At 39.1% G+C, this 288,358-nt stretch overlaps 2 long non-coding RNA genes and 2 pseudogenes across 2 annotated transcripts; 1 reads left to right on the top strand and 3 right to left on the bottom strand.

Annotated features, from left to right (window-relative positions):
- Nucleotides 1–15,667: 15,667 nt before the first annotated feature.
- On the bottom strand, nucleotides 15,668–153,270 carry LOC116580016. The gene is made up of 4 exons (XR_004281493.1): nucleotides 153,166–153,270; nucleotides 61,998–62,110; nucleotides 20,561–20,641; nucleotides 15,668–15,897 (listed from the first exon to the last, which is right to left on the bottom strand). It is a non-coding gene; the product is annotated as an uncharacterized LOC116580016 (long non-coding RNA).
- A 6,636-nt stretch (nucleotides 153,271–159,906) lies between these two features.
- Nucleotides 159,907–160,026, bottom strand: LOC116581260 (annotated as a pseudogene).
- Nucleotides 160,027–181,075: 21,049 nt separating this feature from the next.
- Nucleotides 181,076–181,204, bottom strand: LOC116581006 (annotated as a pseudogene).
- Nucleotides 181,205–244,202: 62,998 nt separating this feature from the next.
- LOC116580011 lies at nucleotides 244,203–275,822 on the top strand. The gene is made up of 4 exons (XR_004281492.1): nucleotides 244,203–244,325; nucleotides 267,966–268,031; nucleotides 274,258–274,491; nucleotides 275,516–275,822. It is a non-coding gene; the product is annotated as an uncharacterized LOC116580011 (long non-coding RNA).
- Nucleotides 275,823–288,358: the final 12,536 nt, after the last annotated feature.

Consider the following 288,358-nt stretch of genomic DNA (forward strand, 5'->3'; position numbering starts at 1 on the left):
AGTCTGGAGCCTGAGAAAGCACTTTGAATACAGCAGGCATCCTGGCTACCTTAGAACCAAAAGATGTGCTGTAAAAATTAAAGAAGAGAGGAAAAGAGAAAGAGGGATAGAGAGAAAAAAAGATAACAGATGTGAATGGGGGGAGGGGAATGATGAACACAAAGAAAGGAAGTGAGGAGGGACATGGAAGAATGGATTAAGGGAGAGCTGGAAGGAAACTGGCAGGGGGAAATTTAACAAATAAAATGGGGAGGGGAAAGAGAGGAGGATTAAGGGTGGAAAGTATGGAAGAAAGAAGAGAGAAGAAAGGAAGGCAGAGAGATAGCAAGAAGAATGGAAGAAGGTAAAGTAATTTAAGGAAAAAAGAAGGAAGGAGGGAAGAAGAAACAAGTGAGGAGAAGGGGGAAAAGGAGGCAAAAATGAAGAGAAGGAGGAAGGAAAGGATCAGTCCACGTAAGGTATCACATCTAGTGTTCCAGTTTCCCTGAAAGCTAACTAGAGGAATTGGGGTGGAGAGACTTATTCCAAGTTCCTCTGAACTATACCTTCAGGCTGATCAAAGAGAGACTCTGGAACCCCAGCTGATGTTGATAAATGGGAAAAAAAAATGCCTGTGTAATAATTAGAAAGTGAGCAAAGAAAAAAGTATCTTTAATCCTTGTTTCTCCCTTGAGCTTGCACCCATGTTTCCAGGAAGGATATTTCCACCATCCAGGTTCTCCTACAGAATGGCCATGGCTGATGATAGATGCCAGTGTGAGTTACCCCTCAGGGACCAGGCTTTAAATGCTCTGACTGCTTCCTAGGTGGTATGTGAGGAATGCAGGAGTCGTCAGTTTGGGCCTGCAGAAGACTTTCATAGAGAAAGGAAGTGATACACTCACCACAGTAGTACTACCTCATGACCAAGGATTAGTCTACTTACTATACTGTTTCCCCCATATTCTGTCATGCAAGGTATGAGCCTTCCCTTGGTAAGTTTCCCCCAAAGTGCTAAAAACCAATTTACTTCCTATGGGCATATTTTATGGTAAGAATCGATCAAAAAAATGTGGGGTCATCACTGGATTAACTTTTAACTTACTTCAGAAGCCTCCTTTCCTCATTTCCCAGGTGAGTATAATGGGCCATGTCTGTGCCCTACCCAAATTCCCTTTATTGGAAAATCTCCCTTTGTTGCAAAATCCCCCATCCCCCTGCTGCCTGTATGTATTGGATCTCAGCGGCTCCCTTCTCCAAATCTCCAATACAAGAACTGTTCTTGGCCAAAAGGAGCCACCTCACTTGGAGACAGTCCACTTCTCTCCAGAGTTGTTCCCGGAGTAATTGAGCTGGAGGTACAAAAGGCTGGGTCCCTTGCCTCATGTTGGGCCAACTCTGTAACATGATTCACATTCCAGAGCTCCTTGGGGGATCCAGCTGAGCTAGACTTATTCTGAAATCATATTTTTGACCACATTTTCTCTTCATTCCTCTTAAGCATCCCTCAATAAACTACTTGCACAAGATTCCCCATTTGAGGCTCTGCTTCTGCTTCTCAGGAATCTGAACTTAAACAGAGAGATTACCACCAACAAAATTGTACCCCTAAGGGTAGGGGATTCTGGAAATACTCGACATCATCATGTTAACAATGTCTACCTGTCAAACCATTCCCATGTCTATGAAGTAATATTTTATGGATTGCAGCTGCCTCAAAATTATCTGAACCAAAATACTTCCAAAATACTTGGGTTGGGGGCTTCATGCAGACACCTGTGAGTGCTAACATATCTAGAAACTCATTTGTATACTGTTAGTAAAAAGGTATTGTCAAAGAATACTTCCATAAAGTTTTCTTCTACTCAATTCCTTATTTTCTTGGTTTAAGAAAATGCTGCACTGATGTTGCAATAATATGAATGCATAACCTCTGGGTTGAGTAGGAAAGCAAAGTACCCCAAATTACTTAAAATAACCCTTGTGGTGATAACTAAACACTTTCTTCAGCATTTTACCATTTATTGACTACATTTTATTTCTGCTTCAATAAGAAGCTGTCAAGTACTCTGAGAATTTCACAAATTCACTTTACCCTACTGACTACACTTTGCCATAAATTAATTACTGCAAGTGCATAATATTTATTTCTGCCTAAGGCGGTCTGCACTGGTATGTCTTATTAGCATTCATTGAGGGATATAAAAATAAAGAGTATAGTTGGCATGAAAAAAGCATTTATGCCTTCACATCTCCAGTGATGAGGCTTAAAAATAATTTTCTACTTTATTTCTTCATGGAGTTTGTGTCATGGGCAGCCCCCTCCTATCTTTAAGTCGTTTGTGTAAGAAAAATGCAACTCAGGGGTAATTCAAGCTCTGTCACCCACAAAGCAAAACATTGCTGATGTTTGATCAATTTGAAACCAGTTTCCAGTTATTTCTATAAATCAGCACTCTAGACTGTGATGCCACAGACGGTAAGAGACCTGTCTATTTTTTTGGTACCTGGTTCATTTACGTCCTGAACAAAACACCTATAGTGACTTGCAAATAAATAGGTATTATTAAATGTTTGTTGAATGGTTGACTGAACTTGAAGCCAAAAGATACAGAGAAAAAAAAAATCATTGGTATGCGGGCAACAGATGTGGCTACCAGCACTATGATATGGTCAAAAAGTTTTAGGCACTTACCCAGCATTTGCTTATCTTCTCTGAAGTACTTAGGGGTCTGAAATGTCCCTTCCAAATCTAAAGTACTGTAACTAAGTGTTCGACCATTGATAAAGTGTTTGGGAAAATTTGATGGTAGAATCAGGTATCTCTCAGGTAGTTCTACTTCAAACTCTCCTATAAACCATGTTCCCATGAAAACTAACTTGAATAAGCCAGATAAAACTTCCTGTACAAAATAATTTAAAGCATCTTGCTGCCCTTTGCTCGTCAAAGTGTGATTCATGAGAAGCATCGATGGGATCACCTGGGAGCTTGTCAGACATTCAGAATCTTAGATCCAGCGCCAGACCCACTGATTCTCCAGACCTCTATATTCCCAGGTATCTATGTTAAAAATTGGGAGGCACTCCTGTAGCAGGGATGTGAGTAAGCTGAGCATGGGCCTAGGTTCCCTTTACCACTTTTGGGTGCTTTCATTCCTAACAACCAGCTGTGTCTCTTTGTTGCAGCCCTATCCTCAGACTGCCAGAACTTGCTTTCCCTTTGCACACTGTAACAGACAATATCTAAGAATGCATGTTCCGCAAGGGTCAGTCCTTAACCAATGCCTGATAAATGACAGTACAAATAATTCCGATCCCTAGCTCCTGAATGGACAACTTTGTTTTCAGAGATGCTCTGTGGGATGAGCCCAAGTAAAACACCGTGGGATTTTTCTTGATATCACATCCTTCTTTGGTCTTCTTCCCTTACTGGTCCTATTTCTTATTCCCCTTCTAATCCCCTTTTACCTGGCATAATTTCAAATGATCACTTTCTCATAAATTCTCAATTAAGAATGTGTTTCTGGGGATCACAACCTGAAACACATATCTATCAATACTGTGCTGGGAGATTTTTAAGAACTAGTTGTCTAGGAGAAAAAAATAAAAATCTCTGATTTTTAGTTTTTGTCAGTTGCCATGGTGTATTTACTCCCACCATTACAGATTTTAAGCTATAAATGTAAGGTCATAGAATTAAGAAGAAATGCTCACAATCTGCTCTCACAAGGCAGGATGAACTGGTTTTAGCATAACACTGCATATATTCATAGCCCACCTCATTTAAAACCGATAATTCTTTCCCAGGCTTTCTTGAAAAGTAACTATAACAGAGTTATACAACACAAAGCAAATCTTTCTAAATATCCATCTATCCATCTAAAGAATCACATAGCACAAGGGATTCTCCAGTTCACCGACTCAATAAACATTTACTGAGCAATCATTATGTGCCCATCACTGTTGTATGGGGCAGAAATAAAATCAAATAAAGCATACATGATTTCAATCTATTAGAACCTCACATTCTGAGAAACAAACAAACAAATAGCTTCAAACTGTGAAAGTGAAACTGTGAAACTGAGAGTAAGTACTGAATGAGTCTGGGGAAACTCCCTTGAGACAGATTCACCAGTAAAGAAAGGTCCTTCGGAAGAGCTGCCAGTCAAGATCTAAAGCAGAAGGAACACCAGCTTTGAAAGAATGGGAGGAAAAGCATCCCAACCAGCGTTAATAACATGGGCAAATACCTGGAGACGGGAAAGAGACTGGGATGTTTGAGTAACTGACAATAAAAATGTTATTATAGGAGCAGACTGTCAGGGAGAAGAGATTTAAACAAGATTAGGTGGTTAATGTCATATCAGGATGAGTGTTATGGGTCATGGTTAGAAGTGTGGTTTTATTCAAAATCCAAAGGACAGCCATTACAGGGTAAGAGAGGTAAGGGAGTGACTGATCTAAACTATGAAGGTGATTCTGAATGTGTGCAAAGTAGATTGACAAGGGTGGAAGCTGAGGGACAAGTTAGGACGCAGGAAAATGATGATAATACCTTTCATGTGGCAGTGGCAACATAGATTTGGAGGTGTGAATGAGCTTAGGATACTTCTTGGAGGTGGAGTTAAGAGGATTTGCTAATGGACTGGGTGTGGCTATTGAAGAAAAGAAAATGAGTTTAAAGTGTGATTCCAGATTGATGGCTTAAACAACTAGGCACATGCACAATTTCCTGTTTTTGTTTTTGATTTTGTTTTTGTTTTCCCTAAAAGAAGGATCAATTCATTCAGCTGTCTTGGTCATACCTCCTTTTTTGCCCCACTTGTACTTCCCAAAACTTTTCAAATAAGATGGCAACATGTCTCTTTAAAATTTTTGTTACTTCATATTCTCCTGGTTTTGCCCAATTTTCTCCACTCACAAATCTATTAAATCAAAAAAGCCCTATAAACAGAACTGAGCATCACTGACAAGTAAATACCCAGAGAAAGAGAGATTAAATATAAATACCCCTATATCACTATTCTTGTCCCTGTCTTACTTAAAGGGGCATGAATTTGTCCAATAAAGATATGTCATGTGTCTCAGACTTTAATGCATCAGCATCACCTAGAAAGTACTTAAACACAGGTTGCTGGGATCTACCTCCAACATTTCTCATTTAGTAAATCTAGGAAGTGCTCACGAATTTGTATTTCTATCAAGTTCTCAGACGATGATGATGATGGTGATGTTCTGGCATCCCCACTTTGAGAAAAATATAGATACACTATCAAAATTAAATTCAGAAGTACCCAAAATACACAAACAGGGAGATGACACTATTCATTTATTATTTTTAAGATGGTTTAACTCCCAATGTCATTTCTTCCTCTAGATCTTAGGTAATGAATTTCCCAATCAGACTGTTAGCCTGTGTGCCCACATGCCACTGTGTATAAAGTGAGAACCACTAGCCTTCAGAGAACCAGAACATTCTGGGCACAGTGGTAACTTCTCATTACAAGAGACGAAAACAGATGGGTTAATCAGGAAACCCCTTCAACTCCACGGAGGCTCATCATTCCTATTTCAGGAGTTCAGACAAGCAGTTAATCTGCTGGAAACATGGAAAATGAACTGGCTGTAACAATCTATTCATGCCAGAGGGGACCTTACATTAAAAAGAGGTTGCTCATGTATTATCATTAAAGACATCTAGGTTGTTCATGCAAGTATTTATATTTTGATGTTGTGTTTAGTGAGCCTGCTAGCCTTTCCCTTCTAGGTAGAGAAGAACCACAATACAATTATCATATGACAGTATACTACATTATCGTTTGTGAGCCCTTTAGTGGGTAATACATATTTTTTAACCTTAGAATAATCTGGTATGATAGGAATTATACTCTCCATTTTGCAGATATAGAAAGTAAAGCTCACAGAGATGAAAGACTTTCATAAGTTCACATAACAAGGTGGTAGCTTAACTGAGATTTAAATTCAGGTCTTTTAACTCTGGGCACTGATCTAACTCCATGTGAATTGCAGTCTTCAGCTGTGATTCCACAGCTCCATGGGTTGATGGATTGACTTCCAGCTCATGACTCCATGAGTTGATAAAGAAAATCCCCAATCTGATGGTTAATGTCCATACAGTCATGAGACTGATCTCATCCCATGAAACACTTTACTGAAGTCTGTACTATGAGGGGCCAGTGGGTCTGAGTTTCTGGTCACCAATCTTCTAGGTACATTTGTTCTGACCATCTAAAGCCACTGAGAGTTCTAGCCCATTTGCTCTGACTACAGGGCGTTGATCTCTTTTAAACAAAAAGTCAAACCCTGCATAAAGGCCACAACAAAAGTATTAGGTTGAAGCCTATGAAATTGCCAAATTTTGACCATTTTTAACTGCTATCTGATATCACTCAGCCATAAGTAGCAGCAATCGTATGAGTACTTTCCATTAAGAAATATGTTCTGGAAAGGAACATGGCCTTGGAGTCAAAAGGTTGGGGTTCAAGTCTGCATATGGCATTTAATGTCTGTGAGCCTCAGTTTCTGACACAAGGCAGGAATGATTACAATAATACCTGCTTCTTATCTTTGAGAGGATGGTGTGAGATTATTCTATTCAGCTATGATTTATCAAATAGCTCTCTTATTCCAGGTGCTCCACTAAGTGCTGAAAATACAAAAATAAACAAGAAATAGTCTATGCCTCCAGGGAGCAAAGTTTAGTGAAAGAAGCAAATAAGTAAGTCAGCTACTGCAAAATCACTCAGGAAGTCATAACAAAAGCACAATAAAAACACAGAGAAGATGGTAGATAGTTCTGTGGTCAAGTAGGGATTAGATGATTCAGGTGCCCAAAAAAAGACTATCTAAATTAGCAGTATCTAGAAAAGCCTGGGGAGCTTTTAAAAATACTGATGCCTTAATGCCCCTATCCCTTGTGTGGAGAGGTGAAAAGAGGTGGGTTGTACCACCTTAGGACATTGTTATTTAAAATAAGTAGAAGGCAAAAGGACAAGAAATTGTGGCCTTTGTTTCTATGGAAAGTAATTACAGATGAAAGCATTGATAACTTAAGTTTAGGGTGGAAAAGGAAATAAACTTTTAACATGGGCACACTGTGTCATTCCCCTATTCACTGTCAACAATGATCATTTCTCACTCAAAACTATTAAATTAGCAAGCACTTTTTATTGTTTTGGGTTTATTTGGGGGAGAAAAGAAAGATACCAACCATATCTCCCTGGAAAGTATTAGCCAAGATTTGGTCTGTTGGCATGATGCATCATCACTAGTAATTACAGCTGGATATGGTGCAGCTCGGTTGGAAAATCTCTTGAGATGAGGTCACCATGTACAATGCTTTGAGGTGGGAATGCTGCCTTTGCAAATATTCATAGGAGAGTATATAGACTTCCAGAGGCCACCAAACTTTCCTTCCTGGCCACCACCTAGAGCCAGGACATCCCTGAATGCTCCCTCAGATGGTCATGAAATGACTGACAGTCACAGATCAGATCAGAATCTATCAGAAGGGATCCAGAAGGATCCAGTCCAAATCTAGATGGATCAGAATCTAAAAGAATAGGTTCTCTGCCTCTTTTATTTCTCTTCCTTCTAGCAGAAATTCCATTAGCCAGGAATAGTGGATGTTTCTTTACTATAAATTCATTCACCCTTAATCTGGGGGGAAACATTGATTTTCCTTTGGAGACATAGCTCTCCCTCATAACCAGTCTTATAGTTTGGGTGGAACTGACTCCTGGTCCAGCTACAGGGATAGATATACCCATGGTCCCAAGCAAGCTAGTTATCAAATTTTATTCCCTTTGGCCATAGTAGTCATCTGAGAATGTCAAACGATGGCTCTTTTATACTCAGTGCTGTTGTATTTGCTGGACTGACTGGCAAGGAGATGCAATTACCCTATTGGGATAATGAGTCAGCTATAAATATGGGACTCCTTGGTGCCTGAGAGAAAAGCAAGAATGAAAGATGAAGACAGGGAGATTATTTATGATGACATATTTTCCTCTCAAGATCCAACTGTACTTAAAGCCAGTTATCCCTGGACCTTGTAGCTAGAGCCAAAACTCTACTATTTCACCCTAGCTTGTTTGTTTGTTTTCACTCTAGATTGTTTGATATTGATTTCAAATATCTGTTATTGGCAGAGTTCTGAATGGAACATGTAATACTCTCTGTTGAAGGATGGAATCAGTCCAGTTAGCAGATCCGAGAAGAAAAGCATTGTCTAGGACTGGTACCATATACAGCAATGATCAGCAAACTTTTTCTGTGAAGGGTTAGATAGTAAATAATTTTGGCTTTGTGGGCTATACAGTCCCTATGGCAACTACTCAACTCTGCCTTTGTAGTATAAAAGCAGCCAGAGATGATATGTAGATGAATGGCTATGGATGCATTCAAAAAAATCTTATTTACAAAACTAGTGGCATGCCAAATCTGCTGATTCTTGACATAGAGGGTTTAACATAAAGAAGAACAGCTACAGTACAAGTGTCAGATTGGGTAGACCAAGCAGAACAGAAAAATCTGTGCTACCGGTCCATCCCCTACTTCCTCCTATACCATGGTGGGCATTACAGATCAATCATGGTAGTGCGCTGGGGCCTGGAAATGTGCTGGGAAGCTGTATTTCATGGCAGTGCTGTCACTGTACCCTCTACACCTCATCCTTCTTGAGCTATTTCTTCTTTTACTTATGGAATTTCCAGCTCTAAGTGTCATATAGAAGCACAATTCAAGGAGCAATTACTCATGGAGGAAGAGAGAATAGGAAGAACTGAAATCCTAAAATGAAAAAGAGTCTTGAGGTGAAGGAGAGGTCTAGCCAAGGCTGGAGGCGGAGGGGCTGACAATTCTCTGTCTCTGCCTCTGTCTTTCTCCCCACTTCTACCTCTACCTTCATCTCTATCTCTACTGCTCTATATAGCTCTATTTTTTTTTCCTTTAAAACATTCATAGGTAGAAGTAGGAGGGTGGTTATATGAATGGGGATGGACATTTCAACACTTCTAATATTTTTCATATCACCTTATAGATGGAAATTTAAATTTCCTTTGGGAAAAAAACTCTACCTTTATTTTATGGAAATCATTCTGACATGGCTTTTAGCTATGCAAAGGTAAAGCAATGAGTTTTAGAATGAAGAAATAGAATGCAAAGACAATCTAAGCTTCTCTGAAATAGAGTGTAAAAATTTTGATTTCATTCTAACTTTTTACAGATTATGCTTTCTCTAAGGACACATTCATTTCCTAATTCAAGCTCTGTTCCTAAAATGAGTGTCTATTCTTAGAAGATAACGTGTATTCCTATTTATGCAAAAATCATAAAAAGAGAAGAATGATAAATTTTGTCAGCAAATTAGCCAGAGGGACTCTAAAAGGAACTGCATTGATAATGCCAAAACCCACCTCAACGGCTATACTATTGCCTTGTTGTCTTACGTTTTCTGCCTGGTAGTGGTTATCACAAAGGGGTTCCTGGAACAGAGTCAACCAAAGCGTTGCTAATTTATTTTCCTGGGGGTGGGGGCGGGCAGGACATCTCAAGTAGCAGTCATCCTAGGATAGAGTAGATGTGAGGCTAGACAGGGAGAACCTCAGAATTTAATCTGTGACTTTAGATGAGCAAGGGCAGCTGCTGATTTAGAGAAATGAGCTGGGTTCTGCAATGATGATGATGATTATCATGATGACGATTATGATAATAATGATGATTTTGAGAGAGAGAGTAGAGGTGGGGAGAAACAGAGAGAGAGATATTGAGAGAGTCTGAAGTAGGCTCCAAGCTCAGTGTGGAGCCTGATGTGGGGCTTCATTTCATGACCTTGAGATCATGACCTAAGCCAAAATCAAGAGTCAGACATTTAACCAATTAAGCCACCCAGGTGTCCTGGTTCTCTAATTATGATGACAGGCTGGGAGCTAGCAAGAGGGACCTAGTATTAGTTTCCTAGAGATGCTATAACAAAGTACCATAAACTAGGCGGCTTATAAAAAGAGAAATTTATTGTCTCACAATTCCCAAGGCCAGAAGGCCAAAATCAAGCTGTCACCAAGGACCTGCTTCCTCCAGAAGTCTGTGGCAGAGAATCTTTCCTTGCTTCTTCCTAGCTTCTGACAGTGGCCATCAGTCCTTGGTGTTCCTTGGCTTGCAGCTATATCACCTTAATTTCTGCCTCTGTCTTCTACATAGCATTCTTTTCTTGGGGTCTTCTCTTTTATAAGGACACCAGTCATGGTGTACTAAAGAGCCTGTGTCACTACTGTATCACCTCCTCCGAGCTGACCACATCGCTAAGACCCTATATCCTAGTAAGGTCACATTCTGAGGTAGTGTGGGTAACATTAAGACTTTGACATATCTTTTTGGGAACATAATTTAGTTCATCTAAATTATGAATTCTGGATGTCCCCACATATCCAGAGGGGACTTTGGCCTGTGAATTCTGAGATTGCCTACATCGGATATCTGTGTCCAGTCTTTGTGCTACACTTGCCCCCCACTATTTCAAAGGTTTCATCCACCTATATTAGCTGTCTCTATGGTGAGCTAAAGAAAAGACTGTGCCCAGACCCAGGCCTAGTTACAGAAAGAATCCCAAGCCTGAACAGACCCACCTGAGAGAGTAAGAGGCAACCAGCAGCAGAGGAGGGCAGAGATCTAGGGCCAAACATTGGTGGGTATAACCAATGAGATAAATGGATGGAATACTTAGTGTTCTCTGTGGCTGTGCAGAGATTCCTGAAGAAATCAAGTGTCCTAAAGACAGATTTCTGCAAACATAATGGGGGCTCACTTCTTAATTCTGGTATTAGAAAAAGAAAGGAGTTTAACTTCATTTTCTTTTATTTATTTATTTATTTATTTATTTATTTATTTGACAGAGAGAGCACAAGCAGGCAGACAGGCAAGTCGGGGTGGGGGAAGCAGGCTTCCTGTTGAGCAGAGAACCCGATGTGGGGCCCGATCCCAGGACCCTGAGGTCATGACCTGAGCTGAAGGCAGAGGCTTAACCCACTGAGCCACCCAGGCACCCCTAACTTCATTTTCTAACAGAGATTGGTAGGGTCTGTGAGGCACTTGAGATATACTAACATTTGTCTTTATCAAACTTTGAGAGAACAAGCAAAACAATAATCAAGTTTGGACAACTGGGAATTCACAATCTTTCTCCTTCTTCTTCTTTGATGGACAGCATGTTTCCAAGCAGCCCAAGAGTCAGTGGGAATAAAGGCCTCAAGAATCTGCAGTGTAGAAAACTAGCCTAATGCTTTTGGGAAGAAGCCAAGAGGATGGTGGTCATTCTCTAGGAAGGTAATGTGAGCCAAAGGTTAAGTGTTTTCTACCCAACTACTCAACAAACACAGAAGGGAGACAAAATTCAATGGCACATAATGGCATTTTCTAAGTGCCTTAATTACTTGCATTTTTGGTTATTAGTTAATGAGCTGGAAACATGAGATAAGACGATATTAACTCATGAGAGTCTGAATAATTCGATTAATATGACTCAGCAAGATGTTGCCTGGTACCCTGTTGTGATAAATAAAAATAAAATCTCTTTGGTTAAAACTCCCAAGGAAAATTACATAGTATCCCATACCTCCAGTTGCAGTAGAGTAACTCAAAATGTCTGAATTTTAATTCTGATCTTCTCTGTCCTGGCTGTAATCTATAAAATAGGAGAATGCAAAGATAGACAAATGAAACAGGCATATATTGCTATCTTTGATTAGCCAGGAGTTTCCTCACTCCTCCAGATATGCACAGAGCCCATTGGAAAGTGTGGATTTAAAGTGTACGTTAGAGTTTTGGGATTTTTTGCTTTTGTTTTTGTTTTTTTAAGATTAAGTTAATTCAATATATGAAGTGACCAGACTCTGGCTTAAATGTCTGTCAGAAGAGGAGGGAGATCCAGTCCCTACTCTCAGAAAGGTCACAGTCTGCTAGAGCATATGATTTATTTACAAATAATATGATGTTTTTATACAATATGTTTTATATAATGATGTTTACACAATAATAGAAGTATATAAAACACAGACAAAGCATTGGTCAGAGAGATGAACCAGGAGGGACAGATGGGCAAGGGATGAGAGATAGTTATATTCCAGCCAGTCTGGAATTCGGATGAGTTAGCTAAATGGACAAAGCAGAGCTGAAGAAGGCTTCAACTGCAAAGGTCTGAGTAGATTAATGCAAAGACAGTAAAGCAGGGTCACACAAAGAAAAGTAACGTTGGGTTTTTTATGCATCTGGAGTGTAGCATGCAGTATGGTCTAGAATCATTGACAAGCAGTCAATGGGACAAATGAAAAGTTTTAAGCAGGAAAATAATCATTTTAAAAATTTTTTGCTAAGTAGACTGTTGTCTGTGGCTGGTACTTATACAATAGCAGGAAACGTTTATAAGGATGAGGTCATAGACTCAAGTCCATGCAGGTCAACAGCAAATTCAAGTCTGTGACCACAGACATATTCCTGCCTCTCCCCAGGCATTCCTGATTAAGGTAACCCCTGACATTAGGCATTTTATTGTTGGCAGGTATGTTAGGAGCAGCAGCTGGGTATCTGAAGGGACTTGCAAATGTAAGGACCACCAAGATGACCCAAGGAACTTGGAGCCAGCTTTTCATTATTATCAAAAGCCAAATTCTGTATGTTGAGGTTAGAAATGCTACAGGGAAGAGACAGGAGGTGTTATCATCTGTCCTTTCTGGATTGTACCTGCTGCTTCTTTGACATTATTCCTAGTTCCATTCAAACATATTGGAAAGGGGGAAATAGAGTTTTGGACCTAAGATGTGAATTCCTGTACATCACAACTCTCTTTCTGAACCTAGGGAAGCATCACTAATTAATCATGGGACACTTTCCACTAATCCTCAGTATCCTTTTGATCTGTTCAGGCTGCTACCATAAACTATTAGCACTGGTACAGGAAATGAAGCCTAGTTGCCATCTCTGTTTTAGAACAATTCTGCAGAATGGTTTGTTAACAATGGCTTTATGAGGACATAATCCTAGTGCCATGTTGTTTAAGGTGGTGGCCACATCTATGTTTCACAGTGGGCTTTCAGATGGCAAGGCTGAAAGCCAGACCTGGCAGAGTCAAAGCAAAAGTTAAAAGGTAAGGGTAGGAATAATCAAAGAATATATGTCCAAAAATCAGAGCCCAGGGTCAAAGTCACATGCTATCTCTCCCACTTGGAATACTCTTCCAACTTCTCTTCCTTTGGTAAATCCTGATTTATCCTTTAGGTCTCAGCTTAGAAAATGTTCTTCCTGCTCCAGCCCCCATGTGTGAATTCAGTTGCACCTTCTGTTACACTGACAGCATCCTTGACTTTCTCTATCATGGCAACTTTTACCATAGTCAAGTAATATGGGTCTTGTATGCACACCCTCCAGGGGTGTATCACATTAGTCAAGCTCAACCATCTAACACAGCATATGCCCCATTTCAATTTTACAAATTGAACTGACATCAGAAGATAGAGAACAATAGGATCTGGCTCTCCAACCTGATTATTTCACTCAAAGTCTACATATGTATCCTGGTGACAAAGAAATAGAAATATGGAGACTTTGAAACAATGTCTTAAGTAGAAAATATCTACTATTTTTCTCCTATAGCAGGGTCTCGTTTCTCCCCCCACCCCCACCCCCAGGACACGATAAATCCGAAGTCTGGGCTTAAAACCCCCATTTACAATCTCTGGAAACCCCTGACTTTTGCTGAACAAATACAATCAGTAAAATAAAATGCTATAAGAACCCAGTTTGTTATTACATAAACCTATAGGTACTGTGTGTTCCTGGGTCTAAAAAGAACAATCTAATCTGGAAGAAAAATCACAACTGTTAGAGTTGGAAAGATCTGGGTTTTGTTTTGTTTTCCTTTTTTCTTCCTTAATTGGGAGGGAAGGCTTATATTCCATTTTTGTATGACCTTGGTCAACTTACTTAGCCTTTCTGAGTTTCTGATTCATTCATTTATAAAACACTTCACTTGTGAAGATAAGATATGACATTTGTCTAAGCTGGTACCATGTTTGACCCATAAGGGACAGTGAAATAAATAAAACTATTGGTACTCATTTAAAAATTATTACTTGGATAAAGACTTACATACATTTGTCAGCTCTTTCAACCCTTATAAAGTAAGCGCTATTATTATCTCTAATTGGTAGATGATAAAATTAAGACTCAAAGAAATTCCCTGATTTCCCCAAGGATATCCAAAAAGTAGGAAGTAGACCAAGCTCTAAACCCAGATTCGTCTGATTCTGTAGCCTATGCTCACTACTATGTAATACAATGGCAAGTATAGCTGGGACCTGGTCAGTTTATGGACATGATAAAAATATATCCCTTAAATATAAATGATTTTTGACAAGTTCTAGATAAAACCTATATTTCCCATCTTCTCCTGACATAATAGATTAAAGTTGCAGTGTACAGCTTCTCACAAAGCTTTTTTTTTTTTTTTAAAGATTTTATTTATTTGACAGAGATCACAAGTAGGCAGATAGGCAGGCAGAGAGAGAAGGGAAACAGGCTCCCCGCTGAGCAGAGATGACCTGAGCAGAAGGCAGAGACTTTAACCCACTGAGCCACCCAGGCGCCCCCTCACAAAGCTTTTTAAAGGGAACTTACTCCGTGAGGATAAACACTTTGCTCCTCTCCTTTCCTCCATTCTGCTGCCTAGAACATTAACATGATGGCTGGAGATACAACGTCAATCTCACAACAGTAAGGCAATCTTGAGCACAGAAGTCACACTAAGGATGGAAGAGCAGAAAGGAAGAATACACTGAGCCATTGATTAATGTGGAGCTACCTTCCCAGCCCTGGGCTGCCAACCACAGCTCAGTTTTTATGTGAGAGGGGAAAAAATGATCTTTCTTAGTTAAGCTGCTGCTATTTGAGTTTCTTTCATATGTAGCTGCATTTAATCTTAACTAATACAGGCTTCCACTGTATTTCTCTTTTTTTTTTTTATTTTTCAGACTCTGAGATAAAGTAGTATGGAGCCTCCAACTGTATTTTAAAATTTATAAAGCATAACTGAATCAGGCAAGGTGCCCACAAGAATAGCTAGGGAATACCAGAATGACAGAAGAATCCACTATTGCTTCTGGGTCAGGAAAATTGTAAGAAATGAAAGGAAGAGCAAATATTCATTATTCTACTTTGGAGTACTCCAAATGCTCATCTTCTGCTCCCAAGGGGAAGGCTCTCAAAGACTGAAACTTCTGAAATAAAATCTCATATTTATCTCCTCAGAGATCATTCTAACAGTTGGACTAATCTTTGTGGATTCTACCAGAGCACAAGAAACAAAAGTAGTCCATTCATCTTCATGTTCTTGCAAGAATATGATTCAAGTAGGTCCTGGAGGATCGAAGGCAACAGGGACAGAAGCACTTCCAGCAACAACCACCATGTGGGGAGCATAGACTGAGTTTTTACTCTTTGCCAGGGAGAGTTTAACTCCTTTACTTCTTAAGACATTGAGTTCTCAGAATAACCCTATGACCACTGATCTCTCCTACAAATCAGGATATTAACATGCAGAGAGATTTTGAATTAGATATTCACATGAAAGAAAATAACTTTAAAAAAATAATGACTTTAAAAAAATAATGACAACGCAATAATTTGAAACCCATCAAATACTTGCAGTTGCACAAACAATAGTGTGAGTGCTCTCTTTGAGAAAGAAGATGCGGGATTGGAAATATGAGTACCTCTTTAATAAGGAATTAACTTTAATTAAAAGAAGTCATGAAGTAAATCTCTAGAATGTTTAAGTGCTTTGTTTCTTCTGGTTGTAAATTCCTTCCCTGTGCAGATAGAAAAGCCACAGGATCCATCAATTGTAACCTAGAAAACACAAAGAGCTTTAGTTGACTGACAAACCAACTAACTCAGAAGGCCCCACAAAGTTTTTAATCATAAACAAAAAAGTTCCTCAGTACTATTTTGGCCCTTTAACACGAAGAGGTAAGAAATCTCTCTCAAGTAATTCTACCATAGTTTGTGTATAAATGCATCGGAAATATAAACCTCCATGTTGTTTAGTATCGGAGTCTATAAAATACATTTTAGAAAATTGTGGCAGGTTGTAAAAAATAGTTTAAAATAAAATGATAGTTTATAAGTTAATTTTGTGTTAAGTACTTCAGATATAAATGAATTTATAATAAAAATACATGTAAAAACATATTATTTCTTTAACATCTAGAATTAAGCCCCCCTTTCCTTCAATATTATTAAAAGTCCCAAACAGGTTTTTTTTTAATATATTTTATTTATTTATTTAACAGAGCGAGAGAGAAATCACAAGTAGGCAGAGAGGCAGGCAGAGAGAGGGGGAAGCAGGCTCCCTTCTGAGCAGAGAGCCCAATGTGAGGCTGGATCCCAGGATCCTGGAATCATGACCTGAGCTGAAGGCAGAGGTTTAACCCACTGAGCCACCCAGGCACCCCAAAAGTCCCAAACAGTTTTTGAAGTGGCTTTTAAATATTGATGTCTCCCTGTTGCTGGTCCCAGTAAGCCTAGATCAAATTTGGAAAAAGTCACTTAAGAGTTTAAACCTAAGCCATGTCACAAAGTTTACTTCTTCTACACAGTGAAATATGATGGTCTGGAGCATTCATTTAAAGCACAGAGTAAATATATGAGGACTAATTTTTTAGAGACCGGAAATGCCTTTCTAAGCTTTGAGCTACATTAAATGTAGACTTTTAGAAACATATGATTCTAAAATCATATGATTTGATTTTTGAAGGATTCTTGATTTTGAAGGATCTCCACAAAATTTTGCACATATGCTGTTTCTTTGATTTCCAAAATTGTTCTGTAAGAAAAATGGGATGGAGGTTAGTCCCATTTCACAGACGGAAAGTCATTGAGAGTGGGAGTGATCTTTATAGTAATGGTAGATAGTATTGCCACTTAAAAGAAGACACCCTGACTTTTTGTTCTGTACCTATTCAATTATGCTAAAATCTTCTTTTCTTTAGAAAAGGAATACAATGTTTCAAAGACAACTTTTTTCCAGTAGGCTCATTGCTCTTTGAGGTACAGCAAGGGTTACATTACAATGTGTAAAATGCTGAGAGGCACACATGCCCCCAGATCTTTCACCAACAGCCAAGCCCATGCTGGCACATCTCTCCATGGAATCTACTCTGTTGAGTTTACTTTGAATCTGCAAAATGTGCCCAGAAAATATAGATGGCAGTTGTTTGAGAGAACATGAATTCCTAAGACTGCTTTACAATATTATCAAGGATTAATTATTAGTTCACTTTAGTGTCTGAAAGATTCAAAATAGAAAAGACCCATTAGGGGAGTCCATGTTGATAAAGTGGAGGGGAGAGCTGGAAAATCCCCCAGTTGAATTGTTTAAGGGGACGGTCATTTCAGATTATTAAATGAAAGACAACAACATAGTCAGGCAGTAAGTGTGGAGATAAAGCAGGCGACAGCTAAAAAGAACATATAATCAGACGTCATCTCCTTTCTTGTATTGCCTAGAATTTGGCGTTGATAATAACAGGCAACATACATGAGCAATCGCCAAGCACCAAGCGTAATATATGGATTATCAAGTTTAATCTTCATCCTAATTTTATGAAGTTAGGTATTATTATCTTTAACCAGGCCCAGGAAGATTAAGAGACTTGCTTAATGTCATACAAGAAGCAAAAGAATGATTCGGGGCACCTGGGTGGCTCAGTGGGTTAAAGCCTCTGCCTTCGGCTCTGGTCATGATCCCAGGGTCCGGAGATCGAGCCACACATCGGGCTCTCTGCTCAGCAGGGAGTCTGCTTCCTTCTCTCTCTCTGCCTGTCTCTCTGCCTACTTGTGATCTCTGTTTGTCAAATAAATAAATAAAATCTTACTGACTCCAACAGTATGCAGGCTCTCAACCAATTAAAGCCTTTATTTATGGCTTACTGCTTCATAAGCATGCCATTTGGTTCTCATTACTCTTTTTTTTAATGAAGATTATTTATTTATTTATTTGATAGAGATCACAAGTAGGTAGAGAGACAGGCAGAGAGAGGGGGGGAAACAGGCTCCCTGTTGAGCAGAAAGCCCAATGCAGGGCTCAATTCCAGGACCCTGGGATCATGACCTGAGCTGAAGGCTGAGGCTTTAACCCACTGAGCCATTCAGGTTCCCCTGGTTGTCATTACTCTTAAGATATGGTTATTACTGGAAAGAAAAAAACCAGAACTAAAATAATTTGAAGACTGGCTTAATTCAAAGGATCTAGTAAATCAATGAAATAACTTAACATTAGCCTTGCGATTCCAATGTCCGTTTCTTTCTACCATGATGTTCACTCAATGCTTAACCAAAAGTATTAAAGTGCCTCTCTGTTCACTGTATTAGGTACTGGGCATATAAAGACTAAGACATGGTCCCTTCCTTTTAATTCAACATCTTAGGGGAGCAACTGATAAATATTTGGAAAAATAATTAGATTGTAACAAGGATATAGAAGTCTCTAGAGAAATCTGAAAAAATTTCATTTAAAAAGATCACAAAAAGGGTGTGGCTGAGTCGGTTAAGCATTAGACTCTTGATTTTGGCTCAGGTCATGATCTCGGGGTTGTGAGATTGAGCCCGGTGTCAGTCTCCATGCTCAGCAGGAAGTCTGCTTCTCTCCCTCTCTCTCGCCCTCTCCCTCTGTCCCTTCCCCTACTTGATGCTCTCTCTCTAAAATAAATGAATAAATCTTTTTTAAAAATCCTAATTGAGTTAGGTCTTTATACTAGATAACCTTTTAAAATGTCTCTCCAATTTATAATCTGTTATTTCTTCTCCAGTTATTAATGGTTCTATCACCACTATCCACCAATAAATTCCCTAGGGATAATATGGCTATTTTATATCTCTATTGATCATACCTAATTTTTTTAAAGGTTTATTTGTTGGAAAGAGAGAGCAAGCATGGGTTTGGCGGGGGGCTGCAGAGGGATACAGAGAGAGAATCCCAAGCAAACTCTGTTAAGTGTGGAGCCCAACATAAGCTAAATCCCAGGATCTTGAGATCATAATCTGAAAATCAAGAAATTAAGAGTGGGACACAATGACAACACCCAAGTACCTACTGACCATTAGATCAGCAGTGTACATCTAACCAGAGCTGGGCCAATCAGACTATCTCTCTAGAGAACCTGACCTGAAACACACAAAGCATAGAGACTAGAAACTAAGTCACATTGATAATGGTTGTTCTAGAGAGAAACTGTCCCCACTCTTTGGTGCTGAAATCCCAGAAGCTGATCAGAAACCTGCCCTTCTTGGGTGGTAATGTGTCCAAAAAATACCGTTTCTTGCCTAAACTGTATAATTTAGATTTATCCCATTTGCATCTAGTCAAGTTTCAGGTTAGTAAGTCCTGAAAGATGAATAGGAGGTACCCAGACAGTGAAAAGTTGGAACCAGGGTTTAAAGATTCTCAAATGCCACATTAAAAATGGACTTCATCCTGGAGGTAAGAGTAAGCTAAAGATAGCTTGTGCTTGTTTTTAGAGACTTTAAACAAGCAAATTAGTGAGGGGCTAATGCCAGTAAGAAACAAGATAAAGAAATGTTTACAGAAGCAGTTGAAGATCTGTAAGGAAATGTGAAAATATTACCCCCTTAAATTATTTTGGAGTGAAGCTATACACAACACAGGCTTCACTCACAAAGCCTGTTATATCTGCATTCCTTCTTGGTGGTTGTACTAAGTATCTTCCACTTGCCTTTCTAGATCTTTCCTCCAATTTGCACCCTGCATCCTAAGAGGCTGGCTGGCATATGCCACTTCTTCAAGCTTCTTTTGTCTTTGGTTTTCCAGTTGGGTTTAGCTACTGGAGTGCATCAGTGAGAGACTAGTGAGAGAAGAAAGTTCAGGGCATTTATCCCCCAGGATCCCTCTCTACAGAGTCTCCATGAACTTGAACAAAGGTTACTGCTCTTCTCAGGCAATCCTCTCCACACAGCTCTCATCTCCTCTCTCAGACTTTTTTGCTTTAGATTTCGAGAGCCATTCCTTCCCATTTCCCATTCAGATGATCCTATTTCTAACCCTAGAGTAGTACCCAATCTCTCTTGATGTCTCTTTGCCCTGACCAAGCCTTTGTAAATAGTCCCTTTCTAAAAATGTTATTCAAACTACACAGTTTGTTGGTCATCTGATTCCTGCAATAACCTGATAAAACAGAGTCCTTCTACTACCTTGCATGTGAAGACCTAAATATGAGAAATTAGTTCCCTTTAAAGCTCCCTACCTCAGGAAACAGCCCAATGTATATTGTCCTTTTTAAGGATTATCCAGGGGAGTTCTAGTGTTATTACAGTCATAAATAAACATGTTAGCAGCCACAAGGAATCCAGAATTTTTCCAAGAAAAATACCCTGTGCTAACCTGAGATGAAGAATACTTTACACTAAAATGCAAGAAGTAGCAGTTGAGTAATAATAAACAGAGGAATAAGCCACAGGCAAAGTCCAACAAGCAAGAAGAATCAGGAAGACCTACCTGCCTTGAGATGGGAAGTTGGGGCCAATTGCCACATAATCTGAACTCACTTTAAGAACCAATCACCACTGCTTAGGCAGCCTGAAGGACAAAGAACAGAAGAAAGAGGAAAGGTAACTTAATTCAAACAAGCTCTTTTACAACATTGGCTTGAAACACGGTTATTACAAAGTCTGTTCCAAAAGTATATACTGGAGTTATTCCATTACATTTACATATAGAGTCCTTGATAATATCTGCTCATACAGGGAGTGATTCTTCATTGAAGCCTGATTAACTCTTTTTAATTTATTCATGCATTCATTTCTTTATCCACCCATCCATTCAACAGATAATGTCAGAGATCTACAGACGATGAGACATGGCATTATGCATGGGAGATAGGAAGGAAAACAGGAGACGGTGCCTAATTACAATCAGGTTGGGCAGACACACAAGAAAGATAAATGAACAAGTTAGTGATTCTAGGATGATGAGTGCAAAGATAATGAAATGCATAGGGTGAGGGAAGCACAGAGGAACTAGATGTGGAGATGGTCGGAAAAGCTTCATGGAAGAGGGACAATTAAGCTGTCTTACAATGTTAAATCTGACTGAAGAGGTGAAAGGCATATGGTATGAATCACAGGCGTCTTTAAGTAGAAACGTCCAAAAGAGCAAAGTGTTTTTCACATCCTTCAAGGAAACTCAGTGCCTGAAGTGATACCCAGGGGCTAAAGTACCCTCATCCTCTTTTCCAATATGTAGCTCAGTTGCTTGGCAACCACAACTGGGCTAAATCCAGTCTCATTCTCAATTAATTTGGGAAAGATCTTTGTTTTTTAAATTTATACCCTTGGGAGCTTCACTTTACAAAGAAAAGGGAATAGCTTCTGGCCTTTCTATCTGATTTAACTGTGAATTTCTTGACTTTTCTTCAATCATACCACCACAATAAAGATTCAAAAAAGTCACAACTATCCCTGTTGAGGAAGTACTGGTATCATTATTTTGAAATAGCTTTTTTTCCAGATACACTTGCTAGAAGCATTAAGCTTTTTGCACTCTCCTGGGAAAAAGAAAGGTGATTAAGATGGATTTTGAGTGTCTTCTAAAAACAAGGAGCTCTTGCAAATACAGAGAAGGTGTTTTGTAATTATATATAACCAACTTCAACTGCCTCTGGCTATGTAACCAACATAGTGTCAGGTGCAAAGTGATGAAATAGCAATATATTTCAGAGGCTTCATCCCTGAGAACTTTTAATTCTATTTTTAAAGATTTTATTTATTTACTTATCAGAGAGAGAGAGAAAGAGAGAGAGGAAGAGCACAAGCAGGGGAGCGGCAGGCAGGGAGAGAAGCAGACTCCCCACTGAGCAGGGACCCTGAAGGACACAGGGCTCCATCTCAGGCCCCAGGATCATGACCTGAGCTGAAGGCAGATGGTCAACCATCTGAACCATCCAGACATCCCAGAACCTTTAATTCTGATACAAATGTGCTCCAGTCCTGCACAGCAAAGGATTCTTCTGTTTTCTTTTTCTTTTTTTTTTTCCCCTGGATCCCAGCAGGACATGATCTTCCATGAAAGGAGTTTTCAAATATTGCAATCAAAAATGAGCTATAATAAGACAAAATCACATACCTACCACTGGCAAAGCATGGAAAGCCAGACTTGATTAAATAAATGTATGGAAAATAATTTACAAAGGTAATCACCTTAGTTAATACAAATTGATAGTTAATAAAGGAACAGCTGCTATTCCAGCTCACTAATTCACCATACGCAGCTTATTGTGCATACATAGATGTCTATAGAACACGCAGTACAGACTATATGTCCAGTGCTATGGACAAGTTTTCATTAAGTCTGAATTAAGAAATTTTTCACTCTTTACAGATAGATTCCCAAACTGAATAACTCTACCTGATCACTGGAAGGCAAAATGCCGGTACACACAGAAGAATGAAAATAACATGTATTATAGAATGGCTCATGCAGAGAAAGGGTTAAATGAAATATAATATATGCATATTGTGAAATGCTATTGAATCATCATATGGAAACAGGCAGACGTCTATGTTCTGAATTAGAAACATCTCTAAGAAAAATACAGGTCTTAGAACAATGCATATAGTGTGAGATTGTTTTTAGGGATTAAAAAAAAAGATGCGTTCATTTGTTTGTAAATGTATAAAAGGAGACAAAAGCATATGCACTGAGCAGTCTTTACTAATTACTTGACTATTAAGGTTGAGGAATGGTAGTGAAATTTCACACTCTGTGCTGAATCACTTAATGAGAGTATGTACTTGAGTATGTATTTGAAATATGAGCATTAAATATGCGTACACACAAACAGAACGTTTCTTAATGAGATTTTTTTCTCTGTGGGTGTGATGCCTGTTTCCCCATGTTGCTTAAGAAGGAATAAGGACTTTATCAAAGACTTTGGGAAACCTCCTAACTAAAGGTTTTCTCTAAAACTCACAGAAGCTAAATGACTTAGCCAGTGACTCCCTGCCTGCCCTTAATGTTTTTTCTTTTAATTGTAAATATATAAAAAGCAAAGTATAGAAAATAATATGACATTCCCAAACATCCAAAGCCATTTAAAACCAGTTAATATTTCACTATATTTTCTTCAAAACTCTGTTTTGTTTTTAATTAAAAATTATAAACAAACCTAACCCTGTCCTTTCCTATCTGCACATACACACCTATAGGGAACTACTGCTCTAAAGTTTGTAATTTTCATTCCTGTACAAATTTGTGTACTTTAACTACACACACACACACACACACATATATATATATATATATATATATATATATATATATATAGTGTTGATTACTAGTTCTTTATTATGTACATAAATTATATCATAATGTCTATATCCTTTTTGCCTGAACTGGACTTGGTGGCCTGTTTTACTCCTGTTTTATGGATTTAAATAATGCAATTGGGGGTGCCTGAACGGCTCAGGGAGCTAAGCTTCTGACTCTTGATTTTGGCTCACATCGGGATCTCAGGGTCCTGGGATTGAGTCCTGTGTCTGGCTCCTAGCTCAACAGGGAGTCTGCTAGATATTCTCTCTATCTCCCTGTCCCTGTGCCCCTCCCCCTCTCTACAGTAAATAAATTTGTAAATAAACAAACAAATAAACAATGCAATCAAATTGGCCTTGCCCACATTTATCTGGACAGTCAAGCCAAGAGGCTGCCCAGGTGGATCAACAAAAACGCAAGGACTGTGACTAGAGCCACTGTTGGGATTCTACACTGTCCACAGCAATGATCAGCAATGTATTCCTGCTAAGGGGCACATAATGGAAAGTTTCTGCTTTGCAGGCTATATGGTCTCTGTAGAAACTACTCAACTCTGCGATTACAAAGCAAAAGCAGCCATAGATATTATGTCATTGAGTAGGTGTGGCTATGTTTCAATAAAACTTTATTTATAAAAACAGACTATATGTTGTTTGGGGCCTGAGGGCTATAGTTTGCCAACCTCTGTTCCATGGAAGTGAGAGATGCAGAAGGGATTCAGCTACCACATCTCTCTATAGAACCCTGGGGATAGTAGGGTTGATCTAAGAAGCTACCCTCCTCCATAATGTTCCATGTGCATCCTTGTGGAAATTGCCTACTATATGGAGATAAAACCCCATTAGCAAGGACCAGTACTTGGTCAAACAGCACGGAAGCTGTCTCCCTGGCTAGAACCTGGTTCCAAGTGGGAACAGCAGTGTGTCTCAATGGAAAGAGTAAAAAGCTGGCAATCATCTGGGTTTGGGATCTGATTCCCAATTTTGCCACCATCATGTGTGTTGTCTGTGTAGTTCCATGCTAGGCACTTCTTCTTTCTGGGCATGTTTCCCTCTTGCAAAATGAGTGTGTTGGGGGCATATTATCTCTGAGGTTTCCTGCAGCTCCAAGATCCCATGATATTAGGGATAGTATAAATAAATACAATCTAGTGAAATCCCCTAAATGTTCTTTCTTGCCATAACCTAGCAGTGTTCCCTAGGAATACTCCAGAATCATTAACAAGGAGGATGAATGATTGATTTAAATTCTATCAGCTCCTTTTCTCTACCTACTAGTCAGCAGAGAAAAAGGTTGACCTCAGAGAGTGACCAGGAAGGTGGAAGAATTTTAAGTTAAGGCAAAGGACCAGGGATTAAAGAACCAATAAGAGAGGAGATGTTCTACATTAAAAAAGAAGATTCACTATGGAAGGGAAACCTGTCTTCAAATATAAAGTTAGATGGAAATCATAAATTACAGCAAATTTGTTCCATATTGTCCCAGAAGGGAGAAATGAATGGTATTATAGGATGGACTTGGGTTCAGCTCAAGCAAAAGAGATATTTTCTGGAAACTATAGATGTGTAAAAGTGTAGCAGCTGTTAGAGGGGTATCTCACCCATAGATGTGTGCAAGAGAAGAATGACTGAGCACTTGAGGTAGTGCAGAAGGATTGAATGAGGAGTTGGACAATATTCCTTCTAACAATGAGATTTTTTAACTGTCCATAGAGGCTGAACTTTTGTACTTAGTACCGGACCTGACTCTCTCCTTTCTGTAAAAGCCTACTAAATTTTCAGGAATGCCCAGCTATTAGAAACTATTTCAGACAAAGGAATTTTCTGTGATATTTATGCCACTCCCCAATATTTGGTACAATGATGGGAACATTGCAGGTTCTCATTATTTGCTTAAAAAATGGAATAAAGGAAGGGAAGATGGAAGGAACAGAGGAAGGAAGGACGGGAGGGAGGAAGGAAGGCAACAACTGGCAGTTACTTTACAAAATATAAATAAAAATTCAATTTATATAATATTGTAAAGGAAAATATTCAATGGTTTATATGTTCCTATTCGTACTTGAAGCTTTAGCTTCCCTGATTTCCTCACTCAGAGGGGGTCACCCAATCTACAATCTGAACTGGTTAGTTGTGCTACCCCAAATCAAGTTCATTCATTCCAACCCCTGTGGCAGGTTGGTGGAGGCAAATGTGAGATGACGCTTGGTTGGTCACAGCTCTAGTATGCCCTGTTCTTAACTTGGCAGCATCCCTCCATGTGTTTCAGAATGAAGTGGGCACCAGGATGAACATGATCATCTTCTCTGTAGCAACAAGCGGGATCCTCTGGAAGTCATGGCAGTTATGAGGAGGACACAGCTTGAGGCTCAGTTCTGCGATGCTGGGGTAGGCATATAAGGGATTCTGGGCTGTTACCAGTCTATTAACTCTGCTTTTGGAAAGGAGAGCCATAGCAGACAAAGACCAAATGGGGAAATAAAAATCCCATTCTTTTTCCACCCAGAGTATAATGAGTCATGTCTATGTATTGGGTAAGTCAGCAAATATAAAGCAGTCAATGATCTACCTTTTTGGAAACATTTAGATATAAGGTTTATTTAATTGTACCTACAACAGAGTCCAGGCAGGTATTTTTACACAGAAACAGAACATAAGGGCCCTGTATTTATTGAATGCCTTCTATGCTTGTTGCTTCTGCTGGAAAAATGAATGAATTTTCTCATTCAATCCTTGTGGGAGAGATATCATCCCCACTCAACAGATGAGAAAAACAACTCAGACTCAGGGAGAGAAATAAGGTGTCCACTGTGACAGAGCATGTGAACCAATCAAAACCCTCAAAGCTTTAAAATTGTAATTCCAGACTCCTGATATGTCAATAATAAATCTGAGTAGCATGTTCATTTCATTTTGTCTCATGTCTCCTCAACCAGAAGACAGTACCATCCCAGAAGCACCTGAATCTGAGAAGCCATCACCCAATTTGCCCAATAGGAACCTAAACTCCAGGATTCTGCATCTTTGGAAATGAAGAAACAAGTATTATTATTATCAGTCTGTTTCTAGAGAGGAAAAAGTCTAGCAAATAAGGATCAGAATGCTGTCAAGTCTAAAGCCACCGCCTCCATGGAAACCTAATTTTTACTTAATAAGATGAAATGAAAGAACAAATGATAGCAAGGCATTTTTTTAAAAATTGGTGTTTTATTTTATGACTCTAGCCTTGAATGAATGTGATCAAGCAGGATTCTTTGAGCTCTCTTTCAACCTTGAGAGAACTCTAAAATGTCCTCTTATTATATCAGCAATGCTGCTAAAGGACATAGTCTGGACATATTGATAAACTTCTCTGAGTGGAGAGATTATACTTGGTACTTGCTAGATGACTACATTAGATTTCCTGTTAATAACTGCACCGCAGGAACTAATATAATATCTCACTCCTCCCTAAAGAAGTATTTTATAAATTTACCCTTTAGTTCAGGGGAAAGTTGGTGAATCTCAGTTATCACAAATGAGATAAAGGATAATTTGTCAGATTAAATCCCTGGGTTAAAAATTAAACTCTAAGAATATTATATTAGCTCTGTATTAGTTTTAATCCTTCAGGTAATGGAGGGGTACAAATTTAGACCCTAAAATTAGAGTCATGGCTGAGGAAAGAAGTGGATTTGGCTTGAAAGGGATGATCTCAGGCAAAAGCAGGTGTGTCTTCAGACTGGGTTTTGCAAAGGAAACTAGAAATGAGGAGGAATTGTTTAAAATGAGAGAAAGCTCATTGGTCTAGATAAGATCCTGAGAAAATACAATTTAGATCACATCCTTTGGCTGCCAAGGGCCCTTCATCTGAGAAGCAAGGAAGGTGGGGGTATGGACATGAGACTTCTCAGGTTACATCAAGTAGAAGCCTGGAAGACATAACAATGATGACAAAGACCACTGACTGGGATGCCCCCGTGCCACCTCCTGTGGCTCCCCTCCTTGCTTACTCCATCCAACCACAGCAAGCTCCAAGCTTTTCTTGAAACTTCCAGCACACACCCGCCTTCACATAGTTGTACTTGCTGTTCTAGCTGCCTGGAATTCTTCCTCCACACCCCAGATAGTGGCCTAGAAAGTCTAGATAATGGACTAGATAGTGGAATAGATAATGGACTAGAAAGTCCTCAAGGACTTTCCCTTGAGGTCCCGTATTGAGTGAGAATTTTCCAGAACTCCCAATTTAAAATGCAACCACTCTGTACCCCTGTCCCTCAACCCGGTCACTCTCCTTGTATGCTCCTTTCCCCATAGCACTGATCACTTTCTAACATATCACTTATTTTATTCTTATTCCCTGGCACCCCTGCTCCCAAATACAAGCTTCATTAGAGTGGTGATTGTTATCTGTTTGGGTCACTACTGTGCCCACAATGGTCCCGGGCACATAGTTAAATGAATGAGAGAAAGAAAACAAAGTCAGGAAAATTTTGAAAACTGTACAGAATAACGCAAGATAAATGGCTCCTGCCATTCCCACAGTTCGACTTAGCATGGGGGATTATTGTCTGACCTCTTGCCCTTTGAAATGAGCCACTCATGTCTCAAAAGTTCTGTTCTGCCTGAAATCGTTACAGCATCACAGCAGAGAGCACTGGGAATAAATTATTCTCTGGGCTGTGACAGCTGCGGCTAGCTGTGTTCTCCGGCAAGGGGTTTGGCAATGGTGGGGTGAGGCTGGAGTCTGCCTGGACCCAGGGTCTCTTGGTTCACCATCCATTCACCAGGCTGCCAAAACATCTGGTGAGAATGGAAGGAAATGCACAGCCAGAGCTTGTGTCTCTTCATGCCAAGCAACAGATTTATCTAAAATTTCCAGTGAATCAAACAAGACTAGAGGAATAAGGAAGAATAAACAGATGTGTAAATCTCTGCAATCCCCTGAAATTCCTCTAAAATGAGAAAAAATGGATTTTCAAAAAAGATATCAATCTATAAAGACAAACAAGATAGGAGAAGAGGTAACAGTAAATAAGAGATGTTAACTAGTCTGGGGGAGACTGAGAAACAGTGGGAGAATGACCATGCTTTATTCATTCTAAAAATGCATCTTTTTCATATTTTAACACCTCTGAAAAGAAGGTGACTCTTAAAATCAGTGGCATCTTGCAATTGTAATTGGCAGTATTTTTTCATTCTTTGTTATTCCTTAGGTCATAATGGTATATAATATAAGGGAACTCAACTTAGATGAAATCAAATGTGGGAGCCACACAGAGGAATCTGAATGCCAAAAGTTTGTAGAGGGCCATATTATGGAGAGGAAACCAAGCTGCCTTCCAGAATCTCAAGAGAGACTGAGGACTTGGAAGCACCAGAAACCAGGAGAGGTGGGGCCGAAGAGAAGGGCTCATGATAGAGGAAAGATTCAGGGTTGATTAAAACACACACACACACACACACACACACACCCCTATGGGGTCCCCCATATCCCTGCCACCTCACACACTAATGCAATGGGTTACTACTCAGTGCGTCTAATGATGTGGATGGGGTTGCCAAATAAAAAAGGCCCAGTTAAATCTGACTTTCAGATTTGCAGGGAACATACTTATACTAAAAAAGCATTCCTTGTTTATCTGAAATTCATATTTTACTAGGCAATCTCTATTTTGTTGTTGTTTGGCTAAATCTGGTAGTTCTATCTAGGAAGAAATTGAATCAGGAGTATTCAAAACTCTGAGATGCAAGCCCCGTGAAGATTGTTGATGAAGCCCAGGACTGAAAACAAACAGTTTAAATAAAATCATATTGAATGATGATAGTCTCAGCAACACTTGGCAATTCAGGTCCAAGAGCACTGCCAGCCATGTCTACAGCCCCCACCTCCAGCCACCACTGGAAGAAAGCAAAGTGAGAAAGTAGTGGAACATTCTATGGGGGCCTTGCCTATAACAGAGAAAAGACCAACTGACTTTTTGTGGTCCCCTAAAAGAGCAGCTTGTCCCCTGTCTAATCATGCTACAGAGAAGCCCATCATTCAGCCAGTTTCCCCACCCTGCTCCCCCCACATATTAGACTCACACTCTGGTTTTTGCCCAACTGTTAATATGGGCAGACAACAAAAGCCTGCCATATGTTTAAGAAAAACCTGTAATGTGAAAGACAGTAACTGAAAATAACACAGAAAAAGACGCATGAGGTAAAAAGATAATATAGGGAGAGAAAAAAACTTCAAAAGATAACCAATGCCTTGTTAGAGAGAAGAAAAGATATTACATTTATTAAGTAAAAATATCAGGGTATCTTTAAAAATGAACAAGAGAAAAGAAAGCTCTTGTAAATTCAAAATACAATAATCCATATTAGTAAAACTCCACTAGAAGGACTAAAAGATAAAGATGGTGAGGCCTCTCAGAAAGTAAAATAAATGGCCATACAGATGGAAAATTAGAATTAAAAAAATGTAAAGAGGGGCACCTGGGTGGCTCAGTGGGTTAAAGCCTCTGCATTCGGCTCAGGTCATGATCTCAGGGTCCTGGGATGGAGCCCCACATCAGGCTCTCTTCTCAGCAGGGAGCTTGCTTCCCCCTCTCTTTCTGTCTGCCTCTCTGCCTATTTGTGATCTCTCTGTCAAATAAATAAGTAAAATATTTTTTTTTAATGTAAAGACTATTGAGAGGATCCATCCAAGAAGAGCAACAGTCGACTGATAAGAGGTCTAGAAAGAGAGAAAAAAATAAAAAGGAAGTGCAATTATCAAAGAATGTAAAGATATTATTTAGAACCAAAAAACTATGAGTTTCTGGACTGACAAGGCCTATGGGATGCACAGGACCAAGAATGAGAGGAATGCCACAGACTTTTCAGAACACTGGTGTTGAAGAAGATTCTTAAACAACTGGAGGTGTCAAGTAGGCATCTAAGCTATGGTTCAACAGCAGGTAGACACTGCATTTCAGGAAAGCCAGTCTCAAGTTGGCAGAATGAGACTGCCTACTAACACAGTGATCTCAGTGATTTGGGCTAGCCTTCTGGGATTCTAGAGAATGAGGTGAAGGGTATAGGGAGTGAATTGGGTCGGAGTCACTCCTGAACAAAGAGGTCCACACTGTCTTCGCTCAAGAGAACAATGTACTTCACTTGGCCCTCATGTTGGTGCAGTTAGCCTTTTACTCAAGTTCAGAGGGCACAAGTGGAGGTTCCAGGCACAACACCTGATTGGTTATAAATGACACAGGGAATTGGGAAGATTTCATTGGCACAAGAGCATTCAGGAGATTCACAATTATTTATAAATAAAAACACTATAAACAACTTTAATTAGTCAACAATAATTAAAAGTAGGAAACCTCAACCCAGTATCTAGATTTCTATATTGAGGTATGTGACGTTCTAACATCAGGCTTCTCTTCTTGGAACAATTTGCTCGAGCTTCAGAGTAGGGACCTCTTTCAGATGAGGCATGCAGTTCTAACTGGCCATGAACTCTACCATTCCCTATTATCCCCAAATCCTGAGGTCAACTGTCTGGTGCCATTTATTATCAACTGGGGACTACTTTTTACTTTAAAATTGAGTAGAAAATGACCTTGTTCCTTAACGTGGTCAGCACCACCCATTCCTCACCAGCCTCTCTTGTGGACATCTGAGTTGCTAGACAGCTTTAGAAAGCCACAGAATGGCTTTCCATTACCACTGAGTCTAGCTACCACTTTAATGCTTTAGCATAATGATAATTTTGTATATAGGGAGTCCATGGCATGGGATAGGGGTGAAAACTCTCTCATGAACTAACCAATCAATTATTCTGAACCTCGGTTTCCTTCTGAAAGAGGGATTTTGTGATATTGCATTGCTAAGGTGCTGCTAATGTAGTAAGACTACTATTCTATTTCTACTGGGAAAAAATATGGCTAACTGAGAACATAATTTTTTAAAAGATTTTTATTTATTCAATTGACAGACAGAGATCACAAGTAGGAAGAGAGGAAGGCAGAGGGGAAGGGAGGCAGCCTCCCTGCCGAGCAGAGAGCCCGATGAGGGGCTCGATCCCAGGACCCTGAGATCATGATCCAAACCAAAGGCAGAGGCTTTAACCCAATGAGCCACCCAGGCAGCCCAAGAACATAATATTTTTATTATTAAAACTAAAGTACCATTTAATGGGTTTTTCCAAGTCAAACATTTGTTCCAAGTCAAACATTGAACCCTCATTTCTGTCATAGCATATCATTGTATCCCTGATTTGTCCTATCTACTACATTTTCCCAGTTCAGAACATAGATAAGGGAAAGAGATAGTAATTTATGGTGCAGTATCTCAGAGAGATTTAAGACTGTAGATTCAGTCCTTCCACCTTAGCACAGAGACCTTTCACAAAGTCAGTTGAGGATATCTCTGAAAATTAAGGAGGAAAAGATCAATAACCTGGTCTTATCAGTAACAGCTACTGACAATTTTTTAAGAACTTGAGGCAGCCAAGTTTGGGCCATGATTAGATGTGGGGAATCTGAAACTCACCTGTATTTAGGACATCCCTAATTGTGCGGGGTGGGGTGGGGTATGCCTAAGCCCTCCTGCTGAGTGATCCGGGTGTGCAAAGATCCAGTGGAATGAAACACTAGGGCTGCTCAACAAACTCCACACTGCCCAATGTGCTGAAGAGAATGTGCTGCTTGGGGAATGAGGTGGTACAGATGAAGGTCATGGCAAGGATTCTGCAGATGGTATAGTATATTACACTGAATGTGTTCGTAACCTGGAAATACACTCAGAGATATTGGAATGAATCCTTCCTGTCTTTGCTATATGCTTCTTCATTTATGTCAGTGACAAGAACCAGCTTTTTGAATAGTAGGGGGTAGGACTACATCTCACTGCATTAGGTGCTTTGTACCCATCTTCTCTGATCTTTTCAACTACCCTGCAAAGGGCATATTCACCCACCATCACCAATTATCGATCCATCCATCCCACACGTGTTCTGAGTTCTGATGTCATGCCAGGGCCATTGTGCCGAGCACAGGGATGCAGTTGTGAACAAAACGGTCAAGATCCTGACATCCATGACACTTATAACTTATATTCTGGGGAAAGGTAGACAATAATAAATGGAACAACAGAATGTAAGAAATTAATTAGCACTCTAAAGGCATTAAGATAGGAAATAGATGAGATAAAGAGTGCTGGGCAACACAAAACACTCGTTGGTGTGTGAACGGTAATTAATGGCATGACAACACAATACAAGGAGTTATGAAGGAATATATAATGAGAGTAAACATAATTTCGATGGGGTTGGGGGAAGTTTCAAAACAGACCTGTGTAAGTACGCGGAATTCAAGCGGAGACCTGAAGGGTATACAGGTGAGTAGGTAGAGTGCAGGTGGGAGGGATGTGTCAGGTGAGTTGTAAGCAAGAGGAAGTGCACAGGCATGTGCCATGAGGTAGGAAAGACCTTGGCCTATTGGAGGCACTAAAGTAAGGCCATAGCAGGGACAGCAAGTCAGGCACAAGGGTGAGGTGAGGTGAAGAGAAAGCTTCACATGCCAAACCCCCTTGAAGACCTAGGCCATGCCTAAGGAAACAGAGGTTCACAGAGATTAAGTAACAGGTCCAAGGAACCCAAAGGCAATGATCAAGATTAAATTAGATTATGGGATGCCTGGGTGGCTCAGTGGGTTAAGACTCTGCCTTTGGCTTAGGTCATGATGTCAGGGTCCTGGGATCGAGCCCCAAGTCGGGCTCTCTGCTCAGCAAGGAGCCTGCTTCCCCTTCTCTCTCTGCCTGCCTCTCTACCTACTTGTGATCTCTCACTCTCTCTCTGTCAAAAAAATAAATAAAATCTTTTTAAAAAAAGATTAAATGAGGTTAGAATCAAACTACACAGTTTAGCGTGTTCTTTCTACTACACATACTATCCCTCTCTGTACTAAGGGACAATTAAGGCACATATGTAAATATCCTTCTGACCTAGGTCTACCAGTTCAGGAACAGATCCTTACAGTGTGTATTTTTTAATAAGGATGACCTGACAGTGGTTCGTCCATTTCTTCCAGCACCAGAGGTCATACCAACAGCTGTGTGTCTCAGTAAGGAGACAAGACCAACTGTACACGTCAAAACTGGGCTGGAAGTGCTTAATAACTAAACTTCCAGAGCCACTGGCAAGTTAGAGGAGAGAGGAATAAACAGAGTCATTATATTCCACTCTTGGTCTGTAAATCATCTGAGAGCCTCCATCATTTTTGTTGAGGTATTTTAATTGCTCTCATTTGCAGGAGCAAATTAGGTGTAGCATTGTTTTCTGGATGCTGTTCAGATTGGTGCCAGGAAGGAACAAAATGAGCAAAAAATGAAAATCCGTTTCCAAACAAAAGCCCAAATTCTGCAAGTGTAATTGATTTGTAACCGTGTCAAGGTAGTTTCTAAGGCAAATCTGTTCAGCACATCGTGGGGTTCTCAACTAAGGTCAAGAGAAATTGTTCAGTTAAACATGCATTTGACACCAGGAAAAGCCCCCTTGCATAGGACTCAGAGCAGGGCTTCACTGCGGCACAGTCTGTATCTAAAAATTCAGGACAAAGTGAGGAGTGTTTTCTACAGACAGGCTATTGGAACTTTGTGGAATTAAGACTTTTCTAACACATGCTAGGTAAAATGGTGATTAGGGAAGTAATTTGGGGAATGAAGACAACCCACACACCTCTCTCCATTTATCTGGGTAATGTATTTCTGTTTTCTCCTCATCAATTCAGGTTGTTCTGACTAATTTCTTGCTAAATGACATAACCACAGGAAGGTGAACAGGGAAGGGGAGATTTGATTCAATTTGACAAATTTTTCATGAGTGTTTAATCTGTGCCAGCTATGGAGCAAGGCTCTAGAGATATAGTATGAAACTGGTGGTGCAAAGACAGACAGACTCATGAGAATATCTAGCTGCCCCGTAAACTTGCTGAGACCACAATGCCATTTTCAAGGACTCACACAGCATATGAGGTAGCTCCGGTGAGCACACATGCAGGATTTCCTTCAGCATTCCAATTTTAGGCATTTTATACTGTCATCCAGAGATCATCAAATAATTCCCCAAATTCCAACATTTGAAGAGCCAATTGAGACTCTTTCTTACCTGGGAATACTGAGGAACATCATAGTCTTTTGCATGACAGTGTAACTTGAGTTTAGATTTTTAAACTACTTTTATAAACTATTTTTTGTATATTTTGTATACCTTTTGCACATTTTGTAAATTATCACCTATATGGGCCATTCCACAGAGATTGTCGATTTCCTATAAATTAAGTGAAACTATCAGTGGAGTATTGACATTTTACCCAACTGTCTCAAGCACTGAGAATGGAATTTCTCTGGTGAAGCAGAGCAATAGAGGTGTGAGACTGGAATTAAATCAATCTGATAATAATTAACAGGCAGTTCTACTTGTTCATGAGAGGCCCACCATGGAGGGTACACAGAGACACTCTGGCAAGCAGAATTGTATGAACAATACCGTCCTTCAGTGGTGAAGGGTGAGAGTTAGGCAGGACTGTGAACCAGGAACAAAAATACAGTACAGATTCCTAAACAGCTCTCATAACTAAGGTTTAGGTGGTGTCCCCAATTTATAAACTCTTTAAGTAGAGCTATATAAAGTTGCCATTTTAGTAAGACAAAGAGGTCAAATATTGACAATTTTATGTGGTTCAAATTAATATATTTAGGCTAACTCTAGATTTATGAAATGCTCTTCAATAGATGAAGACAGAAGTGGGTTGAAGCTTTGAGCAAAAATTTTAGGCAATTCTTGTAGATTAAGCATTAAATTAGTATATTTATGTCCCTGAGAAGCTCTGGAATAAATAACCTATTTAATAAATAAATAACCTATTAACCATAGTTAATAATTTAATATTAACTATGGTTAATAACCTATTAACCATAGTTCCCGATGGTCTTTGATTTTGGAACTTCTTTTTCCCCCGGAAGAAAACCTGGGGACACTTTAGTATTCAGACATGTCACTAAGAACATTTGTAGGTGACATAATGTCATTAGGGGTGATAGAGGGTTTGTGTGTTGAAAAACATGGCCTTGGGGTCTCCAGTTGTTTCAGTACAACATCTACACACATATTTACCAAGATAATCAGAGGAATTATGCCTGGATTATAAATGAGTTATCTTCATGAACAAGATATCTTGAATAACATAAAATCCACACTCATAGATGTAAGAGGACAATCTGAGAGCAATAAATCCTCTCATTTTCAGCTGAAATATCTTTCAGTTCTTATCCACACATATTCCCAAGCAATAGGAGTGACAGTTTTCTTTCCTCATAGTCACAAGATTTACTTCCTGAATTATTACCTTCGGGGAGCACAGAAATGATCTGCAAATGATTTGGTTTGGGAAAATGTTAAATAGTGTTTGACAAAGTAGAAACCTGAACAAACTAGCAAGTTTGTGCATGAAGCACTCAGACCAAGGGATTATTATTAAAACAATAGCTACTGCTTTGGAGAGACTGCACTAACATCCGTTCAAAGCACACCCAGGTAACACAAAACTTGAGTCTAGAAGGATTCGGTGGCTATAATTAGATATGTTAATGATCTATTTCTTGACTTGATTTTCCTCATCTGTAAGATCAGGAGGGAAGTCCTAAACACTCCTGGGTGTTTCATTGAATACTCATTGGTCTTTTTCCTTCTATCATTCCAGCTTCTGTCTTCTATCAGGTTTATTTACATGCTTATCCCTCCTCCTGGGCCTCCAGGACACAAAGAAGCAAGAACTAACTGGTTTGTCTTTGCATTCCACATACCACCTATTGATGGTTAAGGGTATAGCTCTAGGCTCAGATAGCCTAGGATGGAGTTTTGATTCTAATTGCTACTGGTTGTATGACCTTGGGCATTTGCCTAACCTGGGCACCTCAGTTAGTTCAAACATCATATTGGGATTATAATCATATCTATGATGTGATTTATTCAATCCATGCACTAAGAACAGTGAGTGATACATGGTCAATCCTCATGCAGTATTAACTTTTCATACTTTGATTAGTTAATTGATAAGTATTTGTTGATTCAGTAAACATGCAAGTGATTATAAGAGATGAATATTACTTCTGTATCATGAAAATAATTTTTCTACTCTGAAAAACTTCTAATTTCTCCCTGTCTTCCTCAGAACAGTATGCAAAATATTGTTCTAAACCTGGTATTTTCAGTAAGATATCTGGAAATTCCAGAATATCTTCTTATATCCAAGCTCCTTTTTACATTCCTTAATTTTCTCCCCATCTCTTGAGAGTAAGTCTTCTTCACATTTTGTTGTAAATAAGATCTTTGATGGAGAATGCAATTTTATATGAATAACACTGAATTGTATTTCTGCTAAAGCTGGGGAAGTGATTACTCTGAATTAATGGTCTTTATGCTTACCAACTATCTGCTTGGTAGAATAGCTGGGAGCTTCTGCAGATAGCACATTAAGAGTATTTCTGAGAGAAGGTGAGTACTGCCAAGGTATTCCCTCCTGCTGACTTTGTCCCAGTCTGGCCCTTTCTAGACTTGGTACACTGGCTTAGCGCCTGTAATTCTCTCTTTCATTGAAGATTAATAGTGGATTAGAAATAAAACTCAAGATTTACTCTGTACCATGCTGTTCAATACAATAGGCCCTAGCCATATGTGTTTATGGAACATTTGAAGTGTGGCTTGTCCAAATTGCAATGAGCTCCAAATGTAAGATATACACCAGTTTTAGAAGACCTCATACCCCCCAAATAAAATAACTCATTCATAATTTGTATATTTATTACATGTTAAAATGATTAAATGTTAGATGTGTTGGGTGAAATAAAATATATTATAAAAATTAATTTCAGCTGTGTTTTACTTTTCTGTATGTAGCCACTAGAAAATTTTAAATTTTGTGGTTTATTTCATATTTTTACTGAATAGCACTGATCTAGCGCATAATCTAGATCTAGACTATGTGACAATCCCTGTTCTAATTTCTTTATATGGCTTCTTTCACTGTATAAAGAAGTCCAGTGAGAAATTATTCTTACTTTAGATTTAATAAAATTGGGAATTTCTGGAGGCTAAAAAACTCATAAGAAACAATGAAAACATTGGATTTTAGGTTTGTCTGACTCCAAATTCAGGTTCACTTAGTTACTCTAGATAACATTTAGTGCAAACTGACCCAGTGCTAAATAACGTTAAATCCTTGAGTCTGGTTGGGTTCTCCAGAAGCCGAAGCTGCAAAGGAATTTGGGGTGCAGGATTAGAGATCAATACATGTGGAAGAAAGAGGGAAATTAAGACTGAGCAAACCATAGTGAAGCTCAAGAAAGCCCCAGCCACCCTATCAGGAAGTTCTACTGCAAATTCTGCCTGCCAGAATGACCTCTCCTTAGGCCAAAATAGCCAGACCTTATACTCCTAACTCACTTAATCACTGTGTGTGCTGCTCTGGCAAGGGCATGAACTAGGGTAGAATGGCTCTCTGCAGCTGAGACAGACCCTGTAGGAGCCAACAGCTGGAAGTCCTTTGGGACTCTACTCCCTTTAAGTGTTCATCCTATAAATCCTTGGAGAGTCTAGGTGATGTATTCTTTATTGAGAAAGGTATATTTTTAAATTTTGCTTATTTGTTTTAATTCCTCTTTTAATCTACTAAATAACCTTCAGGAGAATTACCTCTCTCCTTGCCCCAACACAAACACAAAGAAATAGTGGACTTCAGTCTCAAGAGATTTGGCAGGCAACAGAATCTAGCTATAATTTAATACTATTGATTTGTTTTTAATTGCATATAATTCTATAGTTGTATTCCACTTGTAAAAATACATATTTGTTTTCTCTGCATGATTATATAAAGTTTTCTTTATAAAAACTTACTTTTAAGAAGAAGCAACTAATTTAAATATGCAAAGTAGGCCTGTTTAATGCAAATTAGACACCTCAGCACCCTGGGACTCAACAAGACAAAATCTGAAGAGTCAGACTGTTCATAGAGGAAACTGAGAGACTGGGTAGTCATTCCAGGACAGGAGATGAAGATCACCAGTGAATGGAAGCCAGTGAACAGTACAAACCAAAACACGGATGTCACAATTTGTTCTGGAATTGGACCACATCAAAATCAGCTTTGCCAGTACAAACCTAGCCACTACAACTTTGCCACTACACATTCTTGTCAGTTTCTTATCTTAAAAGTCTTGGGTTTCTTACCAAAGTCTGTTATTTCACATTGCACTGCTGTTCTGTGGAATTGTTTTAGTACAGTTTGCCCTTCTATCCTGATGCCCTACTGAGATACCCAAAACACTGAAGCAGTTGACACCAAAGCTTAGTAAAACCTGTGTCCTCATATGGAAAAGATTGATTAGATATTTTAATATTGTAGGATTGGGTACAGGGACTCTGCCTCTTACTCTTACATAGATGGAAAAATACAAAAGAAACTGTTAAAAGTAATTCCCTCTGGGGAGTAGATTGAAAACACAAGAAATTGGGGCAAAGGGCATAAAAGAAAAAACACATGGATTTTTCAATATTATTATTTTAATGTTTCCCCAATGTTATGCATGACTGTTATAATTGTTCAAACTAAGATAAATTAAAGCGTAAATGAATACTCGAAACCAAAAACCTGGCTAGCCAAGGATAAATAGCCAAAGGGTGCCACTCTCTAAGCCCATGGGAAGATGGTCTCTCTCTAGGGTGTTTAAAGATAAAGAGCTGTCTAGCAGCAGAGTGCCAGAAGAATCACCCTGTAGATGAGAGAGCCTGAGGAGACACAGCATGGTCTTTGTGAGTTCCTGGGACCTACCAGCTGCTGACCATGAGAATCAACATGGGAGAATAACAGAGGAGACAGCATGAATGAAAGAAGCTTCTGCTGAGAGCAAGTGCTCATCCACACATGTTATTCACAGGGAATTCCCACTGGCTTAGTCTTCACTGACACAGCAGACAGGCTGTGAGACCCAGGGACACTGGTTCTTAAATGCAAGGCTTTCTGTCACCTCTATTCCTTATTCTTCTTTAGTTTTTCAAAGCAGTTATCAGTCTGTGACATTTGATTGATCATTCCTCTCTCCTGCCATATCCAAATATAACCCTGTGAGAGTACAGACGTTTGAGAGTACTGCTTTGTTTCCAGAGTCTAAAGCTATTCTTAGAGTCTCAATAAATATTTGCTGAATGAATTAATACATGAGAGATGAGACATTACCTAACCAGCATCCCTATCCAACCATGAAATACATATAAACGCAATTCAACAAACATGTCTGACTCAATGCCAAGAGGCCTCCAATAAAACTGAAACAAGTGTTCTCTCTGGTTTCAACCCAAGCTTAATTATAAAATATAGTATAGGAACTCTTAATTAAGAAGTTTTTGTTATTAAAACACATCACCTTCATAAGTATGTTAATGAGGTTCTCTAGTTATATGAAGATCAAAGAAAAAGTCTCCTTTACTCTTAGGTAGTGATGTGGGTTTTTCCATCCTCTTTTACCAATATGCTTCCACATTCTTCTGAAATAATTACTAGCTTCACCATAGTTAGGTTTCACTATCTCCTATTAACATAAAATAGATATTCAACTAAAATTTGAAACTATTAATACAAATTGGCAAAACCAAAAAGTTAATAAATTGTATTCATTATAATAACCAATTCATGTTCTTCTTCACTGAGATGTTTGCTAATGTAGTTGTAGGACACAGAATTTCCCTGGGTTTCGCTCAGAGTTGCCCTCTGACTTTTCTGACCATCTTCTCCCAGTCTCCTTACCACCTTTTCCTCTGCTCATCCCTGTAAATTTCGGTATTCACCATGCTTTCATCCTCAGATTTCTTCTCACCTCCCTATGATTCCTCATCCCCATAACTTTACCAACTATCAGAACACCCATCTTTCAAACCCCTAACTTCCTCCCTGACCCCATACCTCCAATTCTTCTAGCCTCAGCAGGGAAGTGTCTTCACACTCAACATGTTCTTTCTCCAAGCTCCTTATTCCCATCATTACCTGTGTTATTCCTCCATGTTCTCCATGGCAGTGAATGACGCCAATAATGGTCCTGCCTTTCTATCCCACAACGGCTCTTACATGGACTGTTATGGAAGCCCTAGCTTCAAAGACTTAAATATTTCTACTCTACCATGCTTTCACCATGTACTTCCAGAGAATGCACTATATAAAACACTGAAGCATATAGATGACTCTATTTCTTTAAAACCTGCCAGAGCAACAGGACCCAAGACTGAAAAACAACACTTCTCAGCATGGTACTATTTTCTTGTTTATCACAATTTCAGTTCCCACTGTATCAACTCATACACCACTATTTTTCAAGAAAATAGTTGCTCTGCCCAGACAGAGTTTTTCTCTCTTCCCAAACTGCTCTGTCTACCCTCCCCATCTGGTGAACAATGAAAGGTTCATCATTCAAAATCAATATCAAAAATCTCTTCATAATGACACTTTCTTCCACTCCCTTATCATTCACCGAACATACTCTCAGATTTATGTTCAGATAATTCCATGAACTTTTACCACAGAAGCTATAACACTGTATCTTAATAACTATTATGCTGATACCTTTTTTTCACCTACATAGAATACAACTACTCCAAAGGCAAGATCCATATTTTATCCTTTTTTACCTTTTTGCATTCCTAATGTGGCAAGTGTCTTCATATAGTAAGACTGTTTTGGATGCATGCATAAATAAGTGAATGAGAAAAATTAATGGACAAATCAAATAATGTGTATCCTCAAGGCAACGGTGTAACTACTCAGGAGCTGTCTACAGTATAAAGAGATCACTCTAGTCTGAATGTTGTGCATTGCCTACTTTCTTTTTCCCCTAAACCCAAGCCAGCCCATCACTCTCCAGATCATAATTCTATACAAATTTAGTACTGCAGCAGTCAGAGAAAATGAGTCTAATTCATAAAATGGAGACTCTATACATCAGTAGTCCTCTGTACACGCTTAAAAATTGGGGGCTTCTTAAGCTTCTCCTGCCCCTTATGAAGCTTGCCTGGACATCATTTCTGATACTTTCACAGCTCAAGTATTAATGCTTAACACTCCTCCCCTGCACTAGGTAATGACTGCAGCATAGCAATCTCTCTTTGTTACCTCCTGACATTACCGAATTACCCAACAACAAATATCTGGCATTCATTCTGTGGCTGACATTTGAATCTGTATTCTTTGTAATGATTATCATTTATCAACAATCAGCTATTGATCACTCCCATCTGGATTTGCAACTTGAATGAAGGTAAGGTGAATACAAACACTTTTTATGTAGGCTTGGCTCCCAGAAACTCAGCCTAAGCTGGGTAAATGAGGTGTCCAGACACAAAATGAATAGTACCAATCCAAATTATATTAACTTTTAATGAGCCAAGATTAAAAGAGCTCCAGGGACTCAGAGTTCTTGGGAGGAATAAAAATCTAGGTTGATTAAATACCATTTTGACTAGCTTTTGCAGAGGTTGAGATTCTGTTTTCTCAGAATTCTGCACATCCCCCATGCATTTGAAATATCTATTAAAATACATACTTCACAGTGACTGTTTATGTCTTAGCACCTCTTTAATGGAGGGCACAGAGACTTGAGATTCGAATCAGAGGGGAAGAGATGCCTCGGGAAACTTCCTATATAATTAGGTTCAATACAGAGACTAGCACAGTGGCACCACAATGACGTGAAAATTTGGGGAGGTTTGAGAATTGATGGCAGGGTTTAAAAACTTGGCCAACTATCATGTATTTAAAAAGAATTCTGGACAATTTGAATTTGGACCCCCAATCTGCTACTCCTAAAAAAATAGCAAGAGAAATAAAAGTCATGGCTGAGAGCACAAATTTATGTCATAACAAAACATAAACTACCACTTAGCACCTTAAAAGTCATTGGGTAAATTACTTAATCTTCCTACTAATTTCCAGAGTAGAAATAATAGTGACCTTCTCTGAGGAGTTGGGTATGGAACTGGTTGACATGTCTATATGCATTGTGTTAAGAAGTTGCCTAAGACTAAATATAATTCAATGAGAAGTTAATATTATTATCATTTATTCATTTACCAAATATTTGTTGAATGCCTACAGTGTGCCAAGCTCTGTGCCAGGTAACAATAATGACAGGAAAAGCAAATAGGTAAGATTATTACCATCATGTTAACATTACTCCCAACTGGGTCTGGAACTTGAATGAAGTTAAGGTGGATACATCCATTTTTTATGTAGCCTGAAATGGGTGAAGAAACAAAGTAATCTCAATTTACAGTAATTATCATAGAGATGTCAAGCCAGGTATTAGGTGAGATAAAAATAGAGGTGGTCTTATTTTAGGTAGTTAGGTCTGGAAACACAGCTCCAAAATGGTGGCATCTGAGCTGAAAACTGAGGAAGAAAAATGAAAACCATGACAGAAGAAGGAAAAAGAACATGTTTAAAGGTCCTGAGGTAGGCTATCTGAGGGACCAAAAAGAACAAGTACAGCTAGAACATTGTGAAAATGGAAGTCTGCAGAGATATGCATGGGACAGATCATGAATAGCCTTTCTGACCACGGTGAGGAGTTTAGACTTATACAAAGGTTAACTGAAAGCCACTGATGAATTTTTAGGCCAGAAGAGGATGTTCAAATGTGCATGCCAGTTCAGGATTCTCCCCCAGATATTTGCTTCCATTGCCAGATCTAAGCCAATAAATAGACGGAGTCTGTCATTCTCATCTCAGTGCTTATCACCTACCCACTGTGGGCAACAACGCATTCTTATTCCCCAGATCTTTCTAGTCCTAAAAAGAGTGGGAGAGACAAAATGCTACCTTAGAGCAAAACACAACCAATATATACAGTGGCAGATCAATCAACAATTTGTTGAGTTTATTCTCAAAGTGGTGGTTTAATCACTATAGGCTTTGAGTTCATTACAGCCTAAGAGAGCAAATTTTAGTTTCTAAAATGATCACATATCATAGCTTATATGAAAAAATAGACCTTCTAATAACATTTTTTAAAAGTTTTGTGAATAGTAGCCTTGTAGTAAAACATTATTCTCCTTGTCATTATGCAAAAACATTTTGATAGTTAATTTTAAAGATAAAAACACAGCATGTATAGATTTAAATTTCATTAAGACTTTCACCCCTCCTGGAGAGTCAGGTTAAAGTACTTCTCTTCCCTCTCTTGCCAAAAAAAGGACAAATTCAGCAACACTTGGGCATTTTGTTAGTAACATTCTCAAGTCTTCCTATCAAATACAGTTACATTTCTATAATAAGAGTCAAAGAATTTAAACTCTATAACCCTCAGCTTTCACAAGTTATCTGATGAACTCATTCACGCTAAGGCATGAAGATATAACTTCACCCAGACATATCTGACTTTGAAGAGCAAGTAGATAATGACTAACCTCCTGTTGGAACTTACTACAGGAGGAATTTCTGAGATCAGCTATAAGACATTCATGAGTAAATTAGGGTGACTGGAACCTTCCAAGTTGCTTTGATAAATTCTTCCTTTGACCATGCTTAAGATACCTAAAGAACATTTTCTTGCATACATTTCTAGATATTCTTTTAATGTGGGTAAGAAGTAAAGAGGAAAAATAAAGATATGGTCTCTCCAGAGCTACTAGAAATCAAATTGTAAGATTATTGGATGCAGAGATTTTTTCATTCTCAAAGAAACTCTTTGTCAATCTAAAAAGCTCTAGTCATTCTGGTTGCCATCATAGGAGCTATCCAATGAATAAACACTGTCACTTCCACTGGCATAGAATGTTCTGGAATACTATTATCTAGTATCAGTTGTTTTGCTCACTTACTTATATCCACTGCTGATGGAAAGAGAGACACAGATCGTATGATCATAACCTGACAGAGTGACGGGAAGATGACAAAGGACACATTCTCACATTTCTATTCCCTACTGCCTGAGTATGTTAGCCTCTCAGCCCCTCCCAGCACTTCTTCCTTCCCTGCCATTCTGGTCCCCACTAATACCTACATCAATAATAATCCTTTGGAGATCTCCTATTCCTTTGCCCAATTGCACATCCATCATCTACTTCCTGCCAATCCCAACTCTGAATCCGTCCTACATATAGGTTTTCTCTGCTACTGCTTCCAGGATTCCCCACAGGATTAGAGAAAATTACAACTATGTCCTCTTTTCTGTATCATGTTTTCTGATCTGAGTGATACTTTCACATCTTTTTGGCCTTTCTTCACATTCTTTCTCATTGTCCATGGGGCCTACTCCACAGATAACCAATCCAGTCAAGCATCCAGGCTCTTCCTCCACCTTCTATTCACAAGACAGCTTTAACTGTTCCACACAGAAAATACAGGCCAATGTGCCACCATCTCCAGTATTAGCAATCCTCCTATGCATGCTCCCTTTACTCCCTCCTAACATAGAAGGAGAGGTTTTCCTCTTCAATAAATTGCTTAATGTGCAGTTTTTGATCTACTCTTTTCAAGGCTCTGCAGGGATCTCTTCTCTCTGTGTTGCTTCAATTCCTTTTTCTCAACCAAACCCATCCCCTTCAACAGTGATGGTGCATCCCAATATTTCTAGTTATTTAACTTCCATGTTCCCCTGCCCCAAACCTTAGGTTATTACCTTTATGTATTAATCCCTTACCTCCCAATTAACTGAAAAGCTGTACACACTCACCTCTCCATTTCCTCAACACTTTTCTTCTCAGCTGCAATCTAGAAATTTATGCAAACCATTCTAATTAGGCCATCAATGAACCACTAATTGCTTCAACTCTTGGCTCTTTTCAAGTCTCAGCCTTCTTGGCATCTCAGTGGGGTTTGACATTGCTAAACTACCTTATCCTCCCATGAAGCCAACCCCTCTTTCTGCCCCTAGCTCTGCTAGATTTCCTACAGTCTCTTTCCTTAGTGTCAGTACTTGTTCCTCTGCCATCCCTGCAGTGTGGGATTCTCTAAGCCTTCACCATTGTCCTCCTCATTATACATATATCTGTGGGAGTCCTTCCCCACTCCCATGGTGTCAACTATATGTGTCTCAAGACAAAAGCCCCCTAGTAGGTTATCCTGTTTCAAAATTCTTTCCCTTTCCAATTCATTGTATCACCTGAACAAACTCTATATACAGATTTGACTACAGCCTTAAAAGTTCCATTGGGCCCCTTGGCCTTCACCCTTCTTTACAAGGACTCTCAGTTCTTTCCAAGCTTGTTCCAGGATTCTTTTTCAAACTCTATCCCTTCCCACCCTTCAAAATTTGTTGGATTAATTTGGTCTAGTAAATGCTACCTAAATACAGTGTGGTCTTTCACCCCTTCATGTCTTTGTCACTCTGCCTGCAATGCCTTTCCCTGATTCCACTCCTACCCATAAACACTCTGATTAATCTCACGCAAAATATTATTTCCAAAGAAAAGAACTCACCATAGATCATATTTATTGAGTGTTTACTACATGTCATGGACTATGGTGAGTTCTTCACATGCATCATCTCAACAATCTACAAAACAACTTAATAGATAGGCATGATGATTCTTATCCCTTTTTATATATAGGAAAACCGAAGCTTACAGAGTTAGGTAACTTTTTTTAAGGTAACATGACTAGTAAATATTTTTGATCTGACTCCAGAGCCTTCTTTCCCCAGCACATGACCCAAAGTCTCGTGTTTCTTCTACATACTTCTGTTTCTATTCATATTATACTCCTCCTTAACTACTCATCCACACTTCTGTCCTCTGGTATTATCCTATTAAAAGTCACTGTTTTCTTTATTTGTTCCCTCTCCCCAACCCTCCTGCACGCCTGACAAATACTGGTAGTTCAACAAATGCTTTCTACATCTGAGTTTGAAATGACTGCCTTGTACATATTGACTAATGGGTAAGAGGAACTTCAAGGCGAAAGGTCTAATTAGCCTGACTCTGTGGGTGACTATCAGCATTGTGAATGATCCATTTGCTATTGAGTCCCAGAAGAAGACAAACATGTACACCTCATTCTCTGTCCCTAAATCTCTAAACCTCTTGACATAGGCTTTCTACGCAGAACTATCCAAATTATAGTGACTTTATGTGAAAGAATTTTCTTTTTATAAAAATCTATGGTTTTTAATTTTCTATAAGATGAACACTCAGAATAGTGGCTTAGGAGCACTGTGAAACTGAGATGTTAAGGCCAAGTGACCATTCATTGAAAATATTGCAGAGGCAGAAATATAGCTATCACACATTATAATCACAATAACAGTTTCCTACTCTCTCTAGGATATTCTGTGACATCTTACATTTATGCTGGATGGACAGCTTGGATACTGTAGAGTAAATTGTGAATAAAGGAAGGAGATGGTCAAGTAAGCAGAAGAGCATAAAATAGAGATATCACCATGCTTTCATTGCATCCATTTGTCTCTCCCAAATATAGAAACTGTAGGTCTCTCTACACCTCTCCAGCACATTGTAACAGGGTGGTTTATCTTCAGCTATATCCTGATGCTAAGTACTAGCTTTCCAAAATCCACTGATGCTTGACTTTTGAAATTAGTGAGATGTAGCTGAATTCTACTTGGGAAGCAAATGGATTGATTCCGTCAACTAGATGTAAAAAGTGTCCTGTTTTGAAAGTGCTGGGAGATATTTCTAAGGGAAAAAAGGAGAACATGAAGCCAGTGTGCTATAACTGCCTATTGGTTTAAGCCCTCACTTTATCTTCTTGGGGTTTAGTTATCCATCTTTTCTCCCCGATCTCCATCACCCCAGTAGGAGGGAAAAATAATGAAAGACATCCTATGTAGACTCAGAGACTGTCAGAGCTGATAGAGAGAATGTGGAAACTCTAGCCCAGACTCCTCATTCTGCGGATGAGGAGAATGAAAATTAGGGCAGGCAGGGACTCTCTCTGGACTCCAAAAAATTAGAGAAAGTCCTGCAGAATTTGACAAGAGCTGATACTGTTCATCTCTTCCTAACTCTGTGTTCAGTGAAATCATGTTAACTTGACACTAGTCATGGTGGGAGTATGTACACCTATAAAACACTACAAGTCAAGGTGCTTTCTTCCCCCACAGAGAACTCGTTTACCAGCACAGCACTGTTACTTGTTTGTATATATGAAACCTAAAGATCTGTCCCTATTCTCATGAGTCATGTCTTCTTTCTTTCATCCTCTTTTTCTTCCTTGCTTGTCTGCTTTCATTAATTCATAAACAAGAAATTATTGACTAATTTTTGTATACCAGACATAATGCAAATAGTTGCAGATAAAGTGGTGAAGAAAACAACAAAGTCCTACCTTCATTGCACTTAGAGGACATAAGCATTTAGCATATGACAGTTATGGATTTAAAAAAAAAAAAACGGCTTGATAATGCCACAAGAACATATACAAGAAAGACTTAATCTAGGCTGGGGAACTGACATATTTCAAGGAAATCTTCTTATCATGCTGTCACAAAATGGTCTGTGTGATTCCAGAATACACTTCATAGCCAGAAAGAACTGAGTTTGAATTCCAGCATTTAAGTGTTCTTGCTGGGTGACCTCGAACAACCTCTTAAAGCCTGAGTTTTCTCACAACTAAATTGAAGATAATTTTAGCACCTACTCCAGAGGGATGATATGAGGACTGAATTAATAACCATATGAAATGTTTAGCCTCAAGCCCAGTACATCACTTATGGTCAACAAACAGCACCTATGTTTATGATTAGGATTATTAGTATTTTTTTTTTTTCCTATTACATGTCTAGAATGTTCACTCTGTCCATGCCTTTATAGGACATCAGCTTTGCCTCCATGTGTAATTTCTCAGAGAATGTGGGGGACTAGCAGAGGCCATCTGGCAATTGTGGACACTAGCCAAATCATCACTAATTGCCTAAACGCTCTGGCTCTCCTTGGTAATGGCTATGGCGGGTCTAATTAGTGCAGACCACATGACATCTTTGAGTTGCTACTGTTGGGAGCTTGAGCCCAAGCCAGCAGCTCCAGGTTCCTCCTGAGTTTGGAGAGGAGCCTTCGGAGAATCATATTCAACAAAGAGCTGGCAGAGGCGGGTCCTGTCGGCTCCCACGCCCTCCATGGGGGAACTTGCTGTGACTATAAGAAGCACAGAGGCTGTGATTAGAGGGACAGATGGAAAGTGGGAACATTCACTTAGCAGCTTTTAGCGACCTCTGAGGAGCGGGTCTTTAAGCAGCTCCAAGCTCTTGGCCTGGGTTTTGATTTGCAAAGCTAAGGCCAGAGCCCCCAGCCTAGGGTAGGAAGCATATGTTAGTTCCAGGATTTACCTACCATTTAGCCTCACAGCTGCCTCTCTTTTCATTGCCATATGTGGTCATGCCTCAGTCGCAATAACAAACAACAAGATACATGTTTACCCAGCATACTATCTGGCACCCAGTAGGAGCTCTGCAAACGTAAGCTGAATAAACAAGTGCAGAGAAGTTCTATGGCATCCTTCACTATGGGCTGCTTCCTGATTATTCCACATTTTATCAACTCCCTGATTTGTTTGTGCTGATAGTCAGACATGATATATGAGGCATGTATGGAAAACAGTTGTGTGGAATATGGCAAGTTACCATACAACTTTACTATCATGTGCTATTTCCCAAAGACAACCAACAAGATGATGTTTCTCCAAGTTTAGCCGTGGATAGCATCAACAAATTCAGATGCCATCAGCCTATGCCCTTGCATTATGGCCTTGGCTGAGTTATAATATATATTCACACCCTTGGCTTTTCTCATATTGAAGGTCAGAGAGAAAAATGTTAGCATCTGCTGAATCTTGGGAAGCGTGGCACTTAATAGTTTACAAGGCACTTTCCAATCCAATTGTCTCATGCTGCCCTCCCTGAGCCCTTTTGAGTGAGGTGGGGATTATCAACTCTGTTTAGCCTTTGTAATCAGTACAGATGCTGTCTCAGCCACCTGTTCAAGGTCACAGAGCTCATATAACAGATGAGAAAAACACAAAACATCACTAAATTCTGCAAACTCTTCATGCCACAACACTCCAGGGTGGCACTTTTCTTTTTTCAGACAAATTCTACAGTCGCTATTATTTACTTATACCAAAGCAGAGGAGAGGTGCTCACAAGCTTTGCTTGATTTCTCATTGTCAAGTAACCTGGCTGAGAGAAGCCACATGAGGAGTTTCCACGCAGGGATGAAAAGGATTTTTAGACACAGAAATATGGCCATAAGAAAAGGGAAGTCACAAGTAAAGTAACATATGTATATATAATCTGCCTGAAAGGTACACGACAGAAATAAATAATCAGGCTTTAATGTGTCCCCTGGTCTAGTGTGTAAGACCCCAGAGAACTGTGATTAAGTATCCAGTGGTCTTCTAAGAACCCATGCTCTCCATCCCAGCTCCAGTGCACACAAACCACACACAAACTGATAATTTGTACAGCTGGTGACAGTGTTGCTTTCACATTTCCTCTACACCAAGACTTACAAGCTCCCAGAGTGATTCTGTGGAAGGCAATTTTTCCACTTTTCCAAAGGACTCCATACTCACTTCTATAACTCATTCTGGCTTTAAAGAAGTGAGGAAAAAATATTACAAAGCTGTTTCTATAAAGGCCAAGTGTGTGTGCGGGAGGGGAAGAAGACGGATGGGTAAGACTGCAGCGTTCTGAGATCAGGCAACACTAATGACATTAAACAAATTCTTAATTTGTTGTCCAGACCAAGCCACAGATATTATAATAGGTATGCTCTTGGGGATTTTTGTTCTTTCATACAAATCCAGAGCCCGGCACCTCAACTCTTCCCTAGGCAATGGTTCATGTTTACATGTGGTTTTCAGTAAAAAGCAACCTAGAATATAAGAGTAGGAAGGGTGGCTATGGAGACAGTCTGTGTGAATTTTGAAACCAGAGTCTCCTACTGAATGAGCTGTGTGACTCTGGACAACTGTGTTCACCCCTCTGAGCCTCAGTTTTCCTATGGAAAGTATACAAATGCAAATCCTCTATTTTAGCCACAGCTGAGGCAAACTGGTCCCTGTGGGCTGGGGTCAGCTTTGCAAAAATGTAGCTTGATGCTCGAACATATCCCTGTGGATTCCTGGGCATTACTGCCACAGCGGTATGAGAGGCCTGTGGGAAAGTGACTGGTACTCACACGTGGGCAACCTGGACTCATGGGGTCATCCTTGACTGATTGAGTGGGGACAGCTCTGAGCATTTCCATAGGGCTCTGCAGGGGAAAATGTGTGTATGTGTGTGTTTTCTTTCAGTTGTTGTTTTTTGGTGGGTTTTGTTTGTTTGTTTGTTTTTTGGAACTAGCCTGTGCATTGTCTAGACTCTAGAAGATTTCTATAGAAGTTATTTTATACACACATACACACAAGTGATTTATTTGTAATGATGTCTGAAAACCATGCTATTCAGATGTTTCTCTCAATCATCTTGCTGAACTTTCTAGATTGAGTCCCTAGGTATTTCTCTTTTGAAGACTTGGGCTATATAGGGTTGTGCCTTTCCTTTTCTGAGTTCCATGCAATGAACTTACTCAACAACATGGACAGATATTGTTATGTTAAATAACTTTAACTCCTACAATTTTACAATGCCTGAGCTCTCTTTCCTAACTCTTGCTGCTGATATGCCTCTTGTGGGTAGAAAACCCCCTTCCACATTGACTAGGTAGGACCCATTTCTTCCTAAGTGCTGGCTATTAATGAATAAAAATAATCACATGGTGTGATCCAGAGTCACTGTGATCTGTAACTATATAACAAGAGACACAATTAACACCAGACTTGGGAACTGTTATTGTAATGAGTGTTTGATATGAAAGGATCATTATTTTAAAAAAAGGTATAAGAAGAAAAGACTTAATATGCCAGTTGGTGTCTGTAGACAAGCTAAATGGCTTAATTATCACCATTAGGAACCAAGTATTGAAACTATGGTACAAATTGCTGAGGACTGAACTTTGTGTGGAGAGAGGTGTCATCAGAGAAAGGAAGGTGGAGAAGGGGGTGTTCACAGACATCCTGTCAGGTCCTTTTCCTATTTCATTTCATTGAACCACATAGGAACTCCCTTCGAGGCCGATGAAAGCAAGGAGTCACAAGTATTCAGAGGCATTGAGGCATTGAGTCATGGGCATCATCCCAAGTGAGAGTTCTCATGGCTCCTGCAGCTGTCCTCAGGGGTGGGCAGCGGGAGAAGGGGCACTTCGAGAACTTTCACACATTTCCTCCATTCTCTGCTGCCCTCTTTAACGTGGTCTTCTCCCCCTCACCCTCCACTGCCTACGTTATAATCTCTGCCACCTTCTTGTAATTCCTCAGGCCATCTTACATCTTCAACTTTCTACCTCATCCCTTTTGCTACTTTAAGTACTACCTACTCCTCTTGAATCCATTCAAGCCACTTCTTAACCAGGACAGTTTCTACAGAGGTCTAGCCCACTGTGGAACTCTATTGGTTCAATCAGTCAGATCTATGGCAGCCAGCATTTAATCTCTCATGGATGGCCACCTCATGTTGGCTCTACCTCTTCCATTCAGATACATAAGTCTATTGGTATCAAAGGCTGCTTGAGGGGAGAAGGGAATGAATCAGATAGGAGGAGGCTCAGTCCTGAGAGAGAGAAAACTCAACATGCATGTGTCATGGCTTACTTCACAAGACAGATGTTTGATTCTCTCTCATGTAAACACAGTCTGGGGCTCATAGGATGGCACCATGATTGCTGGAGACCCAAGGTCCTTTTTTATTTTGTTGCTCTGCCATCTCCAATATATGGCTTACATTGTTTTGTTTTTTTTTTGTTTTTTTGTTTTTTTGTTTTTTTTTTTTATGGTAACTCTATTTTTTTTTTTTTATTTCTAGCATAACAGTATTCATTATTTTTGCACCACACCCCGTGCTCCATGCAATCCATGCCCTCTATAATACCCACCACCTGGTACCCCAACCTCCCACCCCCCGTCCCTTCAAAACCCTCAGATTGTTTTTCAGAGTCCATAGTCTCTCATGGTTCACCTCCCCTTCCAATTTCCCCCAACTCCCTTCTCCACTCTAAGTCCCCATGTCCTCCATGCTATTTGTTATGCTCCACAAATAAGTGAAACCATATGATAGTTGACTCTCTCTGCTTGACTTATTTCACTCAGCATAATCTCTTCCAGTCCCGTCCATGTTGCTACAAAAGTTGGGTATTCATCCTTTCTGATGGAGGCATAATACTCTATCCCCAGGGGTACAGGTCTGTGAATCACCAGGTTTACACACTTCACAGCACTCACCAAAGCACATACCCTCCCCAATGTCCATAATCCCACCCCCTTCTCCCAAACCCCCTCCCCCCAGCAACCCTCAGTTTGTTTTGTGAGATTAAAAGTCACTTATGGTTTGTCTCCCTCCCAATCCCATCTTGTTTCATTGATTCTTCTCCTACCCACTTAAGCCCCCATGTTGCATCACCACTTCCTCATATCAGGGAGATCATATGATAGTTGTCTTTCTCTGCTTGACTTATTTCGCTAAGCATGATACGCTCTAGTTCCATCCATGTTGTCGCAAATGGCAAGATTTCATTTCTTTTGATGGCTGCATAGTATTCCATTGTGTATATATACCACATCTTCTTGATCCATTCATCTGTTGATGGACATCTAGGTTCTTTCCATAGTTTGGCTATTGTGGACATTGCTGCTATAAACATTCGGGTGCGTGTGCCCCTTTGGATCACTACGTTTGTATCCTTAGGGTAAATACCCAATAGTGCAATTGCTGGGTCATAGGGCAGTTCTATTTTCAACATTTTGAGGAACCTCCATGCTGTTTTCCAGAGTGGCTGTACCAGCTTGCATTCCCACCAACAGTGTAGGAGGGTTCCCCTTTCTCCGCATCCTCGCCAGCATCTGTCATTTCCTGACTTGTTGATTTTAGCCATTCTGACTGGTGTGAGGTGATATCTCATTGTGGTTTTTATTTGTATTTCCCTGATGCCGAGTGATATGGAGCACTTTTTCATGTGTCTGTTGGCCATCTGGATGTCTTCTTTGCAGAAATGTCTGTTCATGTCCTCTGCCCATTTCTTGATTGGATTATTTGTTCTTTGGGTGTTGAGTTTGCTAAGTTCTTTATAGATTCTGGACGCTAGTCCTTTATCTGATATGTCGTTTGCAAATATCTTCTCCCATTCTGTCAGTTGTCTTTTGATTTGGTAACTGTTTCCTTTGCTGTGCAAAGCTTTTGATCTTGATGAAATCCCAATAGTTCATTTTTGCCCTTGCTTCCCTTGCCTTTTGCGTTGTTCCTAGGAAGATGTTGCTGCGGTTGAGGTCAAAGAGGTTGCTGCCCGTGTTCTCCTCAAGGATTTTGATGGATTCCTTTCGCACATTGAGGTCCTTCATCCATTTTGAGTCTATTTTTGTGTGTGGTGTAAGGAAATGGTCCAATTTCATTTTTCTGCATGTGGCTGTCCAATTTTCCCAGCACCATTTATTGAAGAGGCTGTCTTTTTTCCATTGGACATTCTTTCCTGCTTTGTCGAAGATTAGTTGACCATAGAGTTGAGGGTCTATTTCTGGGCTCTCTATTCTGTTCCATTGATCTATGTGTCTGTTTTTGTGCCAGTACCATGCTGTCTTGATGACGACAGCTTTGTAATAGAGCTTGAAGTCCGGAATTGTGATGCCACCAACGTTGGCTTTCTTTTTCAATATCCCTTTGGCTATTCGAGGTCTTTTCTGGTTCCATATAAATTTTAGCATTATTTGTTCCATTTCTTTGAAAAAGATGGATGGTACTTTGATAGGAATTGCATTAAATGTGTAGATTGCTTTAGGTAGCATAGACATTTTCACAATATTTATTCTTCCAATCCAGGAGCATGGAACATTTTTCCATTTCTTTGTGTCTTCCTCAATTTCTTTCATGAGTACTTTATAGTTTTCTGAGTATAGATTCTGTGTCTTTTTGGTTAGGTTTATTCCTAGGTATCTTATGGTTTTGGGTGCAATTGTAAATGGGATTGACTCCTTAATTTCTCTTTCTTCTGTCTTGCTGTTGGTGTAGAGAAATGCAACTGATTTCTGTGCATTGATTTTATATCCTGACACTTTACTGAATTCCTGTATAAGTTCTAGCAGTTTTGGAGTGGAGTCTTTTGGGTTTTCCACATATAGTATCATATCATCTGCGAAGAGTGATAATTTGACTTCTTCTTTGCCGATTTGGATGCCTTTAATTTCCTTTTGTTGTCTGATTGCTGAGGCTAGGACCTCTAGTACTATGTTGAATAGCAGTGGTGATAATGGACATCCCTGCCGTGTTCCTGACCTTAGTGGAAAAGCTTTCAGTTTTTCTCCATTGAGAATGATATTTGCGGTGGGTTTTTCATAGATGGCTTTGATGATATTGAGTTATGTGCCCTCTATCCCTACACTTTGAAGAGTTTTGATCAGGAAGGGATGCTGTACTTTGTCAAATGCTTTTTCAGCATCTATTGAGAGTATCATATGGTTCTTGTTCTTTCTTTTATTGATGTGTTGTATCACATTGACTGATTTGCGGATGTTGAACCAACCTTGCAGCCCTGGAATAAATCCCACTTGGTCGTGGTGAATAATCTTTTTAATGTACTGTTGAATCCTATTGGCTAGTATTTTGTTGAGTATTTTCGCATCTGTGTTCATCAAGGATATCGGTCTATAACTCTCTTTTTTGGTGGGATCCTTGTCTGGTTTTAGGATCAAGGTGATGCTGGCCTCATAAAATGAGTTTGGAAGTTTTCCTTCCATTTCTATTTTTTGGAACAGTTTCAGGAGAATAGGAATTAGTTCTTCTTTAAATGTTTGGTAGAATTCCCCCGGGAAGCCGTCTGGCCCTGGGCTTTTGTTTGTTTGGAGATTTTTAATGACTGTTTCAATCTCCTTACTGGTTATGGGTCTGTTCAGGCTTTCTATTTCTTCCTGGTTCAGTTGTGGTAGTTTATATGTTTCTAGGAATGCATCCATTTCTTCCAGATTGTCAAATTTATTGGCGTAGAGTTGCTCATAGTATGTTCTTATAATAGTTTGTATTTCTTTGGTGTTAGTTGTGATCTCTCCTCTTTCATTCATGATTTTATTTATTTGGGTCCTTTCTCTTTTCTTTTTGATAAGTCGGGCCAGGGGTTTATCAATTTTATTAATTCTTTCAAAGAACCAGCTCCTAGTTTCGTTGATTTGTTCTATTGTTTTTTTGGTTTCTATTTCATTGATTTCCGCTCTGATCTTTATGATTTCTCTTCTCCTGCTGGGCTTAGGGTTTCTTTCTTGTTCTTTCTCCAGCTCCTTTAGGTGTAGGGTTAGGTTGTGTACCTGAGACCTTTCTTGTTTCTTGAGAAAGGCTTGTACCGCTATATATTTTCCTCTCAGGACTGCCTTTGTTGTGTCCCACAGATTTTGAACCGTTGTATTTTCATTATCATTTGTTTCCATAATTTTTTTTCAATTCTTCTTTAATTTCCCGGTTGACCCATTCATTCTTTAGAAGGATGCTGTTTAGTCTCCATGTATTTGGGTTCTTTCCAAACTTCCTTTTGTGGTTGAGTTCTAGCTTTAGAGCATTGTGGTCTGAAAATATGCAGGGAATGATCCCAATCTTTTGATACCGGTTGAGTCCTGATTTAGGACCGAGGATGTGATCTATTCTGGAGAATGTTCCATGTGCACTAGAGAAGAATGTGTATTCTGTTGCTTTGGGATGAAATATTCTGAATATATCTGTGATGTCCATCTGGTCCAGTGTGTCGTTTAAGGTCTTTATTTCCTTGCTGATCTTTTGCTTGGATGATCTGTCCATTTCAGTGAGGGGAGTGTTAAAGTCCCCTACTATTATTGTATTATTGTTGATGTGTTTCTTTGATTTTGTTATTAATTGGTTTATATAGTTGGCTGCTCCCACGTTCGGGGCATAGATATTTAAAATTGTTAGATCTTCTTGTTGGACAGACCCTTTGAGTATGATATAGTGACCTTCCTCATCTCTTATTATAGTTTTTGGCTTAAAATCTAATTGATCTGATATAAGGATTGCCACTCCTGCTTTCTTCTGATGTCCATCAGCATGGTAAATTCTTTTCCACCCCCTCACTTTAAATCTGGAGGTGTCTTCGGGCTTAAAATGAGTTTCTTGGAGGCAACATATAGATGGGTTTTGTTTTTTTATCCATTCTGATACCCTGTGTCTTTTGACAGGGGCATTTAGCCCATTAACATTCAGGGTAACTATTGAGAGATATGAATTTAGTGCCATTGTATTGCCTGTAAGGTGACTGTTACTGTATATGGTCTTTGTTCCTTTCTGATCTACCACTTGTAGGCTCTCTCTTTGCTTAGAGGACCCCTTTTAATATTTCCTGTAGAGCTGGTTTGGTATTTGCAAATTCTTTCAGTTTTTGTTTGTCCTGGAAGCTTTTAATCTCTCCTTCTATTTTCAATGACAGCCTAGCTGGATATAGTATTCTTGGCTGCATGTTTTTCTCGTTTAGTGCTCTGAAAATATCATGCCAGCTCTTTCTGGCCTGCCAGGTCTCTGTGGATAAGTCAGCTGCCAATCTAATATTTTTACCATTGTATGTTACAGACTTCTTTTCCCGGGCTGCTTTCAGGATTTTCTTTGTCACTGAGACTTGTAAACTTTACTATTAGGTGACGGGGTGTGGGCCTATTCTTATTGATTTTGAGGGGCGTTCTCTGAACCTCCTGAATTTTGATGCTCGTTCCCTTTGCCATATTGGGGAAATTCTCCCCAATAATTCTCTCCAGTATACCTTCTGCTCCCCTCTCTCTTTCTTCTTCTTCTGGAATCCCAATTATTCTAATGTTGTTTCGTCTTATGGTGTCACTTATCTCTCGAATTCTCCCCTCGTGGTCCAGTAGCTGTTTGTCCCTCTTTTGCTCAGCTTCTTTATTCTCTGCCATTTGGTCTTCTATATCACTAATTCTTTCTTCTGCCTCATTGATCCTAGCAGTGAGAGCCTCCATTTTTGATTGCACTTCATTAATAGCTTTTTGATTTCAACTTGGTTAGATTTTAGTTCTTTTATTTCTCCAGAAAGGGCTTTTATATCTCTCGAGAGGGTTTCTCTAATATCTTCCATGCCTTTTTCGAGCCCGGCTAGAACCTTGAGAATTGTCATTCTGAACTCTAGATCTGACATATTACCAATGTCTGTATTGATTAGGTCCCTAGCCTTCGGTACTGCCTCTTGTTCTTTTTTTTGTGTTGAATTTTTCCGTCTTGTCATTTTGTCCAGATAAGAGTATATGAAGGGGCAAGTAAAATACTAAAAGGGTGGCTACAACCCCAGGAAAAAATGCTTTAACCAAATTAGAAGAGATCCAAAATCGTGAGGGGGGAGAAAGGGGATAAAAAGAGGTTCAAAAAGGAAGAAAGAAAAAAAAAAAAGAAATAAGAAAAAAGAAAAGAAAAGAATTAAAAAAAAAAAGGAAAACACCTAAGAAAAATGTAAAAAAGAAAAAATATATATATTAGATAAACTAGTAAAAAATCGTTAAAAAAGAAAAAGGTAACAGTTAAAAAAAAAAAAATTTTACCCGAAGGCGAGAGAAAAAAAAAAAAACAAAAAATGAAAAAGAAAAAAACTAAATTAACTGCAAGACTAAAAAAAAATCACAGGGAAAAAGCCATGAGTTCCGTGCTTGGCTTTCTCCTCCTCTGGAATTCTGCTGCTCTCCTTGGTATTGAAACCGCACTCCTTGGTAGGTGAACTTGGTCTCGGCTGGATTTCTTGTTGATCTTCTGGGGGAGGGGCCTGTTGTAGTGATTCTCAAGTGTCTTTGCCCCAGGCGGAATTACACCGCCCTTACCCAGGGCCGGGGTGAGTAATCCGCTCGGGTTTGCTTTCAGGAGCTTTTGTTCCCTGAGCGCTTTCCGTAGAGTTCCGGAAGACGGGAATACAAATGGCGGCCTCCTTGTCTCCGGCCCGGAGGAGCCGAGAGCCCAGGGCCGCACTCCTCAGTGCGCCCTCAGAGAACAGCGCCCAGTTTCTCCCGTCTGCCTGACCTCCGGCCGCGCTCCGAGCTCTCCGAGCCTGCGACCAGTTCAAGGTAACACCGAGCTGTGAGCTTACTGCCGGCTCTGTCTCTGTAGCCGGCTTTCCCGTTCCAATACCCGCAAGGTCTGCGACACTCAGACACCCCTGATCCTTCTGTGACCCTGCGGGACCTGAGGCCACGCTGAACCCGCGTGGGCTTCGCCCCGGTTTAGCCTCTGGAGCGATGTCCCTCAGCGGAACAGACTTTTAAAAGTCCTGATTTTGTGCACCGTTGTTCCGCCGCATGCCGGGAGCCGGCCCCTCCCCCCGGGGTCTATCTTCCCGTCGCTTTGGATTCACTTCTCCGCCGGTCCTACCTTTCAGAAAGTGGTTGTTTTTCTGTTTCCAGAATTGCTGTTCTTCTTCTCTTCGATCTGCCGATGGATTTTCAGGTGTTTGCAATCTTTAGATAAGCTATCTAGCTGATCTCCGGCTAGCTGAAATAGTCTCAGCCTGCTACTTCTCTGCCATCTTGACTCCTCCCCAGAAATCTTTTGTTTTGTTTTTAAGATTTATTCATTTGTTTGTTCAAGAGAGAGAGTGAGCAGTGGGGTTGGCCAGGAGGAGAGGAAAAGAGTCTTAAGCAGACTGCACACAGAGTATGGAGCTCAATGCGAGACTCGATCTCGCAACCCTGAGATCAGGACCTGAGCTGAAACCAAGGGTTGAACACTTAATCGACTAAGCCACCCCAGGTGCTCCTATGGCTTTTCCAAGATTCCGATTTACTTTATCAATTTACCCAAATAATAAATAATATTTGTAGTATAGCTTCCATGTCTTTGCTCCCTGACCAGCCCACTCCTTAGTCCCCAAAGCAGAAACCAAAACAAAAGCTTAAAGAATGTAGTTTACTTGGGAATGTGAAGGTAAAGAGCCAGGAGTGAGGGGCCAATGTAAGAAGGTGGGAGGGGGAAAAACAATAAAAATTTGTGTTACACTCATAAGCTACTAGTTTTAATCCCTTGGGATATTCCAAGAAACTGTTAAAAGATAATTCTTCAAGTAGGGTAAAGCACGATTCCCATACAGATATAAAAATAAACACGCTAAATATTTAGCTCATAATCCATGAGAGAACTAGACAGATATTTTACTCACTTTAAAAGAATCCAAAGAACAGATGTACTCACAGATGAGGAATTTTAAAATGAATGTGCAAATGGAGGCAAACGTGTTTTTGCCACAGTGGGAAAGAAAGTCTTATCAACAGGACAGAATTTACTTGTCCATAGACAAGAATTATTTTGCGTTGCTGTCAGTCACTTGTAATTTAGAGTGTTGTAAGATACTTCACATAAAATCAGATAACCTGGAGGGGTATCCTCTAGGATTTAGACAGCGCAGGGTCTAGAAAAGTACACATTTTCCCCTATAGAGCTCTAAGGAAATGCTCAGAGCTGTCCCGCCTCAATCAGACAGTGATAAACCCACGAATCCAGGTTGCACACATGTGAGTACCAGTCACTTTCCCACAGGCATCTCACACCACTGTGGCTGTGAGGCCTGGGAAATAGGCAGGTATCCCCCTCACCATCTCCTGCCCCCAACAAACACAAAGCTTTCATTTGTTTGTTTCCAGAATGGCCCCCTTTGAGAAACGTGAACAATAAGGAGAAGAGAAGACAGCTCCCACGTTTTCAGCATTCAGTAGAACTTCCTAACCCCAAGACCCATCTACAATCATGTGTGAAATACAGTGATGCAAGACTCAAGCTCAAGTCAGAAAAGCTGAATCTTTGCCCCATTCCTGAAAAACCTGAAAAGGAGGAGAACATGCCTAGAAATTCTACTTTTCTTCAGTTTTGGCCTGGTTTTTCTTCTGAAGAGTTACTGGGGTTTAGATTTGTTTTCCCTTGAACCTTTTACAAAATTCCTCTTTCCAAAGAGACATACTAACATATTTATGACAACCAAGGAAATAATACAAACCTCCATAAGAAAAACCTATAGCCATTGAACTATGTTCTCTTTTTCTTTTCTTTCATTCTTTACCTCCCATCATTCTTTACCTCAACTTTACCTGGAGGTAAAGAATGAAAGAAAAGAAAAAGAGAATAGTCAATACTAATACTAGTCAATACTAATACTAGTCAATACTAATAGGCTGATCAATATCTTTCCTAGTCCTGTGTGTAACAAAACCATGAACACACACGCGCGTGCGCGCACACACACGGATCTTCTGTCATGTGATCCTCTGATGCATCTTACTATACTATGCATCTTTGCTTGTACTTTCTTTCTTAGGCAAATACTGCATTGTGGATACTCTTCCAAGTGATAGGAGACACGTTCCTAATATTTAGCATCTACATAATGGCCTGTGATATGATTATATGAAAATCTAAGAGCTAATCCCATCCATATACCTCTATTCTGAGGGTGTTTTTCCCTCCAGGGTTCTCATTTTCCCTTCCTGTCTCTTGGCATGCAGGCAGAGCCAAATCAACTTCCTGTGAATAAGGGCACTTCTGAAGGTTTCAGGTCAAGAGCACTGCCACGAGTCACACAAGTTCTGGATTTTCAACACCTATTGTTAAAGCAAATACCAAATTTGAATAGAGTGGTGAAGAGGATAAAGAAGGCTCCTGCTCTCAATAACTTCTAATTATGACTAAGTTATACAATAAGGGGAAAGGCTCATAATACAAGGGAATTCAGTGTGTATCCAAAAACAAAAGCAGAATTAGTGATACAGGCTTGGGTCATTCCATACAGAATCCACCCACCCTATGGCATAGCTTCCATAATTGAGTTTGAGTTCCCTTTTTAAGTCTTTCACAGACCGGAGAAAGGATGGTTTAAAAATGATAAATGATGGAAGAGCACCTGGGTGGCTGGTTTCAGCTCAGGTCATGATCTCAAGGTCCTGAGATTGAGCCCTGTGGTAGAGTCTATGCTCAGCATGGAGTCCACTTAAGATTCTCTCCCTCTGCCCTTCCCCTAGCTCATGCTCTCTCTTTCTCTCTCCCTCTCAAATAAAAACATATTAAAATATATAAATAAATAAAAATGGCAGATAATGGACAAAAAAAGAATTGTTCAATTTCTATTTTGCTTCTGCCTTTTCTGTCAGGCAAGAATGATTGGAAGATAATGAATAGAGAAAGTAGATATGGAAGATACTGATATATCAGTTTCTTGCACTATCTATCACAAACCAATAGCTATAGATACAAGAGACATGAAACTCAAACTGGGTCCAGAGTCTTTAAAACAGTTTTCATGGGTGCACGTGGGTGTCTCAGTTGGTTAAATATCCAGCTTCTGGTTTCAGCTCAGGTCATAATCTCATGATAAGAAAGAGCCCTGCCTATGACTCCACAGTCAGCACGGAGTCTGCTTGTCCCTCTCCCTCCCCTTTTGCCCCTCTCCATTTCTCTCTCCCTCTCAATCTCTCTCTAAAATAAATAAAGTCTTAAAAAGTAAATAAATAAAATACTTTCTATGTATAGATTTCTAATAAACAGCATTTGAGGACACCAGAAGAACTCACCAATGAAATACATGCATGGCTATGAGGATCTATGAGGAATGCTGGAGAGGACAGCTTATTCATTCAGTCGGTCAGTCAACACATGTGTTACACATCTACTACTTGCCAGACACCTATGATAAAAAGGTGGACAAAAAAACAAGAACCATGTCTCTACATTGTAATAAAGACTTAAAGCAATGAACAAGGAAATAAAATAGGTCGGATTACAAATTACATGAAGAATATAATGTCTGATGTGCCATTAAGCTACACATAAAGTGTATCACTCAGATCTGGCAGCCAACCCTCAGGTGAAGGCTGACACACTAGAATATAACTAAGGAGACAGATATCAATGATAAAGAATCTGGGAGCCTTGACATTCAAGAAAGCAAAGGAAGAAATGAGGTTGTGTAGAATAGAAAATTCATAGGTAATGTGCCTTTCGTCTTTAAATCCATCAATAACTATTTTATTATATATATATATATATATATATGTATATATATATACACACAACAAGGTTCTATTAGAACAATCTAAAAATGGACCTCTTTGCTTTGGAAGATAGCAGGCACTCTATCATTGGAGGAAATGAAACTGAAGTAATAGGACGGCCCCTGGAATGTTGTGGAGGGGATGTGTATGTAACCAATAAAAATAAAACCACACCTACCCTTTACTTCCTTCCCCTTCTAAATGGAGTCTAGGAGAAAGAATCTTAGTCCAAGAACATACAGTCAAGGCCCTGGAGAGGTGGCGTCACCCTGAGCATGAACGGGAAAAGCTTGAGATGAGTATATTTCTCCACACAAGAAAGGGGAAAGAATTTGTTTTGATTCTGACTGGGAAAAGATCTAGAAGAGAAGACAAAAGGAAATAAAATAAAAGACAGAGATAAAAGTTGTTGGTGATATGGAGAAAAAGGAAGTCTTATTTCAGGCATACCTCAGATATATTAGGTTTGGTTCTGACCACCACAATAAAGCAAATATCACACTAACATAAGTCAAATGAATTTCTGGTTTCCCAGTATGTATAGAAGTTGTGTTTTACTATACTATTAACTGTGCAATAGCATTATGTGTGAAAAAATATGTATCTTAATCAAAAATTATTGATTAAAAATGCCAAGTATCATTTGGACTTTCTATGAGTCATAATCATTGATCACAGATCACCATAACAAATAAAATAATAATGAAAGAGTTTGAAATGTTGTGAGAATTACCAAAATTTGACACAGAGACATGTAGTGATCAAATGCTATTGGAAAAATGGCACCTATAGACTTGCTTGATGCCAGGTTGACACAAAACTTCAATGTGTAAGAAAATACAATGCAAAAAGCACAATAAAGTGAAACACAATAAGATGAGGTATGCTTGTATACTGTTAGCAGAAATGTAAACTGCTTCAGCCACTTTGACAAACTATACAGAAATTCCTCAAAAAATTCAAAATAGATCTACCATATGATTCCAGCAATCCCACTTCTCGGTATATACCCAAAAGAAGTGAAAGCGGGACATCAAAGAGATATTTACATTCTATGTTAATTGCAACATTATTCACAAAAGCCAAGACGGGAGTGGATAAAGAAGATGTCACACACACAAACACAACTGGAATTCAGCCATGAGAATAAAGGAAATCCTTCTTTTTGTGCAAAGATGGATGGACCTTGAGGACACTAGCTAAGACAGAGATAAGTCAGAGAGAAAAACAAATAATGCGTGATATCACTTCTGTGTAAAATGTAAAAAGACAAACTTGTAAAAAGAGAGAGTAAAATATTGGTTGCCACGGGTTTGGAGGAATATGAGACATGTTAGTTAAGGGTAGAAACTTGCAGCCAGTAGTAAGTCAGTCCTAAAGATACAATGCACAGTGTAGTATATATATACAACAGTACTGTATTCTAACAACCAAACTTGTAAAGAAACTATATCTCAAGTAGTCCCACCACAAAAAAAGAAATAGTAATTATGTTATGTGATTGAGGTGCTGTCACTACAGTGTCAATCACCTTATAGTATATAAAAGTCCCATGCACTGCACAATTTAAACTCACACAATGTTATATGCCAATCATATCTCAAAGTAAAAAGGAGAAAAGAGGGAAAAGGAGAAAGAAGAACATCTGGAATCTGCATTGATGAAATGGTCCATGGACTGTCTGAAGTAGAGCTAAATCTAACATCCAATCTTAATTTGTTAGTAGAGCTGATTTCAGAAAATCCTCTCTGTGTACACGCCTGCACACACATTGCTTATGTATGTATTTGTGTGTGAAGCTGTGTGTTAATTAGGAAACAGGATTGTTTCCTTTGAAATTGAGACCCATATTTCTATTAGGGAATAGAAATTGTTATTCCTGGAAAAACAGGAACAACAAAGTTTTGTTCATTCATTTATTCATTCATTGAACAAATACAAATGAGGCACGTATAATGTTTCATGGAACTCAGGTCTGCAGGTTTTTAGAGCTCATATGTATTGATTTAAGATGATACAGATTCTAAGATGCACCATTATTTTATGTAATAGTGGAAGAAAAAATGCTTCCATTTAGCCTAAACTTTAACCGTAAGTTTGGTCTCACTTTCAGACATGTTAAAATGTTTTAAAAAATGTGCATATTAGAATCCATGAAATATAATAGCCCTATTTCTTCCAGTCTCTGCTTGGAATAATATATGTTAGATATAGCTGTTACATTTAAGAAGAAGCTGATGAAAAGGAAGTTTTCTGGAGAACACTGATATTTGGATAGAATCAAAAACAGAAAAGTAGAAGTAGAAGAATGCGCATACACACACAAATAACCAAAGCAAGAATGTAGATCTGGAGATCCTCCTAAGTATTCTCAGAAATCTTCTCAAGGACCTGGTCCTTTCTTTAACCAGTAGAGTAGGGATTTCCACCAAGAGCCAAGATAACTTTAGGAAATATAGGGAAAAGATATTCCAAAAGAGTACCATATAGAATCGTTCTCTGCAGAATGTTTAAAAAGATAATATTTGTGTATCAAAGAAGCTTGGAAAAGACTGAATTACAACAAAGCTGAGATAGGATTATTTATTGCAGGAGTTTTCAGAACACTTTATATGCAAATGTATATTGTAACCAATACACAAAGAAGCAGTATTCCCAGTTTTCAAAAAACTTTCCGTGATCATACACTAAATATTAACATATTTGGAATCTTTATTCTGGAAAACACCAAATTATTACCCATTGACATAAAGTATAAGTAGCTTTGTTCAAGTGGTATTTTACCCAGATATTCAATGCATATATTAAAGTGGAGCTGCTCTAATTTAAGGCATATAGAAGGGCTATAGGGAAAGAGAGGCAGTGGCTTAGAAGTTTAGGCCATATCACTGCCCCAGGGGAGCCCTTGAGTCCTCCCCAGGGATGGTTAAATTCTACACATCAAAGTTTGGAATAATGCAACTTCTAAGGTTCCTTACAATCATGTGCTGAAGTTGCCTCCGACTGATTCTTGAGAGCCAACTCTGCTTCTATCTTCCCAACTCCATGGTCAGTGATGCCAAGTGTAGCAAGAAATCAGCCATCCTGGGAGTATTTACACCACAGAAAAAGGCAAACACCATAAATCAGAGTTTGTTTCTCCAGACAGTCAGTTTTCCAGTACACTGCTGTTTGAGATTATGAATCCAACCTACCATGAATTCTGAGGTAAGAGAAAGGGCAGAGGTTGGGGACATGGCCATGGCTGGGACTATTTTTATAGAGGGATTCTTTCCCATTCTTCTTCTTCCAGAATGCCTTTATTATTCTGAATTCAGCCTATTTAGACATAAAGTTTTCCTTACAAGCTTTTGCTGCCAGGTTTTCTTCTTGCTTTCACCTTCTATTTTATCTGTTCTAAGACCTGAGGCTGAGAACTCATAAGGCATTTTAGAGTTACAGAAAAAACTTCCAAATTACACATACATAAATATTTCCTTAATCAAAAAATTTTAAAAGTATAAATCAGATTATGTATAAAGGAATTATATGAGATAGAAATTATCATTTTCAAAACAGCTAGGAACCATGACTTGGGTTTTAGCACAACTATACTCTATCTTGTATGGTCTGGTGTGCTATTTTGATTGTCTTCAGTCTGCTCAGGCTATTATAAAAAATACCACAGACTGTGGCTTAAACAACAGAAAACTGTTTCTCTCAGTGCTAGAGGCTGGAAGCCCAAGATCAAGTTTCCAGCAGAGTTTGGTTTTGATGAGAGCTTGCTTTCTGGCTTGCAAGTTGCTACTCCTCATACAAAGAAAGGGGGAAATCTCTCTTCCTCTTCTTAGAAAGCCACAGGTCCTATTGGATTAGGGCACCACCCTGAAGACTCATTGAACCTTAATTACCTCTTAAAGATTCTACCCCCAAAATCAGTCCCACTGAGAATTAGGACTTCGACATATGAATTTGGGGGGGTGGGGGGACACCACCATAGCAAACTGCAAGGTCCTTGAGGAGAGAGCACAGGTTAGCTATCTTTGAATTTCAACAAATCCCTACAGCATGGAATATGCTATAAGTGGTTAGATACACAGTGATTGAGAAAGGACTTTCTTCCCCCAAGTTTCTTCTCTTCATGCCCACATCTCTTTTGTAGGATCAGATAGACTTTGAGGGTAAAAGGAATGAAGACTTAGAGTCCTAGAGAAGGGAAGTGATCTGATCTAGAAAAGTGATTTTACCTACTTCCTGGCCCAGAGTAGGAACTGAATAGTATCACTAACTGGTGAACCGAATGTCCCAGGTCATCCAGTGGGTAGAGATAGTAGTTATTAGAGATAATAATTATGTCTTATTTATTTCTGTTCCCATAGGGTTTAACACAGTACCAGATTTGAGTTCTTAATATATTCTAATCCATTAATTGTTTGTAACAATAAGGAAGTCACTTTTACCTTCTTCAGTATAGTTAGGTCATCTTTACATTGGGAATAATAATGCCTTAAGGGTAGGAGACTGTATTAACTGATCTTTTGGTCCAATTTAGCACTAAGGAGAAGATGATGCAGTGTAGGGAGGAAGTTAAAGGAAAAGGCATGTTCCTTTCCTTTTCCTGCATATCACAAAACTGTCCTGTACTAGGTCTTTATTCCCTGCCCCTGTTCACTGCACTCTCAGAAGGTATTTATGTGGTTATAAACTGACCAAAGAATGGTACAACTTAAGGTTAAGATGCTTTTATGTGACACAGGAAATAAAAGACAGAAATCAAAGTATACGTCTTCTTTGGATGATAAGGTTCTCAGCTATGATCTTGCCCACAGTCTCTATGGCTCTGCATCACCCCATCGAGATGAAAAAATTAAGTGCCCTTGAATCACTGCAGTCTTTTGTTATGGCTCAGCTGGATGGTGGAGAATTACAATTGTGCTTACTGCTTACACAGTATTGTGACATTCAGCAGACCAACCTGACCTAATCTGTAATCTCCATAACCACTCACCTGCAATTACATTAGAATTTTTTTTTTTTTCTCTCTCTCTCTGTCTCTATCTTTTCACCCAAGAACAAGACCTTTGGATCTCATTTGTCTTAAAATGTACTGATTGCTTCCTGGGGTCCTTCGAGAAAGAATAAAACCCAACACAGCCCAGCAAGGGTTGTTTAGAAGAGGGTGCCATTTCCTCTCACTCCAGGTTGGGAGTCCTGGACAACTGGGAATCAAGAAAGCCTGTCAACTTTATTTAATTAAAATGAAAAGAAAGAAAACCCACTTTAACATTTCTAATCAACAGGAGTCTAATGAGTCATGTTGGTTCCTGGAGTTGAGACACAGTAGGGCATATTTGGAGCTAATTTGCTTCATTAATATTCAAAGGACGTAGATCACCCAACATTTTCTAGGCAGCACAAGCCAAAAACATCAGAGGTAAAGTTTTATTTTGGATGTGATGTTAAACAGATGTTCCACAATGAACCAACTATAGCATCTAATATAAAATACCTGTTAGAATAATTTTCTTATTTCCTGCCTCTAACCCACTTTCAAGATTAATCTATAACTTTTACCTCTAAGATTTCTCTCCCTCTCAGATTTTTTGGCTTGACACTGATGCTACTAAGACAATAGTGACTGGCTTTCTCATAGTGGAAGTCATTTGGCCTTTGGAGTCCATCAGCCTGGGTTCAAATTCAGGTATATTCAACTTCCAGGTGATTTCTTTTTTTTTTTTTTTAAGATTCATTTATTTGAGAAACAGAGAGAACATATGAGTGAGGGAAGGGTTAGAGGGAGAGAGAATTTCCAGCAGAGTGCCAGCTAAGCTCAAGAGCCCAATGGCCGAGGCTAAATCTCAGGACCTTGAGATCATGATCTGAGCCAAAATCAAGAGTGGAACACTCAACCAACTGAGCCACCCAGACACCCCATTCCAGGTGATATTTTCAAAAACAATTTAGTTAACTTGTCTTTTGTTCAGTATTTTACAAATATTTATAAAACACCCTTGAGCTAGGCACTAGAGCATGGGAGAACTGAGGCATTATGAACCTCAGTTTCCTTGTCTGTAAACTGAAGGCCATATGCTCTGCCTCACAGGATGTGGTGCTAATGAAATGAGACAGGATAGAGGAGACAAGAAGAATAGACACCCAATGAATGGTCGTTTTATCTCCCCCAGTCCAGGAGTATCCGTGTAGCTAACTACATTCAGGCGTTTCATTGTAAAGTTGTGATTTTGGATATGGAATTGCAAGGCTAACAGATAGGGTTTAAAAAGCCAATCTATGGAGTATAGATAAGTAAAATTCTCTATGAGGGGGTAACCTAGACCTTGCTGTCATTTGATCTAACACACAAATTATAAGTCAAGTACGATGAATCCATGTTAATTCTATAAACAACCAGTCCTTAGCACAGGATCTTAGATATAGCATGCACTCAGTAAATGGTTTCATAAATAAGAATGACTCAATTAGAGAGTGAATTATATCTCTTCCCAATAATAATAATACTCTATACAATTTACAAAGACTTCCACATTCATTCATCTAATTCCTGCATGTTTATGTATATGTATGTCTATATACACACAGCCCTACTATGTTTAAACATAGTTCTAGACACTAAAAATATTTAGTAAATAAGACAATATCCCTGCCCTCAAAGAATCTATTTCTAGTGAGAAAAACGGGCAGTAACCAAAAAGCACTAGAACATTCACTAGAACTAGTGAATGATAAGGAAAGAAAATGAATTATTTCAGGTATCTCATACATTCTTGTCCCAGAGTCTTTTTGAAGGAAAATAAAATAATATAAGCAAAACTAAAGAAAACTAAAATAATATGATAGCAGAGTGAGGTCTGTGTTATTTTTTGACAAGATAGTCAGGAAAGAGGGCCTCTGAGAAACTGGAAATGAAATCCACAGGCTAGGCTAAAAGCTAAGAACATTAAAAGTAAGAACATTCCAGGAAGAAGGAACAGCAGGGCTGGGACCCCAAAGTGGAAACAAGATTTGCATATTTGAAGAAGAGCAAGGTGATTAGTGTGGTAAGAGGGGAGGGAAAGCAGAAGAGAGGGCAGAGGTGGTGGGAGATGAGGACCAACCCTAGTAAGTCATAGTAAGGATTTTAGATTTGATTCTTTATATGATGAGGTGATAGTTTGCAGGTGTAGCCCCAAATACTCCACCCCACCTTGTTGACACATGTTATTCTTAGAAGGGTGAAGTCAGTTCCCATGCCCTTGTATCTGGCCTGGCCTCATGAGAGCTCTGGCCAGGAGAATAGGTAAAATGAGATTCCGGGACTTCAAGTCCAGGCCACAGAAGGACTAACAGCTTTGCTTCCTTCCTTTTTGAGCACTGGGAAAATTTTCTCTCAGAACCCAGCTGCCATGTCACATGGAGAGGCCCCATGAAGAACTCAGTTGGTATGCTCAATAGCCCAATAGAGCCTCCAGCTGACAGCAATGTCAACTTCCAGGCATATGAAGGAGCTATCTTGAATGTTCCACACCAACAGAGCCCTCAGAGGACCCCTGTCAACACAGAAGGTAGTAGAGGAAAGGCCCAGTCAACCCACAGAATCAGGAAAGATACAAACATGGTATTGTCTTAATTTATGAAGTTGTGAGGATAATTTGTTATATAATAATAGATAACCAAAATAGATGAGAAGCCATTAGATATGAGCTTCATTACAATATTTAATTAATTTTCACACTATGCCTAAAAGGAAGGTTTCATTATAACAGGTGTACCTTGGAGATATCATATATTTGGTTCTAGACCACTGCAATAAAACAAGTCAAAGAAATTTTTGGTTCCCCAGTGCATATAAAAGTATGTTTACACTGCACTGTAGGCTAGTAAGTGTGCAATAGCATTATGTCTAAAAATGTACATATCTTACTTTAAAAATACCTTATTGCTAAAAATTGCTAGCCATCACCTAAGCTTTCAGTGAATCATAATCACTGATCACAGATCACCACAACAAATATAATAAATGAAAAAGTTGAAAAACTGCAAGCACTACCAAAATGTGACACAGAGATAGATATAAAATGAGCAAATGCTGTTGGAAAAATGAGCCAATAGACTTCCTCAGTGCAGGATTGCCATAAACCTTCAGTTTGTAAAAAACACAGTATCTTTGAATCACAATAAATCAATAAAACAAAGTAAACCTATAACCCCTATTTTATAGATAAAGACACAGAAGTTAAATATTACTTGTCAGAAGTCACAGAGTAGCTGAAAGACAGAGTCTGGCCTCAAATATAGGCCTTCTGCAAAGTTCCTTCCCTTGAGTATAGTTGAACATCTATCCAACAAGACAGAGCCACCTAAATTCCATGGATGTAATGGATAATTCCAGATGCTCCATTAATCATATTACTATATACCTGAAACGTGCCTATTAAGGTATTTAAAATTTAAATTTAAAGCCAAAATTCTTCTACCATCTGTATCAGACTGTTTAATATCCAGACTAAAATCACTCTGGGGATGTGACTATGTGAGATAACTGAAAACAATGACTACCAAATGCTTAGTAGCTGAGGAAGAAAATGAACAAATTCATGAATTAGCCTCTGCTCATTCTGAAATTCCAAAGAGTATTAGTCATCTACATAAGGGACCTCCATCTTGAACAGAAACAACTTCTTTGAAAATGTAAGTGATGTTATTCCTAAGGGGGGAATCAAAACTTGTGAAAATTAAAAGGTGTGAAGAGTAACTATAGTTAGAAAGTTAGGTGAAGAAATCAACATGTAATTTGTTTGCTGAGAGGGTAACTGAAAAGAAATGCATGAGTGTGTTTTCCTTCTTTCTAGTATACCAGCAAACATAGAGAAGTAGAAATGTAATTTCCACCACATGCTCTGTGCTAATAGACTTTAAAACAGTGCTCCTTTTTCTCAATACATTATCTAGATGCAGGAGATGCTAATATTACATGGAAAGTTGCCTAGTGCATAGTAGCCCTCAAAAAATGCTCATCTGTTGAAAATGTCCCTCTCCCAAGACTGTTTCTTCATCTGTAGAATGAGGATGTGGCCCAGGAAGGTAAGCATTTGGCTTTACTGCCTTTACTTGGAGTGGGCACTTTCCACCATGACACTTTCCCTTGACCTCAGACTCTACTTTAGATCCCATTTTGAAACAGTACCTTGGATCTTCTACCAGTTACTTACAGTTGGCCCTTGAGCAGGAACCATTTATCCTTTGCTAGGCAAGTATATCCTGCTCTTTAACCTCTGAAATTTATGATTCCATGATCCCAAAACCATGGAAATCTTTAACCCAATTCTTCTTAAAATTTTGTCACTTTAACAAAAGAAAAATGATTTAACAGCAACTGTACCTAACTACCCACATGGACTGAGCTGGGTGATTAATTACTCAAGTGATAATTATCCCTTCATTCTTCACTGCAGTGTTTATAGCATCTTCATATATTCAGCATGTAGAAAGCACTTTAGCTCTTTTGAATGACAAGGTAAGCAGAAGTGCCTCTCTATTAAAATTGTCTCTATAATTTGTGAGTCATAACAAGTCATGTTTTTATCTACACTTGAGTCATCAAACTAGAAAGTCAAGATGTAAGAAATGGTGTCACTAGATATAAAGGGGCTGGTGGCAGAGGGCAGGGGAGAATACTAGTAAATAAAAGCATAGCCTTTGAACAGCACCAATTGTGTGCAAAACATTGTGTTAGGCCTTTAGGGAGCTCTGACCAGAGTATGACAGTGCCTGCTCTTCAGGAACCCAGTGTCTAGATGGATAAATACCAGTATCAGTACTCGTGCTAAATGTCAGGTATGTTGCAGTATATGCTACAGAGATTTGGAGGAGAGAAAGGTTAATGTGGGCTGGGACTTGGACAAAGTAATTAAAGACAGCTCCCGGAGGTCCCATTGATGTAACTTGTAGCATCTAGCTAAGTGCCTGGTATATAGCTGATGCTAAAGAAATATCCAGAGAACTCAACAAACATAAGATTCTCTTAGTCAAAAGAAGAGGACATCAGAGTTGGGTGCATAGCAAAAGCAAGGCAGGGATGGTTCCTCCTGGGGAACTCTGGGCCACAAAATGCAGGACTGGAGCAGGAGGGCCAAAAGATAAGAAGAAAATAATTCTCTCTCCAAACTCTCTCCTTTTAGAAATCTTATCTATACCTCAAAAATGCCTTCTGTACCACAGACTCTCATTTGTTACTTAAATTCCACTCCAACAAACTTTTGCACTCTTCTCCAAGATAGCCACAGGACACCTCCCTTGGAATATCCCACTGGGTCCTCAAAGTTGAGGACTCTAATGCTCTTCTCTTAAACTCCCTCTCGATTTTCCTTTCTTTGATATTGAGAGCAGCTTCACACCAGACTAGAAACTGTACTGGTATCTTTAACGTACTCCTCCGCAGACATATTCCTGCTGATTCTCTGTCGGTTCCTTTTGTGGTTACCCACATCTTATTCTCACTGACAGTCTCCAGTGGCACCCAAGGTTCCTATTTCCCTGTGTCTCCTTTGATCGATTGTATTTGACTTCATAATCTCCAGCCTGACCCAATGCAATCCCTTCCACCATATTAACCTTCCAACAGAACAACTTTCATCATAACATCTTTTGTACCCTGAGTAAACACCTATTATATGTCCAGCTCTTAGTTTTCTGATCACCATTTCCCCATACACATACACACAGAATAAGAAATAATTTCTCCTTCTTCTTCCTTTGGATCATATTTATCTGACCTCCCCTTTAAAATTTGTGAGCTATGTGGAACCATAGTCATGTCTGTCACTATATGACTTGAAGCACCCCAACACACAGCCTTCACACAGCTGGTGCTCAATCAGCGTTTGTGGGAAAAAAGAAGGAAAGAAAGAAAGAGATGCAGGATGCCAGGATGATACAGCTAGAGAATCCTTAATGCCAGGCTAAGGTTTCTGGCCTTCATTCTACAGGAATTTGAGAGGTCTTGAAGGCCTTAGGCTTATTAAGAGCTACCTGCAAACCTGTGAATTAGGAAGATTGTTCTGGCTCAATAGATAGAATAATCTCAAGGGAGGAATCCTCTGACTAGAAAGACCCTTGATTTTCTGAAGAATTGTGATACTTTAGGTGAATAAAATTGGTAAAGGGAAAATAATAAGTAGAAACATCAAAATGAAAATTAAGAAAAAAATAAGTCTATCACATAAAGAGTGTCCCAGTAATTCTAAAGGATCACATGAAATATTTTTCAGTTGTCTGTGGTAATCAGGCAGAGTGGATAGTGTTAATATAAAACCATCTAAAATCTTTTCTGGGATAAAGAATAGTAAAAATAAATAAACTGTATAACCATGTGATAAAAGAAATAAATATGTTATGTCAGGATCTCTCTCTCCCATACACACATCATCATCATCATCTAAGGCTAGAAAAAGTAAATTTAAAAAATGGTTTAGCTTGGGGCACCTAGGTGGCTCAGTGGGTTAAGCCTCTGCCTTCAGCTCAGGTCATGATCCCAGAGTGCTGGGATCGAGCCCCGCATCAGGCTCTCTGCTCAGCGGGGAGCCTGCTTCCTCCTCTCTCTCTGCCTGCCTCTCTGCCTACTTGTGATCTCTTTGTCCAATGAATAGATAAAATCTTTAAAAAAATGGTTTATCTTTGTGTACGGTGTAAGAGAATGGTCAAGTTTCATTCTTCTACATATAGCTGCCCAGTTTTCCAAGCACCATTTATTGAAGAGACTGTCTTTTTTTCCACTGTATATTTTTTCCTGTTTTGTCGAAGATTAATTGACCATAGAGTTGAGGGTCCATATCTGGGCTCTCTACTCTGTTCCACTGGTCTATGTGTCTGTTTTTATGCCAGTACCATGCTGTCTTGGTGATCACAGCTTTGTAATAAAGCTTGAAATCAGGTAACGTGATGCCCCCAGCTTTATTTTTGTTTTTCAACATTTCCTTAGCGATTCGGGGTCTCTTCTGATTCCATACAAATTTTAGGATTATTTTTTCCAGCTCTTTGAAGAATATCGGTGGAATTTTGATCAGAATGGCATTAAAAGTATATATTGCTCTGGGCAGTATAGACATTTTAACAATGTTTATTCTTCCTATCCAAGAGCATGGAATGGTCTTACATCTATTTGTGTCTTCTTCAATTTCTTTCATGAGTGTTCTGTAGATCCTTTACCTCTTTGGTTAGGTTTATTCCCAGGTATCTTATGGTTCTTGGTGCTATAGTAAATGGAATCGATTCTCTAATTTCCCTTTCTGTATTTTCATTGTTAGTGTATAAGAAAGCCACTGATTTCTGCACATTGACTTTGTATCCTGCCACATTGCTGAATTGCTGTATGAGTTCTAGTAGTTTGGGGGTGGAGCCTTTTGGGTTTTCCATATAAAGAATCATGTCATCTGTGAAGAGAGAGAGTTTGACTTCTTCATTACCAATTTGGATATCTTTTATTTCTCTTTGTTGTCTGATTGCTGTTGCTAGGACTTCTAATACTATGTTGAACAAGAGTGGTGAAAGTGGGCATCCTTGTCGTGTTCCTGATCTCAACAGGAAGGACTCAAGCTTTTTCCCATTGAGGATGATATTTGCTGTGGGTCTTTCATAGATAGATTTGATGAGGTTCAGGAATGTTCCCTCTATCCCTATACTTTGAAGCGTTTTGATCAGGAACGGATGCTGGATTTTGTCAAATGCTTTTTCTGCATCAATTGAGAGGACCATGTGGTTCTTCTCTCTTCTCATATTAATCTGCTGTATCACATTGATTGATTTGCGAATGTTGAACCATCCTTGTAGCCCAGGGATGAATCCCACCTGATCATGGTGGATAATCTTTTTAATGTGCTGTTGGATCCTGTTGGCTAGGATCTTGTTCAGAATCTTAGCATCCATATTCATCAGTGATATTGGTCTAAAATTCTCCTTTTTGGTAGGGTCTTTGCCTGGTTTGGGGATCAGGGTAATGCTGGCTTCAAAGAAAGAGTCTGGAAGTTTTCCTTCTGCTTCAATTTTTTGAAACAGCTTCAGTAGAATAGGTGTTATTTCTTCTTTGAAGGTTTGGTAGAATTCCCCAGGGAATCCATCAGGTCCTGGGCTCTTGTTTTTTGGGAGGTTTTTGATCACTGCTTCAATCTCAAAGATAAACTCAAAATGGATAAAAGACCTCAACGTGAGACAGGAATCCATCAGAATCCTAGAGGAGAACATAGGCAGTAATCTCTTCGATATCAGTCACAGCAACTTTTTTCAAGATATGTCTCCAAAAGCAAAGGAAACAAAAGCGAAAATAAACTTTTGGGACTTCATCAAAATCAAAAGCTTCTGCACAGCAAAGGAAATAGTCAAAAAAACAAAGAGGCAACCCACGGAATGGGAGAAGATATTTGCAAATGACAGTACAGACAAAAGGTTGATATCCAGGATCTATAATGAAATCCTCAAACTCAACACACACGAAACAGGCAAACATATCAAAAAATGGGCAGAAGATATGAACAGACACTTCTCCAATCAAGACATACAAATAGCTATCAGACACATGAAAAAATGTTCATCATCATTAGCCCTCAGGGAGATTCAAATTAAAACCACATTGAGATATCACCTTATACCAGTTAGAATGGCCAAAATTAACAAAACAGGAAACAACATGTGTTGGAGAGGATGTGGAGAAAGGAGAACCCTCTTACACTGTTGGTGGGAATGCAAGTTGGTGCAGCCTCTTTGGAGAACAGTGTGGAGATTCCTCAAGAAATTAAAACTAGAGCTTCCCTATGACCCTGCAATTGCACTCCTGGGTATTTACTCCAAGGATACAGATGTCGTGAAAAGAAGGGCCATCTGTACCCCAATGTTTATAGCAGCAATGGCCACAGTCACCAAACTATGGAAAGAACCAAGATGCTCTTCAACGGATGAATGGATAAGGAAGATGTGGTCCATATACACTATGGAGTATTATGCCTCCATCAGAAAGGATGAATACCCAACTTTTGTAGCAACATGGACGGGACTGGAAGAGATTATGCTGAGTGAAATAAGTCAAGCAGAGAGAGTCAATTATCATATGGTTTCACTTATTTGTGGAGCATAACAAATATCATGGAGGAAAGGGGGTGTTAGAGAGGAGAAGGGAGTTGGGGTAAATTGGAAGGGGAGGTGAATCACGAGAGACTATGGACTCTGAAAAACAATCTGAGGGGTTTGAAGTGGCGGGGGTTGGGAGGTTGGGGTACCAGGTGGTGGGTATTACAGAGGGCACAGATTGCATGGAGCACTGAGTGTGGTGAAAAAATAATGAATACTGTTTTTCTGAAAATAAATAAATTTAAAAAAATTTTTTTAAAAAATGGTTTAGCTTAATTTATTTGCCCTCACCATCAAGTGATAGAGGTTTATGTGGTTATAGAAAGGGTTACAGAACATTCAAAAAAGAAAAAAGGTAAACTAAGATCTGCAGATGTGCTATAGAATGTATCACCAGACTCCAGGTGAATTAGAAAAATGTTACATTCCCACAGTCACATGACATGCACTCTGGGCCAAAAACTTCTCTCACTGATTCATCACTTAGGCCACAAAACTTGGCCCTATTCTCTAGGGAACCAGATGGTTATAAGAGCAAATGAAGATTCCCTCCAATGTCCTGAATTGAGTGATGAAAGAAAAGATATGCTGACCATCTGGGTTTGAAAATGGATTCTCTTTTAACTCAGAACAGGTTTATCAAGCTCAGGAATGCACATTTCCCATCAACTGATTTCTAAACCACCAGTCTGTGGTGGTGGTATTGGTGGTGGTGGTGTTGCTGCTGTTGTCATTGTTATTCAGAGACGTGCTACAACCATTTAGTTATATATATCTATATATCACTATGGTTAAGGGGATCCAGTAGTGAACCAGAGAAACTTGATCCCACTGCTTATGAAACTACAGTCTAGCCAAGAGAACAGATATCCGGCAATAAGTACCATAAGTTGCAGTGACTGTGGTGACAGGGGAGGTACCCCAGGACCTCTTGAGATAATCAGTGGTGGGGTCAGTGGGGGAGGGCAGAGAGTAACCAAAACTAGCCAAGGACATCGGAAAATATCTCCTTCTGGAAATGATGTTTATTTAAGTTGAGACCAGAGGGTAAAAGGGAGGTAGCAAATAAAGTGGTGAAAAAACATCCAGCCAAGGAAATGACGTGTGCCAAGGTCAGGTATTCTGAGAAAATGGAAGAAGCTCCGTGGGGCTGGAATATGGAAAAGAGGCACGGAATGATGGGAATTGAGAGCTGAGAATATTAAGGGGGCATGTGACCTTCTGAGTGCATGAAGAAATCCTTGAGATGCTTAATGCTGAAATTGACAGTGTCGTATTTATCCCTGATAAAAGTTATCTGGCAGGAAAATGAGCTAGAGAGAGAAGAGAAGCCAAAATATGAGGATGTCACATCTTCTTCTGCCATCTTGAAATAATCCCTTCAATGGTGTGTACATGGTGTCCCTGGTTTGACTTGAAACGAAACTTTCGGCCTCAAAATATCTAAACATCTCATTGGCTTTACAGATGATGTCTGAACTAGGAACTACTAGTTATTTTGGGTGATACTGTGAAAAAGCCAGTAGAACCTGGAGAATTCCTCTATTCAGTTACTCACTTATCCAGATATATACAAGTAAATAAGACCAAGACACAACCGAACTAACAATTCCAATATAATTAGAGGACAGCTAAAACAGAGAAAGGGGCTTTGAGTCATTGGACAAGTCACACAGGGAAAACTAATCCTTTTGGAGGATGTCAGAAAAACTTTCAAAAAGAGCAATGCTTGAGGATGCCTGGGTGGCTCAGTGGGTTAAAGCCTCTGCGTTCAGCTCGGGTCATGATCTCAGGGTCCTGAAATCGAGCCCCACATCGGGCTCTCTGCTCAGCAGGGAGCCTGCTTCTTCCTCTCTCTCTCTCTGCCTGCCTCTCTGCCTACTTGTCAAATTTCTCTCTGTCTCTCTCTCTGTGTCTCTCTGTTTCTCTGTCTCTGTTAAATAAATAAATAAAATCTTAAAAAAAAAAGAGCAATGCCTCAGTAGTATATTTAATAAAAATCATGTCAGTATTATGAATAACAGAATTATGAATAATAAGAACAATTATTGATGAAGTGCTGACTGCTAGGTCACAAGTAATTTTTCTTACATTATCTTATTATTAGCCATGAGCGCCCTACAAGGTAGGTATTTGTAAGTTGCTTTGCAGATGGAAGAACAAGAGACACATAATATTAAGTAACAAGGTAAATAGTTCAGCTTTTGTATTCAAACCCAGAGTCTGATCTCTTTCCCCTGCACTATGCTCCTAGGATTTAGCCAGGCAAACAGAGATAGAAAAGTATTCCAGGTAGATGGAACAGTGTGAGTGAAGGCATGGAGCGAAAGAGAGTCTGGAACGTTTGAGGAATGAATGTGGTTTCTCTGTACAAATAGAAGGCACATACGCAGATGTGGTGAGTAACTACCTAGAATAGGCAGATCCTGACCAGCCGGTGGAATGGCACTTAACTCTAAAAACACCCGTGAGTCTTTACGGATTAATGAGCCAGAGGATGGTAAGAGTAGACTGGCATTGTATGATGGTCACTCCACTGTCAGTCTCACTGGAGGGAAAGCGGAACCGCAGGCAGGGAGAACGGCTGCAGGAATCCAGGGCAGAGGGCTGGGGGCCTACACCAGGACACAGCAACGATAATAAAGAAGGTGGCTAAACTAGGAAGGTGGATAGAGAAGTATGTAAGCAAAGCAGAAGGCAATTCTTAGTTTCTAATGGAAAAAAAAATTAATTAAAATTTTGAATATTACTCTTAGAAAGGAAAGCTTTCATTTTTAAGATCATAGTAAAATCAAGTAAACAAATATAGTGAGAAATATCCATTATATAACTGTGCCTATACCTGAGAAAAAGCACACATTAAAGGCTTGGGGTGTGTGTGTGTGTGTATGCTGTTGTGTTTGTCCTCAAAATATGTATCTACATCAATTATCACATAATAGGAAGCACTTTGGCCAAACACATCAGTTAAGTCCAACACAGCCTTTCTCTGCTCATGTACAACTCTGTCAAAGGCCTAAATATCTAGCACATCCAAAAAGCAGGTATTATTTTGACAATTTGTTACAAATGAATTTCACTTTCACATAATAATATCCCTCAACTCCATCTACAATGCCTTCCATATCCAAAAGTCAAAAGAAGGGATTCTGAATAGTTTCAAACCCCTGGAAAATCAATCTTGCTAGAACTCAAGGAAGTTTGTCACTGCTGCCCTTTAAAAGGAAACAGTAAGAAAGGGGAGATAGATATAATGAGTTGCTTTGGGATGGGGTCTGTTATTTCACTGAACCTCTCTGCTTCTTTCTTTTTATGACCTTGATTTTCTATTTACATTTTATCATGCTCTTGTAGAAGGAGGCAGAGGCTAAAATAAATCAACAAAAATGTTCTAAGTATTGACAATGGCTAGATAAAGAGAAGTATGCTTGGTCCAGAGGCAAAATGGGTAAGAGAACACTATAATGAGTTAGCAGGTGCTTGTCTCTACCCCGCAAAAATGTATTCATTTCTGTTTTCCTTCGCAATCTCAAAAGCCCTTGAAATCAAGGACCAGGCTTAATTACAACCTTCTCTCTCCTTAGCACCTATCATGGGTCTTGATCCAGACTTGGATCTATGACTAGTTGGTCATTGTTTCTCACCTCAACACAGGGGCAGGAGTTAATTGTCTGGGTTCATGAAGAGCCATTGTGCAATGTCACAGTCTCCTTTCACAGCATTTGAGAAAGTTCTACAGTTACACTTTGAGACATAATTTGTCTATGTACTAGAAAGACGACATTGTACATTTTGTAACATTACATTGTATTTATCTCTAGGTTTACTGGAATTTTATAAGCAACTATAATCTGTGGCATTGGTTCTAGTTTAGAATATTATAATGTAAATAGAATAGTGTCTGACTGGCTGTCTAAGAGTTTATGTTTATGATTATTCAGGTAATCCTCTGAAAGGAGCTTTTCTAAATTGTGGTAAAATATACATATCATAAAATTTACCACTTCACTGTTTTTAAGTGCATTAGGTATGTTCATGTTGCTGTGGCATCATCACTACTATTTATTTCCAGAACTTTTTCATCATCCCAAACTGAAACTTTGTATGCATTAAACAATAACTTCCCATTTATCCTTACCCAAACTACTGGTAAACACCATTCTGCTCTGAGTCTATGAATTTGACCACATTAGGCATCTCATATAAGTGGAATCCTACAATATTTCTCTTTTTGTGTCTGGTGTATTTCACTTACAATACTCTTCAAGGTTTATCTATGTGATAACAGAATTTCATTCATTTTTAAGGCTGAATACTAATCCTGTGTGTGTGTGTGTGTGTGTGTGTGTGTGTGCACGCGCGCACGTGTGTGCACTAGGTTTTGTTTATCCATTTATCTATCTATTTAGGCTGTGGTCACCTTTAGGATTTTACAAATAATGCTGCTATGAAAACTGCTGTACAAATATTTATTCTGGTCATTGCTTTAAATTCTTTTTAGATAAATACCTAAAGGTGGAATTTCTGAATCATATGGTAATTCTATGTTTAATTTTTTTTTTTTTTGAGGAACCACCATATCTTTTTTGCATAGTGGTTGCCCCATTTTACATTCCTACCAGCAATGCACTAGAGTTCTAATTTATTCACATTCTTGACAACAATTATTGCTGTTTGGTTTTTTTGGGGGGGGGTTGCTAAGAGTTAAAACGATGGGTATGAAGTGGGATCTCATTGTGGTTCTGATTTGTACTTCCATAATTGTTAGTGATGTTGAGCATCTTTTCATGTCTTCATTAGCTATCTGTAGATCTTCTTTGCAGAAATATCTATTCGAGTCCTTTGCCCATTTTTTAACTGAGTTGTTTATGTTTTGTTGTTGAGTTCCAAGCAGTTTTTCACAACAAGGAAAAAATTTCTTAAAACAGAGGTCAGCAAATTATGACATTGGGCTTTCTATTGTAAATAAAGTCTTATCAGATCACAGGCCACGGTCATTGGTCAACGTACTGTCCATAGCTACGTTCACACTCTGAAGGCAGAGTTGAATGACAACTATAGAGACATATGGACCTCAAAACCTAAAATATTTACTACCTGGCCTTTTACATAAAAAAACTGTCAACTCTTCTAAAGATGTTATATGGTTGAGCTATTTTTTAAAAAATACCTGGGGCTAGGAATCATATTTTGTTCTTTTATGATATTTTGTTTGCATAAGGTAGTCTATGATCAGCTCTATGGTTTAGGGTTGCCAGATAAAATAAAACATGCCCAGTTATATTTGAATTTCTGATACACAACAAATCATGTTTTCATATAAGAATATCCCAAATATTCCACAGGTCATTCTTACCCTAAAACACCATTTGTTGTTTATGTGAATATCAAATTTAACCGGGTACCCTGTGTTTTTATATACCTGCCATGGCAACCTTACTATGGTTTCATAAAATTGGGGTCAGTAATGAGCCCCAAAGTCTGGGGGAAGCAGTAATAGTTTTGAGAAGTTTTATATCTTTTCCACAACTACAAGCATTTTTTTTTTCTGCTATTCTCTCTGCTTGAAAGGCCTTGTTCCATATTGCCTGGTCAACTCCTTAGACTCCGAACCATCTGAAGTTTTTACTGATACACCCCAGGTGAAGGTGGATGTTCTTTCTCTATGATTTCACTGCATAGTGTTAATAATATAATAATTATTAATAGCAACAAGCACTAAGATAGAGTTACTTAGTTCTATGTGTGAAGTGCTTGAGAACAGGTAGTAAGTCATCAACATACAGTTGATGAAAAAATCTAAGTCAAACAGGATGGTGCATGAATTAAATCCCTGATGGGAACTCCTTTACCCTTCCTTTAATTATCCTATACAGCCTAGTCTCAATCATTTCATGATTAAGAAATTGCATGATATTTGCTTCTGGACCTTCTCTCCACCACTATACCCCAGGACCATCTCCCTCAGCCTCAGACATGAGGTTCTTCCCTCAGCCTCAGACAAGTGTTCTTCCTTCAGTACGTAGGACTATGGCATCCCCATGTACTGAGTTATCCTTCATACTAATCCATCCTTCATCCCAAATCTTTTGAGGTCCCAGCTTTTGCTTCTCAGTGAAAATAGGTGCTAGAAGATTTGCTGCAAGTATGTTAATTAGCCAGGGTACCTTTGCTGGTAGGTAGCACCATGCATTGACACACCCATAATGAAAAGTGCCTATTAGAGGGGTCTCACAAGGGGTGTTGCCTTGGGGAAGAATTTTCTGATTGACTTTTTTAACCAGAGTCAGAGCCAAAAACTGGGACTACAAATAAAGGAGAAAACTCCCCTACTTGGCTCTCCTCCAGTCTTTGCCTATTTGCCTTCTAATCCATTCCTTCCCTCACCCTGCTCTTCTGCCTACTGTTCAGGGGCTGACTCTACAAACCACATTTCTCAAGCTTCCCTGGCAAATGGCTTCCCATTAGGTTCAGGCAGTGGGATGCTCTGGCGGAAGAAGCCAAGGCATTTGTCCTCCTCCCTCTCTGTCATAGGCAGTAGCTCTGGTAGAGACTTTGTCTCCACCACGACTGCGGTATGCACTGGGCAGTGCTGGCTCCTAGGCTCTGGTGACACCACCTCCACTGTCTGTTCTTCAGCCTTCAAAGGGACAGTGGCTGCCTGCAACTGTTAAACTCTGAGATGCCTCATCCCATTTGGCTTTTGAGCCCTCCCAGCAGCCTTCTAAGAAATTGCTTCTATTTTGTTTTTGCTACCAAATTGCTGGCACGTTCTGTTTCCTGGACTGACCCCTGTCTGATAAAGTGGGCCTTCAGGAAGGGGACTGCGTCAGGTTTGCCAGGACAGGGCCAGAGCCAGGGGAAAAGGGACTGTTCTGTGTTCCTAGGGAATTGTAATCATGCTTGTGCTCATTCTAGATTTCAGGGGGATAGGGGAGGAGGAGGAGGGTGAGGGAAGAAGGATAGGGATAAAAGCCGCTAACATCTGCTTACAATTTGAATGCCTAGGATTTTTAACTAATCCTTAAATCAGTCCTTCTAGGTAAGTATTATTATCCTCAAGGACTGAAGACCAACCTTCAAGGTAAGCAATGGGAAGCTATTGCTTTGAAAGACTGAGCTGTATTTCCAAGGGTACATAGTTAAAGAAGCCAGTGCTATGATTAAAGCCTGAAAGGGTCTTTTTCACTCTGCCCTACTCACAAAATAATTTTTATAAATGCAAAAACTGGAATTCACAGAAATCAAATCAGATTTTTTAAAAAAGCAGTTTGCTCAACTTTGTCATGGTTGTGAAATAATTCCTCATGCCTGGATTTTTTAACCCTAACATATAATTAAGAGTTGATGTATTTTCTGCAAAACAAATCAGGTTCATCTAGAGAGACAACTTCAGACCATACTTCGATGCTCTAAAAGGTAATGTCCTATCCAAAAACCTTATTATCTCATAGTATATTGCATAGTATTTTTTGATGCCATTCAGGGGCATGGTGGGCCTCTGGGTCTGTCCACGAAGCACTGGCTGACCTAGCTCCATTTGACCATAAAATGCGGTACATTTTTAGCTGACCCCTGGGGGCAGGTCAGTGATGGGCATAAAGAGTCACTTAAACTCCATGGGACATTTGAAGGCAGAGGGTCAACTTTTCTACTTTAGGTATCGAGTAATGTTCTATCAGTTTAGTTTAGCGCAGGTAGCTAATTCTTCTAGAGAACTCAGAGACAAAAAATAGAAACTTTATGTTTTAGAGTTCAAGATAATTCTGTAATTATTCTAACACATCACAGCCACTGAAAAAGCAAAGACACCATATTTTAACATGAAAAATAATGGAAAAAAATCATAAGCCAAACACACAAAGGAATACTACTTTAACCATCTAAGTCATAGTGTATATTCACACAGTATATATACTGAAAATAACCAGAGCTAAATGGAGCATTAAAAATACGTAGTTATCGGGGCACCTGGGTTAAACGGCTGCCTTTGGCTCCAGTTATGATTCCAGGGTACTAGGATAGAGCCCCGCATCAGGCTTCCTGCTCAGTAGAGAGCCTGCTTCTCCCTCTCCCTCTGCCTGCTGCTCTGCCTGCTTATGCTCTCTCTCTCTGTCAAATAAAAAAATAAAATCTTTAAAAAATATATGTAGTATATAACCCTAACTTTATAAAAGAAGACATTTTTGACCGGAAGAAGTCAAGGGACATACACAGGAGATATAGATAGATTAGGTATAGATATAGATAGATAGATATAGATATGGATGTAGGTGGTGTGTGTGTGTGTGTGTGTGTGTGTGTGTGTGTACATACAACACACACATGTGCATATACACACACACACGCAGAACAGACAAATGTGCATCTGTACATCATTTAAAGTAATGTCAGTGAAGTGGTAGAAATGACCACCAAAATAACAAGTATAAGAATTTTGGTTGGAAGAGAGACTGTCTTTAGTCTGCTGAGCCTTTTGGAAAGGGGAGGCCTGGACAAAATGGGATGGGGAAGAACAAACTGCTCCAAAGAGGAAGTAAATAGGATGTGGGGGAAGGACAGACGTGAGTGAGGACTGGAGAAGTAAGTGACATTGATGAGCAACATGTGACAGTCGAGAATTTTAAAAGCAGACGCTTTAGGTATTTAACTTAATTAATGTATTTAGCGTATTTGTTGCTCTAATAAAAGGACCTTCCAGAGTCTCTAACCCTCAGCCAAGTCTGCAATACACACAAGTCTTGCCTATGGGTTTCAGGTAAAATCAAGGTGAAGAGACTGAGTTCCAGAAGTGGGTGGCAAGGAGAACAGTCAACAAGAGGTGAGATTCAGAGAAGGTCAAGTGCTCAGAAGGAGGAGAATCTCACCACTAACAGGGAGCACGAGTCTGCAAGGTCTACTAATGATCTGGAGAATTCGGGACACACATGCGGTGCAGGCCGTGAGCTGATTGCTGGAGTGCACACAGGCTTTGTGGACATCCCACTCCGGCTGCGCTAGGGATTTTGGCAGGATTTTCATTCTGGGTTACTGGCAGCAGAGTCAGAAGAGGTAGTGGTGCTACCCCTGAGTTCCAAGGCTCTTCTGGGGTGGTCAGCTAAGAGGAGAGCTGCAATCCCACATTCCCAGAGGACTAACCAGGAAAACAAAGACTTGACAGCCAAAGGGAATGCCTACGGGGGGCAGGAGGGAAGCTCTATCCTGAAACCACAGTAGGTGCTGAGGACAGTAAAACTATGGAATTACTGTCCAGCCACCTGCCGGACCTCAAACCCCAACCCATGTTTAGCTTTCTGTTATGGATGGTTACTATTATCTCAGGAAATCATCTCAGGAAATCAACAAGATTTGTGTCCTAAAAACCCAAGGTAAGAGGTCAAGAGCTAAAAGCTACACACTACAGAAGGGAAAGGAAGGGAGAGAGAGACAGATATATTTAAATTGAGCCAGAGTGTCTGCTCCAGAGGACTGTGAGTGAGGGATCGTATCTGGACACCTGAACTCACACTAACATCATGGGGGGGAAAATGTGTTCATCTGGTTGCCTTCTCTGTTTGCTTGCACCTTTTGGCTCTGTTGTTCGGCCTTCAACACTGGCAGACTCTAGATGGTGGATATGATGGGAATTAAAAGAACAGCCAAGTCATTTTTTAAACACAGGCTAATTCAAAATAACTTAAATGAAAAGGATATGTATTGGGTCAGGCAACAGGGAGGAGCAGGCATGGTGTCACTTCTGGGCAAGAATAAGATTCAGGGGCTCCTGGGTGGCTCAGTGGGTTAAGCCTCTGCCTTCGGCTCAGGTCATGATCTCAGGGTCCTGGGATCGAGTCCTGCATCAGGCTGCCTGCTCAGCAGGGAGCCTGCTTCCTCCTCTCTCTCTGCCTGCCTCTCTGCCTACTTGTGATCTCTCTCGATGTGTCAAATGAATAAATAAAATCTTTAAAAAAGAAAAGGAAGTGTATTGGGTCAGGCAACAGGGAAGATCAGGTGTGGTGCTACTTCTGGGCAAGAATAAGATTCAGGGGCTATAACAGCATAGGACTTGGTCTCTCCCTCCAGCCTTGACTCTGTCTCACTCCATGTTTTCTGCTGTCTTTCCCAAGAGGGGAAGATGGCTTTAAGCACTCCCAACTGTATCTCCCACTTAGCAACTCCTCAGGAATAAGGACCCTTCTCTCTCCCAACATCCTTACACAAATTCACAAACGGTCTTTTGGCTAATATTTGAGACTCTTATCCATTCTGCATGTACTTATTAAACTCATATCTTTGAAGCACTGTTCCACAACTAATAAGAGGTAGCCCTTCTTCTTATGAAGCAACTATTTATGTACCTGTGCTGTTCCCAGGGAGAAGGGTGACTATGCCTGGAATGATCTGGACCAGATACTCACTGCCATGGGGCCATGGTAAGGGGTTCAAACTGTAATTGACATCATGGAATGAGGGAGGCACAGTTTTCAAAAGGATACAGATGTTTCAAACACACAGAACAATCAATATACCATACGCCATCTCTCTTCCTGTTTTCTCTCTTAATAAATTCCAGAACTGTCACACTGTCACTTCAAGTCCACCAGCTGCATTTAAGCATTCAGATGGGAAAGGATGCCAATGAAGTCTTTTTTTTTTTTCTGGGACAGCTCTCATAATCCCTGACAAAGCAGCAAACACACAGGTGTTGAGCAGGTATGAAAAATATTGCTACAATCTCCAAGTCTGCAAACTTAGTAACTGTGTTGGCATCTTGGCAGCCGATCTTGTTTGCATTTATAAATTAAGTTTTCAATACTCACATTTGTAGAGGTGGGTGTTATTTGTTTTTTTTTTTTTGGCATTTGACTTTTGTCTTGGAAGCAAAATGTCATGGCATTTTTTAAAGTGCATAGATTTGCAACAAATGCAAAACAAGAGACTTTTGGCTTGGAAAATAACTACACTCATCCTGAAATGGGACGTAAATGAGAGATCCAAAATGACCCACATTATTTCTTCCAAAAGGGGCCACACCTTGGCTTGTCCTTTATTTTGAAATTCCAAATACTTTTAACAGTGCTTATGTCTGGAAGAACATCATACATATAACTCATAATGCCTGGGAGATTTGGGAAATGAGATTATATACATAAAGGAATAAGAAGGTCTTACAAGTGTCACAAGCACCTGGTGGGAGGTTGCTAAAAAATAGCTTGTTTGTTTTACTGGATGTCAGAGAAAGTCATGTGGCCATCAACCTGAAGTAGGAGGACAATAGGAATATTCAGCGCATGACCAAAAGAATGACACCCATTAGCAAGCCTGAGTGTTGCCCTTCACAAATACTTATCTTCCTGTTTTATATCTGCTTGATCGCTTCTTTCTCTTATATTAGACCCTAAGTTCTGCGAGGACAGAAACCAAATGTTTCTTACTTACCTTCGAAATCACAAGGCCCTGTCAAATGCTTGGCACATGATGATGAGGTTGAAGATGATGGTGGTGAAGAGAGCCAGCATTTACTGAGTACTCCTTATTTTCCAGGCACTATTACAATCACTTTCAATGAGTTCTTTTAATCATCCTAACACACATGAGGTATCATTACCACCACTTTTCCCCCATGTTATAAAGACTCCTAGAAGTAGAGTGATTTTTCCGGAGGTATACAGCTCTGAAATGAAACAGGTAGGATTGAAGTCCAGGTAATTTGACTTAAGAGCCTGAGCTCTTAAATATCTGTTGAGTGGATGGTGAAAGGCTTCTTACAATCCAATTACTTTACTTTTTGTCTCATGGGGGAGAGGAAAAGAATGAAGCGTCTGGATACTGTCTGTGAGTAGAGACCAGGAAACTAAAACACCTTTGGGAATCTCATTTCATTAAAACCATTGCAGCAGATCAATTAGTGACTTGCCTAGGTGAAGATTTTCTTTTTTTAATTAAAAAGTTTAAAAATCAAAGTAATACATTCCTTAGAAGTAATGATCCTGGCCCACCCTTCACAACCCCAGTCCTATTTGGCAAAGATACCCATTTCCAACTCTTTGTTGTTTTCTTTTTCAGGAGTTCATCTTCATATGACTTAAACTTGATAATCAAGGTCAAATTTCATTATTATGTATTGTCTGCCATACAGGCAATACAGGATTTAGCTAACTTATACCACTCTTACCTCCCATTCACTATTTAGATATTCCATCATTTTTTTAGATTTTCCATCACTTTTTAATTTTAAATCGTATCCTAGCAGTACTGACAAGCAACAGTCTTTCAAGGATACGAGAAGATACACACATCCCTCCTCTTTCCTTCAGCTCTTCTCCTGTTTTTGGTTTTGGTTTTTTCTTTTTTTTAAGATTTTGTTTATTTATTTGAAAGAGAGAGAGAGACAGTGAGAGAGGGAATACAAGCAGGGGAGTAGGAGAGGGAGAGGGAGAAGCAGACTTCCCGCGGAGCAGGGAGTCCGATGTGGGGCTCGATCCCAGGATCCTGGAATCATGATCTGAGTCGAAGCCAGGTGCTTAACAACTGATATACCCAGGTGCCCCTCTCCTCCTGTTTTTCACCACATTTTGTCCACCGTATTTTCACTTTCATGCAACTAAGTCAGATAACTTTTATATTTTGTTCTTTCTTGCTGTATCTAGAGGTTGATCTTAAAATTACATATCAATAAATGTTGATTTTTTTTATATACTTTGGAAAAATATTCCCCATGGAGATCATTTGTATACTACTATTGCTTTTAAAATAATTTTTCCCTAGAGTTTCTCCTTATCTTAACTCATTTCCTTCTTATTTTTGACACATATCTGTTTCCTCCCCAGATTCTCTTTATATCAATATGTTCTGTCGACTTCCCGGGCCCTCCAACTGCTGCCCTGCGTTTAAATGGTTACTACACAGCTCTCATCTCAGGACTTGGATTTAAATGTTTTAAACAATGCTAGACTTGCTCTGTCCTGGATCTTCCCCTTTCTTGGTACTTTATCTGTATCCCTCAGGATAGACTTCTTTATGCTGAAGTCCCAAGAACCCCAAACTCCATGGCTCAGAACTGCAAGTTTCATTGCCCACCCCAGGCTGCTGGGTGCTCTGCTCAACATCACCCTCATTTCAAGACCCGGGATGGCAGAGGGGAAAAGAATTTGGTCAATCATGCACTGATTATAAAACAATTACATGTGGAACTGACACTAGTCATTTCCACTGGCCAAAGCAGACCACAGGTTGAATTTTATCTTTACAAGGGAGCAGGCAGATCAGGGCAATCCTTCCACATGCGAGAAAAGAGGAAAAAGGGGATATCTGTGAACAGCCCTAATGATTGTTATACTCTTTCACTTTATGGAAATATCCTCTAAGTAGCTTTCTGAGAAATGCAAAGGATAAATGTTTACGTTTGAAATTTCAGGTCCTCAAATTCTCTGAAAACTTTCACTCTTCAAGGGAAATAAAAGTAGGGCACCTGAGTGGCTCAGTTGTTAAATGTCCACCTTCAGTTCAGGTCATGATCCCAGGGTCCTGGGATCAAGGCCCACATCAGGCTCCCTGCTTGGCAGGAAGCCTGCTTCTCCCTCTCCCACTCTCCCTGCCTGTGTTCTCTCTCTCGCTGTATCTCTCGCTCTGTCGATTAAATAAATAAATAAAATCTTTTTAAAAAGGGGGGAGGGAAAGAAAAGTGAAATGGCTCCTGCTGCTCTACATTATGTTGTAACTATAAGGAGGAGGTGACCAGAGAGAGAAAGTCGAATGCACTTTGGAAGGCTCATGTCATTTATTGCCCCCAAATAACTTGAAAAGAAGGTAAATAGGTTGAGATTTCTTTCGTTTGGCTATAGAAAAGAAGATTTAAACTTTCTTAAAGCAAAGACTAGTGGATAGGAAGGTTTTAGAGAAGTACTCTCTGATGTCACTTCCTGGGATGAAGGAAATACTCTGGAATGTGCGCCAGCCATTACTGTAACCACTAGCTCAATGTGGGTATTAAGCACTTGAAATATGGCAGGTCTGACCTGAGAGGTGTGCAAGTGTGACCAGTGGCCATCATGTGGCACCCAGCAGTTCTAGAGATCCTCCTTGAAAAGTTAGTTGAAGAGGATGGTGTCAGAAATGACAGTCGTCTAGTGTAGTCATAAATATCTGAATGAGCAAAAGGAGGAAAACCATTAAAAGACAACCATCGGCCCAAAGGTAGTATTCTGTCAAGCTTACAAATTAAGAAGGGTACATGTGATGATGGAAAGAGAACCTATGATATCAAAGAATGACGACACAATGAGTGAATAGGGTCAAATATTGCATACCAAGTTTCTTGGTTAAGCTTCCAACACTAATAGAATGCTTTTTGTCTTTTAATAATGCAGAAGAAGGACATGCAGTCTACAGTGTCGTTAACCACCCAGGAGAGAGCTGTGACCCAATGTGTGCTCACCTTTCTGTTTTCTGCCAAAGAGAATCCATGCAGTTGAAGGGTATGGGGCAAGTGCCTAAATCTTCTAATAGAGTTCAATTCTCTGGCTCAGAACCAGCATATAATTCTCAAACATGGGGGTACAAAAGAATTACCTAGTCTTTGTAAACCACGCAAGTTACCCAGAAACAACTCCAAGAGGTTCTCATCTAGAGGATCCAGGTTGGGTCTCAGGTATTGTCACGTAAGCGGAGCATTCAGATATTGGAAAATCACCAATACGACTGTTGAAGGAGTCTCTAAGTTGGGGTGTGAGCCCAGCCAACAGGACTGCAGGAAGACAACATCAGCCCTGCTACTGGGGAAATACACTTTACTGAAGTTCAATACAAGAATTGGCAGGAGCACTTGTATATAATTTTAAAAACATACAAGTTAAAGCTACATGATTGAAAGAAAAAAATTTTAGGGACACCTGGGTGGCTCAGTCAGTTGGGCATTTGACTCTTGATTTCAGCTCAGGTCAGGATCTCAGGGTCATGGGACTGAGTCCTGTGTCAGGCTCCATGCCAGTGGGGAGTCTACACTCCCTCTCTCGTCCCCCTGCCCCACATGCTCTCGCTTTCTCTCTCTCTAAATAAATAAATCTTTAAAAGAAAGAAAAAAATGTTTTAAGTAAATGAAAAATTTCGGAACCACTACAAATGAGCGTGCCGCAAAATATATGTCTCCTTTCCATTTCTGACTCCTGTTCCTCAAACTCCCTCTCCAAGCTGACCCATTAGCCCTGATGCGTTCTCTTTCCTTCTTGAGAGTCTATGCATACCTGATATCTTAATCTTTTTTCTCTGGACACAGATGATAGCTATTAAAGACACTGACCAGTATCCTGCTTTTCCTTTTTTCACTAAAAAACATAAGTTGTTGGCTCTTTCTATCAGCACAAACTAATGTGTCTCATTCTTTTCAGGTAGAGAGAAGCAACATAATGAAGCAATATTGAACACTGACTCCCGGGCTGGAGTGTCTGGGTTGAAGTCTCATCTTTGCCACTAACTAGCGATGTAATCTTGAGCAAGGGACTTACGCACGCTAAACATTTGTTTCCTCACCTGAAAAATGAGAATAATAATAATAGCACCTATCTCATAGGACAGAGTGAAGATTAAGTGAGTTAATTTATGAAAAGTGATTGTCTTGTGTGTAGTAGGTGTTTATTACTATAGAAAAGGATCAGGTGATTCTGATGGGAATGTGCCACGGAACATCCTTTGAAAACCCTTACCCTTATATTAGGATGGTCTCCTTCATTCATTTATATATTGAACACTTAGCCTGTGTCAAGTAGCAAATGTGTCGATATGAGCAGTAAGAACCCACTATTGTCTTCACAGAGAATCCAAAGAAAGGAATATCTAAGAGTAGAATTTTAGGATGTATACCCCTCATCAAGGATTTTTTTTTAAAGATTTTAAAAAATGTATTTGACAGAGAGCGCATGCACACAAGTAGGCAGAGCAGCAGGCAGAGGGAGAAGGAGAAGCAGGGACCCCACTGAGCAGAGAGCCCGATGTAAGGCTTGATCCCAGCACCCTGGGATCATGACCTGAGCAGAAGGCAGACACTTAACTGACTGAACCCCCAGGTACCCCAAGGATTTTTTAAAAACAGACAGATCAATGTAGTCAGCCTTGATAATAACATGTACCCCAAATGGTTGCTAGTCTTTTAAAATCAACAAAATCCTTGTACTTTATCAAAACTTGTCAATGGGCTGAGTTCACTATTCCTGCTTTACAGAGTAGACAATAGGGAAACATTGCGTTTAAAGAACTTGTTTAAATTCAAGGAGCTAAAAAGGGCCAGCGCCAGAATTCAAATGTTGAGCTTCAGCTTTGATCTCTGGCCATCTCCCTTTCTCACTGTGGCCAGCTGTTACTGGGGGACAGAGACTGGGGAAAGAAGACATATTACTAACATAGCATGCCTGTTGTCTCTGAAAATCATACTCCCAATCTTGTGGTGATCGGTTACGAATCCAGTCATCTGTTCCAGCACCCTGCACAAGGCCATGATGGATGTAATTCACCCCAAAGTACAGGAGGGTTGTCTGTGATCTCAACTGGAAATACAATCTCCATGCTGCAAGCTTCCTAATTCAATAGTTTCAGGCCAAAAAAAACACCTCTTCTCTTGTTTCTGTAGCTGCAATGCCCTCTAGTGGGAAAAGCTGGCACAGCGCCCTCAGAAGCTCTGAGTAAGAGCATGTCACTCGCAGCCCTTCCTGATAGGGTGTAACAGCCACATATAAACTGATCTGCTGTGGCATAACTCAGCATTATTGAAACATTGGGTCACGTTCCCAGATTAAGGTGTAAGAGCCTCCTTAAGGCCTTAGGATGTTGAATTATATTACAGATAGCATTTTCCCCTTTATTTTCAATTATGTATCCTTCCTTCATTTGAGTGGAGTACTCCTTCCACAACACACAGACATGAATCACAGAAAGTAACAGCTGAGCTAGAAAGTATTTGGCCCAGAGACCGCACAGACAGGTGAGACTGGACCGTGGAAGCGTTTTGTATGGCCCACACAGTGCTTTTTTGTTTATTTACTTTTTATTTTTCTAAAATAAATTTAAACATTTAAAAATTTTTAGGTGATTTGTACTCTATGGTTATCTACAGATTTTTGTTGTTATTGTTTGTTTTTTTATCACCTCCTATTGTTTTAGCTTGATTCCCCCAAAACAGATCCAAGACAAGGACTTGGATACAAGTGTTGCATCTGGGAGAGGATCTGGGAGGCCGTGAGGCAGGGGAGAGACGGAAACAGTGGGTAGAGAAATGCCCAAAAAGTGTGCTATGGCATGAACTGTGTCCCCTCCAAAACCGTAAGTTGGAGTGCTAACCCCCAGGACCTCAGAAGGTGACCGCGTTTGAAAGACTACAGGGTCTTTCAAGAGGTACTCTATGACCCTGCAATGGCACTCCTGGATATTTATCACAAAGATACAGATGGAGTGAACAGAAGGGCCATTTGCACCCCAATGTTCATAGCAGCAATGTCCGCAATAGCCAAACTGTGGAAAGAGCCGAGATGTCCTTCAAACAGATGAATGGATAAAGAAGATGTGGTCCATATACACAATGGAATATTACTCAGCCATCAGAAAGGGCAAATACCCAACTTTTATATCAACATGGATGGGACTGGAGGAGATTAGGCTGAGTGAAATAAGTCAAACAAAGAAAGTCAATTACCATATGATTTCACTTATTTGTGGAACATAAGGAATAGCGTGGCGGACATTAGGAGAATGATGGGAAAATGGGGAGGGGAGTCAGAGGGGGAGACAAACCATGAGAGACTATGGACTCTGGGAAACAGAGGGTTTTAGAGGAGAAGGGGGTGGGGGGAGGGGTTAGCCCGGTGATGGGTATTAAGGTGGGCAGGATTGCATGGAGCACTGAGTGTTACACACAAGCAATGAATCATGGAACACTACATCAAAAATTAATGATGTTTCATATAGTTACTTACATAACACAATAAAAAAAAGAGGTAATTAATATAAAACAAGGTCATATGGGCAGGACCTGATCGAATAATGACTGGTAACCTTACAAGCAGAGGAGATCAGAATACAGACACACACACAGAGTAAAGACCGTGTGATGACACAGGGAGAAGGTGACCATCAGCAAGCCAAGCAGAGAAGCCTCAGAAGAAACCAACCCTACTGACATTTTGATCTTGGACTTCCAGCCTCTGGAACTGTGAGGCACATTCCTGCTGTTTAAGCCATTCAGGCACATCGTACCTTTTATATAAAGATTTATTTCATTATGTGATGTTTCTGAATCTTAATAAGAGGTCCTTTTTTATGGCAGCCCCAGGAAACGAACACTGCATGTGTGAATGAATGATGGGGTCACCACTGTGGGCAACTGGGGCTCAGTCCTGCTGAGGACATTCTGAGAAACCAGCAGGGAACACATCTCAGCATTGTGCCACCAGAGAATGTAGAGGCTGTGGCATTTGCCCTGGCGTGATGCCTCCTTGGCTGAGGGCTATTCCCAGGAGCATTGCTGATTGGCCTATGAAAGATGGAGCAGGTTTTTCTGCTGATGAAGAGCAATGTCTGTATGCAAAGAAACAGACAGATGCGGGCAGCTGATGTGAAAAGCTTTCCTATTGTTAGGGACAACTGTCCACCTTCCCTGCAGGTAACTCAGAAGGAGGCCGGGTGTCAGTACTAATCTCTATTAATATGTTATGCTGCTATCTCACAATAAACTGCTTTGCACATTTACATCAATGCAAATGGTCCTAAGCTGATATGTGCATTTTTTCACTAACTGTCCCTCTGCCTTGAGCACCCATCCCCCAGGCTCCTCAAGTCTCACTCAGTTTACATCTCTTTCAGAGAGCTTTCCTCTGACCACACCAGCTCATGCTGCCCACCCCAGGCGTTCTGGACAGGCCTGTCCAACTTAGAATCCCTGCCACTCCTTCCATCCATGCAATTGTGCACATGGCCCCAAACACCCCCGAGCCTTTGCATGTGGTGCCTTTTATATGAAGATTTACTTCATTATGTGATGTTTCTGAATCTTAGTAAGAGGACAGTGCTTGCCCCTGCTATACAAAGCAAGTATATGACAGTTACCACTGTGTTTTTCTCTATATGTCAGCTTGTCACATCCCCCCCCCTTCCAAAGACAAGACTGTTCCTTTAACCTTTGGGCAAAGTTAATGATGACGCCCATGCACTGAGTGCTGCTTCTCAGCTATGAGACACTTTCAGATGCACCATCTCAGGAGGCCCTCAGACACACTGGTGAAACACAGCAGAGGAGCAACATCACCCCCGTATTCTATAGACTTGCAGATCAGAGACCAGAGCAACTGTGACGTGTCCCAAGGTCACGCTGCAAAGTTGAACAGAGCCACACTAAGAAACCTGTTCTCTAACTGCCCACCATGGAGTCCTTCCATTTCCAGATGCTGGTAGGAAACAAACTCTTTATTTCACAGAGAACAACGTAGAATAGCTCCGAAAAAAAAAGGCTGAGCAGCAAGTCTGGCTTCCAAGGAAATTCCCCATGAGAACATGACCTTTCTTTGGCAAGGGATTCCTCTCTCTCTCCTTTGGAATTGTTTTGTTGTTTGGCTAACAATGGTCTTCAGCTGCCTCTGTGCAGTTAAGCTCCTTTCCAGTTGAGAAAGGAATTATATGATAGTATAATAACCCTGCCCCCACTGCCCAAAGGATCCATCAGCTTCTTTTTTTTTAAAGTTTGTTTTCCTTCTAAATGATGTCACAGACTAAAAACCAACCTTCACACATGTAGTCATGCCAAAGGCATCTCCGCTTCTTTCTTTCCTTTGCCCTTTTTCTCCACCCTCCACAGCTGACGGAATGATCTTTTGAAACCACATGACGGATCATGTCACTGCTCTGCTCAAAACCTTTTCCCCTCACAATGAGAGTAAAATTCAAACTCATTACTAGGCCTGACACGACCCGCTCCCTGACCCCTCCTCACCTCGCAGGCCCCATCTGCTAACCCTCTCCTCATTCATCCTGATCTGCTCTCACTGCCCTCCTTTCTGAACACATCGACTGGGCGTGCGTGCGTGTGTGTGTGTGTGTGTGTGTGTGTGTGTCTCGGGCCTTTGCACTTGCAGTTTCCTTTGCTGGAACTTTCTCCCAGATTTGTGCCTGCCTATCCTAGGTCTCCTTTTTGCTTGGTTTAAGCATCATCTTTTTAGTGTGCCCCCCACACAGGAAAGGATTTGCTTATTGCATCTGCCATCAAATCCCCAGTTCCTACAACACTCAATAAATATTTGTTGAACCATAAGAGTCAAAAAGACATATGTATAGTTTGGGAGTCTTTGTCATATGCCTCATTTAAAATAATTCCAAGAAAGAATCCAAACATATGCTATGGATAGATTATACACAACTCCACTATAAAAATCCTACACTCTGACCTCTTCTGTGACAGGAAAGTGAGGGCAAGTCTCTGACTCTGGCAGAGAGAACTGATTGATGGTCACTCAGATTTCAATCTCACATGTCAGTTGTGACTTACCACTGTCAATAGGCATGTAAGAAAGAGAAGAAAACAGGTCTAAGCGTATATACAACCCTTAAAATCTTTTTCATAACCTGAAGTTGCATAATCTTCTAAATATCTGACTTAAATCTCCCAGGTTGACTATTCATTGAATACCTACTAAGTGATTACAAGAAAAAAGAAGAAAGCTCTTAGGAGGGACACCATTTTTTGAGTTTTCTCAGAGCAGATCTTGAAAAAAAAGTTTGGAAGGCATGTAATTCCTTAGGGAGCTGGTGCCAGGAATCCATATTAGAGGAAAGAGAGGTAAGACAGGAAAGGGAAGGAAATGAAAATAAAAAGGGGGGGTGCTTAACAAGCAAACCAGCAAATTATCCCTGGAGACAAAAGGATTCTTTCCTATTGGGAACTCTAGGAGAGAGAGCCTTTGCCCAGGAAAATGTGTGGTGGTCTGAGTAGCAGAGGTGGGCATGAGCCACCAGCAAAGAAGAGGGTGAACCAAGTCTGTGAGAGCTTTGGGAGAGGTCTTGAGGAAGTGATGGTCAGGAGGAGCCTTGTCAAGCAGAGATGATGGAGAATGCCATTTCAGGCCCTGGACCCAGCTTGGGCAAAGCACAGAGCATCAGCTGAGACAGATGTCAATTCACATACCTGGGTGTTCTAGACATGAAACTATTTCCCCTACAGTTGAATTTAATTTTTTCCTTTAAACCCCATCTACTGGGTCACAGATAATCAATCTTCCCCTCCACACACACTCCAAGGATTTGCAGAAGCTCTAAAGACGATAGGTAAATTGAAAGTATCTGGTTCTGTAGCTTGGGGTCCTGATGGGTAATTTTATGTCCCAACTTTGTAGGATGTGGTACCTGGATATTTAATCAAACACCAATCTAGATGTCACAGTGAAGGTAATTTTTAGATGAAATTAACATTTAAATCAATAGACTTTGGGTAAAACAGATTACCCTCTATAGGACAGAGGCGATAAGAGGAAAAAAGACTGGCTTCCTGAAAGGAAGAGGAAATTCTACCTCCAGACTGCCTTCGGACTCCAGCTGCAACATCAGCTCTTGCTGGATCTCCAGCCTGCCAGTGTATGCTGCAGAATTTGGACTTGCCAATTTCTACAGTCTCATGATCCAATTCCTTAAAATCAATCAATACATCTCTTTCCCCATTTCTCTCCATCCTAGTTGTTCTATTTCTCTGAAAAACCCTGACTAACATTGACCATCATCTATTTGCTTTGAAATTCTTGTAAACATCACTGGTCCTTCTGGCCTCTAATCAGACCCAAATTAGACAATAACATGAAAAGGTCTGTCTGTTGTGCTTCTGTACCCAGATAGAAGGGAATGAAACACCTAGCAGTTCTCCTGTGTATCTCTGGAACCAGAAGGGTCTCTAGGAGGTGTGTGTGACCTTCTTTGCTTGAGCATGCCTTTTGCAGGTATAGGACATCTTACTCACCATTCCTAGTACAAGGGAACCTCACCAGTCTTTGTCTAGGATGCTCTGGCTTGGAGGCTTCAAACTCCTATTCCCATTCCCAGCCCCTTTCCAGAACTCGATGGGGAGGGGCCTTACAGAGGATGTGGAAGGAATAAGAGAGACAGATAGGCTCATTCTCAGGAGCCATGCTAGCAAATTACCCTGGCTACCGCTTTCTACAACATTTGACTGTCATTTGCTCTTGTTTTCTTCCTCCTATTTTCTCCCTCATAGGATCTTTCTATAGTTGTCTGCTGGTCCTTCTTCATTACTCATCCTTGAAGGAGATAAGTTTTCTTGAACCGTCTATTTAGAAGGGATCAAGGGTGTGTTTCAGATGAGCAGTAATTTTTCTTCTACCCAAGTGTTTCTATGTGAGTTTGCTTAGCCTTTACATCTCTCCAGGCAATGGAAGAAAAGGCGGTGGGGGTAGGGTGAGGGGGGCTATGAGACTGTTCATGTCGTAAGTTCTCTCTTTCCTTCCGCTATCTCAATGACAAACTGCTGTCCACAAACATGGCTGCTCTGTGCGATTCTTTGCTTAGACCCACCTCCTCAATTTTTCAGACTGAGATTAAATCCAGGATGACCCCATCTGTCAGCTGAGGGCCTTGTTTGCCAAACCTACTCCCAGGGAATTTTTTTGGTTCACATCAAACTCTGTCTGCTCAGCTTCAAGAATCATCTTTTCCAGGCTTTTCCTGAGACCTTCAGTTTCTTACCTGCACCGCTGATACATCTCTCTTTCATGGTCTGCCTTTCCACCAAATTCATGGTGTGGGGTTTCAGTCATCTCCTTCCTTCCCTGGAAGGTGAAATTTTTATTGTCTCTTTGAGTAACTTTCTACTGCTGTATTCAAACCAGCTATCTCTTATGGGCTCATTATCTAGTCCGTGAGCACAGGAAAACTGGCTCTCCCCAGTCATACCTTCTTATGTGCCTAATTGTTTATGGTTGAAAATACATGCCCTGAGTTCTCTGGATTTAGTTTTAAAGGTCAGATTCTTGTAACTGAAAAGCTTTACTTCTCCAAACTTCTCTATCTGCAATGTACTTTAAAAGTCTGTTTTATAAAACTCAAAGTCAAGGCTTCACTTTTGTGTTACCTGAGAGGTACCTAAACTGCCATGTCCTGAACCAATGAATGCTTCAACATTTCTGGCAGGGCAATGGATTTAAAAAACTATTTACCAAGAATAAAAACACACCAGCTAACATATCAAATTATTATTCTGCCACACAGTGTAACAGATAACATTCCAGAACCTATCCACTACAGCAGGAGCTAATTACCTTTTATTATGGTATGGCAAATCATTACAGACAAAATAACAACTAAAAATAAAAAAGAACCATGTAAGTGCAAGGACAGCATTTTGGCAAAGAATCTTTTAACCGTCTTCTCTTTCCCTGTTGCACTTGCTTGCTCGCTCTCTAAGGTCGTTATGATTTAAAACATATTCCTAGATAGTTTATCTCCATCTTGCAATAATTTGACATGTCACAACTGTTACATAAAAGACATGATACAGTTTACTATGATTTTGTCAGAGGCAGTATTATCTAGAAATCATTAATCGTATAAATAAAATTATTTTTATAGGTATCTACTCTATGTATATATGTGTATATATATATACTTTACATGTATATATATATACACATATATACCCTACATATATATAGTACATTATTATATATATACATATATTCTCTCTCTCTACATATATATATCTATATATATGACATTTCTCATCTCTGTCTCTCAGGAAACTATTATTTCCAAAACCTGCAAACTATATATGTAGCGTATATTTAGAGACAAACTAAAAATTTCTTGGCAATTATATTAAATAACACCGACAAGTATTTTCAAATATTAGCTACTCTTTCTCTGACACAGAATGGAGGTAACTTTGCATGTTTCTCTTGGCACAGTATTGTCTGAAAAATAAACTCTGAGAAGTTGTTTATTTGTATATGCAGACTTTGTTTTATTCAGTTTTGTATGAAATATCATAACCTTTATTGCAGAACACATTGCAACTTTCTGTCTTTGGTCTGGAAGTTTTGTAATAGCCTGTGCCCAAAGCAATACAATTCTGACATTTAGATGGAGTCAAATATCTCAAATGGGTTGTTTCGTGCTTGGTTGTTTTTTTGTTTTGTTTTGTTTTGTTTTGTTTTGGTCTAGAGGAATCCAAGGTGATCCAGAAGCTTCAGTGGTTAAAAGTGACTTGCAAAGTAATGTCAATGATTCTGCATCCACAAAACAAGGAATCCAATTGAAAAAGTACATCAGGAGAGAAAGTCAGACTGACGGGTTGACAAGGTTGAAGAAGTACAACGCAAGGGGCCCTCGAGGACCTACGTTCGTGAGCTTATTCAAGCTTGTTAACCAACCTGGCCTTATTTTTCTCACTGTAAAATGGGAAATGAATAACAACTCCCTAGCAGAACTATTTTGAGGGGAGGCTGGCATGTGAAAAACATTATGCTCGCTGTGAAGTATGTACATCAGCTGCCATTATTAACAGAACGTTGCATTTCACTTAACACCACACATAAGGCATTGTATCTCTTTGTTCTGTCTTCAGGTTATCTCTGAATTAGGTTGGCATCCCTAGAAGAAGAGTCTGAAATCAGGATGCTCCTTGAGAAGGAAAACAAAATACAGCAAGGAGAAGGCCAAGAAAGGTGAGGTTTCAGCTACAGTCCAGCCCCAGCCCGATCCTCTGGGCAGCTCTGAGGTGTTAACGGCATCACAGGGTCATCTTCACTTGAGCAAAAGGATATTTTGTACCCTTACATCTATCGCTGGCTGGGGGGAGGTAGAAGGGATGTGATGTCCCAGGCATTTCCATGTGAAGCAGTTCTGTCTGTCAAGAGTGATTCTCTGGCAAAGGATATAGCTGTAGACTGTCAGGAGCCAAACCTCCCTGCAGTGAGGAAAGGATGTACCACCAGGACAAAGCGGAACTGGACTGGGGCACCACCAGCATCTTTGATCATCACCTTTTTTGACCCCAAAACATACAACCTTATCCAGGTGTTTCTCACACTGACTTCCTGCATAGAATCAAATTCCCTGCTAGTCCAATTCTCTGCAGCTACGAAACCAGCAGCGCTTAAGGTAGAGAAACTGAAAATGAGTTTCAAAGTCACCAGCTTTGTATTGTTGAATCATGTGATTCACAGGTAGAAGCTAGACATGAAAATAAGACTTGCTCATGTTTGTAGATTCAGCTGTCATCTGTTGAACTCCCACCATGTGCCAAGCCCTCTGTTAGTAACTTCCACGTGGTAACTTATGCCACCTGTACAACTGTCTTATGAAGTTGAAAGATATTATCTTCCTCTGCCCACCTTGTAATTTTATGGTTCAGGAAAACTGAGGCTCACTTGAAGAGTATTTGTTTGAGAGACAGAATTGAAAGTGCTAATAGCCTAAATGATCAAGATTGCCTTCTAGTTCTTAGGAAATGTTAGAGAATGTTGAAAGTTATCCTTGACATTTCAATTCTACAATTTGTATCCTCTATGTGTGCCAAATTGCACATAGGAGCCTTGATGCACAGAGCAAGCAGACATGGCCCCTGCCTTCCAAGAGTTTATAGAAGGGTAGGGGTTGTTGGTGGTACAAATGATTCTTCATTAATGGTGGTTTCCCCAAAGATGGACAAGGAATTAACTCAAAATGCCTTTACTGAACACCTACTAATGTTCCAGGCCTTGAACTCAGAGTAAGGTAAGGTATATTAAGGAATAAGCCACAGTCCCTGAAGCAAAAGGGTGTATGGTCTCTTGATCCGATGTGTCCTTAATTTTCAACTTTCTGGCTCTTAAATCTTTATCATAAAATCTAATCTTATCTCTACTTCAATGTTGTGTTTAATTTATCCCAGAAAAGACACGTTAGCAGAGTCCCCTGGGCTATATTGTTCTACTGACTCATTCACATGCAATGCATAAAGTCTTTGCTAGAGAATAAATACTGGTATTTGTCCTACAAGGACTATATTAGGCAAAAGTAAGAACTAAATTAGATATTTTCACTTCTGTAAAACAGAAAAATCACATTCCTTGAGATAGGGTTTAAAAAAAAGATTTTATTTATTTATTTCACAGACAGAGAGATCACAAGTAGACAGACAGGCAGGCAGAGAGAGAGAGGGAGAGGCAGGTTCCCTGCTAAGCAGAGAGCCTGATGCGGGGCTCGATCTCAGGACCCTGAGATCATGACCTGAGCCAAAGGCAGAGGCTTAACCCACTGAGCCACCCAGGCATCCCATGATAGAGTTCAAACATTTGCCATAATTTGGAATAATCTGAATTCCAAGAGTTGCCATTTTTAAATGGATATGCTGAACTTACTGGAATATGAATGTTCATCATGCCAAGTATTTTAAATATTCCAAAATGCAAACAATAACTTAATTTTAAATATTCCCCCTCTTTCATCAACCATCTTGATTCAGAAAATGTGTCATTTCTTTCTTTGAACAGAGTGAGGATTTTTTATTTATGACTAATGACAGTGGTCAATTTCTGGCTCACATTACAGATATTTTTGTACATTTTTGTGCCTTATCTCACTTAATATATCCCCTTCTAGATTTCCAGCTCCTTGATGTCAAAATTTTTGTTCTGGTTAGTTTTAGCTTCCTTCGTGGTACACAGGAAGGCATTCAGTCAATGATGACTGACTGGCTAGCTGGCCTGATGAAAGGATGGATGAGTATGGAAATGAAAAATGTTGCATTATTTGCCAGTGTTCCCTTGGTGCTGGTAAAGACTGCAGAGCACAACATGATTCACCCAGAACAGAGAATGAAGGAAGAGAAACTTAGGGATAGAGCACTTGCTAGTGGAAAAATGATTGGCAGAGAACATAAGCCTTGCACACAGTATGTGCTCAGGGAATTCTCTCTGAATCGTGTCTGAATTGCATAGGTGCAGACTAAGTAAGAGAGTCCCTGAACATGTATATTATGCCACAGACTGGCCGGGAAAACCCAGAAACACAAGCAGGGAGCAGGGTTCACCATTCTGTGAGTTATCTTAGTGAATATTATCCATTACACCCCCATCCCACTTGTGCTTCTTGACATCTAAAACTCTTCCCAGAAATGGCACTTACAGATAAATATTGACATCTAATTCTCCTGGATGATTGCACTGAATATTTATTCCTTGGCATCTCTGCATCCATTATCCCTTCTGCAGGGTACAGCCTTAACTTCCATTTGGGAATACACTTCTCTCCAGCTTGAGCCCATAGAATCTGGACTTGTGGTGTGACATATGATGTAGATCCAAGACAACTGCTGTGTCACATACCCTGGGCTATAGGGATTGGTTCAAGAGTGGGCATGTAATGTACAGCTGTTCAGGAAGAATGAAGTTTAGAACTTTTGCCAGGACTTCTAAATAAAATGTTCATTCTTCCACTGGGTTTGAACCGAGAATAGAGAACCAGGTGCCACTGGCAGTCACTTTTGACTATGAGGAAAGAGCCTATTTGAAAAAAGAGCAACTGTACAGAGGAAATGAAGGCAACTGGACGCATGAACCCCCATGTCATTTAGCACCTGAAACAGGCCTGCATCTGGACTTTCCTCTTACAAGATCCAACAAATTCCTTTTGTGGATAAAGCAAATGTGGCGTCTGCCTTTGGCTCAGATCATGATCCCAAGGTCCTGGGATGGAGCCCTGAGTCAGGCTCCAGGCTCAGCAGGAAATCTGCTTCTTCCTCTCCCTTTGCCCCTCTCCCTCCTCCTGCTAATGCTGTCTTGGGTTCTCTCTCTCCAATAAATAAATAAAATCTTTAAAAAGTATATCTAATAGAATATCACAGTAGTAACTTACGCACTGGAACAGCCATTACTGATTTTCCTTCCTTTCCTGTCTTGCCTCCTCATTTCCTCATTGTGTCACCTAGGAATCATCTGTCAAATAAACAACTTGCACCCAAATCTTCTGTTGGGGTCTGTTTGGGGTGGTGGGACACTCAAATATAGAAAATAATTGATTAAAAAAACTGCTTCTAGAGGGCAGCAGGAGGAGGGTAAGAGAGACTAGCAGGTGTTCTCATGAAAAAATACATGGTACAGAGAGAAGGGGTAATGAAAGCCACGATCTCTGAGCAACAGCCCACAGCACACCTGCTAGTGTGCAGAGGTCATCTCTGTCACCCAAAGTCTTCCCTTCTTTATCAGAATGAACAGATCATGAAATTTGGAACCCAAGATCTTACAGCTTTACCACTTCCTGTTAGTGTTAATTTTTAGCAAAGTGAGCTAATACCTTTAAATCTTGTTTTCCTCATCAAGGGCTAATAATACCTATTGTAAAGAGTGGTTTGAGGTCAAATAACAAAAGACAGGGAAATGATTTATAAACTGTAAAGCACCAGGCAAAAGCAATTATTTCTGATTCTCAAGTACAGAAAAGGTAATGTCCCAAGACTGAAACCAGATCTGAACACAGAAAATAAAATCAAACTGAAAATGCAAAGTGAAAATATTCTACCCCAGGAGATTACCCAGACTTGAGAAAGGGTAACTACATGGGACAAACATGTGTTCATATTAGATGGTGCCTCCTCAGTAGTTACCAGCTTATGTTGATCCTTCAAGGAAGAAGAAATAGAGGATTAATACAAGCTCTTACTCTACAAATACTATAAAAATAAGATTGGTTTAAAAGAAGATGGTAGACATTATTCTTTGACGGTCCCAGATGGATATTTCAGAAAAGGAAGTCAGCAGTAAAAGTGTTTTATATCCTTAGAAACTTAACTAATTTAGAATCAGAAGTTTACTGCTTCACCAATATTTATGGGACTACAAATTTATCTAAAAATTTGTTTTTGTCCCATACACCCAAGGTTATTAATGAGCCAGCTGCTGGTTATTAATCTTCATTTCCTAAAACAAAACAGGCCCTCTGTTTCTTGCAGACTGTACATCACATACAGAAACCATATCCTGGAAGCCAAATTAAGCTTGAGTCAATAACCCGTTATAGCCAAGAGGTGTGGACAAAAGCCACAGGGAACTGCCCGTCTAGTGTTGTGGTGATGGAACCATATTTAGATGGAGAAAGGTTCTAGAAACATTCTATTTTTTCACTTAGCAAATAACTTAGGGCTTTACAACTTTTTTTTTCTTTTTTATTCCACCCTATTTTTGTGTGAACAATTCCTCTCCTAAAAATTGGGTTTCAAAGACAAAGTGAAAAGAAGGACTGAACCAACATCCATCCCCTAACAGGTAAGAGACAAAAGACAAAAGTTCAAATGAAGAAGAATACTAATAGTATAAATACTGCTTATGAATTTAGTATGCTATGTGTTTTAGATACCATTTTATCTCCATTTCACAGATGTAGAAAGTGAGATTCAGAAAACTTTGATGATATGCCCAAGGCTATATAGATCATTCATGGTACATCTCAGATCTGAAAGTAGTTTATTCCAGGGCTCTGATCTTAATAACTATAATATCTGTATTGTCCACAAGAAATAAAATAATTGACTTTCATAACCCTTATTGACTGGAAGGAGTAACAGAATGCACTAGGAAGTTGCACAAACTTTCACCAGTCTTCTCCAGAGTAGATAGGATTCTACATAAACTTTCATACTGAATTTGAAACAGACACATTGCAGCCCAGCATGTACCACTAGGTGGTAGATCTTATATTGTCTGTCACTGATGATCTACCAGATGCCCAGTGTTTGTATTGTTTGGAATGAGGCTGGACAAGATTGAATGATGGAATCTTCAGAAGTAAGTCCAACTTCCATCTTTTGTCATGCCAAATAGGAGTTATTCTGTATGTAGGACATGGGAAGAAGGTAGAAATGTCGAAGATGGGCACAGAGTAACTTCAATCCTGAGCCTACCTCCAGACCCCTCCAACTCACTAATTCACCAAATTCTGGCCAATATTTTATTCTACTGACATTTTAACCCTTTCAACATAGCTATTGCTTATTGGGCTATAGGAAGAGTCTTATCCTTTGGGACTCAGCGTCACAAATAATATTTCATTCATTTAAGAAAGGTATCAAGGCTGACAGCCACGAATGACATGAGCTCTATCCCTATATAACTAATATTTGGTTCTGTTTCTCTATTCCTCTTACCTACTTACTTCTGGATTGATATTTGCTTCTCTGAGATAGTGAAATGGAATATTCTCTGTAACAAGAAATTTCACATTAAAGATACCGTCAAAAACATCTAAACCCAATTTGAAACACCACTTGCTAAGGTTGACAAGATATCCAATAATGATCATCAGAGGGGCTCCCTTACCCTCCTAAGCGATACAAAAATCCCAAAGAGATTGATTTAGTGTAAGAAATTTGGGGAAGGGCTTTTGGCCTTCAGTGAAGTGTTTGCTCATTGAGGCCATTTGGTTCATTGAAAGTTGTAGGTCTCAAATTCCCCAACCATCAAACCTTTTATGTTTAAATTAACTACCGAACTTTTAATGCCACAGAGTTTATGTCAGCCCCTACCTTTGAGGACCTGTATTGTCCTTGGATGTTACATGAGGGTGGGACACCAGGCTACATCAGTCTCAGGATTGGCCCCCTTATTTTCCTGCTCTAGTCTTAGAAACTCTGAATATCTCCTTAAAATGAGGCTGAACTTCTTTTAGTTCTCCCTTTCTCAGGGAGCCAAATACTTAATTTAATGTTCTCCTGGGATGCCCTTAGAAGGAAGGAAGGAAACATGACTTTCATCCTTTCATGACAAGACTACAGGAAGTAAAGCATAGCTAGTTTTTCAATTCTATTCACTTGCAACTTCTATTTGTATCAGGCTTTATGGACTGTTTTTTTCTGCTTATAGTAGGAATGCAGCTACAGTGAATAAATATTCTCTACTCAACACTTCTTACCTCTGATGCCCACTCTCTAGACAAAACTATTAGCAACTTCCAAGATTTACCTCCACATTTCTATATGACACATTTATCTGTTAATTTTACAGGTTTTTTTCTATTATTTGTTGGCTTAATGAAGCTCTCTTACATGACCCCCACAAAGTACACACCACATGCACATACCACACACACACACACACACACACAAACTGACAGTTACTCTCCCCTTATTATTCTGAAATATTTATATTTTATGGAATGGAATTCTGGTGACAATCACTTCAGTGAGCTTGGAAACAGATCCACCCAGAGTCAAGAGGTTAAGATAAGACAGCAATTTCATCCAGTACCTTGATTAAAGTCTTGTTAGGAACCCAGAGGACTCTGAGAATTCATGCCCAGGGTTCTGACCTGTAGTAATTATGAGATAATAAATGTAGGTTGCCTTAGGTCACTGATTTTGGGGGTTAATTTGTTTAATACCCACAGATAACTAATATAACGATGTTTTTACATGTGTATATCTGTAAGGTTTAGGAAATCCACAAGAAAATAACCAATATAATTGTGAAAGTTAGGATTTTTGAGAAGGCCTTTCCACCCAGATTACCTCTAAACAGAATGAAATATTTGTAATAATCCATCTTTAAACATAAAATTTAAATTCTTCTTTTTAAGATGATGCATTTGGTTGAAGTTCTTGCCACAAACAAGGTTTTCCATCAATCAAGGGAGTTTCTTTAAGTCATTAAAGGAGAAGGGGACTTTCACATTTAATGATGACTTAGGATGATCCTACATATTTAATCATAAAGCTTTTCATCCATAATAAAGTAATTAGCATGCACCACTGATACTCTCAATGAAGTTGTGTTTCCAGAACGTGTATTATTTATTTACTAGTGATACAGTGCATCGCTGTCTCTTTCTAATTTCTTTTCATGGGATGTTTGGAAAGACATCACTTCATAACCAAGGAATTAGAGAGAGGCCAATGACAGGCAAATGGCTTTACTAAATACTCACAAGTTCCTCCAAAGATTTTAGCTTGCATGGAAGATGAGTCATTGTTGGTTCCTAAGCAATAGCTTACTTAATGTCACTGGTTTATATTCAAACTTAATGAATCTAGAGAGATGCACTAAGCAATAACCACTTACTGTCCTCCACAAATCCTAATGACTGTGTCTGGGCATTTTATTATTTTGTTTTCTCATACTTGCTTTCATTTTCTGAGAGGGCTTTCTTTCTTTCTTTCTTTCTTTTTTTTTTTTAAAGATTTTATTTATTTGACAGATAGAGATCACAAGTAGGCAGAGAGGCAGGCAGAGAAAGAGAGGAGGAGAAGCAGGTTCCCTGCTGAGCAGAGGGCCCAATGGGGGGCTCAATCTCAGAACCCTGGGATCATGACCTGAGCAGAAGGCAGAGACTTTAACCCACTGAGCCACCCAGGCACCCCCTGAGAGGGCTTTCTAACTTATATCCAGAAATAACTTGCTAGAAAAGCAAGTGGTGAGAAATTCATTTTGTACTGTGTGAGGGCTGAAATGTGAGTGATGACAGTTGATATCAGAGAGGCAAGGACCTAGAGTTATTGAATACCTGGTTTTACTTACATCAAGACCAGAAGGTGGGAGGGTCTAGGACATAGGATTCGCTAGCACATCTCTAAAAGAGCAAGTGAAGCCCATTTCCTGTGGGTATGTCTCCATATTCAGTTCTAGAAAAGCCTGCTACTAGGTCTTAAAATGTCTTATCTTTTTTGTGGTCTGCTTGCTAAGTAAATAGACCCATGCTTACTATTTGACCTTGTCCATTAGGTTTGAACAGATTATTTTTCCCTGTATGGATTTTTAGAAAGTTAATACTATTATCTAATCAGAACATTTCTCCACATGTATCACCAGAGATGAGGTTTGTGCTATGAGGCATCAGCCATCTGTGATGGTGATGGGTCAGCATCTAACCCCCCTTCCCTCCAGGGAGACTGTGTAAGACAATCCTGCTTTTATGAGGCAATATGTAGAGCTATAGCTCTAAGTCCTACAATCTAGTTGCTTCTTTGTTTGGGTCACATTCAAAAATTTCTGAAGAACTGCAAGTCTGTCACTCAAAATGATGCATGATCATTAATTCATTGGTCAGTCCAAGCATGGGGGCTTGTCTGACAAGTCTGAGGTGTCAGGAGGGTGAAAATTCATGGAACAGAAAAAATGCCAGGACTTGAAGACAAGCCAAATTGAAAGTGTAGCCGACTGTCAAAATGTCCAACTGTTAGGGTACAATTTACTTTTGGGCCAGACTCTTTTGATGTATTATCTCATGTAATTTTCCCAGTGACCCTCTGAAACAATGATATTTGCTGTTTCTACAGTATTTATCCATAGTTAAGAAAGCTCTGATTCAGAGCGGAAAGGTGACTTGGTCAAGCCCTGAGTTCACAAGTGGAAGATGTTGGATTTAAACCTGGATTTGCCAGCATGTAAAGCCACATTGGCTGTCTTCTGAAATTGTTGTCTCAGGGGGTTAGAAAGAGAGAGACTCACAGCAGGACATCATCTAGGAAAGGAGAGGAAGGGAGGAGAGCAAAGCCTACTGAGGACCCCTGAGCTAGCAATATGGTAGCTGTGTTTTTATCAGGAGTATCGGGGGCCAGGCACGGGGTCTCAAACACTACTCAGAAAACAGGGATTCTGGGGAGACCCACTGTGTCTCCAAAGGGCACTAGTTCATTCATTCTGTCATTCATTCATTCATTCAGCACATATTTAAAAATCCACTGTGTGCCAGGCACTATACTAGGTACTAGGTATACAGTGATGAATAAGAGGAAGAGTAAAGTTTCCTGACCTAACAAGTATATATTCTGGTACAAGAGATAGGTTGGAAGGTTTGTAAGTTTGCAGATGATTTCAAATAACAGTAAGAGCTATAAAGAAAATAAAATAGTTAACAACTTTGGTTAATACACCTATCTCAGAGTACCATGTAACATGAGGGGTAAGGGAGGTTCCACTGAGCTAAAAGATAAGAGCCCGCTAGGGTCTGAGGTCAGGAATGGGCGCTGTGGGCAGGAGAAGCAACAGCAAAGGCCTGTGGTGGAGACAGGCATGGCAGGTTGGAGAAACAAAAGATCAGTTTGTCTGGAGCTCAGTGATGGAGAGGGAGATGGAAAGACACAGACAATAAGAAGATCTTGTCTTGTTAAGATAAGTGTGATGAGAAGCCACTGGAGGTTTTGAAGTGGGAGACCAACAGGATTTCGACAGAGCCTGGAAGCTGGGAGGAATTGAGAATAGTAGCCACAACGTGTGGCCAGTGCTAGAGGTGGAATGCTGGCTTGAGAGCGTGAGGTCAGAGTAGGGCAGGCACAATACACAGTAACCCTGTGAAAGCAACTTGGGGGCCAAGGTCAGACCTTGGAATCTGCAACCCAGTGCTATGCTTTAATGTTCATTGATTCTACATGTGTACTGACACTCAACCCTGGGTGCAGGGGTCAACATACTCATAGAGTTGGTGCTCTGGTAGAAGAGAGAAATCAAACAACCATGTTAGATCATTACACTCAATAATTACTGCTCCAGGATAGAGTGGCTCGGGACTGAGCTTCTTTAGATCAAGGAAAGCTCCATGGAAGAGCTGGCTCCTGGAAGAGGCAACTCAAAGAGGCAAATGTAAAAGCGTTCTAGTCAGAGAAAACAGTGGGGATAAGGGCACTGAAACACAAAAAATTCTGCTATATTTGAGGAAAAGGAAAGTAGCCAGGAACACTAGAAAGCACAGAGGTGATAAGCAGTAGATGAAGGCAAGGGACTGGCAGAGGCAGCTCAAGTTACCAGAATCAGAGCTGAGAACTTGTCCTAAAACACAGAAAGGCTTTCTTTAGAGGAAATGCACAATTCACTTAAAAAAAAAAAAGAAAGGTAACAATAATTAGAAATTAACTGGGAACTTGCTATTGAGTGAACCTTGTGCCTGTTATTATTACTATATACCAGTTACTGCTGCAAGTACTTCATTTACATTAAAATTTTTACTCCTCAAAACAACCCTTATAGCTAGGTATTCGTTTCCTCATTTTGCAAGTGAGAAAACTGAAGAACAGAGAGGTCTAGCAAGGTGCCAAAGGTCACACAGCTTAGCAATTTCTTAGCCAGGACCTGAACCAAGGCATTTAACTCCAGAGTCCCTGCTCTGATAAAGCAAGCTAGGCTGATTTTTTAAAAATATTCAAATAGAGGGAGGAGTCAAGATGGCGGAGAAGTAGCAGGCTGAGACTACTTCAGCTACCAGGAGATCAGCTAGATAGCTTATCTAAAAATTGCAAACACCTGCAAATCCATCGGCAGATCGAAGAGAAGAAGAACAGCAATTCTGGAAACAGAAAAACAACCACTTTCTGAAAGGTAGGACTGGTGGAGACGTCCAAAGCGACGGGAAGATAGACCCCGGGGGGAGGGGCCGGCTCCCGGCAAGCAGCGGAGCAACGGAGCACAAAATCAGGTCTTTAAAAGTCTGTGCCGCTGAGGGACATCGCTCCAGAGGCTAAACCGGAGCGAAGCCCACGCGGGTTCAGCGTGGCCTCAGGTCCCGCAGGGTCACAGAAGGATCGGGGGTGTCTGAGTGTCGCAGAGCTTGCGGGTATTGGAACAGGAGAGCCGGCTACAGAGACAGAACCGACAGTAAGCTCACAACTCGGTGTTACCTTGAACCGGTCGCAGGCTCGGTGAGCTCGGAGCGCGGCCGGAGGTCAGGCAGACGGGAGTTACTGGGCGCTGTTCTTTGAGGGCGCACTGAGGAGTGGGGCCCCGGGCTCTTGGCTCCTCCGGGCCGGAGACCACGAGGCCTCCATTTGTATTCCTGTCCTCAAGAACTCTACGGAAAGCGCTCAGGGAACAAAAGCTCCTGAAAGCAAACCTGAGCGGATTACTCAGCCCGGCCCCTGGTAAGGGCGGTGCAATTCCGCCTGGGGCAAAGACACTTGAGAATCACTATACCAGGCCCCTCCCCCAGAAGATCAACAAGAAATCCAGCCGAGACCAAGTTCACCTACCAAGGAGTGCGGTTTCAATACCAAGGAGAGTAGCAGAATTCCAGAGGAAGAGAAAGCAAAGCACGGAACTCATGGCTTTCTCCCTGTGATTTTTTTTTAGTCTTGCAGATAATTTAATTTTTTTCTTTTTCATTTTTGTTTTTTTTCTCGCCTTCTGGTAAAATGTTTTTTTAACTTTTACCCTTTTCTTTTTTAACGTTTTTTAACTAGTTTATCTAATATATATATTTTTTCTTTTTTATATTTTTCTTTATTTGTTTTCTTTTTTTTTAATTCTTTTCTTTTCTTTTCTTTTTTTCTTTTTTTTCTTTCTCCCTTTTTGAACCTCTTTTTATTCCCTTTCTCGCCCCTCACGATTTGGGATCTCTTCTGATCTGGTTAAAGCATATTTTCCTGGGGTTGTTGCCACGCTTTTAGTATTTTACTTGCTCCTTCATATACTCTTAACTGGGTAAAATGACAAGACGGAAAAATTCACCACAAAAAAAAGAACAAGAGGCAGTACCGAAGGCTAGGGACCTAATCAATACAGACATTGGTAATATGTCAGACCTAGAGTTCAGAATGACAATTCTCAAGGTTCTAGCCGGGCTCGAAAAAGGCATGGAAGATATTAGAGAAACCCTCTCGGGAGATATAAAAGCACTTTCTGGAGAAATAAAAGAACTAAAATCTAACCAAGTTGAAATCAAAAAAGCTATTAATGAGGTGCAATCAAAAATGGAGGCTCTCACTGCTAGGATAAATGAGGCAGAAGAAAGAATTAGTGATAATGAAGACCAAATGACAGAGAATAAAGAAGCTGAGCAAAAGAGGGACAAACAGCTACTGGACCATGAGGGGAGATTTCGAGAGATAAGTGACACCATAAGATGAAACAACATTAGAATAATTGGGATTCCAGAAGAAGAAGAAAGAGAGAGGGGAGCAGAAGGTATACTGGAGAGAATTATTGGGGAGAATTTCCCCAATATGGCAAAGGGAATGAGCATCAAAATTCAGGAGGTTCAGAGAACGCCCATCAAAATCAATAAGAATAGGCCCACACCCCGTCACCTAATAGTAAAATTTACAAGTCTCAGTGATAAAGAGAAAATCCTGAAATCAGCCAGGGAAAAGAAGTCGATAACATACAATGGTAAAAATATTAGATTGGCAGCTGACTTATCCACAGAGACCTGGCAGGCCAGAAAGAGCTGGCATGATATTTTCAGAGCACTAAACGAGAAAAACATGAAGCCAAGAATAATATACCCAGCTAGGTTATCATTGAAAATAGAAGGAGAGATTAAAAGCTTCCAGGACAAACAAAAACTGAAAGAATTTGCAAACACCAAACCAGCTCTACAGGAAATATTGAAAGGGGTCCTCTAAGCAAAGAGCCTACAAGTGGTAGATCAGAAAGGAACAGAGACCATATACAGTAACAGTCATCTTACAGGCAATACAATGGCACTAAATTCATATCTCTCAATAGTTACCCTGAATGTTAATGGGCTAAATGTCCCTGTCAAAAGACACAGGCTATCAGAATGGATAAAAAAACAAAACCCATCTATATGTTGCCTCCAAGAAACTCATTTTAAGCCCGAAGACACCTCCAGATTTAAAGTGAGAGGGTGGAAAAGAATTTACCATGCTAATGGACATCAGAAGAAAGCAGGAGTGGCAATCCTTATATCAAATCAATTAGATTTTAAGCCAAAGACTATAATAAGAGATGAGGAAGGACACTATATCATACTTAAAGGGTCTTTACAACAAGAAGATTTAACAATTTTAAATATCTATGCCCCCAACGTGGGAGCAGGCAACTATATAAACCAATTAATAACAAAATCAAAGAAACACATCAACAATAATACAATAACAGTAGGGGACTTTAACACTCCCCTCACTGAAATGGACAGATCATCCAAGCAAAAGATCAGCAAGGAAATAAAGGCCTTAAATGACACACTGGACCAGATGGACATCACAGATATATACAGAACATTTCATCCCAAAGCAACAGAATACACATTCTTCTCTAGTGCACATGGAACATTCTCCAGAATAGATCACATCCTTGGTCCTAAATCATGACTCAACCGGTATCAAAAGATTGGGATCATTCCCTGCATATTTTCTGACCACAATGCTCTAAAGCTAGAACTCAACCACAAAAGGAAGTTTGGAAAGAACCCAAATACATGGAGACTAAACAGCATCCTTCTAAAGAATGAATGGGTCAACCGGGAAATTAAAGAAGAATTGAAAAAAATCATGGAAACAAATGATAATGAAAATACAATGGTTCAAAATCTGTGGGACACAACAAAGGCAGTCCTGAGAGGAAAATATATAGCGGTACAAGCCTTTCTCAAGAAACAAGAAAGGTCTCAGGTACACAACCTCACCCTACACATAAAGGAGCTGGAGAAAGAACAAGAAAGAAACCCTAAGCCCAGCAGGAGAAGAGAAATCATAAAGATCAGAGCAGAAATCAATGAAATAGAAACCAAAAAAACAATAGAACAAATCAACGAAACTAGGAGCTGGTTCTTTGAAAGAATTAATAAAATTGATAAACCCCTGGCCCGACTTATCAAAAAGAAAAGAGAAAGGACCCAAATAAATAAAATCATGAATGAAAGAGGAGAGATCACAACTAACACCAAAGAAATACAAACTATTATAAGAACATACTATGAGCAACTCTACGCCAATAAATTTGACAATCTGGAAGAAATGGATGCATTCCTAGAAACATATAAACTACCACAACTGAACCAGGAAGAAATAGAAAGCCTGAACAGACCCATAACCAGTAAGGAGATTGAAACAGTCATTAAATATCTCCAAACAAACAAAAGCCCAGGTCCAGACAGCTTCCCGGGGGAATTCTACCAAACATTTAAAGAAGAACTAATTCCTATTCTCCTGAAACTGTTCCAAAAAATAGAAATGGAAGGAAAACTTCCAAACTCATTTTATGAGGCCAGCATCACTTTGATCCCAAAACCAGACAAGGATCCCATCAAAAAAGAGAGCTATAGACCAATATCCTTGATGAACACAGATGAGAAAATACTCAACAAAATATTAGCCAATAGGATTCAACAGTACATTAAAAGGGTTATACACCACGACCAAGTGGGATTTATTCCAGGGCTGCAAGGTTGGTTCAACATCCGCAAATCAGTCAATGTGATACAACACATCAATAAAAGAAAGAACAAGAACCATATGATACTCTCAATAGATGCTGAAAAAGCATTTGACAAAGTACAGCATCCTTTCCTGATCAAAACACTTCAAAGTGTAGGGATAGAGGGCACATACCTCAATATCATCAAAGCCATCTATGAAAAACCCACCGCAAATATCATTCTCAATGGAGAAAAACGGAAAGCTTTTCCGCTAAGGTCAGGAACGCAGCAGGGATGTCTATTATGACCACTGCTATTCAACATAGTACTAGAAGTCCTAGCCTCAGCAATCAGACAACAAAAGGAAATTAAAGGCCTCCAAATCGGCAAAGAAGAAGTCAAATTATCACTCTTCGCAGATGATATGATACTATATGTGGAAAACCCAAAAGACTCCACTCCAAAACTGCTAGAACTTATACAGGAATTCAGTAAAGTGTCAGGATATAAAATCAATGCACAGAAATCAGTTGCATTTCTCTACACCAACAACAAGACAGAAGAAAGAGAAATTAAGGAGTCAATCCCATTTACAATTGCACCCAAAACCATAAGATACCTAGGAATAAACCTAACCAAAGAAGCACAGAATCTATATTCAGAAAACTATAAAGTACTATGAAAGAAATTGAGGAAGACACAGAGAAATGGAAAAATGTTCCATGCTCCTGGATTGGAAGAATAAATATTGTGAAAATGTCTATGCTACCTAAAGCAATCTACACATTTAATGCAATTCCTATCAAAGTACCATCCATCTTTTTCAAAGAAATGGAACAAATAATTCTAAAATTTATATGGAACCAGAAAAGACCTCGAATAGCCAAAGGGATATTGAAAAAGAAAGCCAAAGTTGGTGGCATCACAATTCCAGATTTCAAGCTCTTTTACAAAGCTGTCATCATCAAGACAGCATGGTACTGGCACAAAAACAGACACATAGATCAATGGAACAGAATAGAGAGCCCAGAAATAGACCCTCAACTCTACAGTCAACTAATCTTCGACAAAGCAGGAAAGACTGTCCAATGGAAAAAAGACAGCCTCTTCAATAAATGGTGCTGGGAAAATTGGACAGCCACATGCAGAAAAATGAAATTGGACCATTTCCTTACACCACACATTAAAATAGACTCAAAATGGATGAAGGACCTCAATATGCGAAAGGAATCCATCAAAATCCTTGAGGAGAACATAGGCAGCAACCTCTTCGACCTCAGCCGCAGCAACATCTTCCTAGGAACAACGCCAAAGGCAAGGGAAGCAAGGGCAAAAATGAACTATTGGGATTTCATCAAGATCAAAAGTTTTTGCACAGCAAAGGAAACAGTTAACAAAATCAAAAGACAACTGACAGAATGGGAGAAGATATTTGCAAACGACATATCAGATAAAGGACTAGTGTCCAGAATCTATAAAGAACTTAGCAAACTCAACACCCAAAGAACAAATAATCCAATCAAGAAATGGGCAGAGGACATGAACAGACATTTCTGCAAAGAAGACATCCAGATGGCCAACAGACACATGAAAAAGTGCTCCATATCACTCGGCATCAGGGAAATACAAATCAAAACCACAATGAGATATCACTTCACACCAGTCAGAATGGCTAAAATCAACAAGTCAGGAAATGACAGATGCTGGCGAGGATGCGGAGAAAGGGGAACCCTCCTACACTGTTGGTGGGAATGCAAGCTGGTACAGCCACTCTGGAAAACAGCATGGAGGTTCCTCAAAATGTTGAAAATAGAACTGCCCTATGACCCAGCAATTGCACTATTGGGTATTTACCCTAAAGATACAAACGTAGTGATCCAAAGGGGCACGTGCACCCGAATGTTTATAGCAGCAATGTCCACAATAGCCAAACTATGGAAAGAACCTAGATGTCCATCAACAGATGAATGGATCAAGAAGATGTGGTATATATACACAATGGAATACTATGCAGCCATCAAATGAAATGAAATCTTGACATTTGCGACAACATGGATGGAACTAGAGCGTATCATGCTTAGCGAAATAAGTCAAGCAGAGAAAGACAACTATCATATGATCTCCCTGATATGAGGAAGTGGTGATGCAACATGGGGGCTTAAGTGGGTAGAAGAAGAATCAATGAAACAAGATGGAATTGGGAGGGAGACAAACCATAAGTGACTCTTAATCTCACAAAACAAACTGAGGGTTGCTGGGGGGAGGGGGTTTGGGAGAAGGGGGTGTGATTACGGACATTGGGGAGGGTATGTGCTTTGGTGAGTGCTATGAAGTGTGTAAACCTGGTGATTCACAGACCTGTACCCCTGGGGATAAAAATATATGTTTATAAAAAATAAAAAATTAAAAAAATATATTCAAATATATTTGAGCACAAGATGTGATGACCTAGGACATGGGTGAAGTCAGCATCTGGGTTCACCCTAAACACAGAACAAGCAGAATTATTTCTCACATTTACCCTTCTCCTATGTATTCATTCAAAAGTGTTTATTCAGCATTTACTATGTACCAGATACCAGGTTAGATGTTAAAGATTACTAGAGAACAAAAGCAGACAATGGTCTTCCTTGGTACACTCTTGGTCTGTTGTGGGGGGACACAGTTATTAAATAAGCACAAAAATAGTATGAAATTAAAACAGTAGTAAGTGTCATAGAGGAGAGAGGGGGCCTGCTACAAGAGTAGATGACAAAGCCACTTTGAAATAGTAAAACTCAAGGAAGGATTATACACCTGTTTAGAAGGGACTTTTGGCTCTAGATTTCTGAGTGGGGCTGGGAGAGCTCACTGGGAAGGGGTGGGAAGATGGTTAGCATGGGGACATACAGGCTCCTCAAGGTGACTCCTGGAATTACAGGTGAGAAATAAATTATGTCTTTAATCATACCTCTTTGTTTTCCAGGCCAGCTCAGTCCAGCAGTTAAGACAGCCAGACTCAGGATCCATGTTTGGACCAGGAATAAATGTGGCATTCAGCTACAGTGTCCTGGTGAAGTTGGTTCATCCTCAAGGGCATGGATTAGGAACCTCAGTGGGAGAAGGAAGACAGCTCTCCTAGGGCTGTCACCCTCACTGAGGCCTTGGCATTTTAGCATGACCCAGGAATATAAAGGCAAAAAAATGAGATCTAGGAAGCAGAGTAGTAGGTGGAAAAAAGAAGCAGAGCTCTGGAGTCTGACTGACCAAGCACCTATTTTAGTTTGGATTTCTCCCAAAAGCAGAGCCTGGGGCAGAGATTCCAGGGTAAGTAGTATATCTGGTAGTAAAACCTAGGAAGGGATGTAGGGATCAGAGAAAAGGAAGGCAGTCAAAAAGGATGCATTTTCAAGTTAGTCACTAATGAGGGGAACTAAACCCTATGCATTTAATCCTGCTCAAGAATCCACTATGAAACCTGCAATTCAAGGTTATGCCATTCAAACGGTGAGGGACATGGAGTATTCATCTGTTAATTCCCATCAGTCACTGGATGAAGGCAGCTCCCAGGGCATGTTCATTCCCCAGACTCCTCTACCTGCCCTGTTTACAGGCAGAGAAAGCTTAAGTGGGCTGCATATAGAGTCATGCATATGAACAGATATAAACTGAGTCGCATGTATGGATAAAATAAATGCCAAAGGGATAAGGGCATGTTATCACGTTTCTATATTAAGAAGCCTCTAGACACACCTAACTTCTTGGGGCCTCAGATTCCACACCCATAAAAGGAAGATAATACTACCTCAGTCTCTCAAGATTCAAGTCCGGTAGGAAGGCTGTTTTACAGGAAAGGATGCTATTTTCAGAACATTTATAGCACATCCATAGTCCCCACAAATATCTGTTCAATGAATGAATACAGGCAGGTGTATGCTGGAGCCAGCTTGCCCTGGCTCACAAGAGCACATTGCTAAATACTCAGGAATTTTGCAAGCTAGTTGTTATTAAACTCTTGGTGGCTCAAAACCAATTATAATGGTTGTCTTTACACACTACAAAACCAGCAAATACTGCACATCAGGTTTTCAGTTTTTCTTTTTTTTCCTTGGAAAGCCAGCTCACCAACATACCACTGAATGTATGTGAAAGTATTTGGCCTAGTATCAAACACATAGGAGGTACTCTAAAAAGTATACTTTTTTCCCCTCCATTGAAATTGAATTTGCGGATGAAAAAGTTACCCTTTTCACTGTGTTTTGCTTCTCATTTCTGATTGCCAGCAAATGCTCATCAAAGTGGGCATTAGCTGTAACTTTTTTTATTCACTTAAAATATTAAAAGGGGGGAGTAAAGTAAACAGAATGAAATATTAAATCTGGGTAGTGAATACATAGAAGTTTGTTATTCATGCAATTTTTTGAACATTTAAAATATTCCATAATAAAACAAAAAGGGGGGGGGGGGACTAAAGTGCTCTTCAGCTTCCGTTCTGATGGCATGGTGTCCTGGGAGTGGTCAGAATGAGGATTTCACCATCCACACACACTGAGAAACACCCGAACAGGCAGAAGGGCCATCATCAAATGCGGGACCAAAGCAGGACTGCAATTATGCCTTCATGTGTCCATGAAGCTGAGCACAACGAATTGAAACAGGTCCTCAGATTCAGATGGGACCTTTATATAATCCATAATTAGAGGTAAAGGCTCTCCCTTTAGAAAAAAATAATTAACACATATCACATATACCTTGTAAATGTCAATGAAAAGCCATATCTGAAAAATTCAAAATTTGGTGCTTCCCTCATAGATTACTTTTCTCACTCCACAGTAATTAATCATTAGAAATTGGCTAAACTGATGAAATCTTGACATCTTTTGTTTGGTTCCTCTTGTTTCTAGAATTACCTGTAAACCTGATATACACAGAGAATTGCAAAAGGTATTTCTTTTCCTCTCATGGGCCAGATTCCATCAAACTTTTCAAAACAATAAATTCTTAAGACCAAAATTTTGCCTAAGTGTCTTTGGACTCACTTCCCCCATTTCTCCACCAAAGAATTGTGAAGAAGACTTGAGGCTTTGTTAAATTCAACCCTCACCACAGTGCATGCATCTCTGTTTTGAGTCCCTGTCAGTGGGGTGCATCCAAACCCTGCTTGAATCCTTTTAACTTGAATGCCCTGATCGTGCTCAACTGCCTGAACAGATCACTTACATTCAAATATGAATGTGTCCCCTTAGTCTGATGTCTTCAAAATTTTCAAGTGAGACATTTTTTTCCATACTTTACTCTTCTGGCCTTTCCCCTTGGAATGTTCTCCATTTGAGACATACTTATGTTGATACCACCTGGGATTAAATTCTTTCTGGCTTCATGTTTTTTCTCCTGGATATAAATTGATTTCTTTTTTACTATGGCTGCTTTAATATAGTCTCTCTGTTCTACACATAATAATTTTGTTTGACTTAAAATGTTTTAGATAGCGTGGGCTGGGCAATGAGGTGGGTTTTTCAGAATTTGCTGTGGGCAGACCTGTTTCTTGAATCTGCCTCCATCTTGGTTTTCTGTTTCACCTTGCGTAAGTAACTTAACCATTTCTCTGGGTCAAGTTTCTTCATTTGCAATGTGTACTAGATCCCAAAATTGTTCGTGTTTTCTCAAAGTTCATTATTTCTGTATTTTACTTTTGTTCTAATGAATGAAAAATTCTGGAGTTAGGGAATCAGCAAACTATATTTTCCAAAACCTCTCCTGGTATTTCTGAACAAACTGATCCATGGATACGTAGTCAGAAAAAAAAAAAAAAAAACTTAACAACAATGGATAACATGTATGGAGCAGTTGCTGAGCACTTTATGCCATGACTCTTTAAGTCAGGTATTATGTTATCTTGCTTTCATAGCTAAGGAAATCAAGGCCCAAAAAATGTTAAAAAAAAACAAACAAACAAAAAAAAAAAAACAAAGAAAACTTGCTTGAGGACATAAAGCCATGAAGTGGGAAGCTGGAGCCAGGCGATTTTCAGAGCCCATGCTCCCCATTGCTATACTGGACTACCCCTGGTAACCATTGAGTGAGATGATGTAAAGGATCCTTTCAAATTTATTAGTACCTTTGATTTTCCCCAGCAACTTTTTACAACTTGTGAGCTGCTTTCTGAAGGCTCTATCCTGTTTGTGATGTCTTAAATATGTTGTTAAATAACTTCTAGGGACATAGGGAAAATTCTTTTATTTAAGAAAGTGGTCCTTTGCAAATGTTCCTTTGCCTGGAATGCCTCTTTCCCCATTTTTAGCCACATTTGCTCTTGTCTTCTAAGACCCCACATAGATGCCATTTCATCCAGGAAGTCTTACTGATCCTATATCCCTAGTAATTAGTATACATTAGTGATTAACATGGGTATGTTATCATTACCAATCAATGATGATGCATATGTCCATGACTTTTTAGTGCTTGGGCTAAAATCATGGACCCTGACCAGCCTCCCATTTGGTTTCTTGCCTAGGAAATCTAGCCAAAGGCACCAAGGAGTGATAAAGATAACCAGGGTTCCAGTCCAATCCTCACATCTATGTACTTTGCTCCTTATCTTCAAAGTTTAATTTTCAACTTCCACCAGCTCCTCTCAGATGTTTTTTTCACCATCTAGATTTTGGGTCTATACTACTCTATCTTCTGCCCACAACATGTGGGCTTAGGGCTTATCATCTACAATAAGACACATGCACACACACACACACACACACATACACACACAAGCATCATCTAATCAGGTAACAGTCCTTTCATTCTCCTTAAAGAATACCATACAGTATTTTCAAAATCAAAGCTCAAATTCCAAACTTCAGATTCACAACCACCATCTTTCCAGTAGGGTTGGTTCTGGCCCTACTGTTTACCCTGATGTCCTAGTTATAACTAGGTATCAATTTCACTCTTCCCTCACATCCTATGTATTCTTATTTCAACACAGGCCACCATTATCTTTTTTTTTTTTAAGATTTTATTTATTTATTTGACAAAGAGAGATCACAAGTAGACAGAGAGGCAGGCAGAGGGAGAGGGGAAGCATGCTCCCCGCTGAGCAGAGAGCCTGATGTGGGGCTCGATCTCCAGACCCTGAGACCATGACCCGAGCCGAAGGCAGGGGCTTAACCCACTGAGCCACCCAGGTGTCCCCCATTATCTCTTATTTCCAACAGTCTCCCTGCCTCTCATTCTGCTCCCCTTCAGTTCATTCTAAACAGAGTTATCTTCCTAAGATACAAGTTTGATGATGCCACTCTAAACCTTATCAGAAGTTTCCCCTTACCTCAAGAATACAATTCAAATTCTTTAACAAGGGAAATAAGGTCATCAGGATGTGTCCCCTACTACCTCTCCTGTTTTCCTCAAGGCAACTGGCCCTCCAATTTTGCTGAGACACTGTGTTTTTCTGTAGATTTTCTATCAGGTGGTCGTTTGCCTGAATCTTCTCCATATTTCATTCTTTTACTAACTACTTTCTATTTGCTTTTCACTATCCAACTTGGTTGTCATTTTATCTAGGAAGAGTTTGCTGATGCTTTCTTCCCAACTCTTACCAAAAATGTATGATACCTCTTCTCTGTAGCCCCTGTGCTTTCCATTTGTCATTCATCACACTGTTTTCACCATTAGCTGATGTTCTTCTACACTCCATGCTCTTTAAAGAAAGGAACTGTGCCCTCTTTGATCCTGCTTATAGAGTTCAGCAATTAGTAGATATTTGGCAATCAGTATGTTTATTGAATAAATTAAGATTTATTTGCCTTTAATCTGCCAATGGTTTTGGTACATTTAATATCTAAGAGAGCTACCAGGCTAGAAAATTACGAGAAATATATAGAAATGATAGACACAATTTAGTCTCATTCTCATTCTTCCAGGAAAGGTATGAAGCTCTGGAAAAACTAAACCATCCCCTTAGATAAATATTATAAGATGTGAATTGTGTTCTATTTTTAAAATAGAGAACATCTTTCTTTCCTTTGGATAAGGCAGAATGAAATCCATTTCTGTTCTGAAAATAAGAAAAAGAACAAACTTCTTTCTAAGTTAATATCCAAGAACTTTCTGCGGAGGTAGTTTCAGCAGCCATAACTCGACCTGGGGTATATCTGAATCCTTGTGATAACGTATAACATTACGGCAGGTTTGTACTTTTAGAGCAATGTGAAATTCAGCTAAATTTATGACACTGCAATAAAATGATATAGATTCCAAAGACTATTTCCTGGGTATGGATTTCAAAGACCACAAACAAAATATGTTTTTTTTTTCTCTATTTCTGTTTACCTTCCCAAATAACTTATGAAGAATTGCTCTATGATATAATCATCTCTACCATCTCAGGGACTATTAAGAGACTGTGTACCTTGACACAATGCAAAATGGAGGCCCAGATTTAAGGATACTGCAAGTTACGTAGGACTAATTCCAGTTCCTTCCAAAGATACATTTCTTCAGGGTCTCAGTCAAATAGCCTCGCTGTACAATTCTCTTCCCAATCATATGAATGGCCAGCATTTGAATCTCAGTTCATTTAGCAGCAGGGGGACCTCATTAAATGCTGAGTACTCAAAAGGTCAACAATTCCTCACACTGAAAAAAAGGAAAAAAGAGAAACCCCTCCAGCAAAACAACTGAATAACACAGTAAATGTTAGTAAATGAGAAAACACAGGAAAGTCCCCCCTGGAAGCAGATACTAGACAAAACAACAAAGCATGAAGGAAAATTCTCTGTCATCCATCACGGTCCAAACTTAGGTCTTTTGGTTAAGCAAAGTTTTGATTAACCTGAGATTTATCACCTGTTCAAACATCCAATTTTCAAATAAATATAATAAAATTAAATAACTCTCAAGGTAATTTACTTTCTCTTGTGATTCAGAGAGCTTCAGGATGTGGCAGGAACTCAGAGAAATCCAACAAGTCAAATTATTCCTTTATTCTTATTTCTCCCCCTGAAATCATGTTTCTGCAAAATCTCTGTCACCAGAAACCTTACAGTTAGCTACAGTGGACCTCCATGTTGCCATTTAAAATATGAAGGTGAAGAAGTCTGGGTCCCTCCCAGTTTTAACTTAGTAATAATATATTCCTTTGGCTACAAAGCTATATTGGCAAAGGGAAAACCCAGGTATTGGTTTCTGTAATGACAATTATTTTTATTTCTCATGGAGACTTCTAAGCTTATACCATTGCTGAATTTCTTTATAATTAATCAATTAATTTGAGAAAGAGACAGAGAGTGAGAGAGAGATCACAAGAGGGGTGAGGGGCAGAGGAAGAACAACATGCTTAACCAACTGAGCCACCCAAGCACCTCCAATTGCTGAATTTCTTAATGGTAGTTTTAGAAAATCGGAGTTGGAAGACAATTTGTTCTGCTGTTTGATCAATTAATTCAGAGGAAATCATTTGATACTTTTAAGTGTGTAGAATTTTTCAGTTATTTTCTCAAACAGAGCTTCTCTATCATATCCTTGTGGTTGTCATTAAAATTAATATTCTGATAATAAAAAATCCAGAGTGGACACAAAGGGCAAAAGATATTTGACAAAGTGAATGAATACAGTGTGTAAGGAGTATTCAAATGCTGTGTTGTTGTTTTTTTTAATTTTTCTTCCAAGAGAAGGTTGTAACATCCATCAAACACCATTTCAAGCAGGCAGTGCATTTATTATTAGGCACTGAAACCCAATCTTCTAAAATTTTCCATATTAACGACAGCTCCTGGGGATTATTCCCATTTAGGAGGTTAGGAGTCATTACACTTTATTATCTTCCATGTCAACAAATATTATTAGGAACAAGTGAATTAAATATTCAAGACATTTAATGCATTTATTTACAAATCCCAAGAATGAATTTATTCATGTTGTTCCATTTGGATTCATGCTTCATCAAGCATTAAAAAGCCTTATACCACATGCCTTTCATAGTTTGATAAGTCTGTCAGCCTGGCTCTACCCATGTGCATGAATAGGTAAATCTGTAAAGACACAGGTGACATTAAAAAAATATATATCTTCATTGTTTTCAAATGACTGCACTAATCATTCTAATTGTGCTTTTGCTGAAACACCTCCTTAAAGAAATCCAGAATTTCACATCCACTCTGGCCAGGATAGGAACAAATTCTCCTTCCACATTATGTCAAGCCCCAATTACCCATAAATTTGACATTCAGTTTGTCCCTTGTTTCCAAATCTGTGCATGATTTCTTTACAGTAAGCCACCAAAAAGAGAGACCAAAAAATAAAGATGATAGTCTTTTAAAACAGGTATTTAAATCACTGAAAAATTTTTGTATTGTGGGAAGATTGATGTGTGCAGTGTCATTTCATTTGATACTTCTAAATTTGATTTTTTGAGTGGGTTGGAATCCTGCAAGGCAAAAATTCTCTTAAGCACCTGAGATGTTTTTACATCAACATATTAGGACCAGATCGCATCAAATATAAAAGAACACTGAATGATCACTGCTTCTAACTGAATTTCTGGGGAATCCTTGGAACAATCTAGGCCACTTGACTGCCCCAGTAAGAAGAGACTAAAGATGACAGTTTAAAAATAGCTAATGTGTTTGGGCAATGTATTAGTAGAGTAGATAAGATAAATATGTGATTATCTAGTAAAGGTGACCTCATAAGCACTGAAGTTTAAAATAAATAAATAAAAATAAAAAAATAAAAACAGCTAATGTTTTGTTAATTGTGGGCAATATGGAAAACTGCAAGGACAATCTGAATTCTATTAAAAAAAGAAAAAACTACCCCACTGAAAAGGAAAAAATTAAAATGAAGCCAGTTTGCCTGTCAATGGAGATAAGAACATTTGGCAAATATTTATGAGGTTCACTAAGATTCATTAGATAAAAGTTGACCATGAAGGTTATGAGAAAACACTGAAAATATTCATGCAAAAAAGGAAGGAAAGTATAAACAACCAATGGGAGAAGTCAGGAAGATGTAGTTTTCACTATTTTCTTTCTAAATATACCATCAGGAATGCGAGTGATTATTCTCTGAAACTAAGCTTATGAATGGCCCACTTTTATGTCCTAATGTGTTATTTCCTCATGACATCTAGTAGATGAATTTCTGAAAAACTCCTTTACAGATCAAACTATAGGGAACATGTGACACCAAAAGAGAGATCTACAGGGAAATTAGACCCATAGTCATGGCAACCAGAGTAATCAAGCAGCACATTTTCTAAGTTGGGAATAAGAAAAATTCAAAACATTACTAAGGGGGACAAATTCTTTCCTAGTTCACCATGGGGTGAGTGATGATGGAAAAGAGTAGGTTTTGATGGATTTGTGTTGGGTGAGAGTCAAAAGTAGTGTAACAAAGCTAATGTAGAATTTTTTTTTTCTATGTGCATTTTAAATTTTTTATTTTATTTTTTATAAACATATAATATATTTTTATCCCCAGGAGTAGCAGGTCTGTGAATCACCAGATTTACACACCTCACAGCACTCACCAAAGCACATACCCTCCCCAATGTCCGTAACCCCACCCCCCTTCTCCCAACCCCCCTCCCCCTGCTAATGTAGAATTTTAACACATTAGGCAGCCCATATTCACCCACCTATGGAAGGCCCAGAGTCACATTTAACATGTGTCTTCAGGCAAGAGAAGAAGTTTCGGTTTGTAAACCTCAATAAAATTGAGAAAAAATTAATTCTTGGTAAACAGGATGCTCTTTTTTTTTAAATTTTTTTTTTAATTTCTTTTCAGTGTTCCAGAATTCATTGTTTATGCACCATACCCAGTGCTCCATGCAGTACGTGCCCCACCCCCCAAATATCCATCACCAGGCTCACCCAACCTTCTACCACCCTCTCCTCTAAAACTCTCTGTTCCTCAGAGTCAACAGGATGCTCTTTTGACACCAGAGAGAAGATGAGTGCTTGTACCCAGTCCTTCATGCCCCCTATATGTATGTGTGTACACACACACACACACACACACACACACTTTAGGCACCTGCAGCCCTGGGACAATCCATCCAGTCATATGATGGCAGCCTATACAGTAAAGTGACTATACAGCCTATACAGAAGGTGAGTAGCAAACCAAAGAGACCTTTCTTAAAAGAAGAGAAGTCCTCTGTATAAGGATATAGAAGCACAGGACTCTCCTTGGGCATCCTCTTCTGGCCACTCAGAGGATGTTCTCTTCCACCCCATGATCAGCTTCCTCTGTAACATGAGGCTCAATCAAAGCCAATAGCTGGTTTTCAAACATTAGTATGCATAAGAATTATCTGGGAAGTCTGTTATATGTTTAGGTCCTTGAGTCTCACCCCTAATTTAGTTGGTCTGAGGTAGAATCCAAAAATCTACATTTTTAACTGCAGGGAATCCTTGGACCTCATCTTAACAGACACTACCCTAAGGAGACCTTTCTCCCTTTTATGAAAGATGCCAGTTGGAAACTCCAGATAGTATCAGACAGAACATACTTCTTCCAAACTTGGGGAGGGGGAGAACAAAAGGAGAAAGACAAACATTTCTTTTCATTAATAAAACATAATATATGTAATAAAAATTAAATTTTAAGTCCTGATATTTAGATCACCTCAAGCTTATTCTAGGAAAATTAGACATCTCCTAAACATAGTTATGGTGACTGTCCAAGATAAAACAGTGGTGTAAATGAAATCAAAACCACAGTGAGATACCACCTCACACCATTCAGAATGGCTAAAATTAACCAATCAGGAAACAACAGATGTTGGCGAGGATGCGGAGAAAGGAGAACCCTTGTACTCTGTTGGTGGGAATGCAAGCTGTGCAGCCATTCTGGAAAACAGTATGGAGGTTCCTCAAAAAGTTGAAAATAGAGCTACCCTATGACCCAGCAATCACACTAGTGGGTATTTACCCTAAAGATACAAATGTAATGATCCAAAGGGGCATGTGCCCCGAAATGTTTATAGCAGCAATGACCACAATAGCCAAACTATGGAAAGAACCTAGATGTCCATCAACAGATGAATGGATAAAGAAGATGTGATATATATATATATATATATATATGCACAATGGAATACTATGCAGCCATCAAAAACCCATAAAAATCTTGCCATTTTCAATGATGTGTTTGGAACTAGAGGGTATTATGCTGAGTGAAATAAGTCAATCAGAGAAAAACAATTATCATATGATGTTTCCGATAAGAGGAATTTGAGAGGCAGGGCAGGGGCTCACGGGGGGAAGGGAGGGAAAAATGAAACAAGATGGGATCGGGAGGGAGACAAACCGTAAGAGACCCAATCTCTGGAAACAAACTGAGGGGTGCTGGGGGTGGGGGTTGGGGTAGGGTGGCTGGGTAATGGACATTGGAAAGAGTATGTGCTATGATGAGTGCTAAATTGTGTAAGGCTGCTGATTCACAGATCTATACCCCTGAAACAAATAATACATTATAAGTTAATTTTTAAAAGACACTAAAAATGGGTGGCGTAAGTGAATGGCACTTTGGGAATCATACATAGTCTTCAGAAAGCCTTCCTGTAGCAAAACCTTTCCTAATGGAAAGTGTTCACATATACAGTAGCCAAGTGGATTATTTTCCTTTCTGTATAAAGAAATGATCTTTGGACATGGGACTGCATTCTAAACTACAAAATCTTGTTATGATCATAGCAAGACCAACTGGAACAAGGAGAATATCTTAATACTGGAAAGACAGAAGATACAAAATAAGTGTTTTCAATCTATTAAAATTATAGGGAATTGTCTTGGACTAACGTTCACATTATAATTACCTAACTTCTACTTTAATTGATTTAAGGAAAACTGTGACTATCTGACCAGTTTCAAGTGGGAAAAAATTTAATGGACTATTTTTTGTGAGACTTTTACACCATTACAACAGAGACAGTTAGGTATACGACTGTTAAATTAAAGAAAGTCAGTAAGATTTTAATTCATTTGTTCATATTTTTAAACACTCTAAGATAGTTGGTTATTTGGCTAAATTTTATGGTAAAATATGAATATTCATTCTTCAACTAATTGTTCTATTATATCTGGCCTTCCAAACAAAATATTTTGACTCTCTGACTTCTGAAGCACTTAAAAGAAAGAGAGAAATGCTTAAGGACACTTTTTAAACGTGAGAGCTTTTTAAATAGAAGGGATTATCACTCTCTTTCTTTGGTGGGTTCACTATTGTTGCCCTTTGCTCCTGGCAATGTTGTTATAAGAGTCTTAGGTACTGAACTTCTAGAAAATTGAAATTGTGCCTTAGCCTATCATTGTATCTTGAAAGTCTTATAAGAGATATGCCTTAATGATCAAAATAGCACTCATTTCCACGGCACAGCCCTGACCTAGACAAGCAAGTTCATACAACAGGGGAGGTGAAGAGAAAGAAATAACAGCCATTTACTTCAGCCATCAGTAGAATATCTCATTTAGCCATTTCCAGTGCTTCTAGGGTCTTCCCTCAAAGACAGTCTGAACTTATTAGTTCATCCGCAAGAGAAATTTACAAGCTATAGAGGAGAATAGTTGGCATTTTCTAAAGTGCATGTATACCTCTTTTCCCACTTACTCGACATTACCACTTTGAGAGAGCTAGAAGATAAAATATTATTTGCCATGAAAATAGAAAAAACTCAGAGTACAGGAAATGGCATGCTTTGCATAAGCTATAAATGATAGAACTAGGGCTAAAACTCATATTGCCTGACCTGAGGTACAGCCCTATGGGCTCTGGCCAAGCCTCTTATTTTCCTATCAGTCGGCATTCCTCATCTCTAAGACTTATCATCAAGCATTTACTGAGCATCTACTATGTGGCAAATACTTGTTTCAGCTGCATAGTCAAGATCTCATCATGTTTTCAACTTCTATTATCTGAGCAGCTACAGTATCTTCATCTGTGCAAAGGGGATCAACTAGATTGCCTCTAAGGTTTCTTCTTTCCAGGACCAACCTTGTAGTTTGTTTTCAATATATAACAAGGAGGAGAAAGATATAAGTTACTCAGGCATAATTTTAAAAGTTTGCCTAATTGATTTCCATTTAAATTTCCAGGGAAGTTGGAAGACCCAGCATCTTGACTTGTTTCTGGTGGGTTAATAATTTCTACATTATATAAAACATTAGGTTGCTTAATGATAGATCATAATAAAGTGTTGTATTAACCAGAGGGTGCATGCTTGTTCAGACCATTTGTCATGCTGCAGGCTTGAAACCTTTTATTTCTCTTAGTCACCATGTTATGGCCCAGGTTTGTACTTGTCTTGTTCCATAAATCAGTAGTTTAATTGGGAAAGAGATCAGATCCCTATTAATTGCAACTATCCTTTGGGACAACATCCCCTACCCCCGCCCCACCCCACACACAAATACAACAAAAAACAGATGAACAGATGTAGTCTAGTCTCTATCCAGGCCTCATCTTCTAAATCATTTCAGAAGAAATTGCTCTGACATACTACAATTCTGATGTCATGTCCACTTGTATATAATAAGGACAGTTAAAATATTTTTCCAATAAATGCCTGGGAATGAAACCCTTTCTCTTATATATTTACTGCAGTGGAGGATTTGGAATCAGAAGGTCTAGTGTGTACTTCTGAGGTTTATCACCTATGCTGTCAAGCATTCTTTATTCCTCAAAGTGTTTTCATGGTTTCCCTCTCAATACATCCTCACTACAACCCAAAGAGGGAAAGGGGACAAGTTGCAAATGAGGAAGGTGCAGTATTTACATAGGACTACAGTGAGCGGTCTGAGGTCTTAAGTTAGATAAAGACAGAAATCAGACGGAACACCTCTAACTCCTGGTCTGGGGGTCTTTACCTTCACCAGTGCAATGATTTTACCGAAACCAAGATGGGTGTTACATAAGGACTCACAACAGCTTAGCCTCTGGGCTCTAACTTGGTTTCTCCATCAGTGAATCACTCCTATCTTTCTTCCTCTGTGGTGTCATTCCATCACCCAACCAGGTTCCCACTATGGAGCTGGGCCATTGGCAAGATCTGAGTAAGATGTTTAGGGTCTCAAGCCCTGTTAAGATTTACTGTACACACTTCAGCCCAATCAAATACCAAACCAGAAAAGAAGCATGAGAACATCCAGAGAGTTCTTGGTTTTCTTAAATGTCTACTTGGACGCTTTCTTCCTCACACTAAAATTTTTCCAAAAAAATATTTTGGAGGGGTGCTCTGTTTTGTAGATATTCCAAGCATGTATACATTGTGCTATCAAAATCAGCCACTTGGAAATGAATAGTAAAGAACACACACACACACACACACACACACACACAGCCCTCATCCTACACATAACCAATGCCTACACCAGGGGCCTCTGCCAAACCACCTCAGGCCCAGCTCCCTGCAAGGGTCTGTTGTCAGATCTCTGAGGAAAGCTTCCATGAAGAAAGGCACAACCAATAATGTGTTTCCCTGAGGTGCCATCCTGTCAACTCTGTTTCCTTCCACCAGGGCTGGAAGCCTGGGTGCTCTTCTAACTGAGTCAGAATCATTTAGCTCATGAATAATCCTGTCACAACTAGTGATACGCTCCACTAGAATCATTCAAAGTTAATACAAGTATAAGTTAAGAGCTTGATAAAATCCAAACACAGCTTCCTTGCTGGGGATGGCGGTGGTAGCAAGGAGAGAAGTCGTGGGCTCAAACACTTGATAATAAATATGCCCCTCAAATTGCCAGTGGGAGGCTACAATTCCCATTGTGTCCATTAACTCAGGAATTGTTCTTTCCATCTGCAAGTGAGTTTTGAAAGGAACGATTTGCATTTCTAACCACGGTATCTCAAGCCCGAGAAAAGATTTAAATTCCACGTCAAACTTCACTTTGGCAACTGTATATTATCCTGCCCTAACTCTTCGATCGCACGTTTTGTTATGAATCGATGTCCCTTGCAGTAGTTAATTCTGGACAGCGGAGGGGAGGCACAGTAATGTATTTCTATGTAGCCCTCATTGTTTGCTGCTCTGATTTGCTCATCTAGACATGCCCATCATACACATGTGCATGGTAGCAGCCGACCATAATGGCCCAGTTACATTTAAATTCAAAATACAAACTTTAACAAAAAATTATTCATGGTTTACCATGGAAGGAAGCCAGGGTGACAGCTAGCCACTTTCTCTGTAAATATGCAAGATAATAACCAGGCGGCACATGTAAATGATAGCCGCTGTGTATTTGAAGCAGTGATAATATCACTGCTAAAATAATACTTTATTCTAAATTATGTTTCATCTGAGACCAATAATATGGGGAATGAGTCATTAGCCTTTGTTCCCCTTTGAAAAGAACTGATTGTGTGATATTGATTTCAAAGACCTACCTGTAGTTAAAGCTGAAAGTTGCTTTCGGAAGCTATCAAGGATGCTTGCCTTGCCAGAAGGAACATACCCCACCTACTGTTAGCTGCCTCCATGGACAGGGTACCTGTTTACTACAAGGGTTTTACTTTTGCAAACCAGGAATCAGGCCATTATCACCTAACCGCACAGTGGCCACAGCAGTATCCTGCAGATTTGGGAAAGAAGGAACATGGGTTTTGACAGTGCCTGACCCTCATTGTCTGCTTCTGGGCTCATGCGGGGAGCAATCGCAGCCCCTCCACCTCGTTCTCACTGAGCCCCTCTCCCCCACATGCACATTTCTACAGGCTAGGTTCGGGATTAATCCTAACTGAGGATCAAAGGAGGAAAAAGTTGGCTCCAACCTCATCCACTGAAAGGCAGCACCTTCTTCTGTCACTCTAGTTCCCTTCTGAAACTAGAACCATGAACTGTTAGCATCATAAGGTGGAAAGAGCTTAGACCCCTGAAAAACCAAATGGAAAAGAATTTCCATTTGGTTGCACTGCAATTTACCTGAACAAACATCAAACTGTCTTAAAATAATTCACTGAGATGGTGGATTTATTGGTTGCTAACAAACTAGAAAGTAATGCATACCTCTTTCCCTGGACCATGCCCCCCCCCCAAGCACCATCATTTAGCCAGAATGACATATGTGTTATCATTTCAAATGCCAATCCTATCCTTTAAAGTATTCCTCAATCATTAGTCTTCCTTTGGCTTCTGGCAGCTCTCCACCACCCACTGAAATGTTGACTGTCCCTCCATTGAGTGACGGGGTCAGTAAGAAATGAAATGAATCAAAGCTCCTGGCTGTGCCCCAGCAAGTCGGCTGCAAGTACAGCCAGTTTTAATTGATGGAGCAACTTACTGAGTCTCTAAATTAAAATATTCGATTTGAGCCACATGATATCCTAGGATCTGCCTGACCTCTCTCTGGAGCTCAGAGGTGGTGACATCAGAATACAGCAGGCAGCAGTAAGTGCACCTGTTCTGTAATTAAGGTCCTTCCTCACCCTCCAGGGAATGGTGCCAAAGCTTTAACTTGAGACACAGGGCAGATAAAATGTTAATTGCAATCATGTAGGAGGAGGCACAAGGTATGAGCTGTACTGCTCACCTTGCTCAGTCAGATTTCAAGAAGGCGGTATCTGAGAGTTGATGGCTCTATTAACATTCTTACTGTGCTTTTCAAGGCTGTAATATTTGCAGTACTCTCTCCACCAAACACATGATTAAGAAGAAAAGAAAAAGTGCCTGGTAGGTAAGAGCAATGGGGCTCACAAGTGGTAAAAACTTACAGGTCTAGGGGGGCGTTAGATGTGCAGAATCACTATTATTATGCTTTGTGCATTAAGTCTGTCTGGGCTGAAAGCTGATCCAATTCTGTCAAACACAGAACACCAAATGGCCTATGTTCTCAAAGGATGTTCCCTTAGAAAACGTCCATATGAAGATACTTCCTGGGAAATCTGCAAGCATTTTGTCCTTTAGTAAGTATATCAATAGGTGTTAAGGAATTGGCACGTGCAATTTTGAAAGGCAAAGGAGAAATCGTTGGTGTAGCTCTGCTAGCCCCTTCACTTTTAGGTGAAAAATTGACCTCTGTCTTCTGACTGCAATCCAGTGGTATACCATTCAGCCACTCCCTGGTATTGCAGTGACCCCATCCTTTCTATCAATAAACTTAGGATATCAAATACATGGCGTCTGAGTAGACACTATCTAACTCCACTATGTCATGTCTTGTTAATTAATCTCAGCACTGCTGCTCAACCCCATTCTCCAGATGGCCACTACTAACTGACCAAAGCTGATAGAAAGATGAAACCAATTGTTCATTCACATACTAGATGCTGTATTTATTTTTCTACAAATTACCACTTGAGGTTATCCCCACATCTCCCACCCCCGGATTCTCCCCACAGTCTGCTCAGGAATTCAGACTGACCTGGGCTCAATCCACCTTCATTAGTCTTTGGCTATGGGTCCTGGGAAAACTCACCTGACCTTCCTGATCCTCTGTTGTATTATTAAAACTGTGCCCCATAGGGTTAATGGTTGAAATGAGCAGAAAAGTTAAAGCTTGTTTTTCAGAGAGCTATTTCTCCCTAATCAGCTCTTGTTCCTTTCCAGACCCCACTTACAAATCTACTAGCTGTCTCTGCAGAAGCCGGGACTCAAGGTCAACCGGAATGGTTCCAGCCTAGGAACAAGCAAGGCCCTGTGTTCCTTACCTGAGGTAAAAAGTCCGAGACCCCATCTAGTTTATGACAGCCCTGACAGTAGGCCCATAACCCCTTCTCTTTGTCCTAAGATACCACTTGAGGTTATCCCCACATCTCCTCCTGATGGCAAGGCCTGAATCTTGCCTCGTTCTGACGTTCTGACGTTCTCTCCCCCGCAAAGTGAACATGGGATGTATGTATATTACGTAGATGTTTGCTCATTGCACATGCTCCATCATTCCTCAGGAAGTCATCAGTCCACCCCTTTTCATCAATATGTATGTCGTCTCAGCTGCTACGATTACAAAAAATTTGTTCTCTCCCCTTTCGGGGAGGCAGATTTGAAACTTGCCCTCCTGCCTCCTCATTTGGCTGCCCCTTGAATAAAACCTTCCCTTGTTGTATACCTGATGTGTCAGTGACTGGCTTTGTTGTAGCTCAAGCAAATGGATTTGGCTTCAGTTACATTATGTATAAAAATGAGAAATAATGAAATCTTTCTTACAGTGGGAGTGGAAGGACTGTTTTAGATAATATATATGTGACTATTAACTACCTAGCATAATGCCTGCCATACCAAAGGTGGTCAATAGACATGTGTTCATTTCCTTTTTCAGCATGGAAAGCACTGAGATACCATTCAAGGACAATAGAATCTGCTCTCAGGTTTGATTTTTCTTTTACTCCCCCATCATGTTATAAGTATTAAGAAACATAAACTTCATGACATAACTCACACTTAGAAACAGGATTAACATTAGTGGTGAAAATATGAAGGCATGCATGCGAAATGATTTTTCATATTGATGTTTGTTCCCAATATCATTGGCAGAGAAAGTTGGTATAAGTTGGAGGGTTTCATGCATTACTGAAGTGATGTTAAAACCTCCTAGGTCTTCTTGGGGCGCCTGGGTGGCTCGGTGGGTTAAGGCCTCTGCCTTTGGCTCGGGTAATGGTCCAGGGTCCTGGGATCAAGCCCTGCATCGGGCTGTCTGCTTAGCGGGGAGCCTGCTTCTCCCTCTCTCTCTGTCTGCCTCTCTGCCTACTTGTGATCTCTCTCTGTCAAATAAATAAATAAAATCTTAAAAAAAAAAAAACAACTTCCTAGGTATTCTTATAGAAGAAGATGGAGATGCAGATGGAGTCTGGAATCTTTGGTGTGTCTTAATTAACATAAACAATGCTGGGAAAAACATCAGAGATGAGGAAGAGGAGTCTCCTGTTTTCCTAGAAAAACAGCCTAAACTTAGAGCCTGTAGAACTCTGCCTGCATTCCTACAGGAGCTACATAGGTCAAGCAGATTATCAAAGTATGGCTTTGAATGAGAAGAGAAGCAGCAAGTCCACAAGCCTGCTGTCTAAGGACTGCAACAGAGCAAGACTGAAATCCTTGAGCAACAGATAATGTCAGGGTCCTCAACCAATGCAAAATCCCCAGCACCACCGAGGAGACCACTGAGGTTGGAGTGAATCAGGTGGGTTAAGACAAAAGAATACTGTGGCGACTGGGTGATTAAGCGTCTACCTTTGGCTCAGGTCATGATCCCATGGTCCTGGGATTGAGCCCTGCATTGGGCTTCCTGCTCAGTCTCGAAAGAAAGAAAGAAAGAAAGAAAGGGAGAGAGAGAGAGAAAGGAAGGAAGGAAGGAAGGAAGGAAGGCAGGCAGGCAGACAGACCAAAGAATATCTGCTATCATCGGATAGGCATGTTAAGGAAAGAGTGCTAAGGGTCATTTCAAGGGCTCCACATAGCCTTTAAGACAAATCCATACTTCTAAGCATAACCCACAAGGACCTCCATGACCTAAGCCCTCCATTTTCTCTAGTCTCATCTTTTACCCACTCTGCCTTCTAACACAACTCCATGCTGCTTGTGATTCCATGTGTACCAAGATGTTCCTCTCCCCTGGGTCTCTACTCATGCTGTGCCCTCCACTGGAAGACACTGCCTCCCCTCTTCCCTCCCTCCCACCAACTTCCTCCAATTCTCCGACTTGACTCCTCATCTTTTAAAACTCCGCAACCCCAGGGAACCTCCTGCAAGCTGTGTCACATACTTTCTCCATGCCTCCCATAATTCACTGAGCATAAGCTCTGTCACTGCACTTACCATCCTGCTTTCTGACTAACCACTTCTGAATCTTCCGGTCTAGACTATAAGCAACAGGAGGACAGGGACCCCCTGTGCCTCTCAGTTGCGGTCATGCCAGTGCGTAGTAGCACTGGGCTTGGTGCAGGGCAGTGCAGAAATGGTTACTGGATGAATGAATTCCTGAATAAGGGATGAATGACTAAAGTACACGTCAGGCACGGAGAGGGGGAAAGGGAGGGAAACCAACCACATCCTACAGACCACCTCCTGTCCACTCCAACCAGCCCCACCCAGAGGTACGGAAGTGCCCTGGTGACTGTATGTGGGAGATGCTTAAGACTGGGGTTTCTAGGGCTGTCACACTACCTATCCCACCACAGAGAGGCCACCAACCTATCTAGCCCTGAATAGATCCAGTTTATTTCCCCACAGATGGCTTTAAAGTTACATTTCTTTTTTTAATCCCTTCTGATATGGAAGAATCCCCAGTGCTCAGTCAAACATTAATCACATTAGACTGTTTGTCACTTTAGTCAACACCAGAGATGAAGCTATGCCCACGCCAGCCACAGCTTGCCATCAAACCTGATGACGTTGCGATGATAAAAAGTGACACAAGACCTGGCTAGCATACACACACCACCCACTCCTGGCGATGCAGGAGATTCAGCTGACAAGCATTTTAGGAGCAGGAGAAAGGAAGGCTGTTTCTCAGAATATGTAGCTGGAATAAATGGGATAGGTAAAGTACTCTCCAAACAGCATCGTGATACAAACAGTATTAAGTGATGTAGTATTTTTCTTGAGCCATTGAACCTACTTCTCCCCGACATAATAATAAATATGTTACAAATACCCAGTTATATTACAACCTGGCTTTCCAATGGAGCAGCTGATCAATTCCTTATTTCACACAGGCGTCAGTATGGGAGCTATAGGGGATTAATGACATCTATTTTATGGTTTCTCAAAAGGTTATTAATTCAGCCTATTTGCTACAATGCACACTTTGTTCCATTAATATATTTAACAAATATTTGCTTAGTGTATGCCCTGTGCACACACTAGAGGCTCAGATGGGTCAAGAGGGAAAGGGGGAGACAAGACTGGGAGGGCGAACTGACCTCTGAGATACAAGTCGATGAGATCCTAAAATAAATCCTTCTTCAGCAATTTTTTAGTGGTGTTTCCTTTAACTTTGTGCTTCCAAACTGAGTTTTCAACATTTGTGATAGTGTGTGCCAGTTTAATGTTCTGTTTGTCCTAAAAGGTAAGGTAACTCTTGGATACAGGCAGAAATCTTAACCCAAGATGCAAAAGAATTGGTTTATTCATTAATGGAAGATATAGCATCCACAGTAACCCTGATATAGAATATTCTGGTAAGAAAACTAGGAGAAATGACTAGGTAATAAGGACCCTCCAGGAACTTCAGAGAATTCAGAGAACAAGGAAAAGTGTTAAAAAGTTAAATGAATAATTAATGTGTAAAAAAATTCATAGTATTTAACAGCAAAGTGGCATTTTATCTTAATACCTGGTACCAGATGTCCTCATGGAGAGAGAATTAAAATTGTGGAGAAATGACTTATCAGGACTTGAGTAGGTGGTGCAAGCCCAAGGATTTGGGACCAGGATATCTGAGAAAGGGCAAAGGAATAGGGAAAGTGTTGATTTTTCTCACAAGGGCTGGAGAGATGAACAAGAAAAAGAGAAAACAGGAAAGGTAGTGCTGAGACCGGGCATAGAGAATGTGCCAAGAGAGCCACTGGCACAAATTTGATTCTACAGAGTTTCAGGAAAGAGAAATTCCAATATCTAAGATTAAAGCTGTTTCACATGCAAGCATGGAATGTCAACCGCTCCACTATCCATCTAAAACTTATGAAAATTCTCAAAAGAATTTAGACTGCTAGAGTTTTCCCGGAATCCAAGGAGTTTTATATTGATTTACACAGAGAAGCACAGGAAAATATATGTTTGGGAAAGGAATCCCTGAGGCAAACAAGGGCAAGGGAATAAAACCCCGTGAAGAAGTCACTGAACTCTTGAAAACTCCCACAAAGGCAGAACACTCTCCCAGACACCCTGCTGACTTCCAGGTTACTTTGTTTTATTTCATGTGAGAACTTTTGCATTCTGTGGTAACTGAAAGAAAAGTTGAGACCATGTCTCAAATCTCTGTGGCCACTGGGAGTTGGTACCAGGGCACAATTGTTGGGAATTGACCTGCAGGTCTGTGATTGTGCCAACTGGCTTTCAAGCAATCAAAATCTACAGTGTCATCTTCTTTCCTTGGAAGAGAAAAAATAAGATTTCTATTCAAAAACAAGACTTTGCAATTAAAAGCATAGCTGAATCTCAATCAGTTGGGATGGTCAAGTAAATTCTACATTTTCTTTCCTAATCTGCCACTGAATGCAAACAGGGAATAAAGACAAATGATTTATATGAAAATTCATATAATATGATCACAACTTTCAAGAGAAACTTGAAACCACAATTGAAATAAGCCTCATCTTTCTCATCTACAAAATAAATTATTAATGGTGAGATTTGAATAAGATCTGTGGTCTAATTAATAACATTGCACCAATGTCAGTTTTCTGGTTTTGGTAATACATAGAGTTGTGTCAGATGTTATTGTAAGTTGGGTTAAGGGTATACGGGACCTCTCTGTACTATTATTACAATTTCTCATAAGTCTATAATTACTTAAAAATAAAGAGTTTTAAAGAAATGGTGTTAATAATATCCTTCTCACAGGCTAATAATTAAATGGAATAAAATATGAAAATATATTGTTGAATTGCCAAAAGAGCATGATTCTTGGTGGTTTAATAATCACTCCTATTCTCCAGCTCTCAAAATCAATGCTCTAGTAACTTTCCTCAGGGTAATAATAGCTAATTCATATGTACCTCTTATATGTGTCAGTTACCATGTTTAGTTTTTTATGTCTATTACCTCATCTAAGTTTCTCAATGATGCCAGAGAGGGATTAATGATGGTTTTCCTTTTACAGGAGAGGAAAATGAGGCTCAGAGGGGTGAGACATTTGAGAAAGACACACAGTTTATAACTGGATAGAAATGGAACACAAAGCTAGGTCGGAGATTCCAGTGCCAGAGCTCTTAACTACCACATGTTGCCTTCTCCTTCTGCTGCCTCACCTCCCCCAGGTGCCAGAATCAAAGAGATTATGGTTTGTATCCATTTTCTATTGCTGTATAACAAATCACAGCAAACTCAGAGGCTTCATAGCAACACTCATTTATTATCTCATTGTTCTGCAAGTCAGATAGTTGGGGCATGGAGTGAATTGTTCTCAGCTCACATTCTGATGGACTGAAATCAAGGTGTTGAGTAGCTATATTTTCATCTGGAGCTTAAGGTCCTCTCTACACTCAGATGGTTGTGGCAGAACTCAGTTCTTCACAGTTGTAGGACTAAGGTCTCCATTTCCTTGTTGGCCCAAAGGATACTCACACCTCCTCTAGAGTACCCTCAGATCATGCCATGTGGTTCCTTTTATCTTCAAAGCCAGGAATGAAGACTCTCCTTACATTAAATCATTTTATATTTCAAATCTCTGTCTCCAGGAAGAGCCCCTAACTAGTAAAGTCATCCCAAGAAAATGTTCCTTTCTTAAAACCACCTATGCCACATAAATAGCCTAAAAATGGTATGACATATATCAGAGTGATAGCTTGAGAAGTACCCATGGGCGGGGATCTCTGAAACCACTTTAGAATCTGCCTATCCCAAGACTTTCTGTTTCCAACACTGTCAACCTTCTCCCTTGACCTTGAAGGACTGGGGTATGAAAAGATAAAAGACCATCTCAAGTTAACCTCAAATGCAATTAACTGCTGAAGCCTTTAGCATGTATCACACAGCTGAGCAAGATGGTGTGCTGTTTCCAGCTCTCAAAGTTGCTTGATTCATGGAGATTTCAATGTACACCAAGAGTAAAAAATCAATGTTTTTTTTGTTTGTTTTGTTTATTTGCTGTCACATTTTGACTAGGACAGAAATCCATGTGAAAAGAATACATCATCTTGACATTTGCAACAACGTGGATGGAACTAGAGGGTATTATGCTGAGTGAAATAAATTAATCAGAGAAAGACAGTTATCATATGATCTCCCTGATATGAGGAATTTGAGAGGCAGAGTTGGGAAGGTAGGGAAGGAAAAAATGAAACAAGATGGGATTGGGAGGGAGACAAACCATAAAAGACTCTTAATCTCACAAAACAAACTGAGGTTTGCTGGTGGGAGGGGGATGTGGAAAGGGTGGTTGTGTTATGGTCATTGCAGAGGGTATGTGCTATGGTGAGTGCTGTGAAGTATGTAAGCCTGATGATTCACAGACCTGTACCCCTGGGGCAAATTATACATTATATGTTAATAAAAATTTTTAAAAATGAAAAAAAAAAAGAATACATCAAAGAACATATGGAATACAACTTATCAGGATAACCCGGAGAATCCAGATTATGTTGAGTCATGTGATTTGATTCCTCTTCAGGGGACACATCGAGGCAAGACTCTCTAAACAGAGTGTTTTGAATATTTCTCTGGCAGATGAACTGCTACTAAATGTAAGTGTAAAGAGGCCAAAAATAATAAAGCGTCAAAGTCTTTAGGCCTGCCCCTCCACCAGAGGAAAAAAGAGAATGCTATACTCACCCTTGGCTCTTCTTCCTTTTCCCCTGCACCTTCAGGACCTTCCACTCTCCAGGAAAGAATATTAGCACCAGACTGGTTGGTTGATTTGTCAATGCATTATTAGAGAAGGGGCAGGAAGACTTCCAGATAAAGGAGAGATAAGAGAGAAAAGTGTGTGCAAGCTGAAAGCAAAAAGTAGTGGGGGCTAATAGAGTTAGAAAATGAGATACTAGAGAAAATATGGGATAGGAAGGACTACGAACCTTTTAATCTTTTCTGGAAAAAATAAAAATCTTAATTTGCTCTAAGTAAGTATTGATTTGCTTGAAGGTGGAGAGTGTTCTTAAATCCACTAAAATGATAAATAAAATTGTGTGTGAATATGCTTTTTTGAAAATTCTAAAACTCCCATAGGAAAAGTTATTTGACCCTAAAAATATTGTGACAAAGATACCATGACTATGGGAATAGCACTGGAAAGGTCTGGATGCTTCTGGAGAAAATAGAGGGTTGTTATTAAAAGGTCTCAGACATCTTTTTGTGTCTTCTTCAATTTCTTTCATGAGTGTTCTGTAGTTCCTCGAGTACAGATCCTTTACCTCTTTGGTTAGGTTTATTCCCAGGTATCTTATGGTATACCCAACTTTTGTAGCAACATGGACAGGACTGGAAGAGATTACGCTGAGTGAAATAAGTCAAGCAGAGAGAGTCAATTATCATATGGTTTCACTTATTTGTGGAGCATAACAAATAGCATGGAGGACATGGGGAGTTAGAGAGGAGAAGGGAGTTGGGGGATATTGGAAGGGGAGGTGAACCGTGAGAGACTATGGACTCTGAAAAACAATCTGAAGGGGTTTGAAGTGGTGCGGGGTGGGAGGTTGGGGGAACCAGGTGGTGGGTATTAGAGAAGGCATGGATTGCATGGAGCACTGGGTGTGGTACAAAAATAATTAATATTGTTATGCTGAAAATAAATAAAAAATAAATTAATTTTAAAAATCGTCACCAAAAAAAAAAAAAAGGTCTCAATTACGGGCATACTGAGGCCCTGAAAATCCAAGTCACTGGCTTCTTGGTTATGAATGGGACCTGATATAACTAGCACATATATCATAAAAATGTACCCAATATTTGATGATAGAGAAAGTGGTCCTACTAGATCTTCTAATGTCACTTGATAACAGTTTGTGATGGCCAACCTCCAATACAGCAGCCAATGATCTTTTCTGATTTCCATACCCTTTTGTACTCTCCCCACACACTGAACCAGGGATGGTCTGTGTTGTAAATAGAATACAGATCTGGTAATACGGGGCTATGGAGGTTAAGTCATGGAGGTCAGGTATTGTGGCCTCTGCCTTGGTCTCTTAGATTGCTTACTCTGGTAAAGCTATATCCTAAGGCCACTCAAGTTGCCCTGCAGAAAGTCCCATGTGGAGAGGAACAGAGGCCTTTCACCAAGAGCCAGTATCAACTTATCAGTCACATGAATGAGCCAAACTGGAAGTGGATCCTCCAGGCCCCATCAAACCAAATCGCTATAGTCTTGGCTGATATCAGAATGCAATCTCATAAGCCAGAACTGTGTACTCGTACTGCTACAGGACACCTGACTCATCTATATTGTAAGACTTAATCTATTATTATTCTATAAGCCACTGAATTTTTGGAATAATTTGTTATCCAGTATTTAGCTTAGTTAATACATAGGCCAATATGCAGAGGTGGTGCTCAATGATCAATTACTAACATTGATATCCAACCTAATACAAGCAAAGATAACATCTAATCTAGTAAAAACATAAATAAATAAAGGTTTCTGTTAAGTATGGATGATAATGCTGCCATAACTTATAAATACACAGTAGCACATTTTTACCATTGGCTGACAATGATGTTTATTCCCTCTTGGTTACAGTGAGAAAATGTAATGCTTATATTTTCTCTTGACATATTGATTTCACAAGTATACTACAGATCCTTCTAACTCTGGAATAAAACCACTACCTATCTAACAATAACAACAACAAAAAAAATCCACATCCTTTTTACTTTGCTTCTTTTTACAATAACAAAGGGAAAAGCTTATACTAATCCTCAGCTGGATTTAGAAACCAAAGAAGTGAAATTTGGCAGTATCTTAGTGACATAATAATGAAAATCATCAAATCAGTATTAATACTCTTGATGGAATTTGTTTAAGTAATAAATGTAAATGTATTCACTGCACACCTTGCATAATAATATATTCTCTACAATCAAAAATTAATAAGCATGAAAGTCTACAATGTATTTATTTCTGAAAAGAACAAATATTATGGCCTCATAAGAACAATTGAGTGATCTCAATATTTTCTCTCTCCAATCTAAGGCAATTAAAGATGAACCAACCACAAAGAAATATAAATAATTACAAAATGAAAACCATTGAGGGGAAACTCACAAACAAATGATGAATTGTGTAAACTAGCTCATTAAAGCCTAGTAATTTCCAAGGTTTGCTAAGCAGAAAAAGAATTATTTACAACGGGAGGAATTATAGTCCCTCACTTTTGCAGTACTCTGGTAATGACAAATAGTGTCATCTGGGGGTAATTCCAGAAGGCAAACTATGTATTTCTGGAGGTAAACTGTATTTATGTTTCAATGAGAAGTCCAAGAAAGACATTTAGGTGATTGCTGAGCTATTATTGATAATCTTTTCAAACATCTAACAGCAGGGATCAGCATGTCTGCAGCAAGTGACAAGAAGTTAAACTAGTAGAGGCAATAATAATAAGTAATAAGTAAAATAATAATAGCAACATATCGTGAGATTTGTGAAACACTTACTGTCAATTTTAAAAGTAGCCATAGGAGTGCCTGAGTGACTCAGTGAGTTAAGCCTTTGCCTTCAGCTCAGGTAATGATCTCAAGGTCTTAGGATCAAGCCCCGAATCAGGCTCTCTGCTCAGCGGGGAGCCTGCTTCCCCCTCTCTCTCTGCCTGCTCCTCTGCCTACTTGTGATTTCTCTCTGTCTTTTTAAAAGAAAAAAAAAAAAAAGATAAAGTAGCCATAATCATTCCTAGCTCTCCCTCTTTGCAATGTGAAAGCAGATTTTCCCACTTCACAGACGTGGGCTGGCCTTATGACTTGCTTGGTCTAAGCCCCACGGAAGAAAGGGTGTGGGCAAGCTGCTGGAGGATATGGGACCATGTAGGGGAGAACTGAGCCATCTCTGAAACTGACCACAGATACATGAATGAGCAGAGCTGAGATCAGAATAACCACCCAGTAGAACCCAACCCACAGAATCATAAGCTCAACTGATGGTTGCTTTAAGTCATTAACTTTGGGGTAGTTTGTTATGCAGCAATAGTTAACTGGTACATGCCAGGCACTACATGAAGTGGTTTAAACCCATTATTTAATAGAATCCTTGCTACATGCCATGAAGCAGGTAGTATTATTGTCCCCATTTTAGAGGTGAGAACATGAGGCACAGAACAACAAAGGGAACTCATTGTTTAATTTAACTGGAATATCCCAAGGACATGATCCTATGGGATTCAAGTATGACTGGTCCAGAACTTCAGGGAATGTCACCACGACTCCATTTTAATTATTCTCCATTTTTTGATCCATTTGTCTCATCTCTGTATAGATTTATTCTCAAACAGCCTCTCTCCCTGTGGCTGGTCATCACAATCCAAAGGAAAATAGCTCAGGTGGCAGTCTGGGGAGGCTCTGACTGCCTAGACCTAATCATGTGCCCAATTCAGGGACCAAAGGGCAGGTGAAGCCTTGTGATTGATAGTCCCACGAGAATCACCTGGTAGAGATGCGATGGCAGAGGAATAATTCTGTGATAGAGAAATGAGTATTAGGCAGACAGTAGCACTATGCCCTCAGCAATGGCTCCCAGATTCACTAGACAGATTCTAGGACCCCTGAGGGCTGAAGTCATTGGGAACCTTTGACATCAAGCCAATACACAAAACCAAGGATTCCGCTCTTCTAGTGCCCAGGCACCTTTCTCTTCCCACATCTCTCCATGCCACCTTGCCATAACTCCTCTCCCTGAATAATAAGAACACTCTCCGGCACTTTTTAGTTTTATAGATTTAGCTGATGTTTGAAGAACAGCATTTTCTCCACAGCTAAATTGGAAAGTGGATTATTTGCTTTACAAAAGGATTCTCAACTTTACAAAGGATTTCCCAGAAGAGGACTTTAAATAGCAACCTCCCCCTAGTGCTTTTAAACTATGATTTCATTTGGAAGCTATTGCTTCTGAATACCTCAGATTTAGTTTACTTGAGGGGCTGGGCTAGGCAGTTTCTAAGAGGACTTCCTGTGACCAACAGCTTATATGCAAAAAGACCAGGATAGTGGCACTGAGCAGCCAGCATTCTAAGCCTGGCTTTGTCATTGATTTACTATCTGTGTGATGACTTTGGGCAAGTTACTGAACCACTATGAGCTGTGGTGCCCTCACCTGTAAAAGGTGTGTGAGAATGTCACCTACCTCACTGGTATGTTGTGAGGATTAAATGAGTTGAGATACATGAAATGCCTAGCACATTGCTAATATGAATCAAGCAGTCTGCCTGCAACTACTTTGACATTTAGTCTTCTGTAGCCAGAGGGATCCCTTCAAAAAGTAATTTCTACCTTGTCATAACATCCTACTCAAAATCTCAATAGTTTCTCAATGCTATAATTAAAAACTCAATTCTCTGGAATATTCAACTAGGGCCAAAGGATTGGCCTCCCCTTGGCTGCTCTGTGTCATGACTCACCATGCTCATTCTTATCTTTTTTCAAAACCTACTATTTTTTTCAAATTACAAAAAAAAGAACCCCACAAAATTTCTTCTCCTCTTATTCTAGCTTCTCCTGTGAGCCCCAGCCCCATTTCTGTGCTCTCCTTTGCAATGAAACTTCTTGAAGGATTTGCCCATGTTCATGATGTTCAGCTGTTCTTTCCCAACTGCCCACCTTGACATCTCCACTTGGATATAAAATGTAAATCTTATCTCAGCATGCCCAGCAATGAACTAGTTCCTTCCTTCCCTAGCTTGCTCTCCTGGGACTTCTTCTCACATCAGTTGATGGCAACTCCAACCTTCTGGTTGCTCAGACTGAAAGTCTTACAGAAATGTCTGACTATGCTTACCTGACATCCATATCCATCAGCTAAGCCTACTACCTCACCCTCAGAGTATAAGTGAAGGATGACCCCTTCTCACTACCTACACTACCTTCGACTGGCCCATGTCATGACCATCTTTTGTTGAAATCACTTCAATAGTCTCCTCATGACCTGGCTTCCACCATTGGCCCCTACACCTTTATTCCCAGTACAGTAGGATAAGAAATGCTTTTTAAACAGAAGTCAGATGATGTCCTGACTGCTTAAAACCCTCCAGTAGTTGCTCCACTCAGAACAGAAGTTGAAGTCTAACAATGACCTGAAGACCCTCTATAATCAAAACACCACCCAGATCCTTCGGCTTATTTCCCACTAACTTTCCACCTCATCCACTCTGCTCCAACCATACTGGCCTCCTGAATGTACCATGCACACTCCTACCTTTCAAACTGGGTATTCTCTCTACCTGCAACACTTTTCCACTGGGTATCTACAGAGCTCACCTCCTCATCTTTCAGACTGTCACCTTCATAATGAGGCTTTTCTTGATCAGTCCCTTCAAAAGTATAAGTTGCCCCAAGCTGGAGCTTCTCATGATTCTCCTCATCCACCTCTATCCTTTTCCCTTATTACCTTCTAGAGTACTATATAACTTAATTATGTTCATGCTTCATTGGCTCTCCCTTTTCCAAACATATAAGCTCTTCAAGGACTGGGAACTTAGTGTCTTCTTCATGTGTCCTACACAACCAGAAAAAATGTCCAGTGTATAATAGATGTTCAATCAATAATTGTTAACTAAGTATATGCTCTTGCCATTCTGGTTTTCTTCTGTCCTCTCAAAACTTGAGGTTGTAACCCAGACATCACTTCCTCAGAAAAATTTTCAATGACCACCTTTTCATTCTTCAATGACAGACCTAATGCCCCTCTTCTTCACAGAACTTTTGAGAGATCTAATTTCTATTTGCTTTGTGACAACCCAAGCTCTGTCAGGATGGGAAAAACTGTTCTAACTTATCATCTTTTCAGGAATCCCTAAAAGTTTCTGTATATAGTAGGTATTTAATAAATATTTATCAAATAAATATTTATTGAACATAAATAAATATTTATAATAGGTGGAAATTCATTGTATTATACAAAGTTAATATTCCTTTACTCATCAATGGCCCCCCAAGCACATACACAATTAACATGATTAAAATCCACCTCCTTTATTTGTTACTCGAAAAATTTCTACCTGTACTCCAAATAGGCCAGTGGTAACCTGCAGGCTCTTATAGATACTTGGCTTTCTACCCTATGTGGCAAAAGGAGTGTACACAAGTGACCCACTCGTCTTCTGTTAGAATTTTACATCAGTATTATTTGTTTTCAACCAAAGCAAACCCTTCCATTTCCATCTTAAAAGCATGCAAATATTTTATGTGGATAACAAACTAAAATTTGCAGATTATACTCCCAAAAAAAAAAATCCACTTTTAACCTCTCCAATTTAAAGTGTTTTTTTCTAAATCTACTTTACAAGATTAATTCAAAATTCATCATTATAAGAAAGATGAGCAAAATCGTTTGTTACAAAGAGGATTGTACATCTCTGATCTTCCAGTAACTGCATAATTCCCATAATTCCACATGCATGGAATTATGACTATCTGAATTACATCACATACCCTGGCTTTGTTGGGTTGTGTCAGCAATTTAAGACAGAAAACCACTGATACAACACTCTGCTTCGTAAAATTAAATAGAGCTTCTTTCTGGATACACTGCAGCCATTTTACCCTGGGCCTTCAAGAAGGCTCAGAATGAAGAGATACAGGTTAACTACTTATGTATTCTAAGCTTTCTTCTCAGAACATTTACATAGTGTGTCCCGGTTGGGATGTTCAAGATTGACTGCTGAGCACTAAATAGTCTGGGCTCAGCCATAGGAATAGATTAGTATTCAGAAGCCTGACGGAATTTTCCTCTAAAGAAGGGCTCTACTTCTCCTTCCTACCCCACTCTGAACAGACACTATAACTCTTGTGTGTGTCTGAGGCCTTGGTAAAGAAAGCTGTGATACAGAGGGTGGGTTAGGCCTTTTACCTTTGCCAGGACTCTGAGAGAAAAAGGAGACACTTTAATGATTTTACTACCAAATATTTCAGGCATATAAAAATGTATCAAAATAATAGAACTAACACTCTTGTGTCCACTACCAAACTTTGTCAACTCTTATATTTTGCCTTCTATCAGATCTACAGAAACAGAAAGGAAATATCCGAGATGTGACTGAAGATCCTTGAGAAATCCACCTACACCATTCATTCACCGACCGTCTTTCTGAGATGTATTTACTCTCTGGAGTAAAAAGTTTACATGGATAAATGTGTTTTCATCTATAAAAATTTGTTATCTATAAAATTGTTATATATGCAATTTACTCTGTGTGTGTGTTTTAAAACTTTGTACAAACATTATCATATTCTGTGTCTCTCTGCAAGCTACAGACACACACACACACACACACACACACACTCCTTGGCTCACTCTTCCATTTTTGAAAATGTATCCATATTAAAATATAAATAAATAACATTCTATTTCATCCACTTTAAACTACTGAATTGCATTATAGCATTTAGACTCACCACTGATATACTCATTCTCATGGTGGTATATATTCATGATATTTCTTTTCTTCAGTTTGGGGGGAGGGCAGGAGTACTGGTGTAGGAGAGAAGAATAAAAAGTGGTTTTTTTCTTCCTGGTGATTCCAATCTGTACTCTTCAAGAGAGCCCATAGGGTTAAAAGATGTCTGTGATGGTTAATTTTTTGTGTCAACTTGGCTAAACCATGGTAATCAGATTTTTGGTCAAATGTTATTCCAGATATTTCTGTGAGGGTGTTTTATCGGTGGGATTAACATTTAAGTTGATGGAATGTGAGTAAAGCAGATTGCCCTCCATAATGTAGATGGACCTCATTCTATCAGTTGAGGGCATTAAGACTGAGGTCCTCTGAGCAAGAAGGAATTCTCCCAGCAGACTGCCCTGTCCACATCTAATGAACTGTAACTCTTCTATGAGTCTCCCAGGCCATCTGGCAGACTTTGGACTCACTGAACCTTCACAATCACATGAGCCAATTCCTGAAAATCAACCAATCAATCAATTTCTCTCTCTCTCTTTCTATATAGATAGATACACATACACACACACACATACACACATGCAAATATGAATGTACAAATACATACATACACATCCTGTTCCTCTTGTTTCTCTGGAAAACACTTACTAATATAATGACAAAATACAAGAGCATTTGTTTTCATTTGTGGCCCTTTGCTCTTTGGATATCAAAAGCTTCATGAAAAATACAAGAATATCACATAAGCATGAGCAAAAATGATGGAGACATTTGTTTAGTATATTCTCTTCTAGTTCACCAAAGCTTACACTTTCTACCCTGAGCCATGACTTTCCTTCTCTACCTACTGTCTGTGCTTTATGAGAAAATGTAAGGTTAATCTTGGTACTCCTAATAGGCACTCAACTAATGTTTATTGAATTGTTAGATGAATAAATGGGTGGTAATTTCAGAGAGCCAAACAGGAATAATGGTAATAAAGGAACCAGTTAACCAATAAACCCACCAATAAAAATACATTTGTGGGGTATGGGCATATATTTAGTGCTATGTTGGGAATTGTTGGACAATAGGTCCAAAGAGACTTGGAAAAATAATCACAATGGTAACATTTAAGATAAATAAAAAATAAAAGCAACAAAGAAATGCTGGTGTAAAAGGAGCACATGATAAAGGAAAATATACACAGAATCATAAGAAAGTAGTGATAAAAATAAATATGAGAGTGAGTATAAGAAGAATGAGTGGTAGCATGACAAAATAAAAAGAATGCTGGATTTTGGAACTGAAGGTCCACATTCAAATCATTAACACTGCCTTTCTCTGTCCCATGTAACTCTTGGCCAGACAATTAACTCTCTAGTTTTGGATGCCTCTTCTACAAGAGGGCTTTCAGTTGTGTCTCACTGTGTTCACCCTCTAGATTGTCCATGTGTTTTCTAGTGAGTAAGTTAGTTATTATACTAAGGTCAAGTACTAATTTATTAATTTTCCTCTACTCTCTGTCCCTCAGTCACAAAAGCTAGAGTGTTATCCAAGCATAGCAGCATTCAGTACCAAATTATACCATCTTCAAAAGAAACTACTGGTCTCTGTCAATACCCAGTGACATGGACCAAGTGTAGGGTGAACCACCCTCTTACTCTTGGATGATTTCACATTTCACATCCTGTTCTGGAAACTTTAGAATCTTGTGACATATCATATAATGAAACATGGGTCATATAAGTGCCTTCAAGTTGCTCAAATCAGCAATCTTGTAACATGATGGCAAGTCACATGAAAAATTATCAGAAACACAGAAAGCACTCAATTGCGTTTGTTGCAGAATTCCTTCTCAAACATGCAGGGGTTGAACTCTCCTTTGTGCTACCCCTTTGTGGAAATGTTTTATGTTTAATCAACCTCTCTTTGCCCACATGCCTGAGAAATGCAATTCCCTTTTCAATAGGGAAAATTGGCCCCTGACTGATTTCCATTATATTTATATATCCTTAGCCTTGCTGGGCATGCATCAGCTGGGTCTCTGCAATGACTAAGTGATGGATGGGGCTCTCTGGAGCGGAAAGGAGATGCATCTCCATAGGACTGAGTTCTTCCTTTCCATCTGTCTGCTCTGAAGGTATACCATCTCTCAGCTGGAAGCCACAAAAACACAACACAAAGATCCTGAGACACAACAAAGTGTTTTGAAAAAAAAAAAAAACTGAGAAATATAAAGCATAGTCAAAGGGGTCAGAGTATTCTGTTATAGTCTTGACTCTGCTGCTAGCTAAATAGGTGACCTTGGATAAACCCCATAAACTCATTAGTAAAATGAGATTCCATCTCACTTATCTCAGGAAACAACAAAAAAATGACAATGATATTAGGAATGCAAGTTTTTTGATAAATATCATCCTGTATAGTCAACTAAGGATAAAATCTCAAGGTGCCTCCTCTAGTGCTCTTATTTGGCCCACAGCAGTAGAGCTTTGTGGTTACATGTAAGGAAGGATGTTGGGAGTGATCTGCAGGGTTTAAATTCCACCTCTAACTCTGGCTGTATGTGTGAGCCCAGGCAAGTTACTTAAACTGAATTATCAACCTTCTTTTCCTGATCTACAAAATAATTAGCTCATAGAGTTATTCTCATGTTAGTTCCACTGATGACAAAATTAACACAACTGAGGTGATTCTAGTTCTGGACATTAATTCTAGACACGGTGTCAGTTGGTACAGTGTTTGTTTAAAAAACTAAGAAATCAACTTACAGAAGGCTAACACAACAAATCATGGAAAAGATAAAACTCCTTTCTATGCCCAGTGCCAGAATTCATCCCCAGACCTCCCGTCCTCCTCCCTGTTATCTCTTTAGTGAGCTCAAGTTCAATGGGACTTTAAAGCAGACCTTCCTTCATACCACCCATTGAAGAATGAATTGTAGCTATAAGACACTGCCGTCTAGAATGTGCATCTTGTGGGACCAAGCACAGGATACAAGAAAATCTGAAAGAAAAATTCTAAAGTCTACACACAAATACTCAAGACAAAGGAAGTTAGAAATGAAGAAGCAAGGGAATTATCCTAGTGGGATATGGGTCACTGTGGCTATACTAGACGTAATCACTGTTATGTTCTTGAATGGCTTCTGTGAAAACATTGCCCAACATATTTTATTATCTATAATCTCATTCAGAGTAAATATTGTCATTCCTTCTTTATAGAGGAGGAAAAGACTCAAGGTGATGTCTCCTGGCTGAAGTCACACAGAAGTAAGTTATGAAAAGAGAGAGATTCTGTGATAGGCTTTTACAGCCACACACTTTATACCCCACACACTCAGGTTTTTAAAAGTTCGTTTGGCTGGTCACCTACAATAACTCACCCCTAAATGGTCAAGACAGTCTTCTGGACCTTGGACTATTATCTTCCAGCCTTCGTTGACCCACTAAAAGCTTCAGTTCCCAAAATCTCTAGATAAAGAGTGGTTCCAAAGGCTCCATGAACCTAAAAGAAAGAAGAGAATAATAAATGGGCAAAATCCTAATTACACAAGTAAAAAATACTGGCAGAATAAACCACTAAAAATAGGAACTACCATTTCCTAGAAAATGAGGGGAACAGAGTTTAAGCCTTCATCTTGAAAAATATAAAGCTAAACTGTATTAAAAGGAGTTAATTTAATGTTTAATAAAAACATGAGTTAAATTGCAATTATTTGATGATCATTAACAAAGAATATCTGAAATTATTTTCCAAGGAAATTACATAATCGCATGCTCATGATACCCTTCAATGTAAAGGGAATCATTTTTACATTTAAAAAAAATGAAATTTCATCAATTTCCCCAAAGGCGTTGCTGCATCCTTTGATATTCAAATCACCAAATTATTCTCTTTTGAAGCCTATCTTGTCATGATCCTCCTTGTCGATTTTTCTCTTCTTCAATTATTAACTGGTCTAACTCTGTCAGATCCTCATTTGTCAATTATTTTGCATATGATTAGAGAAATTCTCCATCATCATCCCTTGATCTTTGCAAAAATCCTGCAACTTTTTTCCAAGATGTGCAACTTTTTCCAAGATGTGCAGTTTTCTTCTGAAATCAAATTAGAATATATATGTGCTATGTTATCAGACGTCTGAGAGCACCCAGTGGAGGTACCAATGCTGTGGATGTAGAGAGGTGTGTTAAGTGAAGAGAGATACTCACACGGACACTAACCGTAACGAGTGGACTGTTTAGTGCATGCTGTCATGCACGGATGCTTTTCATCCCACTCTCCTATATAGCTGTAAACTTAGGGGTGATGGTAAGTAACATTGGGATAAAAGGATTCTCTGTAGTAGAAAGTATGGTAACTCCTAACTCGTACAGATCTCTTCACAGACAGCAAGTTAATTTCACCACCATCACCTGCTGTCATTCTAACACCATCCTTCAAAGAGAAGTGGAGCAAGTATTTTTATACACAATTTACAGATGAGGAAACAGACTCAGCAAGATGGCCATTTTTCAAAGAATTTCTTCCTAGCCTACTCTCTATCTTCATAGTAGTAACTTTCATTTACTGTTCTCTTGTTTGGTATTGAGTACTGTGCTAAGCATTTTACACGTATCACCCTATTTATTCCTGATAATTGTCCTACCAAATGATTACAATTAGGCATTATTACCTCAAATTTAAAAGGACAAAATGAAGGATAATTGAAGTTAAGGAACTTGCTGTGTTAAGTCACGTATTGCTACAAAAATGCTGCTTAACAAATGACCCCGAAATCTCAAACGCTTCCAACAATCATCATACATTTCCTATTCAAAGAATCAGTTGAAGGACTGAGTTTGACTCTGGTTCAGGTTGTGGGTTATGTTCAGAAGTGACCCAAGCTAAAGTTGCAGTAGGTATCTGGGACAAGACCTCCTCATGACATGTCAGCAGTGCATGAGGCTATGTTCATGTTATGTCCCCCAACTTATCACTCTCCTAAATGAGTCAGAGGGTAAATACAAAGTCAATGGAATAAGGATGTAGAATTTGTCTACTCGACTAGGAGGCACTGCAAACTCACAGGATTAAGAATACAGGTGGACAATCCTATTACAGGTATGGAGGGGCATACAGGGTAACAGTTAAGCATCTTCAATAATAGACTTACTTTACCACTGGCCCAACTTCCCCTAATAAGTTCTGGCTCCAGAGCCCATGCTGTTAACTACCTCAGGGTACTTCTTTGAATCTGCACCTAATGCACAAAGGTGAATCTTCATGGTCATGTTGATATATCACTATTTCCTCCTAACCAAAGTTGTTTAGCACCTGTTGGCTGAACCCTCTTGATTCTCCTTTGTATATCTGGCCCCATATAGCTGAAAAACTGACCCAGATCTGGGTGATTATGTATCTTTCATACAGCAGCTAAGTAGGCGGCAAAGATTTCTTCCTGTCCTGAACTGACCTGTATTGAAATAGCAATTCTCAGTTCACAAAGCATTTTCATAGGTCTTATTTCAGTGGGTTCCTCTCCCCTTAATTTTAGGGGGTAGACATTATAATACAGATTTGCAGATTTAGAAGGCGAGGCTTAGCAAGACAAAATGACCCTCCAAATGCATAGCTCATGAGCTCCATGGTCCTGATGTGACCTGCAACTTTCTGTTTAATGTACTTCTAACATTTGGGCAAGAAACTTAACTGGAAACTACTACAGATGACCTCATTTAATCTTTATAGCAGGGAAATGGGCAAGATGCTCTTAACCCTTTCTGTACATGACAAGTTAGAACAATTGTTTCAGGTCATATGCTAAGAAGTGGCAAAGCCAGAGTCCAGCCCAGCTGTGTCACTCCACTGTCTATGCCTTTAAACTCTGCACTATTTTGTTTCTTCTTTCATTCTTGTCCCATCTCTCCACTTAGTAATCAGCTGCCAAGAGCTAGATGGTCTCTTGTCTTGAACCCTTGTCATGCAGTCAAACCATGGTCTGGTTCCTTGTCTCCAGGCTCCAGGTCCCTCATCTTCTTGACTCCGTGCCTTAATCTCTCCTTTCTTTCTTTTCTAAGACACCTGTTTGCTCCCATGTTTTTTAGTTCCATCTGGATCAGTGGCTTTCTGACCCTCAAGCCCACTGGCTAGATTCTGATGCCTGTTGCCTTCATCTTGCCACAGAAAACTCTCCCTTCTTAATGTCTTATTTTAAGGCATTTCTGCTTTTACAATTCTATCCATTTGGGTTGGAATGGCTTAGGATTCAACTTTGAGACAAAGAGGTTGACAAATATGTTTACAAGAATAAATCTATCATTGCTGCTTTTGTCCACAATGTATCTCACATATTTAAATTGTTCTTTTTAAATTTACATATAATAAAATTAAATATTTTTAATGTACAGGTTGGTGGATTTTAACACACAAATTAGTTTGTGTAACTACTATCACAATCAATATACAGAACCATTCTATCAACCCCCCAATCTTTCCCCTGTTTTCCCTTTATAGTTAAACTCTTCTTCACTCCTAACAAGTGATAACCACTGAGAAGTTTCTCATTACTATAGTTTTGTGTTTTCAAGAATGTCATATAATTGGAACCGTATAATACATAAACTTTTTTTTATTTTAAAGATTTTATTTATTTATTTGACGGAGAGAGATCACAAATAGGCAGAGAGGCAGGCAGAGTGAGAGAGGGGAAGCAGGCTCGCCACTGAGCAGAGAGCCCGATGTGAGGCTCGATCCCAGGACCCTGGGATCATGACCCGAGCTGAAGGCAGAGGTTTTAATCCACTGAGCCACCCAGGTGCCCCAATATATAACCTTTTGAGACTGGCTTCTTTCTCTCAGCTTAGTACCTTTGAGATACATCCAGGATGTTGTATGTATCCATAGGTCCTACATTCTTAGTGCTGATTAATATTCCATTGTATGGATGTACCACAGTTTGTTTACCCACTCACCTGTTGGAGGACATTTGGCCAGTTTCCAGTGTGGGGTGACTGTGAGTAGAGCTGGTATGAACATTCACATGCAGATGTTTGTAAGAACAGAAGTTTTTATTACTTTAGGATAAGTCTTTAGGAGCAGATTGCTGGGTCATATGGTAGCTGTGTTCTTTTTTTTTTTTTATTTTTTTATTTATTTATTTGACAGAGAGAGATCACGAGTAGGCAGAGAGGCAGGCAGAGAGAGAGAGAGGAGGAAGCAGGCTCCTGCTGAGCAGAGAGCCTGATGCGGGACTCGATCCCAGGACCCCGAGATCATGACCTGAGCCGAAGGCAGCAGCTTAACCCACTGAGCCACCCAGGCGCCCGGTAGCTGTGTTCTTAACTGTATTAAGAAAGTGCCACAGTTTTCCAAAGCTAGAGGTAGTTTTCATATCTACCAGATTGCGGTTTTATTACAGGCAGATGCTATTACAGTGTTATGTCTGCTCTTTGTTCCTCCAGATCCATTCTTGGCTCTTCTTCATTTTTCTCCATGCTCAGAAGACTGGTGTCCATGGCTGCACCAACAGCCTCCCTTGTCTTACTGCTTCCATTGGATTTAGCCTGTGAAAGACACTGTCAAGATTGCAGAGGGCAGAAGAAGGATGTCGGGATTTATTTGCCTGATGCTTCCCTTTTGGTCGCCAGAATTGCTACCTCTCTCTAACGTAGCTGCTGCTTCTTCCAGGTCACACATTTTCTTTCATTCCTTCACCTCCATCAACCTACTCCTGGTCACCAGGAGTCAATGTGCTGTCCCTGGTCATTCAGTATCTTAATCTTCCCAAAATAGTGATTTCCTTCTTTCCTATAAAATAGGAAGATCAGTGAGAAAACAGAGGCTCAACGATAACTTGTCTAAGGTCACATGGCTGGTAAGCAGCAAAGCCAAGATGAAAATCCAAGTCTTTTGACTCTTATGCCCATGCATTTCCCAATAAACTGACTGCACCCATTTGTGTCAATGCTCTTATTACATATCTCTACCGCATATGCTGGAAACATTAAAATAAATTAGCAAAGTCTTGAATATATGATTCACATCTTCTGAGCAGATTGACTGTATCAACATAGCTTTTTTTATTATTTGATTTTGTTTCTTAATTCCTAATACTTGTGGTACTTTCACATCAATTCTAAGCTTAATAAAAATGATCAGAATTCCTGAATAAAACATGGGAAAACTAAATAAAATATTTTCCTTTTAAGTGAATACTGTGTGATGGTAATGTACCCCATACTCATTATTTCAATGAATTGAATGGATTAATAATTTCATTTAGACTTTACATATTTCAAATAAACATTGACTCACATAATTACCAATGGTGAAACTGAAAGCAACTAATCTTGTTTAACCAAATAACCAGTGCTTACTGTTGGTCTGGTCTTACCACCTTTAGGGAGAAACATAAATAGAGGTCCAATGGAGAGCTCTCTATTCACATTCATCTATTCATCCCTTTGCAAATGACTATTGACTTCATTTAAGCCCCTTACCCAAGGTCTCTCTGCTAGTAAAAGGAAGAGCAACTTCTCTTGATTTTCACATCAGGAATCTATTTGCTATGTGAGTGTCATTTTAACACCAGGACTCCTGAGATGCACTCTTAAGGGATCTTCTTAGGTGCTCTTTAGGGAGTCCAACAATCACAATTTGTCCAAGAGTGGGGGAGTTTTCCCAAGATGTGGGACATTTAGCACTAAAACTGGAAAAATCCTAGACAAACTGGAATGAAAGGGTCATCCTAACTAGACAGCATATGTTTGAATTCAATTATAAGAAGGTCACCTAGATGATTCAGTACACACACACACACACACACACACACACACACACACATATATTCAGAGTCTACTGGAATTATGCAAACAAAATTATTTGTAGCTTCAATTATCTTCCCTACCACATCTTTTTCCCTTTATCCCTAACTGCAGAGGAGCCAGAAGCAGCAGGCTGAGTTGGGGAAAATGTGGAGAAAGGAGAGCAAATTCCTGCCTGCATTTCCTTTCCTATGGCTGGTCAGTGGAATGCAAGGCAAGTGTAAACCCAAGTGAGCAAATCAGCTGTGAACTGATGACAGACTAGACTCTTGAATTTTCTATCTCTGAAAATGATATCTGGGTATCTGAAACCAACCAGAAAACTAATGGAATCTGTTTAACACAATATCTTGGAACAAAGAAAAGAATTCAACAGAAGATATCTGAAGGCAGAGTTGGGCATAAAACAAAGCCATTTCTTGGCTGTTCCCTATCCAGACCAGCCCGCTTAAAAAAGTAGTTTGGCGTGAATTCCCAGAAGTAGAACTGATGGATTAGATGGTAGTTCTATTTTTAATTATTTGAAAAGCCTCCATATTGTTTTCTACAGCAACTGCATCATTCCCACCAAAAGTACATGTGTTCTAGTTTCTCCACATCCTCACCAACACTTATCTTTTTTTAAAGTTTCTATTTAAACTAAATTAAATTTAATGAACATATATCATATTTTTAGTTTCAGAGGAAGAATTTAGTGATTCATCAGTTGCATACAACACCCAGTGCTCATTATTTCAAGCGCCCTCCTTAATGTCCATTGCCCAGTCACCTCATCCCCTCACTACCTCTCTTCCAGCTACCTTCAGTTTGTTTCCTATAGTTAAGAGTCTCTTATGGCTTGCCTCCCTGCCTGTTTTTGTCTTATTTTTCCTTCACTTCCCCATGATTATGTTTTGTTTCTTAATTTATATGTGAGTGATATCATATGGTATCTGTCTTTCATTGACTGACTTATTTCGCTCAGCACAATAATCTCTAGTTCCATTCATGTCATTGCAAATGGCAAGATTTTATCCATTTTGATGGCTGAGTAATATTCCATTTTATATATATACCACTTCTTCTCTATCCATTCATCTGTCAATGAACATCTGGGTTCTTTCCATAGTTTGGCTAACATGGACATTGTTGCTATAAACATTGGGGTGCGTGTGCCCATTTGGATCACTATGTAGTCCAATTGCTGGGTCGTAGGATAGCTCTATTATCAACTTTCTAAGAACTCCATGCTGGTTTCCAGAGTGGCTGCACCAGTTTGCCTTCCCACCAACAGTGTAAGTTCCCCTTTTTCTGCATCCTTGCCAACATCTGTCATTTGCTGACTTGTTAATTTTAGCTATTCTGATTGGTTTGAGGTGGTATCTCATTGTGGTTTTCAATTAGCAATAATTGGCCTAAGATAAACCTCATTAGCTACAATACTGCCACTGTGCAAAGCTTCATTGTGGTTTTGATTCGTATTTCCTTGATGCCAAGTGATGTTGAGCATTTCTTCATGTGTGTGTTAGCCATTTGTATGTCTTTGGAGAAGTGTCAGTTCATGTCTTCTGCCCATTTTTTCTTGACTGGATTTTTTTGTTTTGTTTTATTTTCTGGGTGTTGGGTTCGATTAGTTCTTTATAGATTTTGGATACTAGCCCTTTATCTGATGAGACATTTGTAAATATCTTTTCCCATCACAAGGTTATTTTCGTTTGTTGACTATTTCCTTAGCTATGCAAAAGCTTTTTATCTTGATGAATATAATAGCTATCTTAACAGGTGTGATGGGATATCTCATTATGGATTTGATTTGCATTTCCCTGATGATAAATGATACTGAGCACCTTTTCATGTACCTGTTGGCCCTTTGTATATCCCCTTTTGCAGAAATGTCTATTCAAGTTTTTTTATTAATGAGATTATTTGGATGTTTTTGCTATTGAGTTATAGGAGTTCCTTACATATTTTCCATATTAACCCCTTATCCGATATATGGTTTGCAGCATTGTTCGTAATATCCAATATACAGAAACAACAAAAATGTTCATCAGTGAGTGGAAGAAAAAAGAAAACACAGTATACACATGCAATGGAATACTATCCAGTTGAAAAATAATAATCATGCCACCTACCATCTATCCTTGAATTCTGAAACCTTATTATATCTGGTCTTTTATTAGATTTCCAGTTAATGCTAGGCCTTTCCAAATTGACTCTCTGCTCCTTAAAGATAGATGTTGGTCTGTCTCTATTTTGTTCACCCCACAATGTCAGGATATGGATAAACACTTACAAGGTACTCAGTAAGTGCACAGTGGCTCTTAGCTCATGAATCTGTCTGAGGTAGGGAGTTGCCATCATCTTTGCCAACTGCACCTGGGGAGCACTTAATTCTGAACTCGATGCCAGCTGAATCTCTAATTAAACTAAATTACTTGGATTCTAACAATTCTCCACATACACATGGAGCCATAGAGTCCTCAAGCAATGGGTCTCAGACTGTGTCTCCCAGAGTCCAAGGGTTCACTGCAGAATCTCACAAACTAAGGAGACAGAGAAGCTCGGTGGAGAGCCAAAGGGGAGATTTTATGTTTCCTCATCTTTTCTTTAAGCCAGGCCGCTGTTCTCTCTGTTCTATACTTTAAGGTTTCAGGTTAAGATTTTAGAGGTATTTTCCACTTTACATAAAAGGGAATTACCCAGATAACAGAGGGAATCAGCAGCTAAAAACAGACATGAGAATGCTACCCATGAGAAAACTATAATGATAATCTCTTCAAGTGGAATATTTTCTAAGTTTCTATGTGATCTGAGCCTCACTTTCTATGAAAACAACAGTCCCCAGAGCCCTCTCTGTATCATGTATTCTACAATTTGGCTCATTTGGCAGCATTATTACCATTTAAAAAGTATAATTTAATAGTCATCAGTAGTGACTTGCTGAGTATCTCAGTGTGTGGGCCCATGCGTGTGAGTTTCCTCATGGGTGTGGGCTTAGGTGTCTCTTCCATACAAGTAATCATCCTGTCATCAAGTCTGTGTACTGCCGCACTTACCTGCAGTAATCACGGCAATATCAGTAATAAGCAGAACACAGAATAGATATTTTGGGGGAAATGGACACATCCAAGACTTTATAAAAATAGAATGATCTCTAGTATTTGCATTTGTTTTTCTGTGTATGTGGTTTCTACTTTCATTGGCAATGCCTTTTTTTTTTCCTTGATTATTATTTCTGGTTTTTCGTCACATATAAGTTTATAATACCATTTTTCCATTTCACAGTCTTACGTGCTGAATCACTGAAAACATAAGATTAAACCAGCGAAAGAGAAGAAACCTATTTTAGGAGCTGTAAAACAGGGAATATAGAAGATCTTCTAGGACAAGAGACACTGGTTTTTCCCAAGAAACGTTGTTATTAATCTAACCATGAAAAGATATTTTCCAGACCTAAATGTTCATAATGGAAAGAAGCAGAGAGACACACACACAGAGCAACAGATCATTGAGAAAGAAGTTCAGAAATCATGAGGGAAAGTTGGCGAGAAAAAAGCATGAGTCTTAGAGCTTATTTAAAGGAAAAAATTTATTTAAAGGAAAAACACTTGGGGCACCTGGGTGGCTCAGTGGGTTAAGCCTCTGCCTTGGGCTCAGGTCATGGTCTCAGTGTCCTGGGACCGAGTCCTGCATCCGGCTCTCTGCTCTACAGGAGCCTGCTTCCCCCTCTCTCTCTGCCTGCCTCTCTGCCTACTTTTGATCTCTCTCTGTCAAATAAATAAATAAAATCTTAAAAAAAAAATAAAGGAAAAAGACTTGCCCTCACAAACCATTTTTTTTTTTCACAAACAATTTTTAACCTCTTTTGGTCCCTATATTTTAGCTACTAAATCTACTGAAGACCCAACAAAGCATTTGTTTATGAGAGCTGTATCTTCTAATATTGACCATATCTGAAATTAAACCTGAAAAATTTAAAGGATATTTATTTGTGGAGCATAACAAATAGCATGGAGGACATGGGGAGTTAGAGAGGAGAAGGGAGTTGGGGGAAATTGGAAGGGGAGGTGAATCATGAGATACTATGGACTCTGAAAAACAATCTGAGGGGTTTGAAGTGGCGAGGGGTGGGAGGTTGGGGTACCAGGTGGTGGTATTAGAGAGGGCACGGATTGCATGGAGCACTGGGTGTGGTGAAAAAATAATGAATACTGTTATGCTGAAAATAAATAAATTTACTTTTTAAAAAGGATATTTATTAATTTATTTTAAATAACAATAAACTTATTACATTCATAATGCATTTCTATGAAAATGAAAAAATAAAAAAGGCATTAAATATTCAAGCTTAGGTTGGTAAATATAAATTTTCCAAAATTCTAAAAATGGTTGCCTGGAGCTTCAAACTTGCCATTGGCAACTAATACTCTCAGTTGTTTTCTGTTGTTGTTGTTGTTGTTGTTTTTGAAATGACAAGCTCACTTCATTCATTTTAGAGAAAACGTCTCTCAAGTGCCCAAAACCAAATACTGTCAGTTGGTCAGTTGGTCTTTCAAGTAAAAATGGTGTTCAGTGAAAAAGCAGGTAATTCTGCTCACAGCTCAAACAACTGCCTAATAAGTATGTTTCCTTAAGATAACCATTATACTATATATACCTAGTTTGCAATGGAAGTGTGTGTGCCCTGCGTATTTCTTATTTCTTTACACAGAATATAAAACTAATTTTACTTCCTCATCAAGGACAGTCCTATATGAAACTAGCATTTTTTAAATAGTGTAAATGCATGGTTTGAAGAATACAACTCCTCATATGATTTGAACCCATGGCCTTGATTTGTACTGAAGCAACATTATTCTTGTAATAGCAGAGCAAGTGTCAGTAGGAAAAGAACATGGTATCTCAGTATTACCATGAAAACATTTTTGACCTCTAGAACTCCCTGAAAGGGTCTTAGGGACCTCCAGGGCATTACTGTGATGACTACTGTCTTTAATTCTTCCCTCTTCACTTTCCTCCCTATGCTTGTGAACAAAGCAGGTAGAGGCTTGGAGCCAAATACTAATGGACAACCACAGATAAATATAACCTGTCTCCTGTCCCCACAGATCCTAGTCTCCTTGAAAGCTCCGTCTCCTAATGATACACTCCCTTTCTTCCCCTACTGCCCTCTGTCACTTGCAACAAAAAATCCCTAATCAAGCAGAGCATTTAAAAGACCCAAACCAGATCCTTCAGATTTGATTTCATTCCATGGATTTTCCATAGCCTATTTAATCTATTATTAATATCTATAACCTATTAGCATTGATCAATTGATCAGTATCCTCATTCCTTTTCTTATGTTCTGCAACATGAGTATGCTTATTAGTTTGAATTATATCAAATGTCCATTTTTTGAGTGTGTCAAAAAATGGCTGAATAACATCAATTTCACGTAGTTCAACCAAATAGCCAAAGTATTATTTTCTATTATTGGAGGGGGAAAAAACAAAATACATCAGCTGAAAGAAAACAGACTGTTTCCAAGTGATAGGATGGACTTTTACTCCAGTAAGAACAATTTCAGTAAGGTAAAGATCACATGACTGAAAATGTGCCTTTGTTGAAACAAAAAAGTCCCTTTTGGACCATGCTGTTTTTGTTCAAATACTGAGCTCACCTGTTTGTTTTTATGACCCTATATTGTTGAGGAAGATAGATCTCCCTTTGCTGGTATCCTTTCAGGTGGACATCTAGCCTCTCACACACACCATCCCACTCACTCCTCCCCATAAGAAATTTGAGATAAAGAACAGAGCTTTATCGGGAGTCACCCCCTTTCTCTCAGGATGACAAGTTCAATCAACTCCTTCAAACTGTACCTTATACAGGGGCAGGCTCCTGGGTGGGAAGAAGAGGTATGCCGTGTTGATGCAGCATTGTCTTTGGGTGGAAAGTTTTATAGTAATCTGGGATTCACAGTAAAGAATTACACCATAAAACAAAAAAAAAAAAGGAATTACACCATAACCACACACCCAAAGCACTTTCTGACTTCTCAATGTCTAGCTCTAAATTTGGCAGGAAAAGAAAGATTAATTTTTCCTCTTTAGATATCAACATGGTGCTGCTCACATTTATTTGCCTAATCCATAACATAATGCCTGGCACACAGCAGCCACTCAACAAATATTTGTTGAGTGAGTGAATGTTTGCAAACATGTATCTTCTTAAGAATGAGATTCTATGGCTTTATCCATGCATGACGGCCAAGGGAAGAAGTTTATATTATATACTAAGGATGTTAAGGGAGTAGGAAATTATTGAAGGTTTTAAGCAGGAGGATACATGATCAAACTCACGTTTAAAGTGTTAATTAAATAATCACAAAGACAAATGGGAAATTGTTTCTGGTGGAGATCCAGACAAGGGCAGGTGGTGGTTAGTGGGGGAGGAGGATGTCATATGGGTCTGTTTCCACCTCATTACTTTCATGGTCTTCTTTCCAAAGATGAAATGGGGAGATTTGCATCCTGCTTGATCTCTGTAGGTGGTTGGTGTTACTTTTGTGACACCTGCTTCACAATATCTGGTTGTTTGTCCTTGATACAATGAGGCTTCTCTGGGGCTTATGACAATGATGTCAATTATTTTTCCCAGAGGGAAAATAAAATTGACTGTAGAATCTTATTGATGAGTTTTGGCTATCTGCTTCTCGGAGATAAAAAGCTTTCCACACATTATATGACTGGCAATTTAAAGACTTTTTCATAGTCATTGTGGTCTAGTGATCATGGATGTCATCTGGGGACAAACCATTTATTTGTCTTTGCCTTCTGCCTCAGAACAGCTCTATAAACAGACTGATGGAATATTCCAGATTTGGAAAGGGGTCTTGAGGGCCTACTGTAAGATTTTAAAGGTAACTTTATTTCTTGCCACCCTTAACTGCAGAATAGGTCTATGGTCTCTTAAAAGTCACCATTTTTAGTAAAGGCCACATCATCTACAACATGGAAAGAAGAAATGGGTATCAGCCTACCCAACTAAATCCCAGCTGGGTTAATCATGACTGTAGGGTGACAGAGGTTGGCAAATCCCATCTTTGCATCCAAATTGTAAGAAAAACTTGAAATTGGAATTAAAGCCAATAGTGACCATGAGTAAATGAAAATAGGTTTGACATCGTCACAAACTGATGGAGCTATGTGTTATCATACAAAACGGTGAAGAGGAAGCACAACAGCTATTGATACTGTTTTCCCCCACAGTCCCCAAGACTTCAAACTTGTATTCCTGATGAAAATTGATAGGGTTTAGATCACGCTGCCAGTAAACACAGCACAAGTGAAACCACACCATCTTTCCAATCTCCAGCATAACAGAACTAAGTATTCTCTTTTACCAGGGCCATATTCAGCAGAGAAATGTTTGCTTACAACTCCAGTTGTTCAATTTTTTGCATGGATAAGCCATAGAATCTAATTCTTAAGAAGCTAAACACTTGCAAACACTATTCATTCAATAAATATTTATTGAATGGATCTTATGTGCCAGGCATTATGCTATAGATTAAGTAGATAAATATTCACAAAGCACATACAGTCTGTGACCTCAGAATTACATATAATTCAAGCATGTGCAGAAAATTGCCTATAGAATATAGATGTCACAAGAGCAATTTAACCTATCCAATTACACAGATGAGAAAACTGAGACCTAGGGAGTTATTTTCCTAGCATCACACAGTAATAAACAAGAACATTGGAGATGATAATAAGCACCATTAATCTTTACTGAGTACTAACTATGTGCCAAGTACCTGGTAAGCAAGTTCTTCACTTGGGCTATTTTCATGAATTTTTATACAATTTTTCTCAAATAAAAAGACTGAGGTATAAGTTCATAGAGTAAAGTTTATCTAGGCAGGGTGACTTGAAAGAAAGTGTTCCTAGTTACTGTCACACTGCAAACATGTGTCATCTCAGTGACACATGCACTTATCACCACCTAAAGTCCAACACCTGCTAATATCCACAAAACTAAGGGAATTTAGCCAATGTATAAAGAAATGGTGATACAGAAACCATCTACTTGCTTGCATTAAAGCCATGAATGACCATGAAAAATAAAAATTTTTGGTTTAAGGTTTCCAAAAAATGTCTGAAATTTTGGTCATTGGTATATCAAGTTTTCCTGTAGGAATTATACATGATGCTAGAAAATGATTATTTTTAACAACAGAGGATGAAACCAAAAGCTAACTTTCTGTAAAGGTGAATGTCCTCCATTTTACCAGACAGCTCCCCAAGAGGGCCCTTGAAATGTTATGACTTTCAGGTCCCTCAAAACTTACATTTATTAGTACTTTAGCCAATACAGAAATGTGCCCTAAGAGAGTTAATTCTGGCTTTGAATTTCTAACTATAAGGCTTTGGGTAATTTATCTATTAGAACCCTTTTTTCATATCTACTAAATGGAAATAATCATTCTTGACATCATAGGATTATTGGGAGAACAAGAGTGGGCATGTTCATATAGCAAGAAAGACCAATGGTACATGTTGCCTCTTATACCTGTTTCCCTGAGAATGGATTTTATCTATAATAACAACACCTCAAGGTACAGTGGCTAAAATGAACAAGGGTCCATCTTTCCCATATGATAAGAAGTCCAGAAAGAGTCTCAGAGATGTCATTGGGATCCAATCTCATTGAATCTTTCTCTTTAGCCTTCCTTGGTGTGGACTCCATCTTGACAGCTTCAGAACGGCTCTCTATCCCAGACATTATGTTTGCATACCAGGAAGAAAAAAGAAGGGAACATGAGGTATGCCTACTGAATTCATCTCCTTGTAACAGGAAAATACTATTTCCAGGAAGTCCACTGTGTAGGGAGAGAGTTAATTTATAGTTTGCCTGTGATAATTCCATTCCTATCCCATGGATGGCTAGAACCATGCCAGGAACCATGGTACTGGCCCTTGAACAAGGAAGGGATGAAACACATTAACTAGTGCTTTACAATATTATGCTTAAATATTATGCTCCTCCTGGGGAGGAGCCATGGTATACCAGCTTCTCTACACTGTTCATTGAAAATGTGTAGACTGATAGGCTGCAGCTGGTTTACCTGGTTTTATAGCCTAGTTGTTGTTACTTGATCAGTATTGTATAAAAAATCTCCTCAATAAACTTGTGCCCCAGGTTTCCTAAGAACGGGCTATCTCAAAAGCATAAGGGTAGTTTATGATCTGGTGAGGAGGTACTCCTCTGAAACTGAGAAGCTGTGCCTAGATATTTCAAACCTTCTTGATATTTACCTATGCTTTCTTTATCTTTCTATATTGTATCTTAAGCCTTCATTTAAAATATATATATGTATCTTTACATATATAAACAGATGTATCTTTAAATATATAATCTATTTTATATATAGAATAGATATATAGAGATAGATCTCTGTAACAAGAAAATATATATATGTGTATATGATTTGTATTTACATATAGGATCTGTATGTATGGTATACACACATGCATACACACACACACTCACACACTTGTGAGTTGTTTTAATTATTCAACCCTGTGTAAATGTTGCAACCACCCAGTTATATCTCACTGATAAGCAAATCCCATAGCAATCTCAGTTCTAGGGGATCTGGGGTGGAGACGATTTTTAACTAGTAGCATCTCTTAAACAAAACTGGAGTTCTGTACACATGAAAGAGAAAGGCATTTATCTAGTACAGGGTTCTCAAACTTCAGCTAACATCAGAATTATAGACTGTCAGGCCCCAACCCCAGAGTTTGATTCAGTAGGTCTGGGATGGGGCCTGAGAATTTACATTCTTAACAGCTTCCCAGGTGATGCTGTTTCTGCTGGTCCAGGGATTACACTTTGAAAACCATTTGCCTAGCAAAATGAAAAAGGGTAGGATTAGCTTTGCTTCATGTTTGACAGCTTCTACTAGGTTGATTTTATGGTCCAAGCAAAGCAGAAAATAAATGAAGAAACCAATATCAAGCCTGGACGGGGCTTATTTCTATCTTCCTGGGGAAAATGCCACATAAATATCAATCCATTTCATTGGCTTTATTTGGTCTGGGGACCAGAAGGGTACTAATGAAGAGAGTGGCTATTTGGCCAAGGATTTTTAAACCCATCTCAGCAGTGAAGAGTGAGCCATTTGTGCCAACTGCCATAGAAGAAACACTGAGGAAATAGGACAGATGAATCCTAGGGACAGCCAGTTCTGAAAATGCTATTTTCTACTGCAAAAATATGACCAAAGAGACCATGCATTTCAGAAGCTGCCAAGCAGAAGCAACAGGAAAGAGAGGAGAAGAGCTGAGAACTGATGCCCACAGCTTTGTATTTTAGGTCTTCATTTACTTTGGCATAATGTTTGTGTTCTGGCTGTCATGGGAAGGAAATCCGGGGCTTTCAGACAAGCCAGTAGAACAGGACGCTAGACCTACCCTGACTTCACTTGAGAAATGCCAGACCTATCTCTTCCCTCCTAAATTCTAAGGACCCATTTCCTTAAATCTTGCTTGATAAAGGTCCATGATTCCTTATCCACAATTCTAGAATCCAAACTTTCTGACAACCAAGAGTTTGTAATCTGTTTGTGGTAAAACCTGACCTGATTACATTTGGCAGCAAAGCCTGAGGTGAACTCACATAAAACTATTCGTAGTCTTTAAATTTCTTACTTGGTGTGAACAGCTTTACATTTCACTGCAGAAAAATGAACACACTTGATTGTAAAGCTCTGCCCAGACATGCTGGGGAGATTTTACATAATCAGTGAAATATACATCATGTTACCTTTCAAAAGAAGAAAAATTCCAAACTCCAAAATGTCCCAGGAGCTTTTAATATGGTATTGTGGACCTGACCTTTACTTTGCCTATTCATTCTGGTTCCCATTTTTTGATGAATCTTTCTGTCACAGCCTTGCCCAGATCTCTTTCTCCTGGGGCAATTTTCCAATACATCCAGATGTTCGTGAGTTCCCTAGCAACTGGAGACGTGACGCCACTAGTCCGTGGCTGAATCCTATTTTGAACTCAGCAGGGAGCTTTGCTCAAAAAGTCCCTTCTCAGTAGTCTGAAACTCAGGAGAGAAAGTCTGAATCTCCTGACTTGACTGCTTACTTTGGGAAAATCAACTTAATCATTTAAGTCTTCCATTCCTTTCCTTAGGCCACGTTACTGGCGGTATTTTTATATACAAAGGGAAGAAACCACAGCTCAGAAAAATTAATCAACTTCCTATAACACTATCCCAACATGGTTCTAAGACATAATACTGTAAGCAGCTTGAGGGAAGAAACAGACTGTACATCTTCTGTACAGAATAGGCTGCATAATTTGCAAAGCCCTGGGAAAACAAAAGTGCAGGATCCCTTATCCAAAATACACTAAGAATTTCCAGATGGTAATGTTAGAGCTCTAAATCAAACACCAGGTGTTTTAAGTGAGAGGTTGTGCACAGGTGCACAAGTCGCTTGCTCTTGAAGCCGGCACTGCTTCTATATTCTCCATAGCACCTAATAGAGGATGACTTAATGAAATAATGTTTTAATTGAATGCCATCAGTGACAATCAATGGGAGGTAATGCCGAAAAACGACATTCACAAAGTATTACAAAGCTGACTTCACAACATTCCTCCCTACTTTAGTACTATCCATTAGACGGTCTGCTTAACTTGCAAACTGCTTTTTTATGCATTGAAACAACATTCTGTAGCAGGCATATTGCCCAGGAGATGGTAACACTGCTTAAAACCTATTGGTACTCAAAGTAATTTATTATCCTTAAAGTTTTTCCTTCTTTTTATACACCAAGTTATAACCTCTTCCAGAAACCATTACCCAACACTTTCTCAAAACACTTCCTTTTGGTTGCATTGTGGATGTGATGGCATGTCCATTTGTCATGGTGAGTTTATAAACATCCAACTTTTCTTCACTGAATATTCAACTTATTCAAATACTGCCCGCTCATGACATAAAAAGCAAGCTAACCAGCCAGGAAGGCCAGAGTCTACACAATCATACCTAATTGGTAGAAAAGGTTGGTTTCGTTATGAATAAGCCAGTAATGTTCAATTACCTGTACAAAGGAAAGGGAGCAGAAGTATTTAAAATCTAAAATAATGCATAATTCAAAAACCTCTTTTGTGACTGTAACGTTGTCTTTTTTTCTATATTCTCATCAACTATGCTTTGCATATGGTGCATGAAGAGCTCTATCTACACAAATATACAGGCGGTTGAGTTGGAATAAGCCAAAGCCTTGTCTAGTGTCCCCTTTTGGTGACCTTGTGCAACTCTAAGGACAGAAAGATGCTCAAGCTCTGGGAAATCTTAAATATGAATAGTTCCTGCTTCCTCACATCATGGAGGGAGAATCTGAAGTTCAAAGAGACTTCTTCCTGTGTTCCTATCCATACTGGAAACTGGAATCAGATTCTTGTCTCCCCTGTTCTCCTCAAACTCACCATCTACTGTGCTGGCCTAGGTACCCTATCGAACATAGAGCTGAGCTGTCAAGGAAACTGCTGAAAGCAGATCAGGCATCATGGTATTTTGCCTTTTGAAGTGTCCAGAAAAGAAGATTCTAAGAGTGGCAGGCATTAAGTGTAACAAGGTCAAGCTATTTACTGAATCGTTAAATAGCAGCACTCCCTAGCTAAACAGCACTCTGTCAGGCACTGAAGGAGTTAACAACAACAGACAACTAGGTGATAGTATAGTCTGCTTCCTCATGAAAGGAGTCAACAACCAATTTGGGAGACAACAGTGGGTTCTCACTAGACCCTAAGTTCCTCTGGAGCAAGTTCTGCCTATGTGCCTGGTTGTTGTTCTGTTTCATTTTGTTTGCTTTCTTACATGCGACAAATATCACTGGCCTGGTTGTGCAATGGGAAAGAGACCCAGCCCACCGACCACATCGTCCTAACACTATGCCTCCACCTTGTTGAGGGAAAAAAGACAACAAAGGGATCCCAAGTCAGGACCACAGTGCCAAAACCCTCAATAAGTGATCTGGTACCCCAAGGTGTGGACCTTGTGATGATCAGGCAGTTGCTGGGGGACATATCACAACGTAGGATGGAGGAGGTCTCAGGTGCCTGGAACAGCATGGTCCAACAGGTATGCCATAGCTGTTGACCAGGTCACCCATCCTAATTCTCTGCTCAAGAGGGGAGAAGTTAAGACCCAAGATGGTTCCATCCTTACACCCCACCATGTGCTTTTGCCCCCTCAGGTGGGCTGCAGCCACTGTTGGCCATTGGTTGTACCCACTAGCACCCAGTTCTCTGGGGCACTAAGGGATAGGCTCATTATCTGAGACTCAAATTGGTATTCTTGGACTCCAATGGTCCTTAGGTCCCACCCCTACAGGCAGGTACCCAGACCCCTGCTCCACACCCTGTTCAGATGTTCTGGTCTTTAACAGCAATGCTTTTGCCTCCATTTAGGTGGCTCAGCAGGTCCCTGACAAATCTGTTGTCCCACAGCTCCTGGATCCTGACTCTGCCACCAATGAAGCCAATGAAGGTCAAGTTGTCTTCAGGGTAGAAGGCCAGGGCCTAGCAGGTGAGAACTGTACAGGGTAGCGCATCTGTCCCATGCAGGGAGGGCACTGTCAGGTCCCACACACTTAAACCAGGCAGGTTGTGGCCACCCATCAGCAGGGTTAGGCTGTTTGAGGACAGCAGGCAGGTGTGTAAGTAGGCCAAATAGGTCTGTACACACAGGTTGTTCTTGACCTATACAAGGATACTTGTCCTATACCACCTGGCTAACCAGACTCCACACTTTGACACCACCCTTGTCAGAGGTGAATGTATGTCATGTGAAGCTGCTGACAGCCATGGCCAGCCCCAGCTCCCTGTGCTTTAGCATCTATATGTTCTCCATTCCATGTGGGATGGCCAACTTCTTTGATTGTCAGGGCAAGACATCTGGTCTTTTCCACATATCCCCAAAGTCCTCAGGGTCCCAGCATATGGGCTTCAGAAATGGATAGCTTCTCATAGCAGGCTTCTAGGCCACACAGGAGAGCATCTTCTCTGCTTTGGTACCTGGTTCTGTTCCCCTTTCTTAGGAACCCTCGAGTTGGAGGTGGGGGGTAGCCCAGGTGGGATTAGAACCCAGGTGTTTTTGGTACATGGCTCCAGTCCCAAGTAACATGGTCCTGGGTCCTGGCTCTCCAGGCTTGGTGCCTGTTCTGTCATCTTGTGCTGTGGTTGGTCCACCTTCTTGAGGGTCCCAGCAAAGATCTGCCAGAGTTGTTCAGTTAGAATATCCTGCCAATAATGGGGCTCAGAGTCCCAAGAAGGCTGCATGTCCAACTGGTATACTGGGACAGTGTCTGCTCCAGAGGGCTGCTTGTTCCTGTCTGATGACCTGTGGCCATGACATCTTTGAAGTGTGGTCCCTGAAGACTGGAGGGCTATGGGGTCTTGGACACTGGGGGTGGGGAAGCCTCAGATCTGGCTGATCCTCAGGAATCCTGGTAAGCAGTCTCAACCAGAGGAGACTTGGCTCACCTGGTACTTCCTGGGCTGGAAGCCTAAAGGTCAGCTCCAGGTCTCCATTGTCCACAGGAAGCTTTCCGCTTGCCTGTGATGTTCCTGGAGACTCTGCTGGATCTTCTGGAGTATGTAGTACATGCTCTCCATCTGCACCATCAGATAAAGGAATAACCTGGGGAACTGCTGTCAGAGCTGATCCAGGACACCCCAATAGTTCAGTTCAGGATGAGCCCAAGTTCCTGGGGCCTCATCCTTTGAGGGCACTCCTAGGGGCTGAGATGGCCCCAACAGGTCATCTTCAGGCAGTAGTCACAAGGGCTTTCTACAAGGACTCTCCTTTAGGATGGAGGCCCAGGACAGCAAGGTGGAAACTGTGAAGGGTCAGCCAAGTTCAGGCTGAGAATGAACACTCCTGTTCAGTCTATGGGCCTTCCATCACTATGCAGCCAAAGCAATCCTTCTAAAAGGGAAGTCTTCATAGGCTTCCTCTGCTCTTAGAATAAGTGCCAAATTTTTAATTCTGTCTTTGAGGTATGAGTATGAGCTAGGGGTCAAAAAACTTCTGTGTAAAGGGCCAGAGAATAAACACTTTCAGTGTTGCCAGCCAACCAATCTCTGTGGCAACCTCTCCATTCCATCACTGCAGCAAGAAAACAGCCACAGACACTTAGTAAATGGACAGGCAAAATAGAAGTCCAATAAAACTCTCTGTTTAAACACAGGCAGTGGGAGGATCCAGCCTGATTTCCACAGTTTGTAGACTCTTGGACTATGCCTCTGAACTTCATGCCTTTTAGTCACCTGAGCATCTTGTTAAATACAGATTTTAATACATTTGCTTGGGGTAGAGACTTAGATTTTATATTTTTTAACAAGTTTGCAGGTGATGCTGGTGCTGCAGATATAGAGAATAGGGACTCTACCTTTTTAGCCTCAGCTCACACCTTCCCTTCACTTTCCATGATGGTACACATAGGACCTGTCAGCTCCTCCTTCCTATCATGTTTTCTCTGCTCCAGGGCCTCTGTGCACACTGTCTTTGGGCTGACTTGTTCTCTTTTTCCTTAATCTATTCACTTAAATTCCATCTCAGATGCCCCCTTCCACAGGAAAGACGCTCCACAGGACATCAAACATATCCCCATATGCCCTCATTGGTCCAGATACTCTCCACCAGAGTGATTATCACATTTGCCCTTTTACATTTGTTTGTGTCATTGCTGATTAAGGGCCATCTCCTCCACTGGAATGTAAACTGCTTGAGAAGAGACAATATGCCAGTTTGTTTATTTTACACCATGTCCCTAGCACAGTTTTCTGTATTCATTGCTACTCCATATTGAAAAAAAATCAATGAAACAATTAATCAATCCCCATCGTCTAGAATGACCCATAATAGACAGGGGCTCAGTTAATACTGTTGGGTAACTTTTAGAAAATTTTGGAATTCATAAGATTTTTACATTTTGGAAGGTTTGTTTCATTTTGTTTTGTTTTGGGCCCCTTTACTGTTCCCCTTCCCTTCCTTCTGTTCTCTACTCATCTCTCTCAAAATCAATCATGCCCAACAGAACTTTCTGCAATGATGAGACTGTTCTATGTTGTCCAATATGGCAACCAGCTGTGCTACTGGGTATCTGAAATGTGCTGGTACAACTGAACTGTAATTGTATTTTATTCTAATTTAAATTTGAATGTGAATGGACACATATGCTTATGATTACTATATTGGACAGCACAACTCTAGATTTTTTTGGAGCGATTATTATAAAACCAATGGCCATCACTATGATGACATTTACTAAATCATTTAGAATCAATCACCAAGAGTGCAAGAAATACCTTGTTTTGGAATCCATTGTATTGTTCCGAGTCTGGCACCAATTCGAGCATGCTCTCAGCTTGTAATAGATCTGAGTGGCCCATCTCTAGGACTTCCCAGTCCCCACATACATTTTTTTGTGAAAATCTGAGAATGCTCTTCCTCCTCTGACTTATTTACACAATCACATCTATTATTTTTTGGTGGGGGGAATAACTTGAAGGTGGGTTTTATCATGCTTTTTGAGATATAATTCACATCACAAAATTCACACCTTCAAAGTATATAATTCATTTAGTACCTTGATGACATTGTACAATCATCACCGCTAATTCCAGAACCTTATAAGCACCAAAAGAAATCCCATTCCTACTAGCAGTCCCTCCTTTCCTTCCTCCCTCCCTTTATTCCTTCTTTCCTTCCTTTTCTTTCCTTTCCTCCTTTCCTTTCATTCCCTTCCTTCTTTTCCTTCCTTCCCTCCTTCCTTCCTGCCTTCTCATGAAGCCCTGTCATCCACTATTGAACTGACTAGTTCCTCGGATTTGTCCATTCTGGACACTTCATATAAATGGGATCATATAATACGTGGCCTTTTTTGGTTAGCTACTTTCACTTAGCATGAGGTTTTAAAGTTCATGGAGGCTATAGCCGGTATCAGTACTTTCTTATTTTTATAGCTTTTAAAGGCACACCACAAATTCATCATCCATTAATTATTAGGCACTGGGGTCATTTCCATGTTTAGACTATTATGAATAATATTACAATTAACATCCATGTTTGGAAGTTTCACGTGTACCTATTTTCATTTATCTTAGAGATATACCAATGAGTAGAATTTCTGGGTCAAATGATAGCTCCTTGGAACTGCCAAATTGATTTCTAAAGTGGCTGTACTGCTTTCCCTCTCGAACAGCAAAAAGATGGTTCCCATTTCTCCACATCCTCACTAACATTTGCTATTATTGTCTGTTATTTTTAAAGAGACTTCATTTATTTTTGAGAGAGAGAGAGAGAGAAGGAGTTGGGAGGAGAGGCAGAGCAAGAAGTAGACTCCTTGCTGAGCAGGAAGCTGGATGTGGACGGGACTCTATCCCAGGACCCTAGAATCATGACCTAAGCCAAAGGCACACAACCTACTGAGCCACTGAGGTACTCCATGTCTTTATCACAGCAATCTTAGTACATGTGAAGTGGTACTCAACTGAAACTTCAATTTGGAATACACCAAAAACTAATGATGCCAAACATTGTTCATGTGCTTATTGACTACTTTGGAGAAATAGCTATTCAAATATTTCCCCCATTTTTTTTTTTTTTTTTTTTTTTAGAGAGAGAGAGATCACAAGTACACAGAGAGGCAGGCAGAGAGGTAGGCAGAGAGAGAGGGGGAAGCAGGCACCCCGCCGAGCAGAGAGCCAGATGCTGGGCTCGATCCCAGGACCCTGAGATCATGACCCGAACCGAAGGCAAAGGCCTTAACCCACTTGAGCCACCCAGGCACCCCCCCCCACCCAATTTTTAATTAGGCTTTTGTCTTTCAAATTGTGAGAGTTCTTCATATATTCTGGATATAGTCCATTAAAAGATACATAACTTGCAAATACCTTCTCCCTTTCTGCAAGATGCCTTTATACGCTCTTCACAGTATCCTTCTAATTTTAATGAAATCTGACTTATCTATTTTTCCCTTTTGTTGCTTTTGCTTTGGAGGTCATATTTGCCAAACCATTGCCTAATCAGGGGTCACAAGTATTCATTTATACTTGCTTCCTTGTAAGAGTTTTTTTCATTTTAGCTCTTACCTTTAGGTCTTTGATCCACTTTGAGCTCTTTTTTTCCTTTTTTTATTATGTTAATTTTTATTAATGGCATGAGGTAAGGATCCATCTTCTTTCTTTCTTTTTTTTTTTTTTTAAAAGATTTTATTTATTTATTTGACAGCCAGAGATCACAAGTAGGCAGAGAGGCAGGCAGAGAGAGAGAGAGGAGGAAGCAGGCTCCCTGAGGAGCAGAGAGCCCAATGCGGGACTCGATCCCAGGATCCTGGGATCATGATCTGAGCCAAAGGCAGAGGCTTAACCCACTGAGCCACCCAGGTGCCCCCCATCTTCTTTCTTTTACACATGGACATCCATTTGTCCCGCACCATTTGTTGAAAAGACCACACTTTTGCCCCATAAATCATATGGTATCCCTTTATTTCTTTTTCTTTTACTTGTCTAATTGCTCTGGCTAGAACCTCCAGTGCAGTGCTGAAAAAAAATTGATGGACTTCCTTGCTGTTTTCTTGATCTTGGAGGGACATTTCAGTTTTTTACACTTAAGTAGGATGTTATCTATTGTGGATTACCTTTATCATCTTGAGGTACTTCCCTTCTATTCATGGTTTGATGAAAGTGTTTTGCATCACAAAACGGTTTTGTAAAATGGTTTTTCTGCATCTATTTGTATAATCAAATAAGTTTTTCTCTTCATTCTATTAATGTTATATATTACACTGATTGATTTTTTTACATTAACCAGGACTTGCATAGCTGTGGGATAAATCCCACTTGATCCTGGCATATAATCCTCTTTGTATGTTGTTGGATGTGGTTCACTGGTATTTTTTAAAGGATTTTCATTTCTATATTAATAAAGTGTACTTTTTTCTTTTTCATTCATATCAAAGTATTTTCTAATTTCCTTTGTGATTTCTTTGACTCACTGGTTATTTAGGAAAGTGATGTTTCATTTCCACATATTTGGGAATTTCCCAAATATCCTCCTGTTGCTTATTTTCTATTTCATTCCATTGTTGTCAGGGAACAACATATTTTGTATGACTTCAACTCTTTTAAATGTATTGAGACTTGTTTTATGGCCTAATAGTTGTCTACTTTGGAGAATGTTCCCAATGCACTTGAGAATACATATTGTGCAGTTACTGAGGGAAGAGCACTGGAGATGCAGGTTAGGTATAGTTTGTTTAGTGTCGGTAAGGTCTTCTCTTTCCTTGTTCATCCTAGACCCAGGTGTTTCAGTTATTATATAAAATAGAGCATTGATGTTTCCAACTACTAAAGTTGAATTGGTTGATTTCCCTTCAATTCTATTAGATCTGTTTCATGCATTCAGGACTGTATTGTTTTGTTTAAAGATGTTTATAATTATTATATCATCTCAGTGAAATTAGCATTTTATTATTATAAAGTGTCTGTGTGTCTAGTAACAAGCTTTGTCATAAAGTACAATTTTGTCTATTATTAGTAGAGCCACTCCAGATTGTGGGGTTACTTTTTTTCTATTCTTTTACTTTCAACCTATTTGTGCCTTTGAATAAAAACTGTATCTTTTTAGACAGCATTTAGTTGAATTGATTTTTCCAGTTTTACTGATAATAATTGACATACATCAGGGCGCCTGGGTAGCTCAATCGTTAAGCATCTGCCTTCAGCTCAGATCATGATCCCAGGGTCCTGGGATCAAGACCCACAACGGGCACCTGCTCTGTGGGAAGCCTGCTTCTCTCTCCCCCACTCTCCCTACTTGTGTTCCCTCTCTCGCTGTGTCTCTCTCTGGCAAATAAATAAAATCTTTTAAAAAAAAATTGACATACATCACTATGTAAATTTAACATACACAGCATTATAGTTTGATTACCATAGATTATAAAATGATTACCACCAAAGGTTTATTTAACATCCACCATCATATAGACACAATTGTTTAAAAAGAAAAAAAATGAAGCAGCCCCTGTGTCCATTGATAGATGAATGCATAAAAAAAATTGTGTGTGTGTGTGTCTGTGTTTGTGTGTGTGTGTGTGATGGAATATTATTTGGCAATCAAAAGGAATGAAACCTTGACATTTACAATGATGCAGATGAAGCTAAAAAGTATAATGTTAAGCAAAATAAGCCAGTCAGAGAACTACAAATACCATATGATTTAACTCATATATGGGATTAAAGAAACAGAACAAACAAGCAAAGGAAAGAAGACAGAGACATAAACAAAATCACATTCTTAATTATAGAGAACAAACTGATGGTTACTAGAGGGAGATGGGGGAAGATGGGTAATACAGGTGACAGGATTAAGGAGTACACTTGTGATGAGCACTGGGTAATGTATGTGGTAGTTGAATCACTATATTATACACCTAAAACTAATATAACACTGTGTATTAACTATACTGGAATTAAAATAAAATTTAAGAAATACCAAAAAGAGTTCTTCTTGGATGAGAACTCAGGAATTACTTTCTTAACAACTTTCCTATGTATCCTATAGCACTGTCAGCTACAGTCATTATGTTGTGCATTAAATCCTAATACTTATTTATCTTATAATAGCAAGTTTGTATCTTTTGACCACCTTCATCCAATGCCCACCCTTCCACTTCCTGACTCCGGTAATCATAAGTCTGACTTCTGCTATAAATTTATTAGTAGTATTTTTTTTATTAGATTCCACATATAAGTGATATTATATAATAGTTGTCTCTGACTTATTTTACTTAACATAACACCATCAAGTTCCAGCCATGTTGTTGCAAACAGGATTTCCACATCTTTACAGCTGAATAATATTTTATTGTCCATACATTGCACACCTTCTTTATTTATTAATTAACTAATGGACACTCAGTTGTTTCCATGTTTGGTATTATAAACAATGATGCTGTGAACACGAGAGTGTGGCTATCTTTTCAAGTTAGTGTTTTTGTTTCTGTTGGATATGTACCCAGAATTCAAATTACTAGATTATATGGTAATATTATTTTTAATTTTTTGAAGAATCTCCAACTGTTTTCCAAAGTAGCTGCCCCAATTTATGATTCCACCAACAGTGCACAAGTGTTCCCCATTTTCTCTACATCCACGCCAGTATCTTTTATCTTTTTGTTTTTAACAGGTATGAGGTGATCTATCACTGTGGTTTTAATTTTAACTTCCCTAATCACTAGGGATGTTGAGCATATTTCATGAACCAGGTAACCATTCATTACCTCTTTGGAAAAGACACATTTTTAAAATTTTACTTAAATTCAATTAACCAACATATAGTACACCATTAGTTTTAGATGTAGTGTTCAATAATTTATCAGTTGCTTGTAATACCCAGTGTTCAACACATCATGTGCCCTCCTTAATGCCCATCACTCAATTACCCCATCACCTACCCACCACCCATCTAGCAACCCTTAGTTTGTTTCCTATAGTTGAGTCTCTCCTGATTTGTCTCCCTTCACTCTCTTTCCCTATGATCCTCTGCACTGTTTCTTATATTCCACATATAAGTGAAACTACATGGTAATTGTATTTCTCTGGTTTACATATTTCACTCAGCATAATACCCTCCAGTTCCATCCACGTTGATGTAAATGGTTAAGTATTCATCCTTTCTTATGGTTGAGTAATATATATATATATATATATATATATATATATATGATGTTCCACATCATATATATATATATATATATATATATATATATATATATATTAGATCTTCTTTTTTTTTTTAAGATTTTATTTATTTGACAGACCGAGATCACAAGTACAGAGAGAAAGGAGGAAGCAGGCTCCCTGCCGAGCAGAGAGCCTGATGCGGGGCTCAATCCCAGGACCCTGAGATCATGACCCGAGGCTTTAACCCACCGAGCGACCCAGGCACCCCTATACCAGATCTTCTTTAGCCATTCATCTATCAATGGACATGTTGGCTCTTTCCATGGTTTAGCTATTGTGGACATTGCTACTTTGAACACTGGGGGGCATGTGCCCCTTCAGATCACTACATTTGTATCTTTGGGGTAAATACCCAGTAGTGCAATTGCTGGGTCATAGGTAGCTCTATTTTTAACTTCTTGAGGAACCTCCATACTGTTTTCCAGAGTGGATGTACCAGCTTACATCCCCACCAACAGTTTAAGATGCTTCCCCTTTCTCCAGAACTTCACCAACACTTGTTTTTTCTTGTCTTCTTAGTTTTAACCATTCTGACTGGTGTGAGGTGGTTTATCATTGTGGTTTTGATTTGTATTTCCCTGATGCTAAGTGATGTGGAACATTTTATCCATGTGTCTGTTGGCCATTTTATATGTCTTCTTCGGACAAATGTCTACTCAACCTTGGACACAGCAACTTCTTGCTAGATAGGTATCCAATGGTAAGGGAAACATGAACTATTTGGAATTGATCAAGATAAAAAGCAAAATTAACACAGCAATATTAACAGTCAACAAAAGTACACTTGATCTTAGCCAAAAGGCCAAGAAGCGATCACACTCAACAAAACTAAAAGGCAACCTACACAATGGGAGAAGATATTTGCAAATGGCATATGAGATAAAGGACTCATATCCAAGATCTATAAAGAACTTACCAAACTCAACACCCAAAAAACAAATAATCCAGTCAAGAAATGGGCAGAAGACATGAACAGACCTTTTTCCAAAGAAGACATACAAATGGAAAAACTCATTTTTGATTGGATTATTTGGGCTTTTTCTATGTGCTATTGAGTTATAGGAATTCTTTATATATTTTGGATATTAACCCCTATCCAATATATGGTTTAAAAATATTTTTCCTATCCTATAGGTTGTCTTTACACTTTGTTGACAGTTTTCTTTGCTGCCTGGAAAGCTTTTTAGTTTGATGCAGTCCCACTTATTTTATTTTATTGCTTGTGCTTTAGGTTTGATTTACAAAATTATTATTACCAAGGCCCATGCCAAGGAGATTTTATCTTATGTTTTCCAAGATTTTGTCAATTTTATCTTTTCAAATAACCAGTTTTTGGTTCAGTTAAACTTTTCTACTGTTTTTTTTTTTATTCTCTATTTCATTTACTCCCACTCTAATCTTTATTTGTCCTTCCTTCTGCTAATTTTAGGCCCAGTTTGGGGTTTTTTTGCCTAATTTCTTTTTTTTATTTTTTCAGTGTTCCAAGATTCATTGCTTATGCACTGCACCCAGTGCTCCATGCTGTATGTGCCCTCCTTAAAACCCACCACCAGGCTCTCCCAACCACTCATCCCCTCCCCTCCAAAACCCTCAGTTTGTTTCTCAGAGTCTACAGTCTCTCATGGTTTGTCTTCCCCTCTGATTTCCCCCAACTCACTTCTCCTCTTCTTCACCCAATCTCCTCTGTGTTATTCCTTATGCTCCACAAGTAAGTGAACTCATATGATAATTGACTCTCTCTGCTTGACTTATTTCACTCAACATAATCTCCTCCAGTCCCCTCCATGTTGATACAAAAGTTGGGTATTCATCCTTTCTAATGGAGGCATAATACTCTATTATATATATGGACCACATCTTCTTTATCCATTTGTCTGCTGAAGAGCATCTTGGCTCTTTCCACAGTTAGATGACTGTGGTCATTGCTGCTCTGAACATTGAGGTACAGATGGTCTTTCTTTTCACTATGTCTGTATCTTTGGGGTAAATACCCAACAGTGCAATTGCAAGGTCATAGGATAGCTCTGTTTTTAACTTTATAAGGAGTTTTGTTTTCTTAAACTCATAAGCCACTTTGTTTTCCAAAGTGGCTGCACCAACTTGCACTCCCACCCACAGTGTAAGAGGGTTCCCCTTTCTCCATACCCTCTCTAGCACTTGTTGTTTCCTGCCCTGTTAACTTTGGCCATTCTAACTGGTGTAAGGTGGTATCTCAATGTGGTTTTGATTTGAATTTCCCTGATGGCTAATGGTGATGAACATTTTTTCATGTGTCTGATAGCCATTTGTATGTCTTCTTTGGAGAAGAGTCTGTTCATGTCTTCCGTCCATTTTTTTATGTGATTATCTGTTTTTTTGAGTGTTCCGTTTGAGGAGTTCTTTATAGATCTCAAATATCAACACTTTGTCTGTAGTGTCATTTGAGAATTGAGAGGACCATGTGGTTCTTCTCTCTTCTCTTACTGATTTATTCAATAAGAGAAGAGAAAAAAACAATATGGCCTTCTCAATTGATGTAGAAAAAGCATTTGACAAAATACAGCATCCTTTCCTGATTAAAACTCTTCAAAGTATAGGGATAAAGGGAACATTCCTCAACTCCATAAAATTTATCTATGAAAAACCCACAGTGCATATCATTCCTAATGGGGAAAAGCTGACAGCTTTCCCTTTGAGATCAGGAACATGACAAGGATGTCCACTCTTGCCACAGTTGTTCAACATAGTACTAGAAGTCCTAGCAACAGTAATCAGATAACAAAAAGAAGTAAAATGTATTCAAATTGGCAAAGAATAAATCAAACTCTCTCTCTTCACAGATGACATGATACTTTATATGGAAAACCCAAAAGACTCCACCCCCAAACTACTAAAACTCATACAGAAATTCAGTAATGGGGTAGGATACAAAATCAATCTGCAGAAATCAGTTGCTTTCTTATAGAAAGGGAAATTAGAGAATCGATTTCATTTAGTATAGCACCAAGGACGATAAGATACCTTGGAATAAACCTAACCAAAGAGGTAAAGAATCTGTACTTGAGGAACTACAGAACACTCATGAAAGAAATTGAAGAAGACACAAAAAGATGGAAAAGCATTCCATGCTCATGGATTGGAAGAATAAACACTGTTAAAATGTCTAACTGCCTAGAGCCATCTATACTTCAATGCCATCCTGATCAAAATTTCACCAGCATTTTTCAAAGTGCTGGAACAAACAGTCCTAAAATTTGTCTGGAACCAGAAGAGACCCCTGAATTCCTGAGAAAATGTTGAAAAAGAAAAACAAAACAGGTGGCATCACGCTGCCTGATTTCAAGCTTTACTACAAAGCTGTGATCACCAAGACAGCATGGTACTGTCACAAAAACAGACACATAGTCCAGTGGGACAGAGTAGAGAGCCCAGATATGGACTCTCAACTCTATGGTCAACTAATCTTTGACAAAGCAGGAAAAAATATATATATTGGGAAAAAAAGAGAGTCTCTTCAATAAATGGTGCCTAATTTCTTAAAGTATAGAATTAGGTTGTTGATTTGGATCTTTCTTGAGTGTTTTTCCTTCTTTCTTTCTTGATTCTTAATGTAAGGGCTTATTGCTATGAAATTTCCTCTTACAACTGCTATTCCTGAATCATAGAAATTCTGGTATGCTACACTTCCATTTTTGCTTGTTTTAAGAAACTTTTTTTTATTTCTCTTTTAATTTCTTCTTCAATCCATTGATCATTCAAGAGAGTGTTGTTTAATTTCCACATATTTGTGAATTCTCCAGTTTTTTTTTTAATTTCATTTTTTCGGTGTTCCAAGATTCATTGTGTATGCACCACACCCAGTGCTCCAAGTAATACACTCCCTCCTTAATACCCGCCATCAAGCTCAGCCATCTCCCCATACCCCTCCCTTTTAAAACCCTCAGTTTGTTTCTCAGAGTCCACAGCCTCTCATGGTTCATTCCCCACTCCAATTTCCGCCAATTCACTTTTCCTTTTCTTTTCCAAATGTTCTCCAAGTTATTCCTTATCCACAAGTAAGTGATACTGTATGATTACTCTTGCTATTGATTTCTACTTTTATGCCATTGTGGTCAAAGAAGATATCAGTATAATTTCAATCTATCTGAATTTGCTAAGATTTGCTTTTTGGAAGAACATATGGTCTATACCCTAGAAAATGTTTCATGTGTATTTGAGAAGAATGTGAATCTACTATTGTTGGATAGAATGTTCTGTGTATGTCTATTAGGTCCATTTGGTCTATAGTCTTATTCAAACCCACTCTTTCCTTATTTTGACTCTGTCTGATTTATTCATTGGTGAGACTAGGGTATTTAAATTCCTAACTACTATTGTATATCTGTCTACTTCTCCTTTTAGCTCTGTTAGTTTTCTTTTATATATTAGGTATGTCTGTGTTGGGTACATATTTATAATTGCCTGTGAGGTGAGTGTGGGGTAGAACTTCCCACAGAGCAACTCACAAGGCTAAGGGTGCTGGTTCTTCCTTGGACTCTCTTTTCCCACTGGAGAAAAAGGAATTCCCTCTGCACTGTGCTGCAGTGACCTAGAGAAAGAGCCATGTGGTCAGCATGTATCTATTCCTCTTCCCCTACTAATGCAGTCCATCTTGGTCTCTAGGGTGCAGGGAAATATTTCAGCTTCACCCCCATATCCTAGAAGTCTCTCAGTGGTGTCTTGTTTGTAAATAGTTGCCATTTTTTTTTCTTGTGAGAGGGAGTGAAGTCAGATGATCTATGGGGCCATCTTGGTGATGACACCCTTGGATAATTTTTTTAAAAAACTCATTAAGCCAATTTCTGCCATTTGATTGGAGAATGTAATCCATTTATAATTAGTGTTATTACTGATAAAGTAGAATTTGCACCTGCCATTGTACTACTTATTTTCTGTATACATCTTATGGTTTCTTATTCCTCTTTTCCTTCACTTTTGCTTTCTTTTATGTTAACAGATATTTCCTAGTCTATAATTTTAATTATTTTTCTATTTCTTGTATTATTCTTTACTAATGGTTGCCTTACAGATTAACATTTTAGCTGATAACATTATAGTTCAGATTAATACCACCTTAATTTCAATAGAATACAAAAACCTTATTCTTGTGTATCTGCATATCTTCCCCTCTTCTTATGCTGTTATTGTCATATAAATCACATCTTTATGAACTGTATGTAACTCAACATAAATTAAAAACTATCACTTTATGTAGGTGACTTTAAGTCAAATAACAGAAAAAGGGAGTTACAAACCAAGCATACATTTATACTGCCTTTATATTTACTTACAAATAAAAGAGGACCTACTGGTCCCCTTTATTCCTTCCTATGGATTAGATTACTCATTTCATTTTATTTTATAGGTTTTTTTTAAAGATTTTATTTATTTATTTGACAGACAGAGATCACAAACAGGCAGAGAGGCAGGCAGAGAGAGAGGAAGGGAAGAAGGTTCCCCGCCGAGCAGAGAGCCCATTGCGGGGTTCAGTCCCAGGACCCTGAGATCATGACCCAAGCTGAAGGCAGAGGCTTAACCCACTGAGCCACCCAGGCACCCATCACTTTATTTGTTTTTTAAACTTTTAAAAATTTCTACTCTTCCAAGTTAATTTTTTGTTTTGTTTTTTGCTTTTTGGGGTTTTTGTTTGTTTGTTTTTGGTTTTTTTTTGGTTTTAAAGAGAGAATGAAAGAGTATGTGAGTGGGGTGAGGAGCAGAGAGGGTGGGAGAAGGAGGAGCAAAGCATTTCAAGTGAACTCCACACTGAGCATGGGACCCCACATAGGGCTTGATCTCACAACCCTGAGATCATGACCTAAGCTAAAACCAAGAGTCAGACGATTAACTCGCCAAACCACACAGGTGTCCCAGTATCATTTCATTTTAGCCTGAAGGACTTTATAGTTTTTTCCACGGCAGGTCTGTCAACAACAAATTGTCTCAGTTTCTGCTTACTGACAATGTATTCACTTCTCCACTGTTGAAAAGTAGCTTCACTGAATACAGAATTCTCAGCTTACAATCTTTTCCTTTTAACATGTTGAATATGCCTAATGTGCTGAATATTTTTTATCAGAAATCAGCTTCCATTCTTATGGAGGACCCTGTGTCTATGATAATTTTCTTGTTTCTTGTGGCTTTAAGATTATTTCTGCTTTGGGCTGACAGCTCAGCTATAACGTGTCCAGGTATTACCTCATAGACTTTACCTTGTTTGGAATCACTGAGTTTACCTGATGGATAGATTAATGTTTTGCATCAAAGTTCGGCCATTATTTATTCAAATAGGGCTTTCACTTTCTCTCCTCTCTATCTAGAACTCCCATTAAGGGTGTGTTGATGTTCTTTATAGTCTCCCACAATTCTCTAAGGTTCTATTTTTCTTTATTCTTTTATCTGTATTTCAGACAGAATCATCTCAATTAATCCATCTTTAAGTTTATTGCTTCTTTCTTCTTCCTGATCAAATCTGCTGTTGAATCCCTCTGGTAAATTTTTCATTTCAGTTTTTATACTGCTCAGCTGCAAATTTCTATTTTTTTCTTTATTTTAAAATAATTTCTATTCCTTTATTGATATTCTCTATTAGGTGAAACATTGTCTTTATCAACTTGGGCTGCCATAACAAAACGCCATAGACTAGGTGAATTCAACAACAGAAATTATTTTCTCACAGTTTTGGACATTGGAACTCTGAAATCAGGGTGCCAGTATGGTCAGGTTCTGGTGGGGTATCCTCTTTGGTGTCTTGCTGCCTTCTCAGTGTGTCCTCATGAGGTAGAGACAAAGGGTGAGCAAACTCTTTGCTCTCTCTACTTTAAGAGCACTAATACTATCATAAGGACCTCACTCTTACAAAAATCATCTAATTCAAATTAACACCCAAAGGCCCTATTTTCAGATAAAACTGCATGGAGGGATAGGGCTTCAACATAAGGGGAGTAAATCCTAAGCTGTCTCTGACCTATTTCTATCTTTGATATTTAAGTTTTAAAAATCTGATTTTAGAACATTCCAAATGAAAATTAGCAGATTTAAAAATAAAAAATAAAAAACAATTTGTTACTGAATTCAACCCAAGCCAATAAAGTTGTTGATGAAATATTCCTACAGGTTTCCCTGCTCTTCTCTGTAATCTTTTCTTCTGTCTTGCCGAGCTTTTTTTCCCACTCCTATTTCTCTAATTCCTTCTACATCTTTTAAACTAACCAAGGTTTTTCCTTTCCAACAGAAAATGCCCTGTAATGTGCTCAGTGTAAAGTGATAAGTGATGGATAATACAGTTAAAAAGAACACTGAAACTTAGTTTCCACAGATTACTTTTATATCCAGACTCAGTCCATAATTTGTATTGGAAAAATTTCTTCTCCCCTCTATGCCTCAGTCTACTCATCTAGCACATGAAAATATCGATGTCTACAGTTATACTTTTAGTGTTGCATAAGTCTGTTACTATTAAATCAACACCCTTAGGCACTATATATATTTTAATAATATATGCATTTAAAGGAAAATTTAAAAAGATGACAGTCAGGACTTGCCAGTAGTGAGATTTCAGGTACTTTATATTTATTGTACAAACACTTACTGAGGGTCCATGCTAAAGACCCTCTCTATGTGTCAGTAATACAGAGAGTGTACTTACACAGTGGTCACAAGTGATCAGTGCCCTATGAAAGCACACAGGCACACAAAAAGTCAATTTTTGAAGAAGACTTAGTCCAACTAGGGTTGGTAAATGATATCTTAACTCCCCTGCTAATTTCATTCTAATAGTAATCCCCAACTTAATGGTCATTTTGGCTCTTCAAGTTAGACTGCTGAGAGTAGATATGACATATTCCTTAGGCATCTTGGTGATACAATTGTACCACGGTTTTCCTATCCCTGCTCTTAGACTAAATCATGTAATGGCTGCCCATTTGTATTAGTTTTCCTTCTCTTCTCATTAGTTTCCCTTCTGGTTCACTATGCTTTATTTCCTTGAATCTTATCTCTCAACTATATAATGGGAAATAATGATAGCACTTACTTTATGTGACTGTGTGAAGACTGAATTAGAAGACATATGTGATACAAAAAGCAGAGTCTGACACACATAGGGAACCATTATCCTCTAAATCAGTGGTTCTCTATTGATTAACAGGAGATATGGTCAAGCTATCCCCCACGCCACCCCAGGGGACCTATGGCAATATTTGGAGACATTTTTGGTTGTTACAACTTGGAGAGGCACATTACTGGCCTGTACTGGGTATAACCCAAAGATGCCTCTAAACAGCCCACAATGCACCAGACAGCCTCCCACAAAAAAGAATTATTCGCCCTAAAATGTCAATAGTATCAAAGTTGCTCTGAATTAGTAGAAAAAATGCTAAAACAAGTTTTGGCTATATGACATTAATTTTTGTTAACTCTCAAACTAAATATCTACTTACTTTTCTTAAAAACCTTAATACATGAAATTCAAGAAAAGTGACTGCATGCTCAGTGGTGAGTACCAGGCAACACAGAAAATAAAGCCCAGCTTCCCTCCCTCCTTACATCCTTTTATTCATCACTTCCTTTCTCTCTTTTTCCGTCTGTCTCTATCTCTTTCCCCTCTCTTTCCTTTTACCCAAAGTTCTGCAAAACGTCTGCCAGGTGCAAGCAAAGATTTGCAAAGAACATCAAAGCACATAATTTGCATTTCAAGTTCACCATGAAAATTTATGTTCCCGTAACAGGCGGGAAGCCCAGGAAGCTGATTTTCTCTGGTGACATATGTACTCCATAAGGCAGAAATTGTTGTTGTCAGAATAACTGGCTAAAATATCAGGATATTTGCCTAAACTCAGAGAGCTTGTCATATAAATTGCCACTGAGCTGGGACTGCATATGGGATTAGAACCTGCCTTTTGGAGGGGCTATTTGTCAGCCCAGGCAGCAGAACCAGCACAGTAAATAACACTAAAATGAAATGAGCTACATTCTCAGAAACACTGTACTTTATGTTGCAATGGGCAGTTAGGGAAATAGAGATAAGTAATGACTGCCCACTTCATGCTCACATTTCTATCCAACCATGGCCACCTTACTCACAGGTACAGTGTACCAGTGTGAAGACTGACCATGGGTGTGACATCCTTGATGAGGAGGAACATGTGCATAGAGCTAATAACATATTAGAGGAAAAAAATGTATGGATCTTTGAAAAAAACATAGTGCTAAGAGTGGATAAAGGAGGCAGATTCATCACAACTGGTTGGGATTAAGAAGGACTTTGAGAAAGCATGTTTGAACTCTGCTTCAAAATATGTGTAGGATCTAGATAAAGACTTCTTGAACTCCATGGACCTTTGGGTAGAGTCCATGAACTTGAATGGGAAAAAAAAATCACGTCTTGATTTTCACCAGTCTCTGATAGTTAGCATTTCCTTCATTTACTAATGTAAGGCATACATGTAATAGTTTTGGTAGAACCTGTGATTTTGTCACCAGTAGAAATTACAGGTATTCTCATGGCACGTTACTACATTACAGATAACTGAAATATTATTTATGTTCATTGCTCCTTTGAAATTATAGTAATTATTAGACCAACTGTTATATCTTATTTATGAGTCCATTAGAAAAGCTACTCTAACACAAATTAAGTTTTTGAACTTTTGTTGATTATTTTTAAAAATAATTGGTTTTCTGTATATTTATGGATTTTATATTACACATTTTAAAATGTTTTTCTGACAAGAAGTGAACAGACTGCACCAGATGCCACATGGGCCCATGTCACAGAGGAAACTAAGAATTATGATAGAAAACAGAGACGAGAGGACATGTTTTCACATAACAGTATAGACAAAGGTATAGAAGTATGACTCCATGACTTAGAGAAATGACCTCATGGTTTGAGAACAAGAATAAGATCTGTCATTTTTACAATGCTTTCCTATAGGTCAGACACCACTCTCTATTAGCCAATTTAACACCCTAAAACTTAAGAAGTTTATGATTATTTTCCCCCATTTCACAGATAAAGAAACAGGTGAAGAGAAGTTGACCACAGTCATGAAGCTCTTAAGAGGAAAAGGTGGCCAAGCTGACAACAATTACGTTATACTGGCATACAATGAAAACAGCAATCCTAATAATAGCAATGATCATTTGCTGAGAGCTGCAAAGTCATCAGGCACTGTGCTACTGCATTACAAGCATCATATAGTTTGATTCTTATGACCATTCTGGAAGGTGGTTACTATCCTTAGTATCCTTATGGTTACTCCATAGAGAAACTATGAGATTTTTCCAAGTCAGGCAATTAGTAAGTAGCTTAAGGAGAATCTGAACTCAGATCAGTATGATGCCAAGTCTGGGTTCTTAATGCCTGTAGCCATGCCAAGAAGTTTGATTTTAGTCTATGGCAATGGGGAATTACTGATGGCTTTTGAGTAGAGAACCTACACTATATTATCTATATTGTAGAGAGATCAGCATGGCAAAAATATGGAAGATAGCTGGAGGAGCAAAAAGAGGTGATGGGACCAGTTAGCAGCCATTGGGGAACCTACCCCAGGAGAAGATAAAAGAAAGATAGAAAAGATATTTGAGGAAAAGAATGCAATCTTGTACATATCAGACACCAATCTGGTATGGATCAGACACACAGGGGGCAGTGTAAAAAGTGGAGAGGTCGAAGATATCACCCATTTGTCTAGCTAGTGATTAGGTGGAAGATGGGGCCACGAAGTGGAAGAAGGAACATAGGAGGACAAACAAACAAGCAAAAACTTATCTCTGAAGGGGAAGAAGAGTAGAAACTCCACAAGGTCTTCATTGCACATACTGAGTTTGAGGTACCCATGAAATACCCTAGTGGGTATATTCAACTGAAAGCTGGAAGTTTGGGTGTGGTCCTCTACAACCAAGATGTAGTGCATGTCCTGGGAATGTTCCTGCATTTCAAAAGCAGATCAAAGAAGTGGAACCAATGGAAACAAGAAACAGGTACAGGATGTAGACATCAAGAGAGGAAATTGCTCTTAATAATGGAGGGAGTTAGTGGAGACAACAGAACAATGGAAATAATAAAATAGATACTCAAAAAAGATCTTGAATTTCCTTTTTTGAAGGCTTTCTAAAGCAGGTAAGAAAGGCTTCTTGGATTATTCAAGTCATTATTTGCATGGAGTCAAAGGGATGGGAAAAAATGACATTACTAGGTCCTACCTGATCCAGTCACAGATTGGAAGTTCTAAGATAAATAATGAAAGAACATTTGGGATCCCACACAGAGAGAGGTTAAGGCAGTGATTAGATGTCTAAGGAACTCTCTTCTCAGTTGGAAAACTGGACTGATGGAGGCATGTGTACATGTGTGTGTCACATGAATATACATGTATATTGGGGGTAGCCTTAAATTGTTTACATTTATAAGCCAATGTTACAACATTGTTCAAATTCTAAAAACAACCTGCAGAGAATTTAAACCATGACAACCATAAAAGGAGCCCAAATATGAATGTGGTAATTTCTATAAAAAGCCATGATTCTTTGGAGGGGTTGGCAAGATACAGAGTGGTATATAATAAACTACTCAAGCAGGTGAATCATTTTAAATACCTGGGAAATCTCAATGGCCCAGGAGAGGAAAGAATCCCGAAGCTAAGAGATTAAAATTTATTACAATAAAGAAGAACATTAAAGGAGATTTATAATTTAGTCACAAAGCTGATTATTAAATTTGGCAGGGCAACTTGGATATGGAAAGGAAAAGATAAAAAGACAAAATGGCAGAAAACTGTCAAAATGAAATTTCCCCTCTTACTTGAGGCTTGGATAAGATTTAAAAAGTGGAAATATGCAGGATGCAGAATATTGGTAATCAGTGACCAGAATTTACTTTTACAAAAATAGAAAAAGATCAACTAGAAAACACACTGAGACTTTGAAATGCCAGGTAGTCTGAACCAAACAAGACATGCCAGATAATGCCTGCCCATTCAAATATAGATCCCATCAACTCTGAGAGTGAGCATTAATCCTCTCTGTGTCTGACTCAATTAGAAGTCTTCTGATTTGTCAGTAACAGAAAATCAAACACTCCAGGAGGAAAAGAAGAAATTCTTGACTTCTGATCCAGGAATTTCTAGGGCTAGCATTATTTTTAAAGTCAGCTTAAGACAGATGCTCAAATAGTGTCCCAAGAGCTCCACTCTTTTTGTCTCTGGATCACCTCTGTTCCCCTACTCCTGTGATTTCTTTCTTACTCAAGATCTCTCCTCCTGGTCTCAAGGTGGCTGCCAAACTCTAGACCTTACCCCTTCTCAGTTTTCCAGCCAGTGGGAGGAGACTGCTCTCCCCACAATGGTCACTCATGAATATGGGATATGATGCTCTCTGACCAGACATGGGCCTTCTGCACATACCAAGTCAATCACTATGCTCAGGGAATAGGGATATGATAATTGGCTTAAACCAATCCAAGCCCAGCCTGGAGTGGACTGGTGGAAATTAAATCATAGGAGTTAAAGGTGAGCAAGTGGTGGTTTCCCCAACAAAAAGTAGGGGAAATTTTTCACAAAATGGGACAAGAAATACAAAAATAATAAATGTTCACTACAGTTAACAACCTTTAGCTTTCAGAGTGTCATCTTTTATATCACTTAAGCGTCTTATGCTAAAGTTTGAATTCAGTCCACTTGGATCAACGGTGGTACCAAGTACACATCAATAAGCAAAAATCCTCATTTCTGCAATGCAGAAAAGTCTTTTGACACTTCATATGGATGGCCTGCCAAATTGGAGTAATTCTGGTTATTGTATTTGAGCTATTCTCATGTTTTTTTTTTTTTAACAACTTAAGGAAGACAATAGTGGAATATATATTTAGGAGGGTAAAATTGCCCACCCACACCAATTATCATATTGCTTATTATGTAAAGAGCTTTTGAACCTTTATTTGAGTTCCTCTGGTGATCACCTGTGCCTCTGTGCTGTGAAATGTCCACCATTCACTGGATCCAGCTCTACAAAGCAAGGTCTGAACATATTAATTACAACCTATTAGACCTCAGTGCAATTAATGCTGTTGAGAACATCTAATGTCTTGGAAAAAAAATAACTAAGGAGGAAAGGTGGCTAAGCATTGCAGAGGTTCTGCACCGCACATGACAAAGAGGCACACACTCATTTATTAAAGAGAATGTGATTTTTAAACAGAATGTGATTATCATGCAGAAGAAAGAAGTCAAATGGCCCTGGATCTCTTGCTCCACAGGTGGGGGTATTTGAACACATTAACACATTAAACTTTTTTAAAACCTGGGAGAAGAGTTAAACTCTTTCTCCATGTAATATTTTCACAGTGTATAATTACAAATGCCAATCCAGACAAAGCAAAGGCTGCCCTTGAATGTATTTTTTTTAATTTTGTTTATTTATTTGACAGAGAGAGATCACAAGTAGACAGAGAGGCAGGCAGAGAGAGAGGGAAGCAGGCTCCCTGCCGAGCAGAGAGCCCGATGTGGGTCTCGATCCCAGGACCCTGAGATCATGACCTGAGCCGAAGGCAGCGGCTTAACCTACTGAACCACCCAGGTGCCCCATGCCCGTGACTATATTAAAGGCAAAACCATGCATCTCTGGAGGGATAGAAAGTAAGAGAGGTAAATTGTATTGTGTCATCCATCAGGCAGGGGCAATTCTCTGCATTGAGAGTGCAGGAGAAGAAACTATGTACATAGGGAAAGGTCCCTAAGCAGGAAGATCAAGAATCTTGATCTCTCTATTCAGTCTCACCTCTTTCAACACCCCCACTTCTCTCTTGCCTAAGAAAACCTTGACACAAAACAGCAAAGATAGAGGAATCATTAGAAAAATATACTTCTTCGTAGAAACCAAGCTCTGATTTCTTAGAAGCTTACTTAAAATATGAATTTTTTTAAATGCTCTTTCTGGCCATCCCCACATTGTGCTGTCAGCTTTCAAATACAAAAGGAATTACAATTCTTTTGTGTCACAAAAAGCAAAGCAGATAGGAAATCGTCCAAGAGAATGTATCTAAGAAACTCAGCAAATCGTGTAATATAAATAGACAAGCAAGATACTGCCCCAGAAATACACAACCCAGTGCTTTGTCAGTTTCTACAAGCAAGAGAATGTTCGAAATCACAGTCTTCCTTAAGTACTGCAGGTAGCTGTGAAGGACATTCATGCACCTACAGAATGAACACTGGTTAGTGATTATATGCTAGACACTGTGCTACTTACATTCACATATTGTTTCATTCAATCCTCACTTTTTCATTTACGTGCTGAAAAAATTGGGGGCCCAGAGGGGTTAAATAACTGGTCAAAATTGAGAAATCCAGACAGTATAGAGCTGGGTTTTGAACCAGCATCTGCCTGATTCCAAAGCTTCCAAAGCTCCTGTATTTCCAGTACACTGCCCTCAGGTGAAAGGCACCTGTGGTGTTAAGGACTCATGAAGATGATGTTACCTGGATGTCAGGGCCCTATGTGAAGAAGACTCAACTAAGATGAAGGGACTATTCCAGGGCCTCCAGCCACCCTGCATTCAGCACTCTCTGCATCTAGGACCTCAGGAAGAAGAGAGGACTCTTCCTTCAGGAAGCAACATCATGGCCCAGGCAAGGGTGGGTCCAAAGGGAACACCAAAACTCCCCACTCCCTGGGCTTACCCTCAGGAATGAAATCAGAGCCCAAAGTTGAGGACATATTCATTTAAGAAAGTCACAGATTGCAGACATTAGTCAGTGAAATGGCTTTAGGAATGCTTGGAAATCCATGGAAATTGCCCCTTCCCTTTGCATCTTATTCATTTTAAATCTTTATATCATTTTCTAAAATATTTTATTTATTTATTTGAGAGAGCATAAACAATGGAAGGAGCAGGCAGAGGGTGCGGGAGAAGCAGGCTCCCCACTGAGCAGGGAGGCCCATGTGGGACTCGATCCCAGGTCATGACCCAAGCCAAAAGCAGACGCTTAACCAACTGAGCCACCCAGGCACCCAAATCTTTTTTTTATTTTTTTATTTAATTTCTTTTCAATGTAACAGAATTCATTGTTTATGCACCATACCCAGTGCTACATGCAATACATGCCCTCCATAATACCCACCACCAGGCTCCCCCAACCTCCCAACCCCTGCCCCTTCAAAACCCTCAGATTGTTTTTCAGAGTCCATAGTCTCTCATGGTTCATCTTCCCCTCCAATTTCCCTCAACTCCCTTTTCCTCTCCAACTCTCCATGTCCTCCATGTTATTTCTTATGCTCCACAAATAAATGAAACCATATGATAATTGACTCTCTCTGCTTGACTTATTTCACTTAGCATAATCTCTTTCAGTCCCGTCCATGTTGATACAAAAGTAGGGTATTCGTCCTTTTTGATGGAGGCATAATACTACATAGGGCATATGGACCACATCTTCCTTATCCATTCGTCTGTTGAAGGGCATCTTGGTTCTTTCCATAGTTTGTGACTGTGGCCATTGCTGCTATGAACATTGGGGTACAGATGGCCCTTCTTTTCACTACATCTGTTCTTTGGGGTAAATACCCAGTAGTGCAATTGCAGGGTCATAGGGAAGCTCTAGTTTTAATTTCTTAGACTTGCATTCCCACCAACAGTGTAAGAGGGTTCCTCTTTCTCCACATCCTCTCCAACACACATTGTTTCCTGTCACAAAAATACGGAAGACCATTCCATGCTCTTGGATTAGAAGAATAAACATTGTTAAAATGCCTATACTGCCTAAAACAATCTATACTTTTAATGCCATTCTGATCAAAATTCCATCAGTATTTTTCAAAGAGCTGTAGCAAATAATCCTAAAATTTGTATGGAATCAGAAGAGACCCCAAACTACTAAGGAAATGTTGAAAAAGAAAAACAAAACTGGTGGCATCACATTCCTGATTTCAAGCTTTACTACAAAGCTGTGATCACCAAGACAGCATGGTACTGGCATAAAAACAGACATATAGACCAGTGGAACAGAGTAGAGAGCCCACATATGGACCCTCAACTCTATGGTCAAATAATCTTCGACAAAACAGGAAAAAAAATATACAGTGGAAAAAAGACAGTCTCTTCAATAAATGGTGCTGGAAAAACTGGACAGCTATGTGTAGAAGAATGAAACTCAACCATTCTCTTACACTGTACACAAAGATAAACTCAAAATGGATAAAAGACCTCAACGTGAGACAGGAATCTACCAGAATCCTAGAGGAGAACATAGGCAGTAACCTCTTCGATATCAGCCACAGCAACTTCTTTCAAGATATGTCTCCAAAGGCAAAGGAAACAAAAGTGCAAATGAACTTTTGGGACTTCATCAAAATCAAAAGCTTCTGCACAGCAAAGGAAACAGTCAACAAAACAAAGAGGCAACCCATGGAATGGGAGATGATATTTGCAAATGATAGTACAGACAAAGGCTGATATCCAGGATCTATAAAGAACTTCTCAAACTCAACACACACAAAACAAGTAATCATTTCAAAAAATGGGCAGAAGACATGAAAAGACACTTCTCCAATGACGACATACAAATGGCTATCAGACACATGAAAAAATGTTCATCATCACTAGACATCAAGGAGATTCAAATTAAAACTGCATTAAGATACCACCTTATACCAGTTAGAATCGCCCAAATCTCTATCATTTTAAGGCTTAGATAACACTCTGAAGCCAGGGAAGTGGGGGGGGGGGGGTTGGCACAGGAGATTATTTGCATGAGCGGCCAGGGAAGTAGGACCATAAAAATTGGCATTCACCTCCACAGTCCATCTGGGGGCGTGGAGGTGCAGTGATTTTAAAAATATGTCCACAAATTGATACTCCTCCCCCGAAGAGGTGGAGCCTACAGTCCCTCTCTTTGAGGGTGGACTAAGCTTAGTGACTCACCTCTAATGGGAAGTAGAATAAAGCAGAAGTCACGATGTGTCATAAAAACAGTCATAAAAACAGTACTATGGCTTCCACTTAGTAGCTCTTTCCCTTGAATCATTTAAACTGGGGGAAGCCAGTTTTCTTGTTCTAGTATCCTATGTAAAGACCTACATGGCCACAAGCTGAGATCTCCTAACAACAGTCATAGGAATGAGGTTGAAGTGAATCCTCCAGCCTCAGTCAAGCTGATACCTTGACTACAACCTCACGACAGAACCCAAGCCAAAACCACCCATGCAAGTCCCTCCTAGAATCCTGATCTCAGAAACTGTGTAAAGCAATGTGTGCTATCTTAAAGGGCTACATTTGGGGATAATTTGTAACACAGCAAATAAGACAGAGAGAAACATCAAGGTTGAGAGAAGAACAGTGTTGAAGAGTAAAGGAAAGCTGGATGATTCTTGAGTCTTTGCTGATTCCTGAAGTATGGTGCCAAGACTCAATCTGGAAGGACGAGACTTCCTAGATTCCTTACCTGGAAAAAGACTAGAGAGGTTCCCACGAAGTTAACAAAAAGAATTTTCCCCCTGTTATGTGAAAAGAAAACCTGGTTAAACATCTTCCATGTGCACAATATAGAATGGTAGGAAAACTATTTAAATGTATGCTATAGAAATGTCTACTAAAACATGACAAAATGTGCCACAATCGTATGATAGTTGTCTCTTCTCTGGAAGATGTTGACTAGATATCTTGGGAAGTGAAAGGTGGTTCTTGTCATCAAAGAACATGGAGTTTTCTTAGAAAGCAGAGATGCAAAGAGTCATAGACCTATTCAATAGATACTTCTGCACCAGTTACTATGTGTCAGGTCCCACACTGGCCTCTGGACAGATGACATGAAGTCAGATATAGCTTCTTCCCTCAGGATCTTGAAGTTCATATGGAAACAGACAGGATAACAAGATGCCTTAATACTATATGCGGTAAGGGATAAGCAATGGAAGCTCATAAAAGCATAGAATAGGGTGGTAACATAACTAGATATATGCTTCTAGATAATTAACAATACCGAAGTTTGAGGTATAAGATAAGAGATGTGGACACTAAGGAGTCTGCTGAAGGGAGACTTCCCAGTGGATTGTGGTTATCACTGAAAAATTGGCTGGAAAGAAAAAATACTGGCTCTTGAAGGACAAGTAGAGGAAAACAGTAAGGAAATTAGTCAAAAAAGTGAAGGAGACATGCTATGGTGAAGGAGACTATTTTACCAGCCTTAAGTCTTTCCATAAGAGGTTATTTAAAAGAAGTAAAAGAGCATTTGAGAAAGTGAGTGTATTAGTTTACTATTACTACAATAGTTCTATGTAACACACCCCTGCCCCCAGTTATAGGAGCTTTGTGACAAATTCATTTTTTTCTCACTCTTGAGTCTTTGGGACAGATACGGCAGCTGTACCTCAGATTATGGGTTGGGCCCCAGTTCATTCATATATCTGTATTCTGGGGCCTAGCTTACAGGGATATGTGCTGCCTGGGACATGCTTTTCTCATGGTAGCTCACAGAAAGGGAAATCCATGCAAGCAAAATTCTGTTTGCATCATACTTACCCACATTCCCTCAGCCAAAGCAAGTCACACAGTCAACTTCAACATTAATGGAGTGGCAAAGTACACTCTATCTACATGAAGAGGTATGCAAAATTATGTGGAAAAGACTGGAATTTACAATTATATTGTAAAAAATTTGGAAACAGTAATCTAGTTTATCACAGTCAGTCAGAAAGTTTTTAATTTATGGTCCAGGCAATAGAGATCCATTGAAGTTTTTGAGCATCAGAGTGGCAGGCTATAGAAATGTCTCGGTAGGGCATAGATCAGAGATTGGAAGACTGGGGAAGTTAGTGCCACAGTTCATGTGTACACTAATAGGGGTGTAACTATAATGTAACAATGATGATAAGATAAAGGAGAATGAAGACCTGAGGAAACTGCTTGAAGGGTGGACTGAGAGGACTTTAATGACTGGAAAAATGATGATGACCGGCAGAAATGATGACAGTCAGAAAAAGTTAGAAGACAAATCCAACATGATTCTAATGTCTCAGATTTGGATGAGCAGAAGTTCTGTGTGACCTTAAAGAAGTGGAGTTGATTTGGAGGACGAGAAAAGAACAGAGTTGTATATAATGGAATCCTATGGTACACTTTACATAAATATGGTATAGCCAAGCTGGGGTAGCCAAGAAATGTCTAGAAGTTGGAAAGATCCCATTAACATCTGGGACAAAGGCCAGAATTGAATATGTAGAGTTAAGGTTCATCCATGTGAAGGAGTAGCTGAGATTACCAAGGAAGTGGGCATAAATAGAAAGGACCAAAATTTACAGAAAGGAGATATGGTGGTAAGGATGATAAACAAAGAGGGTAAGACAAGGACAGTGACACTCTGCATTAAAAGCAATAACTCTATATACAATAATACATAAGAAGCAAACTTCTCAATGTAATTATCTTAGATATGTCTTTGTCCATATTAAAATCACTTTGGAATTTTCAAACAGATTGCATTTCTGTGCCTTTGTAGAACATTATCTATATACTAAGAACATGTAAAGATGTGAATTTATGGATGTTAAAAAGCTAGAAGAGAAATGCAGCAGCTGGAGTGTTAATGAAAGCATAATCTGTTATGTGTGGAAATAAGCAACATACATTTGCTGTGATGGGGCAACCTTATGAAACTTCATTGCAGTAAAGTGAAAAATCTGAGCAGGGAAACTTTGCCAGCCAAAAGGGAGATATGTGATGAATTCTTTTAATTTTCTTTAAATTCAAATGTTCCCTTGCATATGCCAGTATCACAAGAGAAGAACAAGCTTGCTGTGTATTGGTGTTGTACACTTCTTCAGAAATTAAATGAATCCTCTTAATGTATTAGATAATCATCATTTATTCATGACCATAATATATATGGTGTCCAGCATGACATATATAATAGAATCTTACTTTACCATGGAAACATGTACAAATGAGACAACATTCAACAATTATTTGGGAAATGCAAGCTACGATTCACAAAATACTTCTGTATACATGATAGCCTTTGATCATTACACAATGCCTATAAAATAGTATGAAGATATGTTCTTGCCCAATTTACAAATGAGGGGGCAAAGCACAAAACAGATTAAACTATTTGCCTAATATCATGTAGCTGGAAGGCCAAAGTGGCTTTGAAATCCACATTTGGTGTCCCTGCTACGCTGTCAAGATATTGACCTACACAAGTCTTCCTAAATCCCTTTACCTCCTCCTCTCCACTGAGACCTCTAGTGGCTATTTATGGTCTACCAGATAAAATTCTACATTCTTCACAGAGTATACAAGCATCTTTGCAATCAATCAGTTTTTCTTCTACCATTCTGATCTCAACCTCTGCCACCATCTTCCCACCCACCTCAATATCCTGGTTTCTCAACCGTGATCATGTGGTGACCATGGGGCTTCCTTTGGTCCTTTGTGGTGCTATCTGAAGGGGGAAAAAAGAAGTTCTCCACCTCGGTCACCAAGTGTTTCTTGACAGTAGAGAGTGTGGTATAGTGTGACTCCCTTACCAATGTCCCCAAGCTTCCCAGTGTCTCTGAGAAAAAGGGTGAGTCCTAGGTCTTTAGGGACAAAATGGCTGCCTAGCCTAAGCCACAGGCTGTAACCAGGTCTCTTTTTCTGGTTCTGCTGGTCCATCTGGAATTTGGGGGGTCAGGGAAGAAATAACCTGCAGTTACAAAGAGGTTTACTGGACAGGGAAACTTGCTGTACCTGGTTTATCTTGCTAGTTATGTCACCTTTCCTCTGTATCTCCTGGTAAAAAAGGGGAGTTCCTATCTTGGTGCAGAAGAAATAACCCCTTGTTTCTGGCAGAGCTCCCAATGAATCCTTCTTCCCAGGGGTATCAGACTTACCTGATATTGTGAATGGGATTTCTGTTCAATTCAGGGGAAGGAAAGCATCCTGGACTGTCTTTTGTTGCTACATCAAGAGTCAGAAAATTACCAGTCTGTGACCTTCCTCTGTTGGGTGAGATATAAAACCTCCTGCCACTACGTTGTTCTTCCAGACCTAGGATCCCAAACCAGCTCAGTTTCTTCTTACCACCTAGCAGAGTCATCCTGACAGTCTCTAATACCATTTTTAGGGTTTGTGGTTGTGCTTAGCAGAGAAGAACAGAAATAATGGATCTATGACATCTTGCTTCAACCAAAAGTCAACCCATGTTATTTTAACATATCAATGCAAGGATTTTTGTTAGTATAATATCATTTTTCAGATATGATTCAGTCATGTCCTTCCATTTCTCATTCCTCTCTTCAATCCATAACTCCTGCCCTCTCCCTCCCATCCCCAATACCCTCACCACAACTATCCTAGCCCTTTTATTTCATTGAGCTCATGCAACTCTCCTGTCCCCTTCATCCTCTCTTCACCTCCTACCTAATAGTAACTATACCAATCATCATCATCATCATCATCAAGATTAAAAATGAAGCTGGTGGGAGGTACCTAGAAAAGCATGCAGATACAGTCCCCATGGATGGGGGAAGATATGGACTAAGGGCAGAGATGACACATAAGGTCAACCAAGAAAGAGAAATCAAAATTGCTGAGGACTGAAGATGAGGATGCTGAGCACCAGTATGGCTAAAATTTAATATTAGAAATATGTATGCTTGTGCAACATTTGTGTTTTCAAAAATTAATATTTTACATTTGTTTTGAAGTGTTTATAAATTCCTAGTTTGAAATACATTCAATATCTAGTTTCATTCATTAAATTTGTGAATTCTGAACCATTTAAAATAAAATACTAGTATTAGCATTACTATTTTAGTAATTTGTGAATAAATAGTACAATGCAGGTAGTGATACCTTCTTCAGTATTGAAACTGCTGATCACAAATCACACTGCTCTTTAAACATGTCAACATTGGAGCACCTTAATGTTCATTCATCTCCAATCTTTAAACAAAGTAAATTCTTCTACTGCACATTGAGCAAGACAAGAACAGCCTATGAGCATTTAGATACTACAGAAATTTAGACAATACAGAAAACACCAGCTCATATCAAAGTCTAGCACACCCCTCAGCTACTGTTCGATGTGGCAGTCAACAAATCATCTTTGCACATTGTGAATGTATTACAGTATAACCCTACACATTCACAACAAAATTAAAGATACAAGTTAATGAAAACCCAGGGGCTTTGGGAATGTTGAGTGGATAAGCAATAGGTATCATAGTGCCATGCTGCACAATGGGAAACAGCTCAGACTATTGCATAGAACAAAGATATTACACCATTTCCAAATTCACCTGCTAAAAATACAGATACTATAATTTCAGTAAGTGGATTTTATAACTATGGCCCTGTGACTTTCTTCCATGAAATACTCATTAAATATACCATTCTATTTTTGTGTTTGATAATAATTACTTCAGAAAAGATAAAAGGTGAATGCTGAAACTGTTCTACCATTTCCATTTACCACATCTGGTGACAATGACTAATTCATAGAGATAATAACAAAAAGTAATTCCTTTAACACATACATATACAATTTTTTACTCCTAATTCTCATTCCAGCTATACTTGTTTCCAAAGAAAACAAATTGATAGGAGAGAAACAGCTGCTCTTATCATATTCCTTCCAAGTGGACCATGAAAATCTCATTCTCTTTTTCTGTTTTTCCAAGAATTCTCTTTAGAACCCACCTTGATAGAATACTGCACCTCTAGAATATTAACAACCACACCTTCGCTTATGATGTTCTCTGATGTAGAAGAGATGCTTCATCTTTTCCACTTCCTCAAAGACTTATCCACCAAGAAGAGTTTTGTCTCCAACTCCTCAAGAATGACTGTCATAAAATCAAAGAATCTCTAAAAGAGACAGGATACTATTTTAACCTCACTTCTACATTTAAGTTCATCAATTTATCTATTTAGCCATTCAACAAGTTAAGACATACTTCACTGTGAGGCACAGCTCTAGACATAAAGATGTAACTGTGAGGAGACGCACACATTCCATATCCCCGGAGAGCACACCTGCTCACCTTCTCTAGAGCTGAAATCCATCTGCTACTTAGGGTTACACTCTTTCAGTCCTTAAATAGTTCATGAAAGTAACTTTGTCCCTGCTCTCTCCTTATTATTTTCTTAAGATTTTGTTTATTTATTTGACAGAGAGAGATCACAAGTAGGCAGAGAGGTAGGCAGAGGAGGAGGAGGAAGCAGGCTCCTGCTGAGCAGAGAGCCCGATGCGGGGCTCGATCCCAGGACACTGAGATCATGACCTGAGCCAAAAGCAGAGGCTTTACCCACTGAGCCACCCAGGCGCCCCCCGCCCGCCCTGCTCTCTCTTTATTCTGAAAGTCTCCAACTCTACTGAACCACTGCATTTTATTTTTAGTATCTGTCTACATGTCTGCCTCCCCAACTAAACTGTGAGCTTCTAAGAGCCAAGTTTCACTTATTACCTCTATTCATCTAGCAAGGCTTTTACAACCTCAACATTGTGGACTGGATAATTCTTTTTTCTGGGTAGCTTTTCTGTGCATTGCAGGATGCATAGCAGCATCCCCAGTTCCTACTCACTAAATGCCAATAGGAACCCCCCTTCCAACTGTGGCAACTGAAAAGGTTTCCAGACTTAGTCAAATTTTTCTGAGGGAGGAAAAAAATCACACCCAGTGACCACTGCTCTAGCACTGCCCCGGCAATGAACTACACACTGATACACAATTCACATTTATAGAATAATTGACAGTTTGCAAAAATTTTCAAACACGTGTCTCAGTGATGTTCTTATTTTTTGAATGTCTTTGTGCTCATTTTGCATTTAAGATTCAAACTTGGATAGTTTGAACCCAGAGTCAGCACTTTGAACCTAGCTGTGTCATCTCAGGAAAGTTACTCAACATCCCTGAACTTCTGTTTTCCTTATCTATGACGTGGAAGAAAAATGGACACACCTATTTCAGAGTGTTGTAGTTACGATTACATGAGACAAACCTAGCACATAAGGGCTCCAAAAGAACTGGTTCACATTATTACTCCAATAAATACAGATTTGGGTGGGTATTGCCAGGAGGAGTATTCCATTAAGTCCTCCAGAGGAAAAATAAAAAGTTATCAGGAAAGACCATATCTCTTTTTGGAGTCTCAAAAGGTGTTATAACTTAGGTTTGATATCACATTACAGTTATCTTTCCCACCACATGAAAACATCCTGTATGTGATAGTGGAAAAGTAGAGCATATCCAGAGATAAGCAGAGACAAGTAAGGAGATGAGAGAGAGAAAGAGACAGAGAATGAGAAAGACAAAGAGAAAATTATTGACATTAAATGAACCTCTGGTTCCAACTATGCCTGCAACTAGTTATGCCCTTTGACTCCCTGGTACTTGAACTAATACATTCCCTTTTATGCTTAGGCTAAGTAAAGATGAGTTTCTATTGTCTGAAAGAAGCATGACTAATATAAATATTCAGTATGACTACTTACACTCACCCAAAGAAAACTGTTCTGTTATAATCACGAAACCAGGACAGAGATCATAAATTGTTTAATCTAGTTCAAAATCAACAAATTTTTATCGATGGGTAAGAATATACGCTGGTTTGCCCTAGGTTTGTTTAATTCTGTTTTTCTTAATTTATAATGGACAAAGGTATTCCAGTTCGAATTGCCTCACTATTTAATTAGTACTTACTATACAAACAATTTTGTAGGTCTGATGGTATACTGAGAAAATGAGGTCTTCTTTAACTTTACATGTAACTTTCTAGAAGGAAACAGGTAAGCTTCAAAGATAAAATATTGAGGCGTAAACAGAGTTCTTTGGAGTCAGATTGAAGGATTTACAAAAGGAATTTCAATACATGACTGATGCTAGTTTTGTTTCCCAATGTAAATATTCATGCATATTATGCACACACACACACACACACACACACACACCTCTTAATTTTAATACTCTCCTGATCAAAAGGAAGAACAGACAGAAATACACAAATAGTAACATGAATCCATGAAAATTATGACCAAAGAGAATAGTCATCTCAAGTTGTAAGGAAGTTTCATCCTATCACTGGCTCCTCAAATGTAGTCTTTGACTTATGGCCACCATTCTTATATACTGTTTGCATGCTGGAAATTTTAGTGTTGACCAGAAAGAAGCTGGGTTGAAGATTAAAATCAGAGAGTTACTTTAAAATAGCAGAGAAAATTAATTTTCATACTACAAATCCATTCAGCCAAAAGGCAAATTTCTGACTAGCAAGTCCTCTGAAAACATACAAATATGTTTTCTTCTCAAACTATTATTCCCTTGCTTTCCAATATTCTAGTTTTTGCTACACCTCTATGGTACCCCTGTTAATTTCATATTTCCTCTACTGACTGGTGTTCTAAGTCTGTAATCCCACAGCTTTCTAATTTATCATTTCTGAGTTTGCAAGAAAAGAGAATCTTGTTAGGCAAATATCTCAAGTAAGACACAGATTAACAAACTAAGCTACTGATCAAATTTATATATTTATTTATATATTTGTTTAATATAGGAATGAGCACATTTGAACATGGAGAGAAAAATCTGTTCTTAAAACTGAATATGTCTTTTGCTCTGGCCCACAAAGTCTAGGGGAACAAAATGTGATGCTGTAATAAAAACGAAAAATTTTACACAACTTGAGAGTTGAAAATTGTTTTTTTTCAATAACCACAATTTGATTTATTCCTCTCAAAGTGTTGGGATTTTTTCAGATGAGGAAACAGAGGCTTGAAAGTGTTAAGGAACTGAAAGCTAAGTTATAAGCTAGAAATTGGTCCAAGATCCAAGTCCACTGACCCTATATTTCATGATATTTACATCACACTTATAGACACCTTGAGCCTTAATCTTGAGAGAACAGGTACTGTCTTCCCCAGGGTGAATTTCAGAAGTCCAGATGGATAATGATGGGGAAAAGGAGTTTGAAGTGTTAACATATTAACCATCACCATACACCTGTGTAACTAGGAGAAATAGTGATCCAATCCTTAACCATTCCCTGTCCTACCTATATTCTGTCCCTCAGATCAATTATTAGATGCAAATGCATTCTTCCTACCAATATGGTCTCTATATAAAGCTGCCAAAGTCACATATGCACATCCTCATGTCATTCCTGGGCATTCAAAAACTGATTTTGCATGAAAATAAAATTTTATAGAAGAGATAATAACTCTTCAGTGCTTAGCAGGTGATTTTTTTTTTTCAACCATTAGAAGACACAGACAGACACTTTGATTCTAGATTTCTGACACCATGCTCACTCTACTCTGTACCATTTCTATTTCTCAAGGGGGAGGTGCCACACCATGCACTGCATGGCCTATGAGCGCTTCCTTCTTTGTTGGTGTGTGGGTCTTGTACAAGTTCAGGACTTGTCCTCATGAAGCCTAATCTATTAATCATTAAGAAATCCCTCCAAAGAACTGGTCCAAAAAAGTGATGAGTCTGGAAGACACTTCAAGTAATAATATTATACAGAAACACTACTTTGATAAACCATTATATTCAATACAAAGAAATGAGCATGAAAATAAAAAGTAAGACATGGGGGCAGCTGGGTGGCTCAGTCAATTAAGCATCCAACTCTTCTTGGTTTCAGGTCAAGATCTTGGCATCTTGAAATCAAACCCCATGTTGGGAACTGGGCTTGGAGTCTGCTTAAGATTCTCTCTCCCTCTTCCCCTGCCCCTCCCCCATCTCTGCATAGACAGGCACTCACTATTCAGAAAAGAAAAAAAGAGAGAGAGAGAAAGACATTGTATGCCTTCACACTTTTGTCTACATCTTAGGGGTAAAATCTAGGCCAATAAGTAAACAAAAAGAATTAGGCCTCTCCCAGAAGAAATAGAACACATTGGGTAGAAGAGGCAGCCACCATTTAAGTAGGTAATAAGCTAGCTAAAATTTTAATTCATTCATTAAAGGCTAATTGTAGACTATTATGTCCTATAATGTCATTCTGTGATACCTCCAGATACTAGGAGAATTTACATTGCCCACAGCTCTTAGTTGAGGACTCATCACAAATATTGGGGCCAAAAACATATCCTGGAGAAAATCTCCCTTGGGACAGAATTTCAGTGCAAGTCTGATCAGTAGCTGCTGGCAGACAGGAACAAATCCGTTCCCACTTCTCCAGACCTCTCTTTCCTACAAAAACAAAAGCCTTAATCTGTTGAGAGTAGGAAAATAAATTTTGTCACAGCCAAAGCACAGCAAAGAACCATTGCAAATGGGGGATGGATAGACAAAGTCTTTACCCCTAGTTAAGACCCAGAAATTATACTGGGTCAAAAATCCTATACCAAGCAGAGGTTGCTATGATTGAAGGAAACTACCAGCTAAGACTAACTACAGATCCAAGTCAGAGTTGGGTTCTCAGGAGGAGAAAGGAAGGAAAGCCAAGAAAGCATCAGATGTGAAGGGTCCTATAAACCTGAGGCTGGGCCGGAAAAACAGAACACCCTTCTTACCCCCATTCCCCTATGATGCTAAAACTAAGGAGGGAGCAACAGCAGCCCTATGCTAGAGGGGCAAGAACCTGAAGATGCCATCTATGCCACAGTGTGTAGGAACTGCTAAAAGCTGAGGGTAGGTATGCAAAATATTAACCCATGAGTTCCCACTCATAGAAGTCAATGGTTGAATACACAAGTAATAAATGGGCGAGAAGAGACAAATCTCTGTGCAAAACTCTAAGTTACTTATAGATATCTTACTCTCAAAAGCATGAAACATAACTCTCCACACCTTAAGTGTGGGAGAAACATGATGACTTCTTTATAAAGAGTGCAGTACGGAAATGGGGAAAATAGGAGAAACTTTTTAGCATTGAAATCTGAAAAAAAAAAATCAGCCATGATAAGGTCAGTATCAACAGTGATAAGTGGTACTAATAGCATGTATTCTTGGAGTGATTATGACGAGAATGGCAATTTACCTCTGTGCTGTTTCTCCAAAAAAATCCACAATCCCATTCTATCCATAAGGAAAAAAAAAAAAAGAAATCAGAGAAATCTCAATTGTGGGACATTCTACAAAGTAATTGGCCAGTACTTCCCTTAACCATCCAGGTCTTGAAAATTATAAAAAGTCTGAGACTTCTTATCACTTGTGACTTCTGTCACAAACAAGAGGAGATGAACCTAAGGAGACATGTCAACCAAATACAAGTATTCTGCCCAGGATTCTAGATAAGGGACATTAAGTAAAAACTAAGAAAATTAGTCCATAATAATGACGTAATTAATATTAGCCCATTAATTTTAATAAATGTATAATAGAGATATGGAAATGCAATTTTTATACTTTCACATTTCATATTTTATATGTAACATATGCAAATAGTGATAATAAATTATCAATATTGTACCCAAATATACCATACTAATGTAAAATTTTAATAATAAAGGAAAGTAGTTATAGAGTGTATGGGAACTTTTTGTACTATATTCACATTTAGTCTTTCTAAAATTATCCCAAATTAAAATTTTATTAAAAGATAAGGTCAAAATAAAAGACTTCTCAGAATAACAAATGAACAGATATTTTTTTATTGTCAGCAAACATGAGCTAAGAAATTGCAGAGGATGTTCTTTGGGCTGAAGGAGTAAGATCCCAGGCAGAAACCTGCATTTATATAAAGAAATGAAAAGATCTGGAAATGCTCCAAATAAAGGTAAACATCTTTCTTTCTTTCTTTACTTTAAATTGTTCTTAAGCTCACTGCCTAAAGCAAAGTTCATTACATTGTTTTGTGGCATTTGTAACACATGTGGAAATAAGTGTATCAAGACAACAGCACGAAGGCTGGTTGGAAGAGGCTGGAAAGCTGTTGTCTTAAGATCCCTCTGCATGGTATGTGGCACCACAAAAATCACCTGAAGGCGGACTGTAAGAAGTTTAAAAGAGCAATAACATAAAAACCCAAGTAAACTGCAAAATTACAGTTGGTGCCACTCATGATTCAAGGACTGAAACCTGAAATAATTCAGAAAAGTACATGAGGAAAAACCCAAAGAAAGGAAATAAACAAAGCAGTACTCACATTACTTGGTTTTGGAGGGTTTGGGTTTTTTTGTTTTTTCCCCCCAACGGTTTTTCTCTTCTGACTAGAGAGATAATAACACTTAGAATCAAAAATACCCCAAAGATAAACAATATAATGATTTTACCCATAATAAAGCTTTTGGCCTTTTTGGCATATGCCTTGCCTGGAGCAGCAATGAATTAAAGGTTTTAAGCAGAGGTGCATACTTTCACAGGAATTCGTAACTCCAGGCTCTCCTGAGAGTAGGGAAAGATGCAGGAGGTGATTATTTATGGAGCGGAGTAAAGAGAGCACAAACTGAGCAGGATGGTTTCAGCTCCCAACTTAGCCTCTTCAAGGTGTGACCTTGGGCAACATTTGACTTTACAGAGCCCTCAACTGCTCCTGCAAATTCTGAGGCTAACACTCCCTACTTTACAGGCAAGCTTAAGAAATTAAGAAATTAAGGCACACAGTAGGTTATCAATAAATGTTAGCTGCCCTCTCCAACAGAAAGATGCCAATGAAGTATATTTTACCCAAAACCAGGGATAAGACTGAAAACATGTGGTAGATATCACCCAATCCAACATATCTCACAACCAATCAGAATGGATGCTACCCTGAAAAACTTCACCAGACTTTGGCAAGTCAGACCAGATGATTATCAGCTCCACTTAATTTTTGATTTTTACTTTTTGATTTTGATTTTTGATTTTTTAATTTTTACTATCAGCCTGATCATCCAGTCATAATTACTTCCAAAAGAATTCTTGTTTTTTGTTTCTATGATAAGCAAAGCAAACACCATTAGAAAAAACCTATCTCAGAGGAGGAGTCAAGATGGCGGAGAAGTAGCAGGCTGAGACTGCTTCAGGTAGCAGGAGATCAGCTAGATAGCTTATCTAAAGATTGCAAACACCTACAAATCCAACCGCAGATCGAAGAGAAGAAGAACAGCAATTCTAGAAACAAAAAAACAACCACTTTCTGAAAGGTAGGACTGGCGGAGAAGTGAATCCAAAGTGATGGGAAGATAGACCCCAGGGGGAGGGGCCGGCTCCCGGCAAACGGCGGAGCAATGGAGCACAGAATCGGGACTTTTAAAAGTCTGTTCCGCTGAGGGACATCTCTCCAGAGGCTAAACTAGGGTGAAGCCCACACACGGTCAGCGTGGCCTCAGGCCCCGCAGGGTCACAGAAGGATCGGGGGTGTCTGAGTGTCGCAGAGCTTGCAGGTATTAGAACAGGAAAGCCGGCTACAGAGACAGAGTTGAGGAGTGAGCTCCCAGCTCGGGGTTACCTTGAACTGGTCACAGGCTCAGTGAGCTCAGAGCGCGGCCGGAGGCCAGGGAGTCGGGAGTAAATGGGCACTGTTCTTGGAGGGCGCCCTGAGGAGTGGGGCCCCAAGCTCTCGGCTCTTGCAGACCAGAGACTGGGAGGCCGCCATGTTCATTCCCATCCTCCGGAACTCTATGGAAATCACTCAGGGAACAAAAGCTCCCAAAAGCGAACCCCAGCAGATTACTCAGCCCGGCCCCTGGTAAGGGCAGTGCAATTCCGCCTGGAGCAAAGACACTTGAGAATCACTACAACAGGCCCCTCCCCCAGAAGATCAACAAGAAATCCAGCCAGGACCAAGTTCACCTACTAAGGAGTGAAGTTTCAATACCAAGGAGAGCAGCGGAATTCCAGAGGAGGAGAGAGCAAAGCACTGAACTCATGACTTTCTCCCCATGATTCTTTAGTCATGCAGTTATTTTTTTTTCTTTTTCAATTTTTTTCTTCGTCTGCTAAATCTTTTTTAACTTTTACCTTTTCTTTTTTAACGTTTTTTAACTAGTTTATCTAATATATATATTTTTTCTTTTTTATACTTTTCCGTCATTCGTTTTCTTTTTTAAATTGTTTCCTTTTTTCCTTCTTCTTCTTTCTGAACCGCTTTTTATCCCCTTTCTCCCCCCTCACGATTTGGGATCTCTTCTGATTTGATAAAAGCATATTTTCCTGGGGTTGTTGCCACCCTTTTAGTATTTTACTTGCTCCTTCATATACTCTTATCTGGACAAAATAACAAGGTGGGAAAATTCACCACAAAAAAAAAGAACAAGAGGCAGTACTGAAGGCTAGGGACCTAATCAATACAGACATTGGTAATATGTCAGATCTAGAGTTCAGAATGATGATTCTCAGGGCTCTAGCCGGGCTTGAAAAAGGCATCAAGGATATTAGAGAAACCCTCTCAGGAGATATAAAAGCCCTTTATGGAGAAATAAAATCTAACCAAGTTGAAATCAAAAAAGCTATAAATGAGGTGCAATCAAAAATGGAGACTCACTGCTAGGATAAATGAGGCAGAAGAAAGAATTAGTGATATAGAAGACCAAATGACAGAGAAGCAGCTGAGCAAAAGAGGGACAAACAGCTACTGGACCAAGAGGGGAGAATTAGAGAGAAAAGTAACACCATAAGACGAAACAACATTAGAATAATTGGGATTCCAGAAGAAAAAGAAAGAGAGAGGGGAGCAGAAGGTATATTGGAGAGAATTATTGTAGAGAATTTCCCTAATATGGCAGAGGGAACAAGCTTCAAAATCCTGGAGGTGAAGAGAACCCCCCTCAAAATCAATAAGAACAGGTCCACACCCTGTCACCTAATAGTAAAATATACAAGTCTTAGTGACAAAGAGAAAATCCTGAAAGCAGCCCGGGTAAGGAAGTCTATAACATACAATGGTAAAAATATTAGATTGGCAGCAGACTTATCCACAGAGACCTGGCAGGCCAGAAAGAGCTGGCATGATATATTCAGAGGACTAAATGAGAAAAACATGCATCCAAGAATACTATATCCAGCTAGGCTATCATTGAAAATAGAAGGAGAGATTAAAAGCTTCCAGGACAAACAAAAACTAAAAGAATTTGCAAACACCAAACCAGCTCTGTAGGAAATATTGAAAGGGGTCCTCTAAGCAAAGAGAGAGCCTAAAAGTAGTAGATCAGAAAGGAACAGAGACAATATACAGTAACAGTCACCTTACAGGCAATACAATGGCACTAAATTCATGTCTCTCAATAGTTACCCTGAATGTTAATGGGCTAAATGCCCCAATGAAAGGCACAGGGTATCAGAATGGATAAAAAAACAAAACTCATCTATATGATGCCTACAAGAAACTCATTTCAGACCCGAAGACACCTCCAGATTTAAAGTGAGGGGGTGGAAAAGAATTTATCATGCTAATGACATCAGAAGAAAGCAGGAGTGGCAATCCTTATATCAGATCAATCAGATTTTAAGCCAAAGACTATAATAAGAGGTGAGGAAGGACACTATATCATACTCAAAGGATCTGTCCAACAAGAAGATCTAACAATGTTAAATATCTATGCCCCCAACGTGGGAGCAGCCAATTATATAAACCAATTAATAACAAAATCAAAGAAACACATCAACAATAATACAATAGTAGTAGGGGAATTTAAGACTTCCCTCACTGGACAGATCATCCAAGCAAAAGATCAACAAGGAAATAAAGTCCTTAAATGACACACTGGACCAGATGGACATCACAGATATATTCAGAACATTTCATCCCAAAGCAACAGAATACACCTTCTTCTCTAGTGCACATGGAACATTCTCCAGAATAGATCACATCCTCGGTCCTAAATCAGGTCTCAACCGGTTTCAAAAGATTAGGATCATTCCCTGCATATTTTCATACCACAATGCTCTGAAGCTAGAACTCAATCACAAGAGGAAATTTGGAAAGAACCCAAATACATGGAGACTAAACAGCATCCTTCTAAAGCATGAATGGTCAACCAGGAAATTAAAGAAGAATTGAAAAAATTCATGGAAACAAATGATAATGAAAACACAATGGTTCAAAATCTGTGGGACACAACAAAGGCAGTCCTGAGAGGAGAATATATAGCAGTACAAGCCTTTCTCAAGAAACAAGAAAGGTCTCAGGTACACAACCTAACCCTACACCTAAAGGAGCTGGAGAAAGAACAACAAAGAAAGCCTAAACCCATCAGAAGAGAAACCATAAAGATCAGAGCAGAAAGCAATGAAATCGAAACCAAAAAAACAATAGAACAAATCAACGAAACTAGGAGCTGGTTCTTTGAAAGATTTAATAAGATTGATAAAGCCCTGCCCAGACTTCTCAAAAAGAAAAGAGAAAGGACACAAATAAATAAAATCATGAATGAAAGAGGAGAGATCACAACTAACACCAAAGAAATACAGACAATTATTAGAACATACTATGAGCAACTCTATGCCAACAAATTTGACAATCTGGAAGAAATGGAGGCATTCCTAGAGACATATAAACTACCACAACTGAACTAGGAAGAAATAGAAAGCCTGAACAGACCCATAACCAGTAAGGAGATTGAAACAGTCATCAAAAATCTCCAGACAAACAAAAGCTCAGGGCCAGATGGCTTCCCAGGGGAATTCTACCAAACATTTAAAGAAGAACTAATTCCTATTCTCCTGAAACTGTTCCAAAAAATAGAAATGGAAGGAAAACTTTCAAACTTTTTTGACGAGGCCAGCATCACCTTGATCTCAAAACCAGACAAGGATCCCCTTAAAAAAAAAAAAAAAAAAACTACAGACCAATATCCTCGATGAACACAGATGCGAAAATTCTCACCAAAATACCAGCCAATAGGATTCAATAGCACATTAAAAGGATTATTCACCACGACCAAGTGGGATTTATTCCAGGGCTGCCAGTTTGGTTTAACATCTGCAAATCGATCAGTGTGATACAATACATTAATAAAAGAAAGAACAAGAACCATATGATACTCTCAATAGATGCTGAAGAAGCATTTGACAAATTACAGCATCCCTTCCTGATCAAAACTCTTCAAAGTGTAGGGATAAAGGGCATGTACCTCAATATTATCAAAGCCATCTATGAAAAACCCACCGCAAATATCATTCTCAATGGAGAAAAACTGAAAGCTTTTCCGCTAAGGTCAGGAACACGGCAGGGATGTCCATTAGCACCACTGATATACAGCATAGTACTATAAGTCCTAGCCTCAGCAATCAGACAACAAAAGGAAATTTGCCGATCCAAATTGGCAAAGAAGAAGTCAAACTATCACTCTTTGCAGATGATATGATACTATATGTGGAAAACCCAAAAGACCCTACTCCAAAACTGCTAGAACTTGTACAGGAATTCAGTAAAGTGTCAGGATATAAAATCAATGCACAGAAATCAGTTGCATTTCTCTACACCAGCAACAAGACAGAAGAAAGAGAAATTAAGGAGTCAATCCCATTTACAATTGCACCCAAAATCATAAGATACCTAGGAATAAACCTAACCAAAGAGGCTAAGAATCTATACTCAGAAAACTATAAAGTACTCATGAAAGAAATTGAGGAAGACACAAAGAAATGGAAAAATGTTCCATGCTCATGGACTGGAAGAAAAATATTGTGAAAATTTCTATGCTACCTAAAGCAATCCACACATTTACTGCAATTCCTATCAAAGTACCATCCATCTTTTTCAAAGAAATGGAACAAATAATCCTAAAAGACCTCGAATAGCCAAAGAAATATTGAAAAAGAAAGCCAAAGTTGCTGGCATCACAATTCCAGACTTCAAGCTCTATTACAAAGCTGTCATCATCAAGACAGCATGGTACTGGCACAACAACAGACACATAGATCAATGGAACAGAATAGAGAGCCCAGAAATAGACCCTCAACTCTATGGTCAACTAATCTTCGAGAAAGCAGGGAAGAATGTCCAATGGAAAAAAGACAGCATCTTCAATAATTGGTGTTGGGAAAATTGGACAGCCACATGCAGAATAATGAAATTGGACCATTTCCTTACACCACACATTAAAATAGACTCAAAATGAATGAAGGACCTCAAGTGAGAAAGGAATCCATCAAAATCCTTGAGAAGAACATAGGCAGCAACCTCTTCGACCTCAGCTGCAGCAACATCTTCCTAGGAACATCGCCAAAGGCAAGGGAAGCAAGGGCTAAAATGAACTATTGGGATTTCATCAAGATCAAAAGCTTTTTCACAGCAAAGGAAACAGTTAACAAAATCAAAAGACAACTGACAGAATGGGAGAAGATATTTGCAAATGACATATCAGATAAAGGGCTAGTGTCCAAAATCTATAAAGAACTTAGCAAACCCAACACCCAAAGAACAAATAATCCAATCAAGAAATGGGCAGAAGACATGAACAGACATTTCTGCAAAGAAGACATCCAGATGGCCAACAGACACATGAAAAAGTGCTCCATATCACTCGGCATCAGGGAAATACAAATCAAAACCACAATGAGATATCACCTCACACCAGTCAGAATGGCTAAAATTAACAAGTCAAGAAATGACAGATGCTGGCGAGGATGCGGAGAAAGGGGAACCCTCCTACACTGTTGGTGGGAATGCAAGCTGGTGCAACCACTCTGGAAAACAGCATGGAGGTTCCTCAAAATGTTGAAAATAGAACTACCCTCTGACCCAGCAATAGCACTACTGGGTATTTACCCTAAAGATACAAATGTAGTGATCCAAAGGGGCACGTGCACCCGAATGTTTATAGCAGCAATGTCCACAATAGCCAAACTATGGAAAGAACCTAGATGTCCATGAACAGATGAATGGATCAAGAAGATGTGGTATATATACACAATGGAATACTATGCAGCCATCAAAAGAAATGAAATCTTGCCATTTGCGACGACATGGATGGAACTAGAGGGTATCATGCTTAGCAAAATAAGTCCATCAGAGAAAAGACAACTATCATACGATCGCCCTGATATGAGGAAGTGGAGATGCCACATGGGGGGTTAAGGGGGTAGGAGAAGAATAAATGAAAGAAGATGGGATTGGGAGGGAGACAAACAATAAGTGACTCTTAATTTCACAAAACAAACTGAGGGTTGCTGGGGGGAGGGGGGTTGAGAGAAGGGGGTGGGGTTATGGACATTGGGGAGGGTATGTGCTATGGTGAGTGCTGTGAAATGTGTAAACCTGGCGATTCACAGACCTATACCCCTGGGGATAAAAATATATTATATGTTTATAAAAAATAAAATAAATAAATAATTTTTTTTTAAAAACCTACCTCTAGAAAAAGGCTCAATTTAAAGTGTTTGGCAATAAATGAACTGCATTTTCATATCACATTGTGCAAATATTTTTTATTTCTCTTCTAAGTGGAAGCCAAGGGTATCATGTAAGCCTTCTTTAAATTTTACTACTAGTCTTCTCTTCAAGTTTCTCCTCCTTCATCTTCTTGTTCTCCTCTCCCCCCTCCCCTTTCTCATCCTTTTTCCTTTTTTTTTCTCTTTTTTTTTTAACCTACTCAAGACATTTACATTTTGACTTAAGTGGTAGGTTTATAACCACCAACTATTCATTCTAATTTTTGTCTGTTTTTTTTCTTTGCTGGATTTTAATTCATTTTGTCCAATTAATAATCACTAAAGATCCACAAGATACGAAGTTCCAAACTACAAGATTAAACATACAAATACATTTATGAAGTCTAAGGCAAATTTATGGTAGCTAGACTGATTAGGTAAACAAATAGAATGCTTGCCATCAGAGTTAGACATTGAAATAAATTTACCTATAGCAGAGAGTTGGCAGCATGGCTCCCTATGACCCAGCAATTGCACTACTGGGTATTTACCCTAAAGATACAAACGTAGTGATCTGAAGGGGCACATGCACCCAAATGTTTATAGCAGCAATGCCTACAATAGCCAAACTATGGAAAGAACCTAGATGTCCATGAACAGATGAATGGATCAAGAAGATGTGGTATATATACACAATGGAATACTATGCAGCCATCAAAAGAAATGAAATCTTGCCATTTGCGACGACATGGATGGAACTAGAGGGTATCATGCTTAGCAAAATAAGTCCATCAGAGAAAAGACAACTATCATACGATCGCCCTGATATGAGGAAGTGGAGATGCCACATGGGGGGTTAAGGGGGTAGGAGAAGAATAAATGAAAGAAGATGGGATTGGGAGGGAGACAAACAATAAGTGACTCTTAATTTCACAAAACAAACTGAGGGTTGCTGGGGGGAGGGGGGTTGAGAGAAGGGGGTGGGGTTATGGACATTGGGGAGGGTATGTGCTATGGTGAGTGCTGTGAAATGTGTAAACCTGGCGATTCACAGACCTATACCCCTGGGGATAAAAATATATTATATGTTTATAAAAAATAAAATAAATAAATAATTTTTTTTTAAAAACCTACCTCTAGAAAAAGGCTCAATTTAAAGTGTTTGGCAATAAATGAACTGCATTTTCATATCACATTGTGCAAATATTTTTTATTTCTCTTCTAAGTGGAAGCCAAGGGTATCATGTAAGCCTTCTTTAAATTTTACTACTAGTCTTCTCTTCAAGTTTCTCCTCCTTCATCTTCTTGTTCTCCTCTCCCCCCTCCCCTTTCTCATCCTTTTTCCTTTTTTTTTCTCTTTTTTTTTTAACCTACTCAAGACATTTACATTTTGACTTAAGTGGTAGGTTTATAACCACCAACTATTCATTCTAATTTTTGTCTGTTTTTTTTCTTTGCTGGATTTTAATTCATTTTGTCCAATTAATAATCACTAAAGATCCACAAGATACGAAGTTCCAAACTACAAGATTAAACATACAAATACATTTATGAAGTCTAAGGCAAATTTATGGTAGCTAGACTGATTAGGTAAACAAATAGAATGCTTGCCATCAGAGTTAGACATTGAAATAAATTTACCTATAGCAGAGAGTTGGCAGCATGGCTCCCTATGACCCAGCAATTGCACTACTGGGTATTTACCCTAAAGATACAAACGTAGTGATCTGAAGGGGCACATGCACCCAAATGTTTATAGCAGCAATGCCTACAATAGCCAAACTATGGAAATAACCTAGATGTCCATCAACAGATGAATGGATAAAGAAGATGTGGTATATATACACAATGGAAAACTATGCAGCCATCAAAAGAAATGAAATCTTGCCATTTGCGATGACATGGATGGAACTAGAGGGTATCATGCTTAGCGAAATAAGTCAATCAGAGAAAGACAACTATCATATGATCGCCCTGATATGAGGAAGTGGAGACGCGGACGTCGGGGGTTGGGGGGTAGGAGAAGAATAAATGAAACAAGATGGGATCAGGAGGGAGACAAACCATAAGTGACTCTTAATCTCACAAAATAAACTGAGGGTTGCTGGGGGGAGGGGGTTGAGAGAGGGGTGTGGGGTTATGGATATTGGGGAGGGTATGTGCTATGGTGAGCGCTGTGAAGTGTGTAAACCTGCCGATTCACAGACCTATACCCCTGAGGATAAAAATACATTATATGTTTAATTAATTAATTAATTAATTATTTTAAAAAGGCATGCGCAAATGAGAAGTCAGGAGATCTAGGTGGAGGAAAAGTCAACAAGGAGTGAAGAAGGATTTTCTGAAGATACCCAGAAAGCTCTTTTCTAAGAGGCTTCCCTGAATGGATGGACCATAATCTAAGAGCCTAGGTCTCAGCCTGGCCAAAGCCCAGAGTTGCTGGACTCTGGGAAAAGTCCAGGAACTCTGGACTTTCCAGAGTTGGAAAAGTTGACGCACACCAATCCAACGTTAAGAGCCTGAAGCACATGGACCGTGCTCGCTTCGGCAGCACATATACTGAAGCACATGGACCACAAGTCAGTTTTCTAGTTTCCAGGGTGAGTATCTTGTTCTAATTCCTAGAAATCTTAGTCCCCATCTAGGTCCCCTTCCTTCTCTATTCAGAAGCCTGAGACATCAAAAGGTTGCTATGTTACAGACTAAAAGTTTTATTTCCAATGCTAAGTGCCCAGAAAACTTGGTAATTCTAAATGCATAGTATGTCATGCCTAACCTGCCCAGCAATCATGAAAATCATTGTGGCCAATCCAACAAGACACTGAAGATGTGGTAAAAATAGAAAATAGTAATGTGTTGTTACCCTTTAAAATACACATAAATTTTATTTTCCTTCACTGACCTTATTTTCTTACCTTCTACAGGATCTGAGATGTTTAGTAATGCTCAAAACATCTGAGTGTTTCTGCTGCCTAAAGACTTATCCATGGCTGATTTCATCACCATCCTACCCACTCATTCCTGAGCAATTGGAGGTATACCTCTATTTACATGAATGGACTGGCCAACATGTAAATACCTGATCATTTTAAAAGACTTCCAGAAACTATAATTCTGGATTAAACAAAGCATCTGTTGACCTCATGAAGGTCAAAGATGATAAAGTCTCACGTCCCTTCATCATTGGAGTACGAACCTACAATCCACCCTTCTGGAGATTATATAATGAATCAAATGACAAAAATATACCAAATAAAGCCAATATTAGACTGGACCCTGGCCTCTGAAACAACTAAAATCTAGGCCCCATTTCTGCTGACTGAGAGAGTATTTCCTGCAAAGATAAGGATCACTTTGGTTCAATAGTTCATGTCCTCTTGTTTAAGAGTTTGGTATAGTCACATTTGCTGTTGGCAGCACCATAAATGGAAAAATGGGAACTAATGTTGGTCCAGAGCCCTCAGCAATAGAGCCACAGATGGAGAAATTAGGGAGTATGAATTCAGAACAAAAGGCAGGACATTTTTAGGGCAATTTCATTAAGGCCATAACAAGAACTCATGGACCTGAGCTGCAGTTTAAGAGTTGATTTTTGCCACTAGAAGGCGCTGAAAACACACTGCTAACATATAGCTCCATGTAGTATTTTTTTTTTTTAAGATTTTATTTATTTATTTGACAGAGAACACAAGTAGTCAGAGAGGCAGGCAGAGAGAGCGGAGGAAGCAGGCTCCCTGCTGAGCAGAGAGCCCGATGCGGGACTCGATCCCAGGACCCTGAGATCATGACCTGAGCCGAAGGCAGCGGCTTAACCCACTGAGCCACCCAGGCGCCCTCCATGTAGTATTTTTTACTTAAACTAATTATTTGTATGATTTTGTACAAATAATTTAATCGGCCTCACTTTGGTTTCCTTATCAGTATAGCAAGAGGACTGAACTCCATGATGTGGAAGTTTTTCCAGTCCTGTCATTCTGTGGTTATACAATGGTCCCTCTTTGGCCATCATGAGCACTACACGATAAGGAGATGGGGTAGGTAAATAAGATATAATAGCTTTACATTTATTATTAAGAGGTAACAATTCTACAGTTGCATTTAAAAAACAAGGCAAATATTAAAATATTCATAACCAAAAGAAGTGAATTCTTTCCACAAACTTATAAAATTGCTGCCTTACCCCAAATCCAATATAATGCAAGACACAATAATATCAAAGATATATTACTCCATATGTTTCCTTTAAATAGTGTGTTAAAACAGTTTATATCCTTGAACATAACTTTTATTGCTCTAGGAGCCACTGTTTTCCTATGGAAACACATCTGTGAAATTTTGTCAACAGGAAAGAAAGGTTCGATTTACAGAAGTTTGATTTACAAACAACTCTTGAACTCTTGTAGTGCTCTTGTAGTGCTCTTGGATGTCCCCTGGTGGCCACCTAAAGTCAATGCAAGTTTCATAAGGTAGTTTAATACATGTACCACCAGTTCTTCCGCTTTCTCCTTTGCACCAAAACTGCAGCCTGTATTAGGATCTATTATCACACACTGCTACTGAAAATAAATCAGATACCACTTGCCTCCACTTATTCATTCTGGATAAGAGGATTAATGCCAAAAGTCACAAGAGCTTTGCCCTAGATTGTAAAACCCATCATAGACCAGGATGGAACTGGATTCCAAATGATGTATGTGACCACCAGAGGTCCACAAAGCTTTTTATGAGTTCCCATCTCTCAGCATACCAAGATGTTATGCCTTTTTGTTTTCTTCTTCTATTGTGAATATATGCAAAACAGTAAAATTGTAATTGCAAAAACTGTATACCCTCATTGAGCTCATTTGGTTTAAAAGAGTGCTGTGATTCTTATTGTTTATTATTCAGACTAAAACTCCTTCATGTGTTTTGAAAAAAGTAAATGAAACAGCAGAAATCGGATGCATAAGTCCGTTTAATTATTGTTTACAAGTCTCAGTGAAGCAGTATGCCAAGAGTTTCCTTTGCCACCCAGCCTATATTCTAGATGAAGAGCCACATTCTCAACTGCCAGGGAGTCTGAACAGTCCTGCCATATTTTAAGCAAGTCAATCCGTCAAGCCAGAACTAAATGAAAATGTGCGGAATACTAGAATATCTCCAAATATGAAAAGAAGGATGATACTTAAGTTATGTAAAATCATTATTTTAATACTGAACATCTCATGGGAGATGGTTCAAATCCTGGTACTGCTTGAGTTTTGAGTCAGGCTTATATGCTCCCAGATTGTATCTCTTGACCATCATAACATACAGTCAAGTGACCCCCAGAAGACAACTAAGAACACAAATGCCATGGAACATGGAAGTAGTAAAGCGTGGGGAATGAAGGTGTTGGGATCCCAAAAGATTGTTCTAAATCTTACCTACCTTAGATCCATAATCTTTTTTTTTTTTTAATTTGAGAGAGAGACAGTGAGAGAGAGCATGAGTGAGGAGAAGGTCAGAGAGAGAAGCAGACTCCCCGTGGAGCTGGGAGCCCGATGCGGGACTTGATCTAGGGACTCCGGGATCATGACCTGAGCCAAAGGCAGTCGTCCAACCAACTGAGCTACCCAGGAATCCAAGATCCATAATCTTTTAAGCTTTGGATCCACAATCTAAATTTCAGCACATATTCTTCCTTTCAGATCATCAGATATCAAAGATATTCTTTCTACCCATTCATTCCAATTAAGTGATTAACCTTCTTGAACATCTCCAAGAATTTTGGTTTTGCCAGCAATAAAATTACCCATAGGCATAGTAACAAGCAAAGTCAATGTACAGAGTCTGAAAAATTGATCAGGTAATTGAGAGATCTTAATACACACCTCACCAAAGAAGATCTTGCAATGGCAAGTGAGCAAATGAAAATAAGCTCAGTATCATCTCTCATTAGGAAACTGTGAGTTGAACAATGAGGAGTTACCACTACACACGTATTAGAATATCTAATTTTTTTTAAATGGACAAAACCATTACTGACATGGATATAGAACAACAGGAACTCTCATTCATTTGCATTGCCAGTAGGAATGCAGAATAGTACAGCCACTTTGGAGGACAGTTTGTCAGTTTCTTATGAAGCTAAACATAGTTTCACCATACAATCTGGAGATCACGCTCCTAGGTTATTTACCCAACTGATTTGAACACTTACCTCAACATAAAAAGTTGTCTATGAATCTTCCTAGTATCAACATCCATAATTTTTAACAACTGAAAGCAACCAAAATGTCTTTTAATAGGTGAATGAGTAAACAAACTACAGTATATCCATGTAAAGAGAATGAGTCAACAAAAAAATAAATGAGCCACTGAAGCATGGAAAGACATATATGAATCTTAAGGCAATTTGGAAAGTGAAAGAAGCTACTTTAAAAATGCTATGAAGGGGCCCCTGGGTGGCTCAGTGGGTTAAAACCTCTGCCTTCGGCTCAGGTCATGATCTCAGGGTCCTGGGATTGAGCCCCACATCCGGCTTTTGGCTCAGCGGGGAGCCTGCTTACCCCTCTCTCTCTGCCTGCCTCTCTGCCTACTTGTGACCTCTGTCTGTCAAATAAATAAATAAAATCTTTTTAAAAAATAAATAAATAAAAATGCTACGTAGTATATGATTACAGTTATATGAAGTTTTGGAGAGGGCAAAACCTAGCAACAATTAAAAAAGATCACTGGTTGCCAGAGGTGCTGAATGTGGGGAGGTGAGCTAAATTAGGTAAAGCACAGGCAATTTCAGGTGTTCAAACTGTTCTATTTGATACCATAATGGTGGGTTCATGACACTATTCATTTATCAAGACCATAGAATTAGAGAGTCCAAACCATACAGCATAGAACTATAGTGAACCTTAATGCATATAAATTTTTTAAAAAATCACTGAAGAGGTTGGATATCCCAGAATGGAGTCCAGAATATGACAAACAATCTAACTGCATTACAAATGTAAAAACAACCTAGGGGGAAAGGAGAAAGCTGCTCACCTTAGGAATTTTAGAAATGAGTAGTCTGTAAGATGAAAGGCAGAATAATTTGTACATAAGCCCTGTACTCCCATTGATAAAATTTTGTCCCATGAGTACAGGTTAACAATTCTGATACTCCTATACATGTAAACTAGAATTAAATTATTGAGTGACAGAACAGCAGATAGTAGGGGCACATTTCCCACTACTGCAGGGGGAGTTTGTAGAAAAGTGGGGAGAAGGCCAGAATGAATTAGAGTCAGAGACATCAATATGAACTCTTTTTTAGTCTAACATAGATAAAGTTACATATAAAAATATTTATGGATATATGTGTATACACAGGTTGGCATATAGACACGTAAGTCCTTCCTCTGAGAGCTGAGAAGGGCTAAGTGCAAGACCCCTTATAATAGGTGTATTTCTAGCACTCAAGTCCTTGTTTCTCACATCATTCTTCAATGAAAGGAACCACAGCTCACTGGTTCATTCTAGGACTGACGTAGAAGATAAGTAAAGCTTGGAGCAACATCTTCTAGGGGGGAAAAGGTAAGGATGCGCCTAATAAAATACCCATGCTGATGCTGGAAAATCAAAGGGATCCAGAAACCAAATGAAAGAGCATAGAGTAGAGCAATTTGACTCATAGAATTATGTGGCATTGGATTATAACCTGTGGTAGGAAATAAATATCCATGAGTCTATACTGATTGAAATCAATGGCTGAATACATAAATAAGTAATGGGGGAGAAGAAACAAATCTTCACGTAGAACTCTACATCATTTCTTCTCAAAAGAGTGGAGCATAACGCCTCACATCCTAAGTGTGAGGTGCACTAGGACTACATTAAAGAGAGTACAGTATGGAAACAGGGAAAATAGGAGCCACTTTATAGGGTTGGAATCTGACAAACCACGACATCAGCCATGATCAAAGTCAGTAACAGTGACAAATATTTCTAGATTAATAGATAGGATATGAAGGAAGTGGCACTTTACCTCTGTGGTCTTCCTGCCCCCAAACTGAAAAGCTCTGTCCCATCATGAGAAAAGCAACACAAAAATCCCAGTGGAAGGATATTCTCCAAAACACTTGACCAGTATATGTCTCCAAATTGTCAAGACCTTCAAAAATAAGGAAAGTCTGAGAAAATTGTCACAGCCAAGAGAAGCCAAAGGAGACATGACAATGAAATGTAAGGTGCCGCTTCCAGTCGGCCACCGGAGAAGAATTCAGCACAAACAAGTCAGCTGCAAAAGACTGGGAACAGGGGACAACAGTCGAAAAGGACCGCTGCCCCGAGCAACTCCACAGTCTCACTTTTATTGGATAGAAAACAATAGCCAACAGAAGGACTGATGAAGGTCAAACGTTAATCCAGTCCCACAGTCGAGGAGGAGGATAAAGTTTATAGTTAAACAAGCACATTCAAAGGACTCATCTAACTAATAACGGGCGCTTCTGGGAAGAGAAAGGAGCGATAACGGAAAAGGGAAGCAGGCGGTTTTCCTTCCACCCTGAGCTGACCCGGCGTTCCCGGTTGTGGCTTCCGTGAAGGGGCAGCCTTCCACCCTGAGCGAGCCAGGTATCCCCAGCTGCCCAGCTTCTGTGAAGGGGCAGCTTTCCGCCTTGAGTGAGCCGGGCATCCCCAGCTTCCCAGCTTCACTGTTGTATATCGTACTTCTCCCCAAAGACCTGTTGCCAGTATATGTATTTCTTAAGGCCATATCTAAATGTGCTTGGCAACTAGTAAAATCCTCCAGGGTTTACAGTTTAAGTAACAAATTGTTCCGAGGAGCAGCAGCAGTAAGGTGGTATACCAGATGGGATTCTGGAACAGAAAATGGGCATTAGGTAAAGGAAATCCACATAAAGTATGGACTTTGGTTAATTACAATGTATGAAATTTGGTCCATTAACCATAACATATTATGACAAATGACTTTATTAACCAGGTGAATTACCCTCTTTTATGCTTTCATTACACCTACATTTACTCTGGTAGCACATAACACATTTAGTGGTAATCATCTGGCCAACGGTCTGCCTCTTCCACTAGACTCAAACTTCCATGAGGGCAGAAACCATGCCTACCTTGTCTGTCATTACAGCCACAAGGCCTGGTGTATGAGCACTGAGTAAATACTATACAGACAATCATGGAAATAAAAGATTTACTAGCTCCTCCATCAAACTATTAGCTACTGTGAACATATACAGTTGCCTTTTTATTTGGTCTCTCCAGCATCTGTCACAGCGTCTGGAATATATTAGCTGAAAATGATATAGCTAAGTTTAAAATCGATGAAATGACATCAAGGAGAAGTCAGGGAGGAATAACTTCCCCCTAAAGATGGTTTTTTAGAGCTCTTCTCCAATTCATTTCACTCAATAATCACATGCGCAGGTTACCCTGTGTGATGTGCAATTTCATATGAATGTGAATTATCTATTACAAAAAAGTAAGGAGTCTGTTGAGGTGCTGAACAGACCTAAAAATCCTTAAGGATGACTATTTGTGCTCATATTTTTGTAACTGTATCAAATCCTTAAGGATGACTATTTGTGTTCATATTTTTGTAACTGTATAATGCATGTGGCCCAGCTTAGGTTTCAAAAATGTTCAACAACCAAAGCATAATTTCAAAATAACTTCGAGGTCTTTACCTCCATTTCTCAAATGCCATAAGAAATACTTTTTAGCACTGTTTCTTTTCATTACTTTCCCGCACACACACCATTACCAGCCCTGTGCTTTTCTCTCCAAAATGTTATTAAAAAAAAAAAAAAATCCCATCTCAGTTAAAATGATGAACTATTCCTTTTCTTTTCCTTTTTTTTTTTTTTTTTAAGGGTGAGAGAGCACACTGGAGCGGGGCCGGGGTGGGGCTAGGGGTGCAGCAGAGTGGGGCAGAGGGAGAGGGAGAGAGAACACCCCAAGCAGACTACTCATTAAGTGTGGAGCCTGAGGCAGGGCTCAATCTCACAACCCTAAGATCATGACCTGAGCCAAAATCGAGAGTCAGGTGCTTAACTAAGTGAGCCACTGAGGCATTCCAACTATTATTTTTCTGCTTTCTTCCTACTTTGTCAAAATGATGGCCCAGTCTTCATATCCCCAGGCCAAAGACTCACCCAACTCCTGTTACCACAATTTAGTTACATAAAAATGATGGAAAGTATACTCAATTTGACTATTCATTTTTCTGATTTAATATGCTTTGGGGAGAAAAATGAATTATTACCATATAAGTGTCTCCAATTATCTTTTCCTCTCCCTTTCCCATTAAAGATGGTAAGGTCTTTCTCATTTGTTTGGTGTCTTCTCCTGTCCTTCTTATTACTCCCGTATTTATGCAGATATGGTCCCAGAAACTATCCCTTCAAGCCTAGCCTTAAATCTGATCCAAAGGGCCTTCCAGTGAGGCTGTAAATATCTGATTCCCTGAATTTCTGCCAAATAAATCAAGAATAATTTATATTTCCCAAAACTAAAGCTAACTTACTCCATCCTAACCACTTATTTTTTTAATGCATCCTAAATGTCAGCATCATAACACTAGACTCAAGAAATAAAAGAAAAATCTACATGCATGTGGGCAGGCCCTTGAGAGAACTATCCAATCCCTATCAGTAAATAAGCATAGAAGGAGAACTTTTAAGCATCCCTGGTACTAGCAGGTTTATTTCATGTTGTTCACTAGCAACTGGCAGATACTAATAGAATTGTCTGTGTTCATGCACAATGAACCAGCTAGTACAACCACAGCTGAACATTAGGCAGATTTAAATCAAATTAGAAGCACAGATGAATACTTCTGTTGGGTCTTTCCAAAGTACCTAGTGCAGTACTTTGCTACCCAGTGAACTCCTCTTAAAATAAACTACTCACTAAAAGTCTCCCAATGGAACAGAACCAAACCTAATTATATCTACATAAAAGTGCCTCTATGCCCCCTTAACCCCCTCCCTATACAGCTAAGACTTTTGAAATCAAAACAGGAAGTATCCTACTTTTTGCCAAGTTTTAAGTTTTAAAGTCTTTTACAATCTTATTCCAAATATAGTTACATTTCAAGTAAACAACAAGAACAAAAAATTTCCAGTTTCAAACTCTGAAAAGAAAACAAGCCCAATAGACACACATCAGAGATACTGCATGCTATATTAGAAAAAAAAAAATAGTGGCACAGAAAATAGTAAAGTTTTTCTTTCCTATAAGTGAGAAAGCTCCATTGATTTTCTTAAGTCAAAACCATCAAGTTAATTAAAGGTTTAATGATGTAATCTAGCTCTCTTTAGATGAACTCACTTCTTTCTTTAAGCCTTTTGTTTTTTACATTATATACGTAAAATCTGCTTCAACAAGTCTGGGAACAACTTTGTTATTGATCTTCCAAAACCTATTACTTGGGAGTTGGCCTTTTCGATCCATGGTAGAATAGGTAATGTCTACCTGAGAGTTGCTGAGAGCCTCATTCACCATTTGAAATTAAAATCAAGCTATACAGGAGACCTGGGTGGCTCAGTGGGTTAAAACCTCTGCCTTCGGCTCAGGTTGTGATCCCAGCATCCTGGGATAGAGCCCTGCATCCGGCTCCCTGCTCAGAGGCCAGCCTGCTTCCCCCTCTCTCTCTGTCTGCCTCTCTGCCTACTTGTGATCTCTGTATGTCAAATAAACAAAATCTTAAAAAAAAAAAAAAATCAAGGTATACAATACAAATGTACAGGGAAAGGAGTTGTGAATGAGAAATGGGAAAATAATAAATGGCCTTTGAATGTTCTTTCATATCCTGCCCATGCAAAGTGGAAATTAGCTGCCTTTTCTCCCATTCAGGACAAGGCTCATTCTTTATTATCTTGAAAAAAGGAAGGAAAAGAGCAAAAGAGTTGGATGTTGCTTCTCCCACATTAGTCCCAGAGATTGTGAGCTCCTCAGTCAGAGGAAAGATATAGACCTTGACCTAGACATTAGCATAGAGGAGAAGTATGAAAGAGTACTCTTGAGAGCACCTGAAGAAAACATGGAGAGAAAGCAGAACTGGGCAAAGAAAGAGGACTACAATGCAGTCTCAACCAAGACCTCAGCCAACCCTATGAGGAACTCGGTCACTGGGATGGCCCTTCATGGTTAGACCCTCAATTCTGTCATTACACATGGGCTATCACAGGTAGGGGATGTGAGCTTGGGTGAGACAGCTCTCTAGCTGAGTCAGTTCTTTGAAAGTGTGGGCTGTTGAAGACTGTCAGCCAGGAGCATTCGCACCACCTGGGAGTTAAGTTCTTCAGTCTTGAAGAGGGAAATCAGAGCATCCATTGTGATATTTTGTTTACTGCTTATCCCCCAAATTACCTAGTAATGGGTGTACAATATTAAGTTCCAGTGCAATTTGTTCAAATGAACTCTTCTGAATATGGAGATCATGGCCAGAGACAGTCCGTGGTATACTACAGCTTCAGTCACACTTACTCCTTGCAACTTGCATTTTCTCACATACTTCAGTGCAAGGGTTGTGAATGATCCGGGCTTATGCAATTTCAAAAATTGAGAGACAGCAGAGTGCACCAAGAATTTCAGTTACCACAGAGACACAGATCTTATGTTGATGGCACTCCCCTAACAATTAAATCTTTTAGAATAAAGCATGTTCACAAGAGAAGAGATTTGGCCGGCTGTAAGGAGACATTCCCTTCTGTGGGTCTAGCCAGGAAAAGTATGATAACTTTCCCTTTTGCAACCCATTTGCTGGGGAGGGCGTGGGGGGTACCCTTCATGCAAAGGGTTTTGCCTGGTTGGGTCTCACTTACCTATGCAAATCCCAGGACGTGTTTGGCTCTGAGCCAGCCCCCTGTGAGGAAATGGAGACACTATCAAGAGACCTACTGCATAATAAATCTGCCTCCAGATAAAAGAGAAGCATGGTGACAGCTCTGGTGATTTTTTTATGGGCATTTTAAAATTAAAAGCCTTATGCATCCACATGGAATAAAGTCATTAATTGTCCACACATGTTGTACTCATAATACATGTTTTTTTCCCCCTAAATTTAATATAGAGAGGTTTGCAGAGTTGTGGTGTAATGTTGGGTAATGATATTCCCTGTATGACCTAAAGTCTCCCAGAGTATACAGAGCCCAAAAAGCACAGAGAACATATTAAATACGAAATCATTAAAAATGTGCCTCCCGCCAAGAATCCTCTGTATTAGGATAATTAAGATTCTAATGCGACCTTGTAAGAGGATATCTTGAATTAAATGGTCCATTTTATAGAGAAGTTCTAGGTACAAAAGTGATCTGGGGGTCCCCAACACATCTTTGTCTGTGGGATGTCTTCACAAGGAGATAAAACCCTGACTAGGAAGAAAGCAGGGTGACCTAGACAAGTGATCTCCAATGGGCAAAGCAGAGATGGGATTTGAGGAGGAAATATGCTCTGCAGACTCAGGGACATACACACATGATTTGACAGCTGCCTGTCTCTTACCTATAGCCAAGTTGTTCACCAGACTCATATTCACTTTCCATAGTGTAGTTATTGCTGGGAAATAAATGCCCAGCCTGGGATTACACTTCTCAGCACCCGTTGTATCCAGGAATAAGCAAGGAATGCCAACTGGCATCTGGGTGGAAGTGATATATGTTACTCCAAGCCTGGCCCATAAAAATCTCCTACACAATCCTTTCCACATTATTATAACAATGGATACTGTAATGAGCAAAAAATAAAATTTTATTGTGTTAAGCCCCTGAGATTTTGTGATTATTTTTTATAGCAGTAATTCAATCCTGACTAATAAATACACCAAGAGAGTAGTGAATCAATGAGGAAGGGGTGGTCAGTGCCCAGTCCTTCTGAGGTCAAGTAACATGAGAACAGACTACTTGATCTGCAAATATAGACACTCTCAGTTTCTTTGTCAAAGAAAGTTTGAGAAGAGCAAACAAATTGGAGTGGATGGATGGGAAAAAAAAAAAAAAGAGGAGGTAAGAAATGGGAAATAACATTTGTGGACAATTCTTTTACTAAGTTTTCCTGTGAAAGAGAACAGAAAGAAACATGGCAGAAGTTGAGGAAAGGCAAGAGGGTAAGTGTAAAGAAAGAAATAAAGATGTCAAATGGCGGAAAATGCAAAGATAAGAGATTGAGCTAGAGATACCAGGCTAAAGACACAGAGAAAGAGATTCAAACTGAGATAAAGAAATAGATCTATAAACATAGAGACAGAGATGGAAAAAGAGGTAGGGATTGAGAGAAATAGAGATTGAAAGAGAAAGAGAGAGAGATTGGAGATGGGACATCCCAGACACACTAGCGTGCTGATGACTCTACTCCAGAATGGTCAGGGAACTGAAATGACTACCTGCAACCTAAGAGGGCAGTCAACACACTTCAGGAATGCTAACTTGTCAAATACACAACCACTTCATCACCCAAATATGTAGCATCTCAGATGCTTATTACCCACCTCTATGAACGGAACCTCCTCTCTTCCACCAAAACCATCAAGGTTAACTATTAAAATGACTATTTCTAGATGGTCAGACATCTCTGAATGGAAACATTAGAATATTAGGCCACCACGACTGACTGAAGACAGAAAGGCTGGTTTTTGTTGCTGTTATTGCTGTCGTTGTCGTCATCTTCCTGGCTATGCTGGTTTAGTACAACTCATGATCTTGGACAAATCACTCATCATGTTGGACTTCACAAAAAAATGGCGAAGTATTGCCTACCTAAAGGCCTCTAACAAGGTCAGATAAAAGTTAATTAAAAGCAGGTATGGGACAAGAATTTGAAAACCCTTAGAATGTCCTCACTTATTCATCATTCATTCAGAAAATAAATACTGTGTATTTCCAGTGTAACAAGCAATTCACAGTGAAGGCATGACACTGTGAGACACAGCCTCGTGGAGTTTTCAGACTGTTCAGGAGACACACAAAAACCAAACCAATAAATGTGTAATTACAATGAGAGGTCTTTAAACAAACAGAAGGGTAACAGAGAGAAGGGAGAGTTATCTAGATCAGATAGTTAAAACCTCTTCGCAAAGACAATATTTAAACAGAGAATGAAAAGTTAAGAAGGAATCCAGCATGGGAAGAGTAAAGGTAGCCGAGAGAATTCTCTGATGCCATCACATACCTGCTCAGCTTCCAGGTTTTCCTGCTTGGCTCACAGTCTCCTTTTTCACAGTTCACTGGATCAGAACAGCATCCACACAGGTCCAATCACTGGGATCATGCATTTCTTAAGTCTTTTAAAATCCATACATTCCTCCTCCTACTTTTCTTTTCCTGAAGGCAATAAACGAGTTGTCTTGAAGAGTCTTTGCTGTTTGCACTCCTGTTGCAACATTATTTAACTAGTTTCTCTATCTGTATCTCCTGTAAACTGATAGTTAGAACCAGATTGACTATTAAGGATGAGTATTTTGACATTTCTTATTGGGGTTTTTTTTTGTACTTCCATCAAGATTCACATAGTGTCCAATTAACTCTCTTTTTTGTGTGTGACATTAAAATCACTGATAATCACTTCCTACATATGTCATTTCATTAAGGTTTGAAAAATAGGGATGCTCTAATCAAGTGGTTCTCCAACTGTGGTCCTGGACCAGTAGCCACAGCATCACCTGGCAATTTGTTAAAAATACAGATTCTCCAGGAGTACCCAGGTGTCTCAGTGGGTTAAGTGTTAACTTTTGGTTTTTAGCTCAGGTCATGATCTCAGGGTCCTGGGATCAAGCCTTAAGTCGGGCTCCATGCTCAGTGGGGAATCTACTTGAGGATTTCTCTCCCTCTGCCCCATCTACCCCACTCACACTCTCTCTAAGTAAGTATATATATATATATATATATTTTTTTTTTTAAATGCAGACATCTGAATAAGGAACTCTGGGGTGGGAGCCAGCATCTCATTGTAATTAACCCTCCAAGCCATTCTGATGCATGCTAGTTTTTGAGAACCACTGCTCTAATTCTCCCTTTTCTTTTTCATTGATTAGCTATATGGCTTATATAAAAACTTTCCTCTCACAGACTCTGTGGTTACCTGACACAATTGTACCGCTCTCAAAATAGTGAGATGGTTCCCTAGCTATCTTCTCTCTCTCTCTCTTTCCCTTCCTCTCCATTTATTTAGGTGCTATCTGCAGAAAGGTGAATTAAGATGAGAACTACTCAGTTTGCTTTGTATCTGTGGAATTCTGTGGCTCCAGCAAAAGCAAAAATGCTCAGACTATGGAGAATCTGAGCATAAGCCCCTGCAAAGAAAGCACTCAAGAATGTTAGCAGGTTACCCCAGGAAATGAGGTGCTCAACATTTCTCAGCACTTCTGATCTGCCTTTTCCTGCAAGCATGTGCTACACGATACATGCCAGGCCTTATTAATCCAATTTCCTTGTCCCTATCCAAAGGAAAGGAAGGCTCTAGTAATGATCAATACCCTTACTGTGATGATAAACAAAGACAGATGAGGCTGTGAGGCCTGGCTGGTATTTGTAATTACTGCCTCTGTAGGCATTCAATTACTGCTAATGAAAGGGTGACAGGGCTCCCCCATTGCCGACAGAGGAACATTTATGCAGGCTCCCTGGCATGGCCTGTAGCTGACACTGTCTCCTCTTTCCTCTCCTGATTGCAGTTCACTCTACCAGGGCAGTTTCCCCAGTATATGGAACTCTAAATGCCATGATACTTCCTCTAATGGAATTTTTAAGGAAGAGTCCATTTTGTTCATCATAATTCTACCTCATCAAGCTACTCCCTGGCCTTCACATGGACTGCCAGCATGACTCACTGGCATTTTATGACTGGACTCAGGCGATTTGTGTGAAGACAAGGAGATGAGCACAGGTGAGCATCACTGCTTGTTGACTCTCTGCTCAAAGCTTTTACTTAAAAGACAGGCAGAAAGAAGGCAGCTGGAGCATCTGCTTCTGCTTTTCAATATTCTAGATCGGATCTATGAAAGTGAATGTTACAACTTTTCCTCATTGAAAGAGATGTTATTAACCAACCATCAATTCCATTTCCTTTGCTAAAGAGTTAATTACAAAGGACATCTGCTAAATGCCAGAGTGGCATCCATTTCCCCATCTGATAATTTTATTTTTCAAGACCACGCCTTTTACTAAAGACTGATGGGGACATGGCCAGACCTGTTCACTGCTACATGTGGCCATCTCTAGCTGCTCTATGTGTTGGCTGACAACAATGTACAGCTGCCTCATTCTCTAAAGAACTGTCCTCAATCCAATAGAGTGGTCTCCCTCCACCACTGCTAGGCCTCAGCCAATGAACGACCAGTGCAGGGCTATGAAATGTGGTCTCCTAGTCTCAATGAGTGGGATCATGCTGAACCTGTTCTTCACCTGAAACCACATTCTTCTTTATCAACTTCCCACTTCCTCACCCCCTTCTCCTGATGTAACCCCCAATGAAACCAATTGACTAAGAACCCCCATTTCAGATTCCACTTCTGGGAAGCCTTCTCTCACACTCTCAGAAGTTGGAAGGGGACTGATCCCACCCACCTTCAGAGGCCAGTAAAAGCACTGCCTTCCTCTTATACATCAATGATTGGTTCAGAGATGGCATAGAACCCATGCCAGGCCAATGGCAACCCTTTCTTGTGGAACTATTGTTAAACCAACTATTTGGGAACTGGTGGGAGTCTTTCATTAGGGCTAGAAATAAGGTGAAGTGAGAGAGCCATTTACCTGAGGTGCAAAATCTAAGGCTTACCAAAAAATCCAATAAACTTGGAATGTAAATTAGTGTAGTTACTATGAAACACCAAAACATTAACAATAGAACTACCCAATCCCACTTCCGAACATACATCCAAAGGAAATGAAAACAATATTGAAGAGATATTTGTACCTCCATGTTCATTGCAGCATTGTTCAAGTTGCCAAGATAGGGAAAAATCTCAGTGTCCATCAAATGATAAATAGATAAAGATTATGTGGTATATATATATACAACGGAATAGTATTCAGCCATGAGAAAGAAGCAATTCTGCCAACTGTAACCACCTGGATGGACCCTGAGGGCAGTATGCTAAGTGAGAAAAGTGAGACAGAAAAAGACAAATACTGTATAGTATCACTTACATGTGGAACACTCCCCTCCCCCCAAAAGAGAGTGAATTTCATAAGGAACAGAGTATAAAAGTAGTTGCCAAGTGCTGGGGAATGGGGGAAACAGGGAGAAGCAAAAGGTAAAATAAAAGGCAAAATCTTTCAGGTATAACAAGAACAAGGTCTGAAGATGTAATATAGAACATGGTGACTATATTTGGTAACTGTATTACATAAGTGAAATTTGCAAAGAATAAAACTTAAGGTCTCCCCTCCCCAAAAGATAAATATATGAGATGACAGATGTGTTAATTAACTAAATAGGGAGAATTTTTTGGATGGTTTTAGAAGGAAGAGGGTGGGGTGAGCCTGATGATAGGTATCAAGGAGGACACAGATTGCATGAAGTACTGGGTGTTACATACAAACAATGAATCATGGAATGCTACATCAAAAAACTAATGATGTACTGTATGGTGACTAACAAAACACAATAAAAAAATTAAATTTAATTTAAAAAACAATTAAAAAACAAAAATCACAATAATATTATAATTATTCTTAAAGATAAAAAATATATTCAGCTGGGTTCAAGATGGTGGTATAGGATGAAGCAGCACTCACTACCCGCATCCCATGAATACAATAAATAAACAGCTATATATGGAAAAATTACCTCTGGAAAAACAAACAAACAAAACAAAACAAAAAACAAAACTGCATGAACAGAGCCTTTACAACAAAGACCAAAAAGAAAAACAAGATTGGTAGGTGAAACATAGACATGATCTCACCCAAAAACCCCACCCCATGTGTAGAAATCCATAGTCAGGAGTGATGTCAAAAATAAAGAACTCTTCCCTGAGAAGTGAGGAATTTGTGCTCCATATTAAGCACCTCAATCCTTAGATCTTGAACAAGACAGATGAGTCTCCTAAACAGTGGGCTTTGAAAAGTAACAGGGATTATATCTAGGAAAACTAATTGTATCAAGTGGAGGACCTACTCTTAAGGGGTTAGCCTTGGACACTTGGCCCTGGACACAGTACCAAAAACACCAGTTTGAAAACAACCAGACTGTATATTAAGGAGGCCCACCTATTAATCTTAAAGCATTTACCAGGAAGGCACAAAACCACTGGGACTTTCTCCAGGGACAGAGTTACTGATAGGTGCCATATCTGCAACCTCACCCCACATTGCTAAGGTTGGTGTTCATGAATGCCATTTTGGAACAATTCCTCCAACCTGCTAGAGCCAGGGGGTAAACCCAGCTAATAACACTACCCAACCATGCAGCAAAGCCACACACTCTAGCCAGGCCAGGCATCAGCTCAGGTTAACTACCACCCCAATACTGTTGCATAACACAGCTAGGCTAGGTGAGAGTTGAAACCCACCCCCACATCACAAATACATCCCTGCACAGCAGACAAGCAAGTGCACCCCATATATGGGACAATTCTTGAGCTCTGATAGTCAGAGGGGATTGTGTTTTGGGACTCCATGTGAAATTTCTTACACAAGTGGATCCTTTAAATCTCTAAGATGTGAAAAACAACAATAACCAAAAAACAAACAAACAAACAAACAAACAAAAACTAAGATGCAGCTGATTTGCCTAGTACATACGAACACAGGGGTAGGCAAAATGAAGAGACAGAGGAGTATGTTCCAAATGAAAGAACAAGACAAAATACTAGAAAAAGGCATTAATGAAATGAAGGTAAGTAATCTATCTGATAGAGAATAAATAGTAATGGTCATAAAAATGCTCACCAGGCCCAGAAGAAGAATCAGTGAGCATCATGAGATCCTCCACAGGGAGACAGAAAATATAAGAAAGTTCTAAACACAAGTTATAGAGTTGAAAAATACAATATCATAATTGAACCAAAAAACACACTGCAGGGATTTAACATCAGATTGGATGAGCCTGAAAGCAAGATCAGCAAGCTGGAAGATGAAGCAACAGAATTCACCCAGACAAAGCAGCAAAACAAGAATGAATTTTAAAAAGTAAAGATAATTAAAGGACATTTGGGACAAAATCAACTCATGAAACATTTATATTATAGAAGTCCAAGAAAGAAAAGAAAGAGAGAAAGAAGCATGAAACTTATTTGAAGAAATAATAGCTGAATAGTTCATTAACCTAGGGAAGGAAACATAGACCTACAGATCTATGAAGCCCAGAGTTCCAAAAAAGATAAACCCAAAGAGAACCATAGTGAGACGCATTATATTTAAAATGGTAGAAATTAGGGGCACCTGGGTGGCTCAGTGGGTTGAGGCCTCTGCCTTTGGCTTGGGTCATGATCTCAGGATCCTGGGATTGAGTCCCCACATCAGGCTTTCTGCTCAGTGAGGAGCCTGCTTTCCCCCCTCTCTGCCTGCCTCTCTGCCTACTTGTGATCTCTCTCTCTCTCTCTCTGTCAAATAAATAAATAAAATCTTTTAAAAAAATAATAAAATGGTAGAAATTAAATATAAAGAAAGACTCTTAAAAGTAGCAAGAGAAAAACAGCTTATTACATACAAGGGAAACCCCATAAGGCTATCAGGAGATTTTTCTATAGAAATTTTCCAAGCCAGAAGAGAGGTCACACTACACTAAAAGTCCTGACAGGAAAAAACCTCCAACAAAGAATTCTTTACTCACTAAAGTTATTAACAGAATTGAAGGAAAGGTTAAGGGTTTTCCATAAAAGCAAAAACTAAACAAACTTATCAGCACTAAACAGGCATTACAAGAAATGTTAAAGGAACATCCCTAAAGGAAAAAAAGGGGGGGCTCTAATTAATAAAAGGAAAACATATAGAAGTAAAACTCTCGTTGAAAAAAAAGGTAAATATATAGTAAAAGTAGATCAATCACTTATAAAGCAAGTACAAAGTTAAAAGATAAAAATAGTAAAATTAATTGAAACTGAAATAATTAGTTAAGAGACACATAGAATAAAAATGTGTAAAATGTCATCAAGAACATAAAATGTGGGGGCACCTATGTGGCTCAGTTGGTTAAGTGGCTGCCTTTGGCTCAGGTCATAATCCTGGGATCCTGGGATTGAGCACCACAGAGGGCTCCCTGCTCAGTGGGGAATCTGTTTCTCCTTCTGCCCCTCTCCCACTGCTCATGCTCTCTCTCTCTCTCTCTCTCATAAATAAATAAAAATTTTTAAAAATTTTTAAAACACAACATAAATGTGGCAGGGGGAGAAAAAATGTAAAGTTTCAGAAAGTGTTCCAATTAAGTTGTGGGATGCCTGGGTGGTTCAGTTGGTTAAGTGTCTGCCTTCAGCTCAGATCATGATCTCAGGGTCCCAGGACTGAGTCCCACACCAGGCTCCTTGCTCAACGGGAGACTGCTTCTCTCTCTGCCTGCAGTTCTCCCTGTTTGTCCTATCTCTCTCTGACAAATAAACAATAACATTTTCAAAAATTAAGTTGCCATCAACTGAGAAGAGACCCCTATATAAATAGGAAGTCACAGAATAACCTCACAGTAACCCCAAAGCAAAAACCTATAGTAAATTTGCAAAAGAAAATGAGAAAGAAATCTAACACTAAAGGAAGCCATTGAACTACACAGAAAGTAAGAAATAGAATGAAAAAAAAAAGAAGGAACTACAAAACAATCAAAAAACAATGAACAAAATGCCATTAAGTCCAGGGATATCAGCATTTACTTTAAGTACATATGGACTAAGCTTTCCAGTCAGAAAACACAGAGTGCCAGAATGGACTTAAAAAAAAAAAAAAAAAAAAAAAAAAAGACCCATTTATATGCTGCTTAAAAGAGACTCACTTCAGAAGTGAGAATGAAAGTGAGGAGGTGGAGAAAGATGTTCTATGCAAATGGAAACAAAAAGAAAACTGGTATAGCTATACTAGTAGCAGACAAAATAGACTTTAAGACAGACAGAGACAATAATAATAGACAAAAAGGAACATTACATAATGATAAATGGGTCAAACCAAAAAGAAGACATATATTTATAAACATATGTTCACCCAACATAGGAGTACCAAGATATATAAAAGCAAATTTTAACAAACCCAAAGGGAGAAATTAACAGCAATACAGTAACAGTTGGAAAAATTTAACACTCTAATTAAATCAATGACAGATCATCCTAAAAGAAAATTAGTAAATAAATATCCTACAACATATTAGACCAGATAGACTTAATAGATATTCCATCTAAAGCAATGGAATACACATTCTTCTCAAGCATAGTTGGGACATTCTTCAGGATAGATCAGATATTAGGCCACAAAACAATTCTCAAAAATTCAAGAACACTGAAATCATATCAAGATTTTTCTCCAACCACAATGGTATGAAACTAAAAATCAGTTACAAGGGGAAAACTAGAAAAACCACAAAAATCTAGAGATTAAACCTACTATTCAACAACCAGGGATCATCAAAGAAAGTAAAGGAGAAATTTTTTTTTAAAAAAATCCTTGAGACAAATGAAAACAGAAATGTGACATATCAAAATCTTTGATACAGAAAAAGTGGTTCTAAGAGGTAAGAACATCGTGATACAGGCCTACCCATAGAAACAAGAAAAATCTCAAATAATCTAACTTTACAGTAAAGGAGCTAGAAAAATAAATAAATAAATGAAAGCAGCCCCAAATCAGTAGAGGGCAGGAAATAATAAAAAGCAAAATGGAAACAAATAAAGACTAGAAAAAAAAATCAATGCAATTAAGAACTGGTTTTTTGAAAAGATAAACAAAATTGACAAACCTTTAGCTAGACTAAGCAAAAAAAGAGAGGGTTCTAATAAAACCAGAAATGAAAGAACAGGAGTTACAACTGACACAACAGAAATAAAAAGGATCATAAGAGACTACTATTAATAATTATAAGCCAACACATTGGACAACCTAGAAGAAATAAATGTTCCAAGAAACATATAATCTGTTAAGACTGAATGACGAAGAAATAGGAAATCTGAATAGATCAAATATTAGCAAAGAGATTGAATCAGTATTCAAAAACCTCCCAACAAAGGTTCAGTCTTCACTGGTGAACCCTATTAAATATTCAAAGATGTAATATCTATCATTCTCAACCTCTTCCAAAATACTGAACAAAAGAGAACACTTCCAAACTCATTTTATAAGGTCAGCATTACCTGAATACCAAAGCCAAACAAGAATACAATACAGGTATACAAGAAGGGAAGGGAAGGAAAGGGCAAGGCAGGGAAAGGAAGGGAAGGGAATTACAGGCCAGTATAAATGATGAATATTTATGTAAAAATTCACAAAAACTATTAAGTATATTAAAATGATTATACACCAAGATCCAGTGAGGTTTATTCCAGGCATGCAAGGATAGTTCAACATCCACAAACATATTAATATGATGCACCAAATTAACAAAATGAAGAATAAAAATCATATAATCATTTCAATACATACAGAAAAAATTGGGAAAATTCAATAACTATTTATAATAAAATCTCTCAAAAAATACATATAAACCTAACAAAGCCACATATGACAAACCCACAGCTAACGTCATATTCAATGGTATCATCAAGAACAAGACAAGGATTTCTACTCTCACTTTTATTCAATATCATACTGTAACTCCTAGTCACACAGTAATATGCAATTTAAAAAAAAAAGCAGTCAAATTGCAAAGGAAGGAAGTAAAACTATCACTACTTGCAGATGACAAGATACTATAAATACAAAACCTTAAAGACCAAAAAAAAAAAAAAAAAACCACGACAATTTTTTGGAATTAATTAATGAATTCCAGAAAGTAACAAGATATAAAATCAATGTACAGAAATCTGTGGCACTTATATACATTAATAATCATCAGAAAGAGAAATTAAGGAAATAATTCTATTTTCAATTGCATCAAAAATGAAGAAATACCTAGGAATAAACTTAACCAAGGAGGTCAGAGACCTACACACTGAAAACTATAAGATATTGGTGAAAGAAATTGAAGACCCGAATATATGGAAAGATATTCCATGCTCATACATAAAAATTCCCATACTACCCAAAGCAATCTACATATTGAATGTAATTCCTATCAAAATTCCAATGGCATTTTTCATAGAAATAGAACAAAAATTTCTAGAATTTGTATAGATACTAAATAGCTTAATATATTGAAAAACAACAAAGCTGGAGATACCAGACTCCTTGACTTCTAACAATGTTCCAAAGCTATAGTTATTAAAACAGTATGATATTGACATAAAAATATGACACATAAAAACACAGCAGAACTGATTAACAAAATTTTAGTTAAATTAGTTACTAGCTTAGTGGTTATTAATTTAACAAAATTAAACCCTCACATATATGGACAACTAGTTTATGACAAAGTATCCAAGAACATACAATGGAGAAAGGACAATCTCTTCAATAAATGGTGTAGGGAAAATGGACAGCCACATGCAAAATTAAGAAACTAGACCACTGTCTTACACTATATGCAAAAATTAACTCAACATGGGTTAAAGACTTAAATGTAAGATCTACAAACATAAGATTTCTAAAAGAAAAGACAAGCAGTAAGCTCCTCAAATATCAATCTGAGCAATATTTCCTTAGATCCGACTCTAAAGGCAAAGGAAATAAAAGCAAAAATAAACCAATGGGACTACATCAAATTAAAGAGCTTCTGCACAACAAAAGAAACCATCATTACAATGAAAAAGCAATCTATTGAATGGAAGATATGTTAAAAATATTCATATTACTATCTCTCCTGCCAGAATCAATCTTTTTCAAATCATGTATCTGACAAGGAATTAATATCCAAAATATATAAAGGACTCAACCAACTCAACAACAAATGCATGGCCCAATTAAAAAATAGGCAGAGGATCTGAATATTTTTCTTAAGAAGACTTAGAGATGGCCAACAAACACATGAAAGTATATTCAGCATTACTAACTATTTAGAAAATTAAAATCAAAAGCACAATGAGCTATCACCTCACACCAGTAAGGATGGCTATTATCAAAAAGGCAAAACATAACAAATGTTGGAGAGGATGTGAAGAAAAAAGGAACCTTGATATATTGCTCAGAATATAATTTGGTGCAGCCAACTATGGAAAACAGTATGGAGGTTGCTCCAAAAACTAAAATTAGAAATACCATATGATGCAATTATTCCACTTCTGGGTATTTGTCCAAAGAATACAAAAACACTAATTCAAAAATATATATGCACTCCTATGTTCACTGCAGCACTGTTTACAATAGCCAAGAAACGGAAGCACACTAAAAGTCCTTCAATGAATAGATGAAGATGTGGCATACACACGCAATGAAACACTACCCAGTATTAAAAAAGAGTGAAATCTTGCCATTTGTGACAACATAGATGGAATTTCAAGATTTTATGGTAAGTGAAATAAGTCAGATGGAAAAAAACAGATAAGTATGATTTCACTCATACAGAATTTTTTAAAAAGCTAACAAAAAATAAATAAATAAATAAACTCAAATACAAAAACTAAATTGGTGGTTTCCGATGGGGCAGGGAAGTAGGGGCTGAGCAAAATGGGTTAAGGGGATCAGCTGTATGGTAGTGGATTGTAACTGGTTACACCTTAGTGATGTTCACTTAGTAATGTGTACATATGTCAAATTATAATGTGGTACACCTGAAACTGACATAATTTTAAGTACCAAGTTTACCTCAGTAAAAAATTAAGAAAAATTTTAAATAATGCAGAAAATGATAAAATTTATCAAATTTTTTTAATAAAAATAGGATCAGTATTATATTGATTTTTTTCTTTTGCTTCAGGCTCCAATTAGGATGTGTACCACATTGCAAATCTTCTCCCATATTGGAGATTACACTGATAATCAAGCCAAGACACAGAAAAATAGATCCAAGAGATATGGAGAGAGAGATTCCCGTCAACAGAAATTACCACATGGGACAGTACTGAGGATTAAATAAATTAATGGATATAAAGCTCTTAAACATGGCCTAGCTCATGGAAAGCCCAATTTAAATGCTGGTTGTGGTAGCTATTATTGTCCCTTCTGCCAGAATTAATCTCTGCCCTCCTTGAAAACCTATGGCATTCTTTCTTCATCTTTCATGTTCTCATCTTCTACTCATTTTATGTTAATGGGTAGATAATCTATTGATAGTTTCTTACCTGCTTCATGTAGGGAATAACTTATTTTTATTTGATGTCCTTTTCCAAGAACATAAGATTTAGTCTAATGCCTTACATACAAAAGGTATGTTTTTTCAGAAAGAAAGAAGAGAGAATTGGAGTAGGAGATAGAGAAATTGTCTTATTAATCCTTATGCACTTTGCAGAATAATAATAATAATAATAACAACAACAACAATAAAACTGCCAAGAATAAAATCTTTCCTCAAAGATCACCTGCTAATCAGGGTGAACCCAAGAGAAGAGGCAAAGCAAAAGATTTCTGATGTTCTCTGTTTCAGTGACCCAAGATGCTGCCAATCTAAAATAATCTGGCATGATTGAAACATGCTCCCTAGTCAATCTATAGAAAGCTTTTCTAAGGGCAATACCAAACATCAAGTCATGAAAACTTTAGATTCAATTTATCTTTGAAATACAATATGTAAGATGACATAATGGGATAATTCAATTCTATAATCAGTGTCAGGACTCAAGATTCTAAATTTAACCACTTAGCAGCTATAGAAGTTGAAAGTTACTTTCTCCTTTGTGCAAAAAAAAAAAAAAAAAGAAAGAAGAAATACTTAAATTTATCTCACTTGAGGATTTAAGGAAGAAAATGGATGAAACAGTCCACCATTTAGTACATAATAAAGACTGAGTCTGTGTATGCTACTACTATATTTAACAGTATTATTATTCCCCTGTATCAATTTCTTTCTCATACCTCTTTTGTAGAGATTAATTAGAGATTTTAGAGAATGCAAATGAAGAGACCTGAAGGTGATAGCTTGTGCAGTTAAAAGAATCCTTGTGGGGGACACAAGATTGAATGTGCACCTGTAGATAACCTTCATTCATCAAATATTCATTGTGTCTTAGCCTACACTAAGGACTGGGGTGCAAAAATGAACAGGACAGCTCTGCTGCCAAAGAACTCACAGTTTTGGCATAGTCTGTTACTCATACACTGTTTTTGATGAACAATGTGTCTACTAAGGAGAGAATGGGAAAAACGAATAAAGTTTTATTTTGTTGATATTCTTTAAAGTATTAGTCACCTTCTGCTAAATCACAAACCTCCTGATGTCTCAGTGGTTTACAACAATACATATTTATTTCTTGCTCATGTTACATAACGGCTGCAAGTGGTTGTGGTTCTGCTAGGCTCAGTTCCACAAATCTTTTCATACCAGACTCAAGACTGAAGGCAAAGCTATATTCTGGAACATGCTGATCTCATAATAGACAGTAAGAACAAGAGTTGCAAATCCAGGTGGGGGAGGATCAAGATGGCAGAGAAGTAGGAGACCTAAATATCATCAGGTCCCTGGAGTTCAGCTACATAGTTATCAAACCATTCTGAACATCTACAAACTCAACAGAAGATCAAAAAGAGAAGGGTAGCAACTCTGCAAACAGAAAAGCAACAACCTTCTGGAAAGTAGGACATGGAGAAAAGTGAATCTGAGGTGATATACAGGAAGATAGACCTCAGGGGGAGGGGATGGCTCCCTGTAAGCAGTAGAGCAGCCAAGTGGAAAATCAGAACTTTTAGAAGTCTGCTCCACTGAGGGACATCACTCCAGAGGTTAAGCAGGGGGTGGAGCCCTCACAGGGACAGTGTGGTCTCAGGACCCACAGGATCAAAAAGACCAGAAGTGTCAGGAGTGTCTGAGTGTGGCAGAGCTCCTAGGTATTGAAGCAGGGAAACCAGATAAAAAGACAGAGGCGAGGAATAAGCACTCAGCTTGGCAATACCTAAAATCATGATCTGAGGCACAATCGGGCCATTTCTCTTCAAGCTGGGACCCCACAAGTGGCAGATCTGGAGAGACTCCCTCCTTCCTCCTCCAGGAGGAATGTGGCATGGGAGCACGCTGCAGGAATCTTCTAGGTTTGGGACTCTGAACAGGGCCATGTATCAGGGATAAAAATGCTTGGTCACAAGCTGGGTGAGCACAGAGCACAGCTGGAGACCAGGGAGACAGGATTAGTTGACTGCTTTTCTCTGAGGATGCATTAAGGAGTGGGACCCAAAGCTCTCAGCTCCTGTGGGGCTGAGATTGGGAGGCTGCCATTTTCATTCTCATCTTCCAAAGCTGAAAGGAAAGATTTCAAGGAACAAAAGCTACTGAGAGCAAACCTGAGCAGATCGCATAGCCTGGCCCTTGGCAAGGGTAGTGCAATTCCACCTAGATCAAAGACATTTGAGAATCAATGAAACAGGCCCTCCTCCCAGAAGATCAGCAAGAACATCCAGCCAATACCAAGTACGCAGAGCAAGAAGAACTGCAGAACTCCAGAGCTAGGGGAATGTAACACATTGAATTCATGTTCTTTTCCCATGATTCTTTAGTCTTTCAAAGTTAAATTTTTTTAATTTTATTTTTTTGATTCTATTTTCTAAATTTTTAAATTTAAATATTCTTAAATTTTTCTTCTTTCCTATTTTAACCTTTTAAAACTATTTTATCTTATCAATAACTTTTTTTAAAATATTTTTTAATTTTCATTGTTACAGTCATATTCTATCCCCTCATTGTATTTAATCTCAGTTTTTATACGCATATAGGTATTTCTTTCTTTAAAATTTTGGGATAGTTTCTTCTAACAGACCAAAATATATCCTAAATCTAGTGCATGGTTTTATTCTAGTTTCCAGCCTGATCACATTCTTTCCTTTTTTTTTTCTTTTTTCAACCAACTTCTTATCTTATCAATTCCCTTTTTAGAATCTCTTTTCACATCTTTGCAGTCATATTCCATCCCTTCATCATGTTTACCCTTATTTTTGTATAAGTTATTCTCTCTTTAAAATTTTGGAAGGCAGATTCTTCTAACAGTAAAAAATGCACCTAAAATCAAGTGTGTGGCTCTGTTCTATTCACCATTCTAATATAGATAGAGACAGAGATAGAGATATATATGTAGTATATAGACATATATAGATATAGATATAGATTTTTTTTTTCTCCTTTCTTCTTCCCCCGGTTTTGGATCTCTTCTGATTTGGTTAGTGTCATTTTGGGGTCATTGCTTCTCTTTTAGTATTTTGTTCTCTCATTCACCTACTCTTACCTGGATAAAATGAAAAGGCAGAGAACTCACCAAAAAAACAAAACAAACAAACAAACAAAAACCAAAAAACAAACAAACAACAACAACAACAACAAAAGACAAGAGGCAGTACCAACGGCTAGGGACCTAATCAATATGGACTTTAGTAAGATGTCAGAAGTAGAGTTCAGAATGAGGATTATCAAGGTGATAGCTGGGCTTGAAAAAAGCATGGAAGATACTAGAGAATCCTTTTCTGGAGAAATAAAAGAACTAAGATTTAACCAGGTTGAAATTTTTAAAAGTTATTAACGAAGTACAATAAAAAATGGAAGCTCTTACTGCTAGGATAAATGAGGCAAGAGACAATTAGTGATATAGAAAAATCAAATGATGGAGAATAAAGTAGCTGAGAAAAAGAGATAAACAACTAGTGGACCATGAGGGGAGAATCTGAGAGATAAGTTATACCATAAGACAAAACAATATTAGAATAATTGGGATCCTAGAAAAAGAAGAAAGAGAGAGAGGGACAGAAGGTATATTAGACCAAATTATAGCTTAGAATTTCCCTAATTTGGCAAAAGGAACAAGCATCAAAATCCAGGAGGCACAAAGAATGCCACTCAAAATCAATAAAAATTGGTCCAAACCCCATCATCTAATAGTAAAACTTACAAGTCTCAGTGACAAAGAGAAAATCTTGAAAGCAGCTTGGGACAAGAGGTCTGTAACATATGATGGTAGAATAGATTGGCAGCAGACCTTTCCACAGAGACCTGGCAGGCCAGAAAGGACTGGCATGGTATATTCAGAGCACTAAATGAGAAAAATATGTATTAAGAACATTATATCCAGCTAGGCTGTCATTGAAAATAGAAGGAGAAATAAAAAGCTTTCAGGACAAACAAAAACTAAAAGAATTTGCAAACACCAAACCAGCCCTACAGGAAATATTGAAGGGGGCCTTCTAAACAAGGAGAAAGTCTAGAAGTAACAGACCAGAAAGAAAAAGAGATAATAAACAGTAACAGTCACGTTACAGGCAATATAATGGCATTAAATTCACATCTTTCAATAGTTAACCCTGAATTTAAATGGGCTAAATCCCCCAATCAAAAGACACAGGGTATCAGAATGGATAAAAAAGAACAAGACCCATTGATATGTTGTCTGCAAGACAGTGAGGGGGGTGGAAAACAATTTACCATGCTAGTGGACATCAAAAGAAAGCTGGGGTGGCAATCCTTATATCAGATAAATTAGATTTTAACCCAAAGACTATAATAAGAGATGAGGAAGGGCACTATATAATACTTAAAATATCTGTCCCACCAGAAGATCTAACAATTTTAAATATCTATGCCCCTGACATGGGAGCAGCCAATTATATAAAACAATTAATATCAAAATCAAAGAAATACATTGGCAATAATATAATAATAGTATGGGACTTTAACAGCCCTCCTTAATGAAATGGACAGATCATCTAAGCAAAAGGCCAACAAGGAAATAAAGGCTTTAAATGACATACCGGGGGGGGACCTGGGTGGCTCAGTGGGTTAAGCCTCTGCCTGCAGCTCCAGTCATGATCTCAGGGTCCTGAGATCAAGCCCCGCTTTGGGCTCTCTGCTCGGAGGGGAGCCTTCTTCCCCCTCTCTCTCTCTGCCTGCCTCTCTGCCTACTTGTGATCCATCTCTGTCAAATAAATAAATAAAATCTTTTTAAAAAATGACATACTGGACATCACATGATGGACATCACAGATATATTCAGAACATTCCATCCCAAAGCAACAGAAAACACATTCTTCTCTAGTGCACATGGAACATTCTCCAGAATAGATCATATTCTAGCTCACAAATCAGGTCTGAACCAGTACCAAAAGACTGGGATCACCCTGCATATATTCAAACCATAGTGCTTTGAAACTAGAACTCAACAACAAGAGGAAGTTGCAAAGAACTCAAATACATGGTGGTGAAAGAGCATCTACTAAAGAATGGGGAAATTAAAGAAGAATTGAAAAAATTCATGGAAACAAATAAAAATGAGAAAACAACTGTTGAAAATCTTTGGGACACAGCAAAGTTGGTCCTGGGAGGAAAGTATATAGCAATCCAAGCCTTTCTCAAAAACCAAGAAAGGTCTCAAGTACTCACCTAACCCTACACCTAAAGGAGCTGGAAAAAGAGCAGCAAAGAAAGCCTAAACACAGCAGGAGAAGAGAAATTATAAAGACCAGAGCAGAAATCAATGAAGTAGAAACCAAAAGAACAATAGAACAAATCAATGAAACCAGGAGCTTGTTCTTTGCAAGAATTAATAAGATTGATATACTCTTGGCCATATTTATCAAAAAGAAAGGAGAAAGTACCCAAATAAGTAAAAGTAAATGAAAGAGGAGAGGTCACAACCAACACCAAAGAAATACAAACAATTATAAGAACATATTATGAGCAACTATACACCAGCAAATTTGACAATCTAGAAGAAATGAGTGCATTCTTAGAGATGTATAAACTACCAAAACTGAATCAGAAAGAAATAGAAAACCTGAACAGACCCATAATCAGTGAGGAGATTGAGGAATTCATCAAAAATCTCCCAAAAACAAGAGCTCAAGGCCAGATGGCTTCCCTGGGGAATTCTACCAAACATTTAAAAAAGAATTAAACCTGGGGCGCCTGGGTGGCTCAGTGGGTTAAGCCCCTGCCTTCGGCTCGGGTCATGATCTCAGAGTCCTGGGATCGAGTCCCGCATCGGGCTCTCTGCTCAGCAGAGAGCCTGCTTCCCTCTCTCTCTCTCTCTGGCTGCCTCTCCGTCTACTTGTGATTTCTCTCTGTCAAATTAATAAATAAAATCTTTAAAAAAAAAAAAAAGAATTAAACCCATTTTCCTGAAACTGTTCCAAAAAAATAGAAATGGGGAAAATAAAACTTCCAAATTCATTTTATGAGGCCAGCACTACCTTGATCCCATAACCAAAGACCCCATCAAAAAGGAGAATTACAGACCAATAATCTTGATGAACATGCATACAAAAATTCTCACCAAAATACTTGCCAATAGGATCCAACGTTACATTAAAAGGATTATTCACCATGACCAAGTGGGTTTTATTTCTGGGTTGCAAGGGTGGTTCAACATCCACAAATCAATCAATGTGATCCAGTACATTAATAAAAGAAAGAACAAGAGCCATATGATACTCTCAATAGATGCTGAAAAAGCATTTGACAAAGTAGAGCATCCTTGATCAATAACTCTTCACAGTGTAGGGATAGAGAGGACATACCTCAATGTCATAAAAGCCATCTATAAAAAACCCACAGTGAATATCATTCTCAATGGGGAAAAAATGAAAACTTTTCCCTTAAGGGTCAGGAACATGGCAGGGCTGTCCGCTATCACCACCACTATTCAACATAGTACTAGAACTCCTAGCCTCAGCAATCAGACAACAAAAAGAAATAAAAGACATCCGAACTGGCAAAGAAGTCAAACTCTCACTCTCTCTGCAGGTGATAGGATACTTTATGTGGAAAATCCAAAATCCAAAATTTCTGGAACTCATACAGGAATTCAGTAAAGTGTCAGGATACAAAATCAATGCACAGAAATCAGTTACATTTCTATACACCAATAGCAAGACAGAAGAAAGAGAAATTATAAGATAAATTATAAGATACCGAGGAATAAACCTAGCCAAAGAGGCAAAGAATCTATACTCAGAAAACTATAAAGTACTCATGAAAGAAATTGAGGAAGACACAAAGAAATGGAGAAACATTTCATGCTCATGGATTAGAAGAACAAATACTGTGAAAATGTCTATCCTACCCAAAGCAATTTACACATTTCATGCAATCTCTATAAATCTCATCATTTTTTTCAAAGAAATGAAACAAATAATACTAAAATTTATATGGAACCAAAAGAGACCCCAAATAGCCAGTGGAATGCTGATAAAGAAAACCAAAGTTGGTGTCATCACATTTCCAGACTTTAAGCTCTATTACAAAACTATAGCAATCAAGAGACTCCGGTATTGGCACAAAAACAGACACATAGATCAATGGAACAGAATAGAGAACCCAGAAATGGGCCCTCATGGTCAACTAATCTTTGACAAAACAGGAAAGAATTTCCAGTGGAAAAAAGAGTCTCTTCAACAAATGGTGTTTTGAAAATTGGACAACCACAAGAAGAAGAATGAAACTGGACCATTTCTTTATGCCCCACACAAAAATAGACTCCAAATGGATGAAAGACCTCAATGTGAGACAGGAATGAATCAAAATCCTTGAAGAAAACACAGGCAGTAATCTCTTTAACTTCAGCCACAGCAACTTCTTTCTAGAAACATCATCAAAGGCAAGGGAAGCAAGAGCAAAAATGAACTATTGGGACTTCATCAAGATCAAAAGCTTTTGCACAGCAAAGGAAACAGTCAGGAAACCAAAAGACAACTGACAGAATGGCAGAAAATATTTGCAAACGACATATCAGTTAAAGGGCTAGTATCCAAAATCTATAAAGAACTTCTCAAACTCAACATGCAAACAACAAATAATCAAGAAATGGGCAGAAGACATGAACAAACATTTCTTCAAAGACATCCAAATGGGCAACAGACACATGAAAAAGTGCTCAACAGCACTTGGCATCATGGAAATACAAATCAAAACCACAGTGAGATAGCCCTCATGCCGCTCAGAATGGCTAAAATTAATAAGTTAGGAAATGACAGATGTTGGTGAGAATGCAGAGAAAGGGGAACACTCCTACACTGTTGGTGGGAATGTAAGCTGGGGCAGCCATTCTGGAAAACATGGTTTTCCTCAGAAAGTTGAAAATAGAGCTACCCTATGACCTAGCAATCACACTACTGGGTATTTACCCTAAAGATACAAATGTAGTGATTCCAAGGCACATGTACACCCAAATGTTTATAGCAGCAATGTCCACAATACTTACTGAAAGAACATAGATGCCTATCAATAGATGAATGGATAAAGAAGATATGATACACACACACACACACACACACACAGGAATACTATGCAGCCATCAAAAAACAATGATTTTTGCCATTTGCAATGACATGGATGGAACTAGAGGATATTATGCTAAGCAAAATAAGTCAATCAGATAAAGACAATTATCATATGATCTCTCTGATATGAGGAATTTGAGAGGCACAGTGGGGTTTTATGAGGGAAAGGTGGGAAAAATGAAATAAAATGGGACCAGGGAGAGAGACAAAGCATAAGAGACTCTTCATCTCAGGAAACAAACTGAGGGTTGCTAGGGGATGGGAGAGAGGGATAGGGTGACTGGGTTATGGACACTGGGGAGGGTATGTGCTGTGGTGAGTGCTATGAATTGTGTAAGACTGATGATTCACAGGCCTATACCTCTGAAGAAATAATACATTATATGTTAATTTTTTTTAAAAAGGTTGCAAAGACAAACCAATTAAAGCTTCTGTTCAGATAGATTCCTTTGACTAAAGAAGGTCATATGCCCAAGCTTATTATCAATGAAGTGATATTAGGGTATAGGGAAATGTATTAAGCTATAGGGAAGTGAGTTAAAAATGGAATACAATAAATGAGAATAATACAATTTGCCATACCAGTAATGAGAGACAGTAATAATCAATTAATATTAAGAAAAGGAAATAAAAGAAAATAAAAACATTAATGGTGTTATTAAGTCACTAGGGGCTCTCATACAGAATTACATTCTGCTATAAACAATTATCAGAAAACTATGTGACTCTTGACATCAAGTTTAGGGAGCAAGTCAGAAAACTGGGGTTTTAGCATATTAATGTATCTATTGCTTTTCCTACTTCAAATACAGATTGTAAGAAACATACTCTTCAAATAAATTCCTTGGTATCACTAGATATTTTTTAAATTTAAAAGGAATAACCATACATCACTTACTGAGCACAACAAATTTTCCTTAGTGGTAACTATGAATTAATATAGATCACCAACTGCAACCTAATCCTCCAGGAAATATACCTAGCTATGTAGTCATTGTCTTAAGTCTGATAGTCATTTGTCAAATAATAAGATCAGCAACCAGATTTAATTACTTTTTAACTTTAGACATCATCATGTTTGAAGTGAATAATAATTTTTAAAGGGTGGAGTTTCAATTAACAGCTTTCAGCTTTTTGAACAAAAGAAATCAAATGAACAAATTACTAATTTATGGAATACAATATATGAAAGAATCAGATTTTCCTTTTTTTTTTTTTGCCTGAAGAGAAAGTTAACCACCTTTTTGTTCATTTAGAGATTTAATGCCTGGGAGTAATTTCAATCTATTATAGAATTCAATAGTGCTTATTTTTAAAGTATTATTCTTGCTTTGATAACTGCAGCTCTACATTTTATTGCTCAATATTTTTTGTCTCCAACCAGAAATTAACATATAGCTTCTGGTCAGAAAATAAAAGAACAAAATTAGCATTTGTGCAACCTTTTGAGGAGTAATGCAGACTAAATGTTCAACCTCATAATCACAAATACAGATTGTGCCAATGAAAAATTTTTATGACCAAACACCTGGTAAAAAAATTTGTAGTTACCTGAGCAGTGAGGGAGTCAGAGACACTAAGATATTCTTCAGCCTCAAATCCCATTTTTCCTTTAAGCAAAACATAATTGTATCAAGAACACCTAAAGACAAGATTTATGACATACACAGTAATCTCAGTAAACCACGCTAATTTTTGTCAACCCTGAAAGCCCAGATAGGAAAACTGAAAATGCTCTCTGAAAATATCTCACTTTAATTTTCAACCTCAAGCAGCCTAAATTAAAAGATGTGAAAGGGTGAAAGAGTCACAAGATTGTTGATTGCAGCAGAGAAGAGAGCTATCATTTCTATACCTCTCCACATACAGTTCTATAACATTCTTATGATACCTCTTACTTCGACTCATATGAGAGATTATTTCATTTTCCATCATCTTAACTTCATTATCAAGTTCTCTTGAGGTATAGTTTTCTGACTGGCCATCTGGCTTTAACACTACCTTTTTATTATTAACATATTTTTTATTAAGATATTGGGCATGGTTATAAAAAAATATCGCTTTAAAATCCTTTTCTGGGGGCACCTGGGTGGCTCAGTGGGTTAAAGCCTCTGCCTTCAGCTCCGGTGATGATCCTAGGGTCCTGGGATCAAGTCCCACATCAGGTTCTCTGCTCAGCAGGAAGCCTGCTTCCTCCTTTCTCTCTGCCTGCCTCTCTTGTGATCTGTCTGTCAAATAAATAAATAAAATCTTAAAAAAAATAAAATAAAATCCTTTTCTGTATTTCCAATATCTTGGAGTTAGTCTCCATTTGTTTTATGCTTTTTTCCTTTTTATTGTGGCAAAATACACATAAAACTTTACCAGTATAATTATTTCATGGTGTGCAATTCAATGACATTAGTATATTCATAATGCACAACCATCATCACTATGTGCTTCCAGAATGTCTCATCACCCCAAATGGAAATCCTGCACCACTTAAGCAGCCATTCCCCATTATTCCTTACCCACAGCCCATTACACTCACAAGTCACTTTTCCATCTATGGATTTGACTACTCTAGATTTCATGCGAAAGGAATCATACATACATAGCCTTCTGTGTCTGGCTTCTTTTACTTAGGATAATGTGTTCAAGAGTCACCCACTGTATGTCAGTGCCTCATTCCTATACATAGCTGAATAATATTTAACCATATAGACTCTTTGCATAGAATATATTTTTCCATCCTTTTATTTTTTTTTCCTTTCCTTTGGATTTAAAGTGATTCTGTTGTAGACAACATATAGGTGAATCATGTTTCTTAATCTGTTCTGCCAATCTCTACCTTTTAGTTGAAGAGTTTAATCCATTTACATTTAAAGCAATTATGGAACAACTTTTACGATTTTGCTTTTTGTTTGCTATGTCATTAATATACTTGTTTCTTAATCACTCCATTACCCCCTTTTTTGTGTGTGTTTGGTTTTTGTGTACCATTTTGAAACTCTCATTTTCTTTTTTGTATTTTTTAAGATGTTTTCTTAGTAGCTACCCTAGGACTTGCAATTGACATCTTAAATTTTTACAACTTTTCTGACTTAACACCAAGTTAGGTTCAATAACATACAAAAATTCTGCTCCAGTTTAACTTTGTCCCTCCCCCTTTATATTGTTGTCACATATTATTTATACATTAGAAGCACACAAAGATAAATTTATAATTTTTGTTTTAAGCATTTCTTTTCAAGAATATGGGGTGGAGAGAAGAAATGCAAGCTAAAAATACTTTTTTATTGATCTATGTAGTTACTTTTACCAATATATTTTATTTCTTCATATGGCTTAAATTTACTCCTAGTGTTCATTTACTTTAGCCTAAAGGCTTTCCTTTAGCATTTATTGTAGGGCAGATCTACTATCAATAAACTCCATCTTTTGCTATCTGCAAATACCTTAATTTTTCCCTCACTTTTTTTTTTAAGGATTTTATTTATTTATTTGACAGAGAGAGAGAGATCATAAGTAGGCAGAGCAGCAGGCAGAGAGAGAGGGGGAAGCAGGCTCCCTTCTGAGCGGAGAGCCTATGCAGGGCTCGATCCCAGGACGCTGAGATCACGAACTGACCCAAAGGCAGAGGCTTAACCCACTGAGCACCCAGGTGCCCCATTTTTCCCTCATTCTTTTTTTTTTTTTTTAAAGATTTTATTTATTTATTTGACAGAGAGAGATCACAAGTAGGCAGAGAGGCAGGCAGAGAGAGAGGAGGAAGCAGGCTCCCCACTGAGCAGAGAGCCTGATGCGGGGCTCCATCCCAGGACCCTGAGATCACGACCCAGCCGAAGGCAGCGGCTTAACCCACTGAGCCACCCAGGCGCCCCTCCCTCATTCTTAAAAGATGTTTTTGCCATATATGTAATTCTTGGTTGGCAGTTCTTACCTTCCAGCAATTTAAATATGTCACCCCAACTGCTTTCTGTCTTCCATGATTTCTGCTAAGGAACTGCTACTATAATGTGTCTCAGTGGGGATTTCTTAACTTATCCTACCAGAATTCATTGAGCTTCTCATATGTGTAAGTTCACATTTTAAAATCAGATTTATTAAGTTTCAGACCGTTATTTCTCTAATACTCTTTTTTTCCCTTTCTTGTCCTTCTGGGATTCTACCATGTGTTTGCTGTTAAGTTTTACAGTATCTTACAGTTTCTTTCTTTCTTTCTTTCTTTTTAAGATTTTATTTGTTTATTTGACAGAGAGAAAGAGGGAGAGAATATGCAAGCAGGGGGAGGGGCAGAAGGAGAGGGAGAGGGAGAAGCTGCCTCCCCTTACCAGGGAGCCTGATGAGGGGCTTATCCCAGAACCCTGGGCACATGACCTGAGCTAAAGGCAAATGCTCAACTGACTGAGCCACCCAGGTGCCCCAGTCCTACAGTCCCTTAAGTTCCATTTTTGTCATTATTTTTCTTCTTGCTCCTGACACAGGATAATTTAATTTGACGTACTTTCAAGTTCATGGATTCATTTTTGTCTGTTCAAATTCTAAATTGAACCCCTCTAGCTAATTCTACACTTCAGTTATTGTACTTTTTAGCTTCAAAATTTCTACTTAAAAAAATATTTCTAGCCCTTCATAGATACTCTCTATTTATTGAGAAATTATTATTCTTGTTTTATTTCTTTGTCCAGTGTCCTTTACCTCTGTGAGAATATCTGTGACGGTTAATCTATAATCTTGCTATAGGAAGCCTGTGCTTCCCCAAAGACAGTTTCTGTTAATTTCTTTTCCTTTTTCTTTCTTTTTTTTTTTAAATATCAAACTTTCTTGTTTCTTTGCATGCTTCATAATTTTCCATTGAAAAGTGAATATTCTGAATATTTTGATGTACAAAAAGAAAAAAAAACAGGAAAATAAATAAGGAAAAACTAGTAAGAAAAAAAAAGTAAAAGCATATACTCAGGTCTTTGTATTTGGGCTTTGTGTTGAGGCACTCTTTCAATGTTTAATCAGACTACTCACATTCCACCTTAGTCTTCATGTACTCTGAGCCCCAAAACCAGCCAAGGATGAAAATTTAAGGCCTTCTCCGGTCTTTTCTGAGCATATGCCCTGCCCTGAGAATGTATCTTTCCAGATTCTCCATATACATGGCAGCAAAACTTTGAAAAAGTTTGAAAACAAAGTTTCTATTCTCCCCCCCAAAATCATTCCCTGGTCAATGAAGTATGAAGGTTTATGAGGTAACCCAGAGAGAATATGGGGACTGGAAGAGGGCTAAAGTAGTGGCCCTAAGACAGAACCCTAAAGAAACCTAAGGAAGAGATGAGACTCCAGGGGATTCCTTGGAGCATGACTACCTAAAGAAGTGAGAAGATATGGTGCGACCTCAGAGTTTACTGGTGTAGTCAGAGAGAAGTTTCAGTAGCATGAAAGCCAAAAGGCCACATAGATTTAGGGAAAGGACTGAATGGAAGGCAAAAAATCAGGCTCTGATTGTCCAAAACTCTGAAAAATTTTGTTAAGGGAATGGAAAGAGAAAAATGGGTCTGTAACCAGAAGTGACTTAAATCAACATATTGTCCCTTATACTTATTTTTATTTTTTAAGATTGAAGAGAAACTAAACCTCAAAAAAAAATTTTTAAAAATCCAGATGGGAAACTGATGTGTTTAAAAGTGGAAGCCAATAAAGTTATGAATAAAAGAAGTTGAAGATAGAGGAAACGGGGTGGGGGGGACAACTTTTAATTTCCCCTAAATAAATAAAAATAACACATACTCATATAAGCAATATGGAAGTAAATAAAGTAGAAAATGAAAGCCCAGGACCTACCACACTAAAGTCTCAAAAGGTATTTCTATCCAGTCTTTTTTTTCCTTAGGGCTTATTATCTTTCACCATACAAGGTAGTTCTATTTATTATGTTTATTATTCATTTCCCTGGATGACAATGTAAGTTCTACAAGGCAAATTTATTTTCCGTTCACTACGTGGCACATATTATACACTTGATAAGTATTTTTTGAGTAAATGAGCGTTGCATATGCTTCTTGATTTTTCCCTATATAAAAAGAGATCTTACAATACACATTTTTCTATAATTTTCTTTTCAACAAAATACCACTGTATCCTTGCATGGAGATCTACCTTATTCATTTGAACAGTTACATAAAATGCTATGGCAAGATTTATTTAAACAATCTTTTACTGATGAGCATTGCAGATATTTCTGATTTCTATTATTACACATAAGCCTATTCACACATTCTATTTTTTATATTCTTGTGGGAGAATTTCTAAAAGAGAGATTCCTAAAAGTGGAATTACTGAGTCAAAGACTATGCACATCAAGATGTTGACAGTGCATCCCAAAATTGACCTTGAAACTATGTTGGATACATTTGAGTTTACAGGAATGGAGAGGGGCCATGGACAGAGCAAGTTCCATGGGATATGGAGGACTTTGGATGAGGAAAGAATTTGAACTAGACATAAGGAGAGGTTCTAAATAAAAATCTGGGCATGTGATGTGATGAGCACTTGGGTGTTATATGCAAGTGTTGAATTACTGAACTCTATATCTGAAACTAATGATGTACTGTATGTTGGCTAATTGAATTTAAATTGAAAAAAAAATGAAAATAAACAAAATAAAATAAAAAGATACTTGGGCAAGGAGTGTACCTATGGAGTCATCATCAGAACAAAGTAATGAAATCTCTGTCTCAGACAAATAAACATCCTGAATCCTCTCCCTTCCCAGAGCTCTACAGAAATCTGGCAACACAGACTGCAGAAACTATTTAGTATTCCTTCCCTGGGCCATCCCTCTCCCCACTGCTTTGTGCCAAAAGCAACCAGGGCTCCCAGTCTCCCTTTAAAAACATAATTAACATTCTCAGTGGGGTGAGTTGCGCACATTACTTGCAGATGGATGCTTCCTGTCTTGTTAGCTAGCATGCTGGCTTTGGAGTAATATGCCAAACAGTGCTCTTAGTTCCCTTTTTCTTTAATTAAGGGAACCTTTTTACTCTGCTGCTGCGTTCTGACTCTCCTCACCAATTCAACAAATTTGTACTGAGTGCCTACTATGTGCCAGATACCCATGCTCACCCGGATAAATCAGACATGGCCCTGCTTTAAAGAGCTTAAATTCTTTCAGGAATACAGACCCATATAGAATCACAAGGCAATGCAGTATTAGAAAAACACTATATATAGAGTGCTTCGAAGGAGCTTTAGAAGCAGAGGAGGAGATAACGGGAATTGATTCTGCCTTTGGAGTAGAATTAGGATACTTTTTGCAAAGGACAGTTTAAACTGGGATAATGAGAAAAGGATTTGGTGCCAGAAAAAAAAATCCAGTTCCTAGTCCTAGGTCCCCACTAACTAGTTGAGGGCCTCTGGGTCTGTTTCCTCATTTACAAATTAGAAAACAAAGTCCTCTCTAACCTTTGAAATGGTTGGGAGCATCCCTTATTAACCACAAGAGGCCACACAAATTTGAAGTAGCATAAACGTACCCATCATTTAGTTAGCATCTACTAATACCAGGCATTATTTATACTTTATATTTCTATTTTAGCAACATCAAGGCTCTCTCAAGGTGGAGGTCATGATCTTCATCTCATAGCTGAGTTAGTTGTTAAATAAATTCTAATTGGCAGAGTTAGGATGTGAACATAAAGCTGTTAAAATAAAACATGTCTTCTTTCCAAGTTACCATGCTGCCTTCTGTTTTTCCAGTTAGGCACTGGGATGGCCAAGATGCTGTTGACTCAAGGTGGATTGTGGCAATAAGGAGAAATTGTAAAGCTGCAGATTCTGAATATCCTCATTAGTTCCTCCCTTCCATGCTTATAAACTACTTGCTATCACCACCACTATTTTTCAGTCAATTAACATTGTTATGTATAAACTACACTCCAATTCTTGTAAGAGAAGGACCACTAAGGAATGCTGTCCTCAGAAATATTTATTATTGCTGTGAAAGTAGAACTAACGTCTGTATCATAGGAAGCCATCTATTTAATTTGATCTACCAAATCCTGAGTCAGAGACCTTCAGATAAAGATGTCCAGTAAGCAGAGAGAAATATGTATCGAGAGCTTTGGAATTTTTGGAATTGTCGACATGCAAGCAACATTAGAAATCTGTTGTGTAAGTATTGATCCAGTCACCAATCTCACTGTGAATTCTGAAGCTCACAGCAACCCAGGAAAGCACAAAGAAAGAAATTCATTCTCAAGTAATTGTTTATATTCAGTTACCAGGAAAAAAATATATATCATACGGTTTGTCTTCTTTTTCTCGAGGTTTTTGAAACAAGTATCTCACCATCATTCTCAAAGAAAAAAATCTACCCTGAGAATGTAAATAAAAGAAGACCTATCTCCACTTTGGCTTTAAAATTATAAATAAATAAATAGGAGCATAATGTATCTAAAAGGTAGTATATGGAATCCACAAAGCCATGAAAGCTGCAGTATTAAGAACTATGTGGCATACGTTTAGTCTTACACGGCCAGAAGTAGCATACAAATCAAGCCTCAAAAGTATTTATTCGTGCTCCAAATGCAGTTGGTCAAATCCCGGAAGGCATTTCCATAATGACAGTTTTCTATATGCCTGCTCTCTACCAGAAATTATGGGTTCCATAAAAAGTAATAGCAGTATGATTTTAGTTAAAACCCAATTTACATTCTGCATTTCTGTTCAATAGTCTAGTTGATTGAGGCCCTTTGGGAACAACTCTCATCCTGTGGTACTGAAGCTCATTAAATAAAACCATGAATTGTGCAAAATGGTTACACACTCAGTTTATAAGTTCCTTAAACATTATTTACCCTTCTCCTTGGCTTAAAATATCAAGCAGAAAAAAAACATACATTGTTACTAAATTTGCCACATTCCAGAAAGGAACCCCCTTAGTTTATTGGAAATAACCACCTCATCTATGTTTGGGAATATAACTTGACATAATTGCCTCAGAAATTGGAAATAGCACATTTCTACAAGTAGCCACTAAATCAACTACAGATGAATCCAGTAAGCCTTTAGATAACAATCCAATGAGGTGTGCCTAACTAAGCAGAAGGGAGAAACAAGTGGGAGGATTACATGGTTTTAAAGTGAGAAGCATGTGCAGAACTCTGACTGTTATTCACCAATATTCATTACTCAAAAATCCTGTCCCCTGTATAATCTTTCCCATATTGTGCCAGATTATTCATTATCAACTTGCAACCATTGCTAGTCTCTTGAAGCCTCCTCTGAATTTCAGAAGAGAAGCTGAGAACCCAGAGCTGCCTTACCCCTATGGTTCCTGATTAGACAGTAGGGGGCAGTGGTGTGTGAACTGGCAGGCAGAAGAATTTGAATGCAGATACATGGGTGTACACTAGATTTTTTATTTATTTATTTATTTACTTACTTATTTTATTTATTTAGTGCACTAGATTTGAAGTGGCTCTTGAATGAGCTTCTTGGGGACTTCCTGTACTTACACTACACACCTGTAGTTCTCCCATCGTACTCAGCATCAGAATCTTCTGAAAGGTTTGCTAGAACGCGGATTGCTGGGCCCATCCCCAAGGTTTCTGACTTGGTAGGTCTGGGGTGGGACTGGAGAACATGAATCTCTAACAATTTTCCAAATGATATGGATACTGAAGGTTGGAAGACCACATATCTAGAACAACTTCTATAGACGGATATACCTGGAGGAGATTTCTGGAGGCTTAAGGAATTCACAATAGCTTTCAGAACAACTTGAATCAGAGTTGTAAGCTGAGATCATCAGGTCTCCACCCAGAACTTTATCCCTGTCCCTTTCTCCCATTTGTCACATAAGCCTCTAATACCCTTGTATAAAAATCATCACATACTCAACACGAAGACTAATGATATTGATTTCCTCAAATCCAGCGCCACTACCCTACTTACTGTCCTTTTCCTACCTGGTCTCTCCTTAAACCAGCCATTCTCCAAACAATAAAATATCTCAATGCTCCCCTTAAAAACCTTTGATGCCCCAAACTGGAAGGAACTAAAATGTCTATCAATGGTGACTAAATACACAGATTGCGGTACAGCGGAGTACTAGTCAACAATAAAAAACTATTCATACATGCAGTAATATGGACGAATCTCAAGGATAATTTGCCAAATGAGAGAGCCAGACCCAAAAGGCTATATCCTCTGTGGTTCCACTTTTATGACATTCTGGAAAAAATGGAACTGTAGGATCAGAAATCACACCACTGATGTCAGAAAAATACAATGGGAGGAGATTGATTACGGTGGGGTAAAAGAATTTGAGGCAGTATTCTACAACTTACTTGTGAGAATTATACATCTGCATGTATTTGTCAAGATGTGTAGAAATGTATACTTCAAAGGTGAAAATTTTATTGTATGCAAATTATACCTCAATAGATCTGACTTAAGGAAAAAAAGGTGCTCTCTCTTATCAAGACCATTAATTCTAAATTCCTTAGAATAAAAATGGAATGGAAGAGAGGTACAAAGGGTTTATGCTTATGAGTGGTACAGAAAACAGAGGGCTGAAGTCCACACCCACATCTAGAGTCCTCTGTATATTCAGAGACCACTCAGGACTGCTAATATTGGCCATAAAAACCTCTAAAAACTGTAACAGTGCTGGAAAGGGACAAAGAATAATCTAATCTTGCCATCACATTTAAATGACAAGGAAAAAAAAGAAAAGTAACTTGAATGAAGTCAAAGGCTAGAACACTTTTTTTCTAATTACCCCAAAGAACATGACAGTTGATGGAAGCTTGATATAGAGGTAAAAACTGAGGTTCATAAAAGCATACAATTCAACCCTTACTTTATTATAAGCTGGCAAAATATTCTGGAATTATGAGAATCTGATCCCATTACCAGCATTCCAACATTAGTCTACAAAACATCAGCCATTGGCTCTTTGAAAACCTACACATTTAATGATTCTGTTTAAAAATGCACTTCCTGGGGGCACCTGGGTGGCTCAGAGGGTTAAGCCTCTGCCTTCAGCTCAGGTCATGGTCTCAGAGTCCTGGGATTGAGCCCCAAATTGGGCTCCCTGCTCAGCAGGGAGTCTGTTTTCCCCTCTCTCTTCTGCTGCCTCTCTGCCTACTTGTGATATCTTTCTCTCTGTTGAATACATAAATAAAATCTCTTTTAAAAAATGCACTCCCTGGGGCACCTGGGTGGCTCAGTGGGTTGGGCCGCTGCCTGCGGCTTGGGTCATGATCTCAGGATCCTGGGATCGAGTCCCGCGTCGGGCTCTCTGCTCAGCAGGGAGCCTGCTTCCTCTTCTCTCTCTCTCTGCCTGCCTCTCTGCCTATAAATCTTAAAAAAAAAAATGTACTCCCTGCACGGTGGTAGAGGCTTCTAATATTCACTCATATGTAGTTATCCACTCTTTCTGGGTGCATGGAAGGATTATATTTCCATGACTCCCACCCTGCATGGGAGAAGGGCCATATGACTAATGCCAGTGGGTTCAAAGAACTTGAATGTGGGATGTTCTAGTATTCTTTTATTCTTTTCTTACTGTAAGATCAGGGAAGAGACTTCATGTTGAAATGGAAGGCAGTCTAGACTATTGCAAATGAACAGTAACTCTTCAAGATAGTAATCAGGACACCCAAGGATCTACATAAATTTGAAATGGGGTTTTGTCCCAGGCTCTGAGACCTTTAGGTTGTGTGTTATCGCAGCATCACTTAGGATATCCTAACTAATACACCCATATTTAATCCTGAAGTTTAATGGTAACTAAGAAGAGTTACTGCTATTCATTTTTGTCTTAGGAAAAGATTATTCAATCCACAGGCCTTAAAATCTTTGATATGAAAAGAGCGCAACGCTTGTCTTCATTTGTTATGTAACAATCATCCACTCTCACCTTTAATTCACTACAGCTCAAATTGCCTTTTTACTTCCCTGGGAGCTCTGCTTGGTAAAAAGACAATAAATATCAATTCCTTGGCTCAAACACTACCCATAATAATTATTATACTATTACTATTATACTATTATACACTTATATACTTTGCAGCCTTGGATGTATTAAGTACATTTCTTCTGGAAAGCCTAGGGAAATCTTCCATTTGAACATTTTCAAATGTTCAGCTGAAAGATCAGATGCAGAGACAGTGGTAAATTTCTATGGAGGAGGGCTTAAGGGGTAACAATCTCATATGAAGGGATACTTTAATTACATAGAACTTTATATATGATTGACAGAATTTCAGGCATCTGTATCAGCGATGCCTACCAGAACTTTCTGCAATGATAGAAATGTTCTATACATGTGCTAGCTACATGAGACTACTGAGCTCTTGTAATGTGACTTGTATGACTAAGAAACTGAATGGTTAGTTTTATGTAAGTGTAAAAGTCATCTGAGACAAGTGGCTACTCTATTGGACCATGTAAATCTATACCCATGAATAAATCTGAGAAAATATGAGGAGCCAGATCTTCTCCAAGTCCCAACTTGGACATGGTCATCGGTGAAATGGAAACATTTTCCAAATAGCTATAGTGTTTAACTAATCTGTAGTAAATAGTTAACAGTTCCTCAAACTTTCTAAATTATTTGTGAGGTGGAATCTAGCACAATTACTCTTCTAACACTATTTTATAAGTTTCTTGTTATTGAATCAAGTCCATGAACCTTACCAAATGCTTTGTTGGTTTATCAGTCAGGATAGACTAATATGACTGATATCTATCAGTCATAGATAGACTATGCTGTCGTAACAAACCCAAAATGTGACTTTACACCATAATTTTATTCCTCACCCATGATGTATGTCCAGTGCTGGCCAATAGTGGACTCTTTTCATTGCTGTTACTCTAGGTATTTGCTACCACAAGCACCAAAACAAGTCAAATTAGAGAAAATATCAAATTACACATTGGTTCTTCAATCTTCCTTGATATGACTTTTCAAATTGAATTGGCCAAATAAAGTGACAGGATTACATCTAACTTAGAATGATATGGCAAAATAAAATCCTACCCTGTGCCTGGAAAAAGAACACCCTAAAGTGTTTGATTATAGTCAAATGACCATCAGTTGGTTTTACCTTTCCTGGCATTATCTACTTTATAATATCTTACAGGAAGAGTCATCTACTTAATATTTACTCATGTGTAACAGTTTATTCCCTGAAATACCAAGTGATTAAAAAAAGGACCATGAAATTTACTGAGCAGTAGCTCTATTTTAGAAAAAAACAATTAGTATATTTCCATATGTTTTCTTGGATTCTCTTATGAAGTACTCTTATTCATATTTTATAAGAGAGAAAACAGACAAAACCTTTTTTTAAGGTTTTCCCTAAGGTTACACAAATACTAAAAGCAAAAAAGGGTTGGATTTGAAACCGGGTCCACAGTCAGGTCTCTTTCCACTGAGCCACATTATCTACAAATAGAGCAGAACACTTACAAAAATAAAAGTACTTGTTATAGTTATCCCCATGCATACTCAATTTATCAATATAATATATTTATGTAATAAGTAACTGTTTTGTACTTAAAGTTTTAACTGTCATGGAGTATCTCACACACACACACACACACACACACACACACACACTGACCAACTTTAAAATAAAACCGTCTTAAGGCTTCCAGGTTATAAGATCTGGTCCATATTCCTAGTCGATAGGATACTGTAACCAGGATGAACAGGATTTGTACACAGAAACTCTGATTCAGACTGTGATTTTGTTGCAGGTGGTACAAAAGCACATGAGAAAAATTCAACACTTCTAGACACAAATCGCCAATCTCATGCCTACCAAAATATTCCCAATACCCCCTCAGCCTTCATCAGCCTGCTCATTGAAGTCATCAGTATTCCTGTCAGGCATGACATCAAATGACTCAACAGCAACATTTCTCCCATTCTCTGGTGTAAAATTTTATTTACAGAGTGACATACATTTTGACATTTGAGATTTTTTACTGAAATTTGAAACACAAAGGCAGGGAATTGCTGCCAGCTACTAAAGTACAAGCATTTACCTCAGGTTCAATAATAAGATCTCATCAAGAAATATGGACAGCCAGTGTCCTAATGGAAAATTTTTGCCTACATTTTTAATATTTCTGTCAAAAAATTTGATGGCTGAAGCTGGTACATTTTCCACAAATAATTTTTTATTTCAGCAAAATCTCTGCCGTCCTAGGTAATAGGGGAATGATTAATTGAACACACACTCCTGATTCGATTGAGAACTTAAATGGATATTCTCACCAAGAGAATGGTGGGGGATATCACCTGCTGAAGGGTGAGTGGGAGCAGAGACCCAGGCCAGGCTTGCCTCAGTAGGCCAGCCACAAGAGGAGAGGGCTACATATTCTCTCTCATCCTAGGCTGGCAGGATCCTGATGGGAGCCCTTTCAGAGAACGACCTTGCTCTTTGCTCTCCAGTTCAGCCTTCTAGTACTCCTCCCTCCCCTCTTATTTCCTCTTCCTCATTAACTCCTATATCTTCTGCCCTTAGCCAGTTGTTGCTTTTCATCTCATTCTATTACAGTACAGGATTTTTTGGTAGCAGTCTGGTGTGTGACAACAGCACATACAAAGAAAAATTCTGAGTTTTTCCTAGGTTCCATTGGATCCCTTAATCTCAACCCCACTAGTTTCTTTGATCCATTTGGGCTCCCTGGCCCCAGGAACCCCTTGCCTTGGAGCCCCTACTTCCATTCTAGTCCCCACAAAAGTTCTTGGAGAATCTAACAGATCATATACTCACACTACAGTCCTCTGTGGCCCATTAACAACTTACTGGAGACTCTTTTCTCAGAAGGCTCTATGTGAATAAAGAGAGAAGTTATAAAAGCATATTTGCTCCCTCTCCACCTGACACTTTTCCCCCTCTCATCAGGAGTATAAAATACTAAGGAAACTGCATAAGAATAGTGTGGGAGAACTTTGGGGGTGGTGTTCTGACCTTGATTCTGGTGATGGTTACATGACTACATACTTGTCCCAATTCACATAACTATGCACCAGAAACAGTGAATCTTACCATATGTGAACTTAAAAACTTATACTATGGAATAAAATCATTTCCGGAAAACTTGAATGAGTCTGGAGCTTGCATGAGGAGTCGGGGTAGGGGGAGCATGAAATTGCCTTTCTTGGGGGCCCCACACAGAATCATCCCCACTGATGGGTTGAGAGCAAAGCACTCAGTCTTGGGGCTGGTGAAGAAGAAACCCAGGAGCTGAGAGGCCACCAGTGATATTTACTACCTGGTTGGGTCATCTTTAACTTCTGCACCTTGAAGTTCTGACCCCTATTCTTTTCATTCCTCCCGCCCCCAGCTTGACTTCCCTGGGACACTTCCTTCAGACGATATAAGCAACCATGAAACAATGAGACCTGGAGAAACTCTAGTTCCAGAGTAACGCAGTGCAGGAAGCTGTATTCCTGCAATTCAAGGCTGAAATTTTCTTTATATATTTTCTACAAAAATGTTTAAATGTTTGGTTTAGGGGTGCCTGGATGGCTCAGTTGGTTGAGCATCTGTCTTCGGCTCATTTCGTGGTCTCAGGGTCCTGGGATCGAGCTCTCTGCTCGGCAGGGAGTCCATTTCTCCCTCTTTCTCTCCCTCTTGGTGCTCTCTCTCTCTCTCTCCCTCTCTCAGATAAAGGAATAAAATCTTTTTTAAAAAATGTTCAGTTCAGGGGCGCCTGGGTGGCTCAGTGGGGTAAAGCCTCTGCCTTCAGCTCAGGTCATGATCCCAGGGCTCATGACCCGCAATGGGTTCTCTGCACAGCAGGGAGCCTGCTTCCTCCTCTCTCTCTGCCTGCCTCTGCCTACTTGTGATCTCTGTCTGTCAAATTAAAAAAAAAAAAAAAAAAAAAACTTTAAAAATGTTCAGTTCAAATAAGAATAACAACAATGAAAGAGGACTAAACTCAACAGGAACTGTGGGCCAGATAGCACTTCATCTGCTCAACACGAAGAAGACATTTTACAGAAGAGGAAAGGCTTCAAGAAGCTAAGATCTCAAAGCTATTAGGTGACAGAGCTAGAATTAAACACATGTATCCTGAAAATTATTTAAGTCCAGCGCAGTTACTTTTTTACTCTATATTCCAACGGGCTTATGTGCTGAATGGCCATTTGTGAGCTCTTCGGGGTGGCTAACTGATGCCTAACTATACCTCCACAGGAGAAAGAATTCCATTATCCAGCAGCCACCTGAAACAGATTGTGGAGATCCATCCCAAGCTAGAAATGATCCTATAATCTGAACAAAATTACCAGATCTGTCTACACAGACTTACCAATGCTCGAAACCTTAAAGTACAACACATCAGACATGAAACGAGCTAGATAGAATCTAATTTCTTCAGTGAAGGTTCGGAAGGCCCTTGAGAAATTTGCGGGACCGCAGGGACTTTCACAGCAAAGCAAAAGCCTTACTGAACAGTAGGCTCCTAAGCACCAATTCAAAGAGACCCAGGATTGCCAGTGACAAGCTAGTATTCCATTCTACTGCTGAGGAAATAGGAAGTTTGGTGAGGTCAAGTAACTGCCAGGTCCACGGACACAGGAGAGAGCCAGGATTCAAATCCAACTCTGGCACCAAAACCAGGTCTGTTTCCAGAATCCCACATTGCTTTGCAAAGACCAGGCATACTGACAATGATCTCGGTATCTAAAAATGGGAAAACTAGATAAGCTAAAATTTTTAAATGTTTTTTTATGACTAAATTCAGTCAATATTATGGTAAAGAGAGAAAAAAATTGAAGCTTTTAATGTCATCTTCCAGGCCTTACACCAAAATACTTAGATTCTGTTATATATGATCTTCCTTGGTTTCAGCCTTCTTGAGAGAGAAGTCCCTGCCCTGGGGTTTCCATGCCCTGGAAATGGCAGCATGAAATCAGCAGTGCTGACATAAAACTAAAATTATTTTCTCCTTCTGATTGAAAAGGGAGCTACGTGGACAACTTCGGAGATCAAAGAGCAGCCTCCACAGAATGCTGGCTGATGCCAAACAGTGAGTGTATGGTAAACAATAACACAATTTTAATATTAGAGTAGGTCAAGCATCTCAATTGAGATATGTACCAGGCTTTACACAGATTTAGACCTCCGAGAACTCTCACAGCAACCTGAGGCAGATCCTTTCATTAGCTCACTTAAAGTATGGAGGAAATGGAATCCCAGGGAATGTAAATAAGCTGTGAAAGTTAATGTGGTTTATAAGTAGAGTTCATCTCAGGTATAACTGAATTCATCTTAAGGATAAAAATTTGGAAGTAGGTTAAAGGGGAGGGACAATATTACTTATATTATTCTTCTTTTGGGATTCATATACAAGTTGTATAATTTGGAATGAATTTATATATGTAATTATATGTACATATTTATATAAAATAACGTGATATATATAATATATAGTATAATGAATATATTACTATCTTTAAGTTACATAAATTTTATATAAAATTTTACATATTTTTACATATAATTACATATGTGATTATATATAAACACATTCCAAATCACAATAAAATCCAATAGATAATACAGTTAATATAGAAAAGCAGCAGGGAGTTTTTACTGATAGAAGACATGAACTCTCTGTTAAAAACATGGAACTCTAGTCCTGGCTGGTCAACATATGCCATAAACTCCTGTCCAATATTCATGACGGATATTATAGACAATCTCTGTACTCTTTTTCACTGAGGCCAAAAAGGAGCTCAGAATCTTTTTTAACACAATTTTTCAGACAGCCACAATCAAGCAAGCAGAGGTGCTTTGGCAAGTTCAAGTCCATGTGGCAGACTTCATCTAGATAGCTGAGACGGAGAACTGTAGCCAAGGGTGGTCTGGCAAAGCTGTGAATCCTCAAGAAAACATGTGTTTTCCTTGTTTCCATACCTCACCTTGGCAGCAGAGCAATGGACCCTATCAGCCATGAGGGGTCATGTGAGCTGGATCCAGGGTGGAGGTGACCTCAGGGAAGAAGAGAGCCCTTCTTCCCTGGATCACCATGATTACCAGTGCAAAACAGTTAAAGAGCAGGGAAATTTACATTCTTAAATATCAGGCACTTCTACTTGAGTGGCTTGGGTAAAGGAGCCAAAATTTCATCTCAAATTAATTTAATTAGTTCATGAGGTGCTCTCTAAGGAGAAGCTAATCAGAACACTCAATATACACAAACTCAAAAGAACACTCAGAACGTTTCCTTTAGAGATTACCTCTTCTCACGCTTGAAAAATAAATAAATAATAAATATAAATATAAATATAAATAAAAGAGGGTAGTGCCTTAAAAATCCTTACCAGCAATCTATTTATGGCCAGTTCTGATGACTCAAGCTGAAACAGGTTGAGTGTGTAGATACAGGAAGTTTCAGGTCCCATTATAGAGAATTCAAAGCTCGTACTTTTTAGTCAGAATCTGAGGGATCCCATTCTCTCTAACACCAGATGTTATTCTTTCACTAATTTCTTTATTCAGTACTTTTTTGGGCAAGGTGGTTGCTCACAGCTTCCATAAGAACCTCATAAATCTGCTGTTGTTAACCTCATTTTGCAGATTAGGAAACTGAGGCTCAGAGAAGTTAAGTAACATACCCACGCATGACAAAGCCAATTGTCTGACTGATTTCCTCAGGACACTTCGCAGAGTTGACAATTCAGGGAAAGTGATTTATTATGAAGCATTTCCAGGGAAAAATTAGTAACCACCTGAGTGGGTAAGTGAGACATCAGGGCAAATATCCTTCCCATGAAGGGCATTCTGGAAGTAACATGGGTCAGACTTCAGAAATGTCACTGTAGGGGAAGGAAGCTGGGGTGTTCCTATTAGTCATTGGTTAAGGGCTTCCCCTATGGTATGTAAATTCCCTGACACTCCCAGGCTTTCTGAAGAAACAGGCAAAGGGGGTACAGCAACCTGAGGGTCTCCTTGCCGCTGCTGAGAAAATGCAAGTACTGGCTCCTGCTTATTGTAGGGGGTGCTGTGCTGTCCTGTCAAAACCCCAACCCCCTTTCAGGATCAAAATTCTCATTGTCCTCCTGCAATCCTACCCAGGAATTGCCCTTGACCAGAGTAGCCTTGCCCAAAGTTCCACACCCTTCTAGAAGTGGCTACATCTAATGACTGGTCGGTGTTGGGGGCACAAAGCCTGGGCCCTTGGCCTCCTGTGGTCCACTCAGAAGAGCTATTCTTGCTCCAGAGCTCCCTATAACAACAGAGGGGGTTTTCAGTCATCTTCTGCCCAATCCTGCCTCCCTAACTCTCTTACAGGTATGGTTCCAAAGCTCTCCTCAGTGACCCTCTTGTTTGCAGTCCCTGCCTCAGAGTCTGTTTGCTGAGAAAGAAAACTTGGGTCAGGAGAAAGCATCCCAAAAGCCAATGTGGTCAAAAACAACAAAGGAACCTGAAGGGACATTGGAGTGGGTGCACTCCAAGCCTTGGCCACATTGGTGCCATGATGGAAGCAGCAAAAAGTTACCTTAAGATGCTAAAAGGCAAGACCTGGCAAATTTACCTCATTATGCTGAGTCAAATTTAATTAAGCTCTGCACTCACCCAAGTGGTGGGACCTATGTTCAAACGTAGGCACTTATTGAGAATCTGTCCTTAACATTGCGTAAAGTATCTGGGAAAGCACAGAAAAGTACCACAGGCATTCCTAGCCTCATGAGCATGAAAGTCCTGAAGAGTGAGAATTGGAGAGATACATTATCTGCAAGGTGATGGTTTCGGTAAAGGAGGACAGAAGGACAAGGGTTATTGGGGCACAGATTGAATAACTCTTCTTAAGAGTTATAGCCTGTCAAGGACCAAGCCCTGCACAAATCAAGCTTCCTAACTGGCCTGTGGCGCTGACCGCTCACCTATCAGGGATGAACAAGCCCTCCTCACTGGTAAATAGCAAGTGGGCCATTCTACATAGTTGTTGGAATTTCTCCCTTTGCCTTCCAAAGATACTATGTCTTCTGACCCCTCTTCCCTTCTTTTTCCTGTCCTCCCATGCTGCTACTTCTTCCCCCAACCACAGGTTCTACCACAGGTGGGTGGTTTCCCTTCACCATCCGTGGACTCTGGCTGCGGCTCTATTCACTCATCCTCAATGACTCTGTTCAGACTTTTCCCTTGGCCAGAAATGGCCTGCAATTCCTTCTCCATTTGTTGAGATCCTATCCCACCTCTCCAGCTTCAAGGCAAACTCCCCATCTTCCAAGAAGCGTTTCCTGACTGCTTTAATACTGAAAGACCACTCCTTTTTCTAACCACCAACCACACTCAGTCATGGCATGATGTCTGGTGAAAATAATCTACCTGTTGTCATTTTTATACTAATGCTTCACCCCCCAAATGATCTGTCAGCCAGGATAGGACTAAAAAACTTTTTGAATCTTCACAGGGAAGAACATGGGGAGACAGAGGGTGTTCCCCCCCAAAAAAAATTATAAATTCACTGACGGTTTATTATACTAAAGTTAATAGCCAAGAATGATTCCTAGTTCTAGCACTCCTTTAGAACACCAAATACAAACTATGGGCTGAATGTGTCCATTGTTTTCCTCCATGTTTACTCTTCAATACTGATTGGGCTACCTTACATTCTAAGAAAGATTAACAGGCTCTTTTTCCCACAGTCTTCCTCTGTATCTACCCCCAAATCCTGTCCCAAGATGAGGTACACTCCCTTGCATCAAATCCCCCCATTCCAATGTCTCTATTTATTCTGAGAGGCAGATCCAAGCAGGTGGACCTTATGGTCCTCCAGGCATAAGTCACAGGAATATGCACATAGGCTTAGAGGCAACAGACCCAGAGGAATTAAAGAGAAAAGATACAGGTCTGGCCACAAAAAGGGATAATGGGTCCTGACATGTTGAGAGACAACAGAGATATCTGGAAAGAATGAGAGGTTTGGAGAGAGAAGGATGAATGAGCAGGCTCAATAGTGAAGGCTGACAGGAGAACCATTTCTTGCCATTTGGGAAGCACAGCAGAAAGAGCAACTAAGCGAAATGATGCTTCCTTAGTTGTCAATGCCAAGATGGTTTTTGAAAGTCAGAAAGACCTGGGTTCAGATCCTAGTTCTGCACCTTCGGGGGGGGGGGGCAGGGAAGGGTACCTTAAGATCACTTCATCTCTCTGAGTTCCTTATCTATAAAAAGAAGATAAAAATGTACCTAACTCAGAGTTATGATAGAACATAAATTGTTACCTGTCCACCAAGGCTCATGCTTCCCACACAGAATAGGCAGCTATACTGTAAGCACTGCTCAGCCAGGGACCATGTGTCCCAGACTTCTCTACACCTAGATAGGATCATGTGATCAAGTTCTGGTCCACAAGAACCTCCTTATAGTCCTCCACCCTCATACACATAAGCCTCCTGATGTACAGGATCTAGCAAATGGCTTTAAACTGTACCAGCTCCCAGACCAGAAAACAAAAGACACCCAGTCTCTCACTCATTTTTAGGAGGAGGTCTATCAAATTCCCATACTGGACTCATGAATATGTAAGAAATAAATTACCATATTAGGCCACCAAGATTTCAGTCTTTGCCTATTAGAGAAGCTAATCTTAAATTAGCCAAAACAAGGATTACATGTTATATCTCAAGCAGTGAGCCCCACGCTTGACAGAGTAAGCACACAAAATATATGGTTGCTCCTCTTTTTATTACCCTTAACTCTGTACAACACTTTATACCTTCTAGGACATTCCTATATTGGACAAACTAATTCAATTTGTGTTCCCGAGCACCGAAGAGAATAAAAAGTTAACAAATAAAATGCATAGACTCCATTCTTCAGGGATTCGTCTGCTAGTGGGTGTAATTAGATCTGTAATGCAAGTAATAATATTGCAAGGCAAATTTTATTTTAAATGCTTTAAGAGAGGCTCAAGGTGCAATGAGAAAGGGGAGATTAATTTTACCTGAAGAGGTTGAAATGTTCCTGAAGGAAAGAAGATATGAATGGGACCTTGAGGCACAATTTATACTTTGACAGGTGGACACTGGCCAAGGGGCTCCTGACAGGAAGGAAATTATAGATAATGGGCAGCAATAAAAGGTCCCAGTGTACATTTCCCAACCACTTCCTCTGTTCTCTTGTGTAAGGAAAGGGTGGCAGGAGAGAATAAGCTTTGTCAAGGCCTAATGCAAGTGAAGCAGGTGGTACTATGGGGCAGAGAGGAATTAGGGACATTGGCCATTTAGGATAAGACTAAAAGGAGCCTCAAATGCCATACTCAGGAGTCCCAGATTTACTTTTTTAGTAATAAAGTACATTACTCACTATTCTGACTAGAAACCACAGAAACCCAAAGGGCACAAACTTAAGCTAACAGGAATTTACAGGCCCTGCTCATAATCTGGTTATTAGAAGGGTTTGAGCAGGTCCTTAAGGACAAATGGAACCAAGGACCTGAGCACTAGCAATCACAGGTAATACCCCTGTATCCCACTCCTAGTCACTCTCCTAATCCTGTTTTTGTATTACTTTTACTGTTTCCCTCTATATGAAATTACCTGACTTACTGACTTGCCCAACCTCCTAGGATATAAGCTTCCCAATGACATAGATCACTTGCTTTTCTTTACCAAACATCGAAGCTTCTAGCATGGTCCCTTACACATCTGGCATGCATTGGGCACTCAGTGATTATTTGCTGAATGAATGATTAAATGGATCAGAGATTTTAAGATGTTCTGGTTACACAAGCATGAATATTTAATCTCTCTGACAGCTCCAGTTCACGATGTATATTCATACATTTGCAATAAAATTTGAATGGCTCAGTATCTCTGTGATTAATATCCTCAAGACTCCCCAATATTTGTGAACGTTTGGTTCTGCAAAGCTGAGTGTCAGAAGCTAGACTCTAGTGAATGAACACTAGTGAATGAACCACTTGTGGTACCACAAGGAGGTAGACCAGGTGACCTGTGCTGGAATGTTCTAACAATTCTAGAAGACTTCCTTGAGATGCCTGCAATTTCTGTCTCAGAAACTCACATAGCTTGGACCTAACTCTATCCTTTAAGACTGAGGAGCATACACAGGCTCTATGTCACATAAAGGGTCACAGTGACATTTTTTAGATTTCATCCTATTCTACAAAGACAGGTCACTCTGAACGTTGTGTAAGAAGTCGACAACTAGGCATAAGTGAGAAACAATCCCCTCATAGGCCTTCACCAGATTCTGAAAATATTCCATTCTCTCTTTTCTAAGGTCCTGCCAGGTCCTTTGGTATTGCCAGAGCAGAGATGGTTTGAACATACTGGAGAGCTCCACATTTGTTCTCCCTGCTATCACATAATGAGATGATCACAGCCCTATTTTGAGTCTTTTTGTCTGAAATAGCATTCCCTATTTTTACTACCATTTGACAAAAAAGAAGAAAGAAAGAAAAACAGCCAAAGTTATTTCAGGATCAAGACAAAGAATCATCATGCAATGCTCTGGGTAAGTTGATTTTTTTTTTTTTTTTTTTAGCCACTCTACCTCCCCAACCTATCTTTGCCCTATATTTTCACCTTGATCTGGTGAATACCATATTTGTATATTATTCTGAAAATAAACAAAGTATCACAGTATTCTTTTTTGTTTTCTTTCTTTTTTTTCATAATTTGATACACATTTTTGTTAAAATTTTGTTAAAATTATTATATGCCACCAGAAGTGGCATATAATACCACAGGCATAGTGGTATATGACATATCAATACATCACACTTTGGCCATCTTAAGGACTTCTATTTGATGAAAACCAACAAAGGAAAAGAGGTAAATAGCAGAAACAGGAACATTCACCAATTTTCTTGGCAGCTAGAATGGTTTTTCTTGGGAAGGCAGAGAATCTTATCTGCAAATTATTTCCATTTGATGCAGTCACTTACTTTGGTCACAAATCTTTCACATCAATCCACAAATGCCTTTCACTGTGTGCCAACATGAAATAATGGTGAGATACTAGTGGTAAAGCAAATTATTGTGGTTCGCCTCACTACTTTTGCAGTCAGTCCTAAGCTCAGTCAATATTACAGAGATGAGTTTGTGCCAGTTTATATCTAAATCTCATCTGGTCTCACCTGGGACCAGTGACATTTATTTACCAGGAGGCAATTAAGACATAATTTTAATCTGTAGCTATCCTCAACATAAGGTTCAAATTTACCATTTATCTAAAATCTTCACTGATCAGTAACAAGTTACAAAGATTTGTGCTAGGAACTAGAGGACATGGGAGAAATTAATTTTCTGTCTCTAGGGAATGACAGACAAGTAGGAGGAAAAGACAAGGGGCATTAATATGCTAAGACAAAAGTAAGTGCCCTTAAGTGGTTAGATGGTAGAGAGGGGGTGGTCAGTATAGCAAAGAGCAAGAGCTGTGGACAGAGAGGGGTTTGACTCTATCATTCAGCTTCTACTGCAATAATGTATCCTTTTAACAGTAGCTTACAACATCCAACGTTTTTCTCATTCTGTAGGACACCTGGGCTTTTGCTGATCTAGAATGTGCTCCTCCTGAAATTCTGGAATTGTCTTTAGACTGCACATTGGATTCAGGTCTTCCCTACTTCTCTCTCACCTCCTTGAACCAGCGACTTGCTGAAACATGTTCTTATTACACAATGAAGGCACAGGACCCTTGATTTTGGCCCTAGGAGTCTTACACATTTTACTCTTAATGGAGTCAAGTATTCTTTATAAAAGACACCATTTATGCAGGCTGTAATTTCTACATGTCAAGAACGATATGCATGTGAAAGCAAAACCCTCCCCAGCCCACCCCCTCTCCCTTCTACTACAACCACAGTGACAACACATCTTCAAGTCCTTTGTTAGTATTCTAAGGTTGATGACCTTGCAGTGATGCATTTTTTTTCTCAGAGCGCCTTAAGTTTGGGGGACATAAATTGCTCTGGATCTTATCTTAAGACAGGGTAGATAAAGTAAAACTATTCTAAGCAAAGTATTACAAACTCTGGGATGTTGGAGTATGGTGGCTAATGAGAGGGAAAGCCTTAAGGGGGAAGAATAGACCAAGAACACTGTATTGAGCTGGGATGTTAGGGAGGTACATGGTTAGAAAAGAAATTCACTATGATGAATAATGGTTAAGTCTTCTTGGGAGTGAGGATGGATGTTAAGTTTTAAGTTGCCTCTATTGTACTGTGCAGTTATTTTTCCCTACAAATACTGTGTGCTGCAAGTAAAGTCTGCATCACACAACAGCCTTCTATAATTGACCTTGGAGGAAATGAAAGAATAAAGATTCTGGGCAGCACAGAGCAAAGTAGTCATAGAATACAGGAACTGTAAGATCCAAGTCAGGTTGAAGAGGTGAAAAATTTAGCAGCTGGAAGAAATCACACTGAGAGGTAAAATAGTAAGAAACACAAGCCTCCCAAAGAATTCTTAGATTCTGAAGCTGTCTCCAAACTTCTGCATTCTTACTTTCTCCTAGGGAACTCCTCTTCTCCCAACTGGTAGAACTACGAACACATGGCCCTTCTTTTCCCATTCAGTGGAGGAGGGGCCTGCAATACAAAATGCTCAGTAAAAAGCCCTCTACCCTCCTGAACACAAAACAGGCACAGGTTGGGCACCCAGTTCAATCAGAGTCCTATGGAATAGGGAAGGAGTTACAATAGATGCTGAGAGTAAGAGGGTCCCTTTTCTGTAGCAAGTACTTCAGTAAAAACTAAGGGCCATACACAAAAACAGACACATAGATCAGTGAAACAGAATAGAGAGCCCAGAAATAGACCCTCAACTCTATGGTCAACTGATCTTTGACAAAGCGGAAAAGAATGTCCAGTGGAAAAAAGACAGTCTCTTCAACAAATGGTGTTGGGAAAATTGGACAGCCACATGCAGAAAAGTGAAACTGGACCGTTTCCCTACACCACACACTAAAATAGACTCCAAATGGATGAAAGACCTCAATGGGAGACAGGAATCCATCAAAATCCTTAAAGAGAACACAGACAGCAACCTCTTCAACCTCAGCCACAGCAACTTCTTCCTAGGAACATTGCCAAAGGCAAGAGAAGCAAGGGCAAAAACGAACTACTGGGACTTCATCAAGATCAAAAGCTTCTGCACAGCAAAGGAAACAGTCAGCAAAACCAAAAGACAACTGACAGAATGGGAGAAAATATTTGGCAGACGACATATCAGATAAAGGGCTAGTATCCAAAATCTATAAAGAACTTCTCAAACTCAACATGCAAACAACAAATAATCCAATCAAGAAATGGGCAGAAGACATGAACAGACATTTCTGCAAAGAAGACATCCAGATGGCTAGCAGAAACATGAAAAAGTGTTCCATATCACTTGGCATCGGGGAAATACAAGTCAAAACCACAATGAGATACCCCCTCACGCCAGTCAGAATGGCTAAAATTAATCAGCCAGGAAACAGATGCTGGCGAGGATGCGAAGAAAGGGGAACCCTCCTACACTGTTGGTGGGAATGCAAGCTGGTGCAGCCACTCTGGAAAAAAGCATGGAGGTTCCTCAAAAAAGTTGAAAACAGAGCTATCCTATGACCTGCAATCGCATTACTGGGTATTTACCCTAAAGATAACAAATGTAGTGATCCAAAGGGTCACATGCACCCAAATGTTTATAGCAGCAATGTCCACAATAGCCAAACTATGGAAAGAACCTAGATGTCCATCAACAGATGAATGGATAAAGAAGAGATGACATATATATACAATGGAATACTATGCAGCCATCAAAAGAAATGAAATCTTGCCATTTGCCATGACATGGATGGAACTAGAGGGTATTATGCTTAGCGAAATAAGTCAATCCTAGAAAGACAATTATCATATGATCTCCCTGATATGAGGAAGCTGAGAAGCAAAGTGTTGGGCTTGGTGGGTAGGGAAGGAAAAAATGAAACAAGATGGGCTTGGGAGGGAGACAAACCATAAGAGACTCTTAATCTCACAAAACAAACTGAGGGTTGCCAGGGGGTGGGGGGTAGGGAGAGGATGGTTGGGTTATGGACATTGGGGAAGGTGTGTGCTATGGTGAGTGCTGTGCAGTGTGTAAACCTGGTGATTCATAGACCTGTACCCCTGGGGCTAATAATACATTCTATGTTAATATAAAATTTAAAATTAAAAAAAAAATAAGGGCCATATAAGCCCAAATACGCTGTTGGCCATCTTTTCTATCATGTAAAAACAGCATGCCTGAGAATGAAGCCATTTCAAGAAAAACAACTACAAAGAGTAGAGAATGAGAGTCCTGGTGCCATCCTTTATGCCCATAGATCCAGCCATAACTGAAGTCCCATCCATACCTGGGGTCTGTAAACCCAGACTCCAGAAAGAGTCCTGTCACAATCAGAAGAGTGCCTCCTCATATCCTGAGTTCATGTCCATACCAATCTACCCAGTCTACTCTCTAACAGCAGGAGTCAGCAAATTCTTTCTGTCAAGAGTGCAGCAGTCAATGTTTTAGGCTTTGTTGGCCAGAAGGTCTCTGTTGCAACTACTCAGCTCTGTTGTTGTGGTATAGAAATAGCCATGGATGTATGTAAATAAATGAGCAGAACTATGTTCCAATAAAATTGTTTATAAAAACAAGTTGGCAACTCAGATTTCCTGCTTATGTTGGAGTTTACTGGCCCCTGCTCTACAGAAACCTTAGATAGTAAATTTAAGAACTGGCACTGAATTTGTGCTTCAAAAAATTCTCTAAGGAAGAAATTTTATGATGGTGGCTCTAAAGTCATTGACATGGTTAAAAAGGGATTGGGGGGGTGTTGTTTTATTTTTTTAATTCAATGGCTGACTAATAGTATGGATGACCTAACAGATTCTGTAACCATTATACAATGTTTCCTCTCATCCACTCTATCTGTGAAGACCAATATAGGAAACACCCAGAGTTCATTTATCAGGGTTCTGGACATCCAGCATAGGTGACTCTTATATGCAAGCCTAGGCCCCCCATCCTTCCAATCAGCAATGGTTTGAGGTTAATACCAAGTTGACATATATATTTGTTGACTTTTCCCTGAGAAGTTTCTTAAAAAAAAAAAAAAAAAAAAAAAGCAATGAAAAGAAAATGGCTTTTTGTTTGAATTTCCTTAAAGAGTCATTTGGTGAAGCAAGCATCATCAGCTCTGGTAAACACGCAAAATTCATTTAAGTGATCTCTGACTGTTCTGAGAAATTGGAATCTGAAGCCTTGTAGCAAATTGTCTCAAACGGATCATGGAATGTGAAATGCATGCAATATAGGCAGCATTGCCTTTATGACGATTCAGTGAAGAAAACAGTTGCTGGTGCTTTTAATGCCCTAAGTTAAGACTCTGCTGTCAGCCCTCTTGGTAGGAGAATCACCCCAAAACTTGTGATAGATGCTGCAGGTAGGGTTCAGGAAGGTGAGGATGGCTGAAGGGCACAGGAGCCTAGGAAGTAACCCAAGAATTACACAAACTCACCAAGACTATAAGAACATACTCTGATATCTCACCCTTTGCCTCTTCCACTTATCTGCCTCTTCTTCCAGCTTCCAAAGAGGTGTCCAGGGATGTCAAGGAGACCAAACCATACACCCAAGAATACCGACTAGTACATTCTAGCTTACCCTGGATGCATCCCATAAAAGTGCATACCTCTTGTCATCTTTCCACCAACTTCTCCCCTTTCATTTGGTTCCTTCTCCCTTGGAAATCTCATCTACTCTATAGCTGATGCCTATTAAAACTCTAGTTCCCACCTGACCTCTCTGTTGAGCAAAATCCCTATGTCTAACACCTAAAGTTAGTTATTTCACAAGCACCAAGAATTGACACTCAACATGATCCAAGTAGAACTCATCAATATCTCCCAGATATATTTCTTCTCCTGCCTTCCATCATTAGGTTAAGGCATCAGTCCAAGCTAAGAGACCCTGAATCATTCTTCATTCTTTTCTTCTTTCCACCCTCTCAGCCAGTAGGATGCCAAAAGCTTCATTTTCTACTCCACTAACCTACATCTGCCATTATTTCCAGCTACCTTCTCATTCATTCATTCACCCAATATTTACTAGACCCTATTCTGTTCCAGGCTCTTTTCTAGGTGCTTTTCAGATACAGTAGTGAATAAGCAGACAAAGAACCCTAGCCTTGCAGAGTTACTTTTTAGTGTGGCAAGCAAGACAATAAACAAAAAATAAATCAGAAAATTAGGTGGCATACTATGTAACTGTGGTGAGGTTAGGGAAAATAAAGTGGAGTAAATGGATGGTAAATGGTCAAGTGGATGGGCTGTGCGGAGGAACAGCAGGGCACAGTGTTAGATATGGTAGGCAGGATAGACCTCTCTGCAAAGATGAAGTCTGAGCAAGGATTTGAAGGAGCAAAAACTTAATGAAGCAGGGAAACATTATTGTAATAATGTGATGGGGACTTAGACTACTGGCAGCAGTAAAGATAGTGAGGATGGTATAGAGGCAGTGGGATTTTAGGATTGGTCCAAAATGAAGAATGAAAGAGCCAAGTGAAGAGCAACTCTTAAGTTTTGTCCTGGCCAACAGAAAGGATGGAGTTACCACCAACTGAGATGAGGAAAGCTGGAAATGAAGTAGGTTTGGAAAATGAAAAAAAATCACTAGTTTAGTCTTGGACATGCAGAGTTTGAGATGTTTATTAGATGTCTGAGCAGAGACACCAAGTAGGCAGTTGCATAAAAGAGGCAGGAATTCAGGAGGGAGGTTTACACTGGAGATGGAACCCAGGTCCACATCATCACTCGCCTACATTATTGCAATGATCTCATAATTGGGCTCCCTCTCTCCAATTTTCTATCTTCTGCAATTGCCCTCCACATTTCTACCAGACATGTATTTCTAAAGCCAGAATCAATTCCATTTTTCACCTGCTTAAAAACGTCTAATTTCCCATTCAGTACCAAATTAAAAATTGTTCCATAGTATGGCATTCAAGTCCATATTTCAAGCTCTCTCTTATTAGCCCCAAACAAATGGAGATGTTACACTGGCCCCTAAACTAATCGATAGTCTTTATGTGTCAGGCAGCTTTGAGCATTTGTGCATGTTCTCTGGATGTGGAATATCACTCCTCCCTTGTATTCTTAGTAAATTCACTCTTCTGTGAAGTCCTAACTCAAATGTTGCCCCTTTGCTAGTCTTTGCTGTGCACCTCCCAGCAGAATTAATTGCTCTTCTTTCTGTCTCCCTATTGCACTTTGTACATTCCTCTAGTGGTAATACTTACCATGTGGCAACACAGCTATTCATCTTTGACTAATCCATGGCTAGATGTTACTTTATTCACCTAAGTCAGTGGCTAGCACAGTGTCCAGTAAAAGCGCACAGAATTTCAAGGAACCCAAAGATACATAGCTGCCTTGTCACTTGCACCTGATATGGTAGCAAACTCTAGGAGCCTGAGGATGTGGGAAAGGGAGTGGATAGTGATGTTCCCCATCACATGGGCAAACCAAAAGCTGTCAGTCAGGGTGAGGAGGCCCCCTCCAACTAGGTGACCATCCCTAGAGTCCACAGCAGATAAAACCTTCACATTCACTCGGTCCTACTGCCAGCCTGGCAGAGAAGACAGCGGGGGTAACAGGCTTGAGTTCTAACAGTAGGGGTTTTGTTTAGGCATAAAGAATGTCCTCATTAAACCAAGAAATGAGATGGAACTTGCAGAGAAACATTAAGGGAAATAGAAAAATGTTCTCTAAATTCATCAGAGGTAGAGACCTCAGCAGGCATCTTCGTTCATCACACTTTGCTTCCTTCATATTTACAAAGCATCCACGGGCCTACTTCCGCAGTTTATTAATAGATACACCTGCACCTCTAGATCCCCACACACACCCTTTCTCCTGTCTTCTCTCTGACAGTGTCACTGATCATTTAGAACACATGGAACAACTGCCTCCCAGCACCAGTTAAACCCCTCTTTCAAGGGTCTTTTTAAAACTTAGCACTTTTTAGATTAAAACAAATCTCTAGTTGAGAAGAGATGAGAGAAACCTCTTCTAATCCCAATTGCAGAACAACTCCCACCTCCTCCTACAGAAATAATCAGCCACAAAGTTCACTTTGTGCTCTTCTCTGGGAATTAGGGCTAATTCCTAATTATTATGAACACCAGAGGCCACAGGGAGGCTCAGAGTCCTCACTATCCTAAATAAGGCTCTTTGAGAGAAAACCAAAACAAGAGTGATGTAGAGATATGTTTCTTCTCTAGTATGTTTAGGTCTCAATTGCTTCTAAGGAAAATAGAACAATTTTCAGGGATGCTCAAACATGACTTTGATGCAAAAATAAATTTAAGATCTAAGATTCAGAAAGTCCAAAGAGAGGCTACCTCATGAAACCAGGACATTTGTTTTGTTCACAGTAATATTCCCAGCCTCCAGAACAGAGCCTGGCAAAGTAAGCATACCATAACGATGAAGCACAGGACTTAAAAATTAGGAGTGAATGGAAGGATGAGAAGTCAAAGATCAGATGTTATGGTAAAGAGCCAGGCAGTTACTGTACATTTTAACCTGATTAAACTCAAAAAATATATAAATGAGCAAATGATAAGGTGCCCTCTTAGCATCTAACAGCTTTTGTGTCTAATCACGTACAAGTAGAGAAGCAAGACTAATGGAATAATTCAGCCAAATATTTACCCAAGGTAGGAATCTCAAATACTCTATCTAGCCTTCTCTTTTTCCCTCCCTCCCCCACTCTCCATAGCCCTGTCCCCCATCCCCTCACCCCTACTCATGGTCCTCAGGCAACCTGTGACTACGACTACGGACTAGGACTACGTATGGTTTGCATTCCTGGGCTGACTCCACTTCGTTAAGACCCTTTTGTCTCTTCTGCAATTGTCTCCCGCAACTCTCCTGCCTCCTGTTGCTCTTGAGTTCATCCTCTCTCCACCCTACTGCCCAAATGACCCTTCTAAATCACATGACCATATCTTTTGCTTCCTGAGAGATTATAATATCTCCTCCTTGTCAATGGCACAACGATTAGTCATGCTTGGGTGGCATTCAAGACTTCACGAGCTTCACCTACAGCTAATACTGAGTACAACTATCCTGTATGTGAACTGTCATATGTCCCTCTCCCCTCTGCCTGCTTGGCAAGCCCCTACTCATATTTCAAGGCCCAAATGTCTTAAGGATTTAGTTTTAAGTAAAAAGATTTAAAAAACTAAAACCTTTAATACCATCCAGCATGCCTAGAAGGAGAAAGCCATCGTATGCATTTTCCTAAAAGCCTGAATGGATTCCTGGTGAAAATGCACAAGAACAAAAATACACATATACTTTCGGACTCTAGCAGGAGTGAATCCCACATTTTTGTAGTTAGCTGACATGTATGTTGCCGGAGTATCTTAGTAACAAGGAGCTAAGCAGTAGCACTCTGAAAGTCATTGCTGCTTAATCTATATAGGCATCTTATTCGTCTTTGATTTTGTAATTTCTTAATTGTTTCATTTCCTGCAAAGACTGAGGCTCCCAATTACTGCCATCTTTGTGGATTAAAATAATATACTCTCTCTCTCCAACAGTAAGGGTTAGAATAATTTGGGACCATGTAATATTAGGGCAATTTGGAATTCATTTCACTTGAATGTTTACTCTTGTGAAATTAAAGACAGGAACTTTTAGCAAGATAATAAACTCAACATTTAGTGATACATCTCTTTCTATCCCAAAGGCCACATGCCAAGGATGATGGCCAAGTTTGGAGATAGTCCAATTACAAGTTCTTTTCTCAGCGGTGGGAGAGATTGTCCTCAATCATGGAAACATGAAAAGTCAATAAAAGAACTTCCAAAGGATATGAAAAGGCCATAGTAGGGTTCAGTAAAAATAAGTGGAAAGAAGTAAAACTTACTGCAAACGCCTTTCTTAAAAATATAGTCAAAATACAGTTTCAGCAGGGTAAAAAAACATACACCCTTTTTTAGTCTGAATTCTAAACCCTCTAAGGTAATTAGTAATATTAAATATGTAATGCCAAAACAAAACAAAAAACACTTTTTAATTACTTCTAAGTTTCAAAGAACTTGCAACAGAAGGGCAAGTTGAAAGTAAAGATTCAGGGGGTAAATCTCATTGTTAGAAAAATATTTTTATAGGAAAAGATAAAATAATAACTTTTCTTTAATATATTCAGCTTAGAGAAGGAGGAAGATGCAGAAAATAACTCTCTCTCACGTGAATAAAATGTGAGTATGTGTGAGAATCTGAGCTCTTTCTAGAGATAAGCAGATGAAAACCACATAGAAGGTTCTTAGAAATTGGGGGACACTCTTGACCCAAGCGAAAGCCACAGAGAAACTTCAAGACCTTTCCTTTTCAAGTACAGAACAAAAATCAGAGTAAGTTCATATAGGCCTAATGCAAACCTTGCTAAATTATGCAGTGATGGGGACAAGCTGAATCACGGTAAGAGCAGTAGCTATTTGGATATAATGTTTTCAACCTTTGAGATCATGTTCAAATCAAGAGGCTGGAAAAAAATAGGCCTCATCTGGCATTTTGAAAGCCATTAAGATAAAGCCATAGAGAGGAAAAGGGCCACAGAATAAACCAACAGTGGCTTCTTCAAAAGTTTCACATGTGAGATTTAATGTGCCACATGCAAGACAGAACCTCCCTAAGGTAGGGTCAACACCATATTCCAGTTACCAGTCAGGTGTGGCATGTTCACTATCACAGTCTGCATTTTCTTGTATTATTCTCCTTAGGATTATAAATGTTCAAAACCTGAAGACTCAACAACAAAAAAAGAAAAAAAAAAACCCTTCAGACGTAATAAATGAAGTCAGGAAAAGTTCAAGATATAAAGATTAGTCACATTTCTACATACAAGCAGTGGACTTTGTGAAAAGGAAATGAAGAAAACAAACCTGATAGCTTTCATAATAGCAACAAAAAGGAAAAAAAATATTTAGGAATAAATTTAACCGAAGAGGTAAAAGATTTATATGTTGGAAATTAGAAAACACTGATGATGGAAATGAAAGAAGACACAAATAAATGAAAAGACAGTTCATGTTCATGGGTCCAAAGACTATTGATAAAATGTCTAAATTAACCTAAACAATCTACAGATTCACCGTGATCTCTATGAAAATCCCAATGGCATCCTTTATAAAAAATAGGGGGAAAAAGTCCTTAAATAAGTAAACAAAAGAAAAGCAATCTTGTACAAGACTTTCAAAGCTCAAGACCATCATATTTTCTGGTTTTAAGAATGCATTATAGAGTGGGGCACCTGGGTGGCTCATTTGTTTAAGCGGCTGCCTTCGGCTCAGGTCATGATTCCAGGGTCCTGGGATGGAGCCCTGAATCAGGCTCCCTGCTTAGCAGAGAGCCTGCTTCTCTCTCTCCCTCTGCCTGCCGCTCTGCTTACTTGCACTCTTTCTCTATCTCCCTGTCAAATAAATAAATAAAATCTTTTTTAAAAAATGCATTATACGGGACGCCTGGGTGGCTCAGTTGGTTGGGCAGCTGCCTTCAGTTCAGGTCATGATCCCAGCATCCTGGGATCGAGTCCCACATCGGGCTCCTTGCTCTGCAGGGAGCCTGCTTCTCCCTCTGACTCTGCCTTCCATTCTGTCTGCCTGTGCTTGCTCTCGCTCGCTCTCTCTCTGACAAATAAATAAATAAAATCTTTTAAATAAATAAATAAATAAATAAATAAAAAATAAAAAATGCATTATAGACATCCAAATTGGAAAAGCAAAATTAGAACTATTGGCAGATGGAACAGTACTAAGGAAGCTCTAAAGATTCCACCAAAAAACTTACATGGAGACTAAACAGCATCCTTCTAAAGAAGGAATGGGTCAACCGGGAAATTAAAGAAGAATTGAAAAAAATCATGGAAACAAATAATAATGAAAATACAACGGTTCAAAATCTGTGGGACACAACAAAGGCAGTCCTGAGAGGAAAATATATAGCGGTTCAAGCCTTTCTCAAGAAACAAGAAAGGTCTCAGGTACACAATCTAACCCTACACCTAAAGGAGCTGGAGAAAGAACAACAAAGAAACCCTAAGCCCAGCAGGAGAAGAGAAATCATAAAGATCAGAGCAGAAATCAATGAAATAGAAACCAAAAAAAACAATAGAACAAATCAACGAAACTAGGAGCTGGTTCTTTGAAAGAATTAATAATATTGATAAACCCCTGGCCAGACTTATCAAAAAGAAAAGGGAAAGGACCCAAATAAATAAAATCATGAATGAAAGAGGAGAGATCACAACTAACACCAAAGAAATACAAACTATTATAAGAACATACTATGAGCAACTGTACGCCAATAAATTTGACAATCTGGAAGAAATGGATGCATTCCTAGAAACATATAAACTACCACAACTGAACCAGGAAGAAATAGAAAGCCTGAACAGACCCATAACCAGTAAGGAGATTGAAACAGTCATTAAAAATCTCCAAACAAACAAAAGCCCAGGGCCAGACGGCTTCCCGGGGGAATTCTACCAAACATTTAAAGAAGAACTAATTCCTATTCTCCTGAAACTGTTCCAAAAAATAGAAATGGAAGGAAAACTTCCGAACTCATTTTATGAGGCCAGCATCACCTTGATCCCAAAACCAGACAAGGATCCCATCAAAAAAGACAACTACAGACCAATATCCTTGATGAACACAGATGTGAAAATACTCAACAAAATACTAGCCAATAGGATTCAACAGTACATTAAAAGGATTATTCACCACGACCAAGTGGGACTTATTCCAGGGCTGCAAGGTTGGTTCAACATCCGCAAATCAGTCAATGTGATACAACACATCAATAAAAGAAAGAATAAGAACCATATGATACTCTCAATAGATGCTGAAAAAGCATTTGACAAAGTACAGCATCCCTTCCTGATCAAAACTCTTCAAAGTGTAGGGATAGAGGGCACATACCTCAATATCATCAAAGCCATCTATGAAAAACCCACCGCAGATATCATTCTCAATGGAGAAAAACTGAAAGCTTTTCCGCTAAGGTCAGGAACACGGCAGGGATGTCCATTATCACCACTGCTATTCAACATAGTACTAGAGGTCCTAGCCTCAGCAATCAGACAACAAAAGGAAATTAAAGGCATCCAAATCGGCAAAGAAGTCAAATTATCACTCTTCGCAGATGATATGATACTATATGTGGGAAACCCAAAAGACTCCACTCCAAAACTGCTAGAACTTGTACAGGAATTCAGTAAAGTGTCAGGATATAAAATCAATGCACAGAAATCAGTTGCATTTCTCTACACCAACAGCAAGACAGAAGAAAGAGAAATTAAGGAGTGAATCCCATTTATAATTGCACCCCAAACCATAAGATACCTAGGAATAAACCTAACCAAAGAGGCACAGAATCTATACTCAGAAAACTATAAAGTACTCATGAAAGAAATTGAGGAAGACACAAAGAAATGGAAAAATGTTCCATGGTCCTGGATTGAAAGAATAAATATTGTGAAAATGTCTATGCTACCTAAAGCAATCTACACATTTACTGCAATTCCTATGAAAGTACCATCCATCTTTTTCAAAGAAATGGAACAAATAATGCTAAAATTTATATGGAACCAGAAAAGACCTCGAATAGCCAAAGAAATATTGAAAAAGAAAGCCAAAGTTGCTGGCATCACAATTCCGGACTTCAAGCTCTATTACAAAGCTGTCATCATCAAGACAGCATGGTACTGGCACAAAAACAGACACATAGATCAATGGAACAGAATAGAGAGCCCAGAAATAGACCCTCAACTCTACAGTCAACTAATCTTCGACAAAGCAGGGAAGAATGTCCAATGGAAAAAAGACAGCCTCTTCAATAAATGGTGCTGGGAAAATTGGACAGCCACATGCAGAAAAATGAAATTGGACCATTTCCTTACACCACACACAAAAATAGACTCAAAATGGATGAAGGACCTCAATGTGCGAAAGGAATCCATCAAAATCCTTGAGGAGAACACAGGCAGCAACCTCTTCGACCTCTGCCGCAGCAACATCTTCCTAGGAACATCGCCAAAGGCAAGGGAAGCAAGGGCAAAAATGAACTATTGGGATTTCATCAAGATCAAAAGCTTTTGCACAGCAAAGAAAACAGTTAACAAAATCAAAAGACAACTGACAGAATGGGAGAAGATATTTGCAAACGACATATCAGATAAAGGACTAGTGTCCAGAATCTATAAAGAACTTAGCAAACTCAACACCCAAAGAACAAATAATCCAATCAAGAAATGGGCAGAGGACATGAACAGACATTTCTGCAAAGAAGACATCCAGATGGCCA

This window comes from Mustela erminea, chromosome 1 (assembly GCF_009829155.1).
Source record: "Mustela erminea isolate mMusErm1 chromosome 1, mMusErm1.Pri, whole genome shotgun sequence".
NCBI lineage: Eukaryota > Metazoa > Chordata > Mammalia > Carnivora > Mustelidae > Mustela > Mustela erminea.